The sequence below is a fragment of the Podarcis filfolensis genome, assembly GCF_964270895.1.
Source record: "Podarcis filfolensis genome assembly, chromosome: 10".
NCBI lineage: Eukaryota > Metazoa > Chordata > Lepidosauria > Squamata > Lacertidae > Podarcis > Podarcis filfolensis.
In genome coordinates, this window is record NC_139612.1 from 14,122,077 (window position 1) to 14,410,434 (window position 288,358).

Below are 288,358 nucleotides of genomic sequence, written 5' to 3' on the forward strand. Positions count from 1 at the left end.
CGTTAGTGAAAAAAGCACACAAAGGTACATTATATTAGAGGAAACTGATTGGGGGGGGGATGTGTGTATTGGTTAAAACTGCATGCAGTAACAGATCCGTTGGGAGAAATTCACACTAAAATGCTGGTGGATTCTCACGAGGGCTTTTGTTTTTTTAATAATAATAATAATAATAATAATAATAATAATAATAATTTATTATTTGTACCCCGCCCATCTGGCTGGGTTTCCCCAGCCACTCTGGGCGGCTTCCATAGAAAACCAAAAATACACTAAAATATCACAGATTAAAAACTTCCCTGAACAGGGCTGCCTTAAGATGTCTTCTGAATGTCAGGTAGTTATTTATCGCTTTGACATCCGATGGGAGGGCGTTCCACAGGGCAGGCGCCACTACCGAGAAGGCCCTCTGCCTGGTTCCCTGTAGCTTTGCTTCTCGCAATGAGGGAACCGCCAGAAGGCCCTCGGCGCTGGACCTCAGCATCCGGGCAGAACGATGGGGGTGGAGACGCTCCTTCAGGTATACTGGGCCGAGGCCGTTTAGGGCTTTAATGCAAATTTCTGTAGAAATGCATAGAACAGAATTTCAGACAGGCTATCCTTACATCTGACCCCCCAAAGACTTGTGACTTTTGTTGGTTGCTAACAGAAAGCCTTGAGAGATTGCCAGGCTACTGCTTAGAAGCATTGTAGGTTTGTTTGTTTTTCATTCATGGTATATAAATTAACAAAAAACCCAAAAAACCCACCCAATTCTTTTTTTAAAAATACTGTAGCTCTTGTTTGTATTTCGGTCTATTTCTTTATTGCGATGTGCTTTTATTTTGGTTGTTTTTGTGGATCATTTTCTTCAGTTGCCTTAAGTGGTGTTTAAAGCGGTAAAACCACCGCTTACATATCCTCATGACCACTGCTCCATGTGCATTTTTCTAATCTATGGGTTGTGCTGAAGAAGATTCCAGCGAAACAGTCAGATTATCCGGGATCACTGTCCTACGTTGTTATTCACTTACTACTTTGGCACCATGAAGGCCTAAAAAAAGTTTTACTGCTTAGCCCACAGTATAGCATCTATTACTTTGTTTCAACTATAGACTTATTATACTTCTACGGACTTTAAAGATTGACAGATGTGGGGTCATTTGATTTCAAATATATTAGAGAATTTACAAGTGTACACGTTTTGTTTTTGTTGTACTAAATCATGTACCGTATTTTTCTCTCTATAAGACGCACCAGACCACAAGACGCACCTAGTTTTTGGAGGAGGAAAACAAGAAAAAAAATATTCTGAATCTCAGAAGCCAGAACAGCAAGAGGGATCACTGCGCAGTGAAAGCAGCAATCCCTCTTGCTGTTCTGGCTTCTGGGATAGCTGCGCAGCCTGCATTCGCTCCATGAGATTCACACACATTTCCCCTTACTTTTTAGGAGGGAAAAAGTGAGTCTTATAGAGCAAAAAATACGGTATATCATGCAATAAGACTTGCAGTGCTATCTAGTATACTGGTCTTCGTGTTGCTTGTATTGCTTGTTGCAGCTGATTAGAGTCAGACTCACGGGCCACTACTTTCCCACCTCTGATCTATAGCTTCGGGAATTTCCTGCTGGCACCTCTCTCTCTTTGTGTAGGTGGGGGGTTTTCTGGGAAAGTGCCGCGTTCTCTTTACCTGGAGGTTTGTCAGGGAGTAACTGGGGAAATCACAGGTCGCATGTGATTCCCATGAGGTGCTGAATGATCCCATTTGAACTCTTATCTCAGTCTTCATGTGCAACCTTAACATGCCTTTCTCCTGAAAATGACTCAACTCCGCAGAGTTCACCTTCGCCTGGGGATGTAGCGACATGTTACACCAACCAGCCAAACAACTGCTGCTTATTTTATTTTTTTGTCATGCAAGAAACAAACTGGCTGTTCTAAACATCACCTGTGAATAGGTAGGTTTGACGCAAAAGACAACAGAAGCAATTCTATGTACTTCTGTTAAAGGGCCCTGATTTTTTGTTTTGCAACAAACTGGCCTACCCAATGAAGAATGTGGAAAGAAATCAAATATGGGGAGCTACTTCACTGCTTTGGAATAAAAAGCAGTACGGACTGAACTTCTTTATGGAGTAGTTTAAGTGTTGTTACCCTTTGATCGGCCATTTGACATAAACCTGAAACAGATCTTTTTAGGTAAATTTCCTTTTATCCGTTACCTCCATTCCAGGAAAAGTGTCAGCTGCTCAACAGTTGCTTGCTACATGACTGGTACTTTTCCTGCGCTTTTAACAGCAAACAAATAAACCCCTGCAGCAGTGATTTAGGGGATATTATCCCCTTCCTGGGATGTGGTCTAAACCACTGAGCCTAGGGCTTGCTGATCGGAAGGTCAGCGGTTCGAATCCCCACGACGGGGTGAGCTCCCGTCGCTCGGTCCCTGCTCCTGCCAACCTCGCAGTTCGAAAGCACGGCCAAAAGTGCAAGTAGATAAATAGGTACCGCTCCAGCAGGAAGGTAAACGGCGTTTCCATGCACTGCTCTGGTTCGCCAGAAGTGGCTTAGTCATGCTGGCCACATGACCCAGAAGCTGTACGCTGGCTCCTTCGGCCACTAAAGAGAGATGAGCGCAGCAACCCCAGAGTCATCCACACCTGGACCTAATGGTCAGGGGTCCCTTTACCTTTATAGGTGCCAATATTCCAAGGGAGCAGAAAAGACTTTTTACGTATGTGACGGCAGCCGCCTGGATGCTATTAGCCCAGAGATGGAAAAAAGATAAAGTTCCTACCAGAGAAGAATGGCAAATCAAACTGTTGGACTATGTCAAAATGGCAAAGCTGACCGGAAAGCTCAGGAACCAAGAAGACCAGAACTTTAACAAAGAATGGGAAAAATTCATAATTTAACTTGGAGACTGCTGTAAGCAGATGAAAGCATCAACAGGATTACAATAACACTTGTAGTGTAGCAAGTACTACGGAGACAATGGAGTGATATAAAATATAGATTATTGGAAAAGATGCAGTAGAAAAGGTTTAATAATAGGACCCAGGGAGGGGAAGGTGGGAAGTCTAGAGATTCGGAGGAATCTGTCAATGTGGAAGTGTATTGTTATAATTTTATACTTGTAAAACCAAATAAAAATGATTTCAAAAACACCAGGGGGTGGCAGCAGTTTCCTCAGACATGCACCGTTTCCAGAGTCTCATAAGCCAGGAGGTTTTGCACCTCCTAAGCTAGTTTGCTGCCTTCAGCTGTGGTAGCCTTGCCAGATTTACGTATAAGCTAAACAAGCTATAGCTTAGGGCCCCACTCTCTTGGGGACCCCAAAAAATTAAAGGAAAAAAAACCTGGATGTACATTTCCAAAATGTAAGATAAAAAACAAATAAAATAAATCTACATACAGCAACAGTGTTTTGTGTTGTGTAGGCTCCTGTGTGTTATGTGCAAATAGCTTTAAGTAAAGGTAAAGGGACCCCTGACCATTAGGTCCAGTCGTGACCGACTCTGGGGTTGCGGCGCTCATCTCGCTTTACTGGCCGAGGGAGCCGGCGTACAGCTTCCGGGTCGTGTGGCCAGCATGACTAAGCCACTTCTGGCGAACCAGAGCAGCACACGGAAATGCCGTTTACCTTCCCGCCGGAGCTGTACCTATTCATCTAGTTGCACTTTGACGCGCTTTCGAACTGCTAGGTTGGCAGGAGCTGGGACCAAGCAATGGGAGCTCACCCCGTCACGGGGATTCGAACCGCCGACCTTCTGATCGGCAAGTCCTAGGCTCTGTGGTTTAACCCACAGCACCACCCGCGTCCCTTGCAAATAGCTTTAGATACCTATAAATTACCATATAGCATATATTCAACACAAAAAACAGCAACAATTTGTTGTTGACAAAGGACAGCTGGACGTATAAAGGGCCCATTACTTTCAGTAGCTTAGGGCCTCATCAAACCTAAATCCGGCCCTGTGTGGTAGAGGATGTTACCCCAGTGTTAGCATCAGATTGATCTGCCAGTCAGGTTGAAGTCCAGGTTGTACATGGAACAGGGGACGCCATCTTGTTCTTAGCCTCAGACCGCAAAGTGGTTCCAGACCTGCTCCTGATGCTGTTGGACTCCACTTCCCATCATCCCTGAACATTGGCCATGCTGGCAGGGGCTGATGGGAGTCAGAGTTCAGCAACTTATGGAAGGGGCCCTGATTCTCCAGCCCGTGGTACAGGATGGCCTAACTCCCCCTGAACATGGTGCAAATGTGTCTGGACCTGCCAGAAGCACTCTTGAGAATAGCCTTATCTTTCATTTACACATGTGTAGAGCACTCCTGTTTTGACGCAGTAGGGGAGCCAGCAGCATGTCACGATAACCTGATGTCTCAAGAGTTTAATGCTCCATTCATGTCCCCGCTCATCACTTTCTAATTAGAACATTCAAAAAATCATCATCATCATGTACGTGCCTGGAACTGTGTTGCATTGGTTTGACTGAAAGGGAAAACCCCAGATTTCTCCCATTGTTCTGCTACTGTAACGACTCTGTCAGGTGATTAGAATTAAACACCTCCCAGTTTAACAGCAGATGAAGTGCTAGGGGAACATTAGCAGCCAAGATCGTTTACCCAGCCACTAATGAGGTATGACTGATACCGCTCCTCGAAAGATAATTTTCTTAGCTAATTGAACTGTAGTAGCTAATTAAAATGTAATAAATAACCCTCCTCCTTTGCCACCATAAAAATACTCCATGCCCTCCAATGCCGTTTGGGCTCGCTTGCCCACACATCCTGGAGCTTTGTTTGAATGTTCAGTCAGCAATGATGGATTCCCTCCATTCTTTCAGTATTATTTGGCAATGCTGTTCCATAAAATTACTTCCCTTTTCCCAGAAAGGCTTCATCGCATGGAGGAAATCCACATCGCAGGTTTCCATGTCGCTACAAGCTCAGGGTGCTGCTCATGTGCCAATCCATCATATGAGCAGGGATGACAGTGTTGAGTTAAGATGGAAGGTGAAGTGAGAAGAAGGGAGCTCCCTTTGCTCTCCAAAATGGGTGCTCTAAACCACATGGGAAACCTTCATGAAAAGAGGAGATCAGCGCACTTGTCCCTGCTCCCCTTGCTTGTGTGCAGGGTTGACACATCATCTGTCACAGTCTGGGTCATGGGCAATTGAAGTCCTGGCAGGGGACGTCAGGACTGGGGGCAAGATGGCGGGGTGGGAGCAGGAATGGGGGTCCAGAAGCCAGGAAGCCAAGAGTCCGAGGGTCAGAGAGCCGGGACCCAAGAAGAAGAGGTCTGGGGGTCAGGAAGCAAGGAGTCACAAAGTCAGGGGTCCGAGGATCAAGAAGCAAGAAGTCACGAAGTCAAGGGTCTGATGAGCAAGGAGTCAAGGAGCCAAACACAGCAAGGCAGGGTACGTGTTGCTGTGGCAAAGAGCCGAAGGGAAATGCTGACCTTATATCCCTTCCCAGCTCTTGTCACCAGGTGCTGTGAGTTATCAATCGGCCTCACCTGTGAGGCCATGCCTTGCCTCTTCAGAACAAACTTAGGAAGGCCCCAGTCCTGCAAAGTCTTATTGGTCACAGGGCCTGGCTCCTGCCTGCACACCTGACATTATCATCATCATTACCAGGTTTATATTCTACTTTTCTTCCCAGAATTTCATGGTAGCCACACATAGTTCTCCTCTTCTGTTAACCCACACAACAGCTCTGTGAGGTTGGCTATGCTTAGAGATGGTGATGAGCCCAAGATCACCCAGTGAACTTTATGGCTGAGTGTAGAATCTGAACCCTGGTCTTCCAGGTACTAGTCCTAGTCTAACACTAACCCCTACAACACACTGGCACATGAGTAGAACACCTGGACCTCTGAATTACATAAACTCTGCCCCTCACCAAAAAGGGGGGGGGGTGAATGATGTACTGGTGGTATTTGAATCCTAGTAAGTTAGCAAAAATGTACAAGACAAGTACAAATATCCGCTGGAAATGTAAAGAAAAATAAGGTACCTTTTATCATATGTGGCAGACATGTAAAGTTATAAAAGCATTTTGGGAAATGATATATAGTGAATTGAAAAAAAATGTTTAAAATAACTTTTTAAAAAAAACAGCCGGAAGCTTTCTTATTAGGAATTGTAGGTACCAACATTCCAAAGGAACAGAAAAGACTTTTTGTGTATGCAACAACATGCTACTAACCCAGAGACGGAAAGAAGACGAAAGTCCCTACCAGAGAGGAATGGCAAATCAAACTGTTGGACTATGCTGAAATGACAAAACTGACTGGAAGACTCAGGAACCAAGAAGACCAAAACTTCAGTAAAGAATGGGAGAGATTTATAATTTATCTAGGAGACCACTGGAAACAGATGAAAACACGAGCAGGATTTTAATAATACTTGTAATGTAGCAAATATCATGGACGAGATGAAAAGATACAAAATGAGGATTGTGGGGAAAATATGCAGTTCAGAGGGTGTACAACAGGACCCATAGAGTGGAAGGTGGGAAGTCCAGAGATTTTGAGAAATCTCTAAATTTGGATTGTTATTAATTTATATTTGCAAAACCAAATAAAAATTATTATTGGGGGGTGGGGGAAGAAGCCACACACGAAAAGGAAATTTTAAAAAAGGATACGGGTGAAGTAGGGCTGGGGGCAGGCTGAATTTGATGGGGCAGTGCCCTGTTTACTCTAACAAGAACCTGCTTAATTTAAGGCATGAAGTTACTTGGGTCCTTTCTTAGAATGCAGTCATCTGCATTACGCTTCTAGCAATCTTTGCTCCTTGATGCCAAGTATCAGCCCAGTTTCCCCCCTGAAGTATGAGATTTGCATCTCAACCATGTTGGGTGGTTGCTTTCCAAAACACATGCAAACAGTCAAATGATCTGTTAACATCTTCAGAAAATGCCCGCTAACCAGTTCCCCAGTTGGATGTTCCCCACAAATGGTTTTTCAGGCCAGACATTCCATTTGCGTGAGGAAGGGTTGGGAGAGAGAGAGAGAGAGAGAGAGAGAGAGAGAGAGAGAGACTGTAGCTCAGTGATATAATAAATAATATTTTATTTATTTATACCCCGCCCTTCCTGGTTCAGAAAACCGGGCTCAGGGCGGCTAACAACAAATTTAAAACACTTAATTGATGCAACAAAATACAGCATAAAATACAGTATAAAACGTGAATAACAATAAATTCAGAATTCAAAAATCAATTTAGGGAGGAAATCCATCCAATAAACATTAGATGATCACCAGGGCTAGCTGGCTAAATTAGACCTATGTGGGCCAGCGAGGAGACCAGGGGAGAATTAGCTGTGGGATCCCAGAGAGGGTAATCTTCATAAAAAGGGGGGCGGGAGGGAAGGAAGGAAGGGAAATAAAAGATCAGACTAAGCTCAAATTGAAAGCCAGGCAGCATAGCTATGTCTTACAGGAAGGAAGTTAAATCCTGGTAGAGCATTGCTTTTGCATGAAGAAAGTTCCAGGTTCAATCCCAGGTATCTCCAGGTTTGGGCTAGGAGAGAACCCTGCCTGAAACATGGAGAGCTTCTACCAGTCGGTGTTGACAATGCTGAGTTAGAGGGACCCAATATAAGGCAGCTTCATGTGTCTCTGTGCCAGAAGAGACATATTATGTAGATCTCCACTGAGCCTCTTGGGCTTGCCAATCAGAAGGTCAGAGGTTTGAATCCCCACGACAGGGTGAGATCCCATTGCTCTGTCCCAGCTCCTGCCAACCTAGCAGTTCGAAAGCAAGCCAGTGCAGGTAGATAAATAGGTACTGCTGCGGTGGGAATATAAACAGCATTTCCGTGTGCTCTGCTTTTCGTCACGGCAGTGCCGGATTTACGTATAAGCAAAACAAGCTATAGCTTAGAACCCCACTCTCTTGGGAGCTCCCCCAAAATTTCACTATTAATATACTTCTTAATTGTATTTCAGTTCAACAATTAGTTTGATAAAATACATATTTTGTTATGTGCAAATGGCTTCAGATACCTGTTAGGTCCATAAATTACCATATAGCATATTTGTTGTTGTTGTTCAGTCGTTTAGTTGTGTCCGACTCTTCGTGACCCCATGGACCAGAGCACGCCAGGCCCTCCTGTCTTCCACTGCCTCCCCCAGTTTGGTCAAACTCATGCTGGTAGCTTTGAGAACACTATCCAACCACATCGTCCTCTGTCATCCCCTTCTCCTTGTGCCCTCCATCTTTCCCAACATCAGGGTCTTATTCAACACAAAAAACAGTGGCAATTTGTTGTTGACAAAGGACACCTGGACATATAAAGGACCCCGTTACCTTCAGTAGCTTAGGGCCTCATCAAACCTAAATCTGGCCCTGTGTCATGGTATTCTGTTGCACCAGAAGCGGTTTAGTCATGCTGGCCACATGACCTGGAAAGCTGTCTGTGGACAAACACCAACTCCCTCAGCATGAAAGCGAGATGAGCGTCACAACCCCATAGTCACCTTTGACTGGACTTAACCGTCAAGGGGTCCTTTACCTTTACCTTTTTTGAAGATCTCCCTCCCCCCTGTGACTTCAGATATGCAGGAGTGGGCATCAATGTTATCTCTTATGATAGACAATTTTGAATGAGTTCCCCATTCACATATTTTGTTCACCATCTCCTGGTCAGGAAGAGCCTGTCTGAACATGGGATTTCAGAACCTGAAGCAATCTTTTTAAGAGTTGATTCAAAACCATACTTTACTCATTTTAAATTTTATCATTCATTCCCTACAGGAGTCAACCCAAGGATAACTTACACTTTTTTATATAGCTTCCCAGATTAGCATTTTGTATGTGTGTGGTGATGCTTGTCTACGGGTGGAGGCGGCGTAAAATTGTTCGGGTTGTCAAGCGCGGATGTGACTAATTTTGACTTCGTAAATCTGAAAGTGAACAGTGTGCCCACCTAAGGCTGAGCAACAGGCTCTTTTTGTTATTTGCGTGCCAAGGCAGCCGAGCCACAAAGTTCCCAGGAGAACAATAAACCACACTGACACAAAGTATTTTGGTTTGTGTGTTCAAATAGGCCACAACTTTATTAGTTACAGATGTGAGCGGTTTGGCTTACGCATTGGGGTAAAGTCAGGCTATATCTTGACTCTTGCCCGTCTGCAGCGACTCTGCTTAAGGGTAATCCACCAATGGGGGTGCCCTATGACTTGTTGTTGTTGTTTAGTTGTTTAGTCGTGTCCGACTCTTCGTGACCCCCTGGACCAGAGCACGCCAGGCACTCCTGTCTTCCACTGCCTCCCGCAGTTTGGTCAAACTCATGCTGGTAGCTTTGAGAACACTATCCAACCATCTTATCCTCTGTTGTCCCCTTCTCCTTGTGCCCTCCATCTTTCCCAACATCAGGGTCTTTTCCAGGCAGTCTTCTCTTCTCATGAGGTGGCCAAAGTACTGGAGCCTCAGCTTCAGGATCTGTCCTTCCAGTGAGCACTCAGGGCTGATTTCCTTAAGAATGGATAGGTTTGATCTTCTTGCAGTCCATGGGACTCTCAAGAGTCTCCTCCAGCACCATAATTCAAAAGCATCAATTCTTCGGCGATCAGCCTTCTTTATGGTCCAGCTCTCACTTCCATGCCCTATGACTTATGACTTATCAAATAGGGGCATCCCGAGAGGCCCCCCTAGGGGTTGTGACATGGCCCTAGCCCACGTCCAGGCTTTGGACAGGATTCATACCCCGGATCCCTTTAACAGGATACCCTTCCTGAGAAGGAGCAGGTGAAGGCAACAAACCAGCACGACTCTTCAGGCTCTCTTTGTTATTTTGCTTAAATAGCCCAAGCATTACATCACGGTTATCCAACATGGTGCCCTGTAGATATCGTTAGACTCCAACTCCCATCAGCCCTAGCCAGCATGGCCAACAGCCAAAGGTGATGGGTGTTGTAGTCCGAGAACATGTGGAAGACATGACTACCCCTGAAGTACAATAATGGCTGGAGTCATTCCAGTGGAGGCAGGAATACTGTGGCAGGATGAGATGTTCCAAGGACATATGATTGGTATTGATTACTGCATGCATATCTCCCTTCTGTGAAGGAACACCAGGTAGATTCCCAGGTGGTCTTCCATCCAGACATTGGCCAGACCTAGACCTGCCTTGCTTCAACAAGGTAACTGCATATTGTGCCTAATGAACACTGGGACTTCGGTGTTCATCTCTGTGTTTTGTTTTTTAAATTTTTATTCATTTTCCATTTTTGTTCATTGTTGTTGTTGTTGTTTAGTCATTTAGTCGTGTCCGACTCTTCGTGACCCCATGGACCAGAGCACGCCAGGCCCTCCTGTCTTCCACTGCCTCCCGCAGTTTGGTCAGACTCATGTTTGTAGCTTCAAGAACACTGTTCAACCATCTCGTCCTCTGTTGTCCCCTTCTCCTTGTGCCCCCCATCTTTCCCAGCATCAGGGTCCTTTCCAGGGAGTCTTCTCTTCTCAGAGGTGGCCAAAGTATTGGAGCCTCAGTGAGCACTCAGGGCTGATTTCCTTCAGAATGAATAAGTTTGATCTTCTTGCAGTCCATGGGACTCTCAAGAGTCTCCTCCAGCACCATAATTCAAAAGCATCGTTCATTACATACATTTCAAATTCTTAACATTTGCTATATATTCCTCCCTCCCTCCCCTCCAAGACTTCCCCCAACTTGCGTTCCTGGTTTGTTTCAATTTTCACCCACTTTGCTATCTCTCAACAGAAAAAGTTATTAATAACATAGCATCAAACCTTAAAAACATAAAAATAGAATAAAATACATCATCTTATTTCACTATCTTCCAAACATTTTCTGATGTTAATAATGTGAATGTTTATTTAAATCCTGCCATCAAGTCTATTGCCTTTCTTTGTTTCTGTAAGTATAATATGAATGTTTCCCACTCATTTTCACAGTCTCTGTTGTCTTTTTTTCTTAGTCTTTCTGTCGTTTTTGCCAGTTCTGCATAGTTCATCAACTTCTCTTGCCATTGTTCTTTAGTTGGTATTTCTCCAGTCTTCCAATTTTGTGCAATCAACATTCTTGCTGCTGTAGCATACATAAATAAAGTCCTCATTTTTTTGGTATGTCTTGAACTAAAATACCTAATACCTAATAAAAATGCTTCTGGTAGGTGTTCCTCACTGTGTCGTATGGACTTCAGCTGCTCCTATTTTTTAACTGAATATTAATTGCAGGGAGGGCAAAATACACCCCACCCCCATCAAGGCATTCACGGAAGAAAATTGATCTAAACTATGTGAATCTATAAGGGACGCGGGTGGCACTGTGGTTTAAACCATAGAGCCTAGGACTTGCCGATCAGAAGGTTGGCGGTTCAAATCCCCGCAACGGGGTGAGCTCCTGTTGCTCGGTCCCTGCTCCTGCCAACCTAGCAGTTCAAAAGCACGCCAAAGTGCAAGTAGATAAATAGGTACCGCTCTGACGGGAAGGTAAACAGCGTTTCCGTGCGCTTCTCTGGTTTGCCAGAAGCAGCTTAGTCATGCTAGCCACATGACCCAGAAGCTGTACGCTGGCTCCCTCGGCCAATAAAGCGAGATGAGCGCCGCAACCTCAGAGTCAGCCACGACTGGACCTAATGGTCAAGGGTCCCTTTACCTTTACCTGTGTGAATCTATAAAAGGAGGAAATACTGCAGAACATAGTGCTAGAGAGGAAGAGGTGTGGGCAAAGTCTTTACATACACACACACACACAAGCAAAACAAAAACAAAAAGCTGAGCACTTCCCTTTGCTTCCCGAAGCTGTTCTATTAACGGCTCCTTTTATGCAATAAAGGAATGACTATTTATTAGAAATACAGTCTGTCTGTGTCTGATGTTCTCAGCGTAGCAGCTGAAGGGTGATTTAAACCACCCCTCCCAAATGAGGGACTTATTTTAAGCCACAAAATAAACATCATCTGGGTTCAGTTACACACTTTTGCAGAAACTGTAGTTTGGCACGCTGTTTTCCGCGAAGCTGCTTTATACTTATCTCAGACCTTTGCTTCAGCAAACTTGGTACTGTATGCACAAGTCGCATTCAGTGTTCTCAGACCTGGGCCTCACCTTTAACCCAAACATGTACTTGAAACCCATTTCTTAATTATTATTTTTTACCATATATTTCTGTGCTGGCAGTAAACATAAGAACATAAGAAGAGCCTGTTGGGTTGTGCCAATGACCCATCTGGTCCAGCATCTGGTTCTCACTGGGTGGCGCTGTGGTCTAAACCACTGAGCCTCTTGGACTTGCCGATCAGAAGGTCGGCGGTTCGAATCCTCACAACTCGGTGAGCTCCCGTTGCTGTGTCCCAGCTCCTGCCAACCTAGCAGTTCAAAAGCATGCCAGTGCAAGTAGATAAATAGGTACCACTGTGGCAGGAAGGTAAATGGCGTTTCCATGCATTCTGATCTTCTGTTGTGCCAGAAGTGGTTTAGTTATTCTGGCCATATGACCCGGAAAGCTGTCTGTGGACAAACGCCAGCTCCCTTGGCTTGAAAAGTGAGATGAGCAGTGCACCCCATAGTTGCCTTTGACTGAACTTAACCATCCAGGGGTCCTTTACCTTTACCTTTTTTTACCTCTCAGTGGCCAACCAGATGCATGCAAGAAACCAACAAGTTTCTGGTGGGTGGATGTGGGGGTTTGGGGGGGGCTTCACATGCCTCTAGAAAATCAGCTCTCAGTTCTCTAACCAACGGGTCAAAATTGTGGGATGTGGGTTTGATGGAGGAAGTTGTGGTTTAGATTGCTTTGTTTATTTTATGCTTGGTCATTGTCTGAAAAGAAGACGAAGAGGAGGAACGGGAAGCATGACTTGGGTCGGCTCGGAATTACTCAGTAGCCTCACATGAACAGAAATGGCGCAAGGGGTTCCCCACACTTCCTTTTTGTCCTGTCCTAGAAAGCACAGGTCCGAAAAGTTTTCTGTTTGTCCCATGCTCCCCAGGCACAGGTCTGAGGTCTTTCCCCCTTTGCCCTTCTCCTTTCCAAGGCAAAACCTGCTCTAAATCAGAGAAAATCAATCCCGAGAGAAAACTGGATTTTACCTTTACCTTTTTATATATCTAGGATGTGAAATCTGTGGCTTCCCAGATGTTCATGGACTACAGCTGCCATCATCCCATCATCCCCATCCATGTTGGCTGGGGCTGTTGGGAGGTGGAGTCCAGCAACATCTCAGATGGAAATGGACAGATACCCTAGTTTTAGTTTCTCTCAGTTACTTCATTTTCCAATCTTAAATTCAGTTCTCCACATTTGTGTGTCCAGATCCAGAAACCTCCCCCCTAAATAAATTCACACTTGACTCAAATGTTGGTTTGGTTTTTGGCATCATTTAGGCCACAGCTTTATTGATTACAGAAAGTGACTGGTTGCATAGGCTCTGGTTCGACTAGCTCCCTGCCATGCAGGTAGCACTGACCCAGGGTTCCAGCATAGGTCAGCCAAGGGTGAACACCTGGATACGTGGAAAGCCGGGAACGGGCTAACTCCGCCACCCAAATGTCCCCCTGGACTCAGGCACAGGCACAAGCCCCTCTCAGGGGTTGACCAAACCACCGAGTTCCTGGATTCCTTTAACGGAATACCCTTCACATAGGGGTGGTGAGAACATTCCCCTATCCCTATCACCTGAACCAGAGCCTATTCGCAACCTTACAAGTTGTGACGATTTGCTACGCGGCATGCAAAATCCAAATGGCAACAGCCATTCAGCCAAGTGGGGAGAATTCCTGCTGTGCCCCTGTCCCAATGACAGACGACACACAACGGCATAGCAAGGCCAAGCGCACAGCCCTAAAAATAGGGAGACGTGGGTGGGTGTTCCGAATTCACGCGCCGAAAGAGAAAGCTCTGGGTCACGTGAATGGGCATAAATAGGTCCCTCAAACCATTTGGACTGCGTCCCATTGGCCAGATTGCACCCAGCTTCAAGGGACCTACCAATCAGGTGTTGTGGCTGACCAGTTGTACCCACCCACAACACAGGATGTCTGCTTTCCAGGTCTCACCTCTTTAAGGGAGGACCAGATTTCTGCAGCAACTTTCGTGTGTGTGTGTAATTATCAGTATTTTAGTGCAAATTTATCCCAACAAGGACAATTTTCTATGCAATTTCAACTAATATACACAGCTTTTCACTAATGTATGCATTGTTACGCAGACTTTCCCCCTAACATATGCATTTTGTATGCACTGTTTTGGTTAGAGGAGTGCGTCACAAAATTTGCAGGAGTGAAAATTGCAAATGATAGGTGTGCTTCAGTTCCTCTATCGGTTCAAGAAGTGTGAATTAGGCAGTTGCTCATTAAAAGGCAAGGAACAATCAAACAGTCTCTCCCATCCCAAATCTGAAGAGCTTCAGCTTTACAGAATTCTGACTCCCGCAAAACAATCATGAAGAAAGAAATCACAACTCATCTGTTCATTGGGAGCATCAGGGGTCAAAAAAACCAATAAAGCAAAGATGAAAGCCACCGTATGTTCAGTGTTTGCTTTCCATCTCTCAAAGGGCTTTTCTCACCAGCGATCCTGGGGATTCCCAGAGGGACGCCCATATGATCAGCTTGGAAAAGGAAGTGCCTCTTCCTCACATATACCACATGGGAGGTAACTGACAGCCGTGGCATTTGCTTGGGCGCTGGTGTTTGCCTTAGTCACGCTGTTATCACTTTAATACTCCCATGCGGTTGGGCAGATATCCACCGTGTGCCAAGATTATCTGCCCTTCTTTTGTAATCTAAATTTACAAGGGCTAATTTCGGGCAGGGTGACGTAAATCACACACAGATGTCAATACGCTGAGGGAAACGAGTGGGTGCAGATATGAAGCTGGCCTTAGGAATGATTTGGTTTATGGGATTGTTGATCTCACAAGATCCACTGTGTCATTTGTCTGAGTGATCGGAAGTCAATCATTCTTCCTTTAGGGCAGAGATGCTCAAACTTTTTAATTTATTTCTAAGGTACCTGATAATAGCTCCCTGGGAAGAGGGATCCATTGTTAAATCACCCTGGGAACTGTAGTTCTGTGAGAGGACTAAGAACCCTCAGGTTTCTTTAAAAAAAAATATTTTTTTATTTGGTTTTACATTTAACATTTGCATTCATATATAAATCATAATCCTATACAAATATGATTCTCTGAATCCCTAGACTTCCCTACACCCCTCAATGGGTTCCATATTTACTCTTTTTATTCAGCTGCATCGTATAATGTTCTCTATATTTCCTTAAACTCAATTGTTACCATAGTTCTTGTTACATTGCTAGTGTTCTTAAAATCCTGCCAATGTTTTTAATCGTTTACAGTGTTCCTCTAAATAACGTACAAATTTTCCCCATTCTTTATTAAATATATTGTCTTCTTGGTTTCTGATCTTCCCAGTCATTTTTGCCATTCCGGCATAATCCATCATCTTTGTTAACCATTCCTCTCTAGTAGCGACTTCGTCATCCTTCCATCTCTGGGCCAAAAGTATCCTCCCAGCCGTTGTAGCATACATGAACAGTCTTTCCTGCTCCTTTGGTATTTCTGGACCTAAAACTCCTAATAAAAAAGGTTCTGGTTTTTTCCACAAAAGTTATTGCATGGACAGGCGAAGTGCCCCCAACCCCAGGCGACCCCCAAGCAGAACAATGACTCAAGACAACGTGCTATGGGATTAAAATTGGCCACAACTTTATAAGGTTTCAGATGTAGGGAGACCTTGGCTCAGGCATTGGGCGTTTATCCTTCCCAGTCCCTGGCCGGGGATCTGGGAGATATCAGGATTATCCAGAATGTGTGGGGATTGGGCTGGCTCTGGAGAACATATGTTCAAGCAGAAAGCCCACCCCTTTCACCACCGTCACAGGGGAGAGCAATGACAACCTCTCGGTGCGTGGCCAATGCCTCCCCTTGAGACCCCTTTAATGGGGAACGCTGGGATCACCGCTACATGGGGGGCATGGGTCACCGCTTCACGCCCCCCCATTTAGGAAGATAGACTAAAGGATTCTGCCCAAGGCCCGAAACCACCAAAGTTGTGACGTTTTGCAACGGGAAAGGCAAAACCTGCCAATGCAGGAAAATTCCTTTCCAGCCCTTCAACAGCGACCATGACATAGCAGTGTCCGCGTACCTGTGGAGAAGAGGTTAACCCGCAAGGAAGGCTTAACTGAGGGAGGGCAGGGTGGGAGAAGCTCTGGAGCCAATTGATGCTTTGCAGGTAAGATTCACCTTCTGTTGTGTGCGCAGGTTGTCCCTGCCCCTACCTGGCTGATCCTCTGGCAACGCCTCCCCAGGCAGGATTGGGCGAATGGCTGAGATAGGCAGAGACCTCCAGGTATCCAGCCTGGGGAGGGCAAAGCCAGCCCGTACTACCGGGAGCCGCATTGGGATCCGGGGGGCTGCGTGCAACCACACAAACAGCTTTTATCTCCTCTGAGGCATAGGGCGGCTCCGGTCCACAGGTGACTCGCCTCTCCTGGCCTGGAGGCGAGCACTCCTCCTGCGGGAACTTAGATCCTTCCGCCTCTGTGCCCTGAGCCTCTGCGGCTCAGGAGAGGCTGGAGGGTTACCGGACCCAGAGGCAACCTCAGTTTCCCCTGACGGGGCTGAGAGTGGAGCACCTGCAGGCAATGGGTCCTCCATCACTTCAGGAGCCAGAGCAGACTCAGCTGATGTCTGCACCTGAGGATCCAGCACAGGTGAGGACCCTTCAGGCTCAAGCCCCAGCCCCGGCTCAGCTGGTTCTGGAGGTAGGGACTCCTGTGCAGGCTGGGATTCCTCAGGTTCAGCCTCCAAGTCTGAATCCCAGGCCATCACAGACTGTCCCTGAAAAATACAGACACTTGGAGGGTCTGGGAAGGTATAAAGCAACTATTGGGCAGATATGGATCTGACCCTTGGGTTAGACACCGCAATTCCCAGCTGGGACTACCACCATCCGCTTTCCCACCAATTCCTCTCCTGCTCCTATCAGCTGCAGAAGTTCCTGGCGAAAAAAATTCAAATGCTGGAATGCAGGAGCACAGAGACAGCGCAATCACACAGGGAAACTAGGCCGCCTCAATCCAAGTGCCAATAATTCCTGAGATGCCTGTCACAGCCATGAAAATGTCTTGCCTAGACTTTGAAAGGAGGCGTCTTAGCAGCTCATCAAGCAGATTCTGGCCCCCGGGGTGTTTGTGCTGTCATCAACACAGCTTTACAAATGGTTGCGGCAACTATGATTGAACATACACGCCGGCTTTGTCATAATTGTAACAGTCTGTCCTTTCTGCGTTTCATTTCTCTGGGTTCCTCGGCGCTTACAACATTTCGCCGTCCCTGTTAAGTTGTGGGCGAACATATCAGACGACACAGCGATTCTTCAAACAGCTCTTGTTTATTCACAGGCCAGAACAGAACTGAACTGAAGGGTTCAGCCAGCCTGCTTATATAGAGCTCCAGTACAACGTAACTGTAACCACTTTCTGTAACTATCCAATCACTGAACGTCACTTTCAATCCCCTATTTGCATATGTGGACCTGAGTGAAAACTATCTACAGTATCCCCCTGCTGGCCCAGGGTGAGAACTTCAGTACATAACAGTCCCCCCCACCCCCCTAAAAAAAGAATGTGTATATGTCTTCCAACTGTGGCTAACACTTGCCCGTCGGATGACGTGGATTCTAGTCCATTAGAGTTTATGCCATAGATTTCATAGAATCATGGAATTGTAGAGCTGGAACTGACCCGCCCTCCCCCCCAAGGTCATCTAGTTGAACCCCCTGCAATGCAGGAATCTCAGCTAAAGCATCCATGACAGATGGCCATCCAACTTCTGCTTAAAAATCCCCAAGAATGGATTTGTTAGTTGTTGTTTTTTTAAAAAAATATTTTTTTATTGATCAATTTCCACATAACAAATTATCAGACCATATAATCACATACATTATTAAATGTATGTTAAAAGTCTGCTCACACATGCGTAATCAACCTGAAAGTCACAGAAGGGAGGCGGGGACTCATCAAATGTAGTATTTCCCGTAGAGTGCTGTAATGGGGTATTGCAATGAAATCTTTTTTCCAGATTCACACCCTCTCTTTGCTGTCCCCATTTAAAAAATAATAGGAATAATATTTGGACTTGGCAAATGGGCCCGTTCCGGATGGAGACTGTGGTTTAAAATTTGCCTGATTATCAAGTACCTCTCACTACAGCCCTCGGAAAGTGACGTGCTTGCTGCTTTTCATTGTGAAAAGTTCAAACTTGAATCGAAATGCCAATTCACTTCTGGCCTCCGGGTCTCTGTTAAAGCCAGCCCTGGCATTTGGCAGAGTGAAGCGGTGGCGGGTGGCAGATGTGGTGGGGATGGCATCAGTCGTTTCCTTCTGTTGCCACACTGCCTGCTCTCCAGCTCTCTTGCTACCCTACTGCCTTTGGGTATACTGAACAAGACTGTCCCCTTGTCCGTGTTGGAGTAAGGACTAGCTTGCAGTCCAATTGGAATGGACGGGGCCACCGTCTTTTCCTTGCCCTCAGGCGGCAAAATGTCTTCAGCTCGTGCTGTTCTTAGAAACAAAGTAGACACTGAAAGGGCAAAGAGATGAGTCATTCCAAGCCAAACAGCGTGTTGCATAAATTAAGGAAATCCAGCAGCACGAGGACAAAAGAAGAGGCATCTGTTGCCAAGGGACGACTGGAGGGGCTCTACTTTTTGAACTTTTTTTCCTCCTGTACTTCTTTCTGCCAGGAAAAAGTATTTTTTACAGGACACTGAAGCAAACTGTGTGTTAGGGGTTCGGGAAAATCAGAAGCTGCCCAAGTCAGTCCACCTACCTTAGTACTGTCTGCACTGCCTGACAACAGCTCTCCAACATTTTTTGGTGTTTTCATAAAAAATGGTCAACAACTTTGGGGTGTCCTGGTTTTCACTTTTTGAAATGCGGCAACCCAGGACCTTCTGAGCAGCCACCAAGACATGGACCTTCCATAGTTTTGTTTATCCTAAAGAACCTGTGAGGCCTTCAGGAAACATTCACTTAGGCCAGGAGCAGCCATGGTGTTATGAATTCAGACAGGACAAGTAAGTGTGTTGATTTTCTCCTTGACACTCTTCCTTCTGCCCATTCCTTCAGGCCCACTCCTGCACCACCTCCAAGGGCAAGTTGTGAGGTGCTCACTACGTATATTTGCTTTCTCTCATTGCTTACTCCCTTGGAGAGGGCACGTGAACAGGCAGCAGCTGCAAGGAAGATGAGCAGCAGGCCCAGGAAGTGCCAGAGGTCAGCAGAGGACAGCCACATGTCAGTGGTAGATGGAGCCAGAGGCCCAAAGTGAGTGATGCAATGGACATGATTCTTACCTGCTGTTAGCTGCAGAACTGTGCCAGACAAGGAACCCCCAGGCTGGCTTATGAAAACCAGCCTAGCTGGCCTAAACATGACAAAGGGGGTCATGGGCCATCTGAGAGGAATATTTGGGCCTGAGGAGACAGATGTTCCCAAGGTGATGGGGCATGTGTTTGAGATGACAGGAAAAGGGAGTCTTGAGCAAGGGTTGCTGAAAAGAAGAAGAAGAAGAAGAAGAAGAAGAAGAAGAAGAAGAAGAAGAAGAAGAAGAAAAAGAATTTATTATTTGTACCCCGCCCATCTGACTGGGTTTCCCTAGCCACTCTGGGTGGCTTCCAACAAAGATTAAAAATACATTAAAATGTCACACATTAAAAACTTCCCTGAACAGGGCTGCCTTCAGATGTCTTCTAAATGTTACGTAGTTGTTTGACATCTGATGGGAGGGTTTTCCACAGGGTGGGCGCCACTACCGAGAAGGCCCTCTGCCTGCTTCCCTGTAGCTTTGCTTCTCGCAATGAGGGAACCGCCAGAAGGCCCTCGGTGCTGGACCTCAGTGTCCGGGCAGAATTATGGGGGTGGAGACACTCCTTCAGGTATACTGGGCCGAGGCCGTTTAGGGCTTTAAAGGTCAACACCAACACTTTGAATTGAGCTCAGAAAGGTACTGGGAGCCAATGTAGGTCTTTCAAGACCGGTGTTATGTGGTCTCGGCAGCCGCCCCCAGTCACCAGTCTAGGTGCCACATTCTGGATTAGTTGTAGTTTCCAGGTCACCTTCAAAGGTGGCTCCACGTAGAGCGCATTGCAGTAGTCCAAGTGAGAGATAACCAGAGCATGCACCATTTTGACGAGACAGCCTTTGGCCAGGTAGGGTCTCAGCCAGCGTACCAGATGGAGCTGGTAGACAGTTGCCCTGGACACAGAATTGACCTGCATCTCAAGGTCTGCCACTGCTCCATCCATATTGCCTAAACTCTCTTCCGCCATCTTCCCTTCTCTTGTTTATCCGTGCTGGAGAAAACATACATGCGTTCTGCTATTGCTTTACACCATCCTATGCCTAGGTTTATTTAAGAGCATGTTATGTTAGGGCATTGCACCCTGGTGAGTCTTTTGGTTCTGTTACTAATTATGAGCAAAAGCAAGCCACACGCTTCATCTCAACACGCACGCAAATCCCCAGTGCGATGACAGCAGAGGATGGCATAAATAAGCACGTTGTCAATAAGACTGCAGCTCATGACCATTTGACGTAATGGCGCTTCTGGACTTCATTAACCATTCTGCCCGTATGCAGACATGCCCCCAAGACTAACATCTGATGGGTTTATTGATGCAGTGATGGGCAATAAACACACAGGTCAGATCATCCACTAACACAGATTGCTGTGTAAATGTGAAGCACAGTGAGGAAATAATGTTCAGAGTGGCATTGCCTCAGGGCCAAGTGAAACCATGTTAAATGCATGGTTTTCATCTGATGAAGAGGAAGGAGGAGGAGGAGGAGGAAAAAGCCACAGGCAAGCGATCAAGACAGTGGCGAGATAGAGGGTTAACCCTTGATCTCCACATCTTTCCAATGAAAACTGCCTGCCCTGGAGTCCCATTGCACCAGGTAGGAATGGAGTAGAAATTCAGTTGGGTTTGGATTGTAACACAGACTCATTTAATTTCCTGGAAGGATCACAGATTCTTCAAAATTCGCAGTTCTCTGAATTTTGTGGTGCCGTTCCCAACCCAAAAATACCTACCAAAATGTGTGAAAGTGTGTATCCCTGAAAATGCCATACCAAAAAATGCATTATGTATAGGGAAATGGCTTGCAGAAAAGTATTTATTAAGAGAAATGTGCTGAAAACACTGATGGATTTTTTGCAGGACCTTTGTTTAAAATAGTAATAATCACAAGCTGATGGGGAAATGGGGCAAACTGAACTGAAAATTAAAAAATAAGAAACTGATTAAAAATAGGAAACAGAAAGAATCTGAAATTGACAGATTTGTGTCCATCCCTAGTCCTTGAATGGAAACGCCTTTCCATTTGCTTGCTTCACTTGTATGAGTTCAGTGCTCAGCTGCAGCCCTTAAAGAAGGGATTATGTGGTCCGCTGGGTTTCTAGGTACTCCCAGCATATCATTCCTGATCCTTGGACCAGGCATAGGCAAACTCGGCCCTCCAGATATTTTGGGACTACAACTCCCATCATCCCTAGCTAACAGGACCTGTGGTCAGGGATGATGGGAGTTGTAGTCCCAAAACATCTGGAGGGCCGAGTTTGCCTATGCCTGCTTTAGGCTGTGCTAGTTGGGACTGATGCAGTTCAAGATGCTGCTAATGGGGACAAGAGTAGCGGCGGAGTGTGTCTTCATGGCACCCAAGGGTGTAGCCGGAGGGGGCAGGGAGGGGCAGCTGGCCCCCCAATCAATAAAAACCAGCCCAATCAAATCAGCCCAATCACACCAAACATGAGGCTAAGCAAAGGTCTGCTCTTGGCTTACCAATCATGGTTTGTTCAAACAAAACAAACCAGGATCCCTTGTTCGGGTATCTTCCTTTCATGTTACCCAAGGTATATTCAACAGCAGCTTTTGACAATAACTTTTGCCAGATTGCTGTTTTCAGCTATTTTATCAGATGTTCAATGGTTCTCACCCTTACCACCCTTTGTGAGGAGAAATGTGATGTGCAAAACACACAATAAAATCTGTTTTGTGGGCCAGTGTCTGAAGATGGGATCTCTTGAAATCACTGAATTTATTATTATTATTATTATTATTATTATTATTATTATTATTATTCCTTAGCTTTGTGTCGTTTTCCTATTTCTGCTTGCTGTTCAACATGTTCCCCTTCTCTCTATTTAGCAACAGGGGACCTGTGACTCTCCAGCCATTGTTGTTCTACGGCATCAGTCATCCCTGAGACCATCAGATGCATTGACTTGGGCTGATGGAAGTTGGAGTCCATCAGTTTCTGGAGAGTCATGGTTCCCCAGCACATTATGGATTCAGGCCTATTATATATATTTAAAATTCTTGAAAAGCCTTCTCTGGCATCTTTTCTCTATTTGAGCTGGCCTCTACTTTCATGTACCAAGAGTTGGGATTGTCTTCTTCCTCATCGCATCTTAGCACACACAGATTCTAACATCCCAGCACTTTCCTGCATTTCATCAGCAACAAGATGTCTTTAATTTACATGCTTCTCCCAAATGCACCCTCTGAGAATACTAAGACAAAATTTCATACAGATGGGAAAGTCTTCTCAGTCTCCTCACCACCTTTCATGTTTTCCGGGGGCCTAAATAAACAGTCCCCTCACAGAATCCCACACAGGTTTTTAAGCGCCGCCATTTTCATGCATGTTAACTTCACTCCTTGTTACGCCTCAGAAATGAGGTGTGCCCGGCAGGAATTTGGACTTCAGTAGAAGAAATAAACGACAAACAGTTGGTGTTTTGTAGCGTTCGTGGTATTATTCTCATATAAATAATGGGATTGGTACATAACAAGAACATGTCATTATATCTTTCAGATTTCTAAGTAACGTTAGGAATTCTAAATGGCAAACAGACGACAGACCCAATTTCCCCATGTGGATGAAGCCAATGAAGGGGTTTCCTCAAGTATATCTAGGAAAGAAGAATATAGGTGATTCTGGATCTGTGGGGGGACTCTATAAGGGAACAGCCTGGCTCAGTGTCCTTTCTCATTCTTTTTCAATTGCACCCACAGGAGGAGTGGTGATGGGACAACAATGAGTGGTCAGAGGGGAAAGACAGGGAAGAGAAGGAGTTGGAAGCTGAAGAGGCAACAGGGCTTAGTGAGCTGGGGGAGACTGTGGCAGAGAGAAGTGAAGAAGAGGAAGAAGAAGAAGAAAAAGAAGAAGAAGAAGAGTGAGAGGAGAGAGGTCAGGAGGCAGAGATGAGTTAGACAGATGAAGAGTCACAGGTATCTCCCACTCCTCCTGAGACAAGCTCCCCTCACCGCTTGTCTCCCAGAACCAGAAGAGACATGGAAAGGGTGGAGGATAGGCTGACTGCCTGCAGGCTCAGTCTCTGATTGCTTGTCCGATTGCTTGGAAGAAGCTCCAGAGAGGAGGAGGCACAGACGGGCTTGGGGAGACAGGCTTTAGTCTCAGCAACTGATTTCCTGGAATAAGACCTACAGGGAACAAGCTGCTGTGCTTACTAGGCCAACTCTGTGAAGGTTGTGCTTTTGAACTGTGTGATTTACTGACCAGCTCACTCTGTGGCACACAGTGTCTCTGAGCATTTAAAAGTGCTGGCAAAAAAACAACTTAACGACACTAGCTAAGATGATAGAAAATAAACCCAAGGCTATCGCAGAAACAGTCTACTAATCTGTAACAGGCTCTCACAAACTATGTGGCTAAGAATTAAAACCGGATGCTGAATACATTTCAACAAAAGCGAGCCCCACAAAATGCAGTTGAGCTTGCTTCGTAATAACTTTGCTGAGTACTTCAACCAGAGAAACAATGCATGTTGTCTCCAGGTAGAAAAATCCAACTATGCGATAAAACCTGAGAATTGTCTAAGGGTTCGGTTTCTGTCCATGGCAAGACAGGAGCTTTTTATTCCTCAGTAATAAAAAGTAACAGCTCATAAGGAGGAGGGGGACACAAACAACAAAATAGATAACAAATATCCAAACAAAATCTCTTCCATTCAATAACTTCTGGGATGTACTTAGATTTGACAAAGTGATATATTATAAACGGGATGACCTTCAAATAACAAAACTTAGGCACCAAAGGTGTCATGGACTTTGAAGACACTCGAACTCCAGACAAAAGAGAGAAATGTGCTAAGAGGAAGGCACACTTGGCAAACCCTCGCCGTGATCAACTCCCACCCAGAAACCTATGTCTCCACTGTGTGGATCCAGAATTGGCCTCCAAGGTCACTTACAGACTCACTGTTAAGACTATGTTCATGGAAGTACTTGGCTGCAAATGATCGCCAAAGAGGAAGACATTTAAGGTAATATCACATCATTTTAAACAGCCAAGAACAGTATCATGGGAACTGTAGTTTGTTAAGAGGGCTGGGTATTGTCGGAAAACTCCTCTTCCCTTCCCAGAGTACAATTCTTTACAAACTATAGTTCACCAGGTTTAAAGTGGTATGTTACTGTTTTAAAGTGCAGATGGGGCCTTAGTACACCATCTGTGCACAGGGGAGTTTCTTTTTGTGTCCCTCATGCGTGACAGAAGCACCGTGGAAACACTTTTCCATTGGCTTATCCCACAACGCTGCCACAAATGTTTAACAGCCCACCAGAAGTTCGTGGAACTACCAACCTACCAAGAGGGAGGGCGATGATTCTGTAGGAAAGATCCAAGCTGCCCAGGTCCCTACCCTGGTGGCTGTGGACCTTTGAATGTTTGCAAGAATGCTGTGGGATGAATCTATGGCAAAGCAGCTCCCACAGCATGTACTGCAACATCTAATGAGCACATCCGTCGATTCCGAAGGAGATCGAAACAGACTGTAGAATGTTTTCACTCTTCTCTCTCCCTCCAGGCCGCTTTGTAAGTATGGCCTTGCCCTCAAAAAACTTGACCTCGTGAATAGTACTTGAAATCAATGAGAATTACTGGCATGTGGCAACTATTCACCAAAGTAAGAGCAACTCGCCCCAAGAAACGTAACACAGTTATTGAGAAGGCCGCTGAAATTGTTCCTCTAAATTGATTGCTTTTCTTCATAAATGCAAAGAACAGGTGCTCTTCATGCTGGAGGAGGAAAGAGAAAGAGGTGTCAGATGGGGAGAACTTTCACCATTAAAAAAAGGGATGCAGTGGTACCTCGGTTTAAGAACTTAATTCATTCTGGAGGTCCGTTCTTAACCTGAAACTGTTCTTAATCTGAAGCACCACTTTAGTTAATGGGGCTTCCTGCTGCTGCCGCCACACAATTTCTGTTCTCACCCTGAAGCAAAGTTTTTAACCTGAGATACTATTTCTGGGTTAGCGGAGTCTGTGACCTGAAGCGTCTGTAACCTGAAGCATCTGTAACCCGAGGTACCACTGTAGTGTGTTTTAGGCTTTGTTGACAACTTTTTTTTTTATCAGTCCATGTTCCGGAACTTAACTTGATCTGCCAGAATTAGCAGATAGTATTAATCATGATTTATTTTTTCGACCTAGGGTGAGGAACCTATGGCCCTCCAGCTTTTGTTGGACTCCAACTCACATCATCCCTCAACTAAGGCCATGCTGGTTGGGGCTTATGGGATTTGGAGTGCAACATCTGCAGAGCCACATGTTCCCTTTCCCTGTTTTAGACAATGCCACCACCCCCCTGCCTCCAACCAAGGCTAAGGTTGCCCAATGCCTAAACTGCCAAAGTTGTGATGATCCTACGAGGTAGGCAAAACCTCCAGGTCATAGCCAATTCCTTTCCTGGCCCCACAAATATGGCGACCACCGCAGCCATAGCAAGGTCAATTCAATGAGTAAATGCAAAATTACCCAAGTAGATGGGTGGGTTGATCCAACGAAGAAGAACTGGGAGTCTGGGGCTGGTCTGGGCTGTTTTAAATCCCCCAGGAGTGGACCTGAGGGAAGCCTGATTGTTCCCTCAAGCCCGCCCCAGTTCGGCAGGCTGACTTAGAGCAGTATTTCAAATCTGTGACAGATATTTTCATGTATTGCCTGTATTTTTGCTTCTCTGGGCAGAAGAGGGTTTAAAACTAGATTAGAAGGTTATGAAAAAGTGAGATTTTCTTCCCCAGTTCTAAGGCATGGCATTGCATTGACTTCTAGATCAATTTGGGGGGGCTTGCAAGCAAAGTGTCTTCCGAATGACAAGAAGCCACACCAAAAAAAATTTGCACTCACCTCTGCATTTTGGTTTGTGCTGTGCTTTTCTCTTTGTGACTCTCCTTGTGAAAAACTGGAAGGGGAAACAAATGGCAGCAGTTAATCTTCCACCTCAAATTATTCAGTTATCTCATCATAGGTCTAAGGTACCAGAGCCTGTCAAGCGAATGGTTGAAATTAATAAATGGTGGTATCGAGATAATATTTGGGAAATAAAGGGAAAACACAAACTGCAGTACTGTGCCAGACAAGAAATTTCTGGATTCTAGCTACATGCAGAACCATTGAAAAACAATGGAAAACCAGGTATTGGGCCATTCTGGGCAACTGGTATTGAATAATGCTATCCTTTGCCCCTGCTCCAAGGAGTGGATGGGACCAGGAGATTTGGGAGGTTGCCAAGGTGACGGGGGCAGGATGTGACAGAAAAATGCATCCTTCTTAAAATCCAGAGGTGTTCTGGGAACGAAAAGGAAGAAGTGGGCAGAACTCAATGTGGTGTTGGCTGGAGGAGGCTACACTGAGAGACTGGGAGCCATGACTGACGACTGTTTTAGACCCAAGCTTGCCAAAGCTATGAGAGCCACTCTAGGGGTATAATATTCTGCAACCCCTCCACAGAAGACTTTAGGTCAGCTTTTCTCAACCTGTGGGTCCCCAGATGTTGTTGAACTACAACTCCCATCACCCCTAGCTAGCAAGGCCAGAGCTCAGGGATGATGGGAGTTGTAGTCCAACAACATCTGGGGACCCACAGGTTGAGAACCGCTGCTTTAGGTATATATGCGTGTAAAATGAGCCATATTTCTTAAAGGTACTAGTCTCCACTGCATCTCGATTTTCCCAGTGGAAACACAACCCTGGTTGAGTGCCTGAACCCCCTGGAGTCTTGTTTTCACTCAGCAGAGACTGGAGGTGGTGCGCAACCTTTGTAACAATATTGATACCCTGGTCTTCCTTCCAGGGCAATGCCCATTGTTTCCCCTCTGCCAATTTTATCCTCAAAGCAGCTTGGTGCAGTAGGTGAGGCTGAAGAATGGTGACTGGCCAAAGGTCACCTAGTAAGCTTCACGACTGAGTGGTGATATGGACCTGGGCCTCCCCAGTTCTAGTCCAACATGCTAAACACAACATCACATTTTATCTAGCCTCCTATCTGACCCAGTTAAGAAACAGTTTGCCAAAAAGAAGCAAAGGAAGTTTTGTATAAACATGTATTCAGGGGCCACTTGACGGAGCCACGCCCTAAGATCCACCAGACTTAGGTCAACAACGGCAACATCAAATGATGGGTTGCAGCTACAAAACAGTGCTTGCAGATCAGACAATAAGGACAAAGTTTATATATCACTATTCATCACTTATTCAAACAATGAAGTTTCATCACTTATTCAAACAATGAAGCAATAACTTACCAGAACCAAGGCTCACATATTTGAATCAGCCCACCATTCCTAAGTTTGATATGTATTTTTTTTTTCCTAAATGACAATCCAAGGCAGAAATCCAGCAGGATGCCTGGAACGCACTGGCATTTTAAGGAACATGTTTTCTGAAGATGGCATCTTGAAGGTTGCTTTGCACATTACATTATGTGTTGAAAAGAGGATGCGCAAGTGACTCATGTGTCTTTTTGTGGTTTTTGTTTGTGCAAGGAGGGTATTTTATTTGCATCTCTTCCTTACAAGGAGAGGTTACAGCTTGCACATCTTACCAGAAATGGATGAGAGAAACAAAAATAGATACCGGAATCAGTTCTGCAGTTCCTTGAATCATGCAAATCTGCCCCGGGTATTCTATTAGACCTCATATGGAAATGTAGCTTGGCAATTGTCTGAGTGTAGGGTTGCCATATGTCCTGAATTTCCCTGATGTATCTGGAATAGTGCAGTCGGAAGCAGCGTCTGGATGTATGTCAACCCATGTTCTGTTTCGTGAATTTGCCAAACAAAAGCTCAACAACTTTTCTGTCCAGAGTGCATATGGAAACATTGCCTTGGAAGAGGCCATACCACCTGACTCAAATCAGTAACAAATGGGCAGACTGCAATACTGTCCATTTGTATAGCTACAACTGACATGGGTTATATAAACGAAAACCACTTGGGTACCTTCTAACATGTAACCATGGGCATAAGCCATGGTGAGCTCAAGTCTTCTAGAATACCCCCATCTGTCAGGGAATGCCTTGTTGTTGGGACTATGTTGGGTGAGCAACAGATAGAGAAGGAAATGAGGAAACAGATATGAGTATGGACCTGAATTATATTGGATATAAGAGTTCAGACACTCTACACCCTTGACCTAAGCAGACCATTTTGGACTGGTAAAAATGGTTATAGAAGGGGTGAGATAGCTCCTTTAGGACCCCATTCCCCAATAGATAGCCATGTGGCTGCTTGCCAATGAGGACCAGGTAAAGGTAAAGGGACCCCTGACCATTAGGTCCAGTCGTGACCGACTCTGGGGTTGCAGCGCTCATCTCGCTTTATTGGCCGAGGGAGCCGGCGTACAGCTTCTGGGTCATGTGGCCAGCATGACTAAGCCGCTTCTGGCAAACCAGAGCAGCGCATGGAAACGCCGTTTACCTTCCCGCCAGAGCGGTACCTATTTATCTACTTGCACTTTGACGTGCTTTCGAACTGCTAGGTTGGCAGGAGCAGGGACCGAGCAACGGGAGCTCACCCCGTTGTAGGGATTTGAACCGTCGACCTTCTGATCGGCAAGTCCTAGGCTCTGGGGTTTAACCCACAGCGCCACCCGCGTCGCTAATGAGGACCAGAGCTGCAGACAAATGTGGGCGGAGCAACAGATGAAACTCTTAGCTTGGTGGAAGAAGCTACAGTTAGTGGGTGGTTCCCTAGACCAGATGGATGGGAGCCTGCCTGCTCTTGATAGAGTTACACTCTCTCTGAAGGAGCAGGTACATAGCTCGGGGGTATTTCAAGATCAATTGCTGTCACTTGAGGCTCAGGTGGCCTCAGAGCGCCTTCTATCAGCTTTGGTTGGTACCCTACCCTTGCTCCTACCTAGATAGGGATAGTCTAACATCTGTCATCTATGCTCTGCTAAGCTCTAGGTTAGATTATTGTAATGTGTTCTGTGTGCATGGGGCCGCCTCTGAAAACAGTTCGGAAACTTCCGCTGGTGCAAGACAGTTTGAGCGTATTGCACAGATCCTGGCCCAACAGCACTGGCTGCCAATTAGTTTCTGGGTCCAATTCAAAGTGCTGGTTTTGATCTATCAAGCCTTAAACAGCTCAGGACTGCAATAATTCCAAAGGCTGCTTCTCCCCATATGACACGAGTCCTGATCCTGTGATCATAATCTGAGGCCCTTCATAGTGTGCCTCCTCCACAAGAGGGCCGGAGGATGGCAACATGAGAATAGGCCTTTTCTGCAGTGTCATCTGCAAGGAGGATCTCCTGACACCTTCATTATACATCAGCGCCAGGTGAAAACATCCTTTTTCAACCAGGCCTTTGGCTGATTAACATTCTGTGTTCTGGAGGTTGCATCACCAAGCCAAGATTTTACAGTCTGTGGAAAACAGATGAACTTAGGTGTTCAAGTTGGTCTTAACAAGATTAATACAAGCTGCAGGAGAAGGGAGGCTTGGTAGAACATTGAAACTGTGAGTGAGTTCGATCAACTCCATGTACATTTCTTGCTTGAAAAGGAAAGTTGAGAAGGGAACGTATGAATAAGTTGTGAATCTTCCTATCTTTCAAAGTTTCCTATTAACTCCAAGGGAGGGAAAATTAACTGCATACACTGAATACTTAGCTTGCTTAACTATTTCAATGAACTCAGAGCTGCTTTCATACATGGAACAATGGCCGAACCAATTTGCTCTTTTTCACAAATGTCTAAAATTGCAACACTCAGGCTCCACGCAACATCAGACAAGCACCTGTGTCCTAGCACAGATTTGGGTTACCATATTTCCGCTGCTGTTTCCATCGTGTTGCCATACATCCGGGGTTTTCCTGACATTTGGCAAAATTCCCCCCTGACGCCGAAACCAGGACATGTCAACCATTGTAATGAACAATCAGGCTGAGGAATACTCTGAACAGGGAACAGCTTTGGATGTTATTAGAAGCTCCAGCTAATGCATGCACAAGCCCTTTATGCAATCATTCTCACATCCAGGAGGAAACTTGCTTCATAAAGCTTGTGCATCTTCCCCTATGCAAATTATTCTATGCTGTTACCATAGAAACTGAAAAGCCAGAATCTCAAGGTACTGGTCCAGCCAAGAGCTGATACTTCTAACTATCCCCCAAGCCACTCCGAGCCAGTGTGCTGCCATATCTCCAGGGCTTGCATAACCAGAACACCCCAACCTGGAAGCTAGATTCCATTGCTACATCAAACCTTTTAAAAATAAATAAATAAATAAATGACTTTTTAAGACTTAGAAAAAACAGAACAGATCCTCTGCCACAATATAGAGACCCTGCTGTGTGAATTCATGACATACTTAGGTTACATGCTTTGTTTACATGGATCCGTACCTGATAAAAGTTTATGTCCCAGGAGGCCCATCATGGTCACAGTCAACACAAGCAATGCTATTAGAGATAGGATGCTTAAGGAATTTTCGTCACGTTCCTGACTCCGAGTAGCAGAAACTGGAAAGAAAAAAATGTCTATGTGTTGTAGTCAATACATACGTTTCAAGAATATGTAGTCCTTTCATAGGAGGGTTGTCTCTGTTAGAACATTTGCTATAGGGTGCACACCTTGTTCTCGGTGATGCCAAATCAATAGCTGAAGAAAATATTGTGAATCAGCAAGGACTGCATTTGATCCTGCCTCTCACAGGCTCTAGGATCACAGTAGGTTCCACCACCAAGACAAGCCCAGGGCCAACCACATGGGACAACTGTGGCTGCAGACCACACATTATTCTACTTGGCTTTGGGCTATAGTGGCCAATACAATACTATCATCAATACTTACTACAGGGCAAATCACAGATGTGTGAAGGAATAGAATAGTCTACATCTGTCCTCCGTCCCTTATAAAAGAAAAAAAGGGAGGAAGGTTATTACCTTAGCACAGGTTTTTGTTTTGTTTTGTTGGTCAGTTGAATGTAACTCCTCCATTTCCTTGCAGCGTTAGATCTGCTAAATAGGTGTTGACAATATAACATTTAGCTACTGCCCATACCAGAAGCAGCTCAAAGGTGGGGCAAAGTCACTACCGTAGCTTCCGGGCAGGTGGGTTGCTATTGCTTATCAGGAGGGAGAGGGGCAAAGCAGTGGGGAGGCTGGCATGGTGCAAATGCACCAGCAGGAACACCAAAATGAGATTTGCACACTGTCAGTCTCTGTGACGCCTCTATTTTCCACTCCCAGTAAACAACAGTGGCCCACCTGCCAGAAACCTGGCATAGCATCTTCACCCACCCAGCAAGCCACTTCTGATCCAATGGCATGCGGTCAGTGGACTAGGCTAGTCCCCTAAATGCTCCCAATAAAATAAAGTATTGAAGTCTGGCACCTTCTTCCCAAAGCCCAGGAATCTTCTGCCTGGCTAATAATAATAATAATAATAATAATAATAATAATAATAATAATAATTTATTATTTATACCCCGCCCATCTGGCTGGGTTTCCCCAGCTACTCTGGCCGGCTTCCAACAAAACACTAAAATACAATAACCTATTAAACATTAAAAGCTTCCCTAAACAGGGCTGCCTTCAGATGTCTCCTAAAAGTTTGGTAATTATTTTTCTCTTTGACATCTAATGGGAGGGCATTCCACAGGGCCTGGTTCCCTGTAACTTGGCTTCTTGTAGCGAGGGAACCGCAGAAGGCCCTCGGTGCTGGACCTCAGTGTACGGGCAGAATGATGGAGGTGGAGATGCTCCTTCAGGTATACTGGGCCGAGGCCGTTTAGGGCTTTAAAGGTCAGCACCAACACTTTGAATTGTGCTCGGAAACGTACTGGGAGCCAGTGTAGGTCTTTCAAGACCGGTGTTAAGTGGTCTCGGCGGCTGCTCCCAGTCACCAGTCTAGCTGCTGCATTCTGGATTAGTTGTAGTTTCCAGGTCACCTTCAAAAGTAGCCCCACATAGAGCGCATTGCAGTAGTCCAAGCAAGAGATAACTAGAGCATGCACCACTCTGGCAAGACAGTCCACAGGCAGGTAGGGTCTCAGCCTGCCTGCCAGATGGAGCTGATAAACAGCTGCCCTGGACACAGAATTGACCTGTGCCTCCATAGACAACTGTGAGTCCAGAATGACTCCCAGGCTGCGCACCTGGTCCTTCAGGGGCACAGTTACTCCATTCAGGTTTAGGGAGGCTGCTGGTGCCTTTGTCCTTAACTGTTCCCCTACAAAAAAAAATTCACCACAACAACTGTTCTGACCCATCTTCCCCAGTTTCTCCCTCAGCTATAGTCTTAACATTTTTCCAAGGAGGTAAATGCATTTCTCCCCCCCCCCCCCCGATGCCTTCCCATTGCTGCTGCAATAAGATGATAAAGAACTGATTAGGGAAGATGTCTACTTCCCCCTCTGGTTATCATTTGCATGCTAGCACAGAAAAGATCTTTGAAACAAAAGACAAACCTGAATGCAGATGTCTGATCCACATGTTTTGCCTGAGATGTTGACATACGTTGAACTCAAGCCAGCCTGTGAAAGAGGCAAAAGCAAAAAAACCACATTAGCCCAAAGGCAACAAAGATGCCTCATTTTCCTTTTTGGCCATGATACTTATTTGACTGTGCCACAAAACACAGTGGTTTGCATTGATGAAGACATTCACCCCTTTTTGGTGTGTCCATGGAGCATGCTAATCCTGTGCCAGTTCTAAGTGTGGGGAACCTGTGCCCCTCCAGATGTTATTGGACTCCAAATCCCATTAGCTACAGCCAGTTTGGTCAATGGTCAAGGATGATGGGATTTGGAGTCCAGTATAGTTAAAGCTATGGTTTTACCAGTGGTGATTTATGGAAGTGAGAGCTGGACCATTAAGAAGGCTGATCGCCGAAGAATTGATGCTTTTGGGTTATGGTGCTGGAGGAGACTCTTGAGAGTCCCATGGACTGCAAGAAGATCAAACTTATCCATTCTGAAGGAAATCAGCCCTGAGTGCTCACTGGAAGGACAGATCCTGAAGCTGAGGCTCCAAGACTTTGGCCACCTCATGAGAAGAGAAGACTCCCTGGAAAAGACCCTGATGTTGGGAAAGATGGAGGGCACAAGGAGAAGGGGATGACAGAAGATGAGATGGTTGGACAGTGTTCTCAAAGCTACTAACATGAATTTGACGAAACTGCGGGAGGTTGTGGAAAACAGGAGTGCCTGGCATGCTCTGGTCCATGGGATCACGAAGAGTCAGACACAACTAAATGACTAAACAACAACAACACGTGGAGGACACACAGCTTCCTCGGCTGTGTTGTGAGCCATGTGTTCTGCCCATGGACAAGAATGGGTAGAATCATAGAATAGTAGAGTTGGAAGGGATCCCGTGGGTCATCTAGTCCAGCCCCCTGAAATACAGGAATCTCAGCTAAAGCATCCAGGACAGATGGTCATCCAACTTCCGCTGAAAAACCTCCAAGGAAGGAGAGTCCACAAGAAGAAGAAGAAGAGAAGAGTTTGGATTTGATATCCCACTTTATCACTACCTGAAGGAGTCTCAAAGCGGCTAACATTCTCCTTTCCCTTCCTCCCCCACAACAATCACTCTGTGAGGTGAGTAAGGCTGAGAGACTTCAAAGAAGTGTGACTAGCCCAAGGTCACCCAGCAGCTGCATGTGGAGGAGCGGGGAAGCGAACCCGGTTTACCAGATTACGAGTCTACCGCTCTTAACCACTACACCACACAACCTCCTGAGGGAGACCGTTCCACTGTCAAACAGCTCTGATTGTCTGATTGTTTCCTGACGTTTAGTAGGAATCTCCTTTCTTGTCACTTGAAGCCATTGGCTCGAGTCCTACCCTCCAGAACAGGAGAAAACAAGCTTGTTCCTTCTTCTGTGTTACAGCCCTTGAGAAATTTGAAGGTGGCTTTCATATTTCCTTTCAGTCTCCTCTTTTCTAGGCTAAACATACCCAGCTCCTTCAACCGTTCCTCATAAGGCTTGGTTTCCAAACCCTTGATCATCTTGGTTGCCCTGCTCTGCATTTGCTCAGTTCGAGGTGATGACTCAGTGCTTCTCGCTGCTTTCGTTGAGAGTCGTTGAAGGCTGGCAACATCAACCCCGCCATGTGGGAACCCCTTACAGACAACCGCAGTGTCTGGAGGCAGGCGGTAAGGTTGTACAACCATAGCAGTGACCAGAGGAGGAAGAACCGCTGGGAAGAGCACACAGTGAAGTAACACCATGGTGCATCTGCAGCAGCACAACCGGATGCCTTCATCTGGCCCAGCTGCAACAAAACAGGTCTCTCCCATATTGGTCTCTACAACCACAGCAGGCGCTGTAACTTCATCCCCAAAGAAACACTCCTCCATTGTCCCCCAAGGTAGATGGATGTCAACAACATCTCAAAGCCAGTTCCCATGTGCAGGTTCATTGTTTGGTCATTTGTGAAATGCATCATAATGCATACAATGGTACCTCGGGTTACATACGCTTCAGGTTACAGACTCCGCTAACCCAGAAATAGTACCTCAGGTTAAGAACTTTGCTTCAGGATGAGAACAGAAATTGTGCTCTGGCTGCGCAGCAGCAGCAGGAAGCCCCATTAGCTAAAGTGGTGCTTCAGGTTAAGAACAGTTTCAGGTTAAGAATGGACCTCTGGAACGAATTAAGTACTTAACCCGAGGTACCACTGTATTCTTTTCCTATACTTTGTGGCCAAGCTTACTGTTTGTGAAGGCTAGTAGGTGGCTAGGTTGAGAGTAGAATCATAGAGTCATAGAACTGTAGAGTTGGAACGGACCCTTGTGTCATCTAGTCCAATCCCCTGCAATGAAGGAATCTCAGCTAAAGCATCCATGACAGCACAATTCAAAGAGTTGGTGCTGACCTTTAAAGCCCTAAACAGCCTCAGCCCAGTATACCTGAAGGGGTGTCTTCACCCCCATCATACAGCCTTGAGACTGAGGTCCAGCTCTGAGGTCCTTCTGGTGGTTCCCTCACTGCGAGAAGTGAGGTTGCAGGGAACCAGGCAGATGGCCTTCTCGGTGGTGGTACCCACCCTGTGGAACACCCTCCCACCAGATGTCCAGATCTGACTTTTAGAAGACTCCTGAAGACAACCCTGTTTAGGGAAGTTTTTAAGGTTTGATGTTTTACCATTTTTATGTGCTGTAAGCACCCATAGTGGCTGGGGAAACTCAGCCAGGTGGGCGGGGTATAAATATAAAATTATTATTATTATATTACAGTGGATAACAGAACATTGGAAACTTCAAGCTGGTTCCTATGATGGAAGCTTTGGAGTCACAAAGCCTATCTTGTCATCATCTTGATCCTCTTTCCAAATTAAGGAGAGGCTTCTTTTTGTTGTTGTTAAAAATGTGTACCTCGTGCGAACTTTAGCAGCGAATCAGAGCGCTATCAAAATCAGTTTGAAGTCAGGTCTCAGCGGCCAATATCTGTCATGTGCTTTCCTTTAAAAGGATGCTGAACACCAAAATGTAGCAATCTCTAGTCAGTCAAGCATTTAGGAAATTTTTTTGGAGTACTTTAATTGGAAGGATATTTCCGCTAAGTGCTCTGTGCAAATCATTGTTCATTGTAAAGTCACTGAGAGGATGTGGTGGAAAAAACCATTCGAAAACAAAAGAAGGGGAACTCTGTGATTCAAAATCTACATGATTTCACAACATAACGTAGCTGTACAGAACGTATCAATTCCATAATGGTACTTGAGGGTTGATGGGGTTTTTTTTATTAAAAAATGATATCCCATCTCACAGTAGTACTTAGTTGCTCTTTTTTTAAACTTGGGTTTTTAGGGTTAGTCAGTATGTTTCCCACTGACTTAAATGGGTATTCTCCTGCACGCCACACTTCTCAAAATGTTTGCCTTAAAAGGATCTGACAGACGTAGATCAAGCGTTCCGGATTCACTTGTAAGAAAGGAGAAATAAAAATGGCACAAACCACTGAGATGGGCTGGTGGATTCCAGTAGAGTTGCATAAAGACGCCTCTGTCTTGTTGCATACATGAACGGAAAATTCTGCCTCGGCAGCTTGTGACATGAAGGAAACTTCTATCCTATTGTCCATCACAGCAAGATTCATTTCCCAAGCTGAAACAGAAGTAGAAAAGCAATTACCGAGAAGCGATCCTAACTAGTGACACTTTTGTTTTTGCCGTTTAATACTTGCTTCATTTTTCAGCCAGCTTCATCACTGAAGCTCAGAGGCGACCGCAAAATGTCCGCCCTTTAGTTAATCTCACAAAGCCTCTCCTCCTTCCGGAGGGGAGGGGTTGTGAGCGGGAGTCGATTCCCGTGTCATGCAGGGGGCGTTCTGCCCCCTGCCCTGACATCATCGCTGGCATCTCACGCCTCCCAGTTGGGCACCCACTCGGGTGACACCACGGGGGCGTGGTTTAGCCACTCAAATGCGGCCGCGCCAGCTCTCACTGCCATTGTGCTTCTGATCTCCATGAGTCCAGGATGACGGTGTTCATCTTTCAGATCACGGCAACGACATATGGCTGGCCAACATCATCAAAAGTCTTAGGGATTGGTTGCAGCTGTGAGGGTATTGGCGGCGAGCCTCTTGGGCTCGGGTGGTGGTTAGGCATTGGAATGTGTTGTTGGTGTATGGAAGGGCAAGGTGTGGCCATCGCCTACTCCTCACCTTTTGGGTACTGCGTTAAAGGAATCTGGCGGTCGTGGATCCTGTCCGATGCCCTATGTAGCAGGGGGCCATGACACAACCCCCGGTGACATCAGGGGAGAGCTTATAGTTGTATTTGCATCAACAGGCTCCCCCTACTGGTGGTTAACCCCTTGTCAGACTCACCCCTCTCCGAGTGGGTGGAGTCAAATTTGGTGTTGTCCAATGCCTAAGCCAATACCTTCTCACATGCTGTGAGAACCTAATATGCTGTGTCCATGTGTCTTTATTATTCCTAAGCAGGTGGTGGGTCCTCGAATCACAACTATCGCATTATGAGGTTCGTGCGTCTTGTACCCAGGACCATCGAACACTGCACCAATGCTTAGATATTATACAAATTAGTATGTTGATTTTAATAAACTGCCCTTGGCAATTGTTTTCTTGGAATGAGGCTTCAACCTGTTTTGTTGGCATTCATCTGTATCGAGAGACAATGGAGTGTGCCTCCGGTGGTGAAGGCAAACTGCTGGAAAATCACAGCGCCTGCTGTGGCTGCAGAGACCAGTAACTCATAACTGTTGCCTCCTGCGTTGTTTTCGCTGCAGTAGCACCACCAGAGTGGCCTGGGCAGTGTGTATGCAAAGGCGGTTTAAGATGGCATGACCAGTGTGGTAGCACTGGGTGCCATGGTGCTGGAGGTGCCACAGCAATGCTGTGGAATGGAGCGCAAGAGGTGGGGGCACTGAATTTTAGCGTCACACAGGGTGCCGCTGAAATTGGAGAGCCCAAAGTCCACCGCTGGTGTATGGAGGTCCTGGGCTGCCCAGACAACAAGACCCACCCCCTCTTGGCCTTGCTGATGTGGTGCCAAGGAAAGCAGAGCAATAAATTTGGCACCAGCTTGGCTGCTAGGAGTTGCCAGAAGGAGGCGTACAAGACGCCATTCAACCGCCTTAGGGACACCAAGGAAAACACCGTAATTCAAAGGATACAGTTCCTCATTATTCACGGTCCTTCAGATGTGGTCTTAGAAAAACAAAACAGAAAAAACCCACAGGTATAGACTAAGCAGCTTGTTCTGCTATGACTGCCATTGAGCCATTACAAATGTAGAAAGATGTTTATGAATATAATCATCTTACCTTGGGGATTTCCACGAGCAAATGGGCATCGAACCCAAGAACCGTGTTTAGTTGCAAACTAAAAAGGGGTTTTAAAAAAGAAGTGATTAGTTACACTGGGGATTTTTTTATCTTAATCTGAATTTCTAAATGGAATGTAGTGATGAATAGAGGGATGGTGGCTTTTATCTTAAACACAATGGGAATTGGTTCCAAGGCAACAACCATAGGATTCTGATGTGCAGAAGCTAGCACAGTGGTTCCCTAATATTTTACCTGAACCATGGACCACGTGAAAACTGCTGAGGGTCTTGGCAGATCACTTAATGATTTTTCTGCCTGTTGCAGCAATTGCAACATTCTGTGCTAGATGCTGTATGGTTTTGAATGTTATTTCTATTGCTATTTTATTCCTTGTGCATTGTATAAGGAGCAATTAAAAAATACAGTTAAAAATCAACATGGATATTGAATGCAGTGGACTTGTTGTGCCTGTCTTCAACCACAAATCTACAGACACACCTCAGACCACATGAAGGGAACTTGAAGACCACCAGTGGTCCTTGAACCACAGTTTGGGAACCCCTGTTCTAATGAATTGGGGGTTAGGGGGAGATTAGATTTGGGTGCTTCTTCCCAACTAGCTAAATAATTCCAACGGGATAATACAGCCTTCACAAAACCAATGCTCTCTGAACTGCTTCTCAAACTGTCAATACATTTCTAATGATGGCCGTCCTACGAGTCATAGAGAAGAAGAAGAGGAGGAGGAGGAAGAGGAAGAGGAGGACGAGGATTCTGGAATTGATATCCTGCTTTATCACTACCCAAAGGAGTCTCAAAGCGGCCAACATTCTCCTTTCCCTTCTTCCCCCACAACAAACACTCTGTGAGGTGAGTGGGGCTGAGAGACTTCAAAGAAGTGTGACTGGCCCAAGGTCACCCAGCAGCTGCATGTGGAGGAGCGGAGACGCGAACCCGGTTCACCAGATTACGAGTCCACCGCTCTTAACCACTACACCACACTGGCTCTCCAGAGGGGACAGCGTAGCTTTTCCACAGGACCCGGCCACAAGATTTCTCTTAATAAGTAGAGCAAAGGAAATAATGTACAAGGGAAAAAATATACCTTCATGCAAAGGTTTGGCTGTGCATCAACTCGAGAATATTTTACCTGATTGAAAACAGAGTGATCAGAGAGTTATTGGCATCGTCTGAGAAAAACAGCCATTGGCATAGCTAGATTTTAGATGCATTGGAAAGATTATTGATTTATAAGCATTGCAAAGATATTCCTTACTGAACTGAAAGCTAAGCCTGACTTGGTGTAAACTTGACTTACTAACTGACAGCTAAAAGTTGACTTGGTGTACATCAAAGCCTCGTGTGGGTGGCATTTTTAGTGAATGCATGGAGTACAGATGTCATGTCCTACTCTGAACCTTTGTTCACCCCCCCCTCCTTGAACACATCCTAGGCACATTCAAACTGATGTATATCTGCATATAGCTTGTGGACACAAGGGTAGGAATGTTCAAACAGATTGATCCTTCAATTTTTCCCCAGTCTCTTAACATTTTGCAGTACTGTCCTCCGCTTAAAAAAAATGTACCAATAATAATAATAATAATTTTATTTATACCCCGCCCTTCCCGGTTCAAAAACCGGGCTCAGGGCAGCTAATAACAAATTTAAAACACTTTAAAAAACTTAATTATAAAAACAGCACGAAATACAGTATAAAAACATGAATGACAATAAAATTCAAAAATCAAAAATCAATTAGATAATCCCCATGGCTAGCTGGCTGAATTGGTCCTACTTGGGCCAGCGAGGAGGCCAGGGGAGAATTAGCTGTGGGGTCTCAGAGCAGGTTTATCTTTACCATAGATAAACGTTGCAAAGAACTGAACAATGAAAGATAGTTATTAACTCTCCCAGCACACCAGGTCTAGAACAATGTATATGAAGAACTACAGACATGAAATGGATATTATAAGTATAAAATGTAGCAGAGGTGCCGTTTGTAAGGAGGAAAAAAATGTTGTCAGCTGCGAGAACGGACTAACGACAAGTGAAGGATGACAACTGGACATTAAATAAGAGATGATGCAGCTATGGGAGGAAATGATCGACATATGTTTGCAACAGGATCAGGAAACCTGATTTTAAGGAATTGTATTAAATTAAAGTAATTTGGTTTGATTTGTAATAATTTGGAATGTTAATTTTTTTAAAAAATTAAATAAAAAATATGTACCAAAACGCACATCCAGTCACATATCTTGTATTCAAACGCATTCAGAATGCCTATTTCAGAATGAAATAATGTATTATTAAAATTAGCAATAAAAAATTCTATTTTGTGGGGAACGAATAAAGAAATTTGTTTTCAAAGGAGACCAACATGTTTTGGCCAATTACTGTTTCAAAGTTCTTCTTCAGGTGAAACCAAGTTTGCCCTCCTACACAATGACTACATGCAGAAATACTAGACCCAGTGCATATATTTGCCCTTTTGTGCTTACTTTCTCTGCAGCGATATTTGCCGTGTTCTCTAGATCAATGCACTGATCATTGGTCTTCATGAGCTGACAAAGGCTGACAGTAACGTGGACAGGGCAGGCTGCTTCCCATTCCAGCGTTTTTGTGTTGGGATGATAAATAACGTTGTCCCACAGGGCCTTGGTATCTAAAAGCAACACAGGAGGGAAATGAAGGCTGCGTAAAAGCATATTATATAACTCAAGTGTCCGGGATGCTGAACTCAACTCCTCCCCAATGGTAGCTAGCTATAAGCACCTACCATTTGTTGGCTGGGAGTGAGATGTGGCTCTGTTGCTATCAGGGCCAGATTTAGGTTTGATGAGGCCCTAAGCTACTGAAGGTAATGGGGCCCATTTATATATCCAGCTGTCCTTTGTCAACAACAAATTGTCGCTGTTTTTTTGTGTTGAATGTATGCTATATGGTAATTTATGGACCTAATAGGTATCTAAAGCCATTTGCACATAGCAAATATGTATTTTATCAAAGTCATTGTTGAACTGAAATACAATTAATAAGGAAATTAATAGTGAAATACAACCCTATATATAGAAAGGAGCAAACCAGTGATATTTTAGGGAGCAGGCTAGCAGGCGGGGCCCATTACTTACATCATAGGAGCCTCCAGAACACAAAACACTGTTGCTGTATGTAGGTTTTATTTTATTTGTTTTTATCTTATATTTTGGAAATGTACATCTAGTTGTTGTTTTTTCTTTAATTTTTTGGGGGCCCCCAAGAGAGTGGGGCCCTAAGCTGTAGCTTGTTCAGCTTATACGTAAATCTGGCACTGGTTGCTATCTACCATGAGAGTGCAGACACAGGGCTATGATTGTCATTTTTAAAAGGACCTTTGATATGCTGGACAAGTATTTTAGGCAAAATTCAGAAATCTGGATACACATCTGCGGAAAATTCAGACAAAAACAGATTGGATAGCCTACTATCATGCTACCTGTGATTTCACCTTCCCCTTAACAATCATTTCTTTGAGAGAATAGCGTCCATTCAAACGAGCAAAAAAAACCATATTTTACTTGCCATTTTTAAATGGGCACAACTGGGTTCTCTGTGCGTCGGGGATCGCTGGCCATGCCTGCAATCCAAACAGGAAGATCCATTAGTTCAAATAACCAGCTAGATTAAAATCTATTTTTGAATAAATTCTTATCCACAAAGGCTCTCTTTACTAAATGAATTCATGTACTTGGTTGTGTTCCTGTTCAAGGATTTTGCCCCACTCTCAGAAATAATGCTCCTTCAAGTAGCTACTGCGTTTTCTAACCAGGTTACATGCCCAACCATGTTGAAAATACTTACCTCGATACATAGACAAGGCAACATCTGAGTGTACTGTAAAGAGACCGGTTTCACCAAGTCCTTCCCTTGTACCTGAAATTGCAGAATGCCCTGCAGTAAGTCAAGTATTTCTGCACAGTAAATAACCTTTCAGAAAATTCCCCATGTATTCTTTTCATGGAGAATAACGTTATCAATGCTTTCTATGTTTGCATTAAGAAAAAATACAAAAGCATTTTACAATACTATTTATATATAATAAAAACACATAAAAATCAAAATTGGGGACCATCAACAATTATGGAAAGTGGTATTCTTAATGGCCTGTATAAGCCTGATGGAATAGAAGAGCTTTCAGGAGGCTTTTAAAGTTTGAAACAGAGGCACCTGCTGAATCTCTACTGACAAGAGAATCATTGCACAGGCCTGGGCCAATAATACTAAAGACTGTGTTTTGTGTTGTTGTCAGCGAGCCTTGCCAATTTGGGAGACAACCAATGATACGTCAGCAGACGATCTTGGTGATCGAGCCAGGATATAAGGGTTTAGGCAGCCCTTAATATAAATAGTTCAGGACCTTGTAAATTAACACAAGGCCTTTGAACCTGGCTCAGCAGCAGATGGGCAGCCGGTGCAGATGTTTTAATAATGGAGGTCCAAGTTCTCAGCCACACACCCCCATCGTCAGTCCGGCTGTTGCATTCTGCACCTATTGGAGCTTTCAGACCAGGTCCAGGGCAGCTCCATATAGAACACAATGCAGTAATCAAGTCTCAATGTGCTGTTCTCCTTCCAATACTGGAAGCAATATAGGTGAAGGACCCCTGGACTTGGAGCTCAGCAATATCTGGAGGACCACCAATTCTCTATCTCTGCTTTAGAGTGCCTTTTTTTCTGAAGCTCAGGACTAGAAGTTAGTGGAGGCTGGTCCATTATGGTGTCCCACCAACCTCACTCTGTCCTTGGTTAACCGTCATCTGCCAGTTTAGGGAGGACACTGGCTGTCAGCCACTGCCACCACCTTCTTAATCTCAGTGTTGCCTTTGTAGAAAGCAAGGGCGATGATGGGAGCAAAAACTGGAATGAATTGGCTCTGCCTATCATTGCCAACAGTGAGAGCTGGACCATCAAGAAGGCTGATCGCCAAAGAATTGATGCTTTTGAATTATGGTGCTGGAGGAGACTCTTGAGGGTCCCATGGACTGCAAGAAGATCAAACCTATCCATTCTGAAGGAAATCAGCCCTGAGTGCTCACTGGAAGGACAGATCCTGAAGCTGAGGCTCCAATACTTTGGCCACCTCATGAGAAGAGAAGACTCCCTGGAAAAGACCCTGATGTTGGGAAAGATGGAGGGCACAAGGAGAAGGGGACGACAGAGGATGAGATGGTTGGACAGTGTTCTCGAAGCTACCAACATGAGTCTGACCAAACTGTGGGAGGCAGTGGAAGACAGGAGTGCCTGGCGTGCTCTGGTCCATGGGGTCACGAAGAGTCAGACATGACTAAACAACTAAATAACAACAACCTTTGGCTCTGGGCTCTGCTTCCTGTTGGCCTTCTCTGCATTCCCCCTACCAGTCTCAAGAGATACCAGCCTCCACTGTTAGATGTTCCAAGATGCTGGCAGCATTGGGGGAAGAAAAAGAGCAAAGAGAAAGGTGGAAGAAAGAGAAGAGGATAGGAAAACAGAGAGCAACAAAGGACAAAACATTGCATGCATCCATCCTGCCAAATATGGCCTCTTCATCAGGAACATGGTGCAAAATGATAGTAGGCCTTTGGATGTCTTTAATAGTAACATAGGAAATTCCATTTTTTTTCTGCTAAGTCAGGAGTCAGCAAACCTTTTCAGCAGGGGGCCTGTCCACTGTCCCTCAGACCTTGGGGGGGTGGACTATATGGGGGAGGGGGAATGAACGAATTCCTATGCCCCACAAATAACCCAGAGATGCATTTTAAATAAAAGCACACATTCTACTCATGTAAAAATGCCAGGCAGGCCCCACAAATTACCCAGAGATGCATTTTAAATAAAAGGACACACTCTACTCATGTAAAAACATGCTGATTCCCGGACCATCCGTGGGCCGGATTTAGAAGGCAATTGGGTCAGATCTGGGCCCCAGGCCTTAATTTTCCTACCCATGTGCTAAGTGGACCATTTTCTGTTTCCTACAAACACTTACCAAGGCGACTGGACCCACATCTTCACAAAGAAACCACTGGTGGCAAAGACGAACGTAATAATCTGTGCCTTCAACAGCCTCTGAAATATCCACCAAAATGGTTTTTCTCACTCTGTCCACATCATAAATGATTCTCATGCCCGAAACTTGGAGGGGGAGAGAGAGAATGGTATTAACAAACGTTTGTGCTTTAATTTTACTGTCGATGTGAATCAATATAAGATCCGGAATTCCATGACTGATTTGATTGCTATTTGGGTTTGACATTTGGTTTCAATCAGTATTAACATCACCAAGGCTACATTCCTGTCCATATTTACCTAAGAGTAAGCCCCACATTTCTCCAATGAGAGTATGGACACCCTAGTCAAATAATAATAATAATAGTTTACCAAAGCATGCATTTCTGTTTCAGATTAGTTTCAAACTATGATTAGTAGAATTCAGAAACAAAGGAAGTGTTCTACATGATGTAGTGCATGTAATTTAGACCTCCTGGACCTCAGCTTACCAAAACAGACTGGAATATTTTCCTCCACATCACTGTTTCTGCAATCTGCAAAATTCAAAACAGATCGTTTATTTTTCTGAGACGTCTGTCTTCTTGCCTCACAGAGCTGTTGTGCTGGAAAATGGGGACAGGACAACCATGCACCCCACCTTTCACCCCTTGAATAAAATTAATAAATGTAAAAAATAATAATATTATTCTATGGGAAACAGAATGTTGGGCCAGATAGGCCTTTGGTCTAATCCAGTTCCTCTCTTCTCATGCCCAGCTCCACCCCATCTAACTATTGTTTGTTTCACGGTCTCCCATAATGGGATAGAAGCTCTTTGGCCACACATTTATTTGATTTTGTTCCCACTTTTAAAGATACTTCTTAAAAATCTATTTACAACTTATTTGGGGGTTTTTTCTCAGGCAACAAAATGAAAAGCAACCTAATGGTTGACTGAAACGCTAAGCATTTTAGTGTTACGCGTTGGAGGTCAAACTATACAGCAGCTGGAAAGAGTTTTCTGTTCTTTTATTTACCAAATGCTGTAAATAAGGGAAGTCAGGCAGAACACACTTCCTAAAAAGAAATGTGAGTTGAATCGGTTACTTGGCTTGGATGGAAACACTAAATGGAGTTTCACAACAAGTTCTGCTTTCTGGTCGTTTCTTACTTGGAAGCCAATTAGGGTCAAATGAGATTTGATGCTCAATGCATCGTTAGAAACTACATCAAGATTTGTTAAAAAAATAATAGCTGAGCTGATTTTCACCAGGACTAGAGTGAACGGGGAGGAGAGGTTTAATTATTTCGTCCCTAGCTATGATACCAATGAAAATCAGCCCTTTCGGGCTGCTATTCATTTTAGGCACTTGTGGTGGAACATGGCAGGGCTGTCCTATAGGTCCTTTATACTAGGAGTAGACAAATCTGTCAATCTCAGTGTCTTCTAATTCCTAAGATATTTTTTTCCCCTAATCTTCAATTCAGTTCTCCACATTTCCAGATCAGCTCACCGTTTTTATTTTTTAAAGTCCTCATGAAAACTCGTCAGGGTTTGCGGTGAGAATTTCTCCCAGTATGCATGTTTTGCCTAACAAGTACATCTGTGAAATGCAATTTTCCTAATACAGTGGTACCTCGCGTTACATATGTTTCAGGTTACATACGCTTCAGGTTAGAGACTCCGCTAACCCAGAAATAGTACCCCAGGTTAAGAACTTTGCTTCAGGATGAGAACAGAAATTGTGCAGCGGCGGCACAGTGGCAGCAGGAGGCCCCATTAGCTAAAGTGGTGCTTCAGGTTAAGAACAGTTTCAGGTTAAGAACGGACCTCCGGAACGAATTAAGTACTTAACCCGAGGTACCACTGTACTTGCACCCATATATGAATTTGTAGGCACACTTTGCCCCGGGACCTGCAGTTTTGTACAAATTACTTGGCTGAAGAACTGCACTGCAAAATTTGGAGAAGTGCAGATTTTGAAGGGTGGCTGTGTTTTGGTTTGTGTGTTATTCTGGAAAGCGCAAATTCACCTTCAAATGAGAACTCAATCAAGTTCCTTCCCCAACACTACTTTAAAAGGTAAAGGGACCCCTGACCATTAGGTCCAGTCGCGGATGACTCTGGAGTTGCGGCGCTCATCTCGCTTTACTGGCCGAGGGAGCCGGCATACAGCTTCCGTGTCATGTAGCCAGCATAACTGGCAAACCAGAGCTGCGCACGGAAACACCATTTACCTTCCCGCCAGAGTGGTACCTATTTATCTACTTGCACTTTGACGTGCTTTCAAACTGCTAGGTGGGCAGGGGCAGGGACTGAGCAACAGGAGCTCACCCTGTCGCGGGGATTCGAACCGCCAACCTTCTGATCGGCAAGCCCTGGGCTCTGTGGTTTAGACCACAGTGCCACCCGCATCCCTTAACACACTACTTTACACACAACTAAATATCACCAATCTACCCAACCTGGTTTGTATTTGTTAATACAGTGGTACCTTGGTTCTCAAACGCCTTGGTACTCAAACGACTTGGAACCGAAACACTGCAAACCTGGAAGTAAGTGTTCCAGATTGCGAACTTTTTCTGGAAGCCAAATGTGCTCTGTTTTGAGTGCTATGCTTTCATTTTGATTGCCACACTTCTGTTTTGAGTGTTACTCTGAGGTCTGTCTGTTTTTGCTATTGATTTTGTGGTTTTGTTTTTACGGCTCTTTTTGTTTTGTTTTTGTGATTGTGTGGAACCCAGTTCAGCTACTGATTGATTGTGTGACTTCAGTACATTGTTTATTGCTTTCATTTTATGGATCAATGGTCTCGTTAGATAGTAAGATTCATGTTAAATTTCTGTTTTAGGGGTTGCTTTCAAAACTCTGGAACGGATTAATCCATTTTGCATTACTTTCTATGGGAAAGCACGCCTTGGTTTTGGAACGCTTTGGTTTTGGAACAGACTTCCGGAACAGATTAAGCTTGAGAACCAAGGTACCACTGTAAGTATATTTATACTTAGAGCTATATACTGTAAATCTTGAGCCAGGGTCAAGGAAAGAAGGCATTACAGTTCTGACAAGAGTTGGGATTATAGTTCTAATTTGTAAAAATTGCCAATTTCCTGGTCAACCTGCATATCTGTTTTCTCATTCATGACACCCTCCCAACCTCTAAGATCATCATTTATTTCCAAAGATGGATTCCAACCTTCAACATAATATTCTTGATTCTTTTTAACTCCGCAGTAATTTGGAATTGTCCTCATGGTCACATGGAGATGTTGTCCTGCGCTGACTTCAAAGCAGTTAAACTGCACTTTCACCTGTTTGGATTACAAACCAAAAAAATCAAGGGAATTATAGGCAATTTCCAGATCATGTTGGAAAGATTCCAAAACGAGGTTAGATTATGGTCTTGTTGAGTCTACTGGGTTGATGTGTTCAAACCTGTTTTTGAACACGGTATATTTTCTATTTTCTTGCCACGATTTAAATAATCAAGAGGCATGGCATACTGGCAGGCTGCCAGGAGAAATTTCCAGGGAAATGTTTCCTGAGGTCCTCACATTCCAAGCTCATTGCTAAAATGCAAACTATAGCAAACTCAGCGTCCTGGCAGTTGCTCAGATCCAATGATCGCTTGAGAAAGCAGCAATTTCAAACATTCATTCATTCATAGCACTTTTCCATCAACAACATCTTATATTGAGATGTTCCACAGGAGGAAGCTGAGGAGAACTCTCACATGTATGCATTAGGGCGGTTCATAAAAAAACTTTTTTTAAAAAAATGCCTGCTCCAAAGGTCTTATCTTACTACACTAGGGATTATATAGCTATATCTGAAATTTCATGCATGTCTGTTAATATCTTGACCCCCTGAATTGAAATTTCAGCCTTCACAACATAGGGAAACGGCCAAGTAGAGTTCAAGAAGGACACTGACAAACTGGAACGTGTCCAGAGGAGGGCAACCAAAATGGTCAAAGGCCTGGAAACAATGCCTTATGAGGAACGGCTAAGGGAGCTGGGCATGTTTAGCCTGGAGAAGAGGAGGTTAAGGGGTGATATGATAGCCATGTTCAAATATATAAAAGGATGTCACATAGAGGAGGGAGAAAGGTTGTTTTCTGCTGCTCCAGAGAAGCGGACACGGAGCAATGGATCCAAACTACAAGAAAGAAGATTCCACCTAAACATTAGGAAGAACTTCCTGACAGTAAGAGCTGTTCGACAGTGGAATTTGCTGCCAAGGAGTGTGGTGGAGTCTCCTTCTTTGGAGGTCTTTAAGCAGAGGCTTGACAACCATATGTCAGGAGTGCTCTGGTGGTGTTTCCTGCTTGGCAGGGAGTTGGACTCGATGGCCCTTGTGGTCTCTTCCAACTCTATGATTCTATGATTCTATGATTCTAAGTAAACAGCTATTTTCGTGGAAGAGGGTCAAGATATTAACGGATATGCATGAAATTTCATATATAGCTATATAATCCCTAGCGTAGTAAGACAAGACCTTTGGAGCAGGCAGTTTCAAAACAAAGTTTTTTATGAACCACCCTAGTATATATACATCACAGCATGCTCAAAGATTTGCATTATGTTAAACAGGAATCCCAGTAGTGATATATGGAAGTGAGAGCTGGACCCTAAAGAAGGCTGATCGCTGAAAAATCGATGCTTTTGAATTATGGTGCTGGAGGAGACTCTTGAGAGTCCCATGGAGTGCAAGAAGATCAAACCTATCCATTCTGAAGGAAATCAGCCCTGAGTGCTCACTGGAAGGACAGATCCTGAAGCTGAGGCTCCAATACTTTGGCCACCTCATGAGAAGAGAAGACTCCCTGGAAAAGACCCTGATGTTGGGAAAGATGGAGGGCACAAGGAGGAGGGGACGACAGAGGACGAGATGGTTGGACAGTGTTCTCGAAGCTACCAGCATGAGTTTGACCAAACTGTGGGAGGCAGTGGAAGACAGAAGTGCCTGGCGTGCTCTGGTCCATGGGGTCACGAAGAGTCGGACACGACTAAACGACTAAACGACAACAACAACAACAAACAGGAATCATTCGCTGAAATCAGCAGTGAATCACTCGTTGATATTGGAGCGAATGATACTGTACAGGTTTTAAAGCTCATGGTCTCTGAAATTTAGGCTGCAATCCTATGCAGAAATCCCCACTGCGCACTTCCATCAATGCATATGAGCACTGACCCTGATTCAGCTCTGCTTGCAGGGAAGACGCTGTGGTTAGCAGCAGTTCTGACTATGAATGCACATTGTCATATGCGTCAAACTATGCATCTAGCATTATTCAAAGGGTCTCAGACGCACCTCTAGATGTGGTTGAGATTTCGTTTGCCCAGCTGCATCTACACTGGTGTATCTCTGGTGTTCCTCCATCTCCTTGCTCAATCGGGACAACGATCAAACCTCTAGCCCCAAACCAGCATTAAGTCCAGGGTTCGCAAAAGAAATGTAGCCATAAAACACTTTCCATGAAAAGATTGACTATAAATATATATGACGGGGCCTTCTCTGTGGTAGCTCCCCATTTGTGGAATGCCCTCTCTGCTGGTGTGCATGTCTTTCTCCCTCCTTTATTGGCTTTCAGGAAGAATTTAAATACCCAGGTTGATAGATACTGGTCATGGCAACCCTGAAATTATCAACTGTGATTGCTCTTAAACGTTTCTTAGGTGCTCTAAATGCTTTCAAGTGTTTAAAATATGTGTTTATTTTAGTTTAAATTGTACTGTTTTAACTGTCTGGTGTGTGGCACCCTCGGCTCCTTTGGAAGGAAGGGATGATATCTAACAGAATGAATGAATGAGAGATCAGAATTTCAAGGTTCCTTTCAGATGACATCTTTATAGAGCATCTTTTCGCACAAATTTTGTGATAGCCACTATCTATTGATTATTCATTCTGATTGATTTGTGGGGAGGTTATACAGTGGTGCCTCGCAAGACGAAATTAATTCGTTCTGCGAGTTTTTTCGTCTTGCGAATTTTTCATCTTGCGAAGCACGGTCAAGTCGCAACTGCACCTCTTCAAGCGGTTTTAAGAAAAAGGAAACAAACTTGCAAGACGTTTTTGTCTTGCGAAGCAAGCCCATAGGGAAATTCGTCTTGCGAAGCAACTCAAAAAATGAAAAGCTCTTTCGTCTTGCGAGTTTTTCGTCTTCCGAGGCATTCGTCTTGCGAGGTACCACTGTACAGCATCTCGTCAAGTAATCCCACACTTTTCAGTGCATTTCCCCATCACTTTTTGTACCCCAAAAAATAAAAGGGCAACTTGGAAGCAGGTTTGCTGTGCAAGAAGTCAAATCCACTTTGATTTGAATTTTGCCCATTGAATCACCCCACAGCCATCCCCCCCAAAAAACCTGACAGTCTGGAAATGACTCAATAAAGTGAGGGGGTATGTTAGAACTGACGATTTTAAAATAAAGAGTTTTCGTGAAGACCGGCAGACATGCGAAGCGAACAGCATAAGGCATCATTAGTTTTTCATTAACTGTGGATTTATTATATATATATATATATATATATATATATATATATAGGCATCTGGGAACAATGACATGAAATACCCCAAGCCCATACAACACACATACGGCCATTATGGTGCTTTCATAATATCAATGCAAACATAAACCACAGTGTCTTCTTCAGACAGACACGAACCAGTCTGCAAATGTGGTAGCAATTACAATCAAAAGCTTGCTCCTCTTTTATCAGAGCTGCAGATCCTGTTCAAATAGCTTCAGTCTGACTCGGTGCCTGCAGCTCTTCCCTGGTTCAACTATTACTAAGGCAAGGAGCCAAGAAGTGGGAATGGCCTGGGGTGGCCCAATAACACTGTAGGTCAGAAATAAATTCCTGGGCAAACGTTCATCCCCGTTCTCCTCAACATCCTACGTTCCAAAACCACTTGTTTTCTGGTTTATATTAATGGGGGCAGGGGGACATTGTTAAGTATAAGCTTCTGCTGTCTCAGCTGTGTACACACCATCAATTCAATGCACATCACTTTTGCAAAATAATTCTGGGAACTGTACAGTTGTACCTTGGATCCCGAACGACTTGGCTCCTGAAAAAAATTGGCTCCGGAAGGATTGAAACCTGGAAGTGAGTGTTCCAGTTCTCAAACGATTTTTGGAAGCCAATCATCCAGCATGGCTTCTGCAGTTTCTGATTGGCTGCAGGACGTTCCTGTAGCCAATTGGAAGCCGCGCTTTGGTTTCCGAACATTTTGGAAGTCAAAAGGACTTCCAGAATGGATTCCGTTCAACTTCCAAAATACGACTGTGCTTTGTTAAGGGTGCTGGGAACTTTAGATCTGTGTGGGTAAACTATGGCTCCCAGGATTCCATGGGGGAAGTAATGTGCTTTAAATATATGATATATATACACAGCCTTGCATTTAATAGCTTTTTCTTAAAATCTCAAAACGGCAAAGATTTGACAACAGTGTAATGAAGCATTTACCTTCCTTACAGCAGACTTTACATTTATGTCCTTCAATATCTTCACTCTCACACACTGAGAGTTCTGCGTTTCCATTGAGAGATAGCAAATTTCAATGCCACGGATATTTTCTAAAAAGAAATTTAGAAATACTTTTAAGTCCTGCTCTCTTCTCAAACTTATTTGGCCTACAGCCCCCTTTTCAGGCAAAAAAATATTACTCAGCACCACCCTGGAAATATATCTTCTTTAAGCAAACAAACAGAAAGATGCAGTGTTGATGGACTTGACCACTGATCGGTTATAACTTGTGTGTTTATTTGGAAAATAAAGCAATTGCTACAGCTTTAACTCTGTGTTTCATCGGTAAGCATCATTATGTGACCCCTGAGCCAAGGAGATTGTTATTATTGACTAAGAAGGTAAAGGTACCCCCTGACCGTTAGGTCCAGTCATGGACAACTCTGGGGTTGCGCGCTCATCTTGCTCTATAGGCCAAGGGAGCCGGTGTTTATCCGCAGACAGTTTTTCCGGGTCATGTGGCCAGCATGACTAAGCTGCTTCTGGCAAACCAGAGCAGCACACAGAAACACCATTTACCTTCCCACCGGAGCGGTACCTATTTATCTACTTGCACTGGTGTGCTTTTGAACTGCTAGGTTGGCAGGAGCTGGGACCAAACAACAGGAGCTCACCCCATCGAGGGGATTCGAACCACCGACCTTCTGATCGGCAAGTCCTAGGCTCTGTGGTTTAACCCACAGCGCCACCCGCATCCCTCTCTTACCAGTTAGCTTCTTTAATAAACACAGCGAAGGACAAAAGAAAACATCTTACCAGAATGGTGGCGCTCCCAATGAAGGAACGCACCCTCTTCCATCCCTATTAATCTACATCACTACACTACATCTTGTAATCTGAGCTTGTACCCTCTGTGCTTTCTGTGCAGTGCCAGATTTACGTATAAGCTAAACAAGCTATAGCTTAGAGTCTCACTCTCTTGGGGGGCCCCAAAAAAATTAAAGGGAAAAAACTGGGTGTACATTTCCAAAATATAAGATAAAAAACAAATAAAATAAAACCTACATACAGCAACAGTGTTTTGTGTTGTGTAGGCTCCTATTTTGTTATGTGCAAATGGCTTTAGATACCTATTAGGTCCATAAATTACCATATAGCATACAGTGGTACCTCGGGTTACAGATGCTTCAGGTTACAGACTCCACTAACTCGGAAGTAGTACCTCAGGTTAAGAACTTTGCTTCAGGATAAGAACAGAAATTGCGCGGTGGCAGCAGGAGGCCCCATTAGCTAAAGTGGTACCTCAGGTTAAGAACAGTTTCAGCTTAAGAATGGACCTCCAGAACGAATTAAGCTCTTAACCTGAGGTACCACTGTATATTCAACACAAAAAACAGCAGCAATTTGTTGTTGACAAAGGACAGCTGGACATATAAAGGGCCCCATTACCTTCAGTAGCTTAGGGCCTCATCAAACCTAAATCCGGCCCTATTTCTGAGATTTTCCAAGCTCTTCTTGACCTTGGGCTGAGCGGAGGAATGAATCTGTTAACTCTCTCTCTCTTCTAGTGTTTCTTCTGCTAGCTGCTCCCCATCCAGTATTTCCCAGCTTCTGCCTTCTGAACTATGCCCCTCTGCGAACCACTGTTCCAAATCTATACTGTCCTCCTGCTCCTGGGAAGATTCAGGGTCAGGGGGAGGGGGTGGCTCCCACCATTCTTCCTCAGTGCAGCCTTCCTCAGCACGGTCCCTGACAAAAGGGTTTACCAAAGCCCAGGAAAACCCATTGCCTCTGGCACAACTGCCGGATCCAGAGTCGCCATCCTGCCATGGCGCCCGACCTGTTTGTTGCAGAGATTCCACATTGAATCCTACTTACCCTCAAGATGTAGTGTCGCCTTAACACTCAAGAGAAGAGAGCATTGCCTTTGTCCTCCACACTTCATGGCGGTCCACAGCTTCATGCTTCTCAGGGTGGTAGGAGAGAGAGAGGCAGGAGCAGGATGGCAGAAGCTGCCAAGAATACCACCTGTGGGTAGACCCATATATTTAAAAGGTGCATGAAAATGTTTTTTTGAAGCGTCGCCCCTACAAACAATCTCTGCTCATTGGCAGGAGGCTTCTCTTAAAATTATCTTTGCGTGACCAGGCCACGACAGCTCCAGCCCCCAGGGATCATAAGGAAGGAATAAAGACTCTGACAACGTTATATGGAATTAAAATTAGCCCACAACTTTATTAAACTTCCGAATGTAGGAAGACCTTTGCTTAGGACTTGGGCGTGTATCCCTCCCAGCCCCCCCAGTCGGGGGAACTGGGGTGTATCAGGGTAAATGGGATTTGGGGGTGCAATGTGAGACATAAGCCCATATCCCCGCACGCAGGGTAGTTCACTGACAACTTTTCAGTGTATGGCCAGTGACACCCACTATATAACCCTTTTAAGAGGGGGCCCTGGAATAGCCACTGCAGGGGGGTGAGTCCCCACTTCATGCCCCCCCCCAATTATAGGGAAGAAAAGACCAAAGGCCATAAACGCCAAAATTGTGGCGAATTGCTAAGGGGAAGACAAAACCTGCCAATGCAGGGAAATTTCTTCCTGGTCCTTCAACAGCAACCAGTCAAAGACCGCAGCAGTGCCCGCTAAACAGGAATAAAAAGTTAACCTGCAAATAACATTAAACTAAGGGAGGGGAGGGTGAGTGACTCTCCAGAGCCAACTGCCTGGCTATTGTCGGCTCCACCCCCTATTTATAAATGGGACTGACCCCACCTCCCAGCAATGAAACTTCACTGCTGAGGGTGGGCGTGAACCTCCAAATAATAACACTGAGAGGCAGGCCAGTCCCTGTTTGCCATTAAGCTCCCTGGAAACTGTGGCACTGCACGCGATCCTGCAAAGGGCACCCACAATGTAAAGTGTGAGTGCTTATTCTCTGCCACTGGATTCCATCATGTCTAGCCAAAATAAACACTACAATTTCTCCCTTATTCTGGAAAGGCTGTAGAGATAGGCTCATATTATCAGCAGCCTGATTAACAATAGCCTGATACTGGAAACAACCTAAAGAAATCCCCATTGAAATCTGGGTAAATAATATTTGGAATGTGGCTCTATGGGAACGCCTTCCTCGCCACAGAAGGGTAATTAAAGGCACTTCTGAGAGACTTGGCTTCCATTCTTTTCCTTTATAAATGAGGCAGAAGATACTTTTATTCCACCCTCAACACAAGAATCTTTGTGGAAAGGATACTTAATGTTTTATTGTGTTTTTATGTATGTTGGAAGCTGCCCAGAGTGGCTGGGGCAACCCGGAAAGATGTGTAGGGTATAAATAGTAAAATTATCCTTATGGGATGGGACGTCCCTATTTTCTCCGTGGAACTGTTGGAGAGTATGGAATTGATAATGCATAAATAAACATATTCCTTGTGTACTGTGTACTGCATATGAAACTTGATACGAATGTACCACTGGACTAGTTACAGAAGTTATATGTTGTTCTTGTATTTACATGAAGACCAATAAAATTGTTTTTAAAAGAAAGAGAGAGAGAGAGAGAGAATGTTTTTAAAAGCAAGTGCAATAGCCAGGTTGGGTTGCAAAGCATTTAGGAAGCATTCAAGAGAATAGGGATATTCATGGTTTTTTCTGCAGACAAAAACTCAGTATTTGCCCTTTCTGCTGCATCAGATCAGAACTAGCTCCACTGGGCCTAGAGTGGTGAAGCTGTGACCCGCCAGATGTTTGCTGAACTACAACTCCCATCAGTAGAGTTGGCCAAGGTTCAGGGATGATGGGAATTGAAGTCCAATATCAGACGAACCAAAGTTTCCATGCCGTTGGCCCACAGGACCTGAGCTGCTCTGATTATCTTGTGGGGGGAACTAAATTAATAGCACACTTAGTGATGTTGGGGTTTTCTTCGTCCAGTGTCAAGCCTATTAGATATTTCTGGGGAACTATTATTGGATTGAGGATTCAAATTCCAAAGTGGAAGGACTCCTGCAAAGCTGTGGCTAAATGGCAGATTTACACAAGAGGGCACCATAGCCTTCCAAACCATTTGGTCTGAATATTTTGGTTATCATGGACACAAAGATTTCTCATCTACTGATCTTATTTCACACGACTCTGATGGAGGGGTTATTGGATTAAATGTTTCTGGTGCTGGCGTTTCTTCTGATGGGTTAATTGATGGGTTATTATTAGGTTTGGGGCATCTTTGGGCTTTTAAGCTTTTCAAAAGTTGCTTGGAGACTTTTTGTACTAAGCAGCCAGTAAGTCAGAATACAATCATCACCTTCATCAGATCAATACAAGAATTACTGAATGTGGATATTCTTACAAATGCGTGCTACTCACTGTGGAGGAATGCCACAAGGTGCCATGCTTAGGGCTTTCCCAAGGTTATTATGGGAATTTCCATATAAGCGTGTTCTGGGGAATCCTGAGGATGTATGGAAGCTTATCAGGGATTCTTCAGAAGGAAGATCAGCAATGACTGATGCCTTTCTCCCAAAGGCAGTTTGCCTATCACAACTTTCTTGAGAGATGAACAAGTGGGAGTCTGTCCCTGATATTCTGCTTTGATCTGTATTGGACTTGAAATTGTTTTAGAGATGTTCTTATTGTTGATGTATTTATGGTTTAATCACTTCAGATTGTTTAGGGGAAGTGATTCCTAAACGAAATGAATAATACGACAAGCTCAGTGGCACAGAAGGGTTTGGTATGTTCCAGAGTGCGTAATACGATTCCTGAGATGATTAGACCCAACATGTCTGACCAACTCTCTATATGAATTGAGTGGGTTTCCTAGAACATACTCCTCTTTCAAGAGTCCTCTGTGACACAGAGGATTCTGTGATACAGTGGTACCTCGGGTTACATACGCTTCAGGTTACATACACTTCAGGCTACACACTCTGCTAACCCAGAAATAGTGCTTCAGGTTAAGAACTTTGCTTCAGGATAAGAACAGAAATTGGGCTCCGGCGGCGTGGCAGCAGCAGGAGGCCCCATTAGCTAAAGTGGTGCTTCAGCTTAAGAGCAGTTTCAGGTTAAGAATGGACGTCCGGAACAAATTAAGTACTTAACCTGAGGTACCACTGTATAGGCTAGGGATGGAAGATAAAATCATTTGGTGAGCATTTTAAATCAAACCGATCTAATTTGCTGGTTTCTGATTTATGCATGCAAATCAGAACACAGCTATCCATCAGAGTACGCACTTCTCCAAATTTTGCAGTTTTTCAAAAAAAAATGCATATTTTACTTGGAGAGGCATTGAAAAACAAACAGAAATGTGCATTTTAGAGGAAGAATGTGTTTGCCATATGTACAAAGTGCATACAGTTTACATGCAAATTTTGCACGTTTGTTTTATTTGCACACACAAAATTGGGACTTGAATGGCCCTGTGAGTCAGCACTTGTGAAACAGTCATAGACTGGAAATAGGTTGGGCCATCCATCCCTCTTAATTTCAAGGTAATGGGTTTGAGTCCCACACTGGGCAAAAGATTCCTGCACTGACGGGGGTTGGACTGGGTGACCCCTGTGGTCTTTTCCAACTCTACAATTCTATGATTCTATGATCCCTGGGATAGACAGGGCGGGAAATGCGGAAGTGGATAGCAGCCCATGAAGGTAGAAAGTTTGAAAGCTGCTAATGTTAGTAGGAAGCACAAATATTCAGTGGTGATAGAACAATAATTTCTATGTAAAGGTAAAGTTAAAGGGACCCCTGACCATTAGGTCCAGTCGTGGACGACTCTGGGGTTGCGACGCTCATCTTGCTTTACTGGCCGAGGGAGCCGGCGTACAGCTTCCGAGTCATGTGGCCAGCATGACTAAGCCGCTTCTGGCAAACCAGAGCAGCGCACGAAAATGCCATTTACCTTCCCGCCGGAGCAGTACCTATTTATCTACTTGCACTTTGATGTGCTTTCGAACTGCTAGGTTGGCAGGAGCAGGGACCGAGCAACGAGAGCTCACCCCGTCGCGGGGATTCGAACTACCAACCTTCTGATCGGCAAGTTCTAGGCTCTGTGGTTTAACCCACAGCGTCACTGGTCACTAACAGCTGAACTAAGAGATCTTATGCAGAAGCTTTAGTTTCCACATGGAGGTGTTCCGTTGCTTAATACAGTGGTACCTCGCAAGACGAAATTAATTCGTTCTGCGAGTTTTTTATCTTGCGAATTTTTCATCTTGCGAAGCACGGATTCCCTGGGTATTAACGGTTTTAAGAAAAAGGAAACAAACTCGCAAGACGTTTTCGTCTTGTGAAGCAAGCCCATAGGGAAATTCGTCTTGCGAAGCAACTCAAAAAACGAAAAACTCTTTCGTCTTGCGAGTTTTTCGTCTTACGAGGCATTCGTCTTGCGAGGTACCACTGTAGTGTCTCTGTATAAAAAACCAGGCCCCATTTTTATATTAGATGTAAGGCTGCTATTCAAGTCTTTCATGTGTTGTCATATACAGTGGTACCTTGGGTTACAGACAATTCAGGTTACAGACTCCGCTAACCCAGAAATAGTACCTCAGGTTAAGAACTTTGCTTCAGGATGAGAACAGAAATCATGCGGCGGCGGTCCGGCGGTAGTGGGAGGCCCCATTAGCTAAAGTGGTACCTCAGGTTAAGAACAGTTTCAGGTTAAGAACGGACCTCCAGAACGAATTAAGTTCTTAACCCGAGGTACCACTGTATTTTGGCAAGCCAGCCATTGAGAATCACTGGTGATGTTTACGGCTGAGCAGGCAATTTCTAGGGGCAAGCTCTGAAGTAGCTTTGAAGTCCACTTAGGTATTTGAATACTTTAATTTCTAGAACAATGAAAAGGTTATACTTACTAGAAGTTTGTGTTCTGCAAAGAAATCCCTGAAGGAGGAAAAATGAAAGAAAAAAAGTTAGTTTAAACTGTGTGTCTAAGGAATAAAAGGCACTCTTCTTACAAAGTTATTATGTATGACAATGACAAGCATATGTTCAGACATTATCAGCAGCAGAGAAGGGCACTCTCAAAGTCCAATCCTTTAAAAAGAAAGTAGAATTATTTGTTCTTCTGGGAAAGACATGGGAAACCTGTGACCCTCCAAATGTTGTTATTCCAGCTTCCATCAGCCCCTGTCGGCATATCTGTGGGTCAGGGAAGATGGAGGTGAGGAGTCCAGTAAACATTAGAGAACCACAGTTTCCCCACCCCTTTATGGACCAAAACAACCTGTAACCAGGATTCAAACTATAGTTAGATGTCCAGAAAACTACTGGTTTTGTTGGGTTCAAGACAGTGGGGAGAAAATGTTGGTCCAGAACCTTTTCTGTCCCTGTGACATCAGATGATTGACAGCTGTGTTGCCCTGCTCACCTGTCAAAGTTCTTAATGCACAAGGGCACCAACTCAGGGTGGGGGGTGGGCTGCTCTCTTTGGGTCCCCTGAAATAATACAGCCTTGCAAGTCCAACTTGCAAGTCAAACATCTAAAATTGTTATTTGATCCGAAGGGAACAACTAGAGCAGTTCCTTTGATCTGATCTGTTCCTTGGGTAATCCACGATCTTGCCTTCTCTCAGAAGATCAAGATTTTTGGCTGGAAACCTGCTTAAAGCTCCGAGGCTTCATGGGAATAAAAGCACAGCCTTAGTACTTTTTCGGATCTTGACTGTTTGATGCCCTTTCATGACACCCCACACTACAAAAAAAAAAAACCAACCAAAAAACCCAGCTGCCTGAGGCAGCTGCCTTAATTGGCCAAATGATAGGCCCTGCCTCAGTTCCTCCACAAGATTCAGATGTGTTTATTTGCATCTATGCATCCAGCCATCACAGAGCAAAAGCTTGGCAAGCAAAGGGGAAATCAGATCTGTGTCAAAGCTAACATCAGATAGCATAAATAAAATTTTACACAAACTTGCATTCAATTATGCAAAAACATAGGCAGACTGAAAATTCTGAAACTCCCTGGCAGAATACCATTTCACAAACATGTGTGTGTGTGTGTGTGTACACACACAGAGCTTTTTTTTTCTATAAAAAAATGTTTAAGGGTACTCTCATTTCCCTACTCATGTTGAAATACTGCCCCTCGATGAGGCCAAACTTAGATTTACAAAATGTTTAGGGATAATATGCAAACCCCTGCATCCCCACAGAAAAAAGCACTGTGTGTGTGTGTGTGTGTGTGTGAGAGAGAGAGAGAGAGAGAGAGAGAGAGAGAGAGACTGTATATATGTATGTATGTGTATATGTATATATTTTCTGTTAGTATTAAATGATGCATTTATTTTTAAGATTTCCTACCAGCCCTTCACCGGAGGTCAGTTTTCAGCATTACACTATCCAGTTATAAAAGCAAGCAAAACAACGACAGCTATACAAGCAGTGAAACTGTTCCAGACCAAAGCAGGGCAAGGATGGTGTGGCTGACTGCTTTTGTTTGGGTTGGGTTGTGTTTTTTAAGAACTCCGGATATTTGGGGAAATTCATTTCTGAGAATTCTTTGCGGTGACCCGCTAACCTACATTCAGCAGAAGAATTAGGCAAAACATGACTCATAAATTACCCAAGAAGTACTTTTTCCCCATCTGTATAATTTGCTCAGTCGCACTGTGTACACACATGCTGTAATAATTAAGGGTGCCGTGGAAAAGAAGAAAGGGGGGGCACTGTTCAAACAGGACACCAGGGGTGAGCATCAGTAGAGTGCAGTGATTTTTTTTTCCATAGGGGAACAGTTAGGGCCGGAGGCAGCAGCTTGAGAGGATGGGGGGGGGTGATGTCCTGACATTGTGCATGTGAGAATTGCGCCTCTGTCCCGAAGCTGAGCAGAAACTTCCGGGGCTTTGGGAAAGAAGTGCCGGATCTCTCACAGGATGCTGGAGCCCTGCTACCTCTTCCCAAAGCTGGGTGGGCTTGGAGAATGTGGCAGGAGCGCTCTGTTTTATTATTATTACAAAAACTATTATTACTTTTATTTTGACAAAGTAATAGGTAAAGGTACCCCTGGCCATTAGGTGCAGTTGCGAACGACTCTGGTGTTGCGGTGCTCATCTTGCTCTATAGGCCAAGGGAGCCGGCGTTTGTCCGCAGACAGCTTCCGGGTCATGTGGCCAGCATGACTAAGCCGCTTAGACCATAGCGAGAGGTGTTGAAATTTTGGGAAGTTGGATAGTTACAATGGAATGTTCTCGGGGGTGGGGTGCACATTATTATTCTTATTTATTTATGATTATTACTTTGTCAAGGACACGGGTGATGCTGTGGTCTAAATCACAGAGCCTAGGTCTTGCCAACTGGAAGGTCAGCGGTTCAAATCCCCGTGACGGGGTGAGCTCCCACTGCTTGATCCCAGCTCCTGTAAACCTAGCAGTTCAAAAGCACGTCAAAGCGCAAGTAGATAAATAGGTACTGCTCCGATGGGAAGGTAAACGGTGTTTCTGTGCGCTGCTCTGGTTTTGCCAGAAGCGTCTTAGTCATGCTGGCCACATGACCCAGAAGCTGTCTCTGAACAAACACCGGCTCCCTCAGCCTATAGGGCGAGATGAGCGCGCAACCCCAGAGTCGTCCGCAACTGGACCTAATGGTCAGGGGTACCTTAACCTTTACCTTTTAGCTCCAGGATTCCACATTCTTTCACAAGACCCTGCCAGAGTATTCAGAGCATCCTTTGAGACTTATCTTCAAGCCTACCTGCCTTCAGAGGTGAGGCAACTTGCAAAGGGGCTTTTTCCATGCAGCCCCTTGGCTTGAGAATGTCTTCTCCAAGGAGGCTTACTAGGCAGTGAGAATTATGTCTTTTTTGCCCATGGCATTCCATGGCACTGTGCCAATTGAAACACCTTTTCAATTTGTTGATCTTTTAGGCCATTTATGTTTCCGGTTTATTTATTTTTAATACAGTTATATTTACTGCAGGTCTAATGGTTTATGTCACTGTTGTGCGGCTCTCTTTTTAAATGCTTTCGCTGTGCTTAATTTTCTTACAAGTCACTCTGGGGGAGATCTTTTGGACTGAAGAAACAGGATTTACACAAAACAAACACCATTTTTTATTTCTCTTGCTCTTTGTCTATTTGCATCAATGGAATTTGTTTGGGGGGGAATGGAGGGGTATAAGCATGCCCGCACACACATGAATATGGTCATGATTGCTATCAGTGTCAAAGAGATAAGAAATGGATTTCTGTCAAATTTACCGCCTGATGCAAAGTCAGATTCCGTTTCCTGGTACAAGGGAAAGAAGACTGCTGAGTCATTCTTCTCTACACAATGAAGAGGGACCTGATATCTCTGCTTATCAGTAAAGCTGGGCACAATATAATTTGCATGCATATTAAAAGTGTGTTCCTCATCACACATAAAACTAGCCAGGAGCAGAAGTCTCAAACTCTCACTTCTCGGGTGTGGATTTGCTTGAGCATTTTTTTGCTGTTTGGTTAATGGCATCAGGATCTTGAGGAAGGCAAATAAATGTACAAAGATAAATTGCTATTGTTACGCACCAACCCAATCGTCACAGCTGTGTGAGATTCCAGGGATTCTAGATGCTTGCCTGGGGTTTGTGTTAGCTTTGGAAACGAGGCACAGCAAAGACTGTAGTGTCTTTATCATATATGGATTATTTACACATATATACAACCTGAATCTTGGATAGAGGGGTGTACAGCATTACATTCAAGAGGGTCTCATAGGCACAGTCCCTGGGTTCAAGCAGCCATCAGCCTTCCTGCCTGTTGCTCTGCAGCTTGGCTTGATACCCCCCCCTTCCATAACTCCTAATTTTGCACTAGGCAGCTGCCTAGATGGCTTTTCCATTGCCTCACAGCTTTCCGGCTTTTCCTTTAGAACACACCAGGGCAAATTGCAAACCTGAAACTCTACTACGGGTCTTTGTTCTTCTACCCAACTCAAGGAAAGACACCTCTCTCTCGCAAGATCCCTAGCGGCTTATCACTTTCCTTTTTTCTTCCTTAATGGCCCATCCTAGGTGATCTCCTGAACATGCCTGGTTTGATTTTAACATGCTAAATCCAGTGTCCAGCACCTGGGAATTAGAAGTGTGGTCCAGGAATTAGAAGGCAGGTCAAGGTACCCACAAACTCATAACGCTATAATGCGATGAGTATGGGACTTGTCTTGCTGTTATCATTTTTCTTTACTGTTTCCAGTCGATTATCAGCAATAAAGTTCTTTGTTTTGTTTTCAGTAGGTTATCAGCAATAAAGTTCTTTGTTTTGTTTTCAGCTTCTTCCTGGCTGGTGGATTGTATTATCGTAGGTCAAAGTGGAAGCTATAGGTTGAGCTATGGAACAGTCCCTCCTATTGGTTAAAATCAGGCTGCACACCCTCCTAGGCCACATCTCTCCGGACCAGACTATTCACCGCAGTGGTGTAGCGTGGGTTGCTAGTGCCCGGGACAACGCAGAGGGGATGGGAAGGAGAGAAACAGACGGAGTACACATGCACATTCAACTGCTTAACAGCATCAGCATCACCCAGGGGATCGCAGCTGCAGAGATAAGAAGAGTCGTCCCTTTGTCTGGAGAGGTCATTTCCTGGTTTGAATGGAGAAGCTGTTTTCAACAGAGCCTACTTACGGAAGTGCACAGCTGCACCAGGTATTGAAATGTTGCACTCCCTAACACTTTTGCATCTGGGGCAACTGCCCTTGTCTCCCCCCCATCCTTCCCATGCTACACCACTGATTCACCAGCCTTGTTTTCACCCTCACTGGATATTTTTACCTGGCTAGCAGGTGCCCTTGATCTCTGAAAATGCTTCCTGCTCACCTGGATAGAGACAGAGAGGGACATGTGCTTAGAGACTTGCCCCCAGTACAAAAATAAAATTAGCGTTTTCTGCTCTGCCCACCACCAGAATGTGCACACACACACACACATCCTGATGCCACTGAGACAACTTTTTCAAGGAAATACACTTAGGAACTGTAGCCTTTTCAACGTCATGGGAAAGATTTGATTTCGCCTTTACCAGGGACTGTCCCTTAGCTCAGCCTACTAGCCAAGATATATATAGCTAAGATGAAGCCATACTGAAGAAGCTTAGTGCAAACAGCAATCCACAAACCAGGAAGAAGTTTAAAAGGGAAACAAAACAAAAGACAAGCGTTCTTTATTGCCCGTACTGGAATTATACAAGGAAGTAATGAATAAAATGCTGACAGTAATTATTAAAAAAAAAGACCTGTGAAAGCATTCTGAGGGAAAGGGAATGTTGCCTTAAATGATCTCAAACAAACATGCTGATTTTGGCTTCCCCGTGTCCGAAAGGGTACACAAACTGTCTTAAGAGCATGACTGCGCAGCGTTTGATGTCATACGTAGCCCTGACCTGGAGCCAGGTATGGAGTCCTGCAAGGACAAACCAGCGAGGCTCCTCATGGGGTCTCTGCCATGGGAGCATATTCACCAAGTGCTTTTCCAGCTGCACTGGTCCCCAGTGGAGTACAGGGTCAGATTTAAGGTGCTGGTTTTGACCTTTAAAGCCCTTCACGGCCTAGGACCCTTATACCTACAGGACCGCCTCTCCTGGTATGCCCCACGGAGGACCTTAAGGTCCATAAATAGCAAAACCCTAGAGGTCCCGGGCCCTAAGGAAGTTAGATTAGCCTCAACCAGAGCCCTACCCAGCCAGGACCGGGCTCAGGGCGGCTAACACCAGGTATAAAACAATTGATTAAAATACAACTTAAAAACAAGATTAAAATACAACATTAAAATGCAGCCTCATTTCAGTAGAAACTCAAATCAAAAACTTTTTGGGGATGAAAACATCAAATCTTCACCAAGGCCAACTATCTACACTGGGCATACATGGGCCAGAAAAAAAGCCAAGGAAGTCCCCAAATAGGAGTTTCATCACAGAAGGAGAAAGGTAAGAGGGGAAGGGGATCAAGTTGATAACAAGCCAAAGGCTAGGCAGAACAACTCTGTCTTACAGGCCCTGCGGAAAGAAATCAGATCCTGCAGGACCCTGGTCTCATGAGACAGAGTGTTCCACCAGGTCAGAGCCAGTGTTGAAAAGGTCCTGGCTATGGTTGATGCCCTGCCACGGGTCCTGCCTGGTATATGTGCACCACGGGTGCCAATAAAGGGTGAGGCACCAGCTCAGCTGAGAGAACCAAGATGGGGAGCATCTCCACTCAATTTAACTCCCACCCCCCCCCAGCCCAGCACAAGGGGGGTTAGTAAGTATAGTGATAGCGTGGTTTAAGAACAGTTTAGATTATGAACAACTTGGATTAAGAACGCTGCAATCCCGGAAGTAGGTGTTTTGGTTTGTGAACTTTGCCGTGTGATAAGAACCTGTTTTGCTTCCTGTCGAGTGTGTTGCATTTGTAAAATTGAGTCCCCCGCTGCTATGGGAAAGCACGCCTTGGTGTAAGAATGTTTTGGTTTAAGAACGGACTTCCAGAATTCAATGTCTTGACCAGAAGTCATAAACAATCTGTCCCTGTCAACATCAACAGAAGATACCGTATTTTTCGCCCTATAGGACACACTTTTTCCCCTCCAAAAATGAAGGGGAAATGTGTGTGCGTCCTATGGGGCGAATGCAGGCTTCGCGGACCTCTCGGCAAGCAGCGGGAGTGCTCCCACTGCTTGCGGAGAGTTGCCTGCATGCTGAAGCCTGCGCGCACTGAGATCAGCGCGTCCAGGCTTTGCGGACCTCTCCGCAAGCAGCAGGAGCCAGCGCTGGGCTCCCACGGCTTGCAGAGAGCTGCCTGTTTGGGGGCTAGGGTCGGGGGAAGCTCGGGTGGGCCTCCCCCGCCCCAGCCCCACGCCTGGGGGAAAAATAATTTTTTCCCCTTTATTTCCCCCCCAAAAAAACTAGGTGCGCCTTATGGGACGGTGCATCCTATAGGGCGAAAAATATGGTAATAACCATCAAAACATATACAGCCAAATCATAGACACTCCTCATGGGTTTCTAGAGGAGAAGCAGACTCGCTACAGCAAAAATCAAATATCATCCTATTGCTGTCAGCAAGCAAGAGCTTTACACTAGTGGCCAAAATTGTGAAAACCTTTTGGAAAAGGGGTATTTCTGATGTTTGATGGCTCATAACACCACTTTTTTGGGGGGAAACCATACCATAACATTATAAATCAGTGGAAAGATAATTTAATGAAGAATGCAATGCAACAAGGTTTGTTCAATTATCTGTATTCTATCCAAAGTTATAGCCAAATAACCAGAAAAAGGAAGCACAAATTGCTCAGGTCGATATGCTGTCGCTTGCCTTCATTTGAATGTAGCCAAGGAATGGGGCAGGAACCTTTCTACATATGTGGTGGGAGTGCAAAGAGATAGTGGGATTCTGGGAAAATATCTATAACGAACTGAAAAAGATTTTTAGATTTTCATTTGGGGGAAAAAAACAGAATCCTTTCTCCTAGATATCATGTCAGAGGAAATAAAAAGAACGGTCAGACCAATATTTATGTACGCAACTATGGTGGCAAGGTTATTGATGGCCAAAAATTGGAAAAGTAGCAGCGTCACAACTAAAACAGACTGGTTATCTAAAATGATGGAATACTTCCATATTGCCGAACTAACAGGGAGGATAAAAGGAGATATGGTACAAAAAGTGAATAAGGAGTGGGCTATCTTTAAGGAATACATCAAAAATTATGTGGAAAAAGTAGAATTTCTGACAGATATTGAGTGAATCCAGAAAATGATTAGAGTGGAAGGAGAGTAAAGTCAAGATAGAAGAAGAGATTAAAGAAATAATGAAATGTGTTTAAGCTAGTTGGAAAAATAAAGTAGCATAACAAGAACAGCTGGAAGTCAAGTCACTTGGTGGGTGTCCGTGTGGGGTAGGTGTGTAGGTATGTTGATATGTACAGTATAGGTAGGTATTATATAGAGTAATGTAGGTATGATTTATGTTATGAAAATAAGGTACAGTGGTACCTCGGGTTAAGTACTTAATTCGTTCCGGAGGTCCGTTCTTAACCTGAAACTGTTCTTAACCTGAAGCACCACTTTAGCTAATGGGGCCTCCTGCTGCCACCGCACCGCAATTTCTGTTCTCATCCTGAAGCAAAGTTCTTAACCTGAGGTACTATTTCTGAGTTAGCGGAGTCTGTAACCTGAAGCGTATGTAACCGGAAGCGTATGTAACTTGAGGTACCACTGTAGTGTGTTGTGCTGTGTATGTGTATTGTGTAAATGTGTATGTATGTGTTTTATATGTTAATAAAATTTAAATTTTTAAATTTTAAAAAAATGAATGTAGCCAATGAGCACGAGTGTTTAAAGAGCCAATCAGCTGTTATGAGCCATCAAACCTCGGAAATACACTTTCCCAAAAAAGGTTTCCACAATTCTGGCCACTTGTGTAGCTAACTGGGCAGACCGGTGAATTCTATTTGCAAGAAAGAGGATACAGATTTGCGTGGACAGGTGGAGTCCCCAGATCCCGCACGGTCCCCCCCCCCCCCCCCCGTCATGTGGAATAATGACTCAAGACAACGTGCTATGGGATTAAATTGGCCACAACTTTATTAAATTTCAAATGTGGGTAGACCTTGGCTCAGGCATTGGGCGTTCTCCCTCCCCAGTCCCCAGCCGGGGACCTAGGGAGCATCAGGGTTATCCAGTGTGGGGGTGGGGGTGGGCCGGCTCTGGAGAACATATGTTCAAGCAGAGATAGCCACCCCCGTTATGCCGCCGCCGCAGGGGAGAGCAATGATGACCTTTCGGCGTACGGTCAAAGCCTCCCTTCAGAAACCCCTTTAACGGGGAACCCTAGTATCGCCGCTGCAAAGAGGAAGATGGACTAAAGGATTCCGCCCAAGGTCTGATACCGCCAAAGTTGTGACGTTTTGCTACGGGAAAGGCGAAACCTGCCAATGCAGGGAAATTCCTTTCCAGCCCTTTAACAGCGACCTTAACGTAGCAGCGCCCGCATACCTATGAAGAAAAGTTAACCTGAAAAACCTGTGAAGAAAATTTAACCTGCAAAATAAGACATTAACTGAGGGTGGATAGGGTGGGAGAAGCTCTGGAGCCAAGTGAGGATTCCCAGGTAAGAACCTCCCTCTATTGTGTGGGCAGGTAATCCCTCCCCTACCTGGCCTGGTCTCCTTGGCAACGCTTCCCCCAGGTGGGATTGGACAACTGACTGAGGTAGGCGGGGACCTCCAGGTATCCCACCTGAGGGAAGGCAAAGCCAAGCCTATGCTGATGGGGCCGCTCCAGATCTAGGGCTGCGCGCGTCCACGCAAAGGGCGCCCCCCGTTTTAAGCAGGGAGCAGTCATTCTGTTTCAGCAACTGTGGCAGAACAATGTCATTTCTCCTGCAAACCATTTGAGGCAGTTAACTTAATCACAGGAGGAAAAAAATCTCTCTTTTGTGGTCTATAAATAGTTTGGCATGGGGAAGGCACATTCCAGAATGAGGAGGAAGCCTGGGGTCGGGTGAACCTTTGATGATAAGTCCAAAAGCAGGGATGAAATTCAAGCCCTGAGTGGATGTCAAGCACAGTCCCTTGACACAGTTCAGAGAAAAAGAAATCGTAGGAATGTTATAGGAAGGTGCTTTCGACTGAGTCAGACTGTTGGCTCATCTAGCTTATATTGCCTGCACTAACTCGCAGTGGCTGCCCCGGATTTCAGGCAGGGAATCTCTGTGGAGATGTTGGGGATTGAACCCAATGACTTCTGCGTGTAAAGCGATTGCTCTAACCACTGTGCTATAGCCTCTCACTGCTGTCACCCACATCATGCATTGAAAGAACTCTTATAACACTTGGCTTGCACCAGAGAAACTACTGTGTTGACAGTGCTGAGAATTGTCAGAATCCCCTTCGCAGAGCTACGGTTCCTTACAACCTCATCAAGGTTCCCTAGGAACTGTAGTTTGTTAAGCGTGCTGGGAATTGGAGCTCTGTAAACTAGTTTCCAGGATTACAGCGCAGTGCTTTTAAATGTATGGTGTGCATCCAAGCAGAGGGCCTTCTCGGTAGTGGCGCCCGCCTTGTGGGACGCTCTCCCATCAGATTTCAAGGAAAGAAACAACTATCTGACTTTTAGAAGACACCTGAAGGCAGCCCTGTCTAGAGATGTTTCTAATGTTTGATTTTTTATCATGTTTTAAATATTCTGTTAAGAGCCATGGAGAGTGGCTGGGGAGACCCAGCCAGATGGGTGGAGTATAAGTAATAAATTGTTGTTGTTGTTGTTGTTGTTTAGCTGTGTCCGACTCTTCGTGTCTGATGTCTTGTGTTTTAATTTGTTGGGAGCCTCCCAGAGTGGCTGGGGTAGATCAGTCAGATGGGCAGCAAATAAAAATTTTATTATTATTATTCAGCCTCAAAACGGTATGAGTGCTTTAAAGGAATGGTGTTGATGTGACTTAACCTACAAAATCCTGCGCTCTTAAAAATTCCACTGCTGATTCAAATAGCATGGAAATATGCTGGCAAGTAAGGGCAACTCCAAGTAGTCCTCTTTTCTTTCTCGGGACTAGTTGTGACTTTTAATAGAGCACAGAACAAACAAAGCAAACACGTTCGTTAGACACTTGTAGGTCATCAGCAAAGAATGCTGGAACTAAAGATGCGTAAGGAGCCTCAAGGGATCTTTGCCAACGCAAGTGATCAATGGGAACCTGCGCTCATCTCCTGCTCATCTTGGTCTGAAAGGTCAAGCATGACCAAGGCAGAGCTTTGATCTGATTAGGTGCCCTCTAGAACACAGGAACACATTGATGCTTTTGAATTATGGTGCTGGAGGAGACTCTTGAGAGTCCCATGGACTGCAAGAAGAACAAACCTCTCCATTTTGAAGGAAATCCGCCCTGAGTGCTCACTGGAAGGACTGATCGTGAAGCTGAGGCTCTAATACTTTGGCCACCTCATGAGAAGAGAAGACTCCCTGGAAAAGACCCTGATGTTGGGAAAGATGGAGGGCACAAGGAGAAGGGGGCGACAGAGGACGAGATGGTTGGATAGTGTTCTTGAAGCTACCAGCATGAGTTTGACCAAGCTACAGGAGGCAGTGGAGGACAGGAGTGCCTGGCGTGCTCTGGTCCATGGGGTCACGAGTAGTCGGACACGACTAAATGACTAAACAACAACAACAACAACAACAACAAAAGAACACAGGAAAGGGAAAGAAGAAGAAGAAAGCTTTCAGGCAGGATGCTGGAGAAATCATTAAGATTCCTGGCACAGTTCAAAGTGCTGGTTTTGACCTATAAAGCTCAGGACCTCAGGACCTCAACGACCATCTCTCCCCATATAAAGCGACCCGGATCCTGAAATCATCATCTGAGGTTCTTCGTCGTGTGGGTCCTCCATGAAAGATCTGGAAGGTGGCAACATAAGAACTGGCCTTTTTGTGGTGGCTCCCTGTCTGTGGAATGCTCTCCCCAGATAAGCTCACCTGGCACCCTCACTACATATCTTGAGGAGCTGGGAGAATATGTTTCTCTGTAACCAGGCCTTTGGCTGATTAACATCCTACAGTATGGTCTTTTAAATGCTTTGCAGGGAGGGCGGGTTTATCACTTGTTCTTGTTTCATTATGTATTTTGTGTTTTTCCCGTTTTGTATTTTTATGCTGTGAACCGCCTCAGAGGCAGGGCGGTATGAAAATGTAATAACTAAATAAATAATACCCTAAAGCCGTAAGCCACAAGCCCAAACCACTGCGAAGCATTTGCCCATAAATTATGGCGATCACAGCTTTCCCCAGGTGTTAATATTGTGCAGGTTTCAACACACACAGGTTGCAGGCTACTTAGGTGAGCCATAACAAAGGTTAAGAGGCCAAAGCCATAACAGGGAGAGAACTCCCTCATGATTCATTGACTGCTTTTTAAAACAAACTTTCCTCTGACAGGGGAATCCCAGCTTGCCTTGATTATTTCCTCCTCTACATATTCTTTCAGAGAGAGAGGCAGAGATAGAGAGAAAGAGAGCTCCACGTTTTAGCACTTTTATTCTTGTGAAAAAAGAGTAAGCAACATAAAGATACAATTAAAACCATGGAGTTTCCCTGTAATACTCCGCTAGATAATACTCTATATGTTTACTCAGAAGCAAGTCCCATTGTGTTGGGGGGGTGTTACTCACTACTAAGTGTGTCATTTGCTGCCAAATTATCAGGGGTCCAAAAGAACTGACCTGGTTACTTCACCTACAACAACTTTAATATAGGCTTGCCGCCAGTTTTTGCTGGTATTTCATTTTTTGTCGCATGCATTACTTTTAAAAACAGAAAAGCCACACAAGCAAAAGCAGGAAAAGGTCAGTCTTCCTGGTGGGGGTGGGCTGGGGGTGCCCTGTAATAATTAATATACAGATTGAGCACAGAGAACAAACCGAATGAAAACGCAGTCCACATAAAATTCTCTCTTAACAATTCGCCTTGAAGTTTCAGAATTTCATGGCTGTTCAGCAGAAACTGAAGAACCAAATCAGTGGACCATACTTTCAACCAGTGCTATTTTTCTAAGAAAAGAGGTGCCGGATGGCTCCAACTGGGGGGGAAAGCCCTTCTATTAATGTATTTTTAAAACATTTGAAATTATGGCAGTGGGTATAATTTCACCACTGATTTAATGAGTGGAATGTCTTACTGCTGGGTGCTTAAATGAACACCCTAAGATGATTATCTCCCAATATTCCTCTGTCAATTTGGACTTGTTCTGCATTTCAAACATGTATCCGAGGGCATTCTCGTCAGTAGACACTTCCTGAAGGAATTGCTTGCTTATGATGGAGCGGGGCTGCTTTCTAGTCCAAATAGTTTGCTCCCTGCCAGTGGCATAGCAGGGCTTGCTGATGCCCGGAAAGGGGAAAGTGCTGTGTCCCCCTGCTGGTGGTGGTGGCCACACAGCTTGGCAACTCTCCCGGCTTGACCAGCCCAGAGGTGTCCCCTCGCCGGCCACAAGAAGAAGGAGGCACCACCCCAGCCCCGAAGGACCAGTGCAGGTATGGCTTGGCTCCCCATGGTTCCAGAAGGCGGCAGGAACTCAGTCGCATGAAGGAGACTGTTGTGGGGGTGCCTTTTTGCACCCGGGGCCATTGCCCCTCTGCCCCGACACACTATACCACTGCCCTCCCAAACTTAAAAAAAGCCCTGATGTTTGCTACCTCTGTTTTTAACACAGATATAAAACCTTCATGGGCAGCAATGTCATTTTGATTTCTCTTCCATATTCTATCCCACATGAACAAAACTCACACGTGACACAAGTTGCTCAAGAAAGGTATGTTTGAGGGTGAATTCAGGCACTGCATTCTTTAGGTATACAGTGGTACCTCAGGTTACATACGCTTCAGGTTACATACGCTTCAGGTTACAGACTCCGCTAACCCAGAAATAGTGCTTCAGGTTAAGAACTTTGTTTCAGGATGAGAACAGAAATCGGGCTCTGGAGGCACGGTGGCAGCAGGAGGCCCCATTAGCTAAAGTGGTACCTCAGGTTAAGAACAGTTTCAGGTTAAGAATGGACCTCCAGAATGAATTAAGTACTTAACCCAAGCTACCACTGTACAATATCTGACTACGTCGTGATTTTTGCAGGAACTCAGTGCGCTCTGTTTGAGTTTTGGAAAACGTTTCATTTCATTTTTTCATTGGTTTTTTTAAAAATAAGGGGGGAAACCTAGTTATCGTATAAGAAATTAACAACTGTGTGCATCGCCTGATGAATTGCATGTGTGAAGGAGCCGTTACAGATTAATAGCAATGAGATTTCGACATATCGCCAGATGTCATCACCTCGTAATAACTTCCAATGAGAGCAAGTCACATTGAGCAGGAGGGAGTCAACAGGCAGCAAGTCACCCAAAATGAAGGGTGAATCAGCCCTTCGAGAAGTGACTCCTGTTATCCAACAAGAGCAATCGTAATTGATTCATGTTAGTTTTCCGGAAGAAAACCAGCTTGTTCCAAACTTTTAAAACTACCCAGTGAGTTTAGCCCTTTTTCTGTAAATGTGATAACACACAGGGGTCAGCAGACGTTTTCAGCAGCGGTCCACTGTCCCTCAGACCTTGTGGGAGGCCAGACTATATTTTGGGGAGGGGGGAATGAACGAATTCCTATGCCCCACAAATAACCCAGAGATGCATTTTAAATAAAAGCACACATTCTACTCATGCAAAAACACGCTGATTCCTGCACCGTCCACAGGCCAGATTTAGAAGGTGATTGGGCAGAATCTGGCCCCTGGGCCTTAATTTGCCTAGGTAAAGGTAAAGGGACCCCTGACCATTAGGTCCAGTTGTGGCCGACTCTGGGGTTGCGGCGCTCATCTCTCTTTACTGGCCAAGGGAGCCGGCGTATAGCTTCCAGGTCATGTGGCCAGCATGACTAAGCCGCTTCTGGCAAACCAGAGCAGCGCACGGAAATGCCATTTACCTTCCCGCCGGAGCGGTACCTATTTATCTACTTGCACTTTGACGTGCTTTCGAAGTGCTAGGTTGGCAGGAGCAGGGACCAAGCAATGGGAGCTCACCCCGTCGCGGGGATTCGAACCGCCGACCTTGTGATCGGCAAGTCCTAGGCTCTGTGGTTTAACCCACAGCGCTACCCGCGTCCCTTTAGTTTGCCTACCCATGCACAAATCCCACCATCTAGCTGAGCACTGCTTATAAGAACTAGCAGTAGCTCTTTAAGATTTCAGACTCCCCCAACCCTAAAAATGACAGGTACTGAACTTGGCATCTTTGACATGGAAATCTGTTACCGAACTCCAGTCCTTTGTCCATGCTGAATAGCCTTGCAGTGCTGAGGATCAGTCATTTAAAAGGGGGAGGGGGTGTGCATATACAGTGGTACCTCGAGTTACACACGCTTCAGGTTACATACGCTTCAGGTTACAGACTCTGCTAACCCAGAAATAGTACCTCGGGTTAAGAACTTTGCTTCAGAATGAGAACAGAAATCGCCCGGTGGCAGCGGGAGGCCCCATTAGCTAAAGTGGTGCTTCAGGTTAAGAACAGCTTCAGGTTAAGAACAGACCTCCAGAACGAATTAGTTCTTAACCTGAGGTACCACTGTAACCCGCTTGGAAGGACTGGTTAGCAGAAACCCTATCCTGTTATGAGAAAGGATGCATGGCAACATTTTGTTGCAGCTACCTGCTGTTAGCAAACTCACTGCACTTCTTAACACCGTGTGGCTCTCAGCTGAAAACTTTGCTTTCATAAACCGCTCAACCTTGTTTCACTGCTCAAATTGTATTCCACTTCAGCATATCTGCAGGACTGCCCCCAAGTGGAGATACCTTGAAAAGTCAGTATTCTTAAAGCAGTCATTCCATCTGAAAATGACATGGTTGTAGTGGTGCTGTTTATTTATCTCATTTATATCCAGTACACAGCCCAAGCCTAAGAAGTGCACAAGCCCACAGGAATGAATGAGCTTAAAGTTTTGACCTAAATTAGTTTATTTTCCAGCTCCTGGTGATCATATAAATCAATGAGCACTTTATATGAAAGCAGATAGTCGGTGAGGATATAAAACAATTCTGTGATCAGTTTAGGCAAAAATGTTTTGTTAATTTCATCAGTGTTCATAGTTTACAAGCAAATATGACCAGCATCAAAGTGATCAGCACACTATCCTAATATGGACTGAATTATATCTGTCTGATTTTTCTCTCTCATTTCCTCTTTTATATTTTTAATATTTGGAAGTAACAGTTCCTGAAAGCTTGTGTTACTAAGCATTTAGTATCAAACATAACCAGAAAGAGTTCAGCATTGCTAACTTCAAAATGCAGATAATTTTCTTTCGCAGCCACAAAAAATGTTTCTATGAATTTTTACAACACTGTATGGGTGCTCTCTGAATGCTGGTCATATCCAGAACCAACCATTAATTTAAATGGGTCTACTCAGAGTATAATTAACATTGGCTATTGCCCTATGTTTTTATTTTACATTTTTAGGGAAAGCTCAATGGAATATATATTTCTTTTTTTGTTGAAATGCATAGCCCCCACCTGAAAACTGGCACATGTAAGAAGTTTTCCATGAGTATATCAGGTGCTTCCAGTTATCAGCATTTAATTTACTTATTCAGAGACAACAGATATAGAGGAAACTGCAACATACCTGAGAACATGTCAGTCCACACTCTTCAATCCTGGGAATGAGCTGATAGCCATAAGCTCCCCAAAACATTGCAAAAATCTGCAACTTAAATAGCATCTTTACTTTTATAAAAAGCTTTTTTCTTTTCTGGTTTTTAAAATTATGACTACAGTATTTTAAAATAAGCTACCCTTTGATTTATCTCGTAGAAACAGCTGTTGCAGTCTGAGAAACCAAGTTTAAATACTGTGATATGATGAATTCAATTCAAGCACCTCCTTCTTTCTTTCAGCTTCACTCCTCCTCTTTTAAAAAAACAACAACGTGCAAGGCCGATTTTTTAAAAAAACCAACCCCCCTTGTATTTTAAAACAACTCCAGCCAGATGACTCACAAGATTCTGGAAGTGAAATCCCAGACAGTCATCTTCCTTCTTAAATTCAAATAGCTAAAATTTTGAATCAAACTTGCTTAGTCACAGAAATTTTTACTACTGTTTTGAGTCACTGTGTAAATATTTTGCCTTAATCATAATTTTGGTTGTAAAGTTTAAAGTTATTACCATGAGTTAAAAAAAAGTGTGAGCACAGAGATAGGCAAGGATTTGTGTTCACTTTCAATGCTATAAACAGTTCTTTTCTCCGGCTTCTAATGCTTTAGAGCACAAAAGTCCCTCAGAAATGTGCCAAAATATATCAATTTCTCGATGATGTAGCCACTCCCATATCTTTCCTATGGAGGCCAGACACCAGCATTCTGCTTTTGGGAGAAACAAGCAATGGTTTAGCACAGCAAGCACAGCTGGAAGATAAAAAGGTAGAAAGTTTTAAAATGAAAGTACAGTGGTACCTCGGGTTAAAAACTTAATTCGTTCTGGAGGTCCATTCTTAACCTGAAACTGTTCTTAACCTGAAGCACCACTTTAGCTAATGGGGCCTCCCACTGCCGCAGTGTGATTTCTGTTCTCATCCTGAAGCAAAGTTCTTAACCTGAAGCACTATTTCTAGGTTAGCGGAGTGTGTAACCTGAAGCGTCTGTAACCTGAAGCGTATGTAACCCGAGGTACCACTGTATAGTGGTACCTCAGGTTAAAAACTTAATTTGTTCTGGAGGTCCGTTCTTAACCTGAAACTGTTCTTAACCTGAAGCACCACTTTAGTTAATGGGGCCTCCCACTGTGCTGCGCCGCTGCTGCGCAATTTCTGTTCTCATCCTGAAGCAAAGTTCTTAACTTAAGGTACTATTTCTAGGTTAGTGGAGTCTGTAACCTGAAGAGTCTATAACCTGAAGCGTCTGTAACCCAAGGTACCACTGTATACTGGCAAAGCATCCTAGTGCAACTAAACTGCACTCAGGAAAGAAAGAAAAGAGAGAGGGGGGTAATTGGATATAGTGGGGGAAAGGGTAATGGAATTGTCAGAATTAAAGTGAGGGTACAATAATGGGGGAACACAAGGGATGCATACAGTGCTTTTTTAAAAGGTGATTATCTTGAGTCAAAATGAGAGTACAGTGGTATGTCTGGTTATGTACTTAATTCATTCCAGAGGTCCGTTCTTAACCTGAAACTATTCTTAACCTGAAGCAGCACTTTAGCTAATGGGGCCTCCCGCTGCCGCCGCACCGCTGGAGCATGATTTCTGTTCTCATCCTGAAGCAAAGTTCTTAACCTGAAGCACTATTTCTGGGTTAGCGGAGTCTGTAACCTGAACTGTATGTAACCTGAAGCGTATGTAACTCGAGGTACCACTGTACCCCTAAACATTTTTTTTAAGAAAAAAAGCACTGGATGCATCACAGAATAACTGGAAAGCAGGATAATGTCTAAACCCACTTCAAATGCAGTATTAATGAATCAATGGAACGTTGCTGCAGACACCTTCAATAAAACAGCGCTAGCACAGGGACAAATAAAAGAGGATGCCTTCACCCCATTGTAGCTCACCTTTATTAAACACACAACCCAACATGACAAGAAGAAGAACCCACCAGCAGCATATCAATCGATATGGCTAACTTGACCCAACAACCCCTTCCCCCCTCACACACACAAACAAAACTCATGGCAAAAACAATCCATGCCATGGGCTCCCCCCCCCCCAATGTCAATCAAAACTAATAAACAAATAAAAAGAGAAACTACCCACGTGACACTGACACAAAAACCTCACACATACACTGTGTAAAAGAATGAACGTTTGCTACCTCACCTCTCTTCTCCTCCCCCCCCCCCACCTTATACAGTCATACCTCGGAAGTCGAACGGAATCCGTTCCAGATGTCCGTTCAACTTCCAAAACATTCAACAACCAAGCCGCAGCTTCTGATTGGCTGAAGGATGCTCTTGCAGCCAATCGGAAGCCACGGAAGCCCCATTGGACATTCGGGTTCCAAAGAACATTCGCAAACCAGAACACTCGCTTCCAAGTTTGCGACATTCAGGAGCCAAAGCGTCCAAATACCAAGACGTTTGGGATCCAAGGTACAGCTGTATTGTCTACAACATTAATGTTTCACATCAAATATAACTGACCTGTAGACAGGACTTTGTGATCTGAAAACGGAGATGATGTACTGTATATACTTTTGCAGCTCAAGAAAATCTTTAATAAAAACATACAGTGGTACTTCAGGTTAAGTACTTAATTCGTTCCGGAGGTCCGCTCTTAACCTGAAACTGTTCTTAACCTGAAGCAGCACTTTAGCTAATGGGGCCTCCTGCTGCCGCCGCGCCACCAGAGCACGATTTCTGTTCTCATCCTGAAGCAAAGTTCTTAACCTGAGGTACTGTTTCTGGGTTAGTGGAGTCTGTAACCTGAAGCGTATGTAACCTGAAGTGTATGTAACCCGAGGTACCACTGTATTTAAAAAAAAGAAACACCAAACGGTGCTTCATGCACCTTCAACGACACAGCAGTCCCTACTTAGCTCTCAACTCTAATCTCACTGTCTGCTCAAAAACACACACACCAGTTTCTTCTTGCCATCAGCCGAAGTGTGGTGTGTCACATCTGCTGCACTTTAATGGCTTTTCCATTCCAAAAATATCCAGATATCATCTAACCATTACCTCTTCCAGAGACAGAACAGTTGGCCACCTAAACCTACTTACCCAGTTGCACGCCCTGTTGAACTCAGTGGGACTGACTTCTAGCTAGAAGCGTTCAGCACAGCACCGGTAACAAACATTAACTATCTTGTGCCATTTCCCAGGTAATGATCAACCACGACTTCTAGGTAAATCCCTAAGCAAGCAAAGACCTGTTCCCACTAACCACACAGAAAACCCCCTGCGATACATTTGTTTTTGCTTTTGCTTTTCTGTTGAATCATGTTTTGTTGTTGTTTAGTTGTGTCCGACTCTTCGTGACGCCGTGGATCAGAGCACGCCAGGCACTCCTGTCTTCCACTGCCTCCCGCAGTTTGATCAAACTCATGGTGGTAGCTTTGAGAACACTGTCCAACCATCTCGTCCTCTGTCATCCCCTTCTCCTTGTGCCCTCAATCTTTCCCAACATCGAGGTCTTTTCCAGGGAGTCTTCTCTTCTCTTGAGGTTGCCAAAGTATTGGAGCCTCAGCTTCAGGATCTGTCCTTCCAGTGAGCACTCAGGGCTGATTTCCTTCAGAATGAAGAGGTTTGATCTTCTTGCAGTCCATGGGACTCTCAAGAGTCTCCTCCAACAGCATACAGTGGTTCTTTGCAAGACGAATGCCTCAGAAGACGAAAAACTCGCAAGACGAAAGAGTTTTTCGTTTTTTGAGGTGCTTCGTAAGACGAATTTCCCTATGGGCTTGCTTCGCAAGACGAAACATCTTGCGAGTTTGTTTCCTTTTGAAGCGGGAACTGGGCTGGCAGGGAGCGAGCGAGGGAGCGACCTACCTTTTCCAGAGGGATCCTCTTCTGGAGAGGGCACAGAGGAGGCAGGTGGGCTGGGATCCAGCGGATCTGGCTGGGTCTCTGCGCCACCTCTGCCTCTCTCTCTCTCTCCCCCTCCCCACGTGGCTGCTCCATTTTGCCCTAACTGCGCGAAGGCAGGAGGAGGGGGACCAAGGAGGAGAAGGAGGAGGCATCCACTGCGCTTGGGCCGCCGCGAAGGCGCCTTTGCGGGGGTGGGAAGAAGCCGGGAGCAGCTGCCGAGACTGTGGGGAGCCCGGCGGCGTGGCGCAAGGTAACGGGGGGAGCAAGGGAGAGTCCGTGCTGGGCGCTTCGTGCGTCCGCCCTCGGTTCCTGGGCTCGAAATTCCTTTGGCACCTCGTGGAGAGAGAGGGAGAGGAGCAGGCTGGGGCTTTGATGTGGGACGCGGTTTGGCGGAGCAAAGACGCGGCAAGGCTTGGCGACAGAGGAAGGGGGGCTGTTTTCGTGGGGAGGTGGGAGGGGGTGTCTTTGCCTCTTCCCGGCAACAGATCCTCCAGGCTGGGGAAACTCCTCCTGCTGGGGAGCGACCCGCTTTGTGCTTTGCCCGCTATCCCATTATAATACAGTACCAGGGTGCATCCGTGCTTCGCAAGACGAAAAAATCCGCAAGACGAAGAAACTTGCAGAACAGATTAATTTCGTCTTGCGAGGCACCACTGTAATTCAAAAGCATCAATTCTTCGGCGATCAGCCTTCTTTATGGTCCAGCTCTCACTTCCATACATCACTGCTGGGAAAACCATAGCTTTAACTATATGGACCTTTGTTGGCAAGGTGATGTCTCTGTTGAATCATATCATTGTTGTAAACAAAATCTGCCCTTTTTCCCTTATGGGGTATCCAAGAGCCCATATATAGTCCTTACGTGGGTTCCCTATTAGTAGGAGAAAATAACAGAGGCCGACCAGAGAATATTGAGAAGCAAAGCAGCTAGTAAGCCTGATCTTTATTAACGCTGTTGCAACAGGGTGCTCCCCTCACATACAGGAGGATGGAGGAGGACCCAGAACCAAAGTGTGCCTGCCCTTATATAGACATTTTAAATTGCCTTCCCTGGAGCTCAAGACCACCCCTCGATACATCATACATACATCACAGAAGCGGTGTAACCCAAGGCCACTCCCCACAAACGTCATACCTACATCACAGAAAAGGTGGTCTACAACAGAAATTTGAATGTTGTTGTTTTTCCTGTCAGCCGGGTTGTCTGATAATGCCTTATCTGATTGCCTTTCATGGTAGTCTGCCCATTCCTTTGAGATGGTGATTACCCAACTCCTGAGACAATGGGAAGGTTCCCTCACCCCCTCCCTCCTTGCAGAGAAAACATTTGGTCAGTTTGGGAGTCAAAATGGTTTCAGGACAGTCTTCCTGTGCTGCTCCAGACATGTGGTCCACATATCTATGAACATTTATTATGTATATAAGACCTTAAATTGCTTATTACATCATCAATGCATGCTGTGGTTGAGTCAAGCACCAGGTAATAAGAGAAAAAAATAACTTAAATACAACACATATGTATATGAGTAATAATCGTAACGTAACTTATTCCTCCACTCTTATATACCTTGACTTTAACTCCCCTTCCACTCTTTCCCTGGTTTCCTATCTGATATCTTTTCAAATTGTCTTTTCTTACTCTACTAAATTGTTTTCATTACTTTGTCATAGACATGGAAGCATGGGAATGATTGCAGAATATGGATATAAAATTAACAACATGTTATGGTTTAAGAGAAAATTATTTGAAAATTATATATTGTTAAAGGTTAAAGCTTACTGGGAAATGATATATAATGAATTGAGAAGGATGTTCAAAATAACCTTTGTAAAAAAAAAAACAGAAGCTTTTCTTTTGGGAATTATAGGGACAGAACTACCTAAATTGTATAGAAATTTATTTATGTATGCTACTACAGCAGCAAGAATGCTACTTGCCCAAAAGTGGAAAGAAGCAGAAGTCCCAGCAAAGGAAGCATGGATACAAAAATTTATGGAATATGTAGAAATGGCAAAACTTACTGGAAGAATAAGAAATCAAGATAACATTTTTTATATGAAAGAATGGAAATGGTTTATTGAATATTTACAGATAAATTGCAAACAGATGAAAACATTGGCAGGATTATTGTAATAACCTGCAGTTTCATAAGAGTATATATTTAAAGTAGATAATTAGATGAGCAAATTAAATGAAACTGGATATGCAGAAGATCTTTAAAAAATAAATTTAAGGAACCGCAGAAAGAGGGGGAAAGAAGTCAAACTTTGAAATGTTAAAATGATTGTAACTTAATGAAATGTATAAACCTGAAAAGTATAAATAAAATTAAAAAAAAAAACCCTGGCCAGAAGACCACCCATTCAAATTGTCTTCTGCTACAATGAGAGCCTCAGGTAGAACTGTGATTAGTGCAAATGGCATGTTTTCCTAGAGGTTGTTCAATACACCTCAGTACATCATGTGAAAGATATTCAGAGTCTCAGCCAGAGCATTCTTTTGCTATGACAGTAGACAGTAAATATGTCTACTCAGAAGACCTGTTGAATTCAGTGGGACTTGCTCCCAGTTGAGCAAGGACTGAGGTGGCAGCCTTAGGCACAAACTGGATATGGAAACAGAGGTGCGTGAATGCATTTCTGGCTTCTTTAAATTTTTACAAGTGGGGAAGGGTAGGTATCTGGACTGGGAACACAGTGCAAGAAAAGGAGGCAATGAGCATCATTTTCTCATTCAGAACCACCACCAACACTGAAATATACTCAGAGTCGAGTGTGAATTTCATGCTGTTTATTCAGCTCGTAGTAGCAATGAATGAAACTTCCCCCAAAACGTCTAGCTATATATACATTATTTACACAATGGGCCCTGCTTGATTGGTTAATTCCGGGCTGCTCCTGTAGGTCAATCAGGTTGTGGAGTCACTTCCTCTAGAAGCCTGATTGGCTGCTCCTGCAGGCCAACCAGTTTGCTGATTCACTTCATCCAGGAGCCTGATTGGCTGCTCCTGCAGGTCAATCAGGTCGCTGATTCACTTCCACCTGGAGCTGGATTGGGTGGCTCCTGCGGACCAATCAGACTGCTGCATTCTGGATCCTATTGTTCTAGGATTCAGCTCAGTACATAACAAACACCCAACCCTATTATTTCCTGGGCAAATAAAACACGTAGGCACTGTTTCTGAAGTGTGTGTGTGTGTGTATCGCATAATTCTTCTGTGCAATTATTGTTTCAAAGTCTAATGCCTACTTAAGGAGATCTTGTGCCTTTCTTTCAAAAGTCACATGAGATTATGGTAGTAATATGTTGTCATGGTGCCACTGGGCCCACAATGGCCTCAGGATACACTTTTTGCCTTACACTTACGTCTATGACTTAAAACAAACAAATGAAATTATTCACACACACACACACACACACAATTTAGGTCCTATGAGGACCTATTTTAGATGCCCATGTATTTTACTTGAAGTTTGACATGGGTCTGAATTAACTAGAGCCCCCACCCAAAGGCTGGAGCGACTCAGTTCAGAGTTTTCCAGTAGCTCTATTTCTCAGCATGTAAAATAGTGCTAAGGGGAGAAGAACATGATAATAACGTGTTTCCCAAACTTCCAGTGCACATTTTATTGGAAACAACATTTGGCTATTCTGTCTGTTTTCCAAGCATTGTAAGGATGAGATTTCTCAGCAGGCAGCACATTAAACAGTGAATGAAGATGGTTAAGGAAGGAAATTTGGGCCAGATTCAACGATTAAACAGGTTCCATAAATGCAGTGACAGAACAAACGTTTTGCCCCCAATTCAGTCTCCTGGCAATGATTTTGAAGCACTGCTATCAGACACATAGAGTAGACAATACTGGATTAGATGGAACAGTATTTCATATGTTCATATGAAGACCAAGGTAAAAAGAATCATTGCAATCTAGATCTCAAACATTTGCAATCCAAATTTCAAGGAATCTTGTTAAGTGGACTGTAAATATTCTGAAGCCACAAATGAGAGATCTGTCATAGCGACTTAGCCAAGCAGTTTCATTTCTGAACAGAATCTTGCTTTATTTGTGGTCCATCTTCATTCCTCAAGAACATCCATCGACAATGTGATGTTGTGGCAAAAAAGGCTAATGCCATTTAAAGGAAAAATGGAATCCTAGGCATACTTACTTAAGGAGTAAATCCTTTTGAACCTACTGGAAGTGAGTAAAGATGCTTTTGCTCACATTGCATGGGTACAAACCTAAGGTGATGGTCATCTAAGTCCTTCTCAGAGTAGATCCAATGTAATCAATGGACTTAAGTTAATTGGTCTTAGTGGGTCTTCTCTGAGTATAACACATACCATATTTTTCACTCTATAAGACACACCAGACCACAAGACGCACCTAGTTTTTGGAGGAGGAAAACAAGAAAAAAAATATTCTGAATTTCAGAAGCCAGAACAGCAAGAGGGATCACTGCGCAGTGAAAGTAGCAATCCCTCTTGCTGTTCTGGCTTCTGGGATAGCCGCGCAGCCTGCATTTGCTCCATAAGACGCACACACATTTCCCCTTACAGTGTGGTGTAGTGGTTAAAAGCGGTAGTTTCGTAATCTGGGGAACCGGGTTCGCGTCTCCGCTCCTCCACATGCAGCTGCTGGGTGACCTTGGGCCAGTCACACTTCTTTGTTTTTTGGTTTTTTTAAAAAAGATATTTATTGAGGTTTTACAAAAACATAGGTTTACAAAGTAGGAAAAAGTCATATAGAAAGAAAAAGATACAAAAACGAGAGCATACAAAAATACATAAAAAATAAAAAAGAAGAATAAAAATACGAAATACAAAAAACAAATAGATAAAAAAGAATTAAAAACAAATCCGTTTTTTGTAACTTTAAACTCATTAGCTTGTTTCCTTGGCCTCCACACACCTCCCCTTTTTGTATTCCCATTTAAATAATCAAATCAGCAAATCCTTACCTGCTTTCATTTATCTTAACTCTTATATCTTAACATATTATAACTCTATATTTTCATCCATTATCAATTCATTTTTGCATATTCTTATTAACTTTGTTGCTAATGCCACTTATTTTCAATCCAACATCATTTTAACATTCATTAATTTTACAGTGTTTCTGCAGATAGTCTTTAAATTTCTTCCAGTCTTCTTCCACCAACTCTTCTCCCAGGTCTCGGATTCTGCCAGTCATTTCCGCCAATTCCATATAATCCATCACCTTCATCTGCCACCAGTCACACTTCTTTGAAGTCTCTCAGCCCCACTCACCTCACAGAGTGTTTGTTGTGGGGGAGGAAGGGAAAGGAGAATGTTAGCCGCTTTGAGACTCCTTAAAGGGAGTGAAAGGCGGGATATCAAATCCAAACTCTTCTTCTTCTTCTTCTTCTTCTTCTTCTTCTTCTTCTTTAGGAGGGAAAAGTGAGTCTTATAGAGCAAAAAATACGGTAACTAGAAATGGGTCTTATTGAAAGGGAAAGGACTGTAACTTAATGGCAGAGTACAAAGGGCTATAAAGATTTGTGCCTGAAACCTGAATAATTTAGACAATAAAGATAGCAGGGTGGGTTTGATTTAAATCAAATTGATTTAAATCACTAGTCAGTAAGGCTTGATTTAATTTTTTTTTTTTTACAGAAAGGCTCATTCTTGCTGGTATGATCTTAATATTTACAACCAGATGAAGGTTTCATTTTTGGAATAATAAATTTTCAGAGTAGTTTTTACAGTTATATCAAAAATTACTGATTTGGTTATACTAATAGAAATACATAGACAGATAATTGTGAAATTATTGTGAGGTTTAATAAGTTAACTGTTTATATTTGGACAATTTTTCTGCTGTGCTTTATTGGAAGGAGAAAAATAATCATTTCCTTAATAACAATTTAAACAATTTATTTAACTAAAACAATAACATTATAGCAAATGTATCCATGTTTGTTAACTGATGTGATTAAACTATTTTTAAAAAAACCTTTGAGTTTTCGCACACATGAAAAGCTTAAAACAAATTGTTTTTTCCTGAGGAATAGCCTTTGGACTATAATGTAACTTTTCTATTTAACTATCTGTAGGAAGATTTTTCCTCCAAAAGCATTTTATTTTAAAAATCCAATTTAATTTTTTTTTTAAAAAATCCAATTTAAATCGAGAAAATCTGATTTATTTATTTTTTAAATCATTTATTTTTATCCACCCTGAAAGATAGATAGTCTAGTGCTCCGACTTGCTATAAGGCAGTTTTCCCCGTTCCTAGATCAGTGAAACAGAGCCGTGATACAATGTCTGGTGCCACCTACTGTCTGAATCAGCAAATCTAGCCCCACAGATATAGCTTCTCTTAGTACAGAAACACCTCTTTGCAGTGTAATCCTATATATGTTGACCAGAAGCAAGCCGATTTGAATTTAATGGAACTCATTCCTTGGCAAGTGTCCCTAAGTCTGTGGTCTTACCCTGTTGTCAGTGCTCCACAGACAGGGCTTACAGTTTGAGAACACTGGGATACGGATAACTGATATATAGCAAAGCTTTTGGAATCCTTCACTGAAACTGAATAGCTTGAAAACTGGTATTATCCTTTACAGTGGTACCTTGGTTCCCAAACGCCCTGGTACTCAAACAACTTGGAGCCTGAACACTGCAAACCCGGAAGTAAGTGTTCCAGTTTGCGAACTTTTTTGGAAGCCAAACGTGCTCCGTTTTGACTGCCACACTTCTGTTTTGAGTGTTACGCTGAGGTCTGTCTGTTTTTGCGATTTATTTTGTGTTTTTGCTTCTGCGCCTCTTTTTGTTTTGTTTTTGTGGCTGTGTGGAACCCAGTTCAGCTACTGATGGATTGATTGTGTGACTGCAGTACATTGTTTATTGCTTTCATTTTATGCATCAGTGGTCTCGTTAGATGGTAAAATTCATGTTAAATTGTTGTTTTAGGAGTTGTTTTCAAAAGTCTGGAACGGATTAATCCGTTTTGCATTACTTTCTATGGGAAAGCGCGCCTTGGTTTTGGAACGCTTTGGTTTTGGAACAGACTTCCGGAACGGATTAAGTGTTGAGAGCCAGTGTGGTGTAGTGGTTAAGAGCAGTGGACTCGTAATCTGGTGAACTGAGTTCGATTCCCTGCTCCTCCACATGCAGCTGCTGGGTGACCTTGGGCTTGTCACTGTCCTGGGAGAGACACGGTGGCTTGGGCGCGTGCAGGCCCTGCACTGCCCAAACAGTCCTCCCACCGTCTCCCCCTCAGCTGTAGGTCAGCTGAGTGGAAGGAGGCAGGCAGACTCCTCGGAAGCCCCACGGAGCATCCTGCCCCGGCTTGCCCCGCCCCATGGATGGATGGCCCCACCCCTGGGCGCAGGGCAGTGCCCCAGGTGCCCAATTGGCTTGCTCCGCCACTGTCAGCCAGAGTTCTGATACCAGGGTTTTGAAAACATGAAGAAGGCTCCTGTACATGCCTGCAGGTGCAAGGGAGGTTCAAATTCTTCCTTGACTGAGCCATTTCAATCTCAGATTTCACTCCTACGTTGGCAGTCATGCACCTGACAGGTTTGAGCATTTGCCCACAAAGATTGTATAGATTTGACCATAGTTATGGGCATTGAAATCTGTATGTGAAATACATATGATGTATGTATTGTCAGCATCTACCTCACCGTTGCCTTCATCCTTTCCTACACCTCCTCATTTTTTACCAATGTTAAACACCTGCTGAGCAATTACTAATGAAGGAGTGTATTTATATCCAGATCCAAACAGGGTTACAGTGGTACCTCAGGTTAAGTACTTAATTCATTCCGGGGATCCGTTCTTAACCTGAAACTATTCTTAACCTGAAGTACCACTTTAGCTAATGGGGCCTCCCATGCCGCCGCACTGCCAGAGCACAATTTCTGTTCTTATCCTGAAGCAAAGTTCTTAACCTGAAGCACTATTTCTGGGTTAGCGGAGTCTGTAACCTGAAGCGTATGTAACCCAAGGTACCACTGTACTTTGCTAAGCAAATCAGTTTCTTAAGCTTAAGCCAAGAAAGAGTACAGTGGTACCTTGGGTTAAGTACTTAATTCGTTCCGGAAGTCCGTTCTTAACCTGAAACTGTCCTTAACCTGAAGCACCACTTTAGCTAATGGGGCCTCCCACTGCTGCTGCGCCACCAGAGCACAATTTCTGTTCTCACCCTGAAGCAAAGTTCTTAACCTGAGGTACTATTTCTGGGTTAGCGGAGTCTGTAACCTGAAGCGTATGTAACCTGAAGCATATGTAACCCGAGGTACCACTGTATTCTCTATAAGATGTAAGAATATGTATAAATTTCTGTAACAGATAGGTAGCCGTGTTGGTCTGCCATAGTCAAAACAAAAAAAAAATTTCCTTCCAGTAGCACCTTAAAGACCAACTAAGTTAGTTCTTGGTATGAGCTTTCGTGTGCATGCACACTTCTTCAGATACACTCTGAAGTGTGTATCTGAAGAAGTGTGCATGCACACGAAAGCTCATACCAAGAACTAACTTAGTTGGTCTTTAAGGTGCTACTGGAAGGAAAAAAAAATTTTTGTTATAAATTTCTGTAGTAAGTTTGATTTTATGTATAACTGTCAGAGCTGCCCGAGATCCCAGCTCACAAAGGACCAACGCCGCTTCGTTGTTAAGTACGAAAGTCTTTATTGAAGTTCAGTTTCACTTCCACAGCCGCAGCGTGCAGCTCTACGTCTCAAACTCTAGACCGCTGAAGCTCCGTCTGAATCTCCACCCCCCACACACCAGTTTAAGACTCTAGCCTTGCTCCACCTTTTCCTCTGCTCTTTCCTCCTCTGGTTCCGCCTGCCCGTCGGGGTCTCGCCCTTTCTAGACTCTTCTGACGCTGAATCCCCTGAGTCTTCCCCCTCCCTCCGGCGGGCTTTAGGAGCTGGTTCCCAATCCGGGTCTCCTGCTGTCCCTCGCGCCTGTACATTTGAACTTGGCGCGCGCGCCCAGCCGGCAACTTTCCTCCTGACCGTTTCACTGCTGCTTTCACTGCTTCCCCCTTCGGGGAGGCTAGCTGCAACTGACCTCCCCTCCGTTCCCCCACTCTCCGATGGAGGCGTGGTCAGCCCTGACTCATCTTCTCTCCCCGCTGGAGGAGACGCTGGTCCTGACACATGTGACTCTTCCCCCCCCACTACGCTCTGGTGGGGAAACTGGTCCTGATCCCCCGCTGCTGCTTTGGGGGTCCCCGCTGGCTCCTTGTTTCTGGTGCGTCCCCCCTGGGACCCCCCTTGCCCTGACCATCGGCGCCCCCTTCTGGGAATCTTCTGATTCGCTGGAGAAGCTCATGGAATCTCTCGGGTCACTGTCATACTCCCCTACGCTGCCCTCGGATTCTTCCCCTTCGCTCTCCATTTCCTCTCTCCCCTGTGCTCCTGCTCCCGAGCCCCTGACAATAATGAATATGTATTTTTGATTTAATTGATCATTTAGAAGTGCATTAAGCTATTTTTAATAAGATTTGGTTTGAATTATTATCAGTGAATTTCAATATACGTATCAAGACTTTGAGATTAGACCACTGAAGCAGCGTGGAAAACTATCTTGGGAGTGTGCTACCTGCACACTCCTAAGTGTGCTACCAGTAAAAGGGCTCCATCGGAGGCAAACAGTGGCCTCTAGATTATTTGAACTGCCAGGGCAAAACAGGTGCAAAACGCCAGCACCCTGTCATCTACAACTTCATTAACATCTATCTACAACTCTACTAGCATCTCTCGGTATTGTGAATAACACCGAACTTACCTTTTGTTGGTATGTTCATGAACTTATCTAAAAGACTGAGTTAAGCATTTGAAAAATCTATTGAAACCAGACATTATAAGTTCATCTTGGGTTGGGTAGTTCGCAAGTCTCTGTGGCTTTGTTTAATGTTTGTATTTTTCTCAGAAGGTTGATAAAGAATAAATCATTATTATTCTGTGTATATTAATCACCAACATGTTGCATGAGTCGCACCACATAGATTGCATGACTGGTGAAGCTAACGGTCAATGGAGCAAGCCCTTCTTTTTCATCACCACTATTGGAGGTCAATTCACCATTTAGGAAGACCTATAAAAGTGTGTCACAGGGAATTGCTCCCTTCATGTTCCTGAAGTCCTGTGGTTACAAAGCCACTTCCGAGCTGGAGAGGAGGTGGGGTTGTGGGCCCCTCCCCACGCACGCAGGGGCTGGCTCACAGCCCCCGCGAGAATGAGGGAATCCTCGGGCGCGTCATCGACACGACCAGCCAATCGGCTGGCCAGAGAGGCGTGGCCTGGTGTATTTAGGGCAGGCGCGCCCGAGGATTTTCCTCTCTGCCACGTTCCAGCTTCTCCGGTTTCCCACCCTGCCCACCCTTAGGTTTAGCTCCGACATTGCTATGGACTCTTCATCCCTGCGGCCTTGAAAGTGTATAGCATCAAAGTGATGGCCACAATGGCCTATGCTGCACCTTTATGGGCTGCCTTTGCAAATCTCTCACCTTTAGAGTCACTTCAAAGCCAATTCTTACGCCGACTTCTAAATTTACCAACATGTGTAAGTAATGCGGCTATCCGCTTAGAAATGAAGATCCCCTCAGTGGAGTTAGTTATATGGAGGAGAGTTTTGATTTATTGGATATCCCTATGGCATAAACTCCTGAACCACTATCTCATTCAATGCATGTGGCGAGAGGACTTCACAAATTTGTGGTCAGGAAAAATCCATGCCAAATTGCTGTCCTCTGAGATCTCGCCCACTGAATTGCTCAAACTGGATCTAAATGTGGCAAAAAGGTGTATAAATCAAAGGCTGGATGATGCGGAACTAGATCAAAATTTCGTAGCTGGTGGTGGAGTCTGCTCGCCGTTAAATATCGGCATAACTCCTATCTACCGCGCTCCGTCCTACTTAACATCGCTTATGGCCGCGTCTCACCGGTATGCCTTCATTAGAGCTAGGTTTAATGTCTTTCCAACAAACATGCTGAGACATAGATTCACTAAGGGCCAAGTCCCTACAATGTGTGCGTGTGAAATGAAAACATCTGAATCTCTACATCATGTTATGTTTATCTGCCCTTTGTACAGTTCAGCCCGTGCTAGTATACTAAACTCCATAATCCAGCCTATGGCTGACAAATCAGTAGACCTACAGCTTGCCTGGGTTCTTCAAGATGTGGATCCTTATATTACCCTACAGGTTGCTAAATTCCTAACAGCCGTCCTCTCGTACAAGACACGGAATGGAATGTTAGTTGATTATTGATAGTTATAAGAATTTTCTATAATGACATCAGATATTGATTTTAGTGTAGTGCCAAAAATTCTTAATCTTAATCTTAAACTTTTCTTATGAATGGCTAATATCTGTCCTTGTGAGTTGTGAACTGTGTTATACTACTTGTGGCTTGTACGAGTCCGCTGTTTTATATGATTTGATTTGTTTTGATTTGTTTTGTTGTGTTGTGTTTCATGATGGGTGTAAAAGCCGAATAAACATTTTGATTTGATTTGATTTGCTATGGACTTCGGTTGGTCGCCGTCAAGGGGCCTGGTAGGAATTTTTTCCACTTGGCAAATTGGCACCAGCCATTTGGTTTTTCACCTACCTCGTAGCAAATTTTTCGGCATTGGCGGTTAGGCATTGGTAGGGGTATTGTTATGCAAATGAGAGGGGGGGAGGAAGCGCCACCAGCTTCCCCCAAAGCAAAGGGTAGTCCATTAAAGGATTCCGGGGGCATTGCCCTGTCCGAATCCTATGGAGGTGTGGGCCTAAGGCACACCCCCGAGCGGTGACCCTGGGGGGATCCTAGTTGACGTACTTCAGCAGGACTCCCCCTGCTGGTGGTTAACCCTCACCGGCCTTCATGCAATCAAGCTGAAGCCGGTTAGTTGATAGGACCAATGCCTAAGCCAATACCGCTCAATTCCTGTGATCAATAAAGTTGTGGCCTTTCATGCCCATTAACCTTTAATTCTGTGTCCTGTGTCTTTATTTCACAAGGGGGGAGGGGGACTCGCCACGCAATAAAGGTCAAACTCTGTGCACCCAGCCTGCCCTTGCCCTGCTTCTCTGATCCTATTCATCCCTCTGAACACACCTTTCCCAATTTAAAAATAACCATCCGCATTACGTCACACACATTTTTTCCTTGCAAGGTATGCTACAGCAGTTTGAAATTCTCGGACTTGCATTCATAGCACAGCTTCCATTCTTTTCCACCGCATTTCTGCTGTGGAATTGGCTATTTTATAAGAAAAGGGGCCTTTCAGCATTTTCTTCTTCTTTTTATATACAAGGAAAGTTCTTGAGCTCTGTCTGAGGTTTGGGGAATTGGCTTTTTAAAAAACACTTTCTCAAAGCACTTTGAATACAGTCAAAGGTATTTTGGAAGTCCATAACATGGGACAGTCAGCCTGTTCTTGATCATCTTTTCAGGAGGAGAACACGGACCCATAGGTAGGTATGAATCGCCTTGTAATACAGTCGCGCAAAAAGAGCTGCAGTGTTTACAAGCTTTCTCTGACTGGAAACCATCTCCACAAATTAGGCATGGAATCTTCTTGCTTTTGTTCTGCAGACCTTTAAAGAGAGAGCAAATATTAACGCCCATCAACACTGAATTGCATAGTTAACAATGCTCCTTTTACCAGGATTCGACAAAAGACTCTGCAGAGAAACAATGCATACTCTCCAACATTTCTCCAATAAAAATAGTGTTGTCCTATTCTATTATTATTATTATTATTATTATTATTATTATTATTATTATTACTATCCCACACATCTGACTGGGTTGACCCAGCCACTCTGGGCACCTTCCAACATAAATAAAAACCTAATAAAGCATTATTTCCCAATACAAGGCTGCCTTCAGATGTCTTCTAAAGGTTGTATAGTTCCTTATCTCCTTGGCTTTGGGGCTGCATAACTCCATACCTGCCAACATTCCTCCAATAAAAATAGGGGATCCTACCATACCCTCCAACATTTCTCCGATGAAAATAGGGACGTCCTAAGGGAGAGCGGAACATTCCGGGATCAAATCAGAAACCAGGACAGCTTTTGTAAATCTGGAACTGTCCCCGGAAAATAGGAACACTTGGAGGGTCTGACAATGTTTGCATTAGTCGGGGTAGTTTGGCCTCTGAATAAAATATTTTAAAAGCCTGCTCTACCTAGATGCCAGCAATGGATTCCCAACAGTTTTCCAAACTTAGCAGCCAGTTGCCTTTAAAATTAAGGATAAACGTTACTTAATGCCGTTGATGGTGCTAATTACTTTCAGGCCTTGGGTAGGTCAAAAATATCCCTTTCCCCACTTTCTTTCTGTTTCAAGAGCCTTCTCTTCTCTTTCACAAATAGACCTTGAGCCAATTAAAGATGCCCTACCCTGCCTTTCATGTAGTAAGTTTACCAATCAAGCTTAAATTATCCTTGTTTTCTTCGCATCCCAATAGTTACCACATATAGCAGATATTTTCAGTGATGGAAGGGCATCCAATCGGATTTAATAACTGTAAATGATCTTAGGTGTTTCTGGCCAACCAGTTAAGTTATCACTTTTCAGAGTCGCTACCGGACACAAGTGAAAATTGGTTCCATGAGCAAGAGCAGAGCTTCAGCCGATGAAGCATCTCGACCCAATTGCAGAGCATCAAGTAACAAGTGATTTAAGTAGCTGAGTGCTGAAATAATTCTTTGCCTCTCCCTGTGCCTACCATCTGAGGAACTGAGACAAATAGTGGTGGTGAGACAAATCTGTAGGCCTTATTGATGAATTAAAAACTGACAGATTGCCCAGTCTAAATGGCATCCACTAGAGAGTTCTTAAATAACTCAAATATTAAATTGCTGATCTTCTAACAAAAAAGATTGACTTGTCCCTATGGTCAGCTTCTGATGCTGAGAACTGGAAAGTAGCCCATGTAGCACCAGTTTTTTAAGAAGGGATACAGGAGGGATCTAGGAGATTACAGGCCAATTAGCTTAACATCTGCTCCAGGAAAGTTAGTGGAAAGCAATATTAAATGTGGAATTAACAAGCATGTAGAAGAACAAGTCTTGGTGAAGAAGAATCTGCATGGCCTCTACAATGGTAATTTCTGTCTCACTAACATTTGAGAGTTCTTTGTGTGTCAACAAGCATATAGATAAAGGTGATTCTGTAAATATTGTGTACTTAGATGTTCAAAGTAACATGCCAAAGACTCCTGAGTAAACTTAGAATTTGAAGGATAAGAGGACAGGGTATCTTATGGATCAGGAACTGGTTAAGAAATAGGAACCAGAGAACGGGGGGGGGACACAATTATTGCAGTGGAGGGCTGTAGAAAGTGCTCAGAAATGATCAACAGGGATGAGCAGTGTTCAGGGTGGTATGAACAAAAAAAGATTATTAGAAGCTCCAAAAGGACCTATCCAAACTGGGTGTACAGGAAGTAAAATGGCAAATGTAACTCAATGTAACCAAGCGCAAAATGATGCATATTGGGGCAAAGGAATCCTAATTTCACATATATGCTAGCGTGATCTGAACTCATGGAGACTGACCAGACACGAAACCTTGGGACTGTAGTAGACAGCTTGAAGAAGATGTCAACAGCAGCTGTGAAAAAGGTGAACTCCGTGTTAGGGATCATTCGGAAATGAACGAAAAACAAAACTGCCAATTTCATAATTGACTCCTAAAATTATATGGTGTGACTGCACTTGAAATACTGCGTACACTTCTGGTTCCTTCACCTCAGAAAGGATATAGATACGGAAAAGTTCCAGAAAGGGACTACCAAAATGACCGAGGAACTGGAGCAACTTGGCTATGAGAAAGATTACAATAGTGGCAGCATTTCAGTTTTTTGGCGAGGGAACACAAATAAGAGGTGGCATGCTAGAGAGGTACAAGATTGTGCATGGTGTAGAGAAAGTGCATTTATAGTACAAGGAATTATGGCAGTCCAATGAAGCTCAATGTTGGAAGATTGAGGCAGATAAGAGAAAGACACAGTGCACAGTTAAACAATGGAATTCACAAGAGGTAATGATGGGCACCACCATAAAAGGGATTTGATAAATTCATGGATGATAAGGCTATCCACAACTTTAGGAACAATGGTTGTGATTTATCTCTATTATTGGAGGCAATATGTCTCTGAGTGTCAGCTTATGGGAATGATAAGTAAGGAAAGCAAGTCTTGTATCCGAGTTCTTCTTGTAAGCTTCCTATAGGTATCTGGTTGACCACTGGTGTGATGGCCTGGGACTCGGGCTTGGACTCGGAGCCAGAGGAGTCTCAGTCCACACTGGATCCTTTGCCTCAAGCGGCAGCTGACCCTAGTCTGGGACCTGATTCTGAAGAGCCCCAGTCTGCCCAGTTTCCCCTGCAACAAGCACCAGCTGGGCCAAGTCAGGGGCCTGAGCCTGCCCTGGCTCCAGATGCGGGGATTACCTCGTTGCCTCCAGTTGGGCAATGACTTATAGCTGCTCCACTACCAGTTGGGTCAGGAGAGGCTGAGGCAGCCTCTGGGTCTAGTAACCCACTGACATCTCCCGAGCTGCAGAGACTGAGGTCTGAGAGAAGGAGAGACCTGAGTACTCGCAGGAGGAGTGCTCGCCTTTGGGCGAGACAGGGAGGTGAGTCACTGGGGGATCAGGACCGGCCATTACCCTGACAGAATAAAAGGCTGCTGGACCCCGCCCCAGCTTGCGGGAGCAATGTTGCTGTTTGCCAGAACCTGCCTGTGATCCTGTGCCTGACCTTGTCTGGTTTTCTGCCTTGGCCCTGTCGGACTGACTTCTCGCGGAACCCTTGGATTCGGGACTGGACCTGGACCGTTTTGCTCAGGTTACCCCCGGGCCTAGCACAACTATGAGAACAGGAAGCTGGAGAACATAGGCCTTTGGCCTGAACTATCAGGATTCTTCTTCTTAAATTCTTAAAAGTCAAACTTATAGAATTCTCAATGACGGTTGTGTAACAGGAGAGAAAGCTTCCTTGGTGGCTCTAAAATGTCAGTTTCTTTGGCAGATGACAGAAAAACCCAAGTCCGAAAGCTGTCTGAAGTGGTCTGCTTCAGTTTGGGATTTATCCAAATCCTATGCCCACCCTAGTTTCAGTACCCCTCAGCATCACCTGCAAATTTTATCCACTTATGCCAATATATGAATTAAATAATGTCATTTCCAGAGGATTATTTGAGACTGTTAAACTGGCAGAAAGCCATTAAAATTTTGCTTTGCAGAGCTTAATTTCAAAGTGAACTTCATAGAGATTTCCCCTAATATTTCTGTTTTAACAAATATTTGCTCTAATTAGTTATCAGTTAATCAATTGATTTTATTTTATTGTCTCTCTCTCTCTCTCTATATATATATATATGGAAAAGTTTTATTTTATAAAGATATATGTAAAATATTTTCATTCTCATTTTACCTGCATCTATAGAGGGCTGAAGTAATGTCCAGTCCAGTGAATGTGACTTTTGAGAGGGAGTAGTAGCTTGACTTCCAGTCTGAAGGCTTGGCTCATTAATGGGCTTTGACTTTTTCTTATCAGACACGGCGGTTGCTCCACGGCCATTAACTATGCGAGGAAAGTCTATGGTTTGGCCAGGCTTTTTGTAGGTGCTTTTCACTTTAAGGCTTTTGTCTTGCAACTTCTTGAGGGTCTTTGGCAAAGGACAAGGAGCACTATTTCCATGTTTTCCTTTTACAATTTGCTTGTTGGCAGGTGTCCCCCGGTCTTCGTCGTTTTCTAAATCCATTACAGGTTGTGTTACCCCCAGCAGTGGTTCGAGAAAATTAAAATTAGTGATGTTAACTATATGCTTTTTCAGTCTCTTAACATTGATTCCTTCCACAAAAAGGTCTGTAGGATTAAACGGCGGCAGATCCAACATGGGCTGTAGAGGAAAACAAAATGGTGGTTTTCAGCACTCCTCTCTTATACAAATGGGTTTGTTCTCACAATTATGTACAGTGGTACCTTGGTTGTTGAACGGTTTGGCTCCCAAACAAATCAGCTCCTGAATGCCACAAACTCAGAAGTAAGTGTTCCGGTTTGCAAACGTTTTTTGGAAGCCGAACATCCGACGTGGCTTCCGTGGCTTCCGATTGAGTGCAGGAAGCTCTTGCAGCCAATTGGAAACCGAGCCTTGGTTTTCGAATGGTTCCGGGAGTCGAACGGACTCCTGGAACAGATTGAGTTTGACAACCAAGGTCAAACTCAAGGTTGTCGAACTTAGTCTGTTCCAGGAGTCCGTTCGACTCCCAGAACCGTTCGAAAACCAAGGTACCAGTGTACTGAGGTAATTATATACTGAGGTAATGATAGGGTGGCTGGATGAAAAGAGGATGGGGCTCCTGTGTCTTTCAGAGTTTCATAGAAGAGGGAATTTTAGTAGCTTCAGATGCTGCCTCTGAAGATGGTTTGGAAACTTCAGCTGGTGCAGAATTCAACAGCCAGGTTGCTCACCAGTGCAAGATGGTTTGAGCATATTACACCAATCCTGGCCTGACTGCCAATTAGTTTCTGGGCCCAATTCGAAGTGCTGGCTTTGACCTATAAAGCCTTAAATAGTTCAGGACTGCAATAATTCAAAGAACCACCTCTCCCCATTGGATCTGACCTGGACCCTGAGATCATCATCTGAGGCCCTTCTCCATGTGGCTTCCTCATGAGAGGTCCAGAGGGTGGCAACACAAGAATGGGCATTTTCTACAGTGGCTCCCCATCTGTGGAATGCTCTCCCCAGGGAAGTACGTTTGGCGCCTTCATTATACATCTCCAGGAGTCAGGCAAAAACATTCTTCTTCAACCAGGCCTTTGATTGCTGAACATTCTATGTTCTTTTAAATGTGTTTGTGGGAGTGGTGATTATGGGTTCGTTTTGTCCTTGTTTTTATTCTGTATTTTGTCTTTGTGTTTTGTACATCTATACTGTGAACTGCCCTGAGATCTTTGGATGAAGGTTGGTATACAAATTTAATAAATAAAATCAATAATAATAAATAGCAATACCCCCCCCCTCAATTATTTCGAGATTTGCATTTCATGGTTGGCGTCTAAATATAATGAAGGTGAATCTTTGAAAAGGTTAAAGGTAAAGGGACCCCTGACCAGTAGGTCCAGTCGTGACCAACTCTGGGGTTGCGCGTTCATCTCGCTTTATTGGCCGAGGGAGTCGGCGTAGAGCTTCCGGGTCATGTGGCCAGCATGACTAAGCTGCTTCTCGCGAACCAGAGCAGCGCACAGAAACGCCGTTTAGCTTCCCGCCGGAGCGGTGCCTATTTATCTAATTGCACTTTGACGTGCTTTTGAACTGCTAGGTTGGCAGGAGCAGGGACTGAGCGATGGGAGCTCACCCCGTCGCGGGGATTCGAACCGCCGACCTTCTGATTGGCAAGTCCTAGGCTCTGTGCTTTAACCCACAGTGCCACCTGCTCCCAATTAATTAGAGAGAAAGTTTAAACAATTCTTACCTGTCTCCAGAGAAGTTCAAAGTGCCCAATGTCACAGTTCCTGTCATGTTTTCTGTCTATAACTATCTTGATTGTGTCTTCTTGAACCTGAGCACACAGGTTGGATGTTATTGGGGTCGAAGGGTACATGGTTGGACTACTATTGATTTCAATCAACCAAGGTGTAAAGTCATTTCCGAGAATGAAATCTGCCCCGTAGAGTTCAAAGCTACTCCTACGAGGTTCAACTTGGTCCTGGGCCATCTTCATTGTGTAGATTAATATTTTCTTCATGGATGGATAGATAATATTACGCCAGACGTGGCCAAGACCCCTCTTTTGCAAATACTCTTGGAATTTGCTGCTCGTCCACATATTGTGATACGGCAACTGAGAACTGCGGTCTGGCGCGTTCTTGTAGTTCTTCTGGATGGAGTTATTGCAAAGGTGAATCGAGCTGCGAAAATGGGATGCAAGAATTGCTGTTGTAAAGCACAGAAACGTGGCACAGAAATGTAGAAAGAAAACCATTTTTGTAAAAAATAAATTCAATGGGAAGTGTAAAAACATCCCACTTATATAATAATAATAATAATAATTTATTAGTTATACCCCACCCATCTGGCTGGGTTTCCCCAGCCACTCTGGGCGGCTTCCAACAGAATATTAAAATACAATAATCTATATTAAAATACAATAATCTAATCTAATTTACTTAAAGATATAGGCTTGGATCCAGGTTTGGCCATGTTTAAAGTAATTTGATGTTTTATTGTGTGTGGAGTACCTCAGGGTGCGATACTCTCCCCGATACTTTTCAACATCTTTATGTGCCCCCTCACCCAGCTTGTCCAGAGTTTTGGGCTGGGTTGCCATCAGTATGCTGATGACACCCAACTCTATCTGTTGATGGATGGCCATCCTGACTTGGCCCCAGACACACTGACCAGATGTTTGGAAGCTGTGGCTGGATGGTTACGTGGGAGCCGGTTGAAGCTAAATCCTTTGAAGACAGAGGTCCTATGGCTGGGACGGGACGATATGGGACTGGGTGGGCAACTCCCATCTCTTGCGGGGGCGCAATTAGTGCCAGCACTGTCCGTTAAGAGTTTGGGTGTAATCTTCGACACCTCCCTTTCCATGGAGGTGCAGATTGCAGCTATAACAAAGGCGGCATTTTTCCATCTCCGCCAAGCTAAGCAGTTGGCTCCTTACCTCTCTCGCCCTGACCTAGCCACTGTGATCCATGCGACGGTCACCTCCGGACTGGATTATTGTAACTTGCTCTACGTGGGGCTGCCCTTGAGACTGACCCAGAAATTCCAGCGGGTGCAGAATGCTGCAGCGAGACTCCTTACGGGGTCTTCGTTGCGAGATCACATTCACCCGGTGCTATACCAGCTGCACTGGCTCCCGGTGGAGTACAGGATCAGGTTTAAGGTGCTGGTTTTAACCTTTAAAGCCCTATACGGCCTAGGACCCTCGTACCTACGGGACCGCCTCTCCTGGTATGTCCCACAGAGAAACTTACAGTCTTCAAATAAAAACATCTTGAAGGTCCCAGGCCACAGAGAGGTTAGGCTGGCCTCAACTAGAGCCAGGGCTTTTTCGGCTGTGGCTCTGATCTGGTGGAACACTCTGTCACAAGAGACTAGGGCCCTGCGGGACTTGACATCTTTCCGCAGGGCCTGCAAGACAGAGCTGTTCCACCAGGCCTTTGGCCAGGGCACAGCCTGACTCCCTCCCTCGGCAATCTTCGCGGAGCTCTGGCCCAATGGTTGCCAGTGGCTTGATTTGAGTTAATTTTATAATGAATGATTTTAGAGTGTTGTTTGTGTTGTACTTTTGTAATGTTTTATTGTTGTTAGCCACCCTGAGCCCGGCTTCGGCTGGGGAGGGCGGGATATAAATAAAATTTATTATTATTATTATTTATTATTATTGTGTTTTTAATATTCTGTTGGGAGCCGCCCAAAGTGGCTGGGGCAACTCAGTCAGATGGGTGTCAAATTATTATTATTATTATTATTATTATTATTATTATTATTATTATTATTATTATTATTATGGCAGTCATGACTATACTTAAGTCCCAGTAATGTCAAAGTACTGTTGAGTTCCATTAAAAAGCAATAAAACCCTAAATGTATTAAAATTACTCAGTGATATAGAGTAAAATGAAGACATAGAAGAAGCATTGCACCAGTTTTGCTTCAGTTTTGTTGTGGATTTGTGACTCCCAATGCCACAACAGGAACTTTGGACAAGGTCAGCCTTGCCATGCTACAGGGTAATGCAAACCACTTCAGAAAGTATCAAAAAGTTTTGGATATGGGTACAGATGAAGGCGGGTCCCAGGTGGCACTGTGGTCTAAACCACTGTGCCTCTTGGGCTTGCTGATCAGAAGGTTGGCGGTTCAAATCCCCATGACGAGGTGGTTTGAATCCCTGCGATGGGGTGAGCTCCCGTTGCTCGGTCCCAGCTCCTTCCAACCTAGCAGTTCGAAAGCACGCCAAAAAGTGCAAGTAGATAAATAGGTACCACTCCGGTGGGAAGGTAAGCGGCGTTTCCGTGCTTCTGGCTTCGGTGTTCCGTTGCGCCAGAAGCGGCTTAGTCATGCTGGCCACATGACCCGGAAAAACTGTCTTCGGATTAATGCCAGCTCCCTCGGCCTGAAAGCGAGATGAGCGCCGCAACCCCAGAGTCGTCTGCAACTGGACTTAACTGTCAGGGGTCCTTTACCTTTACCCTTTTTTTACAGCTGAAGGCAGGCACTGGCGTTTGACTTTGCATTGGCCTTAATAAGGGAAAGGGGGTCACTATCGGGTTCCACGTCAGGCGGCAAAATGTCTATGGCCAGCAGAGTTAGCAATGAAATATGACCTGTCTCTGGTTGAGTCGAAACAAGTTTTCACTTCTTGGATCATTCTCACTTAAGCTAGGTAGAACCAGATCAAATGCAGTTTTACATATTTAGGCTTTGCCTCCGTTGCGGATGAAGACTAAGGGATTAAAATGAGGTCAAACCTTTTACCTCTTATTCTGTCAACTAAATGTCATGTGCAGCAAGACATCCAAACTGCTGTCATGACTAAAAACAGCTTTATACAATAAGCAAACATGAGATCATCAGCACACACAGCCTTCATGGTGGTGTCATGGTTCTCTCATAAAGCATGTTCTCCCTCATGGAGAGCACGTGTTGCCATGGGGTCTGCCATGCCACCCCTCTGTTGCCAGGCAGGGTTACTAAGCTGACCTGTGGCAACGACTGAATGGCTGAGTTGCTGGGCTAAATTCCATGTTGCAATTTGGTGGGAGGGATCAAACGTTTTAAGTTCTGTGCACGCAGCTTTGAGCTTTCTCTTTCGCTGCGTGCACCGGATCACCTGCCCACCCGCCCTAATTTTAGGGGTTTCACGTTGACCTTGCTATGTCTGTCATGGGGTCATCTGCCGTTGGGGCAGGGGCCTGGTAGGAATTTTATCCTTCTGGCTGATTGGCTGGGCCATTTGGTTTTTGCCTACTGCGTAGCAAATCGTCACAACTTGTAAGGCTGCGGTTAGGCATTGGTTATCAATTGGTTGGAGGATTGGCTGAGCCTGCCCCTCCAATGCTGCTGCAGAAAGGGAATTCCGTTAAAGGAATCCAGGGGCTTGCCATCTTTTCGTCCGAATCCCTGGAATGAGGCTAGGGCCGGCAAGCCCCGGGGAGCATGCGGGGAGACATGAGTCCTGTGGCTCAGCTCCATTTCTCCCCAATATTGTTTTCCCTTACTGGCTTCCGTTGGTGTCCGGAAGTCCGTTCTGTCCCCAGGCGGGGGGACAGTCAGTCTTAACCAATGCCCAAGCAACCACTCACATTTATGTATTTCAATAAAGTTGTGGCCAAAATTATGCCAAAAACCTTAAGCAAAAATTATGTGTCTGTTGTGAGTTATTTTGGGGGGGGTGGCTTGGGGACCTCGACACGCAACAATGTCAACACATTTATTCACCCCTTGGTTTCATGTGCTCAAACTAGGTCCCACACAATAAAAACACTATAGCATGGTCTACTGTTGGTTACCTGTGCAGATTGTCTAAGGAGAAGCGCTGCGTGGAAAATCTCAGATAGCTTTCTTTGTAGAACCATATAGTCAACGGGTTCCAGTCTGTCACAAGAAACCACTGTCTAATATCAAACTTTGTATCGAAGATCAATAGAGGAGTTTCGATATACTTTTGGACAACCCACTTGTGGTCCTTTATTGGAAACTGGTCCGTTGGTTCCACTAGTTTTAATATATCATCCAGTCGGTTCTTGCATACTATTTCTAGAAGACATGAAAATAAAAATGGGAATGGAAAATGCGCAGCTTGCGGACCTAACATACAGAATAAGAGAACAAGAAGAACATACGTTTAAAGGAGACTGGAAAATCTTTGTTGAATATATGAGGGGTAATTGTGTAGACTTGAAAACGTTGGCAGCATTAAGATAAATTCAACGGTGTAAATAAGTTTTGATGGATGTAATAATGGAATACTGAATGGCTTATATAAAATATGCAGGGATTTATGTTATGCGAAACGAACCATGGAAAGAGAAGAAGGGAAGTTTTTGATGTTTTAAGGTTGTTTAAATGAATATTCAAAATTGTAAAACAGAAAATGTAATTTAAAAAATCATAAAAAGAGAGAATAAAATTATGAATATTTAAAATAGTGTATACAGAAAACAATGCATGAATACAAGGTGAGAAAATGTAGCTTTGGGGAGACTGTAGCTAAGTGGCATAGCATTTGATCTGCATGCAAAAAAAATACCTCAGATTCAATCTTCACTATCTGCAGGTAGGATTACGAAAGTCTCCTGTTTGAAACCTTTGAACAGCTGCTGCTGTTCTTTTGTTGAGCTAGAGGAACCATTTACCTAATCCAGTATTAGGCAGCCTCCAAATGTATAAGACCTGAGAAGAGGGAATTGTGCACATTTCCCAGTCAATATATATAGAGGCCTTGGGAAATGTGCATTTATTCAATGATTTCTGCACATTCTCCAGTCATCACACATCATCCCCAACAGCCTTTGGGGAATGTGCATGTTAGCCAGGAAATGTACAAAATTCAACTGAGAAATGCCCATACTTGAAGTCCCATTGGGGATTGTGCATAATGGCCAGAGAGCGTATAAATTCAGTCCATTTGTGCATTTTGCAGGCTGAGAAGCAATATAATCTTATTTTTAAAAGCCAGAGACAATCCCTAAAAGTAAGAGTTACTCCAAAAGAGGGTCCTTTTATATTAACCTATTTGAAAAAGCACCGTTATCAGTATTGCTGCTGTTGTTGTTTAGTCGTGTCCGACTCTTCGTGACCCCATGGACCAGAGCATGCCAGGCACTCCTGTCTTCCACTGCCTCCCGCAGTTTGGTATTGTACTGGTGTACAATTAATATTTCATAGATGACTGAGTACACATATAAATAACATTTCTTAACAACAACCCAATTAATAAATACAACCAACAGAGCAGCAGTATGGGAACAATAAAACTGAAAAGTGGTTACTAATTTACTCCAAATGCCTGAGAGAATAGGATTGATGTTGTTGTTGGTTAGTTGTTTAGTCCTGTCCGACTCTTCGTGACCCCATGGACCAGAGCACGCCAGCCACTTCTGTCTTCCACTGCCACGCGCAGTTTGGTCAAACTCATGCTGGTAGCTTCGAGAACATTGTCCAACCATCTCGTCCTCTGTCATCCCCTTCTCCTTGTGCCCTCCATCTTTCCCAACATCAGGGTCTTTTCCAGGGAGTCTTCTCTTCTCATGAGGTGGCCAAAGTATTGGAGCCTCAGCTTCACGATCTGTCCTTCCAGTGAGCACTCAGGGCTGATTTCCTTCAGAATGAATACGTTTGATCTTCTTGCAGTCCATGGGACTCTCAAGAGTCTCCTCCAGCACCATAATTCAAAAGCATCAATTCTTCGGCGATCAGCCTTCTTTATGGTCCAGCTCTCACTTCCATACATCACTACTGGGAAAACCATAGCTTTTACTATACGGATCTTTGTCAGCAAGATGATGTCTCTACTTTTTAAGATGATGCCTAGACATCATCTTAAAAAGAGAATAGGATAGGATTGCTTTTACCTGCCAAGCAGAACCTATGAGTTTCTCCCATTCAGACTTCCCAAAAAGCATCCCTGTGCTTGATGTCTTTATTCACCAAAGGGTAATAATATTCTTACCTCTGCCACGGGATTTGGCTCCAGGTTTAATAATCCAGATGTTGTGGAGGCCATCAATATCTCGTTGCGGGTTTATTGATATAATTCTGCGCAAAATATTTTGACACTGAGTAAAATAGTTCTCTGCGTTACAAATCACTGCACCCTCACTGAAAGAAAAAAAACCCAACCATGTTAAAACTCCGTAGGAAACATGTTAGAAATGCTTCCTGCAATTAAAAATAAAAGAATGGTTATTTCAGGTACAGTATTTGAAAAGGGAGGGGGGCTAGCAGTCTTATAACAGCTTGTGGACTTTCTTGGTCTTTAAAGTGCTATGAATTCTTGTGGTTTTTCCAGGACGGGAGGAATAATTCATAATAATAATTTTCTTATTGGTACACTGTCCCTCTGTCCTGGTCAACAAAGACACTCTAGGCGGCTTCTAGCATGTACAGAAAAAATAATAACCAAACATTAAAAAAATTCCCTATACAGGGCTGCCTTCAGATGTCTTCTAAAGGTTGTATAGTTACTTATCTCTTTGAGATCTGATGGTAGGGTGTTGCACAGTGTGGGTGCCACTATGGAGGAATTTCAGTACAGTGGTACCTTGGGTTAAGTACTTAATTCATTCCAGAGCTCTGTTCTTAACCTGAAACTGTTCTTAACCTGAAGCACCACTTTAGCTAATGGGGCCTCCTGCTGCTGCCGTGCTGCCGGAGCACAATTTCTGTTCTCGTCCTGAAGCAAAGTTCTTAACCTGAGGTAATATTTCTGGCTTAGCGGAGTCTGTAGCCTGAAGTGTATGTAACCCGAGGTACCACTGTACAACACTTTAAATTTGACTTGAGCTCCAATTACTGGGTGATTGACAATTACTGAGGGATTGGCTCTCATCGGCCTGCTGGTTGATCTATTTGACACAGAGTTTTTAACTGCTTTCTCCCTCCTCTCCCATACAGCTCAGAGCATGCCAGCTTGGCTAAAGTATGGCTGCCGGCAGGGCAGGATTTAGGTTTGTTCTTCGCTTTACCTAAGCTACTGAAGGTCAGGGCCGTCTTACCCATAGGCGCTGGGGTGCAGGGCACCCAGGTGCCGGGCTTTCAGGAGCACCAGGCTGAGAGTCCGGGGCCCAAGAGTTGAGTCCGGGGAAGAGCCCGCCTGTCGGTCGGAGCACCACAGCAGGCTCTCCTGCTGTGGGCGGCTCTGTGCCGTGAGTTCGGGGGCGACCGAGCCAGCGAGACGCTGAGGCAGGCGGGCAGGCGGGCAGGCGGCTTTGCCCTCACCCTCCTGTGTGCCTGGGACTGGGCAACCTGGGGGGGGTGCTGGGTGGATCTTTGCACCCCACCACCGCATATGCTTAAGACAGCCCTGCTGAAGGTAATGGGGCCCTTTATATGTCCTTCACTATTTATATGACTTCACTATTCTCCTAAAGTACACTCACAAGATGATACCCTTGAGCTTCATTTTAATTCATCTGAGATGCCCCATTCCTTCCTGGATCCATATGATATTCCCAGTTCTTAATCTGAATTAGAATTCTGCACTCAGAAACTCGATTCAGTAGAGATGGTAAGAAGAGTAAGGAATCAAGAGAAAGGGTCACAATCTTCTGTCAACACAATTAGACGCTGAAGTGAACACTTACTGAATGAGAGAGTAGTACTGCTCAATTAATTGATTCCATTCTCTGTCAGAAAGTACAGGAGTAGTTTCTGCCTCCGAGTCAATGTCACTATGTTCAGATTGTGCAAGATAGGTTTCGCACACTTTGCAAGCCATCTCGACTAGTCTTTCAGGGAGTTCCTTTGCTTTCTTATCATCAGAATCTACGGAATATGAATCAAAGTATTTATTAGTGATGTGCTCTCTCCCTGCAGGCAAAACCTTCTCTCATCGAGAGTCTTCTGTAAGGGACATGCAATTATTCATCATCATCATCATCATCATGTATTGATCGTCTTCTACACAATCGTCTCAAGGTGATATGCAATAAAAACAGCAAAGAAAAGATTGAAACACAAAGAACAGCAAATACACCTTAAACAAAATTAGAACAATGCACAACAGACCCATTTATCCTGGTGGAAAAGCCTGTTAGAAGAAAAAATGCCTTCAGTTGTTTCCATGACATGGTAAGATGTGTATCAGTCATTTCAGGTGAATAGCCTGAAGTTCAGATATTTCCATAAAATGAAAATGAATTGACATTTGGGGAACCAATAAATGAAGCCCAGAGGCGCCATCTTGTATGACATCCTAACGGTGGGTCTGGAAAAAGCTGTTCTGCTGGGAGACAGAAAGCTCTGAAGACTCTTGCTGGAGTTCTTCATACTCTGCTGATACATCACACTGGTTGAGGTGTGGTGAACTCTACCAACTGACTTCCGCCAACAATGTCTAGTCCGGGTCTGATCCAAATGTGTCAAAAGACAACAGAAGCCTTCGAGCGCCAACATTGCATCCCACATGGAAACTGACTTGCTTTACATCGGAAAACATAAGCTTTACTCCCTTCAGCTTTATGTCTTATAGACTGCCTTTCAAATATGGAAATGCCCCATTTTGAGATTTTGCTCAAAATTCTATCTGGGATTATGTGTACACTAAACTTCAAAGTTCTGGCATGTGGGGAAATTTCTTAAACCCTCCATTTTGACACACAGGCAGACAAGTGCCCCATATTTCAGCCTGTCTCAGACTACATGCTGCCCCATATTTAGGTTTCCAGCTCACGGGAAAGCACCCTAATAATGTAATACACTTCTGATCTAGTACCCATCAAGGGGACCTAGAATTTGTCGCACCTTGCTAGTGCTTAAAGAAGAGCAGTGGTTCCAAAACTTGGATCTCCAGCTGGTTTTGAACTACAGTTCCCACCATCCCTGACCGCTGGTCTTGCTAGCTAGGGATGATGGGAGTTGTAGTCCAAAAAAACAGCTGGAGACCCATGTGGGCAACACTGTTCTAGAGCTTCAAGAAATAAATGTTCTAGGACTGCCAGTTCCCATATAAACTGTTCCATATACAGTGGAACCTTGGTTGTTGGACATAATCTGTTCCGAAAGACTGCTCGACTTTCGAAACATTCGCCAACCGGGGCTCCATGGGCTGTCAGCAAGTTCAATGGGGAAATTGAGAAACGCACCTCAGAAGCCATTCGACTTCCGAGGCGCGTTTGAAAACGGAAGCAATTACTTCCAGGTTTTTTGGCATTTGGGTTCTCAATCGTTTGGCTTTTGAAATGCTTGAAAACCGAGGTTCCACTGTACTAAGATTAATTAGGCCAGCCTTGCTCCAGATACCTTGATTTAATAAGTGAAATTAGTGGTTTCTAAGACATGCATGTAAAATCTTGGAGTGGCACATCTGTCAGATTTTTAAGGAGTCTTTTAAAGTGTGTATTTCATTTGCCCAGGTCTTGAATGATCAAAATATGACATATAATGATTAGCACCCAGGATTAGTAGAATATATAAAATATCGACCAATGGAAACTTCTAGGTCTTATTTGTATATATATATATATATATATATGCGATTTTATAGCATTTTAATCTTGTTTTGAGCTTTTACATTTTGTAATTGGTGTTTTTGTCTTGATACTGGTCATTGCCCATAATAAAATGACTTGTACTTGTGCTTGTACATTAGTTGGTGGATTTTACACGTTTATAGATTGTTTTATGGAGTTCCTGTTTGGCTGCCATGGCGAACAGCTGTACCCATAACAGCGGAGCCCTTTCGCATGGATAACAAGGATAATATGGGAGTAATTATTCTCCCAACCCACCTACCCCCCAGGGCTGAGGGGGGGAGCAGCCAACCCACAGATTGTCCAATACCTGCTGCCCATCCTGAAGGAACGCGGGGGGCAGGGGGAGCTAGGTGCAATGCACCATGCATCTTGGGAACTCTCCAGAGCCGGTGCCATGAGCAGAGGACACCTGTTTTTTAAGATAAAAATTTGGACTTAATTAACAGGCATGCTCTGAACTAGCGGGGATAAAATAACTGTTTGAAATATGTGAGTGGACGCTAAGCTTAACTACGAAATGGACAGCGTGAAATTTTGACTATGATTCTGGCAATGACCATTAAGGGAAAGATGAAAGGAATTCCTGATTGGAGTTATTGTGTTAGTGCAGAGGCACCATCTCATTAGCAGCTGGAAAGAGACCAAAGAGAAGAATTCTGGATATCTGCCTGGGATTAATGGTGGACTGTAACACAGTTAAAATTATCCCTGTGAGCAGAAAACGAAAGTAACATCGCTGAGGAGCAAGAACAACGGCACAAAGGACTGACCCACTTGTTGAATTAACTGGTGGAATAATTGTATAGCCCCAGGGGGAGGTGAGCCTTTATTACTCTCTTTTGATATATTTGTACTTGCAGTTTTACCTGGTAAACCTACCCCGAAAGGCAACTGTTTGAAATATGCAAGCGGGCCCGAAAGAGCATCCTGCTGCCATTGTGGTTTCATTATAATACTGACTGGGTGAAGATTCTGGCAGCTACCCTCAGCGGAAGGATGCAAAGAATTATTGACAGGAGTTATTGTGTTTCGGCAGAGGTACCAGCATGTTGAGAGATGAGGCGAGATTACAGAGGGGAATTCTGGATGTCTGCCTGGGGCTAATGGTGTCTCTTTGTTTGGGATGTGGCATATTATGGCTCCTGTGAACAGAAACTGAAAATGGAATTGCTGGAGTGTGGATAACAACAGGGGGAAATATTTCATACAGAACTAAGAAGGCGGAAGTTGAACAGACCAGTGGTTGCAAAAATAAATGAAAATTAAATGAAGGATTAACATCGAAATGGTTTATTGATTGATTGATTGATTGATTAAGAAATGCAATGTAATATTATCAGCACTTCGCAAAATTCAGAGCATGGAAAGTCACCCAAAGATATATAATTTGGCATTTATATTTGGCTTTTCTGGTTGTATTGTAATTTGGAATGTTTTAATGTGGTTTTTATTGGATTATTAAATTGGAAAACTTAATAAATATTATTTTCAAAAAATATATAAATTGTTTTAAAGTTGCTCTAGTCGCTCTTTAGATTTATTTTTCATTCTGTTATGTATTTATTGGTTTGAAGCACTTACACTTAATTTTGATGTGATTCTAAGGTGCCTTGTTTACATGTTCTAAATGCAGCTCGTTTTAACCAGTAACACCTCGTGTTATTCTAACCAAGGCAGTGTCCAAAACTGCTCTTACCGGTTTGGTTGTTTTTTCTCTTTTTTCTGAAACTGCCACACCTTTTTGGTCTTTTTTGCGTCCTTGTTCGAATTTTTTTGATGTGTTTTGCTGTTTTAAAAAGATGTGTTGCTATTATGCCATAATGCCATCACACAGAAGAAGAAGTAGCTGCAGCAGTAAAATAAAAATTAAAATGCCTCAACAGCAGCAGGAGAGGCACAGCACACAAAATACCCGAGTATTTATGTGGGAAGATAAAAACAGAAAACGGGCAGCATGATCAGTAGTATTTCTGGTGAGCAACGAAGCACACACTAAGCACTTGAAAATGTTCTTGCAGTGTAGGCTATGTACACAACGTACATTTAAAGCAAATTGCTTCACCCAAGGAATCCGGAGAAATGTAGTTTACCTTTCACTGAGCTACTATGCCCTGTACCCTTAACAAAATACAGTTCCAAGGATACTACAGGGGAAGGTGCGTGCTTTAATGTGCTGGCAAGGAAGAGGGAAACTTGGATTTGAAAGACAGTGTAGAACAGAGCATGATGGGAACTGTAGCTTCTGAAGCAGGGCCTAAAACACAAACTAGGTAGTAGATTGAGGGTTGGACTAGGACCTGAGAGGTAAAGGTAAAGGGACCCCTGACCGTTAGGTCCAGTCGCGGACAATTCTGGGGTTGCGGCGCTCATCTTGCTTTACTGGCCGAGGGAACCGGCGTACAGCTTCTGGGTCATGTGGCCAGCATGACTAAGCCGCTTCTGGCGAACCAGAGCAGCGCACGGAAATGCCTTTTACCTTCCCGCTGGAGCAGTACCTATTTATCTACTTGCACTTTGATGTGCTTTCGAACTGCTAGGTTGGCAGGAGCAGGGACCGAGCAACGGGAGCTCACCCTGTCGCAGGAATTCGAACCTAGGCAAGCCCTAGGCTCAGTGGTTTAGACCACAGTGCCACCTGTGTCCCTAGGACCCGGGAGAATGGGGTTCAAATCCCCAACAGGCTATGATGCTCACTGGGTAATATTGAGCCAGTAGCTGTCTCTCGGCCAAACCCACCTCACAGGTGATTGTGAGGCTAAAACGGGGAGTCAGAGAGCCGTATATGCCACTTAAAACTCCTCAAAGGATGGATGGATGGATAAATAAAAAAATAATAAAATAGAATGAAAACTAGACAACAATTCCACCAAAAGTGCATTTTCTCCTGAAAGCAATACTTTGACACCAATGCGTTCTCATTAACAAACATGTTTGCGTTTCCCTTTTTCAATACAGTGGTACCTCGGTTTACGAGCTTAATCCATTCCGGAAGTCTGTTCTTAAACCAAAGCATTCTTAAACCAAGGCGTGCTTTCCCATAGAAAGTAATGGGAAATGGATTAATCCGTTCCAGACGATGAAAAACAACTCCTAAAACAGCAGTTTAACATGAATTTTACTATCGAACAAGACCATTGATCCATAAAATGAAGGCAATGATCAATGTACTGTACTATAAAATAAGACAGTATTGTAGGTGATAAAAATTAAAATTATTTTTTTCCCTTACGTGCACTGATGATAGCCATTGTTTGGATGAGGGACTTTTATCCATTTCTGCAGTCACACAATCAACCAGTAGCTGAACTGGGTTCCACACAGCCACAAAACAAGTCACAAAAGCGGAGTCACAAGCCACAGTCACAAGTCTGTCCCATAAACGCAAAAAAAAAGGAAAAACAAAAGCTCCAAATATCACCTCTGTGTTGTGTGGGTGCTCAGGACTCAATAGCCGACAGACTCAACAGGAAGCCTCTGATTAGCAGTGGGGGACTCAGTTTACAAATGGAACACACTCATCAGGAAGCGAAACATGTTCTTATTCCAAGGCAAAGTTCACAAACCAAAACTTCCGGGTTTGCAGCATTCTTAATCCAAGTTGTTCATAAACTAAGCTGTTCTTAAACCAAGGTACCACTGTATCTTAGAACTGTAGAGAGAATCGACACTGCATACACACTCAGTTATTTTGCTGAAATTGATAGTCTCAAAGTAGGGGGGGCTTGGCTATTGTTTGTATACGTGTAGTTTTCTCATTTCAGCAGCCACAACTTTTGTAGCTGGAGTCAGTCAGGGCTCTGCCCTCCCAGGCCAGGTTGAAGAAAGGGCTGCAAGGCAAGGAGCAGGTCTTCTAGGACTCGCAGCCAAGATGGTTAGCTATTGCCTGACACAATGTCAGATAACCTCTCCACAAGCCAACCAGAATGAATGCATGATAAACTGTGACTGTCGGAAAACCTCTGCAAACTTTGTGCAAAGAAATCAGGGTGAGTGCTCAATAAATAGGTCATTGCAAGCAACCTTAGTCTAAATCAAAATTTAAAATAAGAGCACACAAAAATACTGAATTAACTGTTTATCTTAGCTTGTCTATTAGCAATGGCTTTTGAAGGCTTTCCCTCCACTCACCAACAATGTCAGATGAACATTTTTTTTAAAAATTGTAATATTAATACATCTACTAAGCAATACCTTTAGTGGAAGTCTCATCTTCCTTATCAGTATTTTCTTTACTTAGCCTGTTACAAGTATCACCCGAAATACGTAAATTGACAACCCATTTGATTATGGAAGATGCTGCTGTTTTCCTGAAGTCATCTGAAATAAATGACATATCATTTGGGACTTTGTCCCATTAAGCAAAACACAACTTACATGGCAGAGCCCTGGGGAGTTTTGTAAGAATTTGGTGAGAGCATTACAAAGTCCACATAAATCCAGTAAACATTTTGCCACTTGCTGGCCTCCGCATGGGTCCCAAACCATAAACCTCAGTGTGGCAAGTAAATGACCACAGGCCACCTTTAATTCTGCAACTGCAAGTGTCTTCATGGACAGGGCTGGATTTAGGTTTGATGAGGCCCTAAGCTACTGAAGGTAATGGGGTGCATTATATGTTCAGCTGTCCTTTGTCAACAACAAATTGTCACTGTTTTTTGTGTTGAACATATGGTCATTTATGAACCTAATAGGTATCTAAAGCCATTTGCACATAACAAATAGGAGCCTATGCAACACAAAACACTGTTGCTGTATGTAGGTTTTATTTTATTTGTTTTTTATCTTATATTTTGGAAATGTACATCCAGGTTTTTTCCCTTTAATTTTTTGGGGGGCCCTCAAGACAGTGGGGCCCTAAGCTATAGCTTGTTTAAAGGTAAAGGGACCCCTGACCATTAGGTCCAGTTGTGGACGACTCTGGGGTTGCAGCATTCATCTCACTTTATTGGACAAGGGAGCTGGCGTACAGCTTCCGGGTCATGGGGCCAGCATGACTAAGCCACTTCTGGAGAACCAGAGCAGCGCACAGAAACACCGTTTACCTTCCCGCCGGAGTGGTACCCATTTATCTACTTGCAGTTTGACGTGCTTTCAAACTGCTAGGTTGGCAGGAGCAGGGACCGAGCAACAGGAGCTCACCCCATTGCGGGGATTCGAACCGCCGACCTTCTGATTGGCAAGCCCTAGGCTCAGTGGTTTAGACCATGCCACCCACGCTTATTTAGCTTACTTATTTAGCTAGCTAGCTATATACGTAAATCCAGCACTCTTCATGGATGGCCTGCATGAGTCACTGAACATGTCCCCTCAAAGCAAAATAACTGTGCATGTTTAAAAGTAAGCATATAAAACATTTCTGCCTATCGAGGCTAAAACCGTGCCACATTCCCAAGACCGAAAGGAAAGGAATTTAAAGCAACTCACCAATAAAATCTAGTTTCTCGTCGTCCATGCAAATGCCATAACACCGAGGGAAGAAAGCGTTTGGGTTGGCTGACACATACCATGGCAAATTCCTCATATGCAAACAAAGCCCAATCTTTAAATAAAACAAGGGTATTACCTGAGGTTGGTTGCTTTAATAGACACGTGCAAGTCAAAAGAAAAAGGAAGGATTCTGTGATTCTAAGAAAACAAGCTTGCCTCTCTCCAAATGTGTAAAAATGATATATGTTCTAAGTCTGCTTACGGAGTGAGCTCCCGTTGCTCTCTCCCAGCTCCTGCCAACCTAGCAGTTTGAAAGCACCCCAGCACAAGTAGATAAATACCATGTTTTTCCATGTATAAGACGATGCATTTTGCTAAAAAAAATTAGACAAGGATTAGGTGTTGTCTTATACATGGATAGTGAAGGCAGAGGGGGGACATGCAATTAATGACAGCAGCAAGCAGGAGATTGGCAGCGGCGATTGGGCGGGGGATTGGGGGCTGCGGCAAGGCCTGCTGGTGATTGGCGGCTGTGGCAAGGAGGGCAGGTGATTGGCGGCTGTGGCAAGGTGTGCAATCGGCAGTGGCTATGGCAAGCAATCGGCAGTGGCGGGCAGGCGGGTGAGTGATTGGTGGAAGTGACCTACCCCACCCCCAAAAAAGCTAAACAACTTAATTTCTTAACTTTGGGTTTAAAAAATTAGGGGGCGTCGTATACATGGGGGCGTCTTATACACGAAAAATACAGTCGGTACCACTGCAGCAGGAAGGTAAATGGCATTTCTGTGCGCTCTGGCTCATTGGACTAGAAGCGGTTAAGTCATGCTGGCCATGCTGTCTGTGGACAAACGCCGACTCCCTTGGCCTGAAAGTGGAGATGAGCAGTACACCCCATAGTTGAATTCAACTGGACTTAACCATCCAGGGGTCCTTTACTTTACTTTACTTTTACCCTTTTTACTTTACTCTGTCAGGTACTGCAGTTTTGCGGGCTGGAGATTCTTCTCCTGCCTGCGATCCAATGCAGTCTTTGGACACATGCACTTTGATGTGCTTTCGAATTGCAAGGTTGGCAGGATCTGGGACCGAGCAACGGGAGCTCACCCCGTCATGGGGATTTGAACCACCGACCTTCTGATTGGCAAGCCCTAGGCTCTGTGGTTTAATCCACAGCGCCACACACATCCCTTACAACTTGGTGTAGATGGGGTCAAATAAATTCAGCATGCATAGGAGCATTGCAGCATTCTGGTGAAAATTGCTGCCGTTGGCGGGTTTTATCTGTGGGCAGGAATGGAAAGCAGTCAAGTGAACGCCATCGGTATTTGTAAGAGCCTTATGCGTCATTGAAGTGGCCCTCAAGGTGATTTCTGATTTCCTAATGGGATGGAAGAGAGTTTGCCAGCAAGCAAGCACTTCGGCTCTGTTTTTCTCCTGTTCAGCAGCATCCCTTCCATTCAGGAAACGGTGCTGTCCAGATCCAAAACATGGCGCCGTGATGCAATGGAAGGAATTAGACCAGGGGTCAGCAAACTATGGTCCATGGGCCAGATCCGGCCCAATTGCCCTCAGGGTCCAGCCTGCGGACATTCTGTGGGTCGGCGATTCTGTTTGTTATTTTTTTCCATTATTTTTTCCCCAGCACTGCCATTTTTGGGGGCGCCATTTTCCCCCCTCTCCCTCTCACACATTGCAGCGCCTCCTCCCTCCCTTCTCCTAGCTTCTCCCCGCCCTGCTGTTATGTCCTAAGCTTGGATCCTAGAACAATAGGCAAGTAGGAACCTAGAATGCAGCAACTGGTTGGCTTGCAGGAAAAGACCAATCAGGTTCCAGGAGGAAGTTAATCAGCCTATTAGGCTGGTAGGATCGTAGAATGCAGCAACTGATTGGCCTGCAGGAAAAGACCAATCAGGATCCAGGAGGGAAACAGAATCAGCCAATCAGACGGGACTCATTGTGTAAATAATGTATATGAAAGCCTGAGGTTTGGGGGGCAATTCAGTCACTGTTTTACAAGCTGCAATAAAGAGCATGAAATCACTACAGGACTCCGAGTATATTTCACCTGCGTAGTGGAGGAAGGGGGCTGGGCTGAGCTGGTGAGCTCCATTTTGGGCAGCGCCTTTCCGGAGCCAGCCAGCCCTTTCAGGTTGCTCATCCCTCCACCACCACCGACAGCCTCTGCCGCTCGCAGGTCTGGGGGACGGTGAACCAGCCCCTTCCAAAAAAAGCTTGCTGACCCCTGAATTAGACCAAGGCACTCGCCCATTGCAAAAGGTTTGTTAACAGTAGATACCTTATGCATATAAAATCTTGCAAGGAAAAGGTGGCAAGCATTGGAGACAATCAGAAAGGAGGTGGAAGCTGACAAGCGATAGCTTGTGCTCTGCAAGAACCTGGGTGGAACAATAAAATCCTTCTAAACAAGATGAAAGCAGAGGTTCTCCCCAGCTGCTTTTTATCTAGTAAGTGGTATTGATCAGTAATAAGTGTAAGAAATCAAAGCTCACACAATTAGGATGTATTCCCTAATCAATACCAGTGCTGAGCTTTCTTTATTGGTGGGGGTGGTTTCTGGCAAAATGGGTGGATTTTTTTGGAGTTCCTAAAATTCCAAAACGATGCGGGGGATGGAAAGCACCGATTCAGCTACAAGACTGCTTTTCTTGCACAGAAAATCCCACACGTTGCTTTCTTTACAGTTCTGATACCAGAAGCCAGCCACTGCTGTAATGGCGAGTTATCCTACCCACTGTTTGCAAGACTTACTTTAGTTGTAAAGGAGCCAGTTCTTGCATAATGGTTCAGCATCTGGTCAATGTGGAGATTATAGTAATCAACGGCATCCTTTTTTATCGTCCAGTAAAAGGTAGTTTCTTCATTTCTTACCAACCTAGACTGGCCCAAAGAAGACTGCATTATTATTCCACCAGGAAACTCCTGTCCTATTAACCCAATATTTATTTATTTCATGAAAAAATTGTATGGCTCTTGATGGTTGTTTCTTCAGCATGTAAACCGCCTTGTGAATGGTCATATAGAAAGTCAATACACAAATTAAAAGTGAAATGAAAATGAAACATAAAAACATCAAAGTGGTTTGCAAAAAAAGATAAAGGAATAAAGTTATCGCAAAAAGTTGCCACCAGAATATTATTATTATTATTATTATTATTATTATTATTATTATTATTTATACCCTGCCCATCTGGCTGGGTTTTCCCAGCCACTCTGGGCAGCTCCCAACAGAATATTTAAAAATACAATAAAGCATCAAACATTCAGATGTCTTCGAAAAGTCAGATAGTTGTTTATTTCCTTGACATGTGATGGGAGGGCATTCACCGGGTGGGCGCCACTATCAAGAAGGCCTCTGCCTGGTTCCCTGTAACCTCACTTCTCTCAGGGAGGGAACCACCAAAAGGCCCTCGGAGCTGCACCTCAGTGCCGAGGCCGTTTAGGGCTTTAAAGGTCAGCACCAACACTTTGAATTGTGCTGGGAGCCAATGTAGGTCTTTCAGGACCGGTGTTATGTGGTCTCAGCGGCCACTCCCAGTCACCAGTCTAGTTGCCGCATTCTGGATTAGTTGTAGTTTTCGGATCACCTTCAAAGGTAGCCCTTTATACAGAAAGTTAAAAACCACCATAGAATAGACTGAAACAAATTAAAACTCATGCAGACTTTCTAAACCTCTGGGTAGGTTTGTCTAATAAAGAATATCTTCAGCAGGCGCCAAAAAGTATACAGTGAAGGCACCTGCCTGATTTCTATACTTTTACAAGTATAGAAACTACAAGTGGCATTTGTCATGTGCTTAAACAAGCATGCATAACTTGGTCACTCTTATCTTGGAGAAAAAAGTGTGGTGCTCTGATTTGGAACCTTTGCTCAATCCAGCACATAGCATCACACTGGTTTTCGGCTAAAGGTTGCCCTCTATTTGAGCGTGAGTTGTCCTCAAAAGTGTTGTGTGCACCACCTCTACTTTCTCTCCAAAAAATAACAATTGCCAGGTTCTGCACACTTACTTAAACATGTGACTACCGTACTTTTCGCTCCATTGGACACAGTTTTTCCCCTCCAAAAACTGAGGGGAAATGTGTGTGCGTCCTATGGAGCGAATGCAGGCTTGTGCCATAGCCCCGCGCAACCCCTCCGGCAGGGAGAGGCTGCACGGGGCTATGGCTTCTTTAGCCCTGCGCAGCCTCTCCCGGCAGGGAGAGATTGCGCGGGGCTAAAGAGGAAGCCAAAGCAGCCAGCGGGATCCATCCCGCTCGCTGCCTTGGCTTGTGCCATAGCCGCGCACAACCCCTCCGGCAAGGGAGAGGTTGTGCGCAGCCTGTACGCTGCTCTTTGGGGCTGGGGGGGGAGATTTTTTTATTGATTTCCCCGTCTAAAAACTAGGTGCGCCCTATGGTCCGGTGCGCCCTATGGTGCGAAAAATATGGTAGTTTCATGTTTCACCGTGAGCTGCCCCAAAACATTGGTCTCATGTTTGGGGGCATATCACGGTATTGTGAGAGGACTAAGGTAAAGGTAAAGGGACCCCTGACCATTAGGTCCAGTCGTGGACCACTCTGGGGTTGCGGCGCTCATCTCACTTTATTGGCCGAGGGAGCCGGTGTACGGCTTCTGGGTCATGTGGCCAGCACGACCAAGCCGCTTCTGGCGAACCAGAGTAGTGCACAGAAACGCTGTTTACCTTCCCGCTGGAGCGGTACCTATTTATCTACTTGCACTTTGATGTGCTTTTGAACTGCTAGGTTGGCAGGAGCAGGGACCGAGCAACAGGAGCTCACCCCGTCACGGGGATTCGAACTGCCGACCTTCTGATTGGCAAGCCCTAGGTCTGTGGTTTAACCCACAGCACCAACAGCGTCCCCCATGAGAGGACTGCCAGTATGCAATTGGAAATGAGGTGATTAAATGCTCCAGTCAACCCATCCAGACAAAACGGTCCTTGCTACATCTCACATGGCTGTGGTGGCTTTGAAGGTTTGGGGGAACTGCAAAATCTTTCAGGGGGAGCCTGTAGGAGGCGGAACCTCAAAAACAGCCCAGTGAGGACGAAGCTTGCCCATGGCCAAAATATGTTGCCCAGCAGTGGAGAGGTGTATGGAAAACCAGGGGAATGAAATCCAAAGCAGATTTTTCATATATATTTCACAAAGGTTGCTTCACCAGAACGCTCATTACCTCTGTAACCTTACCATTATATCATGGATGTCATTTGAATTGGCAATCTGACCTTCCTCTTCACGCAAAGTAGTTTTGCTTTCTTTTCAGAGAGCCGTGAAAAATAACAGAACAGGAATCATCAGTGTGTTGTTTTCAGACAAATCAAGGAGATTGCAGCAAATTAAACTGAGCAGGAACTCATAGGAACTGAGTTCCCTTACCTTTTAAAAAATAATTAATTACCCAATTCCTGAGCCAAAATTCCACCTATATCTGTAATCAATAAAGTTGTGGCCATTTCTAATCCAGTTTATTAATCCTATTTTACAGTTAGCAACTCATTCTGCTGAAAAAGTTTGCTGACCCCTGCCTATATGGCAACCCATGTCAGAATTGTTGTTGTTTTTTTGGCAGATTTACTAAAAAAAATATATAGCTCAAAAACTATTGGGTGGGGGGAGATTTTAGTGTCCAGATTTTCACTTTTTGAAATATGGCAACCCTAGCTAAGCTTCCTTTCTCCTTGAACTGAGTGACTGACCACCATGTGATTCTTCATCTCGGGATAAAAATGAAGGTTTTCAAATTTGATGGGAGAAATAGTGTTGAGGCAAACTGACCCCCAACATGTATTAAGCATGGGAGAAGTCTAGTTTCACAGTACAAAACTCATCTGAATTAAGAACTGAAATCTCTTTCTTTCCGCAAAAAGCATATCCATATATGTATGTCCTGTCCACTGGCTCTTTTTTCACCTGCGCGGATTTTAAACATTTCGTGAGTGAGCCTTCTCCTTAGCTAGCTAGAATGTTTGTGAGCATTCTATGACATTGAAGTAGCTAAACCAAGAGCTATGGGCAGTGCTTTTTTCCTGGGGGGATGGAGGGGTACGCAGACCCCTAAACATTTTGTGAATCTAAGTTTGGCCTCATTGAGGGGCAGTATTTCAATATGAGTAGGAAAATGAGAGTACCCCTAAACTTTTTTTTTAATAGGAAAAAAAGCATGGCTATGGGAAACTTGAAGACTGGCAACTCTTGTCTGTGAGAAAGAAAGAAATATGCAAAAGCATGCAAAGCATTCTCCCTTTCCCCATGATAATTAAGTTAAACCATTATGAACTACCAAGGTACCCACAATAACTTTTTCCCCTAAAGGTCAAATCAAGAAAATATAAACTTGCACGTTTATTTCTCATATTTTTATGCCAATTTCTGCACAGATAAAAAGCAGGGGGAAGTATTCGAAAGGGTTAATGACATTTGAAGGGCTCTTACCAGATTTGGCAACGCGTTCAGCGTCATTCCCTTCCTCTTTGTGGTCCGGAATGTCGCCTTTAACAGTGTGCTTTCTCTCTACCCAGCCTCTCTTCCTTAAAGCTGCACGGATTACCGGATAAGGTCCGCAGATTGTAAAAATTCTCTTTTCCTGAAATCACAGGGAAATGCCTTTCAGGCTCAGAGCAGACAAGATGGAGGAGATCTCTGATGGACAGCTCCCACAGTTTCATTTTTTAGCAATTTAGCATCCCTATACTTTTTTTTTAGCAATTTGGCATCCATCTATTTGGACAGCTGTTGGAGGCCTCATTGCATAATACTTAACTGTCCTGATTTTCCCAGGAGATCCCCGAATTACAGAAGCCATCCCAGCTTATGATTCGATCCCAGAATGTTCCATTTTCCCCCTCCAGCAACCGAGAAGAGTCTTGTATGAGTCAGTGAGATGGCGATGGCGCTGGAAACCATTTTCTAGGGCTCCTCTGTGCAGCAGTGTTGAGAGGCCATCGTTGCAATTGCCCACAACGGAGCAACAATACATCAGCCCAGGGCATCGTCGGCAGTGACAACGAAAATTCCCCCTCAGAGCAGCAGCATAATAAAGCCCCCTGAAACCTGGAGCCAAGCTTGCCTAAACAGCTGCTTTAAATGTCAGCAAAGTGGCGCTGAGAGATGGTTAGCCTCTTCTCCCCTTGTTATTCCCTAGTCTAAAAGCAACCCACAAATTGAAATTCACTCTGAAGTGGGAACATTTAAGTACCTGGATGATTTCCTCCTTCAGGTCCAAATGTCACTTCAGGGTATGGGGAGGGGGGCAATGTAAACCAGGAGAGTGGTATTTGAAGAAAGGATCTCACTCACTTCACCAGCAGCCCTTCCTATTTCTCAAAAGAGCCATGTTTTGAATCGGGGCTGCGAATTAGTCATACCTCGGGATTAATACGCTTCAGGTTAAGCATTTTCAGGTTGCACTCTGCAGCGACCCGGAAGTAATGGAATGCGTTACTTCCGGGTTTCATCGCTCGCGCATGTGCAGACGCTCAAAATGACATCACACGCATGCGCGGAAGCGGCGAAACACGACCCGCGCACGCACAGACACGTAGTCACGTGTTACGTTCACTTCAGGATGTGAACGGGGCTCCAGAACGGATCCCGTTCGCATCCAGAGATACCACTGTACATCAAAAGGTGTGAGGAAAATCCCCATGATGCAATCCTATGGATGCTATATTATCCTTTGAGCAGGAGTTGCACGTGTAACAGAGATCTTTCTCTCTTTGTCAGCTGTAGAAAGGCAAGAGCCTCATGTTTTCAAATGTTTGGCAATAGCAGGAATGCCAGGCCCTGAAGCTTTTCTGTACTGTAGCCATCGGTGCAAGTACAGTGGTACCTCGGAAGTCAAACAGAATCTGTTCCGGAAGTCTGTTTGACTTCCAAATCGTTCGTGAACCAAGGTGCATCTTCTGATTGGCTGCAGGAAGCTCCTGCAGCCAATCAGAAGCCGCGGAAGCCCCATCAGACATTCGGGTTCCAAAGAACATTAGCAAACTGGAACAAACTTTGAAACTTTTTCTTGACTCTCAGAGACAGGGAGGTTATGTCTCCAGAGGTAAACTGAAAAATTGGGAAATATTTATTATTTGCAAACTGCTGCTACGTGTGCTTTTGAGTTTCAAGCAATTGATTTTTTTAGAATCTTCCTTTTTTTTTTTGTTGGATGCATTCTGCTTTCTTCCTCCTTCAGAATCCATGGTAGCATATTTGTTGAAGCAAATTTGTTATACGCATGCTAACAATACAGTACAACCAATAAATACTTTGGATAAAAACTATTTCTAGTCACATATACCCTGATGGCCTTCTCTGTTAAAAATCTTGCAAGTTTGTATTTGTCTATTTTGGGGGGAGGAGGCAACTCTTCCACAGTCCTCGGGGTCAGCTCTAAAAGTATAAAGAAAATATCACATTACCAAAATAAACAAGGAAAATACAAAATTGGTTATTCAGTCAGTACAAAGCTTCTTTTGTAGATCCCATTCACATACACCTTTGCCATTTATAAGCTGTAATGAGAGCTAAAAATTAATCCCAGACAAGACAGAACAATTTAGCATAGTATTTCAGCATCAAATTGTTTATTTATTTTTATCCCTTTCCCTTATTTACATCTTTATCATCTACACTTACATAAGAATATATCAAGGTGGTATGCCACATCAAAAAACAAAATCAGCAAAAAGCCAGGTTTGGGGCAAGAACTCTTTGGTGGTTGAGCCCCAGCAGAAAATTAAAATCACAAAATATGCAGCAAAGTAAAGAGTGGAAATCTAGGTTATGAAACCTTTAAAATATGCCCTTTTTGAAAAAACTTTGTTGTTGTTGTTTAGTCGTTTAGTCGTGTCCAACTCTTCGTGACCCCATGGACCAGAGCACGCCAGGCACTCCTGTCTTCCACTGCCTCCCACAGTTTAGTCAAACTCATGCTGGTAGCTTCGAGAACACTATCCAACCATCTCGTCCTCTGTCGTCCCCTTCTCCTTGTACCCTCCATCTTTCCCAACATCAGGGTCTTTTCCAGGAAGTCTTCTCTTCTCGTGAGGTGGCCAAAGTATTGGAGTCTCAGCTTCAGGATCTGTCCTTCCAGTGAGCACTCAGGGCTGATTTCCTTAAGAATGGATAGGTTTGATCTTCTTGCAGTCTATGGGACTCTCAAGAGTCTCCTCCAGCACCATAATTCAAAAGCATCAATTCTTCGGTGATCAGCCTTCTTTATGGTCCAGCGTTGGTCCATGGGGTCACGAAGAGTCGGACACGACTAAAAGACTAAACAACAACAACAAAGTTCCTTCAAAAAGTTTCCCTCTTCCCCTAGCGTAGAAAAAAAAAGACCACACATTTGGTGAGCTAAAAAATGGTGTACTTACAAACTCTCCAAATGTCAGATTCATGTGTTTTCAATACATCAGTCAGAAAACACAGGCAATAAAATTTAGTTAAAGTGGTGGTAAGTTCCTAAATTATTGGTACAGGAATACAATAAAGGGTTGTTAGAGCTGTGTGGTCTGAATTTGGAGCAACCAGCTCCAACCTCTTTAGACGCTGAGCTTCACAGGTAAATGGAAGGGAAACAAAGGCTTAATTACCTTCCTTCCACAGTGACCTAGCAAAGCCTGGCAGTACAGCTTTCTCTATGGCATTAACCCCTTCATGCATTACTTAGACTTAAGCATGTTGGTTATATGAGGCTGGTTATCCCACACCAGGTGCTGATGCCACCAGACTAAGGTTACCAGACTTTTTTTTCAATGAATCCGGGGACACTTTTCAACTTCCTACTAAATAGATGGATTTTGTCAGGGGACTGATTTGTTAATCCAGGGACTGTCCCCAGGGGACATCTGGTAACCTTACACCAGACCTATCATAAAAATGCCGTAGCTGAAGAAATGTACATCAGTCAGCACTGAAAACATGCTCCCGTTTTAAGAGGGAAGAACATCAAATTAAATAAAATCAAACTAGAATTTTGAACACTGTGCAAATGCCACTGTAACACACAGCCAGTTTATTACAACACTCAGCCCATTTATTCTCCAGTAAAGTTAGCCAAATGTAATGGCAATGAGCCCTTTAACACCCAGGCCTTAGGGCTTGCTCTTAATACTCTGCCCACATATACTCTTAAGTCTCTGCCCACACAGAATGAGGCTTTATTGAGTTTTTTCCCCTCTCTTTACATGCCTTTACAATGAGAAACATTCCACGTGAGCAGAAGCTGAACCAGGAGTTGACGCCAAGATTGTTTGGGGGATTATTATCCTGAATTAACAATCCTTGCACACGTAGACAAGAAATGCACCCACCCCCACCCCCAGTTATTTCAGCTGCACCTCCAAGCTAACATCCTGGAGCCAGTGTGTACTAACCGTGAACTTTGGCTTTGACTTTAATAACAGAATCACTCTCGAGGTTCTAGGCCCCTGCCCACAATGGGAGATTTCTTCATAGATCATGTAAGCTGAAATAATTTTAGATTTTTCCATTTACCCTTCCAGCAAGGTGTGGAACAGCGGCGAGATGTTATCCGCACGCCACACCTACCCAACAGTCGAGAATCACTATTGAAGGCTGTAACCCTATGCATACTAACCTGCTAAGAAGCCCCATTGAATTCAAGGTGTTTTACTTTGGGGAGCAGGGGAACCAACTTGCCCCACAGACTGAGGGGGCCTGGCATTACCAGTACTCTCCCAGCGGCAGCAAGCTGGGGAATGGGTCAGTGGTGGGGAGCACAGAGACGGAAAATCACCGTCTTCGCCTCCCGCCCCAACTGGCCCCACTTGGCGAGTCAGCCAGTGGTGAGGGTTAGTGGCCCCCTCATTATTGGGGGGGGCTTGGCCCCCTGCCCAGAAATATTGAGGGGGCTGAAGCCCCTTCCACCCCCTATAATTGGTGCCCCTGTCCAATTTTCCTTCAAATACCCATATTATTTTTGTTTGGATTTCCTGTCAGAATACACTCAAAGCACGAATCAACCTTTCTGACCCAACTCCCCATACATTTCTTGAACACAAAGATGCTGGAGACATACCAGGAAACAGTCCCTGGTGGCACGAAACTACAGGAAGGCAATTGTCTAAAGCGATTTTCAGGAATTTTTGAGATGGGAGTTCAGGCTTTGCCAATCCTGTTAGAGGGACAATAAGAACAGAATAACAGGAAACCTGAGAAACAATCCATGAGATAGCTAGAGCAGTGTTTTATTTATGTGACATAATAATACTATGTTAATTTATGCCTGCACCACTGAACATGGGATCTTTTATAGTAGCCCATCGGTAAGATTCCGCCTAACAAACAGAAAGAATACACTTCCGGGAAGTAAGATTACTTAAGATCACAAACCAACAGACACAGCTGCACCTTCAACAAAGACTATAGTTTTTAAAGATCTCTGAGTATCTTCCTAAAATCTTTAACACGTGTTACATGAGGTGCGCATCTAAATGTGCTTTTAAAGGTACAGACTGTGGGGAGGCAGCAATGCTGAAAGGGGCATTTCAGTGATTCTGGGTGGCACAAACAAGGGCAAAATTTGAGGTGAACAGTAATTGCATTACGGGACTGCTGGTAAATGCCATCTTTTTACCTCAATTATTATTATTTTTTAAAAAGCAAACAAACCTAAAACTTCAGAGGGCAGGCCTATTACCCTCACTCTGATATGGCTTCGTGTTGCCAGGGTGATAATGTCTGAAGCCAAGTCAGAGTGAGGGTGATGCTTCGTGCCCTTACTTTGAAGTTTTGTGGGTAATAATAATAACGCAATGGCCTTCTGGTTTTAAAACAGCAGCAGTTGGGAGCAAGAGGACAAAGTTGTGCATCATGTAGTTTCATGCGTCAGAGAACCAGTATCGACTGTGGTTCTCTGTTGAGCGTACATGATTAACGTAAGAACCTAAGATTTCTTTTGCATGAAACTGTAAGTAATATCTCATCCATGCATCCTATTTCCAACAGTGGGCAGACACTCGCTCACTCAGATGTGCTCTTATGAAGGGGACGAAATCCTATGCATACTTACCACATAACACCTGTCTTGAAAGACCTACATTGGCTCCCAATACGTTTCCAAGCACAATTCAAAGTGTTGGTGCTGACCTTTAAAGCCCTAAATGGCCTCGGTCCAGTATACCTGAAGGAGCGTCTCCACCTCCATCGTTTAGCCCAGACACTGAGGTCCAGCTCTGAGGGCCTTCTGGCAGTTCCCTTGCTGCGAGAAGCCAAGTTACAGGGAACCAGGCAGAGGGCCTTCTCGGTAGTGGCACCCGCCCTGTGGAACGCCCTCCCACCAGATGTCAAAGAGAACAACAACTACCAAACTTTTAGAAGACATCTGACGGCAGCCCTGTTTAGGGAAGTTTTTAATGTTTGATGCATTACTGTATTTTAATATTTTGTTGGAAGCTGCCCAGAGTGGCTGGGGAAGCCCAGCCAGATGGGTGGGGTATAAATATTATTATTATTATTATTCCTTCTGTGATGGAACTCCTATTTGGGGACTTCCCTGGCTTTTTTCTGGCCCATGTAGGACCACTCTGGATAGCTAGCCTTGGTGAAGACTTGACATTTTTATCCCCCCAAAAGTTTTTGATTTGAGTTTCCACTGAAAGGAGTCTGCATCTTAATGTATTAATGTATTTATGTTGTATTTTAATCTTGTTTTTTAAGTTGTATTTCGGTCTTGGCTGGGGTGGGCGGGGTATAAATATAAAAATTATTATTATTATTATTATTATTATTATTATTATTATTATTACTACTACTACTACCACTACTACTACTACTACTACTACTACCTGGGAGTACAGGAGTCAGCAAAACTTGCTTTGGAGTAAACATGCATGGATTTGGGCTCCCCGATCACCTCTGTGGAAACCCATTTCACAGGAAGTTGGGACATAAAGCTTTCTTGATTTACTATTAAATGAAAAACTTAAATATATATATATATAGGTCAACAGAATTGACTTGAGTTTGGGTCTGGAAGACCATGTTTCCTAATGCTTCTGGCTCACAAACTCACTGGATGACCTTGGGCAAGTCCTGATCTCAGGTTGCCACAATGGACAGCAAGAACCCAGAAGTGGAAGAGCATCAGTGGCTACCATAGATGGGAAAGGAATCAGATTTGTATTGGTGCTTATGAATTGTTACCACAACGAAGCAGTGTATAAGGTCATGTCACCGTATTTGGGGGTCATCTCTAAAAATATTAATTTGGAGCACTTTGATCCATCGATACCCTAGCTATGTAAAGGAGATCTTGAAATCCGTTTTTTTACTTACTAACTTAAAATCATTTTTTTGCTGTAATTAGTAAGACAAAACGAAAATGATTTGCAAACACTAACGATTTTCTCCTTCATGTTTTGCCTCTTCATTTATAGGTACCAGGAACGATTTTCTTTCTATATGAAGCCGGTTCATCCTGTCATTGTTGCTCCACTGCTTTGCAGTAATCCTGCAAACTGAGAAAGATTGAATAACTGAAACTCTGCTTCCAGTGAAAGGTGCAGAGAGGCTACACATACAGCCAAAAATTTAAAAATGCACTTTATGATAGGTACGGTAGATTGTTATTACAGTGGTACCTCAGATTACAGGCGCTTCAGGTTATAGACAGTTCAGGCGAGATGAGCGCCGCAACCCCAGAGTCGGTCACGACTGGACCTAATGGTCAGGGGCCCCTTTACTTTACAGCTGAGGGGGAGGCATTGGGTGAACGGTTTGAGGCAGCACGGAGCCTGCGGGCGCCCAAGCCACCGCATCACTCCCAGGAGAGACGTGTGGCTTGGGCGCGCTGCAAGCCCCGTGGTGAGTGCCGCCCGGCATTTTGTCACCCACCTCAGTGGGGACACCCAAGGCGGACCATGCCCACCGCACCCCCCTTCCTCCGCCACTGAAAAATAATGACATTGTGGGGAAAGCAATTATATAATTGTTGATTGCTTCTCTAACTTTAAAAAAAAATATCTATATTTATATTAAAGGACCCCTGACCATTAGGTCCAGTCGTGACCGACTCTGGGGTTGCGGCACTCATCTCACTTTATTGGCTGAGGGAGCCGGCGTACAGCTTCCGGGTCATGTGGCCAGCATGACTAAGCCTCTTCTGGCAAACCAGAACAGCGCACGGAAACGCCGTTTCCCTTTCCGCTGGAGCGGTACCTATTTATCTACTTGCACTTCGTGCTTTCAAATTGCTAAGTTGGCAGGAGCAGGGACCGAGCAACGGGAGCTCACCCCGTCGCGGGGATTCGAACCGCCGACCTTCTGATCGGCAAGTCCTACGCTCTGTGGTTTAACCCACAGCGCCACCCACGTCCCTTATATTTATATTACTGCTGCATAAAAGAGACCGTACTTTCCTTGAGAGAAGTCATGCGTCTTTTTTGCTAAGTCTTCTTAACAGAATTCAGAAAACACATTTGGGCAGCCCAGTGCTATGCTTGCTTATTTTAAATCACTTCCCAAGTAAAGGCGCGTGGGAGCCCAGTTTTAGTAACTCCTTTGGAAATCAGGGGGACATTTCTGAATAGACGTGGACTGAGCTGGGCTCCAAGCACAGCAGCGCCACAACCACTTTAGCCATGAACTCAGAATCCTGTGATTTTGACCATGAAATCCCAATACAGTGGTACCTCGGGTATATACGCTTCGGGTTACATACGCTTCAGGTTACAGACTCCGCTAACCCAGAAATATTACCTCAGGTTAAGAACTTTGCTTCAGGATGAGAACAGAAATTGTGCTCCAGCGGTGCGGCGGCAGTAGGAGGCCCCATAGGCTAAAGTGGTGCTTCAGGTTAAGAACAGTTTCAGGTTAAGAACGGACCTCCAGAACAAATTAAGTACTTAACCTGAGGTACCACTGTACACCAATGTGAATGTAGCAAAATGCAGAGTTTCCTTTTCAGTGAAAACTCCACATTAAAGTTGTGTTCAGTACTTAATTCTTGTAAGGGCCGTCTCGTTACACTTTGTGTGAAGGACGAGGTAGCGTGTTCCCACCCACCTACCTACTTCAGCTTCATAATCCTACTTCAGTTCTGACTACAGGACAGGATTCTCCAGCACACTTGAGGGCAGTAGGAAAGTTTACAGGGTGCGGGCAAGGTATCTTGCCGCCTGAGGCAGCTACCTCACATTTCCTAATGGTAGAGCTGGCCGTGTCCAGAGTTCAGATCTATTCCCTCAGCCTTAAAACCCTTCCCTTCAATCCCAGATGTGTTGAAACTGGTTTGTGATTTCTTATAGTTATACAAAACCGGTGAAAGCCAAGGATGTCCCAAGCCATGTTTTACTGATCCTGCCGTTTCTCAAGCTCTTCCAGCTTATCCTTAGCTGGGTTATCTCTTCAAAGGAAAGCAGTTTTTCTTTCTACCTCCTATTTTTTCTCTGCTACTATCATTTCTTCGGGGTGCACAGAGGTAAGCTATTATTGTTTCATATGGGCTACAGTTGAGTTTAGGAATAGAAAATAGGTTCCAGGGCATTCTGCTTAGAATAATTCAGACAACAGTTTAGGTAGCATCTCATGCTTGGTTTTTATAAATTCTGCCAAATGTCCTGGTTTTTATAAATTCTGCCAATCCATTGAAACCTGGCTGTAATAGACCAGCAGCAATATCACTGATAGATGCTATAAATGATAAGCTATCATGGGCCAGTTACAGTTATGAGAGAAACATGGTATAAATCCATCACTGCTTTTAAATTAAACTTGTTTTCTTCTTCTCAGCCAAACTAGGTAAAGGTAAAGGTAAAGGGACCCCTGATAGTTAAGTCCAGTCGCAAACGACTCTGGGGTTGCGGCTCTCATCTCGCTTTACTGGCCGAGGGAGCTGACGTTTGTCCACAGACAGTTTTTCTGGGTCATGTGGCCAGCATGACTAAGCCGCTTCTGGCGAACCAGAGCAGCACATGGAAACGCCGTTTACCTTCCCCCCAGAGCGGTATCTATTTATCTACTTTCACTTTGATGTGCTTTTGAACTGCTAGGTTGGCAGGAGCTGGGACCGAGCAACGGGAGCTCACCCCGTCACAGGGATTTGAACCACCGACCTTTTGATTGGCAAGCCTAAGGCTCAGTGGTTTAGACCACAGTGCCACCCGTGTCCCTGCAGCCAAACTAGGGCACCCCTCTAAAGACCATACGCTAGACTTAGATAGCCTCTGGGAAGAAAGCAAATCTCAAATAGGAAATACTAGGGAATCTGCCATCATTACTCTCAGTGAAATTCTTCTTTCAGGAACAATAGAATTACATGTTCCCCATTCAGTCGCTTCCAGTCCAACGTCTCCTTGTAGAATGAACCGGGACACAAAATGAACAGATCAAATAATGCTTTCTGCTGTCACTGCAAAAAAAGCAGCTGTGTTTATGTTCCAACAAACCACTTCTGTGGATTGATGTGGGAGGTCAGCTGTACATCAGATTCTCCCAAATCATTCCATAAAGAATTTTAAGACATATCACAGGTCTGTGTAGTCACTTCTTTGATCCTCTCGCTCTCCGCGTCAAATATATATATATTATACCTGGACATCTCAAAAATGAAGTTATTGGCTTTAAAAGGACAATGATTGCATCCTTGACCGTTTTCCCTTCCAAATGCTAATCTTACCCTCCAGGGAACAGCAAAGCTCCTCTACTTGGTGACACTGGAGGCTCCTCGCTTAGTCCCTTTCCCTCACTAAGAGTTATCCATACTCTCTCCCTAACTACCATTGTGACCTTTGCAGGTAGGCAACCCTGTACATTCTGGGTGGAGGAGCTGTAGCTAAAGCAAGCTTTTCTGTGGTAGGGCTACCACCCAATGTTTAAAAACTTAATAGACTTTTTCTTTACTTTTTATAGTTACTAAGATTTGTTTAAGCCTCCTTGATAGTCACTGGAAATATTTAGTTGCAGATTTTGAGATGATTCTTGGCAAATGAAGACTGGGACCATACCACAGGGGTTCCAAAGTGGTAGACAGTTCCTAGTTTGAACACGTCTTTGTGAGAAGACCTAATCTTGCCTTCTGAGTCAGGATTTGATTGTGCAAGAAGCCTTCGTTTTCCTTTTTGAATGTTCCAGTTCAGCATTCAGTGTTTGTTTACTTGTAAGAACATTACTCTGGGGCTACTTGAATACACTCAAACTTTTTGAAATGATGTAAAAACTTAATTTTACCCATGCAGGCGTTTGCCTCAAACTTGCTCTTACAGGTTTTTTTATTATATTTTAACGGCTGTATTTTAGTGTTCTCTGCTCGTAGCGTGTAGATGATTTTTAGAAATAAATACAATTCATAAATTATTACTGGGGAGCACAGAGAATTGTTTGCCAAATCCCAGCATTCTCATCCTTTGATATATACTTTATAGCCCAAGTATTCTGTGTCTCTGTAGCATTTCTAAACCTCCATGATAAAGGTAAAGGGACCCCTGACCATTAGGTCCAGTCGTGACCGACTCTGGGGTTGCGGCACTCATCTCGCTTTATTGGCCAAGGGAGCCGGCATACAGCTTCCGGGTCATGTGGCCAGCATGACTAAGCCGCTTCTGGCAAACCAGAGCAGCGCACAGAAACGCCGTTTACCTTCCCACCGGAGTGGTACCTATTTATCTACTTGCACTTTGACGTGCTTTCGAACTTCTAGGTGGGCAGGAGCTGGGACTGAACAACGGGAGCTCACCCCGTCGCGGGGATTTGAACCGCCAACTTTCTGATCAGCAAGTCCTAGGCTCTGTGGTTTAACCCACAGCGCCACCCACGTGCCTAAACCTCCATGACATTCTGGCATAAAACAAAGGAGCAGTACTCAGAGCAGATAAGAGAAAGGGCTATCCAAATAGTATCAGACTTAGTTCTCAGGCTCCCACTGAAAACTGTAGTACAAAGTAAACCAGCTGCAATTTTACCAGGAAAAACTCCCCCCCACACACACACACTAGGCACCAGGTTTGGGGAACAGGAGTAGCCCACTTGAGTAGTGTCTCTGAGTATACTTTCTTACTCCACACACCCCATCAATGATGGTTGACATTCACCCTTATAGGGGCAATGATGCAGAGGGGCAAAACTGCTCATCTCCCAGCAAGTCGCCTGGTCACCATGTGAATAATGTGCCCTTGGATGCATGACAATACACACATTCATTATAAAGGGTATTTCTCCCATTTTGCATCAATCAACAACAATGTACACCTAGAACCAACTTGTGATAAAGATGTTTATTTTATACAAAAGTAATATGCGATTCTTAAGGACTTAACTCCTACAAAAGTGAAGTTTATAAGCAAAAGCATCAACGATGACACGCATTTGTAACTTTATAAATGTGCCTGTTAACATCAACTGAATACCAGCGGTTATATTAGTTCTCTTGCAATAAGCAAGACCTACCACACAGTTACTTATGTTTAGCTGTTCAGATGGACTTAATTTCTAATTGGCAGTTTCTGGTTGTAGAGTCGGTTTGCAATTAAGATGCTAGTACTCTAAAATGAAAGACACACTCTGTTGAAACAAGTTGTGTTGCAAACTTGAAGCTATACTAATTTCTAAGTTATTAGAAAGGCATGGGAGAGGTTTTAAAGGAAGATTGCATGGTGCTAACATTCTGACTAAATTCTACTATTTGGAAACCACAGGGACGTGGTCAGTAGGGCTGTCATGATGTTTGTGACTGTGCCCATAACACTTGAAAATGCAAAGGCTAGCGTGCCCTTATTCCAGCAATTTTCCTGCTTCAGTTTCCTAAATCCAGATTACTGGGCCATTTGCACTACAACAGCTTTCCAAGCCTTCTCTTTGTCGAAATCCTTCATGCTGTTATTGGAAACCTACAAAAAATAAATAAATTCAAACACTGTTATTGACAAATTGGAATGGAAGAATCCAGACTAAGGGTAAATCACTAGATGATACATTAGATGTGTGATCACATTTCCACGTCTTGCATTTTTATAAGAAAGTAGTAAGCAGTGAAGATGCCTAATCCAGATTGGGACTGCAGTGCAGGGTAAAAGGGATCTAACCCCTTCCTTCATGCCATTTTCTTGACCAAAAATGCCACCCCCAACTGCTGTTTGCCCAGGCAGCTTTGGAGGCACATACCAGTTTCTCTTTGGGGGCACTTAGGGTGACGCTGTGGGTTAAACCCCAGAGCCTAGGACTTGCCAATCAGAAGGTCAGCAGTTCGAATCCCTGCGACGGGGTGAGCCACTGTTGCTCGGTCCCTGCTCCTGCCAACCTAGCAGTTCGAAAGCACATCAAAGTGCAAGTAGATAAATAGGTACCGCTCCGGCGGGAAGGTAAACGGCATTTCCGTGCGCTGCTCTGGTTTGCCAGAAGCGGCTTAATCATGCTGGCCACATGACCCGGAAGCTGTATGCCAGCTCCCTTGGCCAATAAAGCGAGATGAGTGCCGCAACCCCGGTCGGTCACGACTGGACCTAATGGTCAGGGGTCCCTTTACCTTTACCTTTAGCCATTTCGGGGGGAAATTTTCATTGATAAAATGGCATTGGAGGAAAAACTTAAAACAAATGCTTGGTAAGTATATTATTAAAAACAGTCCGGTGGAAGCACTTCAGTGGACTGAGCTTCTTCAGAGACACAAGAATACATACAATCCCCCCCCCCTCCCACTTTACTGCAGTTCCAATCTGAATCAGGTCCTCTCCCTAGATTAAGCATAAGTGGTAAACCATGAACAAACTTAGTTACAGCTTGTGGTTTGCCTGGAGCTATGAGCCTGGGTCTGGAAGTAACACGAAGCCAAACCATGGCTTAGTTCCAGACAGCATGGCTTAGTTCCAGTAGGAGCACTGGAAGCAAAATCTGCAGTTTAGGAACCCACATGTTTGCTCGTTCACACTTAGCCATGTCAATATAACATTCACTTACAAATAAATCTCTATTTTAAAGAAGAACTGTTATGGGTACTAGCAATGAAACCGAAATGATCAGCAGCATTCCATAATTACACCAATTTTAAAGTGAAATTATCCCTCACCTCTGTTGTTTTGTACTCTTGTTTGTTCATCTGTGGCACAGCCCACACTGAATCCCGCATCTTCATTTTTGCCTTGAAGCTTACACACAATATGACAGTGCCAGTAGTCAGGAAAGCTTGAATTAACAGCATCAGCATTAAAAGCAGGAGGAGCACGTCGTAAGACTGCTAAAAAAATAAATATACACATAGAAAAGGCTTTAGCCTTTAGGTATGCTAACTGTTACACACTTTTCTGCCTCCAAAGGTCACATTTACTGGAGGCACCTGCAATGCTCTGGTTTCCCCTTACTTCCAATATCAAACTTCTATATCCTTAAAGGCCATTCTGTCCTGGTTTGGGAGCCAGCGGCATATTTTGTCACCGTTTATTAGCATGAGTTTTCCAATATGAAGTGTGAATGCCCAGGCATACCACATTCAAGTGTATATATTTCCTTATTATGTGAATGCAAAAGGAAACAGATTTACAAAGTTTTTCCATAGTTTGACTTGTTAGAAAGCAGATTTTTACTTATTCCTCCTTCTCTCTCTGTGCCCACCCATTGCCAACTCCCATGCAGTCTCTAAGGGCTATGATCAGCACTTGTTCCCACTCAGGACTCAGGCAATTGGTAAGGAGGGGTGGCACTGCATGCCTAGCCTCTGGGCAAGATTCATTGCCCACTGACCAGAAGGGAAAGGGAAGTTGACATGATATGATAGAGCCAATTCAGTGCTTCTGCACACTGATAACCTCCCTACAGTGGTACCTTGGTTCTCAAACGCCTTGGTACTCAAACAACTTGGAACCCAAACACTGCAAACCCAGAAGTAAGTGTTCCAATTTGCAAACTTTTTTCAGAAGCCAAATGTGCTCCATTTTGAGTGTTACGCTTCCGATTTGAGTGCCACACTTCCATTTTGAGCGTTATGCTGAGGTCTGTCTGTTTTTGCTATTTATTTTGCGTTTTTGTGGCTCTTTTTTGTGACTGTGTGGAACCCAGTTCAGCTACTGATTGATTGTGTGACTGCAGGACATTGTTTATTGCTGTTTTAGGGGTTGTTTTCAAAAATCTGGAACGGATTAATCTGTTCTGCATTACTTTCTATGGGAAAGCGCACCTTGGTTTTGGAACGCTTTGGTTTTGGAACAGAATTCCGGAACGGATTAAGTTTGAACGGATTAAGTTTGAGAAACAAGGTACCACTGTATCACCTTCCAGTTCTCCCTCGCAGAAAGCAGCAACTATGGGCCACAGTTTGTATATGTCTTATAGTCTTTGGGAAATTATGGGGAAACCACAAAACATTATGGCAGATCTGCTGTACTCCTTATATACTACATAGACTCACTCTAAATAATTGCTAACACTGTGTATAAATTGGCAAATAATCTCCTGATATTATAGGAACTGAAGTTGTAGTTTATACTTCCCCACCTCTTATAGTGCACAAGAAATAATAATTTATGCATTACAATGTGTACAAGAATAAGGACAGTGTATAAACTCAAACAGTAGTAGTAGCATAATACCTTGGGAAAAGGCCATGTACCCTATGCTTCCGTATCTCATGTTTTAAAATGGCTGAGACCTTTGTTTTGGACATCTGTGGTTGGGAGTCCCAGCACATTCCGTTACCACAGCACATTAAGTAACCATACCTGGCAAGAACAAACCTGTCATGCTTTACAGTATGACTGAAATTATTTCCTGAAACTGACGTTCTTGGCAAGATGCAAATTTGCAAGCAACAGATAAACAGATTTCAATCAACTGATAAGCATCTCTAAAACATCTCAAGAACTAGAAATTGCACAAGTGATATCACAGGGAGGAAATGTTACACACATTCACTAGCTTTTACTTAGCCAGCGTGCTATGGTAAACTGTAAGAATGCAGCCAAATAATGTATAGGTAATTTAAATATGCTACACTCCCTCTCTGATCTTGCTTTCCTTTGGCTCCTAATCCTGGCTCACAATTTCTCAGCCTCAAAAGCAATCCTGCTTGCACACAACACAATACTCCTACTTCTCTCCCTACGTGTTCCAAAGTCACACATAAAAAAACCTGAAACACAGCATTTCTAAAAGTTAGGACTATGTAGAATAGAAAGCAGTAGTTTGTATGGAACATTGTGGCCTTGGCCACAATACACTGACAAGATACATTGATTGTTTGCTTGGTAATTCAAAAGCAATACATACTTTAACTGTTGGTGGATAGTTTTTAAAGATGTCAACAATTCGCATGATACTGAAGGACAAGTATCCTGAAGCTGTGAATAATAATGGAGATGTAACACTGCTTATGGCAATCAGGACTTCTACCTAAAATTAAACATAGAATTGTGATTAGATAGTTATTTGTTATTAATTAAAAAAAGATTCATGTTGTATGTATTCTTGTTTCTCTGAGCAAGCTTGCATAAATGAAGTTTTTTGCAATTTATTCATAAAAAGAAATTCAAAATGTGAGCTTAGTCCCTGGAAACGTGAATGAGGAGTATGAAGTATTTACAATGACGAATATTTTAGAACTCATATTAATAAGTATGTATTCAGAGCACCCAAGGTATTCGTAACATCCAGACAAAGGCCCAGTCCCCTCTAAAGAACTGCATGCTGTGTTCCATTTGTGTGGTGCTTTGGATAATTGTGAATAAGGGAGAAAGACAACAAAACAGATATGGGGGGAAAGGAGAGTAAAACATTACACACGCAGCTGGGACCAAAAGTGATTACAGATATACTTAGACTGCATTCCTAAGCACACCTACTAGGAAGTACCATTGAAACCAATGGAGCTTATTTTTGAGTAGACATACATAGCTGTGATGGGATGATGAGCTGCTTGTGCGTAAAATCCTGATCCCTCAGAGTTTGGCTAAGTACCCAAACCTCTGTCTGTGATGGAGCTCCTTAAGCATGGCTCCATCAATCGCTCGTTGAATCGGACAGTGGGCGTTTACGGAACTTCTTCCAGCATAAAAGCTCCTTAACGGAAACACGTCTTCTGGACTCTCGGCGTGACAGTTTCCGCCGAGGAGTGGGTGTTCCTACGGGAGGTCCTGAAACCCCCCCACTGTTCTCGCTTGAAGTATCTCTGAGCTCTCCCTCCGACTCACTTTCCCTTGGAACTCCACTTCTCCCCCTGCTGGTCCCCTCCTCCGCTGAGTGGTCTCTCTCACCCTCCATGAGCCCTTCCACCTCCTTCGTCTCAGATGACAGTTCCCTGACATCCACCTCCCCTCCAGGGCCCCCTTCACCCCCTTCCCTCCCCTCCTCTGCGGGAGGCGAGGGAGCAAAACCCCTGAAGGAACCTCCCTCATCTTCCGAAGTTTCGAACACTTCCCTCCACCTTTTGCTGTTCCCGGTTTCCAAGTACTCCTCCTCCTCGGAGTCGGTACCTCCTTCCAACTCCGATTCCCTGAATCCCTCCAGTTCCTCCTCATCGTCGGTGGTGCCAAAGTACTCCCTTCGGAACCTCGCTACTGGCTGAGGTTTCCTGGGGAACCTTTGGTGGAACGTTTCGATCAAGACCTCGTCATGGACCTCCTCTGCCTTCACCCAGGTGTTTTCTGACTCCGGTTCCCCTTCCCACGCGACCAAATACTCAACCTGATTCCCCTTCCACCTGGAGTCGATGATTTCCGCCACATAGTTGCGGCTTTCCCTTTCTTCTATGGCTGGCCCCCGTGTGGATACCCCTTCACCTTCCCCCCGGTATGGTGACAGTAATGACCTGTGGAATACTGGGTGCAGTTTCATGTGGTTCGGTAACCGGAGTCTGAAAGCCACTGGGTTGATCTGTTGGATGACCTCAAATGGTCCCAATCTTTTGGGTCTCAATTTCTTGCAACCCCCCTTGTACGGCAACCCTTGGGTTGATAGCCAGACCCGACTCCCCACCCTAATTGTTTCACCTTCCCTTCTGCTCTTGTCTGCCTGCCTCTTATATTCTTCTTTGGCCCTTTCTAAGTTGTGTTGGAGTTGACGATGGATCGCTTCCATTTCTTCTACAAAAAGTTCAGCGGCCGGAACACTCCATCTCTCTCCTCCTTCCCCTGGAAACGCCCTGGGGTGGCACCCATAATTAGCCAAAAATGGGCTCATCCCGGTGGACACATTCTCTGCATTATTGTAAGCAAATTCCGCTAGTGCCAACTTTTCGACCCAATCGTTTTCTCTGTCATTGACATAGCACCTCAGGTATTGTTGAAGGATACCGTTTGCCCTCTCCGCCTGCCCATTGGTCTCAGGGTGCCGGGCAGTCGAAAAGTTGACCTCTACGTGCAACAAGCTCATAAGCTTCCTCCAGAATCTGGACGTGAACTGTTTCCCTCTGTCGGACACCAGCCTCAAGGGGGCGCCATGCAGCCTAAAAATATGTTCTACAAACAATTTCGCTGTCTCTTCCGCCGTGACTGCATGTGAGCAAGCTACAAAGTGACCCATCTTAGTTAACTGGTCTACTACGACTAGTATTGCGGTTTTCCCCTGGGATTTGGGCAGATCAGTCATAAAATCTATCGACACCGCCTCCCACGGTCGTTCTGGTGTGGGTAACGGTTCTAATAAACCCGCTGGTGCCCGCCTTTCTCCTTTGGCTCTCTGGCATTGGTCACACCTTCTCACATACTCCCGTACATCCTCCCTCACCTTGGGCCACCAAAACTCCCTGGTCACCAACCACATGGTCTTGTGTTGCCCAAAATGCCCCGCTGTGGGATTGTCGTGCAACTGTTTGAGTACTCTCCCCCTCAATTCCCCTTCGGGTATATATAGTGCCCCTTTGTAATACAATGCCCCGTTTCTTTCTTCAAAACCTCCGGGGTCTTCTCCCTCTCTCCTTAAACCTCTGAGCTTATCCTGGGCGTACTCATCATTTACCGTCCCCTCTACCAGTTCTCTTTGCCCCACCCAGGCCGCACCACACACCCAGTGGTCCTCTGGGATAATATGTCTCTCTTCTGGCGCTCCCTCCCCCTCCAAATATTCAGGTTTGCGAGAGAGAGCGTCCGCTCTGATGTTTTCTGGACCTGGCACGTAGCAGATTTCAAAATGGAATTTGGAGAACTCCTGGGCCCATCTCACTTGTCGTTGGTTGAGCACTCGTGCTGTTCTCCAATACTCCAAATTCTTGTGGTCCGTACACACTTGCACCTTATGCTGTGCGCCAATTAGTAAGTGTCTCCATCTCCGGAACGCTTCGTGAATGGCGAGTAGTTCTCGGTCATATACCGTGTAGTTCCTCTCGGATTTGTTCAGCTTACGCGAAAAGAAGGCACACGGTCTCCATTCCGACTTATTGCTCCCTGGCTGAAGCAGCACTGCCCCCACCGCCCGGTCTGAGGCATCAGTTTCCACTCTCATGGGTTTTTGTAAATCCACATGCAGGAGCTGTTCTTCCGAAGCGAATGCCTTTTTCAATTCCTCAAAAGCGTGCTCCGCCTCTGCCGTCCAAACGAATTTCTTCTTGCTGCTTAGACAGTCCGTGATGGGAGCCGTTAAGTGGGCAAAGTTCTTGATGAATTTACGGTAAAAGTTCCCAAACCCTAAGAACCTTTGCACATCTTTTTTGGTTTTCGGTGTCTTCCATTCCAGCACCGCCTGGACCTTGCCTGGATCCATGGCTAATCCCTTGTCTGATAAGCGGTACCCCAGGAATTCCACCTCCTTGGTGTGGAACTGACACTTCTCCAATTTCACCCACAACTGGTTTGCTTGCAGCTGGCTCAGCACTTCCCTGACATCCTTCACATGCTGCTCCTCATTCTCCGAATATATCAGCACGTCATCGAGGAATGCCACGCAATTCTTGTAGAGCAAAGGTCCCAGTACATGGTTCATGAGCGATTGAAAACAGGCGGAGCCTGATTGCAATCCGAATGGCATAACGAGATATTCGAAAGCCCCTAGGGGGGTGAACATCGTTGTCTTCCATTCATCCCCCTTCTTTATTCGTATCAGGTTGTACGCTCCTCTCAAGTCCAGTTTCGTGAATATCTTTCCCTTCCTCACCCTGGTCAAAATGTCATCAATCCTGGGCATGGGGAAAGTCACTGGTTCTGACACGGCATTCAGGGCCCGGTAGTCCACGACCAATCTCGGTTTATCCGTGTTTTTTTTGTCCACAAAAAACACTGGACTGCCCCCCACCGCTCTGGACTCTCTGATGAAACCTCTCTTCAGGTTTTTGTCAATAAACTCCCTCAACTCCTGCATTTCCCTGTCTGACATGGCGTACAGCTTGCCCACGGGTAGCTGGGCCCCAGGGACCAGGTTAATCTGGCAGTCAAAGTCTCTATGCGGTGGTAGTTTATCTGCTTCCCTTTCGCTGAAGACCTTGCTCAGGTCAGCGTATTGTTTGGGCACCTCCCCTTTGTTCGCCACTTCCGTCCCTGCTATGGAGGCTTTTGCCCCTTCTGGCACCTTTCCCTCTTTGCAGTGTTCCAGGCAATGTCCTGACCCAAAGGACACCACTCTCTGATGCCAGCCCACTAGCGGGTCATGCAACGCTAGCCAGCTCATTCCCAAAATGACTGGCGCCCCTCCCAGGGTGGCTACATTGAACGCTATCCTTTCGGTGTGCCTTGCCACCCTCATAACCATTGGGACGGTCTGTAGGCTAACTTCTCCCCCCAACAGCTCCCTCCCATCGATCGTGGTGACCTGCAGGGGGTTGCTTAAAGGGAGTGTCTGTATCTGGTGTTCCGCTGCAAACTCCTTGCTCATAAAATTACAGGAGCTGCCTGAGTCTAACAGCGCCTTGGTCTTTAGTGGGTATCCGTTTGCCAGCTCTAGCAACACCTCTATTACTAGGGCTGGTCTTGGAGGTTCCGGAGTGGGCACTTTTACTGCTCCTTGGCCTGTCTGCAGTGCCCTGACAGAGGCAGACAGGCGTTGGCTTTTACTGGCTCCTGGACTTCCTCCTCCTTTCCCCCAACAGCCCCCGCCATCCCTTGCCATTCCTTTCTTTGCGGGCAGACTCTGGCAAAGTGACCTGGCTGCTGGCAGAGGTAACATTTCTTGGCGCTCTTTCCCTCCTTCTTCCTCCCTTCACTGGGATTTGAAACTGCGCGCGCGCGCGCTGTTCCAACTTCCATCGGCTCTCCGGGCGGGAAACTTGGCTCTGGAATCTCTGGAATGCGGAAATCCCTCCAACGCTCTCCTTTCCCCTCCCGCTTCTCCAAGGCTCTTGCCTCCTGGCGCGCTCCAATGGTCAGCGCTGATTTGGTCAGCTGGTCCATAGACTCCGCCCTGGGCGCCCGGGAAAGTTCGTCTTTCACCGCCGAAGAAAGCCCCTCTTCAAATAGCATTTGAATGGGTTCCGCCGATAGGTCCCACCCCAATCTATGTATCAACATTGTAAACTCAGTCCAGTACTCACGAACCGATCGGCTCCCCTGTTTGCAAGCCATCAATTGTCTGCGTACCAGTCCCTGTTCAATCTCGCTGGAAAACATCAAATCCATGGCGCGAAAAAACTTCCTCGCGTCCTTCAGCATGTCACTATTCCCTGCCATCAGGGGCCTGACCCAGTCTTTCGCCCCTCCTTCGAGATGGCCAATCACAAACGCCACTCGCGATGCCTCATCGGGAAAGTCATTAAACTGCAGTTCAAGAGCATACTGCATCTCTGTCCTAAAGGCTTGGTAGTTCCTGGGGTCCCCCCCAAACTTCTGCACCATTCCTGGCATCTTTCTTGCTAGTGTAGCGCCTTTTGCCTTTTCTGCATCCTGCGCCCTCCTCTCTTCTAGCCTCGCCGTTTGCATTGCTAGCTGGAGTTCCAACATTCTGTACCTTTCTTCCAGAGTTGGACCTTCTCCAGCTCCTCCTGCTCCTCCGGCTCCGGCTGGGTCACTCATGATGCCTCTCTGCACAAGCTGCTTTCAGGGACTGTCCGATTGCTGTGATGGGATGATGAGCTGCTTGTGCGTAAAATCCTGATCCCTCAGAGTTTGGCTAAGTACCCAAACCTCTGTCTGTGATGGAGCTCCTTAAGCATGGCTCCATCAATCGCTCGTTGAATCGGACAGTGGGCGTTTACGGAACTTCTTCCAGCATAAAAGCTCCTTAACGGAAACACGTCTTCTGGACTCTCGGCGTGACAGTTTCCGCCGAGGAGTGGGTGTTCCTACGGGAGGTCCTGAAACCCCCCCACTGTTCTCGCTTGAAGTATCTCTGAGCTCTCCCTCCGACTCACTTTCCCTTGGAACTCCACTTCTCCCCCTGCTGGTCCCCTCCTCCGCTGAGTGGTCTCTCTCACCCTCCATGAGCCCTTCCACCTCCTTCGTCTCAGATGACAGTTCCCTGACAATAGCATTACACTATTAAATGCTTACAGACTCTCCAGCTTTGAAATGCATCACAGCATAGGGAGAGATATAACTATGTATGAAAAAGCCAAAAAAACAGAGCAGGTGAAAGAAAAGATCATAAAGTTTGATACTGTATGTGAGCCAGTAAAGAATTCTCACTATGCTTTATGTAGCTAATGTAGCAGATGGTAACATTTTGGATGGAATGGAGAGCATCAAAGTGCAATAAATAAGGATTGCAATGTTTTTGGACGTAGTACAGAGCATTTTGACCCACTATTAATTTCCTATCCAATCAGTTTTTGAAGAAACATAAACATCTATAAAGCCAATTTTTTGGAGATCACTAAGGCATCACTGTACACCCAGAAGATAATGATTCCATTATGCCTCCTTCATAAACTGTGTGAAAAAATATCATCACTCTCTGGCCCAAAGGAAGAGATTTGAAATGGCAGAAATGTTAAATCAGTCTAGTTGCTGTTCAGTTTTCAGAAAGTTCTACTGGACCTATTTTCACCATAACATTTATGATTGCATCAGTTCATTGAAGTGCTTCCACCAGACTGTTTTAATAATATACTTACCAAGCATTTGCTTGGATATTCAGCAGCAACATGACTTGCAATGGCACTGGGAAAACACTAAAAAGAAACTACCGGTAAATATGAGAAAATGTTTAGGACTAATCAGGATATATTTGGGTAGAGCAGTAAAGGTAAAAGGTAAAGGTACCCCTGCCCGTACGGGCCAGTCGTGTCCGACTCTAGGGTTGTGCGCCCATCTCACTTAAGAGGCCGGGGGCCAGCGCTGTCTGGAGACACTTCCGGGTCACGTGGCCAGCGTGACGAAGCTGCTCTGGCGAGCCAACACCAGCGCAGCACACGGAAACGCCGTTTACCTTCCCGCTATAATGTGGTACCTATTTATCTACTTGTACTTAGGGGTGCTTTCGAACTGCTAGGTGCGCAGGAGCTGGGACCGAAAGACGGGAGCTCACCCCGCCGCGGGGATTCGAACCGCCGACCATGTGATCGGCAAGTCCTAGGCACTGAGGTTTTACCCACAGTGCCACCCGCGTCCCCCGGGTAGAGCAGTGCCTATTAGCAAATATACTTATTACTCCAACTGCACTTCCAATGATTTCTTCTTGTTAATTTATAATAAGGAAAAGGGTGCTTTTCAGGGGGCACTAGGACACCACCAAGTAGGCAACATATTCCTGCTGTTGCTTGAGGCAGGATTCACTCCAACAGAATCTCTGACTGACCCCCTCCTCTGGAGTACTAGCAAACTTGGCCAGAGAGTGAACTATCACTCCAGTAAGGGGGGTGGGAATCAATCAGAGATGCTGTTGGAGTGAAGACACTTTTTCCTGCTTTGAGAAAGAGAAGGAACATGCTCCCCACTTTGCAGAGTCCTAGTGCCCACTGGAAAATTATAAAATACACACTATCTACCTAACTGATTTAAAGAGTAACCCAGTGCACATTTATTCAGTGGTATATCCAGCTGTATTCAATGGGGCTAGAAAAGTGGGCATTCGGTTATAGTCCTAATGGGATATACCATCTCAAACTCTTATTTTGCACCAATAAGTTGCATGTATATAGGACTGAAGGGTTGGTTTGGATGATGCCTGTGGATCCCAACCAATTTTGTATCTGTAAGATAAGGTCTACACTGGAAGTAACTGCTGAACTGATCAAACTAGTTTCTTTTAAGTTAATGGTCCTTGCCAGACTTGTAAATACATGTTTAATGTGTCTAAATAGTTGGCCATATTGCTACAGAAACAAGTTAATGCTAGTTAACTTCTGGGAGGCAATAAGCCTCCCCCCTCACCTGGCTGGATGCCCCATCATCTTGTGTGAAGGAGAACAAGAGGCAATGAGCTAGCCTTTGTGCTAGTTTGGTCTGAACCTGGAAAGTGATGCACAAAGGCAGGGGCAGAGGAAGGGAGTGTGGTGGAGGCAGTCCGCCCGGGGTGTCACCACTGAGAGGGGTGACAAAATGCCAGCTGGCACTCACTGTGGGGCCTGCAGTGCACCTGAGCCACACGTCTCTCCTGGGAGTGACGCGGTGGCTTGGGCGCCCACCGGCTCCATGCTGCCCCAAACGGTCCACCCGCCACCTCCCCCTCAGCTGTAGAGCAGCTGAGAGGAAGCAGGCAGACTTCTTGGAGGCCCCACGGAGCATCCTGCCCCAGCTCGCCCCCCGCCCCTGGGCACAGGGCACACGCACCGTCCCAGGCACCCAATCGGCTTGCTCCACTGCTGCACAGAGGCTTGACTTGCTCTCTGTGCTGAATCCAAAGCTGTGGCATTGGCTGAGTGGGTGAGGGAAATCTCTAGAAACCCAGTGCTTTTTCAGGAGGAACTCGCCAGATCTCAGTTCCACCATCTCTTGGATGGGTTCCAAAACCTCTCATGTGAGTTCTGGCACCTCTCAGGTGAGTGCCGCTGCCTTTCTAAGAGAAAGAGGGAGGCATTCATGGTGAGTTCTGGCACCTCTTTTTCTAGAAAAATAGCACTGTAAAAACCTAATAGGCAATCAAGATCTGTTGGACTGCTAATGCCATGAGTCCCTCCATCTTGTACTCAGGTTGTATATATGTATAAATATGACCATACATTCTAAATACACCACAGTCTCCAATGGCCTTCATTCTAAGGAAACAGAACCTGGGTAAATGCTGGAAACCCTGGACTCTCTCGCTAAGTTATTTGTTCTTTTTTTCTGATTCACATTCCTTTATTTCTACTAGATCACACACCTTTCTGAATCCAGTTTTTGTTTTTTTAAATATGCCTGACTACAAAGGACCTGGGCTCTTTTCCAAATAGACCTGTAAACTAAGACACAATGTGGTCTCCCACATAATTCATACTGTCAGCACAAGGATTTCTGCTTGTGCAATGGAAACTTTCCACCTCTCCTCCTGCCTGCACACCCTAAATTTGTTCTGGGGTTTCTCCCAGCCCTCCATAACAGATCTAGGGAGGGGTGCACACAGGGAGAGGAGGGGGAAAGTCCACTGCACAAGCAGAAATCATTGTGTCGATGAAGCAAGTTGGCTTAATGCTGGTCAAGAGTACCAGCCTTTCTTATCTGTACAGAATGTTGTTACATATAGGTGTACAAATGCTGTTAATATTAAAGTGTGACAGATTTACAAGAATAAGTAGAATGTTCCTAATATATATGTATAAGACACTGATGGTACATTTAAAAACCTGTTATTCATCAAAGTGAACAACAGTTTATAAAATGTTATATTCAATGATGTAATACTTACAGCCACTAAAATCCAAAAGAAAGTTACTGAAAGATAGGGCCCTGAGACTAGAACATCCATATTCAAAGCTATTATTCCACCAAACACAGCAGAAATTCCAATAATCACTTCAATTACCTAAAGAAGAAGAAGAATTTGCTTGGGATTTTTACATAATAAAAATATATTATATAAAATTATACATAATTCATAGCAGATTCTTAGAGACTGATAAAACAAAGATCTCTTACTGAATAGGATTTTAGGATCCGTGCTGGAAAGCTGACATTATTCAATGTGATCGCACTATCATACATTGTCGTCTAAAAGAGGGGGAAAGATGATCAGAGTAAATAAACTATTAACCAAGCATTAGTCATCTGGGTGTAGAAGCTACCCGCAGATTGGAAGAACTTACAACTTGGTAACTTACGACTTTATGTTTAAAAACTTAAAAGGGAATTCATGTTTGAACTCATGTAACCCATAACACACATAGCTGTGTGTGTTTTATGTGAAAAGGACCTTTTCCTCCTGCTGCTTCCATCTGTGTGCATAAAATACTAAAATACAAGACATACCAGCATAATTTCTCCCTCTCTCCACGTCAAGATATACAAATCTATCCATCTACATATCTACACATGTACGTATATGTACACAAATATGCCTGTTCATTAACATGACCCACTCATGCTGAAGTACTGCAGCTGAAATGTCAATACCATTCATAAAACAGCTTGCTAAGAGGGAGGATTACATAGATAGGGGATTAGTTCCAGAGATAGTGCAATGAAAGAAATTCTGGCAGCTGCACTGTTCTGCAAACTGTTAAGCAATAGCTAGCAGAAAACTAGGCACAACAAGGAGTTCAAGTGTGCATCTTGAGATGTTGTGAAAGACCTTGTCCAAGAAATTGTGCAACACCTTGTGCTAACACCGACACAGCTTTCAGTTCTCTTTTCTTAAGTACGCATATTGTGCTAATGGAGGAAAAATCATTCAACTCATGTAAGATCCTACCTAAGATTAGCTAAATAGAATAAATTGTTTGAGAATCTTAGTCTTACTCTTCCACCACAAACAAGTTTTGTTAGTTTTTAAGTGAAATAAGGCTATTTGATTTTGTAGCTCCCTGTTTCCTTGTATTCTGTAATTTTCATATATCCACATGGGTGAATATGCTAGCAAAGCTATAGACCAGGCATGTCTAAAGACTGTTTCAGGGGCCTAATCCAGCCCACTGGTCAGTTTAATTTGGCCCCTGTGGCAGTTTATTTCCTGGGATAAAATCCTAAAAAACCTCAACAACTTTAATCCCCAAAAAAGCTCAACAACTTCAATCCTAAAAAAATGGTCAACAACTTTGGTCAGCCCTCACGGCCCTTCATTTCATCAAATCTGGCCCTCTTTGAAAAAAGTTTGGACACCACTGCTATAGACAATACAATGTATGGAGATGTTGGACTGTCTGGACTATACATAACTATACAGACCCAGTGTATTCACAAGAAAATTGCTACAGCAAAGACAGATTTTCTGTACTTGTAGACATTACAATGTGGATATAGTGGTACCTCTGGATGCGAATGGCACCCGTTAGCATCCTGAAGCGAACGCAACCCGCGTCTGCGCCTGTGCGGATCGCGATTTGCAGCGTCTGCACATGTGCATGACATAATTTTGAGCGTCTGCGCATGCGCGAGCGGCAAAACCCAGAAGCAACGCATTCCGTTACTTCCAGGTTGCCGTGGAGCATAACCTGAAAATGCTCAGCCTGAAGCATATTTAACCCGAGGTATGACTGTATTGATTTAGGATGCAACGTAAACCTTGGCCGCTGCCCAGTGGGGCTTAAATGAATTGCAGAGTCACAGTTACATCCACATCCTTGCTGCATGTACCTGCCTGGGCAAAAGTTGGGGCGTCAGCCTGGAGCTGGTGCAGCAATCAGGCCCAATGCCATCATGTGGCAACAATGAGGCTGGCTAGGGATGGCTCAATCCCTCAATGCCCCATTTGGTGAGCCAAACAGGAAGCTCCATGCCAGCAGAATAATGCTGGCATTACTTCACAGTGAAGACTGGCAAGACTAGACAGAAGAATATCTCTGTCCAATACACCGCCACCGAGCCCAGTACAAAGTGGGGTTGCATTGCACTGATAATCTTTGAAAGTAGCATGTGCTAACCGGAAAGGAAAAAGGAAGCTCCTGATCTCACTGCCAGAAAGATGTTTGTATGAAATCTGTAATGCTCATATAAAATACAGAAAAAAGGAGTTATTCCCCAGCAGAAATGCACCCCAAAGCCCCCAATATTCAGTAGTACACAGGCATATGATATCATAGCTATATGACAGAATCACAGTGACTATGTTTCTGAGGCAGTATGCAAATATGAAGTAGAGATTGTAGAAAGCCTTTGGGCTATTTTAGAAATATTTAAGGAAAAACTTACTTTCTTCCTCCTGCAGCACTCCTCGTTAAACCTTGCTGAAATTATTACAGTAGTTGCCATGAAAATTTCCAGTAGAATGAGGAGAATCAAGTTGAAATTTATCTGTGCATAAAAGGTATTAAAAATTTTTAGATTAACATAAACTTATCTACATAATTACTATAATGTCACCCGGTCCGATCCAGAGCATGACCTTTGCAATGGAGCACTTGCAATGAAAAATGGAACCATAGGAGCACCATTGTTGTGGCTTCTCATGAAGTTTGGCTAACCATTCTAGTTTAGCCCCTCTAAACAGGGGCTTTGCATTGGCATACTTAAAACTGGATGAACCATATAGGGAACCATTTCACACAAACCTTCCATGTGGAACAGGATCAACACAGTTATGGTTTTTCAATGGCTAGCATAATGCAAATGCAACTTTTGAATCAGGCCTAGAACAGCTCGCTCAATTTTTTATACCTAGAGTTTTGAGAATGAGAATTGCTGGCAATCTGTTTGATATGTCTGATCATTTGTTGCTTGAACTTTAAGAACCAATAATAATATAGCAAGGAAAGAAGCGGAAATGAAATGCCCAAACACATGCCAGCATTAAAACATTAAAAGTATTTTCCTATAAAGTCTCTTCAGATTTAAAAACAAAAGCAACAAATTATGAAATAGTGCCTAAGTAGCATCTGATTAACTTTTTGAAAGATTATATATATACAATGAACAAAATAAGCAATCTCAATACCAAATAAACTAATGATAGAATTTATCTTTATTGTTAAGAACTCACATTTACTGCTGTAGGGTTCAAGACAAGTTTGCATCCAAACCAAACTAAACATGTTGTTGTAATAGCAAATGTAGAAACAAACAGCATCTGAAAATTGGGTATCTGTAAAAACAAGAACAAAAAACAACACACACACACACACACACATTAAGAATATTTCATTTTTGCTTTAATTAAAGAAATTAAGTGTTAACAGTCATTCCAAGCTTATAAAGCACTTACCACATTAACTTTGTTTCGGGCTATGGCAAAACTCACAGCTGCTGAGGGAATACACTGGAGAGAAATTAATGAAAATTAAGAGTACAATTTACAAACTAAACTAGAATTTCATGAATAATAAAATTTCCCACTGAGTATAGAATAGACATACTTTGCCTATGTGAACATAGTAAATCACAGCAAAAGCCCCATCTCACCCATAAAGCTTTTGGATAATTTAGGCAAATCCATTATCTTTCAGGCTAAATTTTTGTTTGTTTGTTTGTTTTCTCTTTCTGAAACCCACTTTTTCTGTCTCTTCCTCCGTACTCTCTTCTGGCAAGTCTGAACTTGCAGAGGGCTTTTGAAATTAGGCTGCAGATTACCTACCACCACTGCCCTAAACATAAATTTACTGTGATAAAGGTAAGAGTCACAATCCAAAGATCTATTTAAGATGTTCCCAAGGGCTTTAACACATGAGACCACTGACCACTGACTTAAAACAAAACAGCAGACCCCAAATAACCCAAACACAAATTTTTTTTGAGACGTACACTCCATTTCAAAAATGATTTGCCATGGAGTGACAGGAAGGTGAACGTTTGGTAAACGCATCCAAAAGCCCTGTGACACACGATACATGGTGCAATGAATGCACCCTGAAAAGTGCTACAGATATGAAAAATAATCATAACAGAAAATAAGAATGTTGTTTCAACAAAATCCACAATGGCCACAATCCAATACAGGGATGGACACATTTAAACTCAGTTCACTGAAATAAATGTGTTTAAGAATGCCTAATTCTACAGCATCTTAAAAAGCAGAGACATCACCTTGCCAACAAAGGTCCGTATAGTTAAAGCCATGGTTTTCCCAGTAGTGATGTATGGAAGTGAGAGCTGGACCATAAAGAAGGTTGATTGCCAAAGAATTGATGCTTTTGAATTATGGTGCTGGAGGAGACTCTGGAGAGTCCCATGGACTGCAAGAAGATCAAACCTATCCATTCTGAAGGAAATCAGCCCTGAGTGCTCACTGGAAGGACAGATCGTGAAGCAGAGGCTCCAATACTTTGGCCACCTCATGAGAAGAGAAGACTCCCTGGAAAAGACCCTGATGTTGGGAAAGATGGAGGGCACAAGGAGAAGGGGGCGGCAGAGGACGAGATGGTTGGACAGTGTTCTCGAGGCTACCAGCATGAGTTTGACCAAACCGCGGGAGGCAGTGGAAGACAGGAGTGCCTGGCGTGCTGTGGTCCATGGGGTCACGAAGAGTCGGACACGACTGAATGACTAAACAACAATTCTTTCAGACTGTATAGTGAGCAAATGTTTAACGGAACTTGGAAGGCTTGATACCAAGGTGGGTATGAGGAACGAGTGGCCCTCTGGATGTTGTTGAACTCCAACTCCCATCCAACATGGTCAATGGTTTTCTGTGAATAGCAGAGAGATAAGATGCAGCTGACTGTTTGAGGCAGCTGGACCAGAACTGTTGCCCCTTGGTCAGCACCCTGTTTTCCATTAAGCTACAGAGATATAGGCAGATAGGTATTAGGTAAATACGGTGTGATTGCTTTGTGATACAGTAGCAGGCTTTATTCCCTCTCAGAGTTCATTTCCTCTTGCCCTGAAGTTGTACTACTCGACTAACTGGAGCAGGATCTCTTGCGCCACCAATATGACTGGGGAAAGCGTTTCCTACCCCAAGATTAGCCTAACCAGAACAGGATGAAGCAATGTTCTTGTCCTTCCTCTTTATAAAGAGGTAAAGGTAAAGGGACCCCTGACTGTTAAGTCCAGCCACGGACGACTCTAGGGTTGTGGCGCTCATCTCGCTTTACTGGCCCAGGGAGCCGGCGTACAGCTTCCGGGTCATGTGGCCAGCATGACTAAGCCGCTTCTGGTGAACCAGAGCAGTGCACGGAAACTCTGTTTACCTTCCTGCCAGTGTGGTACCTATTTATCTACTTGCACTTTGACGTGCTTTCGAACTGCTAGGTTGGCAGGAGCAGGGACCGAGCAACAGGAGCTCACCCCATCGCGGGGATTTGAACCGCCACCCCACCACAGGGATTCGAACCACTGACCTTCTGATCGGCAAGCCCTAGGCTCTGTGGGTTAGACCACAGAGCCACCTGCATAAAGAGGAGAAAGCCGTTATTCGGTGCCCAAGCCATCTAGAGCAGCAAAGACCAGCAGTAAAGGCCCATGGTGCATGCCACCCTTCTAATTCTGTTTCTGGATCAACTGAGTGGGCCTTTTGCAGCCACTTTAGAACCTGTAAATCTGTCACAGTTCCTCCTGTTACTTGACCTAGTCAACAATGGTAGATACCCATCTTCATTTATACTCACTGACTTCAGTATAGAGCCTACGCTTGAGAGGATGTCTTGGATGGTTCCAGTGTGACAGCTGAGCCCCACTTTCTCATCATCTAAAATCACCCAAAGCACAGAGTCCCGTTCACACTGAATTGTCACAGAATTTGGCTACTATCCATGACTTAGGGCTACACTCTGATGCATTCATTAATATGCCAGGAGATTTACTTCCAAGAAGAAATTATTATTATTACTATTCATAATACTTCTATACTTCTCTTCATCTGAAGATCTCAGGGCGGTCCACAAGATTAAACATCAATTGCTCATTGGCAATACATGAATTGATAAAGTCAATGTCTTCCATGTTGCAGTAAGAAAGGATAGAATACATAGGACTCGGTTTTTAAACTTCCACTGTAGCTAAGAGAATCATTTGGACATAACTCACTCAAGTCCCATTGGTGTCATAACTAATTTAACTGAATCAGGGCCTTTTGTGTGTGTGCACACGAGAACACACTAAGAACAAAACTCAAAAGACATCATCCAGAGATAAAAGTTACTTACACAACCCTAGCTTCATGCTTACAAATATACACGGAGAGAGAAGGAAATTTATATGATTCTCTGTGCCCCTGATATTTGTTCATGTGATGTTTCATTACATTGTTTATTTGAATATAAATAACACACAATAACTAAACATTGCATCTGCTATTATAAAGCAAAAGGGGGGGAGAAACCAAGTGTTTAATTGGCAAGCTGCTGCCAATTATTTTAAAGCAAACAATTTCTCTGAAATCAAGAGTGAGGAATTATCTAAAGAGAGCATGTGTTAGCAGTTTAATTCTGGATCAAGTGGTATATCTGAGATAAGGCTTTTGAAGCATAATGAAAATAAGAAAATTGAATTATATTTCTAATTTATATTTCTAGACAGCCACAGAAATTAAAAGGAATGCTTACTGAACCTGCTGCACAGCGCAAGTAATCCATTTCAGATGGAAAAACATTCCCCAAATAAAGTGAAAATCCAGAGGTAACAAGGATGCAAGTCTGAAATGAAGAAATTACATTCCTTTATTAGCATAAATTATATAGCTAAGCAACTTCATGAGAATTGGCAGTTCTTTTCAAAAATGAAAATACTAGAACCATTAACAATTGTTTCTCTGTGTTAATGATACTGAAACCAAACATCAAAAGATCTTTATAAGTCAAAAGAACATGTTGTCTTGCTACTAAGTTCTAGAACTATTATGCAATGACTTGGCAACAATATAAAAGAGTAACAACTTAGGAAGTGTTTGTATTTAACTAAATAAAAATAGATATCAATAAATACATTGGATTTGTGGGAAGATTCACACAAACAAGCACTTGCTCTGTGTGATTGTGCACAGACACTTTGAATGTAAAAAAAAAAACTGGGGAAAAGCAACTTCAGGAAGTGAGAGGGAGGGGGTGGTTAACCTTGCCTGATTTGCTACTCCTGCTCTCCAAATTGTACACACTTCATCCCAATTTGCTTTTACATGCTACATCTGAGGATTTTAATAGGATGCCAAATATCAGTTTAGATCCATATGTGAGACAGGGGAAAAACTTGAGAAACTTGATGTAAAGAAGCAGAGAGTTGAGGCCCTCTCATCTCCCCCACCCCATGACCGCTTCTTTGCTCTAAATTCACAACCCAAAACTACATGTGCAGTAAATAATAATAATAATAATAATAATAATAATAATAATAATAATAATTTATTATTTATACCCCACCCATCTGGCTGGATTTCGCCAGCCACTCTGGGTGGCTCCCAACAGAATATTAAAAACACAATAAAACATCAAACATTTAAAACTTCCCTAAACAGGACTGCCTTCAGATGTCTTCTAAAAGTCAGGTAGTTGTTTATTTCCTTGACATCTCATGAGAAGGCGTTCCACAGGGCGGGTGCAACTCCCGAGGAGGCCCTCTGCCTAGTTCCCTGTAACCTCACTTATCACAGGGAGGGAACCTCCAGAAGGCCCTCAGAGCTGGACCTCAGTGTCCGGGCAGAATGATGGGGGTGGAGACGTTCCTTCAGGTATACTGGGCCGAGGCCATATAGACCACAACTTACATTCCAGGCTTTGCGCCTAAAGCCAAAACTATGTATAGTCAAAACACATTGGGTGCAATGGCTAAGGCTGCCATATTTCAAAAAGTAAAAATCAGTGGAACAAAGTCCTTTGAGCTATTTTAAAGGGAAATCAGCAAAAACGACTCTGCCAACATGGGTCACCATACATTCGGATTTTCCCAGACATTTTTGCGATTTCCACCCGGACACTGCTTCTGACTGCAGTATTCTGGCTATGTCCGTATGGCAACCCTAGCAATGGCGGGTGAGATTGCCAGAATTCTCCCCCCCACCACTGTATGTCTGCCCCTTTTTTAATTAAAAATAAAGCCAAGCATGTAAAGCTGAATGCACACAAGTTAAATGTGAGTAAGTTGCGTCCATACTGTTTCATATAGTTCTACCCTACAAGTTGGGAATCCTTGAATAAAATGTTTATTTCACACGTCACTTTATACAGTCCTCAGAGAGGATTTAAGTAGGACTCTTCATACTTAAAGAGTTTTAGCGCCTCCACAATGTTCTTTCCTACTGGCCTCCCTTTTGCATCTTTGGCCTTTTTGTACAATATATTTCTACTCACCTCTATGTATGGTGAGAACGAAAGTAAATATTGGGTACACATCATTAATCAGTTACCCCTCACTATATAAAGAGAGTAATGTTGCACTGGGAGAGCCCACATTTATTTGAAAGCGGGATTTTCCCTGAGTCTACAATGTTAGGAAATGCCACAGAAATTCAGCTGTTACCTTCTTCACACAGTGGGAAGGGGTGTGCAGTTCCTCTGCTCACTCCTAATCTCACTGAACGTAGAGGTAAGAGTAATAAGCATCATCCAAACAGTTTATTTGGATAGTTCCAGACTGTTGCTATTTTGGGGTAGGATTCAATCACATACAGGTAAATTCTGCTTGCACAATTATAGATGACTGGGAGGTCTTGCATAACAGACTTGTTTTCCCCAAAAGATCAGACTTTTGTGATGTGATAAGAAAAATGCAATGGAAAGTGTGTGATAACATTTTGATACCACATTGTCTAGCCTCCCTGCAAACAAATTAGAGTGAATGTTCATTAAACAGCCAACGTTTTCTAATTTCCCTACAAACAACTCAGGATAAATGCTGGCTAAACAGGTCGCCTGGAAGCACCCTTAGTCTCTGTGTAATTCTTTCTTTTAGCCTTTTCTAATGCTTGTCATCTCTCTTCCTTAGCGAATATTTTACTCCCAAGCACGAGAAATCTTTGGGAATCTCTGTGTTGTAGAGTCTATATATTTTAGCTGGAATCATTGTCTTTGAATAGACTGAAATTGCTCAGTATGTTCATAAAAATAAGTGGAACTCTTTATGATGCTTCCTCTATTGACAGCAAGAATTCAGCAAAAGATGTCAGTTAGCTGTCACTCGCAGCAACAATTTAGGAAAAAGAAAATCTTACTAAAGCAGTAAATTAAAGTTAACTAAAGAAAATAAGCTGCTTTCTTGGCAGGCATGCTTAACAAAACAATGAAACTTCTCAGCAAAGACAGCTTGTCTACATCTTGTGGCTATGCAGTGAAGCATTCTAAGTATTTTTTTAGTAGTTCTTGTTAAACAAAGTACAGTACTCAGGGGAAATCCTCAGGAGTTTCTGTTACTGCTACTACTAAACATTTATTTTGCAACTATCGTGTGCTAGCAGCTTCAGTGCCTAACATTTTCTGTTAATAAGCAAGCATATTATATTATTTAAATTATTATAGCCACAGTATTCCCAAGAAGTATCAAGAACTATATTTTTCACTTTTATTCTCATGTTGTTGTTGGCATCCATCTATCTCGACCTCTGGGGGTGAAGTCAAACCGCAGTGTTGGCTGACCTCCCTGGGGTGCAAGCCTGGGCAGTGTGTATGGAGGTCCTGGGTTGCCCAAACAACAAGACTCGCCCTCCCTCTCGACCTCGCTGACATGTTTGCCACCAGCTCGTATTGGGTTTATTCCTTGGACTTTTCTTCTCCTAATGATATCCCGCAAAACAGCAGAGGTTTAGGATCAGAGTTTTCCTTCTCCCAGGTTGACTTCCCAGATGGGAAGGGCTACTTTCCCATCTGCCCCTCACTTCCTTCTACAGTACGTGCAGAAACCACTTTCTTGACCATTGGACCAACTACTGGTCTCATTTGCTTAATCTGCTAGAGCCTGTCTTCGCATGCAGGGTAAGTCCCTAACTCACTGAGGCTTTGATACCCATCGGCTACCTTCACCTGGTTTGGCCAGCCAGTCAAAGCTGTTTCCTGGGGTGTGGCTGCTGTCACATGCTGACAGCTTCTAGGAGCCATGGGTGAGAGCTGAGTGCAGGTTGGGGACCAAAGCTGGGCAAACTACCTCACACTGGAGCCAACTTCGGCACCCACAATAATATATTTGTGGGGGCTGCCCTCCCAGTCAATGGGCAAAGTTGAAGCCCTTTGTTGCAGACACCCACAATCTTCAGCACGAGATGGCACCTATGCTACCTCAAGGAGCATGATGTGTGACCCACCAGAGGTACCACACCTCCCCTAATACTTCACACATCCTACAAATTCATCACATCCTTCAAAACACACCAAGTGCCAAAAACTGGGTGGAATTTACTTCTAGGTGAGTGTATACAGGACTGCAACCTACGTATACTTAGACACTTAGCAATGCCAGTTATAAAACTATGAACTATAATAAAATTATTAACACACTCCGAAAACAAAGAAGCCTACAAAAACAAAAAAAGTCAAACTAGGGAATGTTATTTCAGTGGTAACCATTGTACATGATAGTCATTTGTGTGGTTTATACATGCGTGGTCCATATCGGTTGGAAAGGTTTTGAAAACCTTGAATTTATGCTGCCTGCACAATTTAAAATACAATTCGATCACATCTTATGCACATTTAACTCGTGCAATTTCAACCATATGTGGTTGAAGACCAACTGGTTGAAATTCCAGAAGTTAAAGGCAGAATGCTTAAAAACTCTTTTTGCGCTAGGTTGGAAGGCACCTAAATGGCACTCTCCTGGTCATCCTGCCGAGAGGGCCTCATTCTGCAGAAGGACCCCTTTATCCTTTTCTCAGTGCAAGATGAGAGGAGGCAGAGAGGAGTAGTGAAAAGGGCAGCAGAGAGCCTGCCCTCACCACCTGGCTGGACAGGGACAGGCCAGAGGTTAATGGGGTGAGAACGTAGCCTGGAGAGCACCAGTTTGTCATGCCCCGCACCAGCCCTCTGTGACAATTGTGTCATTTTGCCATATTATTGGGCTGGCACCGGATGGTGGCGCTGTGATCTAAACCACTGAGCCTCTTGGGCTTGCCGATCAGAAGGTTGGGGGTTCGAATATCCGCAACAGGTGAGCTCCCGTTGCTCTGTCCCAGCTCCTGCCAACCTAGCAGTTTGAAAGCACACCAGTGCAAGTAGATAAATAGGTACCACTGTGGCGGGGAGGTAAACGGTGTTTCCGTGCGCTCTGGTTTCCATCATGGTGTTCCATTGCACCAGAAGCTGTTTAGTAATGCTGGCCACATGACCCGGAATGCTGTCTGTGGACAAACGCTGGCTCCCTCAGCCTGAAAGCGAGATGAGCGCCGGAACCCCATAGTCACCTTTGACTGGACATAACCGTCCAGGGATCCTTTACCTTTGACCCAGCCCTCTGTGACAATTGCATCATTTTGCCATGCTATTAGGCTTGCACTGGTAGGACTTAATTCCAGTAAACACTACTTTTAGAAAATCAAAACTTTCCAACTTCAAACAGATTTAATGACATGGGTAATAATGTAATAAAAATTAACTTACTATATTTGCCCAGTACAACCTTACCTATTCAGCCCTGACCGGGCCGGGATAATATTTCATACTTACCCCCATCAGCAAAGAATATATCCATGTTTTATAACTAAAACATGGATGAAACCTCTTTGATAGTTGAAGGTCGCTTGATTTAATATCTGGAACATAATTTCCATTCTCTTGTTTTCCACGCTCCAAGGTTGGCATTCTGTCATAACTAAATTCTTCCCTGTAAGATTCCTCCTTGGTCATGGTGCTTTAAAGTGAAAATAAATTTTCCTTTTATTTCTGAATTTGGAGTTCCCAATAAATCTTACATTGTTTCTATATTTGTTCGGGGATCTTGAGCTAAGAACGTTCTTTTTTACTTCAATGTATGCTTCGAGTTACATATTTGTACAGAACTTTCACATTAACATGGCTAGGATCACATTATTAAGCTGTGTTCCTAACAATTTTCATACTCGAAAGTCCATTCCAAGACAGTAAAAGAGACTGAATTGTGAATTATTAAATACTGAAGATAATTTTAATCACCACTCAGTCCTATACATGTCTACTCAGAAGTCCCACTGAGTTAAATGGGTATAATAGGATTGCACAGTGAATAACTATTTCAAATTAGTGCACAATTCTGTACTCTACATTCTAATCATATTTAGCAACCCCAGTGTGCAAACAAATCAACAATTATACTTAATATTTCATTTAGGCCAGCATACAACAAATTAAATGAGTATAATTCAATATATCCAAACCATTTAACAACTTCTACTTTTTAGAAAGAGCTTGAAATATATATATATATAGAGAGAGAGAGAGTGTTTCCTAACATTCACTTCTGCATAATTATCAACAGAATGGGAAATAAGCACAATTATGACAACAATCCTATACATACTTCGATGGGAGTAAGTCCCGTCCCATTAAATGTATAGGATTGCATTAAAAACACACTGCATACAGTACTTGATGACATGACAAAATCGTTTGTTGTTATATAAATGCAACTTATCCATTTTACTTATCCCCCCCAACTCACTTAGAATAATTATGGAGTATACCGATTACTAAAACTTAACCACATATTTACCAGTTGTTAAAATCTGTTATACTTACATTAAACTGAGAAATTAATATTCAACTTTGAATAGTTTTGTGAGTAAAGTTGTCCGTACACTTTGTTATAGTCTCACTGCTTAGTGATTCATGCTGCCTTTGAAAAGTTTGCTCTTCTACTTTGGCTTTCAACAAGGTCTATTCATGCATGGAACAAAAGCACAGCAAAGACCACAGTTAAGCCAGAGAACAGGGAAATGCCAACTGAATTTTAATGAAGAGAACATACTAGAAAATTACTGTACCATATTCTCACAAGGCTGATTCCATAATTGTCTTAGGGCAAGCAAAAATTGAAGCAAAAGTTTCAATGACAAAGATACAAACTATCTTTGATGTTTAAAATACTTAATATACAGTTTAATCAAGTTATATCTTATGATAGTCATGAAGTTGCAATCCTATACACACTCACTTGGGAGCAGACCTCTGTAAGACTTACTTTTGAGTAGACATGTATAGAATTGTACAGTAATTAGCTGTTCTCGCTAAATTATATAACTTTTATCCTCAAAAGCTAGCAACATTGTAAAATGTGTGATCACAGGAGGGGGGGGGGAAACTTGAACATAAAAGGTAATTAAATCCTAAACATGTTCACTTGGAAGAAAGTTTCACAGATTTCAGTGGACGTTCTACGTATCCCGACAAGCTTTTATAGTAAATCCCATTGAATGCAATGGGTATTACTAATTCTATACACACTTTCCATATTTGCTCATTTTAAGGGAACTATTTTTAAATCTTTCTTCTAAAAAGAGGACTTCTGCCACTATTACAGCAACAACAATTTCTTTGAAGGTAATTAATACTTCATCAAGTAGAAAATATGTTTGGGAGTCCAAAAATTAATTTATCTGTCTCTGTAGTGTTACGACACTAATGAGCTAAACAGTTTCTGAATTTTAGTCAACTTGTAACAGGCTTAAAAATCAACTTCAGGTTAAAATGTGAAATGTTTGTAAACATCCCGCAATATTATCTTACTTTTTTTATTATTATTAAAAGGTTGGTTAGTCTTTCTGAATTTATGTAGTTACACCTGAGTTAAAACTTGTTACATAAAGTGGAATACATCACACCATCTGAAGGCACTTCATGCACATGGGAATTGTTCCATGTTGCTGGGTTTGTGAGTTTTGTTTTGTATGCATTTCTCCATTGTAACATTGTGCAGCATGGGCTTTTCCACAAGATTTTGCATGAGGAACATTGGTTTGTATTCAACAGTGTCGATCGATCAGTTGACAGTAAGATTTCCATCAGAATGAGAGAAACTTTTCTTCGTGATTTCTGCCACTCCACTGCAGCCTCCCCATACCCTCCAACATTTCTCCGATGAAAATACGGACGTCCTATTCCATACTACTACTACTAATAATTTTATTATTTACACCCTGCCCATCTGACTGTGTGGCCCTAGCCACCCAGGGCGGTTTCCATCATGTATAAAAAACATAATAAAACATTAAAACATTTTTTTTAGAAACTTGCCAACACAGGGCTGCCTTCAGATGTCTTCTGTTACTTAGTTACTTGTTATAACTTAAGTATTGTTGTATAGTCACTTATCTCTTTGGCTCAGGGGTCACATGACTCCATACCCTCCAACATTTATCCAATGAAAATAGGGATATTCTAAGGAAAAGTGGGACATTCCGGGATTAAATCAGAAACCGGGGTAGCTTCTGTAAATACAGAACTGTCCCTGGAAAACAGGGAGGGTCTGCGTTCCCACATTTCCTGAAATCTGTTTTGGAAGGTCCCCCAACCATTTGGAGCAGTTTTTGGAGCGGGCTGGAGGGGATATGCCAAAAATTGCACCTGTTCCTTTTCCACTGGTGGAAAACCTATCGTCAAGCTTGGCAGTATCAATGGATCCAACACAGAGGCTAAATCTGGATCCAGTCCGAAGTTTGTACACTTACATACTCACAAGGCTGTGATGTCCCCAATGCTACAAAACACAAAGCAATGTATCCATGAGGAAATGTACCCAGGCACACACTGCAGACTGACTTACGATGCAATCCCATGCATTCTATATTCCTTTTGAACCAGACCTTTGGTTGATTTGATTGGCATCCTATGCCCTTTTAAAATGTAGGGTTTTGGGGGGGATTGTTATTGGGTTGCTGTTTTTATTTTGATTATGTATTTTGTGGAACCGCCCTGAGACCTCCGGGTATAGGGTGGTATATAATAATAATAATAATAATAATAATAATAATAATAATAATTTATACTGTGAACCATCCTGAGACCTCGGGGTATAGGGAGGTATATTATTATTATTAATAATAATAATAATAATAATTCATTCTGTGAACCGCCCTGAGACCTCCGGGTATAGGGTGGTATATAAATCCAAATAATAATAATAATAATATTTTTATTTTATTCTGTGAACCGCCCTGAGACCTCCGGGTATAGGGAGGTATATAAATTCAAATAATAATAATAATAATACAGTATTTTGATTTTATTCTGTCAACCGCCCTGAGACGTCCGGGTATAGGGCAGTTTATTATTATTATTATTATTATTATTATTATTAGCCAACTCCTAGGGCCTGAGGGGACCTCGACTACCCAATAAAATATTTGAGGTGGCCAGGACCCCCCCCCCGCAAAGTTGATGGACATTGCCATTCAAAGAGTGTGTCATGTGATCCATTATGCGGGGCGGGGCTTTCCTGGGCCCCCCCCCCAAAAAAACCCCAATATTTGATTCAAATTGGCACCCCTGATGTTAACAATACAGCGTACAGGTACGAGCTGCTGAGGAAACGTAGAGCGTCACCTCACGACCGGAAAGGCTTAACCACAAAAGACCTGCCGCCCCCGTCAATCGCTCTGCAACGGCCAAGGCGCGAGCGGGAAAACGAAACCGAGCGTCGCTACTGCGCTTGCGCCAGCGCGCGTTCTACCTCGCCGGCGCAAGCGCGCGGCTTTATAAGAGCGGGTCCGAGCATGCGCAGTCCGCCTCCCGCGCGAACGGTCCTTCGGTGTCCAGCGCTTCGTGGGGCGGAGGCGGAAAAGCGCGGGAAGCGCAAGAGAGGCGCCTAGCCGGCTTGTGAGAAGATGTACCACCTGTTTTCCAAAGTCGTCTCTTTTTTCTGGCGAAGGGCTGACGAGGAGATGGAAGGAGGCAGGCGCCGGGCAGCCGGAGGTAGAAGAAGCTGACTGACCCCCCCCCCCATTTCCTCCCTTCCAAGCTCAGCTTTGTTCCCTTCCTTGGGTTCCTTCCTTCAGGGTCTACTCGGAAGTAAGCCTGGTTTAGTTCCGTGGTTCTTACTCCCAGGACAGCGAGCATAGGACTGGAGCCTTAAACACACACAAAAAGCCTTTGACGTCCCTGCTCAGGCCCTCCCTATTCCTTTCTTTAATTTTTTTTTAATTAATTTTCCATTTAAACATATATAATCCCATCATTATTACCCACTTTACCTCTGTGGCTCTTTAGAGCCTATTGGCTTCCTTCCCTCCCACCTCTTGGCTTTCAAAATTAGCCTTGATATCACAGCATTTTATATATTTGCCATTTCTAATAAAACTCATCACAAAATACCTCCAGGTTTAAATAAATGTAAAAAAGTAAAAAAAAAAAAAATTCTCATTACAAGTCTTCAGACTTGTGTTGTTAATTGTTTACAGTGATCTTTCAAATATTGTGTAAATTTACTCCAGTCTTTTATTATTTGTTCTTTATACCCTGCCCATCTGGCTGGGTTTCCAAAAAGTATTTTGGAATACAGTACGTACTTGATCGTGCTGGTTTCGGATTTTTCCCGTCAGCTTCGCCAGTTCTGTAAAGTCCATCATTTCCATCACTGATGCCTTTCTTGGCATTAGCTACCTCATTATTATTTTTTGCCATTAGTTACCTCATTATTATTTCTTTACAAAAAGGCTTTATAGGGTCGTAGAGTTGGAAGGCACTACAATGACCATCTAGTCCAGCCTCATCTTTTTGCCCGACCTGAGACTTGAACCCACAACCCTCAGATTGAGAGTCTGTAAACGGGTAAAATCGTTAGTAGGATTGGAATATCACTCGTCATTTAATGGTGAATTTTGGACACAATGGAGGGATAAAAGATTTGGATTATCATAAAATATGCAGGAGGAAATTATTAACAAAGGGGAGGAGGGAATTGCAAGAGATTCCTTGGAATCTTATTTCTGTGTTGTATGTTGAATATATGACTGTAAAATTTTAATCTGAAAAACCTAATAAATCTTATATAAAAAAGAGAATCTCATGCTCTACCAACTGAGGTATCCCATATTTATTAGCTATTCAGTTTATGTACCGTCCTTTATCCAGAGATCCAGAGAGAGACTTGTTGCCTTGAGACCTCTGTCCCAGAAATAGAGGTTCTTGTATACATCACTTAAGAAGTCTTAAAGGGCATTTTAATTTATTACTGTTATTATTAGAAAAGAGAATCCATTCATCCTGTAGACAATGCTGTTTCCTCCAAATTGTGGACAGCACCTCCCATCAGCTTCAGCTGCTGAAGGATCTTGGGAGTTGTAGTCAGATCTGGCCCATCCATGAGACCACCTCAAGCAGCAGATCCTGTTGTAGATGTTATTTGTTAATTTTATATTCTTTATTGAAAAATAAAAAGTACATAACTACAAGTGCACAGAACAAGGTATCACACACAGAGATCCTGATGTAAAGCTTTATTTCCCCATCTTCACCCTTGTTGCTGATGGAGATTTTCACTCGCTCTTCCTTCATTTCAGGTGCCAAAATGTTTTGGTGGGCCTTGGTTGTAGTCCACATCTATTGGCAGAAACCAAGTTGGCCAACCCTCATATATTTATTATTTTACTTACTTGTTGAAAATAAATGAACAACAACAAAGCCTGTACTAGGAAATCTGGAATAGATTCCTTTAAGAATTTGCTCCTCTTGGCTACAAAAGAACCTTTCTAAGAAATCTACTAACATTCTAGGCTTCTATATTTCTACATTTTCTGGGAACGACTCCTACTTGTTGCCTAATTTGTGTGGAACTTTTGTGTTTGTTCTATTTGTCACGTGATGTTTACTGTTAGTAATCAGTGAATTTCTAAGAAGTATAGTTCTGTGAATATTACTACATACACACCCCACAAGAATGCTGACATTTCAAGTAACTACAGCTACACTTGATCTTAGCCAAAAGGCCGAGAAGTCAGGGGCGCCTATGTGTCGCTTTTATAGACCTAAAGGCTGCCTTCGACAGTATCCCAAGAAATTGCCTATGGAAGAAATTAGAGAGATGGGGCATAGATAGAAGGCTGTTATGGCTTATAACCCAATTACACCATGGGTCGTCGGCTAGAGTGAGACTCACACCGGCGGGAAACCTATCCAACGAGGTCCCAATAAATAGAGGTGTGCGCCAAGGCTGCATTTTGGCCCCACTCCTCTTCAACCTGTTTATCAGCGATATGAAGCTCTTTCTGAACGAGTCTCAAGCCAACATTCATGCCCCCCGCCTAGCTGATTTTCGCTGCCCTTTGCTCCTATATGCCGACGATGCAGCGATCCTTTCCTACTCTAGAGTTGGTTTATGCAGAGCTCTAAAGATTTTTGCGGCTTATTGCAAACTTAACCATCTGACAATTAATCATGGGAAATCTAAAGTCCTGGTCTTTACCAGGTCTCGGAAAACTTACAGCTGGAAGTTAGATGGAGTCCAATTAGAACAGGTTTTCAAATTTAAATACCTGGGAGTCTTTTTTCATTACAATCTAAGCTGGAAGCCACAGATACAGTATTTACTAAACAAAGGGAAAACAATACTCTATACTCTACTCCAATTTCTTGCGGCCGACGGAGCCTCTCACATCCCTTCTGCATTGAAGGTATACCACGCAAAAGTGGTTTCCACCCTCTGTTATGCTGCCCCGCTCTGGGCCCCAGGGTCCAATTTAACATCACTGGGGACATTGCAGAATCAGTTTCTCCGTCGCCTTCTGAAACTCCCCATGTGTGTGAGCAACGCAGCCATACGTCTGGAGTTAAGGATTGCATCATTGGAGACTGTCATCTGGAAGCGAGTCTTTGGCTATTGGCTGTCCAGCTGGCATAGGCTTCCCGACCATTACCTTTTTCAGTGCCTCTGGCGGGACGTCTTTGTCAATCCGTGGGTAGGGAAAATCCATGCCAAACTTCTGAGCATCGGAATTTCCCCAGCGGACTCCTTAAAGATGAACTTACGCTCAGCCAAAAGCCTTATTGAGCAAAGATTAGCGGACATGGAAAATCAACACAACCTCGCCAGGGGTGGGGGTGTCTGCTCCCCCAGGTATCACGGAATAACCCCACCACTTGGCCTTCCATCATATATGTCATCTCTTTCATCAGTACCACACCGACGTGCATTTATTCGTGCAAGGTTCAATGTTTTTCCATCGAACCTGCTGAACCACAGATTTTCCAAGGGTTTGGTGTCTTCGCTATGTGTGTGTGACGGGGAAACTGTTGAATCTCTTTCACATATAATGTTCAACTGTCCCCTACATAGCGTAGCCAGGGCTAAATTCCTGGGTCCTGCTTTACTGCGCTTGGTTGGCAGGCCTGTTGAGTCACACGCCGCACTGCTTTTGCAGGATACAGATCCTTCTGTAACTCTGCAGGTGGCGAGATTTCTGAATGCGGTTATCTCACACTCAAAAACCACCAAAAACCAACAACAACATCAAAACTAATCGAACTGTTATGCTGAGAGTGCATGTCGGAGTTCGTCTTCAGTCTTCCTTTTCTGTGATCTGTCCCTTGGAGCTCTCCTGGCCCCAAGCTGTCACTTGGCTCTGCTCAATGACCCACCCTTCCATCGTGGTGTTCACCTCCTGTTGTCGGATATATCTGTTTTTATGTCCCTGTGTTTTTACGTTTGTACATATTTTATGGGCTAATAGCCGTAAATAAATAAATAAATAAATAAAATAAATAAATAAATAAATAACTACAGCTAGAGTCCATGTAAACATTACTTGTTCAAAAAGTGAGTAGCTGTTCGTAAACCAGGCTTGTAAATAAGCCCATTAATGTTACTAGCCTTCGGGGGGGGGGGAGCCTGGTTAGCCTGCTGGAAGCTTGTAGAGGAGGGATGGAGAACTCTGCCCCTTCTCCACTCATTCTCATATATAGAAGTCCATGTACTTGCTTGCATGCAATTCCTTATTGCCCATCACTGCTTAAATACAAGGATATAGTAAACACATAATTTTTGTCATATAAATTATGATGTGTTTTCAAAAGGTGTACGCTCAAGTTTGAAGCTAGCCTTTTCACTTTACAAAAGGGTTTAAGAAATATCCTCACACATATTCACTGGGAATTCTCTTCAGTGTTCATCAGTCTTACTTAGTTTCTATAGTTCGTGGCACTTTTCTAAATTGTGGGCCTTTGTAGTTATTGCTAGACATTACTTTGTCTAGTGAGATTGACAGGGTTATCTCAATCTCACACATAAACTCGTCAACCATGCATAGAAATGACTGTCAACATGAGAATGTCTCAGTGCTCAAGTTGATTTAGGGGAAGGAGGAGAATTTATATGAAATTGTTCCTCTTCTGCCTTTTTCCTTTTTCTAATTACTAGGCTGCTAACAATTATGGCAGCTTTATATCCGGATTCCAAATGCATTGTCTGTAAATATGTCCTGCTGATTGATAGCATGATTACAGAAGGTAGCCACAAGTGCCAAGGGGTGTATCCAGCTAAGTCCTACTCAGATAAACCTGTTGAAATTGATAAATGTTTAAGTTAGTCATGACATTGATTGCAACAACTCTGAGTGCAACACTGAATGCTCTGCAAGCCTTTACAAATGATACACATTGGGGCAAAAAAATCCCAGTTTTACTTATGTGGTAATGGGGTCTGAACTGGCAGTGACTAAAAAGTAACAAGACTCTATGGCTGTAGTAGATAGCTTGTTAAAGAAGTTGGCCCAATGTGCAGTATGCTGTGAAACAGGTGAATTCCATGTTGGGGTTCATAAAACAAATTTAGGATTACCTCCCCAATGTGGAAAGGTTACAACATTTGACACTTAAATTTAGGGAAAAGGTGAGGGGGGCATTCTTTTCATGCACAATAATATACACGGTGTAGAGCAGTGGTTACCTGTTAGCTAAGTACTGCAGACCCCCTGTTTTTGAAAAGCCAAGCCATAGACTCCCTATTTTGAAAATTTTGATATCTCTATGGTAGTTTTTGTTATGTGAATGGTGTCACAAACCTCATGGGTGGGTTACGTGGACTCTCTGTGGTCAGCAGGCCACCAGTTGGGAACCCCTGTGTAGAGAAAATGAATACAGAGTTGTTTTTCTCCCTCTGAATATCAGTCGCGGAGAGTCGCAGCTGAGAGTGCTCTTGTGCTTGCAGGTTTCCCATAGGCATCTGATCGTCCACTGTAAGAACAGGATGCTGGAATAGATAGACCTTTGGCTTATGATCTTAATGTCTGGAGATCTGCAGGTTTGCCACCCTTATATAAGTTATTCCCAAGACTAAGGAAACCCTGTCTGTAAAGTTGTGCATAGGACTTTGCTTCCTCTTTCAGTAGACTTAAAACCTACAGTAGTTGTGATTTGCTTTTATTCTGAGGAACTATTGGCTATTTTCTTGGTGGTGAATGGGAAGGTCTTCCCCCTCCATGTTGTGGTTTTGATGTTTGTCAAACAAATTTATCTGACCTGATCCCCATTTGGAGATAGCTATTCCCCACAAAACCATAATGTACTGTATAGTGAACTGTGGAGAATGTTAGAAACCCCCAGAACATATATAGGGAAATTGCCATTAAGAATATAGAAATTGGATCTCCCTTGATATTCATCAAGTTCAGCTCAACTAAATTTTGCATTGATAAGCTCTCTTTGGTGAAGGCCGTTCCAACACTAGGGCTGCCGGGTGTTATACCTGGAAAGTTTCCCAATGTGGTATTATCGTTTAAATAAACTCTGTAAGATTCCTTACCTCCTGTCAAGGAATTAACCAAATTAAGATACAGTAATTCAGTTTTCTCTACATTTGGCCAAAATGCCAAATTATGGTTTGGCACCACAGGAGTAATCCTGGAAGGAGCTTTGGGCTTGCATGTTAACTTCCTTCCTTCCCTTGCTCAAGTGCAAATCATAGTTTTGTCAGTTTGGTTGTTTTGGTAAAACTATGGTGTGACAAAACCCAGACAATAACTCATTACTCTGAGGTTGTAAAAGTAAAGGACCCCTGAAGGTTAAGCCCAGTCCTTTTTTACTCTGAGCTTGTGAGGAAAGGAGAGAAAAGGCAAGTATCGGCTTCATTTGCTCCAATAAGCTAGTCATAAAAAACCACTTTGTTTCTATGCTGCTTTAGAATCTAATCAGAAGAGGGGAGAGAAAACATATGAATAAATAACATTTATTTTGCTAACCATCGTCAAATCCTTACAGATGTTCTGTTAGAGGTGGCAAGATGCAGCAAGAATAATTTCCCAATGCTGTAGCAAATACGGCAAATTATTTTTGACACAACTTAAATGTATTTTATCTTCTTTTTAGATGGCAGTGAGATAAAAACCGTAAATGGTGTAGTGACAAGATTCTGCCTAGACTACGGTTTGATAGATGATTTGATCTGTTTCACCAGCGAAGCTGTGATGAGCAACATTCCACTGCAAGTTGGACAGCAGGTTGTAGCTCTTGTTGAAGAAGATAAAACCTCTCATGGATTAAGGGCAATCAGGGTGAGATTCAAATAGCTATATAAATTGCTCATGTGATTATGTTAACTGTCCGTAAAATAAACTTCAATTTTTTATATAACTGATCTCAGTTGATCAGAGTGATAGACTTTCCTATATATGCCAATTCGGCAAGAAAGCCGAAGTCACTTCAGACTCTTGAACGTAGATAAGCTCTTCCTCTACCAATTTAGGGCTTTTGTCGACACTTCCACTTGTCCCACCACTTCTCCCTCACTGGGGAAACCCGCTTCTTACTGTTGAATCAGAGCAAATGCCAATCATTTTTTCAGTGGATTGATGTTTGTTCCAACTCAGCAGTAAACAGCAGGTTTTCTAGAGGAGGGGGGGGCAAAGGAAAAAAACTAATTGGGCCTCTTTTCTAGGTACAGAACAAGCGGAAGTGTGGACAAGCCCTTACTGTGACGAGTCAACAAGATCTTTCAGTGGAAAACATGATTTAAACACCTTTTTCTTGCTAATTTAAACCAATCTGCTCTGAAATTCAGCATTTTATTAAACTTTTCCATAAATGGATTTGAGTATTACTGAGCTGAAGAACAAGGAGCCAACCTGATTTAGTTCAGATAGATTTATTATTTCATAGCGTGTAGTTTGGTCCATATACAGTTATTAACTGGTAGTGAGCTGTCTCAGTTTATACAGAAAAGATCATAATTTGCCAGTGGTCTTCAGAAGGCAGTCACTGTTATGTTCAGCTACCTATGAAAGACGATGTCGCCTTTATAAGAACAATGTCTTTGTTCAACTGCTGTAGAAACAGTTTTGTGCATTTGTAGTGTAGCTAGGCCCCTAACAGTCAATTTTTAAAGGATGTATTTGCATGTGATACGGCATATAAAGTACATTGCTGGTATTCCAGATGGAGGAATACCTACAGGACCCAGTAGGTGGCAGAGTTGTCCCACTGGCTGTAGTTCCAATAGTTGGCTACAGCCTCCTCTAGAATCAGCAAGGCTGGCAGTAGACAAAATACATCATCAAGAGAGAAGAGAATGTGCAATGAAAACTAAATGTTAGATGCAAGTACCTCTCCAAAAATGTACAGTAATCATTTCCAGGGATTTGTAGAAAAAACACTAAGCAATGATGCATATGGAAAGATACTGCGAAGAAGCAGCACTTCTTCCCATCCTGAAAATAGGAAGGGTTATTTTCCATTAAATTTGCAGGAAGTTGCCAGCAGATTGCTCCAGAGAGAGACAGATCAATTCTGTTGAGAGCTAAAAATCAAAGCGAACTCAAACCGAAGAAAGCTAACATGTACAAATTTAAACTGAAGACAAACCTACTACATACATGCAGCAGTGTTTTGGTTCTGCTGCCGTTCATATTTGTCTCGCTGTCTGCTGTGGCAAAATTACATAAAGCAATTAATTTCATTTTCATTACATTATTCCACCATTTCAGTACAAAGAAAAGGCAAGGAGGTGGGGGGGCATACGTCATTTGCAGACTGAAAATAATAACAGCGCTGAATACCAGTCATATCTGCTGGATTGATTTCTGTTCCAGAGAGAGGACAAATAAGGGAACATTGGCAATTTCCATTCATTTTGTTTTTGTCAGAATTCTCCAACATCCCTAATTGCAGTAGTTCAGTAACTGCCCAAGATGGAAGGTAATCAGCTAGCATTGAGCAGTTAACCCATCCAGCAGAGTAAATATTAAGAAGCTTCCTAATACATGCTTTGGTAGTCTTCACAGTATCGAATTATCTCACCTTGTTCAGGTGGTTGATACGTATATAAAGAAAAATTTAAGACGCATTCACAAGCAACTTCCAGTGGTCATTGATAAACTTTGGAAAGCATATACCTTAGAAAGTATATACCTTCTTCTGGTTCAGCACCCCACCCCCGACAGTGTGCACCCTCTTATCTAGTTCTCTTACCAAGCTGGCTTGATTAAATGGCACACCTGATTCCTTGTTGGGCCAAGGAATGTATGAGCCCTTACAATTTGAGTGCGTGCTCTGATGGTAGGTTCAGCAGAACTTAAGAGTAAATTACTTAAACGATACCAAAACTTTCCTTTCTGAAACTGTCTGCTCATGCTTTCAAATCCAAGATCTGTGAGCAGACACCTGCATGTCCACCCTCTCCAATGTCTGCAGCTAAGTGTACTGGATCCTCATGGCTCTCTTTAAGTGCCTTTGTGTCTTTTGACATCTCTTCATGGCCAAAATACTGGTAAGCTCTCTAATATAAGGCTGATCCTGGTTGGTTTTGGCCCCTTGGTTTGTACTGAGCACACTTCCAGGTTCATTCCATAAAGATTTGTATTGGTGGAAGGTTGACAGCTATGTACATGTTTGAAGAAGTTGTGCAGCATTTGGAGAGGGGTCACAATTCAACAGAAGAACCTCAGCCTTAGGTCTCAAATCACATGTGAAGGTCCTGCTAGGATGCCTCCTGTAGGTAATTTTGATTTGTTCTACAGGTAGAAAAGGTATCTGATAAATGGGAAGATGACAGCAAATGTCCTTATCAAGGGGACCAGGACACCAAAACACTCATTGGCAGAATTACTTCTCTAACTGCAGTTGGTGGCAGCGTTAATCAGACAACCTCCTTTTCCATGGATGATGTTTGTGAAGGTAACTGTTATGCCTGCCTTGATAATTGTTATAAACACAAAGTTGTGATTTTAAGTTGCAGAGGGTTTCTTTCTTTGAAAATTGCTTTAGATGAGTTGACAAAAGGGTTTCTAAGAATATAAACTGGTTTAGAAAACTGTGTTTTGTATATGTTAATCTGTAAGCATCTTTACCATCTCAGTTACATTTCAGAGATGTGTTTGCTCTTGAGAGTAAGATCTTTATTGTTGAATAAGCCATGTAATCTTAGATCTGTTCAAAACTTGAATGGACTCTTGAAGTTTGGGGTACTTTCCCTTTTTCCATTTTGAAACTTTGTTTGACCTCTGGTATTTCGAAGAATAAAACAGTGCAGCAAATAGTCTTGTGATGCCTTGAAAACTAATGAATTTATTACAGCATAAGCTTTTGCAGGTTAAAGTCCTCAAAAGCTTATACCATAATAAATTCATTAGTCTTTAAGGTGCCAGAAAATTCCTGTTTTTTTGCTGCAACATGCTAATATGGCTACCGTTCTGGTCACTGCTTCAGTTAATCCAAATTTTGGTCTAGTAGCTAGGTATATTTGCCTTTTAGTGCTCCAGTACTTTTAACTCTTCTTAAAGTGACTTAGCTTTGTTCAAACTGTTTCCATTTTCTTGTAATGTTATTGTTAAGGTTTTGACCCTTGTAAAGGAGATTGGGTGCAAGTAGAATATTTCATTAACCCAACAACCTGGACCAGTGAAGCAGTTTCTGTAAAGCCCTTGAGGTATAAGAGAATTGACAAGGTATGTCTATTGAATGGTTTAATTTTGGGATTTCTTAAAAATATTGTATCAAATACTATAATGTAAAAGGAGAAAGAATGGGTAACTATATAGCAGGAATTGGCCTTGCATGTAAAGCTACCCTGTTTATATAGGAAGCATGTTCATTGTATTAAAATCTCCTGATTTGGGCCTCAACTCTGAAAACCATATTTTGAACTTCAAGTAGTTTAACTGTTAATGGCTTCCCTCTATCATCAGGATCCCTGACAATTTTAGTTCTGTGGAATCTGTAAAGAAGTCACCAACCCTTCACAAGAGTACAGTTGTGAAGTATTATAGAAAGCCATGATAGTTAAACCACTGTAAAGTTTCAAGATTGTAGTTTAGGTATACCTTTTGACTTCAAGCTTGTTGTGTGTGTGTGTGTGTGTGTGTGTGTGTGTGTGTGTGTGTAAACAGTGTGTCCTTCGAATGGATTTCCAAACTTTATCTGAATGTTACTTACACAGTGACATTGGGAGTGTCCCGAGACGTGCATAGAGGCAACCAAAGTATTAACACCTGAATGGAGCTGTAGTTTGGAAATGTTACTATTACTATGTAATGATCACTGGCAATTTTAAAAAATCTAGTTATTGACTATCACTCCACAGGTGATGTGGAGTGATCATTCACTTTGACTGTAGTGCTCCAAGAGTCAAAGTTAACAAAACCAATATTTTGGTCAAGCGGCTCATAGAAGACGACTTAACGATATTTGGCAGTTAAGAACATTGAGGGGCATACCGGGGGGGGCACAAAATCACACCTCTCCACTGTGGAGCCCATCTGGGCACCTCAGCAGAGGAATCCATTTGCTGGCATGAGCTGTTGCAGCATCCCTGCAGGGTTCCCTTCCCCAGTCAGCTGGCAGTACTATTAGTGTGAGAAGAGTGCTCAGCAGGGCTCAGAGGGAAGAAAGATGGAGAGAGCAGGTGAGAGTTGCAGGAGGAGGGAAGAGGAAGGAGACAGAAGAGAATGCAGTGAGTTGAAGGAGGCAGGAAGGCAGATGGAGGGACCAAAAGAGGAGAAGAGGCAGGGCAGAGCTGACTTTTTGAGTTTCTGGACCATGGTCTCTTCCACCTTCAGAGGCGCCGATACATCTCCTTAACAAGGGAGCCTCTGAGATAATTAGAGTACAGTACAACATACAGTTTAAGGTTTAATATATTATATGGCAGTTTTTAAAGAGTACAGTGGTACCTCGGAACTCGAACAGCGCCGTTCTCGAACATTTCAGCTCCCAAATGCCAACAACCTGGAAATAAGTGCTCCGGTTTTGAAACGTTCCTCAGAACACGGATGCCCGACACGGCTTTCACTGTGCAAAAACCTAGCTGTCGGCCAACCAGAAGCCGCACCTTGAAACTCAAACATTTCGGAAGTTGAACAGTCTTCCGGAACGGGTTACATTCGAGTTCCAAGGTACCACTGTAATTGGATGGCTTGAAGTATACTGAGTGCCCACTCAGTAACCTCAAATGGGTTATGCATGCTTACATTGATTTTATTGCATCTAAAGATAACTACATTTTTTACAGCTTCGTGTTTCCAGTGTGTGTGGAAGAACTGGTGTAGTCGACGACAGTATCTTTTTCACCCTGGATTTCCTGAAACTTCCTGATGGTTATTTTCCTCGTAGACATGACCTTGTCAATGTGGTGGTTGTGGAGAGTAACCAATCATGTTATATCTGGAGAGCACTTTGTATGGCTCCAGCAGAAAATAACTGGTAATAAAAAACTTCTTCCCTCAGTCAACGACTGCTTAGAGTTCACTTTTAAAAAATCTACTTTGAAGTGAGGCCAGAAGTATTAAAATTGCATTCGTAATTCTCCATGTATGTCTTGAGAAGAGTGGTTTAAAAAAATCATTCTGGTTTTAGCATTTTATGAAAGTTTTGTCAGTTTTAACTTTCTAACTTGAGAAAAGAAAAATGTAGATGTGTGTCAGATTGGGCTTTGTTACATAGTTGTATATGCATTGTTTTGCAGCATGGTTTCTAATTTTGAAATCTTACAGGTCATCTCTAACCAATGCAACCAATTTGGATGAATCATATGAAAATTTAATGAAGGACAAAGAAGGCCTAGAGGTATCAAAAATGATAAACTTTGGAACACTAAAATTAGGAATGAATAAAAGCATCGAAGTATGGATAGAGTAAGTTGTAACTACTTCTTCCCTAGATTTTTCCTTTTAAAATCATTTATTCTTTAAAAGCATTTATACATCATGAAACCATGGTGTATTTTTCCCCTCATAGTTACTTTTGCAGTTGGGCTTTTAGAGTCCATTCTTCCGGGAGTTTGGAAGTGTGAGGGTCAGTAAAACTGGTAACATTCCTTTTGTAAATAGCTGCGTCATTAGATGCATGAAGCTTTAATGTGAAAAACTAATTTTACGACAATTTTAATTAATGATTGTAAATTTTGTGAATGGTAAGTAGCACACAAACCTCCATTTATTTTTAGCATTCTCCCTACGCATAGTGTTTGTTTATTGCACTTACATTCCACCTTTTCCTCAAGAAGCTCCCAAGCAGAATACATGCTTCTCTCCTTCATTTAATACAACAACTCTGTGTGGAAGGCTAAGCTGAGAGGCAGGGACTGGCCCAGTGAGCTTCATGGTTGAGTGGGGATTTGGATCCTGGTTCCCAGGTCCTAGTCTGTCACATGAACCACTAAGGTAAAGGGACCCCTGACCATTAGGTCCAGTCGTGACCGACTCTGGGGTTGCGGTGCTCATCTCGCTTTATTGGCCGAGGGAGCCGGTGTACAGCTTCCGGGTCATGTGGCCAGCATGACTAAGCCGCTTCTGGCGAACCAGAGCAGCGCACGGAAACGCCGTTTACCGTCCCACTGGTACCTATTTATCTACTTGCACTTTGACGTGCTTTTGAACTGCTAGGTTGGCAGGAGCAGGGACTGAGCAACAGGAGCTCACCCCATCACGGGGATTCGAACCGCTGACCTTCTGATCAGCAAGTCCTAGGCTCTGTGGTTTAACCCACAGCGCCACCCACGTCCCTACATGAACCACTACACCACATTTAATTTCATTTCAGTGTTTTTAAATATCATTTAACCATGTAGTTTCTCAATGATGTACAATGAGGTTACAGAAAGGATGCAATAGGAGTAAAATCAGTTGACATGAACCATAATATCAGAAAAGCTCACTTAAGATGCCTGCTGAAATAGAGTCTTCATCATGCCAGATGTCTGATCTCTGTCTGGAGTTAGCTCTGCAAAGTTAGGTCCACAGTACTGTAATCATACCTCCTGGTGGAGATGAGCCATGCATCTGGACCATGGAGGACCCAGGTGATGTGGATTTCAAGTATTTGGTTATATAGCCCCCCCCCCCCCCGAAAACATAAATCTGGTGAAGCTGCCTCTCATGGCGAAAGGGCAGGTGAAGCCACGTCTGTGTCATTACTTAAGCTTAATAAAGAGAGGAAATGGGTTTAAATTAAAAAAAGAGTATTGTTGCATCTTTAAATAATAACAAATCTTGGCCTGCATCTATTGATGCCTTTCCGTGCACAGGCAACGACTGATTTACACACGTTTCATATTGCATTACAGCGACCCGGAAGGAGCTGGAAAAGGGGACGGAATGTGCTTATGCGTGCTCCACCATTGCATGCAATGACCCAGAACCCAACAAATCAGGTGTTGCCTGTATAGAAGTAGTCTTTCCATTTACTGAAAGGTCTTTAATCTTGTAGAAGCCTCCACTAAACAACCTTTCTTCAGTGCCACTTCCTAAGATGTTCCACAGGGTCCCCCAGTCTCTCTTAACAGATTTTCTGAAGGGTGGGATGAGTTGGTGAAATTAAGCTCCCCCTGTGTTCATGGGTGCCTCTGCTAGGCCAAGTGCCCTTCTGCAGCTGAAAGGACTTTTTCCATTTGCATAAGGGCAGTATTGGATGCAACCCCTTGTGCCTTGTGTATGTCTTGGAACACAGACATGCTTGTCAGAGCATCTGCTTGCTGCTGTCAAATTACAGTTTCAGCAGGGTAGGCGTGTGTATCATCTTACTGCTCTGGGCTCATATGGAGGAAGGTGTGGAATGTAAATCTAATAATGGTCGTAATAATAAATTGTAATAATAAATAGAATGAATTTCTATTGACGTATAAACAGTGAGGTTTAAATGTGTGTGTGTGTGTCCCCCCTTTTTTTTTCAGGAATAAAGGGAAAGCAGCACATTCTTTAATTAGCTGCAAATTGGGTGGCTGGGATAAAGAGAAGCAATTTTGTCTTCAAGTGCCAGGAACATGTCAGAAGAGTTCTGCAGCATCCCTAGGGAATCCACCAGGTAAATATAAGAATATAAGAAAAAAGTCACACATACATGCCTAATTCCTCTCTTGTCTATAAAGAAGCCTCGGCATGTTATATTCTGTGTAATTAGAATAGTGCAATTTGTTTACTTCCATAGAAGTTCAGCCTGTGGATGAAAACAATATTGGAGACGATAACAACTTTGTTAGCAGACAACCTGAGAAACTAGAAAAGGAGCAAAAAGAAACTGGAGAAGAGAAAACAGCAGAACCCATCGAGGCTATCTCTCTGCCTTCTGGGAGAAAGATTTCTATAGTAGTTACATGCACTGCAAAGTAAGTATACAGTACGTTCTTTTTCTTGCTGCTTTAAAATGTTACAAAACAACAGTAAATTATGGGCTTTGGGATTAGTGGCCAGAAAGCTAACTGACAGTCAGAAGGAATTGTAGTCCAGTGTGCAATTTTAGTAATGCAAATCCCTAGGTATGATACAACTTTGGTGTAGCTAAATACCTGTTTTTTTACTTCAGAAGATCTGGTTGTCTAAGAACAGATAATATATTCATCATTTATGCTTTCATATTCCTCCCCCTCAACAGAAGTTTGGCTAGCAGCAGTGAAGGTTGCCTGCAGTGTGAAAAGGAATTGCCTAATTAGCAATTGATCTCATCAGGGAAGTAGCTGTCACCCAAGAGGGGATTCTAGCTCTCTGGAGTATGCACCAATTATTCAGAACAACATTTGAATCAGTCCTAGCTTATATGCAAGGGAATCTGTCTTTGCATAAAATGTCTTACTGTTCAACCAGTTTGATCCTTTAAGGTGATGTTTGAAAGAATTTGTAATCAAAGGTTCTGATTTAAAGTAGCATGGGCATGGCTTTCTGAATTCATAGGTTATGACACTAGAACAGCTGAGTTAGTGGCAAAGCAAAGAGGGTGATGAGTATAGGAACTATAAGAGCAAAATAGGCTGGACAAATGATCAGAGGAGTAGCAGATAATAAAAGATATTAAGTTTCACTTGTGGCCTGCAATAGGGACGGGTATCCTCCAGAACAGCTGCTATTTGTGTTTTTTTATACACTCGGCTAAGTTCATTGAGAGAGAAAGAGAGAGTGCTTTCTGTTTCAGTCACTGGAACCTGTTTCACTGTCACGTCTGATGATGACTAGCTCTAATTTTGCACCTTCCAGGTCCAACAGTTTGCAGTCAACAATGAAAAGTTGACTGTCTCATTCACAGCTTTGCCCCATACATCTCTGTACACACCATTTTCATCTTTCACTCCTGTGTTCACCTGCCCAACCTCAAGCTCTGCTGTCCACCAAAGAAGCGGAAAACTGCTCAGATACTCTTTGTTTGGTTCTCTTGTTCACATGATAGCACAGAGTAAAAGACAACTTTTCTATAGGCTTTGTCTCATTTAGGTTTTTTAATGAAAGTTTTGCCTTGCTTTTGTGCCTTTAAAGGAACCCTGGCCGCTGCAAAGACCTCTTGTTGCTCTGCTTTTCTGACTGTGTTATCGGTCGCTACATTGAAGCAACTATAGAAACAGAAGAGGAGCTATTAATAGCAGCCACTCAGCCTTTTTCCCAACGAAAACGTCAAATCACTTTGGACTCTCATAACGACAAGGCAACAATAGTTTTACCAGAATTGAAAAGGTACTGCCAAGTACACCATGATAATCTGCTTAAGCAAGCCTTTAGATTTTTTTAATTGAAAAATAATAATAATTGGGTGGGGTTATATCTATTTTGTTGTATCCATCTTTGTTATTGTGGAATAATTCTGTAATTTAAAGTTGTACTGGCAGCCATGTGAGCTCCAGTGTGACAGTAATGGGGCAAAGTGAGCAGGCCAGCAGAGCAAGGGAGACCTTCCCATGTTCCCTCTGTTGTTGTCATCACTGCTGCCTCTTGCATGTATTCACAACAGAGCAAGGAAAGCCCAGAGTCCAAGCAAGCAGGCAGCCACACAGACACATGGGCAGGTGGTCCGGCTGAGCGAACTGGCTAGCAGGAACTATAGAATTGTAGAGTTGGAAAGGACCCTGCGGGTCATCTAGTCCAGCCCCCTGCAATGCAGGGATCTTTTTGCCCAAAGTGGGCCTCGAACCCACGACCTTGAGATTAAGATCCTCATGCTCTACCGACTGAGCCATTCCAATGGTTAACTAGAGACTCAGGAAAGCCTTCACACACTCTCCATCATTTTCGCCACCCCTTAGTCCACTGCAGCCAAAAGGAAGCATGCATTTCAGAATACACACTTTCTAATTTTAGCAGCATGGGGCATAGGGGGGAAATACACTCTTCTCTTACTTTCCCACTCTGTGAGTGGCAGCAACGGAATTCTTGGAATTGGGGGGGGGCTGGAGGGGATAGGGGGTTAAAGAAAGCGTGAAGGGGTTGATGGGGAGGGGGTTGGCGAGCAGCACACGCAGAGGCAGCATCCTGAAGTATATACATAAAATCTTAAAGTCTCATTGACTTCATTACCTGGTAGATCCCTGTTCCTTGTGGCCATTAGCTTAGCTTGGCAAACAGAAAATTGAGGCTGGAGCTTGTAGTAGAGAATGTCCTTTACTTTTGTGGGTCAGTTCATTTATGGTTTTCAAGATAAAACCAGCACCTTGAAATGTGGCTGGGAGTCGACAGCAACAAATCTTCAGTCTCCATAATTATTATTTTTAATGACAGAGAATTGATTAGATAAATACAATGGGATTTTTAATATTCCTGTGACCTAATCTTTATTCTAAACTACAATAAAAGGATGCTACTTAGGGTGTTTGTTCTAGCCGTCCATTTCTTCAGGAAACTACATCTGTCAGTTTTATCCATTTTAGCCCTCTTGAGTTCTTTAATCTTCCATCCTTCCCCATGGGAAAAGAAGCAGTTTCTCAATCAACTGTTGTTCCCACTTAAGTTGAATTTTAGAAAAGGACCACCAGACATGTTGCAAATCCATACTGACAGCAATGGACATGATACAGATCTGTCTTAGCAACAGATTTCCCAATATTTAAATGTATTTACTCAGACTTATTATGTTCAATCTTCGAAGGGCCATGTGCCTTCCAGAGCAAATGATGGTGTTTGGAATATGAAGGGGACATCACGTTGGGCTAGTGGAAGTCCTTGTGGTAAAGGTAGCTCTTTAACATGGATGTTGCATGTTTACTGATAAGGTCTGCGGGAACCAACTAATCTAAAATGTTTAAAATTTAAAATCTAGCAGTTCAGCTGGCTGATCAGTGCCTTGCATTTTGTCAAGTCAGTCGCTAGTCCCTATGCATTTTGTGGCTGATAAAAGTTTTCTTAATTTGCTAAATGAAATCCCATCCTAACTGGCCAACTTGGAATATGTAAGAATTGATTTTGTATCCTGACAGTAAACTACTGTTTATTAACTTCTGATGCCTTAGAATCTCAAGGAGACAACTACCAAGTTTCCTTCCCCAGTACCCTATTCCGGATCTATTAAGGAGATGTGTGGAAAAGAAAATGGACATACTGATTTTTCAACCAAGTCTTGGAGAGGTAGGATGATACTGCTGTAGCATAGATAACATACATAGCTCAGAGGCACCTGAAGGCTATAACTGCCTATAAATACGTTTTTTCATTGTGTTCTTAGTTTCTCCAAGCTTTATTCATTTCAGTAGAGGAGTTTTTGGGAAGGGGGATGTTTGTTGCTATTGTTAAACAATATTGAGCCAGAAATCCTTGCTGATCTACTGCAAATCACCCAGCGATATAACAGTAGATCAGATCGACTTTCTGCCCACCCCAGCATTAAATGACCAGCTTGCCCCCATTTGTTACACGGTGGACATCTTAAACGTGTTGTGCCCGGTCAGTACTTGGCTGTTGGGCTGCCTTGGATTCTCTGTAAATACTGCCTTGACTTCCATGATGAACGGAAGGGGATATAGATGTGCTAAATAAAGAGACTTTGAGAAGTGCTTGCAGAATTGATGTGTGTTGTGACTCCTCAAAAGCAATGTTTTCTTACATTGAGTTCACAGCTCCACAGCCCTTCATTGGTATTTGAGGGCTCTTGTGGTTCTGTAATATATAAATGATGTGATATAAAGCTTCTTTCTTTTCAGGCCCTGACTCTAGCTAATTATAAAGCAAAATTTTCTGCTCTGCTGTGGCTGGAGGAAATCTATGAAGAGATGGAAATCAAAGAATTATCTATGTGTGGAGTCACCTTGGAAAAGAATGGAAATTTGTTGGTACTTCGGGTGCCAGGAGTTGCAGAGGGCCGCCCTTCTTTATGTATAGGTGTGGAATTTTCTATTGTCTTAAACACAGTGTTGATATCGCTCTGTCAGCAGAACACTGATCTGAACAGCATTAAGTGGTCCTGCCAATACCTTTTGGCAGGGCTCAGACCTAGTAAAGTACTTTTGTTTCTTATATCCTTTTTATCCAAAAACCTACAGAAAATATACATATAAACATAAACCCTTTTTGATTTTAAAGTGCATCTCCTTTCATCAGAGAACTCAGATATGTATCACCTATCTGTTTTCATTTATTTCCCAATATGACAGAAAAATTCAGAAACAGCAGAATAAGTAGGGTATATAAAGCTCCATAGCAGTGTCCTTAAAGTCCTGACAAATACAGTGGTACCTTGAGTTACAAATGCCTCAGGTTACAAACGCTTCAGGTTACACACTCCGCTAACCTGGAAGAGTTACCTCGAGTTGAGAACTTTGCCCCAGGATGAGAATGGAAATTGTGTGCTGGCGGCGCTGTGGCAGCAAGAGGCCCCATTAGCGAAAGCACGCCTCTAGTTAAGAACAGTTTCAGGTTAAGAACGGACCTCTGGAACGAATTAAGTTCATAACTAGAGGTACCACTGTAGCTGGGTTTGAAAATCACAAATCCTAATAATCTTTCATAAAGATGTTACAGTGGTACCTCGTGTTAAGTACTTAATGGGGCCTCCTGCTGCTGCCGTGCCACCGGAGCACGATTTCTGTTCTCATCCTGAAGCAAAGTTCTTAACCCGAGGTACTATTTCTGGGTTGGCGGAGTCTGTAACCTGAAGCGTATGTAACCCAAGGTACCACCGTATTTCACAATAGCACTATGCTGATCATTCTCAGTAATAGATCTTTTCTTTCAGACTCCTGTGTACAGGATAGCCACCTAATTGCTATAATTTGTACAGGACCAATGAAATAATTTATATCTTCTAATTCAGGTGACAGAGTAATATTGAAGACCCAAGATTATTCAGAGCCCATAGTCCACTACATTGCATTTGTCACTGAGGTAAGCTCCCCATATCTTTTGCTTTATTTGGCTTTTGTCCTGTTTCGGGGTTTTTTAACATTGATGCCCTATCCATGTTTACTGAGAAGTAAGTGGGACCTACCCCCAGGTAAGCATTTATAGCATGACAGCCTAAGATTTTGAAAGGAAACAAAAGTACAAGAAATACTTTGTTACTGGTATTCCTTGGAATTATTTTATATCTAAGTTCTTAGATATGTTCAGTGCTTCTAATCTCTGAATTTCAACAGCTAAATGCAATTTTTGTTAAAACATTTTTCTTAAAAGTTACTGTTACCATAGAACACCCCATCAGATGTCAAGGAGATGAGTAACTATATAACCTTTAGAAGACATCTGAAGGTAGCCCTGTATATGAAAGCTTTTAATGTTACTACGTTTATATATATATGTTGGAAGCCACCCAGAGTGGCTGGAGCGACCCAGTCAGATGGGTGGGGTACAAATAATTATTTATTTTTTATCATCGTCATCATACCATGTTAAGAGTTCTGTCAGTGCTACAACATAATAAATTATTGTGGTCTTTTTTTCCTTTCTGTATACAGATTCATGATGAAGAGGTTACTCTGAAGCTTAACCCAGAGTTCGAACAGGCATATAATTCTGAACCTATGGATGTGGAATTTACTGTTAGCAGGTGTGCTTTTTCTTAAAATTGTATTTCAATTCATTATGAAGCAAAAGGGCACACATTCTTCACGCAACTCAGGAAATGCTAAATAATATATTTCAGAGTCACAGTTTTTCATTGGTGTTAATGTGCATTGACTTAACAGAACTAGCTAGCTTATGAAACTAGTGTTTTCTTATTGTAAATATCACAGCAGCCCTAAAGTATATTAGGTATGTCACGTATATTGATTATGGATATTATTGTGGTCTCTTACTAGTAATCTGATCTGTTGACAGGACCACCAGCCGAAGATGCCATTTTGCAGTAGAACAAGCCATACATTTAGGACAAAAAGGTGGGATATTTGTGTCATCTCACATATCAAATCAGTTTTCCTATATTACCATACGCTGCTGCTGCTGCTGCTACTACTACTACTACTACTACTAATAATAATAATAATAATAATAATAATAATAATAGTAATAATAATAAAAAATTAATTTATTATTATTTGTACCCCGCCCATCTGGCTGGGCTTCCCCAGCCACTCTGGGCGGCTTCCAACAAAGATTAAAAATACATTAAAATGTCACACATTGAAAGCTTCCCTGAACAGGGCTGCCTTCAGATGTCTTCTAAATGTCAGGTAGTTGTTTATCTCTTTGACATCTGGTGGGAGGGCGTTCCACAGGGCAGGTGCCACTACCAAAAAGGCCCTCTGCCTGGTTCCCTGTAGCTTTGCTTCTTGCAGTGAGGGAACCGCCAGAAGGCCCTAGGCGCTGGGCCTCAGTGTCCAGACAGAACAATGGGGGTGGAGACACTCCTTCAGGTATACTGATGTGTCTCGGGGCAGTTTTTTGGTGAAGAACTGGAGTTAAGGTTTGAAGTTGCAAGTCTTTGTGTCCACAGGGGAGTAACTAATACACTTCGGAGAGAGTGTTACTGTTTGAATTTTTGCTGACTTTGTAACTTTGATTCCCCCCGCCCCTGTGGGCTACTTCAGCTGAAAAGGGGTTAGGCTGAGGGAAGACACTATTGAAATTCTGATCCTTAAAAGACTGCAAGAATAAATCCTGTTGACATCTTCTACTGTCAGTTTCTATTAAGCAATTCAGTGGATCAAATTCTTATTCAGAATTATACACCATTCCCGTTTCTCTCTCCTTCCTGTTCTTTCCCAAGTTTTATTTCCATATCAGGTCACTGTGCAATCTCCACAAGTTGTCAAGCAGTGGCGTGATTCAGAATGTCTTTCCGATGCACAAAAGCAAAACATCACAGAAGAAGATGAGGTATGCCTTTGCCATCTGTTTATTATCTGCTTTACAATAAGCTATTTACTACCAAATGGTGTGGCAGTCTGTAAAGTTAAGATGTATAAGAGTACCTTATTTTGTTCCTTTGCCACTATAAATAGTCTACCTGCCAACTTTTTATACTTGGATATTAACGTCAGAATGTCATTTGGGATGTTCGATACAATAGTTTGTTCTCTGTCTTGAAAATGCGAACTGAAGAACTGTGAAGTTAATGACTCATACATGTTTTTCTCCATAGCAACTTCCTATCTTCACCATCTATGTCTTCTGCCCTTTATAATGCCTCCATTGTAGTTTTCCCTATAGATGAGTACCAAAGAGAGGACCTGCAAAAGGAAACGGATGCAGATTCCTCTTATGCTAGAGCAGCCGTAGGGAACCTCCAGCCCCCAGGCCAGTAGTCCTAATTTGACCTATGAGGCCGTTTCCACGCACGCCTGATGTCAGGTGTGGGACGGGTAAGGCCACAGCTGCAAAGGAATATTCAAGAGTGTTAGTGTGCACTTCCAATTCCTCCTCTGTAAGCAGGGGTTGCACTCCACACTTCTTAAATTTTGGTGCAAGTGCCACTGGGATCTGCTCCCAAGTGGAACCAATCCCTGTCCCAAGGGGGGGGGGGTTGAATTAAAATTAAGCCCCACCCACCTATCAAAGTGGGGTGGCAGGGACCTCAGGGTCCAGCCTACCAAGCAAATCCTTTTCCTTACCCCTTCATCCCAGCGGGCTTTTTGCATTGTTGCATCCAAGTACACCGAACACTCTTCTGTAAACATTGCCCAGACTGGGGTTGGCAGAGTTGGTGTGCTATACTCCTAAATCCCTAGTGGGAAAAATATTCAAAACAGAGAAACCTGGAGTTTGGCTGCATGTTTGCATAGCTCTTTTGAATAGCTGCATGAGTAAGCTTGGTAGCTGCATGCATTGTCTGGCCTCTACAGCTCTGGGGGATTTCTATTAAATCTTTATTGGCTTTTTCAAGCCCTGTTTTTTTCCTTCCATCATAAACTTTAAACTTTGCTTACCAGAATGGAAAAGGCCCAGAGTGGCTGTATCTGAAGGTTAAGCATGGACATCTTTCCCCTCTTCCAAATTAAGCAACTAATCTCTCTCTTCCTCCCAATGAGTTTAGTTAAGTTAGAGGCAGCATGAGGAGAAAAGTGCATTGTCTTCTCTCTTCACATTTTAAGAATGCTTTTCCAAACATTTTCCAAATATTTTTCCGAGCAGTGTTGTATATGCAAACTGTTTGAAGTCTCTTTGGAATTTACACCGGAATAAGCTGTGCCTGAAATTATTAAGTCATGACTTGCATAGCAATTATCAAATCTAAAATTTGAATAGATGCTACTGTTTTTTAAAATACTGTATATTTAAATACTGTTGATCTTCTCTTTTGCTACTTGCAGGATAAGAGGGTACAAAATGGCAATGAAAGAAGGATGCCAAAAGATGAGGCAGATGTCATTTCTGATGTGGTGACTATTGCCACACAAACACGTTAGTATAAGAATATTGTAAATAATAGAAAAACCTTTTAAATACAGTGGTACCTCGGGTTAAGTACTTAATTCGTTCCGGAGGTCCGTTCTTAACCTGAAACTGTTCTTAATCTGAAGCACCACTTTAGCTAATGGGGCCTCCTGCAGCCGCTGCACCGCCGGAGCACGATTTCTGTTCTTATCCTGAAGCAAAGTTCTTAACCTGAAGCACTGTTTCCATGTTAGTGGAGTCTGTAACATGAAGTGTATGTAACCTGAAGCGTATGTAACCGGAGGCACCACTGTACTGACTTTTAAAAATTATTTGCAAGCCAGAGAAAAACACTTTTTAATATACACAATTTTGAATGTAGTAAATGGAACTTCAGTATCCAGTAGAAGAAACTGTGACTTCTTCAATCCCATGCTGAATGAGCATCAGAAACTAGCAGTGAAAAGGATTCTTAGTGGTGAATGTCGTCCAACTCCTTACATTCTCTTTGGACCACCAGGAACTGGTAAAACTGTCACAGTGATTGAAGCAATTTTGCAGGTAACAGTTAGCAACAATATATTTGGGTTTCGACGCTGCCACTTTTAAGAATTTTAACTTTGTCAACTACAGTCGTACCTTGGAAGTCGAATGGAATCCGTTTGACTTCCAAAATGTTCAGTGCGGCTTCTTATTGGCTGCAGGAAGTTCCTGCAGCCAATCGGAATCCCCGTCAGACGTTCGGCTTCCAAAAATAGTTCGCAAACCGGAACAGTCACTTCCAGGTTTGTAGTGTTTAGGGGCCAAAACGTTTGAGAACTAAGGTGTTTGAAAACCAAGGTACGACTGTATTTGTCTAACAGTGAATTAGCTTTGAGGTGCATTCCCATTGCTTGAGAAGGTAGAAAGAGAGAACTAAGGCATTGTCTGCAATAGAGTTCTACCACAAGTAATTTCTGATTTGCGGGTAGCATGGCCTGCCCTGTCTACACTGTATCCTCTGGGTGTGAGACTCATCACAGTGATGTTGCTCTAATGTATTGAAGGGGTGCAACTTCATGTGTTTCAGAATGGAAACCTTTTATGGCGGATCAATATAAAAAGGGAAAACCCTAATTTGATGTGTAGCCAGTATTCCTAAGCCATGGTAACCCATAGTTAATGGTTTGCTTTGGATGTAGAGATTGCTTGTGCTTTGCATCTCCCCTAGCACAAGTGTGAACAGTAAGCTACAAAGCAAACCACAATTCCCAGGTTGGATGCAACGCTAAGCCAAAGATCATGCTTTGCTGCTCATACTAAGGGAGGAACGAAGCAGGAACCATATATGCATTCACAGTGAAGCGTTAACTGTGATTTACCATGCCATGTGAATGCAGCTGTAATTGGTGGATAACGGAGATATTTTGAAGGCAGCATTATTCCTATCTTTGTCCCTCTCCAAGAAGATTTCATAATAACATGGATTTTGGAACTTGAGTGAATAGGGGGAAATCACTGTTACAAATGTTGGTCTTTGTTTATTAAATGGCAGCTGACTTATGAATAAATAAAAAATAGCCAAAAAAAATTCTGTTCAGTATTTTTAACAATTTGTGATTGATTTATTTTTAATTAAAACTTTAGATACATTACACCATACCAGACAGCCGAATACTGGTCTGCGCGCCATCAAACAGTGCATCAGATCTAGTTTGTTCACGACTTCATGACAGCAACTTGTTAAAGCCAGGGGTTATGGTTAGAGTTAACGCTTCCAGCAGAAATGAAGAGGTAAATTTTATTTAAAAGCTTGATGTACCCTATATGACTTCATTGTATCTTAATTGCATCATGAGGTAGATCATGCATTTAAAAGCTCAGCATTGGCTATGTACAATGAGTTTGTTTAGTATGAATTCATTGCTGTTTTTTCTCCCTTTATTTGTACTGAGCAATGCTTAGCAACATAGAAAGCTGCCTTATATGGAGTCAAGACATTTGGTCCCATGTAGTTCAGAATTGTTGACTCGCAGTCAGTAAAACTTCACAGAAACAAAAACAAGTTATTGGCATCTTTTCCCCCAGTCTTTAAAATTATGCTTTGGTTTTGGCTTACGGTAAGTCCGCAGCTTACAGAGGGGTTCCCTTCCAGGGATTGCACCTAAAGCCAAAATTGCATATAGTCAAAACCCATTGGGGACGCGGGTGGCGCTGTGGGTTAAACCACAGAGCCTAAGACTTGCCGATCAGAAGGTCGGCGGTTCGAATCCCCGCGATGGGGTGACCTCCTGTTGTTCAGTCCCTGCTCCTGCCAACCTAGCAGTTCGAAAGCACGTCAAAGTGCAAGTAGATAAATAGGTACCACTCCAGCGGGAAGGTAAACGCCGTTTCCGTGTGCTGCTCTGGTTCACCAGAAGCAGCTTAGTCATGCTGGCCACATGACCCGGAAGCTGTATGCCGGCTCCCTCGGCCAATAAAGCAAGATAAGCGCCGCAACCCCAGAGTCGGCCACGACTGGACCTAATGGTCAGGGGTCCCTTTACCTTTACCTAAAACCGATTGAGTGCAACTGTGGGCAGGATCGCCAAAGTCATTTTTCACGGTACCTTGTCCCCTTTTAAATATTTTTTTGCCACTCATATAAAGGTGAATGCTCACAAGTTAAATGTATGTAATTTGCAGACTTACTGTACTGCCTTCTGTGTACATGAGCTATACGCTGTACATTTACCCTGTGATAAAAATTCTTAATGCCCAATTGCTGGTTTTGTGTTGATAGACTCTCAGTGATGTGATAAAGCTTTACAGCAAAGACGGAGAAGACATTTGGAAAGCATCTCGATTCAGGATCATTATAGTGACATGCAGCAGTGCAGGGATGTTCTACCAAATAGGAATAAGGTATTGCAAATGCATGTTTTTGTGAAACATTTGGAACAAGACAGGGGTGTAAAGATGCCCCAAGGTAGTCACCTGAACCAAGAAAAATGAGGAAATTCAAAACCAACCATCATTCTGTGGTCTTTATTCATAATGAGTCATTGAATGTTTTAACGTGTCATTTTAACTATCAAAAAATTCCATGAAACTCACTGAGTGACCTTGTCACCCACTGCTTCTCCTGGCAAAAGTTTTCCCATTTCTTCTTCATGAATGTGAAAGAGAAGGAGAGGGGAGCACATGAGCTCCACGGATTGTAAAGGAGCAAAAGAAGGGATTGCACAAGCCTCAAGTCTTCCACAGTTTGTTCACATATCAGCATGTTAGGTGATTATGTATATTCACTTTATTGTAACGTGAAGCAGCCCCAAGGCAGCCTGTTGAATCTTGTACAAATTGATAATCAAAGGCTTTAACTGGATTGAAACACTATTCATTCACAAGTATTGTATTTCTGGTTTTTTAAATAATTGCTTTGGTACCAGCACAGGATGGCAGAACATGCAACAAGCCGGCAATTTCAACTTTTGTTCTATTAACTCTAGGCTTGGACACTTTACACATGCATTTTTGGATGAAGCAGGACAGGCCAGTGAACCAGAAAGCCTCATTCCACTGGGGCTGATTTCAGAAGTCAGTGGGCAGGTGTGTACGTTTCTACCGCCTTCATTGGGTTGAGCCTCTTTCCTTTCCTTTGAGAGTCGTGAAATAAAGTTTCTAGAAAGAAGAAAATATAACATTTTTGGAAGATTTTGTCATTTGCTGCTGGTGCATATGATATTAAGGATGTGCTTATACAAAAGCACTCGCTGCATGCAACTACGTCATTTCTTCCTTTGCCCAAGCTGCAAAGCTTGGTTGTGACTTCCAGGCTTATTTGCTGGCAAAAACAGGAGCAAAGGGGATGCATGAATCTCATGCTTCTTAAGACAAGATTTGATAGTGTGAACATGCTCTAAATGGCAATGTGCTTGATTTTTAATTGTCACCTTGTTGCAATATTGTAGTTATCAAACACGGTTAAACCTTAGTAAGGTAATAGGCCACATGGTCACAAATTAATGTTCATGTTTATTCCAGCATCTCCAGCTAAGAAAACGAAAGGAAGAGAGGAATTCTTGAGAAGGGCTGGGAAAGATATTGGCCTGAGCAGGAGGAATGACTGAACTGGCTCTTCTTCCATATTGCACATTATTGTTCTCGATATATCTTTCCATAGCACCCAGACAGAAGATTTCAGTGACTTAACTGTAGGCAGGAGAATTGTGGACCCATTTAACAAATGCTTCCTTTTTGCAAACGTTTCTAGGTGGCTGTCAAAACAATAACATAGCAGCAATAGGCAGTACAATACAGCAGTAAAATCTTGAAACCAGTAGACATTAAAACAATTAATTCAGATTTAGGGAGAAACAAATTACCCATAAACTCAGTTATTCCACTAAGCCTGAAGGACTGCCCGGTGCTTCCTAGACCCATATGCTCAATAATGGAAATTCATAATTGGAAGCCATCGCTGGAAAAAAGAAAAAACCTCCCTCTAGTAGCCACCCATCTAATTTCAGAATATGTGAGTACCCAAGAGAATGGCTTCAGACAAAGATCTTAACTGCTCAGCAGGTTAATTTGAAGAAGGGTGGTACTTCAGTTACTTGGGACTCGTGCCATTTAGGGCTTTAAAGGTGAAAACCAGCGCTGGAGTATGGAAACAAAATACTGTCCCACTAGCCAGTGAAGCACACTTAATACTGGCATGATGTGCTCAGAGAGTTCATTCCCACTTAATAGTCCAGCTGTCGTGTTTTAGACCAGCTGTAGTTTCCGAATGTGCCATACTGTATGTGCAGTGCATTGCAGTAAATCAGTCTAGCTGTGCCTTTTGAATCCAGTCTAGCTGTGCCTTTCAAGCTGACCCATTTAGCTCTCACCCACCAGAGCTGATAGAAGCCAGTTCAAGCTTTTGCTGCCCACCTGAGCATCTAGCAGCAGTGCTGGACCACACCACACCCCTCTCCAACTGTGAACGCTGGCCTTAAGAGAGGAGTGGGGATCTAGAGCACTTTCCTAGACTGATAGACCATTCATCAACATCACCTCTTTTTAAAAAATCTGTATTTAGCCTCACTTTGTTAGCCTTCCTACAGCCGGTTACTGACTCCAGGTTTGGGGCATCAACAGGTCCTCCTTGGACAGATAAAAAAGCAGCGTGAGCTGGAAGCCACCTGCATGTTGATGGCACACAACTCCAAGATCCCCTGAACATGTTTTGTAAATGCATTGCATGAAAATGTTACATTAAAACTTGATTTTAAGTTTCCCTTTTTTAAATAATAATAAACAATTGTATTTACAGATAGTCCTTTCAGGTGATCCAATGCAGCTGGGTCCAGTAATAAAATCCAGGCTTGCTTCAGTTTATGGATTGCACATTTCCCTGCTGGAGAGACTGATGAGTCGCCCTCTATATCAGAGAGATGAGGAGGCTTTTGGTGCTACTGAATCATACAATCCTCTGTTGGTAAGTGAATTGGGGAATGATGTTAACTGCTCAGTCTCTGAAGTTATTCAGTACAGCAGTCAACCAGTGGTTTTGCTGATACCGAAAGAATACAAAACAGATGTTACGAATACCAGATAAAACCATGTTTCATCAGAACTTGCCACCCCCATAATACTTGCTTGTATTTATAGGTGGTGGTGTCTGCAGGTGTATCGAAACTAGCATACTGCCCGAAGATAAAATTCATATTTCTTGTCCCTCCCACTTTTGCCTCTGGCCCTGCCCACCACTAGCACATGACCCCAGAAGGCTGCCCAGATGAAACGCAGCCCTCGACCTGAAAAAGATTCTCCACTCTGATGTATAGTATATAATCTTGTATCTCTTCATTAAATGCAAGCTGCTGTCTTCTAGGCAATTTCTTCACCTCTCAACAGATATTATATAGCAGATCTAAAATACAGTACAAATTATATCATTGACTCCAGTAGCCTTTTCAAACAGGTGTCATCGGCAAGTAGCATCACATCTTTAAGGTTGGAAACATTTGGGGCTCCCCAGCCTAGTGAGTCAGTGCCATCGTGTACGATTGGGGGCATTGATGGAATTTGTCTTGGGGAACTCAGGTTTCTTCTCTGCGAAGAATGTGGCCTGCACAGCTCCTGTTCCAGTCTTAATACATGGGCTGGCAAAGATCAACACAAACTGAGCCAATCTGTACATCAAAACTAGGGACGTGGGTGGCACTGTGGTCTAAACCACTGAGCCTTTGGGGTTTGCTGATCAGAAGGCCAGCAGTTTGAATCCATGCGATGGGGCGAGCTCCCATTGCTCTGTCCCAGCTTCTGCCAACCTAGCAGTTCGAAAGCATACCAGTGTGAGTAGATAAATATTTACCACTGTGGTGGGAAAGTAAACAGCATTTCTGTATGCTCTGGCACTCGTCATGCTACTCTATTGTGCCAGAAGCAGTTTAGTCACATGACAGAAAGCTGTGGACAAACTCCAGCTCCCTCGGCCTGAAGCGAGATGAGCACCACACCCCATAGTCGCCTTTGACTGGACTTAGCCCTCCAGGGCTCCTTTACCTTACCTTACATCTAAAACTACAGACATATTCCCAGTGAAGTCCATCAGGAGGCCGCTTCCAGAAGTGACATTCTTTGAAACGTGGCAAAACTGGCCCCATGTACCAATAAGCGTTTGCTTCAGATAATAATGTATAGCCCCCTGTTTTGGATTTTACTTTCTTTGCTTGCAGATTACAAAGCTTGTGAAGAATTACAGGTCACATGCTGCACTGCTCACATTGCCATCTAGACTGTTTTACCATAAGGAGTTGGAAGTGTGTGCTGATCCTTCTGTGACAAACTCTTTGTTGGGATGGAACAAGCTGCCAAGGAAAGGTTTCCCCCTGGTTTTTCATGGAATGAGAGTACGTAAAACATGTTTGTATCCAAAGAGAGGTTGGCAAAACTTAGGGTCTAGGCATGGCCATAGCTGGGGAGGGCAGCTGCCCCCCTAAATCAAGTAAACAAAATGCTTAGAAATTGAAGAAAGATTTTGACAGATTTTTAAGTAAAAACAAAAAGATTCCAATTTTGTTGAAATAATTGACTTTTTCTGGTAAATAATAATAATGCATTAATTAATTAATATGAAAATGCATTTGTTTGGTGATAACCACATTAAAGTCACTTTTATTATCAAAATGGTTATCATGAGAATAAAACAGGCTATCAGACATTCAGAAAAATAAATATAAAGTGCATTGTTGACGGTTTTCTTTTCCCACCTCCCAATTGCCAGGGCACTGAAACACGTGAAGGCTACAATCCTTCTTGGTTCAATCCTACAGAAGCAGTCCAAGTAATGTTTTATTGTTGCCTTGTTGCTAAAAGCATCTACCATTCAGTCTCACAGAAAGATATTGGAGTGATTACGCCTTATCAAAAGCAGGTATGGCTTCATGCTATGGATTTCTATTGTGCCTATCCTATTCTTTGTTTTTTGTCTGCTCTTCGTTTTCTTTTTGTATGGAATGTTGTGGGTACATGTTTTGGTTGTTACCTAGGGTGGTATTATCAGCTTACCCTAAGAGGTTCTAAAAGCCATGTTGTAGGATGGCAGTCACAACTATTAAAAAAAAAACCAGTTAGAAGGTACTTCTCAATCATTATCATCATCATCATCATAATTGCTATTTATAACTCATCTGGCTGGGGACATAAGTCTACTAAGATTGCTGAAGTTGTTAGAATATTTTCCCCAGACAATAAAGTGTATATTAGAGATGGGCGAATCTTGTCAATTTTGGTTTCTTTCGGTTTCTTTTTTTTTCTAGTATTTAAGTTCAACATTTCCTCATCAAATTGTGATTTGCCCATCCAACAAAAAGTCCCCATGAGAATTCAAAAGAATTTTAGAGTTCATTTTGACTAATATACACATTTTTGTCTCACGTGCTGATTTTTGTAAGCAATTTGCCCTCCTGTAGTGCATTTGCATGTGTTATTTTCTCTAATAAATGCATTTTTAGGCACACTTCCCCTAAGGTGCATGTTTGTGTACCCACTATAGAGTTGGAGAACTGCACATTTTGAAGGATTGCAGTGTTTTGGTTCGCATATTATTTGAGAAACTGAAAATTTGATAGATCTGCATCACAATGTGTGCTAACTTTTGCCACTTCCCAAATTTATCTTCTTCCACCAGCAGGATCATTTCCTGGATCTCAATCTCCTCCATGAACATAAAGAAGACTTTTCATTTGCAGAAGCCTTGTTGAGATCCAAGGCAATATGTATATTCTTTACTACATCACACATATAGCTTATAATTTTGAAAGATGCAAGAGTGGATTTAAGTGATGTGGATCTTAATCTAAAGTTAGTAAAGCATTACGTAGGCAACAGGATATTTTCACAAAAAGCCACCTAAATTTACAGTTCTCCCTTACGTTATGTGTTTAGCTCTGGGGAGGTTAACCTTTTTTTGGCCTGTGGTCCATATTCAGAGTTGGATTTCAGGAACTGAATTTCTTGCTCATCTGTTTAATGGCAGTTGTGTTGAATGCCATAACTGAAATATAATTGTCATACTGTCTCTTCTTTAGGTAGAAAAAATCAGAATTCTCTTGCGCAGTGTGGATTTAGCGGACATCAAAGTGGGCTCTGTAGAGGAGTTTCAAGGGCAAGAATTCCTAGTGATCATCCTATCAACAGTATGTAGTGAGACGCTATTTGTGTGTCTGAAACTCCCAAGTGTTGGTCACATTCTCAAGGCCTGCGAGTGGAAGCAACAAAACAATGCAAAAATAGGTGGCATTACTCTTAATGATCAGCAGAGAGTTTAGATAGGCATGTTCAGACATTGTAGTCCTCTGCAGGTTTGCTCAGAAATAACTCCCACTTGTTCAGTGATGCTTACTCCCAGGACACTTACTCCCAGGAAAGTGGGCAGAGCTGGAGAGTGAATCCACAGTCCAGAGTATTGGCAGCTCACACTGGTCAGGGCAGAACTTGTGTTTGAGAGAACAGGATTGTGCTCTGTTATATTTTTTAAACTGGCAGCCGTGTTATTGTAACAGATCTACTGCTAACTCCAGTTAAACCTAGCAGATCCCACTGCTAACTGCCTCAATTAAACCTATAGCGAACCTACCGCTTAGTACAACAATTAATTAAATGTCTAAATTACCACATGTTATCTTTTGGAATTCTTGTTTGAGAGAAAACTTAAGTGATTTGGCGTCTTAGGCAGAAATTGAACAAATGTGAAAGGTTTTATTTGCAAAACAAAGTCGGTAAAACAGGGATGGGTCTGGAGTTGTGTTCTTTCAGGAAACAGTTAACTTATTAATTACGCGAAGTTTAAGATGTCAGAGGCATTAAAGTAGTAAATGCACAACTTTTCTTAAATGTCAGTTGCTAAAAATCAGGATTTACACTTCCGGTAGATGTTCAGTTTTCTAGAAGAGACGCTAAAATGCTTAACTCAGTTTCTGTTATTTCACTCTCACGCCTTTACTTAGTTATGACAGGTATTAGAGTAAAATACTTTTGACACAGCACAGCTTTCTTCACAGCTTAATATTTTGGTTCACGAGCAAAGGGCACTTTTTGTCAGTTACCCAACCTCTTAACAACCCTACTTCTGCCTGAGGCATTTCCAAATAGTGTAACAGACCCTGGGGATCACTACACCCCTTTTAACTGGTTTTGGGAGTCTTTTCCTTCTAGAAGATCTCTCTGCTCCTGGCTAGAATGAGACCCAGGTAATCTATATTCCCACAGCTTCTACCTCTCCTGGCTCACACTCAGCCCTCCAGTTAACTCCTGTCTGTATATCTTCCCCACTCAACCTGGTCTTCCTGTCTAAGCCACGAGGCTCTTTCCTGTTCCTATGGATAGTCTCCTCAATGTGGATGTTCCACTCAGATCAGAACTAGTTCTCCCTCAGTCAAATCCTCTCCTAATCCCTGTCTTCCATCTCAAACCAAGCCCTCTCTCTGTCCCCATCTAACTTTCTCCCTCTGAAAATGCTCTTTTTATTCTCCCTCCCAAAGTGCTGCTCCACTAGCCGTCTTGGTAGCCAAGCAGAGAGAGGCTCCAGCACTCTGTTGGGATTTCTGAGGGACTGTATCACCCGCCTGGTCTGGCTCTGCTGTCTGTCACGCACGCTGTAATCATAGGCCCTTGCATCCTAGATCCCCTCCAGTAGTTATGGAATGAGCATTATAGACCTTTGAACTTCTAGCTGGGACCTGCTGCAACTGCTCCATCCAATCACAGCAGTCTCAGAAGTTGCACAGCTAATGCATTGTGGTGGTACAACATCTCTTAGGGTTGCCTCCTAACACAAGACAACATAGTTGGACCTTGCATAGAGTATGTGTGTGGGTGTATATATGGACGCGCACACAAACATATAACTTCTGTAGAATTACCTTTGCAGGATTTAATGTTTCTGCTTTCTTCCAGGTTCGGTCAAACGAAACTTCATTTGCTGATGAAAAACAACTCTTAGGTTTCCTTACTAATTCAAAGCGCTTTAATGTGGCAATTACCAGACCCAAAGCATTGCTCATTATAGTGGGGAATCCTCATGTGCTTGTCAGAGTAAGGCTTGCTTGCTTGCTATCTGCCAATGCAAAATGTTGAATTCATGCTTGCTTCAGTTAAAATTGTTAATTTCAGAGCGGAATGGCAGGTTGCCTGTGGCTATCTGTTGTATAAATACTGTAAAGGTTATATGCAAGGGCTTTTCATTCAGAATACATTCACACCTGCTTATGTGTTCCAGCTTTTCTATTTCAGGCAGTATTAACCCATGAGAGAGTGAAAAGGGTTATAATGATATTGAATATGTGGTTAATTCAGCCATGGCTATGTTGAAGATGGAACAGCCTGGGATGCAACAATAATTTCTTGACTGAAGCCAAAAGAACCCAGATTTTTCAGTAGAAATGTAACACAATCGTTTGATTTGATTTTGATTTAATATTTCTGTTCCGCATTTCCAACAACAAATGTTGAGCTCAAAGCAGTTCACAGTGACCACAAAAGCATTGAAACAACAACAACATTACAATCACTATATTATCAAACACAATAACGTTTAAATAAAGCAAACAGCAACAAATTTATCGATTCAGTAAAGTCATAGTAATTCAAAATATCAGAAAATATCAAAAATCATCCTTCAAAATGATTAATATGATTCAATAAAGCATTAGCTAAGAAGAAAGGAAGTTTCCATTATGGCATAAATATTAATGATGAGTGGTTTTCATTCTTGGTGTATTTCATATTTGTAACTTTTGTAGTAAGTTGCAAACTTAAAGCTACACGAATGGAAACATAAAACAACAGTTAAAATATAAATATGGCTAAATCACATAAGCTAAGAAACCCCACACATAATAAACTCTTCAAACACCTCACTTTAATAGCTGTTTGTATAGGGTCGTGGTCTAAACCACTTAGCCTCTTGGGCTTGCTGATCAGTAGGTCAGCAGTTCAAATCCCCACAACGGGGTGAGCTCCCGTTGCTCGGTCCCAGCTTCTGCCAACCTAGCAGTTCGAAAGCACACCAAAAAGTGCAAGCTCTGGCAGGAAGGTAAACGGTGTTTCCGTGCACTGCTCTGGTTTCGCCAGAAGCGGATCAGTCATGCTGGCCACATGACCCGAAAAAAAATGTCTGCAGACAAACGTTGGCTCCCTCAGCCTGTAAAGTGAGATGAGTGCCTCAACCCCAGAGTCATCTGCGACTGGACATAACTGTCAGGGGTTCTTTACCTTTACCTTTTTAAAGTAACATGCTCATTAAAAATAGACTACCCAAAGAAACCATCTCTTCTTGCCAAGCCTGCACACTTGTCTGCATGAAATTCCTGGTAGTCTACTAGCAAGCAAGTTTAAACACAAGGCTGTGTTAGAATATGTTTGCTGCAGTCCAGCTCATACAATAGCATCCTATGTTTCCTAACAACAGTTTTATGTGAAAGTCAGCTACTGAGAATGTTCTAAAGATATTCTTCTTTAGGTATGCTGTTTACAAATACTGTAAAATTATAAATTGGTTGCGGGATTACTTTTGTTAAAATTCATATTCATAAATTCTGCCGTTGTTAACAATCTTTTTATTATTGTTGTTTGTTCAGGATGCCTGCTTTAGTGCACTATTGGAATACAGTTTGACAAATGGAGCGTACATTGGCTGTGACTTACCACAAGAACTACAAAATCTAAATCAGTGAGTGTCTTTTCAGCACTTGTGAAAGGAGGAAGGGAGGGAGGGATAAATCAGCAGTAGCTCTTTATCCCAAAATCTGCTTTTAAGGAAATAATGATAAATCTGCCACTGGTGTTACCATATCTGAAAAAGCATGTGATAAAAATGCATGTTGTGTGTAGGAAATATGGAGTTAAAATGTTCAGCTCACAGTCTTAAACTATAAAACTGTAGCATATTAACAGAATAGGAAAAACAATAATTTACTGCTATTTGCCAGGAACAGATGAGCTTAGAGCAGTGAGACATGTGAAAGTACTGTCTTTTAAAGATGTGAGGAACAAATTATTCAGAATTTGGTGTGGATGTCAACATACAGTATTTGGGTATCACATGTAGATACTGCTACATGTGATGAACGTATGTACTTAACATTTTATGCCAGTTTAACTATCCTGATATCCTCAGAGGATTCTGGGAATTTTAAAAATAATGCTGAAAGTTCTGTTAGTAGCATAGCCCCTTCATAGAACTGTGATTCCCAGTTTTTTTGTGGGAATAGGAAACGACTACTAAACTAAGGGTGGTATTCAACTTAGGTTTACTTAGAGTGGACCCACTGAAATTAACAAACATGACAAAGCTAGGTCCTTTAATTTTAGTAGGTTGATTCTGAGTGAATTAGCTGAGTACCACCATTCTATGTATGCAATTTAGATACCCTATGTTGTCTTTGGTTGTTGAAACGATTCCCAGTGCTCTTGATCTGGTTGTTCAGCTAAAAGTGCTATCAATAACAGTGCTATTTCATTACCTGTCTTGCTTGGTTAATTCACAGGTCTGAGTAATTAAAAAGATTTGCTGCAACTACCGGCTAAATCTTCCAGACCATGTCCCGATCTGCCCGAAGTTTGGTTAAATAGAAAGCCAGCACTTCCCTGGCAGGTTAAGAACTTTGTATCGAAAGCACTTTAAACAGATGTATCTTAAAATAGGATACAAATGTTTATTTCAAAGTTGCTGTATTTTTATGCCGCTAAATATCACTAATTTGAATAAAGTTTTCTGCATGTTGGCTGTCTTCTGCGACTTGTATATATGGAAATACGAATGATAATAAGATACTTTGTCCCCTGTTTAAAGGTATATTGTCAACTTTATGATGCAGTCTAAGCTGCACCCCATCCTTCTGCAGATACTGGTAGCATATTTCTCTCACACAGCCGTAAAGGCACAAGTTCCTCCCTAATCTACTACCCCTCCTTGCTTCCTTCCTTCCTTTAGGAAGCAGAATGGCAAGCAACTCCCCAACAGATTCCCTACATGTGATTAATAAGCTTACCTCTCAATGGGGTCCTGCCTCTTATCCTGGGAATTAATGGAGCCCCCACCACCTTTTCGGTGGAATTTGATTTCCCCTGGGGATCTTAAAAGCCCAATCAGCAAAACCACCTACCTCCTTTGTCCACTAGGATTTATTGCCTTGGTTCTGGCAGCATTTGTGCAGTGCTTGAATATGTTTTGCCTTTTAAGTTGAGGTGCTTAAATGTTTTGACAACTTCTAACAGTACTAGTATCCTTGCCTAAAATAAATGGGAGGGGGGAGAGGTTGATTTATTCATTGTCGTTCTGACTGGCTACAGCAGCTTTCTATATAAAATACAACAATGGTGGCTTACAAGCAATAAAACAGTCAACAGTAATAAATTACAAAAATCCTAAAACAGTTTACAGGTAGGTTAAAAAGTGAAACAATAGTCATAAAAGCCAAATGATATGGATAACAATTATCTGATACAAAGTTTCATCAATTCAGGCTGAACATAAAAAAGAAGATTTGCATCATTAACTCCTCATCATATTTATAGGAGGGGAGGGGCACAAAAACCATTCTCAGTTCTTCCAGAGAGCAAGTAAGGAAATGACAGCTTTCAGACCCAGTTTCAAGACTAGCACTGCTGTCTGTAACACAGAGATAACTTGATGACATCCAGCCAGGGGAAGGGAGGGAGAAAGATACCCCACCCACTATTTAGTTTGTGGTGCAACACATCACCTAAGTCATAACTGCTATTCTCCCAACAAATGGTATCTGCCAGGTTAAGCTTGTCAACCAAGTTTGATCTCTTTAGCAGCCTCTTATAACCAGAGTCCTCCTCTGGCTTCGCATGACACATGCGTCGCTCAAGGGGCGCTGCGCAGTTCTCTCTCTCTGCGCAGTGCCTCTCCTTCACAGGAGAGTCTTGCTCTCCTGGCTTCAGCAAAAGGAACCCGAAGCCTTTGGAGCGGAGCGCAAGTTCCTGCTGCGCTCCAAAGGCTTCAGGCGGCTATCCCTGAAGCCTGGAGAAGGAGAGGGGTCGGTGCACACCGACCCCTCTCGCTCTCCAGACTTCAGCGAAAGCAACGCGAAGCCTCCGGAGCACGGAGGGAGCGCTCCCTCTGCGCTTTGGAGGTTTCGCGTTGCATTCTTTGAAGCCAAGGAGCCTGCATTCGCTCCATAGGACGCACACACATTTCCCCTTTATTTTTGGAGGGGGAAAAGTGCGTCCTATAGAGCGAAAAATACGGTATCTCTGACAATAGAGGCAAAGCCGAAACAGTATTGCCTTCTGGGCTTTAGGATCTTTCACAGGCCCTGATCAGCTGGAATCTCCTAATACTTCTCTGGTGCCATTTCAGCGCATAAGCAGCAGCACTCACAGCCCATATAGCAGAAACCAAGGGAAGGATACCTAAACCTCAATTTCCTCTATTGTCCATGCTAAGATGTCTGAGGCAATTTCCCCATTTCTGCTTACATGTAGAGTTTGCTAATGGTCTTCTTATACTCATCTTCAATCAGCAGTGTCCCATTCAAAAGTTCCTCAACAAGTTGGTGCTAGAATTGCATTTTATTATCAGGAGGGGAGGGGGGAACCCCCCAAATCAAGTCTGAAAACACATGGGAAGCTAACCCAAAAAGAGACAAGATGTGAGAAGAAACACGAATACATGGGAGGCAAAGACAACTTCAGGGCCTGGTCTGGTCAAGACTTTTACCTACTACGTACAGTGGTACCTCGGCTTACATATGCTTCAGGTTACATACGCTTCAGGTTACAGACTCCGCTAACCCAGAAATAGTGCTTCAGGTTAAGAACTTTGCTTCAGGATGAGAGCAGAAATCGTGCTCCAGTGGTGCGGCGGCAGCAGGAGGCCCCATTAACTAAAGTGGTGCTTCAGGTTAAGAACAGTTTCAGGTTAAGAACAGACCTCCAGAACGAATTAAGTACTTAACCCGAGGTACCACTGTACAAGAGAGAAGAGCATGAAGGAGTCAGGCAAAGGCTAAATCAAGATTTGCTCCAGTCAGGCTGTCCCCTCACGAGGCCAACTGATACCACCTGCCCTGAAGGAAGGAAAAAGGGAGAGAGACGGGCAAAGAGAACTGGCACTTTGCCAGTTAGACTCTCGCACCCCCAGCAATTTTTATATCCTTTGTGTTGGCATTTTAAAATTGTAAACTGCCTTGGCAGAAATGGTTTCATTGAAAACAATGAACCTCTAGAAGACTTTTTGACAACAATTCCAGAGAAGAGGTCTGGGAGTCTCAAGAAACCTTAAATCTGCAGTCCAAATTAATTTTCGTATCGACAGGAATGGTCAAGTCGCAGTAATCAATGGGACTGAACTATAAATATTCTGGTTTGGTGTGCTAATGGATCGTGGCCATTGTGACTGGAAGTTTTGAAGTAGAAGCTTCCAAGGAAAGCAAAAGGACATGAATAAGAAAGGACTGAAGCAGTAGTCAGAGAAGCTGCTGGGAGGGGGAAACAGAACACTTTGTATGCATGGCACTCCTATATCGACAGGTGCTTCTCAACTGAGGTAATCTTGATGATATCCATAGTACCAAAATGCAGCTTAATTCAGAGGCACATTTGTATGCAGTGAGTGCTGAGTTTAAAAACTGGATACATCTTTGTGGTGAAGATCCATCCATGACTACTGCTAGCCCTTACAGCAGGGGTGGTTCCAGCCCAAGGAGGGTAGTTTTTGCTTTTGGCCCACCCTTGTGGGGGTTGTGTCTCTAGTGGTTGTGGTTTGCCACACACACACAATCCACACCATGCAGGCTGCACTTAGTCCCTTACGAAAAGCTTGTGGTTTTTTGAGAGGGTATGAATCGGTGACTAAGAAAAAAATGAATTCTGCCACTGAAAATATTTACAAAACGCGCAGGTCATTGGATGGTGAGAGTGTGGTGAATTAATCAATGCAGAGTCTTCTTCATAAACAATAAAACTTTTACTTGAGAAAAATAAAGTTGTTCATAAACAGCATAGTTAAAGAACATACACAGAGTGCTCGTAGCAGCTATAGTATCTGACTCTTCACAGACACAGTCTCAGTTATTGATTTACTGGAGTCCTGGAGCCACTGCAGCAACACAACGACACACACAGAGACACTGGCTGAGACACACACAGAGAGACTTGACACTAAGGCCGGCCCGCAGAGAGGCTGGCTACTTTTATAGGGAGAATAAAGATGAGTCACGAGTCACAGTGACAGCAGTTTGCTGTTAACCGTTAGCAGGCTTGAATGATTGTGTAGGCCTTACTGCTTCTGCTCTCAAGACCCTTTGTCTCATGACAGAGAGAAAAGCTGAGGTGGGACAGCAGCTTGCCAAGACAGCTGGGAATCAAAACAGCAGCAACTTTGTGCATCATGCGCTTCTGCCTTTGAGCTTGCCACTGCTGAGGATGTGCCCATTATGTTACATCAGTTGCAGCAAGAACTGAGGAAGCCCAATATAGCGCCTCTCGTTTGTCTTTCCAGCATGCATGCATGCATGCATGCATGACTTTCCCTGAAGGTTTAGCAGAACCGTAAACCACATCTGTCTTCAGCGCCATTTTGCAGCCTGAAACAGGCTTTTAATAGGGAAATGTAACAGCTCCTGCACACTGTGGGATTGGCCTAGCAACAGAGACCAAAATAATACCTCTGCTTCGTCAAGTGCTAAACCGATCCCACAATTGCTTTATTGGTGTACGAGGAAAGGTCTGGACATTGGATTGGGCAATCAAACTGTCTGATAGGTTTACCACACCTAGCAGCCAATCACCCATTCCCACCACCCTTCTGAGTAATACCCCTCCCCACCCTCTCACTATATATACCGTTCTGATGACTTCTTTTCAGTGTATCCGAAGAGGTGTGCATGGACACGAAAGCTCGTACCAATAACAAACTTAGTTGGTCTCTAAGGTGCTAGTGGAAGGATTTTTTTTTTTATTTTGTTTAAAATGGAAGATCCTGGGGGAAGCTGAGGCACGGACTCAACCACATTTTGCAGCCTGAATTGGAGACAGGATGGGGTGTGTCTGTCCATTTGTCCATCCCATCCTGAGCCGACATTATTCAGACACTTAATTCCTGCCTTCTTTTATCCACCACCAGCAACCAAGGGCCTCACACCTGAAGCAGGTTCCTGTACCCTACAAACCTTTTTCTAGCAAAACCTTAGCTGCTATTAATTTTTGTGAGGAGCTGTGATAGCAGATCATTTGGATGCTTGGTCGTCAAGATGTTTTTTCTATGGCTTGGAAAAGAGGCATCTCTTCCCTCTGTCTTGAGTTCTAAATTATTTAAAAAGCTGGCAACGGATATTTGATAGGGAGGCATGTGACATTTATTTTCATAAAACATTAAAAGAGCTGTGTGGTGCTCCTTTGTACACTCAATTATAGCCCCTAGTACGCTTTAGTTTTTCCTTTCAATTGAAAATTGTTTTTGTGATGTTGGAGTCCCTGTGCCACTAGTGCCAGTTTTACCAGCTCCGCGGCGCCTATGAGGACTGGCTGGTCTCCTGTTGCCTTCATTTAATGGGGTATACTGGAATTGTAATGAACAATTAAAGAGTTGTTTGTCATCTTCAAGAGATTCTGAAATCTCTTGAAGCACAATGCCAGTTGAATACCCTGGAAAGCTCAGAGAGGGAGGGGGCAATCCAGCCAGTGTGTGCGTGTGTGTGTGACAAGCATGCACACTGTATTTTCTTTAAGGCAATGTTTAAAGGTGGTTAGCGTTAAAATTAGTAGGGATGCGGGTGGCGCTGTGAGTTAAACCACAGAGCCTAGGACTTGCTGATCAGAAGGTTGGCGGTTCGAATCCCGCCACGGGGTGAGCTCCCATTGTTTGCTCCCAGCTCCTGCCAACCTAGCAGTTCAAAAGCACAAAGTGCAAGTGGATAAATAGGTACCACTCTGGCGGGAAGGTAAACGCCGTTTCCATGTGCTGCTCTGGTTCGCTGTCTGCGGACAAACGCCGACTCCCTTGGCCAATAAAGCGAGATGAGCGCCGCAACCCCAGAGTCAGTCACAACTGGACCTAATAGTCAGGGGTCCCTTTACCTAGTGTTAAAATTACTGGTGCTACCCATCTGAAACATGGCCAGGTTGATTAGCTCTAGAGGGGCTACCATGTCCCCAAATTTCATGCCCCCTTGTGAACAAACAATGATGTTATGGCCGTTTTGGTTTCATAGTGCAAGTCTATGAGATTTCCAGATCCGGTCAGAATGGATCCAATCCACATTTATAAATCAGGGCCACAAATCGGATCAGTGGGTGTCTTGTGTGTCGCCAGGATTGCTAGAGGGCTTAAGTTGCTGCCTCTTCCAAAATTCATGCATAAGGCTTGCTCCCCACCCAAAAAAAAACTGGACAGTGCCTACATCTGTATGATACGCTATGCATGCGTCTGCTATGTATTCTGAGCCTAAACATGTCCTCTAAAATGAATGGGTTCAGAGTGGAGGCTGCCTTTGCAGAAGTCCCAGGTTGTAAGTTCTAGGCTCTGTAGGGTGCCATTTAATTGAATTATGTGGCTAGTACATACAGATGCAGGATGCGTTCACACCTTGTTGTTGTTGTTTAGTCATTTAGTCGTGCCCGACTCTTCGTGACCCCATGGACCAGAGCACGCCAGGCACTCCTGTCTTCCACTGCCTCCCGCAGTTTGATCAAACTCATGCTGGTAGCTTCAAGAACACCATCCAACCATCTCATCCTCTGTCGTCCCCTTCTCCTTGTGCCCTCCATCTTTCCCAACATCAGGGTCTTTTCCAGGGAGTCTTCTCTTCTCATGAGGTGGCCAAAGTATTGGAGCCTCAGCTTCACAATCTGTCCTTCCAGTGAGCACTCAGGGCTGATTTCCTTCAGAATGGATAGGTTTGATCTTCTTGCAGTCCATGGGACTCTCTTGAGTCTCCTCCAGCACCAGAATTCAAAAGCATCCATTCTTTGGCGATCAGCCTTCTTTATGGTCCAGCTCTCACTTCCATACATCACTACTGGGAAAACCATAGCTTTTACTATATGGACCTTTGTTGGCAAGGTGATGTCTCTGCTTTTTAAGATGTTGTCTAGGTTTGCCATCGCCTTTCTCCCAAGGAGCAGGCGTCTTTTAATTTCGTGACTGCTGTCACCATCTGCAGTGATCATGGAGCCCAAGAAAGTAAAATCTCTTACTGCCTCCATTTCTTCCCCTTCTATTTGCCAGGAGGTGATGGGCCCAGTGGCCATGAGCGTTAACACCTGGATAGCTCTAATTTTCTAAATTAGATAAGGCAGTTACCTGAGCAATCCTTCCACCTCAATGCGAGCATCTGCGTCATCAGGTGACTCAGGAGACCTACACCTTCTGTTAACAAATGCATTCATAAATAAATGTGGTGCAGATGTTCTACTGAGAACCTTTTGCAGAAAATAATCCAAGATCGGCGGGGGGGGGGGGACTTTGCAGCTTTGCACAGATTTCTGACACCACTGAACATTTTCTTGTGGTTCACACCAGTGTGCAATTATGTTGCTCTGACAGAGCACCCGTTGTTGAATTTCCCCTTTGACTTCTCACCTCCATTTTCTCAAATGCATCAGCCTGGCAGAAATCAGAAGCCAGGTTCAGCAGCTCAAGGAAGCGTTCACCTAAACTGTTATAAATCAGTTGAAACTGAATCTTTACAGCATTCGTTTGTATCAGGCTTTGTGAGTTTGCTGTAGGCACTTTGGGGTTTTATTGAAGAAGCGGGGCCAGCAAGATGTAAAATGATTTCCACATTTGTTTGGTGATGTGTATGGAGCCCCATTGAGACCAGACATGTGGGTCAAAATCCAGAAGAGCCTGTCCCATCCTCCCCTCAAAAAATGGCTGATGGTAGAGGCACCCAGCATGGGAATATCAGAGCCAATCTCAGTTAGAGCATGATACTGATAACCCCAAGGTTACATGTTTGATCCTTACATGGGACAGCAATGTATTCTTGCATCACAGGTACAGTGGTACCTCGGGTTACGTATGCTTCGGGTTACATACGCTTCAGGTGACAGACTCCGCTAGCCCAGAAATAGTGCTTCAGGTTAAGAACTTTGCTTCAGGATGAGAACAGAAATTGTGCTCCGGTGGCGTGGCAGCAGCAGGAGGCCCCATTAGCTAAAGTGGTGCTTCAGGTTAAGAACAGTTTCAGATTAAGTACGGACCTCCGGAACGAATTACCAGTAAGTACTTAACCCGAGGTACCACTGTAGTTCACTAGATGATCGTCAGGTTCCCTTCCAACTTATGATTCTATTATACTGTTTTTCACAACAAACATTCCCACCCCCTTAAAAAGAGTTGTTTTTATAGCATTTGAGCATGCTGTGTAGTGAAACTGCTGTCAAACTGGATTTTCACCAGGCCAGAGGGAAACAAATGGCAGGTACAACTGGAACTGTACTGGAAAAAGGTAAAATATACTGAATTGTGCTCTGAAGCCTCTGCAAAAAGGCTGTTTTTAAGAGAAAGCACTTCCTTGCTTTTATAGAAAGGTGAAATTCAAGGGACAGGGAAAGATGCACTTCTGTGTTTTACTAGAACTGCATTTACTTAATCCAACTAGCAAATTAACACTTCTTTCTGCCATCTGTACTATACAGCTCACTAGTAATGTACAGATCTTTAGCAGCAATACTCTAAAGTTCAGTCTGGACAAATAATGAGGCCTCGATGGTGATGGGGGGAAATCAAATAACACCAAAGCAATAAGTCTGGGTGACATACATAAATTATTCAGGAGGATGAGTCATTGCAAGTATTAATGACTCAGTCTATGATGTGTATTTGCAATCAGATTTAATTCAGTCATTAGCTTCAGCAGAATCAGAAATGTTCTGTTGCTCTAGAACAGAGATGGCGGCCTATCACCAACCAGCGTGACAAATAGGGATGATGCGAGTTGTAGTACAGCAATATCTAGAAAACTAAAGAATTCCCATCCTTTCTCTATAATATAACAAGAAGCTCAATTGTCTAGAGTTTTGCATAGTTCTCACCGTACATTTCTGTGCCTTTTGCATTTGCTTACAAGTGTACTGTGTTCTTTTATATTTGCTTACATAATATTCCACACAGGCAGGTGGAGTCCGGGGTGAAGTAGCAAAGGCTATATCACTATTGCTACTACCAAGTGAGACATACCATGGCATACAGACCATGGCCACCAACAAGCTTAGGGTTTCTTTGGAGTGAGACAAAGCATGAGATGAGGGACTCAGCTATATTGGCAAAGAAAAAGCGCTTTATGTGCATTGTACTGTATATGCATTGTGACACCAGATGGCGCTGTGGGGTTCCATTTTTGCCAACCCGATTTCTCATACAAAGTTTACAACGCATTTAACTTAAATGCTTCTTTGATGAGTCTAGATCCAGCTCAGGTTTGGAAGTAATGCTATGCCAACTGTTGCTTTGTTTTGGATAGCATGGCAGCAAGACAGCTAGAGGAAGGAATGAAGCAGCTGCCATTTTTTCAAGGTCCCACCTGCACTATGCTAGGGTTGTTGAGCTTTTTTTGACAAAGTTGTATAGCTTTTTTCAGTTTTGCCCAAAGTTGTAGGGTTAGGAAGTCCTTATTCCCCCTCACTGAGATACAGTTCCAGAGTTCCCAAGGAAGAGGGGTGGATTGTTAAACCACTCCGGGAATTGTAGCTCTGAGAGTACACTCAGTTGTTCACACTTAGCTGTCGTTTGACTTACCATGTGAGCCCAAACCTGCTCAGCCATGAGATTAGTCACTCTCTTTGCCTAAGCTTCCTCATGGAATTGAAATCAGGACGCACAGATAAACTTCCTCGTGGAATATGAATACAATAAAGATAGGAGCAGTAACCCGACACAGAATATTAAAGGCTGTATGCTGTACGTAAAGGTAAAGAGACCCCTGACCATTAGGTCCAGCTGTGGCCGACTCTGGGGTTGCAGCGCTCATCTTGCTTTATTGGCTGAGAGAGCTGGCGTACAGCTTCCAGGTCATGTGGCCAGCATGACTAAGCCACTTCTGGCGAACCAGAGCAGCGCACGGAAACGCCGTCTACCTTCCCACTGGAGCGGTACCTATTTATCTACTTGCACTTTGACATGCTTTTGAACTGCTAGGTTGGCAGGAGCAGGGACCGAGCAACGGGAGCTCACCCCGTTGCGGGGATTCGAACCGCCGACCTTCTGATCGGCAAGTCCTAGGCTCTGTGGTTTAGACCACAGTGCCACCCTTCTGAAATAAGAATTCATTATGCAAATCTAATTGTTTGCATAAATGTATTCAGTTTGTTTATTTAGTGCCGAGTGTGGTAGACTACAATCTATGTAGACTTCACATAATGTTTAAAAAAAAACAACCCCTCAAAGGTTCCGCTGAAGGGCAGCAGGTGAATGGGCAGACATTATCCTTCAATTCAAGAGGAATTGAATAACAAACTCTAGTTGCTTTCCTAAACACTTGAGTCTGCTTTGTGCATGCATTTTCAAGGCCATTGGGAGATTTAATCTACAATTACAAAAATGAGTAGAAATGCATGGTTTTTGTAAACACAAATGCCAAGTGTTATGGTTCTGTGACTTGTAATCATTATGCATGTACAGTGGTACCTCAGGTTAAGTACTTAATTCATTCCGGAGGTCCATACTTAACCTGAAACTGTTCTTAACCTGAAGCACCACTTTAGCTAATGGGGCCTCCTGCTGCCGCCGCGCTGCCAGAGCACGATTTCTGTTCTCATCCTGAAGCAAAGTTCTTAACCTGAAGCACTATTTCTGGGTTAGCGGAGTCTGTAACCTGAAGTGTATGTAACCCGAGGTACCCCTGTAAGTATTTCAGCCTGTCGCCCTGCATGACAGAGACCACCTCCATTTCTAAAGCTGCAATCCTATATGCGCTTACATCGGAGTAGGACTGGATGTGGCCACTGAGGCTTGGCGGCTCCCAGTACATGTAGACAGGTTTGCACTGTACTGTAGATCCTTCTGTCTGGGGTGTAACCAAGCACTTCCCAACAAACACGGGTCTATCTTTGCCGTCGCAGGAACACGCGTGCACACCCTCCCCAGATCCGCAAAGTGTTTCAAGGGAACGTTACATAAAGATGCTGGAGCTACGGCTCGGAAACAGCAGGGCGTTTCAGTGGAGTTTGGGTCAGAGGCTCTACTCTTGAGTAAGGACTGTCCTCGGACCTGCCTCAAGGAGGCAATGCACACTGCCATCTCAAGAGCTCGCCTTCCAGCAAAACTATTAATTCGAGTCTAAAATTACACAACTGTGTTACTGTGGATTTGGGGGGGCATTAAATTATAACAACCATAAAGAAGGCTGATTGCCGAAGAATTGATGCTTTTGAATTATGGTGCTGGAGGAGACTCTTGAGAGTCCCGTGGACTGCAAGAAGATCAAACCTATCCATTCTGAAGGAAATCAGCCCTGAGTGCTCACTGGAAGGACAGATCCTGAAGCTGAGGCTCCAATACTTTGGCCACCTCATGAGAAGAGAAAATTGTCTGGAAAAGACCCTGATATTGGGAAAGACGGAGGGCACAAGGAGAAGGGGACGACAGAGGACGAGATGGTTGGATAGTGTTCTCGAAGCTACCAGCATGAGTTTGACCAAACTGCGGGAGGCAGTGGAAGACAGGAGTGCCTGGCGTGCTCTGGTCCATGGGGTCACGAAGAGTCGGACATGACTAAACAACTAAACAACAACAAATTATAACCACCACCACCCAGGGCTGCAGTCCCTATGCGCTCTCGCGTGTCACGGGAGTGCAAACACCTACTGAACTCCGCAGGATTTTTTTGTGGATAAACATGCAGAGGACTTGGCTGCACTAATGCCATTGCAGAACAAGAGCTAGGTGCCGAGAGAGAGGGAGGGAAGAGGATGGGGCGACTAGCAAGCGAAATAAATCCCCTTCTGCATTTGCATTGGTTCAGCGCTCGCCGCCGGGTTCCTTTGGTTGCCTCCGCAATGAGGCCCAGAGGCGGTTTTCCTGGCCACCCTTTTCTCCAAAGGGGCTTCCTCCGTGTCTTCTAACCAGGCTGCCAGTCTCAAAAGCAGCCGGAGATGCCGCCGAGCCATTCCCAGGCAGCGGCAGGAGAAGCTGTCTGTCGCCGCTTCGAGGCGCAACGTGTTGCACTGGGTGACTCGGCAGCTTCTGAGCCGATAATGCCTGCAGCCTATGCCTTCTCGCGGCCACCCTTCTCTCCTGGAGCAAAGCCCCCGCTCCTGCCGCTGCTGGCAGCTCCACCAATTCCAGATGTTTAAGCGGAGACCTTAAACGACCTCTGGGCGGCGTTCAACCCATTGCATTCCGCTGGGGGGCTTCCTTCGACGCTGCAAAGCGCCTTCTCCAACAGCTCGTTGCGGCGGCTACAGCGGAGGACGCTTCCTTTCGCGCAACTGCCTTTGCAAATCGCCCCTCTTCTTCGGAAAGGGGGTGGGTGAGATCCTGCACTAGACTTGGGGACCAAGAGGAAGTACTATGTGAAGGCCGGAGTCTTGCCAGCCTGCCGCAGCCGGATTTTATTTTATTTTTTCCCTTTACCATCTCCGGTTTTGCCGAGTCACCCTTGCGCTCCTCTCTCGGCTTTGGAGCAGGAGAGGCGCGGGGATTTAAAAAAAAAAAGGACTTCCATCAAGGTAACCGGAAAAGGACCATTCTAGTTCTGCAACAAGCTTTTTGGTACATACATCTGTGTGTGTGTGTCTTTGTGTGTGTGTATAATATGTTCTAGATAGAAATTATATATAACCAGCTTCTGATGGGGTTTTATTGCGCAGCAGAGCCGCGATAAACGTGGTGGTTTTTATTCTTCTTACCCACGCAGGGGTTGTTGTTTTTTTACGCCCGCGGCGCTTTCCCTGCCCGCTGGTTTTTGCGCGCTGGCTGCAACCACCCAGCTTGGCGCAATCCGGGTCGCGCCTTCCCAGGGCTGCCCGCCGGCACCTCGTCCTCGGCGGTATTGCATGGCGCTTAATCTCCGCCGCCGCCTGGGGAAGGGAGGCCTGGGGAGAGGGGGATGGCGGGCACGGAGATCCGCGGCTGCGGACGCCAAGGGCACCCCCCGATCGCGGTTGCCGCAGTCTCGCTAGGGACGCGGCTGTTGCGCAAAAAGGGAGATGGTGCCTCGTCGCCTTCCTCGGTCTCCACGTGCGCCCTCTCTTTTTCTCATCGCTCTCCGGTGTCGCTCCTCCTCCCCGCAGGCCGGGACCACCTTCCTCGGCTCGGGATCCGCTGGATCTTCTCCTGGATTTCGTGGATCCCCTCCGGCCAGGCGGCGACGCTTCCCCTGCTGCAGGCAGGAGCGCCCGGGTGAGGAGCGCCGCTTATGCAACACATCATCGAGAACCACCCGGACATGGCCACGGCGCTGCTGGCGGGCGAGAAACTCAAGGAGCTGATCCTGCCCGGTGCGCAGGACGACAAGGCGGGCTCGCTGGCGGCGCTGCTGCTGCAGCTCAAACTCGAGCTGCCCTTCGACCGCGTTGTCACCATCGGCACCGTCCTCATCCCCATAGTCCTCGTCACGCTGGTTTTCACCAAGAACTTTGCCGGTAAGGTGGGGCTTTGCTGGGCCTTCAGGGCAGCAGCGTGGAAAGCATGGAATGGGAGAGTTGGGAGGGGATCCAGTCCAACCGATTTGCAATACAGCAGGGGTGGCCAACTCCCAAGAGACTGCTATCTACTCACAGAGCTAAAAACTGGCAATGATCTACCCCCTTTTGGGGGGCTCGGGTCAAAGTTGTTGAGTTTTTTTCAGGGAGGAGGTAAAATGTTGAAGAAGAAGAGTTTGGATTTGATATCCCGCTTTATGACTACCCTAGGGAGTCTCAAAGCAGCTAACATTCTCCTTTCCCTTCCTCCCCCCCAACAAACACTCTGTGAGGTGAGTGGGGCTGAGAGACTTCAGAGAAGTGTGACTAGCCCAAGGTCACCCAGCAGCTGCATGTGGAGGAGCGGGGAAGCGAACCCGGTTCACCAGATTACGAGTCCACCGCTCTTAACACTACACCACACTGGCTCTCTTGACCTGTTGAGCTTTCTTTAGGGGAGCCACAGTTGTTCAGCTTCTTTGGGGGGAGCCAGTGATCTACCGCAGACGTCCAGTGATCTACCGGTAGAGCACGATCTACCTGTTGGACATGCCTGTAATACAGGGATCTCGAGGCATCCAGTTTGAAATCATGTCTAAGCTTTGCAAATGTGCTGGCAGTTTTGCTGCTGCGCTGCTAGGAGGAACCGGACGCCCAGCCGGTGAAGCATTTCCTCACTCCTATTGCTGCACCTCGGAAATGGGGGACAGCTTCACCTGTTGAAAGTCCGCCTGTCTGGCAGCTGTAGAAGAAGCTTTGCCGAGGAGGGGAGAGGTGGGGAGGTAGCAGTGGTTGGGACACACACACACACACACACACACACACACAATTCCCTTCCATTCTCAAGTAGTTAGACGAATGAGGGAGGCGCAGGGCTGTAGCTAGGGGGAGTGCTAGTCGGGTTATTGCCCCGATGAAGCCTCCAGAGGGGTGCCATTGAGGCTCCCAGCCTGTTGGTCGGTGTACGCAAATGTGGATGGGTGTGCCAAACTGGGTCTTTGACCTGTGTGAAATAAAGTCCAGTTTCACCCCGGGGAATCATCCTCCTGGCAAATAATCATTATAGTTCAGTCGGTAAGGCATGAGACTATTAATCTCAGAGTTGTGTGTTTGAGTCTCACTTTGGGCGAAAGATTCTTGCATTGCAGAGGGTTGAACTAGATGACCCTCACGGTCCCTTCCAGTTATATTTATTTATTTATTGAGTTTATACAGTGGAACCTCGGCTTGCGAATGTGATCCGTGTGCGAGGCACGTTCGCACTGTGTCTGTGCGCGCGCGGGTCGCGATTCTGCACATGCACAAGGCACGATTTAGCACCTCTGCGCAGGAGTGAGCACCGAAACCGGGAAATACAGTGGTACCTCGGGTTAAGTACTTAATTCGTTCCGGAGGTCCGTTCTTAACCTGAAACTGTTCTTAACCTGAAGCACCACTTTAGCTAATGGGGCCTCCCGCTGCTGCCGCGTGATTTCTGTTCTCATCCTGAAGCAAAGTTCTTAACCCGAGGTACTATTTCTGGGTTAGCGGAGTCTGTAACCTGAAGCGTATGTAACCTGAAGCATATGTAACCTGAGGAACCACTGTAACCCATTCCGGTACTTCCGGGTTTGGCGTGGTGCACAACCCGAAACCGCGTAACCTGAAGCGTCTGTAACCCGAGGTACCACTGTATCCCTGGAGGGCTCAGGGCGGTTCACAGAAAAGATCACAACATATATAATCAATAATCAAAATAAAAACAACAACCCAATCATACTCCCCCAGAAAAGAGCCACATTTTAAAAGGGTACAGGATGTCAAACAGATCAACCAAAGACCTGGTTAAAAAGGAACGTTTTTGCCTGGCGCCTAAAGGTGTATAATGAAGGCACCAGGCAAACAGTTCTATGATTCAATGAAAACAGGCATTTATTAGGATTCTGATAAAAGCAACCCTGCATGACAGGGAAGGTGTGCCACGTGGTGGAAACCTCCCAGAGAGGAAAAACTTGGCAGTGTGCAATGGGAAAGGCCAAGGGCTTAGACTTGATGCACTGTGGAGGCTCAGCTTTGAATCAGAAAAACACGCAGGCCTGATTGAATCTCATCTCTGCCATGAATTGTGGTGCCCTTAGACCAGGAGTGGGGAACCTCTGGCCCTCCAGATGTTGCCAGACTTGAATCCCCCACCTTTGGGGAGCTGGAGACCATCAACATCTGGAGGACCTCGGGTTTTGGCATCCCTGCCTTAGATGAACCACGCCATACACTTAAACCACTTTTTCTCCACTCTCCCAAAGGGTAGGTAGATCTCTTCTAAAGTTTTGGTGCGTTGTGCAGCAACAGTCTTGATCCTGTGTAATCACACTGCTCTACTTTACTGGGTTCTTGTTGCAGGGATTACAACAAAATATAGTATTTTGGCACGAGCCGTTATTTGAAGACGCTCAATTACTATATATGTTATTGCTTATTTATTATATCTGCAAGCGTCTGCTTAGCACCAGGATGTGATTGGAGTTGGTAGGGGAGGAGTGGCTAGAAACACTGTGGAAGGTGGAATGGTAAACTGGAACAGTTTGAGAGGGAGATGTACTATCCAACTTGGTCCTCCGTGAAAAAGCAGTTGAAAGTGGAGTCTGTGGCCTCACTGGAACCACCAACCAGAGGGTTTTGGAGTGGGGGTCATAATGAACAGAAAGCGGCTAGAATTTTGCTCTCCAGAACCACAATTACAAACATGCTCAAAATTTTATTTCGGGATCTCTTCCCCTCAAAAAACAACAGGACGCACAATGTCCAGCTGCTCCCAGAGACTTTGCCTCTTCCGTTCTTGAAGCGCATGGTTGTATTTTTGCTGCAGCTGCCGAGGGAGTGCAATGGGGCGAGTGACTCCCATTCTCCCCAGAGATGCTGCGCTACCTTTGCAAATAAGCTGCCCTTGCTTTTTGTTCTTCACGGAACACTGCTTGCTTGCCATCCCTCCTGTTCCTAAGTGTGTCCTTTGCCCTCCTAAAAGTGTGACATCATACCGGGTTCGTAAGGTTAGCTAATTGTAAAATGACTAACCAATGGGAACCCAAGGGGCAGAGTTAACTGTGTATAAGGTTTAAGCACAGAGGGTTTTTTTTGAGGAGATAGAGTTAGGGTGGTTGAGAAGACAGTCTGGAGTTAGAAGAGACAGAGAGGTAAGTCTGTGGGTTGGGCTAGTCTGGTGTGAGAGAGTGAGAGAATTTGTTAAGAGGAGTCAGTCAAACAGTTGAGATAATCAGTCAGAAGGTATTAGGAAGGTATAGGCCGGTAAAGAAACTAAAGTTAAGATACTGACAGGAATATTATCTGAGAAACCATAAACTTGTTAATGTTTGTCAAATAAACTTGGGGTATTTTTGGTTCACTTTTAACAACTGTCTGGACTCACTGTTTTACCAGAGAGTAACGAGTTGGTGGCAGCAGGGAAGCGAGCACAGTGGGGGCACAGGGATCAATAGATGGTTAAACGTCCAGGGACCGTGTGTGATCGCCACACTAGGTATCTCCGTTTTGCCTTCTGGGTTCCTAGCGCCACCTTGCTCCGTTGACACCTACTTTTCTGAGCAGAGGAGCGCTTTGGTACAAAGGAGCATTTGGTCACACGAGACCCCTCCTACACAGAGTCCAGCCCAGACACAGATTGATTGATTTACTTGTTAAATTTTTTTTAAAATAATTTTTATTAACTGGCCAATCACATCAAATTAAATCACATCACATAAATTCCAAATTACAAAGCCAATTTTTTAAATTTTGTTGGGGGAACCCATACTTCAAGATCCAAAGGGGGATTCAGATCATCTTCTTATTACTGTGTTAATGTCCAAATCAGTCCCAATCAATCCAGACAAAATTCATAATTCTATCCAGTCTTATCTTGGTGTTTCCACATCATATCTTGTTCATATAATTTCTATTTTTCCTTTACGATCTCTTCTGTTAGTCTCCTTAAGCCGATAAGCAAAATAATAATCCTGTGTGGGTTTCCTGTTCCTCCACTAAGTCCAGATGGTTTCCATATATCTCCTTCGTAGATAGCATCGCTCTTTCCATCATAAATTTGGCATTTGTCGCTCTTAAGTCCCACCGAGAAGTTGATCTACGATATGTAAACAACTCTATTTCTCTCTTTCTCCTCCCAGACCCAAGAGCTCCAACAATGCCTCCCAAAATGGCGACGGCATTTTTAACTGCGTCATTCCAAAACTCTTAGCTTTCCAGCTTCATCTTGAAACATTGCTTTGGTTCGAAAGTTTATCTCCACACAGCCTTAAATCCACAGCTTAAGTCCTTAGTTTCTGACTCATTAGGGGAGGGGATTCTTGTTAAATCACATAAGAAAAAGGAAGGCAGGTTTTTCCCCCCCTCCCCCCTCAGTCATTTGTAGTACCGTATCTTGACGTATCTTCTCATATTTTATTCTTGTCTTGTTATCAGAGATCTCTTCTGTCAGCAGTCTTTACTCCCCTTTTTCCTTGAAGCATGTGCAATTTATCTCGTCCAAATTGTTTCTTTTGAAGATGCTTGCAACTAGCGGCGCGAATCAGGGACGGCGTCCAGGAGTGCCGGAATCCCACAGGAGGGCTTTGTGCCTAGTGCCCCCACCCCCACAAATTCGGGGGTGGTATAGGGCACAGCAGGCAAGGGCCGTCCCCCCCACAATCCTGGGGGGGTTAAGGAGGCCAATTACCCCCATCATAGCCTCCAAATTACCTCGTGTGGGTCGGAGAGATGTTATTGTCAGCCATCTTCCGATGCACCACCTAGTGGCCCCCCGATTTACTTGTTAAATTTATATACCGCCTTATACCCGGAGGTCTCAGGGTGGTTCACAGAAAAGATCACAATATATAAAATTAAAATTAAAACAATAACCCAATAACACCCCCCCCAAAAAGCCACATTTTTAAAAAGTACAGGATGTAAATCAGGTCAACCAAAGGCCTGGTTAAAAAGGAACTTTTTTGCCTGGTGCCTAAAGGTATATAATGAAGGAGCCAGGTGAACTTCGCTGGGGAGAACATTCTATGGACAGGGAGCCACAGCAGAGAAGGCCCCGTTCTCGTGTTGCCACCCTCCAGACCTCTCGAGGAGGGACTACATGAAGGATTGCCTCAGAAGATGATCTCATGGTCCGAGCAGGTTCATATGGAAAGAGGCGGTCCTTGAGGTCTTGCGGTCCTGAGCCGTTTAAGGCTTTATAGGTCAGAACCAGCACTTTGAATTGGGCCTGGAAACTAACTGGTAGCCAGTGCAATCGGACTTGGATTAGTGTATTATGCTCAAACCGTCTTGCTCCAGTGAGCAACCTGGCCGCTGAATTCTGCACCAGCTGAAGTTTCTGAACCGTCTTCAGAGGCAGCCCTACATATGACGCATTGCACTAATCTAACCCTGAGGTTACCAGAGCATAGACAACAGTAGTTAGGCTATCCCTGTCCAGATAGAGGCGTAGCTGGGCCACCAGTCAAAGCTGATGGAAGGCACTCTGGGCCACTGAGGCCACCTGAGCATTGAACGACAGCAAATAATAATAATAATAATAATAATAATAATAATAATAATAATAATAATATTGATACCCCACCCATCTGGCTGGGCTTCCCCAGCCACTCTGGGCGGCTTCCAACAAAATATTAAAATACAGTAATGCATCAAACATTAAAAGCTTCCCTAAACAGGGTTGCCTTCAGATGTCTTCTAAAAGTCTGGTAGTTGTTGTTCTCTTTGATATCTGGTGGGAGGGTGTTCCACAGGGCGGGTGCCACTACTGAGAAGGCCCTCTGCCTGCTTCCCTGTAACTTGGCTTCCCGCAGTGAGGGAACCGCCAGAAGGCCCTCGGCACTGGACCTCAGTGTCCGGGCAGAACAATGGGGGTGGAGACACTCTTTCAGGTATACTGGGCCGAGGCCGTTTAGGGCTTTAAAGGTCAGCACCAACGCTTCGAATTGTGCTCGGAAATGTACTGGGAACCAATGTAGGTCTTTCAAGATCCAGGAGGATCCATTAGGGGAAGTCTAACCCCGTCAAGAGCAGGCGACTTCCCACCCATCCGGTCTAGGGAACCACCCACTAACAGTGCCTCAGTGTTATCTGGATTGAACTCCAGTTTGCTGGCTCTCATCCAGTCCATTATCGAGGCAAGACACTGGTCCAGCACTTCCACTGCTTCACCTACAGATGCAAAGGAGAAGCAGAGCTGTGTGTCATCAGCATACTGCTGACAATGTACTCCAAGCCTCCAGATTTCCTACCTCTGTGAAAACCAAGTCTTTGGGTGTTGGCCTTCTTTTGCCCTTTCTCTGCCCTGTTACTGGCACGCGGTCTCCTTGTGGTTTGGTGCCATTGCCCTGAGTTCTTGCAACTGCTCCCCTTCGTCATGAAAAATTCACATGTCCTTGCCTGTTGTGCATCAGCCTCAGAAGTCCACCTGAAGGCACTGGGGTTGGTTTTAGCTCGAAGGATTTCATGGCAGGCAGATAAAGCACAATAATCACCTGTCATCACTGGAACATAAGAAACTGGATTAAGACGAATCAGACCATTGGTCTATTTATCTCAGTGTTGCCTACCCTGATTGGCAGTGGTTGTCCAGGGTTCCAGACTGCAGTCCAGGGTGGATAGAAATCAATGATTTAAAAAATAATAATCAAAAAACAGATTTTTGCTATTTAAAACAGATTTTTCTTATTTAAAACAGATTTTTAAAATAAAATGATTTTGGAGGAAAAATCTTTCTAAAGATAGTTTTCTATTTAAGTTACATTTTCATAAATAAGGAAATAAGGATTTGTTTTAAGTTTTTCATATGTGCTAAAACTCAAATTTTTTTTCTAATTGTTTAACCACATCAGTTAACAAACATGGATAGGTATGCTATAATGCTATTGTTTTGGTTAACTACATTGTTTAAATTGTTGTTAAGGAAATGATTATTTTTCTCTTTCCAATAAAGCACAGCAGAAAAGGTGTCCAAATATAAACGGTTAACTCCATGAACCTCACAATAATTTCATAATTATCTGTCAATGTATTTCTAATAGTATAACCAAATTAGTAATTTTTGATATAACTGTAAAAACTACTCTGAAAATTTATTATTCCAAAAATGAAACCTTCATCTGATTATACCAGGAAGAATGGGTCTTTCCATAAAAACTTGATTTAAATCAAGTCTTACTGACTAGTGATTTAAATCATGATTTTAAATCGTGATTTAAATCAATTTGATTTAAATCAAATCCACCCTGCTCAGTGGCGTAGCGTGGGGGGTGCAGGGGGGGCCGGCCGCACCGGGCACAACATCTGGGGGTTAGGGTTAGGGGGCGCAAATCCACGGGTTAGGGGGCGCAAATTACTTGCCTTGCCCCGGGTGCTGACAACCCATGCTACGCCACTGACCCTGCTGCGGTCTGTCCCATCCCTTCCTGGAGATGTCAGGAATTGAACCTTGTGAATTCAAGACAGATTCTCCACCACCAAGCTATAGCCCTGCCCTTATTTATTTCCTCCATATCTGTGTAGACCTTCAAGCATTCTGAAGGATTCCAGGTTCCCCCTTCCCACCTTTTGCTGGAGGATATAGGAAATGCAATAGGCTGCAAACTATAAAAGGGTCTCTTTTCTTTTCTGTCTTTTTAAGTGGCAATTTCCAGAGGGATAACTGTGCAGCTAAAGCAACCAAGAGTCTTGTGGTAACCTTGAAGATTTAACACATATACAGTGGTCCTCCGGTTAAGAAATTAATTTGTTCTGGAGGTCCGTTCTTAACCTGAAACTGTTCTTAACCTGAAGCACCACTTTAGCTAATGGGGCCTCCTGCTGCCGCCGCGCCGCTGGAGCACGATTTCTGTTCTCATCCTGAAGCGGAGTTTGTAACCTGAAGCGTATGTAACCTGAATCCTATGTAACCCAAGGTACCACTGTATTGTGGTGTAAGTGGGGTTTAATTTGAACCTTGTTTCTGCTGTGCACTCTCTAGGGCACCAATCCGCAATGTAGCAATAGTAATCCTAGTCTCCCTTCCAAGGCTGTTGTAGGGATTACAAGATAATGTACAGAAAATGCAAAGTGTCCTTACACAGTGGTGCCTTGCAAGACAAAATTAATTCGTTCCGTGAATTTTTTCGTCTAGCGAATTTTTCGTCTTGCGACGCACGAAATCCCATAGGAATGCATTGAAAATCAATTAATGCGTTCCTATGGTCAAAAAAAGTCCAAACAAAGCCAAATTTGGTACAACAAGAGTTTATTAAGTGCTCTTTAAAGTCACACATACTGTAAAGAGCATTTCAAAATTCAAACCCAGATTTTTTTTAAAAAAACAGCAGAGTGGCCCAATGGTCACAGAAAATCATAAAAATGCAGGGGGGAAAAAACAAGCTTCCAGATTCTTGCAAACCCCTCCCCAACTGTTCCCCCAGCCACCCAGCACACAGAAATTCAAATCCAGAATTTTTTTTAAAAAACAGCAGAGTGCCCCAATGGTCACAAAAAATCATAAAAATGCAGAAAAAAAACCACAAGCTTCCAGATTCTTGCAAACCCCTCCCCAACACCAAGTCCTTGAATTCCAAACACCCCAACCCAAAATCCAAAACCCCCCCAAAAAGTTTTAAAAGCTTAACTTACCAAATGGCTGCAAAAGAAGTTTTGGAAAAGCTTCAAAAATCACCAAAGTCTTTAAAAACCTCAAAAAAGGCTACTGTGTACACTGCGTTCTATGAGTTGCTCCTCGAAGTCAAGTCGCAACTGTATTAACGGTGTTAAGAAAAAGGAAACAAACTTGCAAGACGTTTTCGTCTTGCGAAGCAAGCCCATAGGGAAATTCGTCTTGCGAAGCAGCTCAAAAAACGGAAAACCCTTTCGTCTAGCGAGTTTTCCGTCTTGCGAGGCATTCGTCTTGTGGGGCACCGCTGTATCCCTCTAACTTTCTATAGCTATTGTATCCATTGCAAACAAGATAGTAGCATTTTGAACATGCAATATTAAAAGAGTAACTTCTTGTTTCTAAAAAAATCATATGAAAATGAAATACAAATGTATTTGTGGATATAAGTAGTCTATAGTTAGAAGAGCTGAGTTTCCATGTGATCGTTTAGTACTGTGGAATAGGGTTGGCTGGGAACAGCAATGGGATATGATATGGAAATTATTGTCTCTTTGTGAATAGCTATTAATGTGGTGTGAATCTGCATTGAGGCATTTAAAAGCAATACGTTTTCAGCTTGAATGACCATAGCACACACACCCCAGAGCTTTTAGAAAGTGAATCATACAGCCCACTGAAAATTACTGATTCAACACATTGTTTGGGTTTGTAGTGAAACCTTTTAGGTGCTCACATTAAACCCTTGGTTGGTTTTTGTGGGGCAGCGGCGAAGATGACAGAGTAGCAAGAGTTAAGTTGTGGGTTCTTTCGTTAAACCATTTTCGGTCGATGTAAGAACATGCGAGCTTCTGAACTGAAGAAAAAAAGTAATCACTAAAAGATACGCAGCCTTCTGGCAGCAGACTGAGTTCTGTTTTTATTTAGGATGTGCTCACATTACCGCCTTTGAGCGCAACGTAGTTGTTTTATTCATGGGGAATTTCACAGCTCTTTCCTTCCGGCTGCTCACATCAGCACGGCTTCATTCGGGTCAGATTTGTTTCTGCTTGTATACACACTAAGGGGGCATTGGTGGGGCAGGGATGTCTTTAACCCCCACCCCAGGCATGTCCAAAGTCTGTTTCGGGGGCCTAATCTGGCCTGCCGGTTGGTTTAATCCAGCCCCTGTGGCAGTTTATTTCCTGGGGTAAAATCCTTAAAAAAACCCTCAACAACTTCAATCTTAAAAAAAAGGTTAACAACTTCACAGCCCTTCGCTTCATCAAATCTGGCCCTCTTTGAAAAAAGTTTGGACACCACTGCTGGCCTAGGCAAAGGTGTTTGCACCTTGCCTAGAGATGAATTAGGAACGGCTCGCTGTGGAAGCTGCTTTGAGAAACGTCTCAAACTGTAGCATACAGTCGTACCTTGGATCCCGAACGCCCTGCCAGTCGAACGTTTTGGCTCCCGAACGCCACAAACCCGGAAGTGAGTGTTCCGATTTGCGAACGTTCTTTGGAACCCGAACATCCGACGCAGCTTCCGATTGGCTGCAGGAGCTTCCTGCAGCCAGTCGGAAGCCACACTTTGGTTTTCGAACATTTTGGAAGTCGAAAGACTTCCAGAACGGATTCCATTTGACTTCCGAGGTACGACTGTATAGTATAACCCCAAGACTTGACCATTGTGATACTGAAAGACTGAAAGACTCCAGCTGGTACAAAATGCTGTGGGTAGGCTGTGACTATCGCCAGTATATAAGTTTCTTCAAAACTTTTCAAAAGCTGCACTAAGATGTCCCAACTCATTGTTTTCCCCTGGAAATATTAAAAAGGACTCTTTAAAAAAAGAGTGTAAAATAGCTGTAGATTACAGTACAGTGGTACCTCTGGTTAAGAACTTAATTTGTTCCGGAGGTCCGTTCTTAACCTGAAACTGTTCTTAACCTGAGGTACCACTTCAGCTAATGGGGCCTCCTGCTGCCGCCACACAATTTCTGTTCTCATCCTGAAGCAAAGTTCTTAACCCGAGGTACTATTTCTGGGTTAGCGAAGTCTGTAACCTGAAGCGTCTGTAACCTGAGGTACCACTGTATTGGGTTATGAAGCAACTTTCAATAGCTGGAATGCTTGGCCCTCAAAATTAGTAGAGGAATTAGAAGCTCCAAGCAGAACATTATCGCCTCTAGCTTTTTGTTTCTTTGTTGAGTGTAGGAAGGGCCTACAGAGAATATTGAGTGTGGCATCCTTCAGGTACCCCATCAAAATGTGTGACTCTGGCACGGTCGCCGGAACAAATTGACTGACCATTTTCAGTTCCCGGGGACAAAGTGTTACAAGCAAATAAATAACATTCCGGGCACAGAGCAGCTTCAGAATAGGAGCAGCTGGCGCAAACATTCCCAAAGGTAAAGATGAAGTGAACATTTTGTTTTCCTGTGCGCCAGGACAAGCAATTGAATTTGAGAGGGCAAAGGTTTGAAAACAATTAATTGCCTAAGTGGGCATGGTCCAGTTTTTATGCTGGCAAATTGTTGCACTTGGCTCTGAACTGTAGCTACATTTTAGATCTGGTGTAGAGACATTAAGAGGGAAGTGCACTTATTTCAGGAGCAACATCATGCTTTTAAAAAATACTGCTTAATTATCCAAGGGCTATCTTCTGTACTACCTTCAGTATTTCTATCCAGCTCCTTATTGCATCTCCATTATTAATCACCCTTCTATATGGTGGCACTGTGGGTTAAACCACAGAGCCTAGGACTTGCCAATCAGAAGGTCGGCGGTTCGAATCCCCGTGACGGGGTGAGCTCCCGTTGCTTGGTCCCTGCTCCTGCCAACCTAGCAGTTCGAAAGCACATCAAAGTGCAAGTAGATAAATAGGTACCACTCCGGCGGGAAGGTAAACGGTGTTTCTGTGCGCTGCTCTGGTTCGCCAGAAGCGGCTTAATCATGCTGGCCACATGACCCGGAAGCTGTACGCCGGCTCCCTCGGCCAATAAAGTGAGATGAATGCCGCAACCCCAGTGTCGGTCACGACTGGACCTAATGGTCAGGGGTCCCTTTACCTTTATATCTATGGCACTATTGAGGAATATGACCACTATTTGTGAACTGCCCTGTGATTTTCGGATGGAGGGTGGTGGAATAATAATAATAATAATAATAATAATAATAATAATAATAATAATAATAAATTTATATGCCGCCCTATACCCGGAGGTCTCCGGGTGGTTCACAGAAAAGATCACAATATATAAAATAAAAACAATAACCCATTAACACCTCCCCAAAAAAGAGCCACATTTTAAAAGGGTATAGCACAGGCTTCCTCAACCTCGGCCCTCCAGATGTTTTTGGCCTACAACTCCTGTGATCCCTAGCTAGCAGGACTAGTGGTCAGGGATTGTGGGAACTGTAGTCTCAAAACATCTGGAGGGCTGAGGTTGAGGACGCCTGGTATAGCATGTCAATCAGGTCAACCAAAGGCTTGGTTATAGAGGAACGGTTTTGCCTGGCATCGAAAGATGTATAATGAAGGCACCAGGCAAACTTTCCCGGGGAGAGCATTCCACAGATGGGGAGCCACTGCAGAGAAGGCCCCGTTCTCATGTTGCTATCCTCCAGACCTCTTGAGGAGGAGGCACACAAAGGAGGGCCTCAGAAGACAATCTCAGGGTCTGGGTAGATTCATATGGGAAGAGGCAGTCCTTGAGGTCTTGTGGTCCTGAGCCGTTTAAGGCTTTATAGGTCAGAACCAGCACTTTGAATTGGGCCTGGAAACTAATTGGTAGCCAGTGCAGTCGGACCAGGATTAGTATAATATGCTCAAACTGTCTTGCTCCAGTGAGCAACCTGGCCGCTGAATTGTGCACTTGCTGAAGTTTCCGAACTGTCTTCAGAGGCAGCCCTACATATAAAATACAATAATAATAGCTATACATTTCACTGCAAGGAAAGCCTCATAATTAGCTGACTTTGTGATTGCCCATATTTCCCAATTTTCTAAATTCACTGGGTTGCCCTTCACATAAATCCCTGTGGGTGCTATCCAATGCTAGTCATACTTAGAGAAGACTCCTTCAAATATATGGGCATGACTAATTTAGGACTGCATTTTCATTTGGTCTACTCTTGAGTGTAACCTATTTGAAGACAGCTCAGGCTATTTATTACAGATAGATTTGAAGAGCTAAAGAGAGTTGGCAGCCCGTTAGGTGATTTGGATAAGATTTCCCCTTTTTATTAGCACATTTCACAAAAAGCTTCAATGTGATAACCAAAAGCATGTGGCTGTCCAAAGGCTATATCTCAGCTGAAGCAGCTCCCCAGGTGGGGTGAAGCCACTGTGCTGGTTTCATAGCAGGTGGGACATAGTTATGAGACAAGTGAGGAGATCTGTGCTCTGCAAACACACTGGCAGAAGCACCAGAACAGCTCCGCTGGTTCGTTTGCACCACACAGACCTCCATATTCCCTCACCTTGGATAGTGTGGTTCCTTGATACCTTATAAGACATGTTTCACTAATGGCGGGCAAGTTTCCTTGACTACCATTCTGGCCCTGCAGATTGTGATGGGTAGTAGTAGAGTGGGAAATTCAGGTGTACCTTCATAATAGTCACAGCCACACACTCCTTCTAAGATTATACAAAAAAATTTCAATCATACATTGTAATTAGGTAATCATTGCAGTGATCAATGTATATCTCCATTGTATGTACATGAGTACATGTATGTACATGAGTAAATGATTTGGGTGCTCCAATATCTTCTTTTGGAATGACTTCAGTTGTATTTTCCTGGAAGTACTGTTGTACATTACAAAAAAATTGCACACCATTCTCTTGAAATCTCATTTCACACAGGTCCTGCTATCTGCACTCTCACTATCCAAAAATTCACTTACCCACACAAAAATAATGATGGCCAAAACTTGCTATACACTCCACAGATTCACTTATCCAAACAACCAGTTTCCTTACTTCCTTGTTCGTTTGTGCTTTGCTGGTTGGCTACAGCCATTTTTGGGCAGAAGCCATGGAAAGACAGTGGACAAATCAGAGAGCAGGAGCCTTTGGACAAATCAGTTTTCTACTTTTTCTGGTTGGCTGCAGCCATTTCAGGAAGAAAACACAGAAGAGGTAGAAGGAAAGCAAACAAATCCCGCATTAGAAATATTTCCATAGGAAATAATGGAACTCATGGACTCGTTATATGAACACTTGCCTAATGAAAGGTTTCCACGGAATGCATTGTGTTTGGTAAACCGGACCTGTGTGTGCTTGTGTTTTCATTGTTCCTAAATGGTTAGCTCTGGAGCATACAGAAAAACTGTGTGCTTTCTCCAGAGTAACCCAAGAGCCAATCCGGAGTGCCTGGTACTTTTTAGGATGCTGGAGGCAGGAACCATGCTGGGACCAGGCTGCAGAAATAGTAATGGATCTTGGACCCCCTGCAACCCAGGACCACTACACTTCTGTTGACATCTGTGTTTTAGGACACACTTTCAAGTTGCACACTGCAACAGTGAGGGCCAGTTACCTGCCGTATACTTTCCACGCACTGTAGAGCAACGGTCTTCCAACTTGGTGGGTTGGAAGCCTCTGTTGGGTCACAGTTTGGTCTGAGGTGGGTCACAACTGCAGCACTATTAACATGCAAGTATACGATGATAAATTAAGAAGTGGCTCCCCAGATGGGTACTTGGTTCTTGGGTTTGAAAAGGAAGAAGACTACCGCTATAAAGCTTCCTAAAACTTGCCCCAGAATTGTATACAACGCACGGGGGGCGGAGGGCTTAAAGCAGACCAGTCAAGATGGGAAGGATTCCCTCCAACGTTGAAAGTTTGAAAAACAGGACTTTCAAACCAATAGTTTCAATATCCAGGATTAGAGGATCTCTTGTTTCCAAATAATGGGACGCGGGTGGCGCTGTGGGTTAAACCACAGAGCCTAGGACTTGCCGATCAGAAGGTTGGCGGTTCAAATCCCCGTGACAGGGTGAGCTCCCGTTGCTCGGTCCCAGCTCCTGCCAACCTAGCAGTTCGAAAGCACGTCAAAGTGCAAGTAGATAAATAGGTACTGCTCCGGCGGGAAGGTAAACGGCATTTCCGTGCGCTGCTCTGGTTTGCCAGAAGCGGCTTAGTCATGCTGGCCACATGACCCAGAAGCTGTACGCTGGCTCCCTCAGCCTATAAAGCAAGATGAGCGCCGCAACCCCAGAGTCCGTCACAACTGAACCTAATAGTCAGGGTCCCTTACGTTTCCAAATAGTGTTGAGATTTGACTTGCTTCCAGATCTTCTCATCACCTGATACACATTTCCTGTCTTGCTTTCCCCCCATGGCAAGAGCAGCAAGGAAATAGCTAGGAACAGTTTAATGGTGCTATCCCGTGCATGTCTACTTGAAATAAGTTCAGTGGGATTTCCTCTCAGGTAAGAGTGCATGGGATTGTAATCTAAGTATTCCCTTGACCTAGTATGAAGACTCAGTGCATCATGGAATATATTGCCAGTTAGGGATTGGAATGAGTTCTTTGATTGCTTATGGCAGGCATGGCCAAGCTTGGCCCTCCATATGTTTTGGGACTACAACTCCCATCATCCCTAGCTAACAGGACCAGTGGTCAGGGATGATGGGAACTGTAGTCCCAAAACAGCTGGAGGGCCAAGTTTGACCATGCCGGGCTTATGGGGTTCTTGCTCCAGTTCTTTCAGTCTGTTGCATCTTTCTGTGGACTGCTGTGACTGTGGTTTCTGAATGTGGAAGCTGCTTGCTTGTGTCTGGGTTCACGGGGCTTGCAAAAGGAATGATTCATCATTGGATCATGGGACGGTTTCATTTAGCAGCAGCCCTGGCATCTGAATGAAAGGAGGAGGGGTTGTTAACCTCCAACACTGGTTACTCATCTGGAATTACAGCATCTCTCAGATGCCCTTTAAGAGGCTTAAGGATAGATCCTTTTCAAAGGGTAGCTTATATAATATTGAGTTGTATATTTCAAAAGTGATAACAGTATCTGACTTCCAGCAAAGATTGCACTTTTCTTCTTCTTCTTCTATAGATCCTCTTCTCTTCCCCAAATATTCCAGTTGGGTTTTTTTGTTTTTAAGACAGCAGAAAAGCCAGGTGGCAGTGTACAGATTAATCCATAGCCCTCTCTTTGGTTTTCTCATGACATCCGCTCAAAATGGCTTGATTACACCCAAATAAGCTCATGAATACTGTATTTTTCTGTCTCTTAGCAGTTCCCCACTGCAGCCCTCCACCACTCTCCTGCTAAAGAAGTAATGGAGGAGACAGTAAGTTATATGACTGATGAGTCATTTTCGGTCTTTTGTTTAATCCCCAATATGTAATCTCTCCTGCTTAACTTGTACTTTTCAATGTGTTAAGTTTAGTACATCTGTTTGAATGGGGCACCTTGACCAACCCTTGGGTGGGAGGGTCACATATTGGCAGTGAACATCCCATAGTCTCACATGTACACACACACACAGGAAAACAGCCTGCCCCTCCTCATCTGAACTGTGTTTCAAAATTGTAGACTCAACCCCCAAGCTGGGGGTTAGCCACCCCGGAATTAAAATATAGTATTAAGGATTTCCTTGATACTGTAGTATATCTGAACCTCAGATATTCCTATTCACTCTCGTTCAGACTGTTCCTATGCATATTTAATCAGCAATCATTCCCGACTGTCTCAGTGGGGCCGGCCTACTCCCAAGTAAGTGTTTGATATAGAACGGCACCTTCAGTGGACTGATCTTTTAGAAGAAAATTGATGAGAAAGCTCAAGATCTTTCCAAAACAATTTCAGTGTGGCTCTATATTGGTTACCTTTCTGGTTGCCACGCTACAGCTCTTGAATCCCAGAGATCTGCAGATAGACATTGGGTTAGTGTCTGACTTAATCACACGCAGAATAGATGCATTGAATTCAGTGGACTTAGGTCAGAATACAACCCAGTGTGTTACTGCTTATACACATCCAAGGCAGCCCCAACAACTTAATAATAATAATAATAATTAATAATAATAATAATAATAATTTACTACTTATACCCTGCCCATCTGACTGGGCCTCCTCAGCCACTCTGGGTGGCTCCCAACAGAATGCAGTCGTACCTTGGTTCTTGTATGGAATCTGTTCCAGAAGTCTGTTCGACTTCCGAAAACGTTCAAAAACCAAGTCACGGCTTCCAATTGGCTGCAGGAGCTTCCTGCACTCAGTTGGAAGCCCCGCCAGACGTTTGGCTTCCCAAAAAAAGTTTGCAAACTGGAACACTCACTTCTGGGTTTGCGGCATTCGGGAGCCAAAACGTTCGACTCACAAGGTGTTCGAAAACCAAACATCAAACATTAAAAACTTCCCTAAACAGGGCTGCCTTCAGATGTCTTCTAAAAGTCAGATAGTTGTTTATTTCCTTGACATCTGATGGGAGGGCGTTGCACAGGGTGGACGCCACTACCGAGAAGCCCCTCTGCCTGGTTCCCTGTAACTCCACTTCTCGCAGTGAGGGAACTGCCAGAAGGCCCTCAGAAGTGGACCTCAGTGAACATCACTAAAACATGTTAAGATGTCATGCAACCTTCTCCATCAAACCTATTCAAAAGAAAATTAGCTAAGTAAGATGAAGATTTTGATTTGTGGCGCAAAATATCCACAGATTTTGAAATAATGATTTCCAGATCTGTGAAAGGACTGTGATGTAATCAAACAAGTTAGAGTTGGGGCTCCGCCATCCCCAAATGATAGCTGTAGCTTTGATGTGTGCTAAAATTAGACTTTGGATCTCTACAACTGCTGATTTTCGTTAAAGAGCAGGAAGTGAGCCCTATCCAGTCTCCCTTTCCCCATAAAGAAAAGGTCAGGAAGAATCTCAGATAATTTGAATGTACCATGGGGTTTTTAAATTCCTGTGTTCCTTCGTCTCTCTCATTTTTCTTTGATGCCGCAGTGACATTGAGAAAATGAGATCAAAAGAGTTTTCAGACTTTTATGTTTGACGTGTTCCATAAGGTCAGCAAGAGAATAAAGCCACATTGGTTTATATACAAAGTCGGTACAACCACTTCGCAGAAGCAGCACGTATACAGTTTTATGCTCTTTATGTAAGCCAGGATGTAGAGAACCACACAGATATTGCTGCACACCTGTTTAGGAACTTGAACACTTCCAGAATTTTGAAGGACCAGGTTGGCTTTAGACGTATTGGTCCTTTTCATCAGCAAAGGGCTGGCCATTCTCAATGTGTCTAGGAGATTGACTTATTTTGTTCCATTTATGAATTGCTGCCTTGTAAAACACGTGGAAGCGATTTAGCAATAAAGCATTGAAAACGATTTCATATATACCATCACAATAATTTCAAATCAGATACGGGGTAGAATAAAGATGTGCGTAATCTGTTCTTTCAACAGAGGGCACTTGGAAGCCTAGTTAAGATTGAAGGGGTGGCAAAGAGCATATAGCGCCTTTGTCCCTCAGACCCCACTGAAGGTCTCGCATTGACTTCAGGGCTTTGTCAACTGCCCCACCTCGAGGCCCTCCAAAGACAGTTATGTTGAAACAGTAACAACAGGGTAGGCTCTTTTGATATTTGAATGAGTTTCATTTGCCCCCAACTAAACTGAAAAAGTCTGAACCCGTAAACCTGGTCATTTATTTCAGAGGAACTCTTGCCCGTGAGCTGTGTTCTGAATCATGGCATAGAGAGAGGTCTGTATTTAACTGTGCACATTGTGGGAGAATGTTTTCTCAAGAAAGCTGTGTTTGCCACTGAGGATACTTCTCTTAACAAGAGGTACTATAATTATATTTCTATTAAATGGGGGGAATACTTGGAACGAATATCACCACCACTTCCTAGTTGAGATTTCATCCCAAACTCTTTTTATGATGTATTTTGTTTATATATATATATAAATTTTATGTTGTGAGCCACCCTGAGATTGCCAGACGAAGGGAGGTATACAAATCTAATTAATAATAATAATAACACAGTGGTACCTTGGTTCCTGAATGGTTTAGTTGGCGAACAAATCGTCTCCCGATGCCACAAACCTGGAAGTAAGTGTTCCTGTTTGCGAATGTTTTTCTGAAGCCGAACGTCCAACAGGGCTTCCAGCTGAGTGCAGGAAGCTCCTGCAGCCAGTCAGAAGCCGTGCCTTGGTTTTCGAACGGTTTCAAGAATCGAACGGACTCTCAGAACGGATTAAGTTTGAGAGCCACTGTACATGAAAAAACATAAAGGTGGCACACACAGTTGTAGTAAATAAAACAATTGCACACACCCTTTATGTTTTTCCACCTATAATATTGTTATTTTACGTTATTTTAATTTAAGTTAATTAATTAATTAATTTAATTTGTATACCACCCTTCGTCCGTAGATCTTGGGGCAGTTCACAGCATAAAATTACAATATAAGAAACACAAATTATGTAACAAAAACAAACCAATAATCACCCCTCCCAGAACACATTTAAAAGGACATTGGGTGTCAGTCATAGCTGTCAACTTTTCCCTTTCCTTGCGAGGAATCCTATTCAGAATAAGCAAATTTTCCTTAAAAAAAGGGAAACCTTGACAGCTATGGTGTCAGCTAGCCAAAGGAACTTTTTTGCCTGGCACCAAAAGGTGTATAATGTAAGCACTTGTGATATGAGCAACCAAGTCACCTGATTATTTGAATCAGCGTTGGCCTGTCTTGGAGACCATTGGTCATACACAGCATTTGGATCAGTGATTGAGCCCAGACAAATGTCTTGGAGAAGCTGGTCAGCAGAGATGCATCAGTACCATAGGATAGCAGCTCAGAGGTTTAAACCAGAGGTGATCACCGTTCAGGTCCGAATCAGTAGCTATGAGATGCATCCCAAATGTTGGAAGATTGAGCTGGGTCTGTGGCAGCCTTGAGTTTTAGCAGTTCGCCTGGTATTCTTAGACAACAAGGAAATCCATGCCTATGAGGAGGCAGGCTAGTGTTTTCCTTGCTGGCGACAGAGAAAAGAAAGCCCACCCCATAGCTCTCCCTTCTCCACCAACCCTCTCAGTAGAAGACAATTTTTCAATTAGCTTTCTAAGTAGAATACGTTTCTGTGCTGGCTGCTGGGGGAGAGGGTTCCCTCCACGACTGGCATGGAAACACAGGATATGAGCCTCTGGGCAGATTCCACAAGCGTATTGAGGGGCTAGGCCAAGGATGAGAAAGCCGTGGCCCCACAGCTGCTTTTGGACTCCAGCTCCCATCAATGGTCAATGGTGAGGGACAGGAGTTGTAGTCTAGCAACAACTGGAGGAGCAGATTTTCTTCACTTCTGGATTAGGCAAAGCTAGAAGGGCTATCGGGATGCGGGTGGCGCTGTGGTCTAAACCACTGAGCCTTGGGCTTGCCGCTCAGAAGGTCGGCAGTTTGAATCCCCGCGACGGGGTGAACTCCCATTGTTCGGTCCCAGCTCCTGCCCACCTAGCAGTTTGAAAGCACGTCAAGTGCAAGTAGATAAGTAGGTACCGCTCCAGCGGGAAGGTAAACGGCCTTTCTGCGCACTGCTCTGGTTCGCCAGAAGCGGCTTAGTCATGCTGGCCACATGCTGTCTGCGGACAAACGCCGGCTCCCTCGGCCTATTCAGCGAGACGAGTGCGCAACCCCAGAGTCGTCTGCGACTGGACCTAATGGTCAGGGGTACCTTTACCTAGGAGGGATATCGGGCAATGGAAGGCAGCAGTGCTCAACCAGACGACTCAGGAACCAATCACCTGCTTTGGCCCCTGCCGTCTTCTCAGAAAGCACAGCCTGCAAAAACCACGACTCTAGCCTATGAGTGGTTTAGCAAGAAGTGGTTGCCAAACATGGCGCCAGAGTCCTCGATTCACCAGTTCATGGTGCATTTCATTTGATGATGCATTCAGTGGCAGCCATTGTTTTTGTAACAATTTGTGGATTTGCATTTTTAAAAATCACCTGGCCCAAGTGAGAAAAGCTGATACGTTTACTTGCTGGCAAACAAAACATAACGAGTTTCATTTAAACTATTTTAACCAATTTATCATTTCTTTTCCAGAAAGAAGAGGTTCCGGGGACATGGTTGTTCTTTTAAGCTGATTCACAGGAACGATGCAATGCCTGCTTTTCACTCAATTAAAGAAATCAAGGAATTCACACGTTGTGTTGTATTTTTGTTCAGCTTAGAAGAGCGCTAGGAGATTTCTTTCTGGGCACAGTTGCATAACATTGTGGTACAATATGGGCACGGTCTAACAGGTGTGCGCTCTTGTGCAGCTCTCATTTCAGCCGAGTTTGCACATGCAAAGCTTTGGGTGGATTGGAAACGATGTGCATCATTACATTCTTTTGTCCTATGCGGAGCCTGTTATTCGTGCACAATAGCTCTCTCCATTAGCTGAACCCGCTGTGCTTTCTCTCTTTGTTTTTCACGCTGAGGTCTGTTGTTGCAAAGGTCAAAGCGCCCGACTTTCAGTATTACCTAATGCCGTAGAATACGCTCAAATCCAAACGATGAATGCCTGCTTATTAGGAAGCTGCATTTATCGGAAAACAAGCACTTTCAGGTAGCATGATCTCAGCCGAGAGGAGCTGTGTGTCGAGGGCCAAACTATGTAACAGTTTCTGAGGACTGATTTTGCTGCTGCTGCTGCTGCTTTCAAAAGATGTTATCACTTATTCTGGCCTCCTTGTTTAGCTGTTTCCAGAGGACCAGCCATGTCAGTCTGTTGCAGAAAAAACAACAGTGTCTTGCTTCGCCACATTTATTACTGCATAATATTTATTACGACATCTAAAGGCAACCCTGTTTTGGGAATTTTTTTCATGTCTAATGTTTTACAATTTTTGATGTGTTTTGAGCCACCTAGTATGGCTGGGGAAACACAGCCAGATGGGTGTGGCATAAATAATAAAAATTTTATTGTTATTTTTGAGATCTAGAATTGCTATATCAAGTGTGCTAAATATTATCCTCAGCAGGAATATGGAGGGGGTGTGTGTACGTGTATGTGTAAAAAGTGAGGTCAGGAGGAAATTAATATGCAGAGTTTTCAGTCTGTGACAATTGAAGTTTTACATGTATGCAAAATAAGCAGCCCAGTGGCCAGAAGCAATTGATGATATCACAAGCATTCCAGTGTTGATAAGGCACTTAGCTTGCCATATATTTTCTTTCTTGATCTTATTGTTTTGAATGAAATCCTGAACAATGTGGATTAGCAGTTCTATAGACATGGTTCACACCTACATGTTCAAAACAGGGCAGCTGATGTTTAGGATTAGAGAGTCCCTTCTCCTAGATCAGGGGTCAGCAAACTTTTTCAGCAGGGGGCTGGTCCACTGTCCCTCAGACCTAGTGGGGGACTAGACTATATTTTGAAGGGGGGGGGATGAACGAATTCCTATGCCCCACAAATAACCCAGAGATGCATTTTAAATAAAAGCACACATTCTACTCACGTAAAACACACTGATTCCCGGATTGTCCGCTGGCCGGATTAAGAAGGCGATTGGGCCGGATCCATCCCCCGGGCCTTAGTTTGCCTACCCATGTCCTAGATGGGCAACGCTCCCAGTTGATGAGCCCTATCTGCCCCTACCAGGGACGTGGGTGCCGCTGTGGGTAAAACCTCAGCGCCTAGGACTTGCCGATCGCATGGTCGGCGGTTCGCATCCCCGTGGCGGGGTGAGCTCCCGTCGTTCGGTCCCAGCTCCTGCCCACCTAGCAGTACGAAAGCACCCTTAAGTGCAAGTAGATAAATAGGTACCGCTTTATAGCGGGAAGGTAAACGGCGTTTCCGTGTGCTGCTCTGGTGCCGGTTCGCCGGAGCAGCTTCGTCACACTGGCCATGTGACCTGGAAGTGTCTGCGGACAGCGCTGGCTCCCGGCCTCTAGAGTGAGATGAGCGCACAACCCTAGAGTCTGTCAAGACTGGCCCGTACGGGCAGGGGTACCTTTACCTATCTGCCCCTACAGCATATGCAGAAACCACCTTCTTGACCTTTGGACCCATTACTGGTCTCATCAACTCAATTCTCCTGAGCCTGTTTCCTATAGAGAATTAAAAGAATTCTGCTTAACAACCTGCCTCATGGCCATAGCCAGTGAATCAGATTTCCATGCAGATGAGTGAGTGGGATCTGCAAGTCTCCTTGGTTTCCATGCTGACTGCAGAGAGGAAGAGAAACCAATTCTTTAGTCTGTCTCTCCTGCACCAGCCCTTTGGGTTCCCCATCCACAGAGGCATACCAGCCCATGCCAACCCACTGCTCTCAGCTTACCTCTTTCCAGTGAGGAGGTGAACTTGGAACAGCAGCTCAGGCAGAAACGCATTAGGAATGGGCTCACCTTCTTACTCTTCCATTCTATAAAATATTTATTTTCTATAAAATGCCTTGACGGTGTTAGTTTGGAGCATATTTTCATTCAGGGGGAAAAGACAGGTGACCAGCTTTGTGTGAAAAGTATAGATATCCATGCAGGTCCAATACAGTGGTACCTCTGGATGCAAACAGGATCCATTCCGGAGCCCCGTTCGTATACTGAAGCGAACACAACCCGCGTCTGAGTGGGTCGTGATTCGCAGCTTCCGCGCATGTGCGTGACGTCATTTTGAGCATCTGCACATGCACGAGCAGCAAAGCCTGGAAGTAACACGCTCCATTACTTCCAGGTCACCGCGAGGTATGACTGTAATCCAAAATTAGCAGCAAGATAATAACTCCATTTTAAACACGTGACTATGCGCAGTGAGAAGTTGTACTGGGATTATGTGGTTTAAGCAGGTGAGGTGTAACGCTACAAATGAGTTGTTTATTTCTTTATACTAGCAGAGTTCTCCATACGTTGGTCTCCAGCTGCTTTTGGGCTACAATTCCCATCATCCCTGACCACAGATCCTGCTAGGTAGGGATGATGGGAGTTGTAGTCCCTTTCTTCCTTTACTTTTTTGCAAGTGATTGCCTTCACTTGATGTTGAATGATGTTGAATAGCTTGTGCTATGATGAGACCTACTACCAAGGTATTTCAGGAACTGCTTGCCGTAATTTTGTCAGGAAGTGTATGGGATGTGGCGGTCATTCACACAACACATCTCTTCACGTGCCCCATGACGGGAGTCACTCTGTTTCCAGAAATCATACAATATGAATCAGCTTGAGGCAACTTCTTACAGAAGGCTAGCCTTGATATGACTTTGTCCTATATGGTAGCCTGAGTCATGGTTGTGTGATCACAATCCACTGAAATGTGACAGTCTTTGTACTTTCAGTATACATCTTCCAAAGCTAGATGTTAATAGCATTATTTTAAGAGCTCCTTGCTAGGGCACTGTGAATAATTTAGCCCATTTCCTGCATTTAGTAAAGGAGCATCTGTGAGCTGTTATGAATACAGAATAGACTCACCCATGCAGATCCCTTGCCCAAAACTATTATTGTGTCACTGTATGCCACAGTAAACTTCTCCCTAGAGAACGCTTGAAAGCAAATATTTGCAGAATCCTTAGTGGCAAACACAAGTATTCAGATGCAAAAAATAATTTTTGGCAGTGCAAACTACACAAATGAGGCAAAATTAATTGCAGTCCTATTGAAATCAGTTAGACAGACCCTCCCACACAAGTGAAACAAGGCATTCCTAACTGAATTAATGATTTTATAGCACATGCAAAGGACCTATCATTACTGCAAGTGGAGCTTATATGGAGGCTTGTATATTGTCAACAGTCCTTGTGTTTCTGTGCACTATCTGAGTGCATTGTGGGCAAACTCACACATGGCAGAATCCCATCAACAGGAGTTGGTCCCATGCCTGAGTGGCTGAGAACTGACTTTATTCCCACAACAGCATCATGAAGTGCAGAACTTTGTCTTTGCCTATACAGTGGATGGCAGACATTCACATATGTAGGACAAATTAAAATGCTTTGCTTAAGTACATCCCTGGGGTGGGAGGAAATCTCCATTCAGCCATAAGATTTAGAGTCCTATTCTCAAATGGTGTCATAGTTACAGGATTTCTGTTAGCCAACTGGCTGGTTGCTCTCCCCTAGTCTTTAGAAGATCGGTGAGAACTTTTGTATCAGAAAGGGCTTTGAGATCCCTGGTTTAGTGGGTTGCAGAGGCTATGTTTTAAGTTAGATTTTAATTTCTGGTTGTTTTAAATTATTGTAAGATGCTAACAGAGCCTGAATTGTCTCAGTTGGGTCAGAAATCTAAGGACCATGGGCTGAAAGTGGCCCGCAGAGGTCGTTTGACCAGCCCATGAGCCACCTCTGAACCGAGTTGCCTGCTCGTGTGCTGCGCTAAACCAGCGCGGCACGGGGACTCTCTTCTGCAGTGCCAGAAATTGCGTCTGCACATGGTTAAACCACAGAGCCTAGGGCTTGCCGATCAGAAGGTCGGCGGTTCGAATCCCCGCGATGGGGTGAGCTCCCGTTGTTTGGTCCCTGCTCCTGCCAACCTAGCAGTTCGAAAGCACGTCAAAGTGCAAGTAGATAAATAGGTACCACTCTGGCGGGAAGGTAAACGGCGTTTTCGTGCACTGTTCTGGTTTGCCAGAAGCGGCTTAGTCATGCTGCCCTCATGACCCGGAAGCTGTACGCCAGCTCCCTCGGCCAATAAAGCGAGATGAGCGCCGCAACCCCAGAGTCCGTCACAACTGAACCTAATAGTCAGGGTCCCTTACGTTTCCAAATAGTGTTGAGATTTGACTTGCTTCCAGATCTTCTCATCACCTGATACACATTTCCTGTCTTGCTTTCCCCCCATGGCAAGAGCAGCAAGGAAATAGCTAGGAACAGTTTAATGGTGCTATCCCGTGCATGTCTACTTGAAATAAGTTCAGTGGGATTTCCTCTCAGGTAAGAGTGCATGGGATTGTAATCTAGTTAAGCATTTGAAAAATCCATTGAAACCAGGCATTATAAGTTCATCTTAGGTTGGAAATTAGGCTTGTGAGGCTAGGATTTGATAAGGAACTGACCTTCAGGACCAGAAGATTCCACAACACCTGCTTTAAGGATTTCAAGGAGGTGGGAAAGTTCTCTTCAAAGGGTTTTAAAGGAAATAATAATAATATAGTAAACCTGCTTAGTCACGTGTTCTTAAAGAAATGTATCTAGTCTTTGAAATAGTAAGACTGCGCATGTTCAATGAGAAACGCAGCACAAACGCAGGTGGCACTGTGGGTTAAACCACAGAGCCTAGGACTTGCCAATCAGAAGGTCGGAGGTTCGAATCCCTGCTACGGGGTGAGCGCCCATTGCTCAGTTCCTGCTCCTGCCAACCTAGCAGTTTGAAAGCACATCAAAGTGCAAGTAGATAAATAGGTACCACTCTTGCGGGAAGGTAAATGGCATTTCTGTGCACTGCTCTGGTTCTGCTGAAGTGGCTTAGTCATGCTGGCCACATGACCTGGAAGCTGTACGCCGGCTCCCTCGGCCAATAAAGCGAGATGAGCGCCACAACCCCAGAGTCGGTCACGACTGGACCTTTACCTTATCCTCGCTACTTGTATTGCTGTGGCATCCTGTTCGTTTGCTTTCCAGAGCACATTATGGTTTGCATTGGAAATCTCCCCCGAGACAACTGCTGCAAGTGTTAAATGATATTCCTAGCTCAAGTTCATCCTAGAGTTTTCAGGTTTACAGATTCCTCTGTAAACTACCTAAGCTTAAGAGCTATGATCTCTATGCAGATCTATGGAGTGTAAAGATTTATATCACGATTAGGAAGACCGAGTTGGCCATGGCAATTAGAGTGGTGCAGTTCTATGCACGTTGATGCTATTTTAAATATGCAGTAGACGAAAATTGATATAGTTTATGAAATATTTATTTTGCAGAGCTTCTTTTTGTAGGTTAAATGCACAGCAGTGACTTTTCTCTCTGTTATACAGAGGAACCCATATACTGTTACACACCACACAACTTCACCCGTGACCAAGCCTTGTATGCCAGAGGATACTGTTGGACAGAACTAAGGGATGCCTTGCCAGGAGTAAATGCCAGCCGCTGGCCCTCCTTGTTTGAGCATAAGTTCCTTCCATATGCCCTGCTGGCTTTTGCTGGCATTATGTACATTCCAGCGCTTGGCTGGGAATTTCTGGCCTCCACCAGGCTGACTTCTGAACTTAACTTTTTGCTCCAGGAGATAGATAACTGCTACCACCGAGCAGCCGAAGGCCGTGCGCCAAAAATCGAAAAGCAAATCCAGTCCAAAGGCCCTGGGATTACAGAGCGAGAGAAAAGGGAAATAATTGAGAACGCGGAAAAGGAAAAGAGCCCGGAGCAAAACTTATTTGAGAAGTACCTGGAGCGGAGGGGACGCAGCAATTTCTTAGCCAAACTTTACCTTGCGCGGCACCTGTTCATCATATTTTTAAGCATCATCCCGATCACGTACTTGTCCACCTATTACGCCACACAGAAGCAGAACGAGTTTACGTGCGCTCTGGGGGAGCCTCCCGACAAAACGAGCAGTTCAAAGTTGCTCATCCGGGTGAACTGCAAACTGCCGTCCGTTCAGCTCCAGCGCATCATTGCCGCGGTAGACATTGTCCTCCTCTGTTTCATGAACCTGATTATCCTCATCAATTTGATCCACCTCTTTATAGTCCGCAAATCCAACTTCATCTTTGACAAGTTGAACAAGGTCGGCATCAAGACGAAAAAGCAGTGGCAGAAGTCCCAGTTCTGCGACATCAATATCTTGGCTATGTTTTGCAACGAGAACCGGGACCACATCAAGTCGCTAAACCGCTTGGATTTCATCACCAACGAGAGCGACCTGATGTATGACAACGTGGTGCGCCAGCTGCTTGCGGCACTCGCTCAGTCTAATCATGATGTCACTCCAACCGTGCGCGATTCCGGGATACAAACCATCGACCCCAGCATTGACCCTGCGGACATCGACCACAGCGAACCGCTGGTCATTAAGCGGCCCCGGAAGAAAATGAAGTGGATCCCGAGTTCCAATCCTCTTCCTCAGCCGTTCAAAGAACAGTTGGCTATTATGAAGGTTGAAAACAACAAGCCCGAGAAACCAAAGCCCGTGCGTCGAAAAACGGCGACAGACAGTTTGGTTGCCCCTTTGCTGGAGGCCAACTCGAAAAACTCTCAGCCATCTTCAGCCCACAAAAATGAATCTGCCGCCCTCTCTGGCACAGGCAATGAGAAGAAACATACGCGACACTTCTCCTTAGACGTTCATCCGTATCTACTGAGCAGTAAGAAACCCAAGCCGGAGATTCAACCTATTACCTCCATGGCAACATCCAAAAGCCAAGGGAGTGGATTTTTAAGCCAAGAAGAGAAAGTCATCGTGCATGTCGCTTCTTCCCTCAAAGGTAATAATAATAAACAACAATAATAAAATTTTATTTATATCCCTCCCTCCCTAGCCGAGGCTCAGAGCGGCTAACAACAGTAAAAATAACACAGTTTACATAAAATCATAATCATTTAATTGAAATACATTCTAAAATCAATTCATTCTAAAATCAATTCAGAGTCAAATTAATGGCAACCATTGGGCTAGAGTTCTATAAGGATTACAAAAGGAGGGGGGCAGACTGTGCCTCAGCCAAAGGCCTGGTGGAACAGCTCCGTCTTGCAGGCCTGCGGAAAGATGTCAAGTCCCGCAGGGCCCTAGTCTCTTGTGACAGAGCGTTCCACCATATCAGGGCCACGGCCAAAAAAGCCCTGGCTCTGGTTGAGGCCAGCCTAATCTCCCTGTGGCCCGGGATCTCCAAGATGTTTTTATTTGAAGACTGTAAGGTCCTCTGTGGGACATACCAGGAGAGGTGGTCCCGTAGGTACGAGGGTCCTAGGCTGTATAGGGTTTTAAAGGTTAAAACCAGCACCTTAAACCTGATCCTGGTACAGTGAATGTTGTGGCTAATTGTCCCATGGGGTCCAAGTCAAATGCAAAAGCTGCTTGCAAACTTGCTTCCGATCTTGGGCGTTCGTCTCCACAATTTCTTAGAAGTTCCCGGGACAGGGTTGCTGCTTTCCACATGGTTGGAATCTCACACCACACCAATACAGTAGCTTCTATATTGGAATCTATATGTGTCAAATGAGAGAAGGTAGGATGGGAAGGTGCGATCACAGAGTCATGGGATTCTGAGCATGCAGATACAGAAACCAGGCCCCAGGTTTGTAAGCTGAACCTGAGACTCGCCGATAGGAATTTCCCCCTTCTTGCATCTTCTCTTGTTAACCTAGAGGCTGGCCGCCCACATCTGCAGCTTATTTTTAAATTTTAACTCACTAATGTAACAGTTAAAAGAAAATAGTCTTGTTGTCCGTTCAGATGCTCTGGTAATTCAGTCTAAACTCTTGCAAAACCAAGCTTTTTATTCCTCTTGCGCTTGTCAACTGATGTTTTTTAGGAAGGTGGTTCACTTTGAATGACGTGAGCCTCAGAATCGGAGCAGAGGCAGAACAAATGCAGAATGTGGATCGTATTAGTCATGTAAATTGCACCCTAGTTTTCCAAGGGTGGGGTTTCAAGAGTTCCAGTGTTTACCCTGGGTTTTGGTTTCCTTTGCATGAGGTCATTAGGGACGTTTTCATGTTTTATTCCATCTAGCTTCTTTACACAGCTGTACAGCTTGGACACCCTAATAGGTGTCCCAGAGCTCTTCTTGAGGGAGCCACTAAGTCTCTTCTCGCTTGACCTGCCTCGAACACAACTGCAAAGTTGCAGGCCGATTGTTCTCCTTAACATAGGTACCTGCTTTCCCCCCCATCCCTGACTGGTGGAGAGGGAGGAGGATAATAATAATAGTCACCTCCACCTATCACCTCTGCCATCTTGGGCCTTTCTAGAGACAGGTCAGCTGAATATCACAGGCTGTCCATTGTTTGTTTTTTTGTTAGACCTTAAAATGTCTCTCCTCAGAGGGATGCGCACAAATATCTCTGCTTGCAGAAAACTCACAAAGCTGAAGGGAATCCAGACCAATGATAAAAAATCACACTAGGGACTTAAAGAGGGGGTCGTTCTGGAAAACGTTCTGGAATAACTCAGGTTTTCCATTCTTGGTGCAAATGCTGGGATATTTAGAATTAAATTGTTTTGTAGAATTTGCTTTTCTGGGGGGGGGTTTAAGTGTGCAAATTACTCCTCTTTCAGTGTCACTCAGGAGTATTTCTAGACTAGGAAAATTTATATGAGTTTTGTACTAATCTGTCATGGCTTCCTTCAAAGGAATTCTGGGAGTTATAGTTGAGGATACTGAGAATTCTCAGCTTCCCAGCCACCCCCTCGCAGTACTACAGTTAACCGAGGAAAATAACTATTAAACCTATTTAACTGTAGCATTAATATGCTCTGAAAGCTTTCCTAGACAGTTTATGCCCATCATCAAATTACTTAGTCCTGAGCAATCCCATTAGTTTTAATACAGCTACTTTGATATAAGCAGTTGAGGTTTCTTTGCTTTTTTACTTAGAATATATTCTGGCTCCAGCTCTTCTATGAATAATGCTACATCATATTTTTATTGCTTTGGCCTTTGGGTGTTTACGTCAGCTGCTTAAAATATCCTGCTTTCCTGTGTGTTGAAATATTTAAGGTGTTTATTTTTAAGAATTTATCCTCCAGCTTCCATATTCCAGCTTCCACACTTCAAGAAAGCTATTTAAAAGAAGAAGGTAGAAACAATTACACCACGCAGCAGTTAATAAAAACAATAGGGATAATGAACCGATAAATAAAATTTAAAACAATCACCCAATTAAAAAGAAGGTCGGATATTCTAAAATGACATGAAAACACTGAGAGAATAATGTAGACTTTGGCACCTAAAAAAATATCTAGGGAGATATTCACAATTCAAGGGTCACTGCAGAAAATACTCTCTTCAATAGATGCCCACTTTGGAAGATAGGGCTGTATAGAAAACAGCCTCTGATAAGCATCCTAATTGAATATTCTGGTTTTCATGTGGGAGAAGACAGACAGTGAATATCTTGGCATTTCCCCTCTGGATCCCTCCTCAAAGAATTCTGTGTATGTTTCTCTGAGAGACCTTTTGTGTTAACAATTATTTAGAATCTGGAGCAATGTTCTCACCACCAGAGTCTAAAATAGCTTTCTAGGCAGCTAGGCTTTCTGCACCTGCTGATGGTCTCTCAGGATCTGTTCACGCATTAGCCTCTTAAGGAAGCACCCTGTGCATCTCCATGCTTCTGGCGGCCTCTCCAGGTGCCCAAGGCGTCACCATGCACTCACTACCATAGCATCCTTGCCTTTTCTGACTTCGGAGAAAGTCACCGCCCCTGTTGTTGTTCTTCTTCCTTGTTCTCTCAGATGCCAGCTGGTTTTCCTTACTCTGTCTCCTCCCAGCTGAAATCAAGAGCAGCAAATAGTAGAAAGAACAAGGAAGGAAAACAGGTAACTTCCTTTTTACCTTCAGCAAGGAAAAAAAAGTGAGTTAGGTGAGGATGGGTGAGTATTGCTTGCTGTCCTTCTGAGGGTTGGAAGAAGGTTCTCCAAATCAGGTACCTGTAGTGGCTGTTGAAACCAGTGGCCACTACAGGGACAAAGAGGCTTTGATAGGCTAATGTGTCAACTTGCCCAGAGAGGCCTAAGATGATACAGGATCCTATTATAGATACTCTGTCCAACTGTATCAGAGTGTAGATCCATGGAGAATGTAGCCCCCGCCAGTTGCTTGTTTTCATGGAGATGAACCCACAAAACATGAATGCCAGATCCTGTTGGGTGTATGAAAAGTGAGCAATGATTAAAAAAGTGTTTTGTTTCTCTTTTAGGATCTTCCGTTCCGGGGAAAGATACCCTTTACTCTCACAACACATGCAGGACTGTGCCTGCCGCCGGGACTTTTCTCACCTGCAATCACAACCACATAGCAACTTCCGGTGCTGCGAAAAAGGTCACTCTGCCCCACATAAGCCCAGCAGAGCCAGTGCCTGCCTTAAACTGTAACGCCGCTCACCCTCTTCTGCATATCAATACGTTGTACGAAAACCATGAAGAAGAAGTGGTGTCAAACCTTATAGACGAATCTTTAGACAATAGAATTCACTCGCCCACGGAGGCAGGAGACATCATCTCCAGACCTTCCACAAAGCAAGTCATGTTGGCGACGTTTGATGAGCCACTGGCAATGGTGAACTCTGTAGAGTATTGACGGTCCAGAGCTGACGCTGATCACAGCTGGATGGCCCACCTCCCAGTGCCACTTTCACATGAACCATGCTGCCCTGCCAATACCATCCACTGCATGAGCATGGAGTGCTGAAATGCAGACCATTGGTTCCACCAATACTCCAAATCAGTCGTTCAGGGTAGTGTCGTCGTGTCTTATCGATAGCTTGCAAAATGTAATAACAATAACCACCATAATAACAACAACCAAATTATATACTATGCTTGGAACACCGAGAAACAAAGCACAAAGACGTTAGCTGTAGCTTCATGAGTTCTGTGTGGATTACTACAACTATCCAAATATTTTAAGTGCTTGAGCGCATGCCACACAGTGTTTCTTAAACAAAGCACTTATAGCCTTGGTACTTGAGCTCACTTTCTGTAAAGCGGGGGTGGGGGGGAGACCTGGAGCCCCTCAGATGATGCTGGACCACAACTCCCATAATCCCTCACTGTTGGCCACGTGGGCCAGGACTGATCGAGTCTTAACAGCATTTTGAGAGTCACAGGGCCCCCATCTCCTGCGGTAAAGTAATGAAGCACATAACATGTATGATATTTATTCTTCCATTTTAAAAGGCAGGAGTAACATCGTGTTTTGTCTCTAAGGTACAAAGAAACAAACAAAAAAAACACAGCCAGGTGTGTGTGTTCTTAATGACATGGTTGTAAGCAAGCTGTATTTTGGTCCACGGGTATTGGGCAACCAGGGCTGGCCCTAAAAATTTTGCCGCCTGAGGCAAAGGAGAAGAGCGCTCGCCACACACATGCATTCCGCATGCTGCAACAACAGGCCAGCATCCTCCACCATATTGTGAGGGCAGCTGGCTAGTTTAGCAGGTGCAAGCCGGGCTACATGGGAAACAGAGCTGCATCCATCTCACTCTGCCAAATAGTTGGGCCGGCCCTGCCAGCCACTTAAGTGGCAATTGGTCTTCCACCAGCATCAGTGTAAAGAGAACTGAAACTGGCCAGCCTGCTGCACTTACGAATGAGGAAACGAAGAGCTACTTCCTGCCCTTTAGTACGTTCATATGTGTTGCGAGAGGTGACGAAAACGAAGAGTTTATTTTTTTAACGTCTATTTTCTTGTGAATGAGGGTGAATGTTGAGTCAGATGTTCTATTCTAGCAGAGCGGAGAGAAGAGGGTTGCTTATTTTTGTCCATAGAATGACGTCTGCAAAACCAGGTTAGAAACTTTCTAAGGTGCTTCACTGATGTGAAGGATATTCCAGTGCTGCCAAAAAAATATCCAATAAGAGCTAATTTCTCCAATGGTGTGGTGTTTCAGCAGATGGTTACTTGAGTCTTTTTAAAGGACTTGTCTACGCTACAGCTTACCACAGGTCAAGAAAATACTCATCCAGCTTGTAATGGTTTTGCGTCTGAACATTTTGCTTCTTGAACCATGGCTGAATAAGGGCAGATTCAAATGTGCATGAAATACCATGTGGTACAGACCTTGCACAACTGTATCACTTCAAACTGTAGGTGCAGGAGTGCAAGTTGGAACGATTCTCCATGCTTTTAAAAATTGCCCGTGTATGGAAAGCTTGCATGCATGGGAGAGGAATGTCCGCACTGTTTTCTTTCAGAAGGGCTTCTTTTCCACATGTCAGGGGGTGTGACTCAAACATTAAAATTCTTGGCTGCAGTGGCACGGATCAGAAAGGAAGGATTGCTCAGCACACAGCTGAAGTGTGCCACATAGGAACATGTTCTGATCTTAGCTTCTCACACCACCATTTGCTAGTTTTGGTGTGCCCAGAGAGACTGATTTAACATAGGGAAGAAAGCTGCTCCTTTCTGTTGAATGCTCTGCATTCACAATCGCTCTTGAAGAGAAGGAAATTAATAGCGGACTCAAATCAGCAAATGTTGGTTGAGAATACCTATAGCATTCATGGATATTTGCTACTGCTACACACTGCTTGCTGTCTAGTGTCTTCAAAAGTAGCCTTGAGCTGCTTCCTTCCATCATTTTCACAGAATCTGCTTTCCCCTTAGAATGGAAACAGATGCTACGAAAGGATATGGGATATTTTGGAGGTGGAGAGAAAGAGAAGAGGCCAGAATGTCTGGAACTGCGCGACAGCAGAAAATCCTCATGCACAGCCATGACAAGAAATAAATCGGCCTGTAGAAGAGCTCTTAGACAACATGTTTTGGCCTTTGTGTGGAAGAGAATACAGGCCGAAAGCGGTGTCTGAACAGGGTTAAGTGTGAGCTAGCAAGGTGGGACAAGAGGGCAAACTAACTCTGATGGCAAAATATGAGGTTCTGTCCCATTACACCAGGTCTGGAGTGGGGAATATGGTTTAACAACATAGTCATATTTAGCAAATGACATAAGCTTGGATTTGCCAACCTGTGGCCCCCTATCGAGATGCTGTGAGTTATAGTTCAACATCTGTACTAGGTGAAATCCAGTGCTGCTGTTCCATTTATGGAATGGCTTTTCTTCCAGTAGGTACCCCTTCTAATATAGGGGGTGGGGGAAAATAATGTTCTGTAATTCCCCCGATCCAGCTTCCATGCTGTTCTGGAGGGCCCTGCAATCCTCTGGGGTGTATTTTCAGGGCTCGCCAAGGGCTGCAAGGGGGAAACATTTGCAAGTATCACCTTCCTTCCTTCTGAGTTAGCAAACCGATGGCCCAGATTCTTTTATTCAGGGCAGATGCTGCAGGTCAGCTTCTGGCTATGCCACTCCCATGTTCAGCATTCACCTGTGGTAAAGCAAGTAGCATAGAAAAGGCCGATGTAGCAGAGCACTCAAGTAGCTTTAAATGTTGGTGCAGCTTTGCTGAAATTGATGGGTTGCACCTTTGAAGATAACACGGCGTGCCTGTAAGCCCATTGCTATTCCAGGCCATCCGTTAATGAGGGTAATAAACAAGCAGTAATAAACATACTGTCATTTTCGAGCAATCTTTACCTTGCTTTTGGCCCAAAGTGTGTCCTCATGGCCTGGTTCTTCCTATAACTTTGATGTGCAAGTTTCTTAGAAATATACCTAGCGTAATTTTCAAAAGGTACACAGGAAAAACGTAGCACGCAATAACTGACCAATTTCTAAGGAGAGGAGAAGTTTTTATTAAAGCAATGTTAAGCCGATATCGAGGATTTTGACATTTCTGTATAACAGTAGAAAACACTGCACAAATTATGGGTCTACATTGAGTCTTTTTTCATTTGTTTTACCTCAGATAATCAATATGGCACCCGTATTTATTGAAAAATAGCACTGAAAGCAAATAAATATTCTCAATACGGTTTGTGTCTACTGTCTTATCATTAGAACACTGCTCTATTATCCTGAGAGCGTTTATTGGGAAAATAAGTACTCTTATCTAAAGTGCCTGGTTTGATAACAGCTGGGTGCTGTATATTAACAACCAAAAGCAAACCCGATCAAATGAATGCTGAGCCATTGCAGAGCATCACTGTCGCCCACTTCCCATGTTTTTCACATGCATGTTTCCTAGAAACAACAAGCAGTTTTTCAAAGGGAAATTTGGAACATTTATTATTGCACAGTCTCTGCACAAGGCCAGCAAAGTCATCTTATTAAATGAAGTGGCATTTCATGTGAGCCTGACAATTCATAGCGAGAAAGAAATGTAGCTTGTGGTGCCCACATCCTTGATGCTTTTTAAAACTCAAATAGCCTCAGACATGAATGTGTTATGCCAGTAGTGTTAATGGAGAAATCTGAGGGTTCCCTTGGACAAAAAAACAAGGACACCAGCCAGGAATACCAGAGCAAAACAGCAGCCAGTAGGCTTGGTCTTTATTGAAGACTGTCGCAACAGGACTCCCACCTGCCACAAGGTGGAACAAGATGGAAGCCCTGAACAAAAGAAGACCCCAACTTTTATTAGCTACAAATCCCCCATGCTACACCCCCAAGACTACATAATAACTACATCACGACTACATCATTGACACATCACAAAGAGGAGGGGTTGAGGGAGGAGTTGTGGTGGTAACCTGAGTGTCTTGTCACCTGGCCGGTTCTACCTTTCCCCCTCCCCATGAGTACTTTCCAGAGGACAAAAGAGAGTTTGCAGTTTCCTGTCCCCAGAGGGAAGAGCTGATCACTGTCCTTTGTTTCAGTCCATGCTGAATCCATTCCCATATGCAGGTCCTTTGTGAGTGTGATGGTCTTCTGTCTAGGACCATCAAGGTTGGCATGCCAACTGGGCAGGTTTCCTGCGGACGTGTTGGTACACTCAAGAGGTTATGGCTGCCCTGTATCAAACCTTCCACATTTTGTAGTCCTTCCTTCATGGAGTAAAATAAAAGTGGAACGGTGCAGATCCGATGTATGGTTGATTTTCTATGAATTTATAACAGAAGTGTCGTGTGTGAGTGTGTTTGTGTGTGTCGGGTTTGTACAAACTGAATGATTGGGAGGGGTTCCTGCGACAGTCGCTATAGAAGAAGCACAAAAAATGAACATACCTTTCACTACAGGTGACACTGACATCGGAGGATGTAAAAAAGATTCCTAATTGCTGAAAAATGTGACTTTAAGATTGGAAAAATAAGAAACTAAGAGAACTGAAGTGGGCAGATCCATTCCTACCTTTGAGTAAGCCCCATTGACTTAAATGGGGTTCACTCCCAGGTAAATGGGCTTAGGAGAGAAGCCTTAGTTATAACTACCTTTTAGCATTGCTGCTATTCTGTTGCTTTATAAAAAAAAGAAATCAGTTTGTCACATGAGGCTGACAGCACATGAATTTTCAGGTTTACTATACAGCTTATTTTACTGATCTTTTTTTTTTAATGCTCCCCATGTTTCCACATAACTTTGGTACAGCAACAATTGTCATAGAATTGACTCCTGGTCTATTTTTAGTTCCTCTTCCCAGGAAGAACTACAAAAGCGGAATGTCTGAAGCGCTAAAGCTTTCACACAAATGATTCTATATATGTCTGGCCTTGATGTTTGCACAAAAGCGCACATCTCAACGCACCAGTATAAAAGAATTGGGTAAGTCATCTATAGCACTATTTGCCTCAAAACACTCACACATTCTGGAAAATTCTGTGACCAGATTGCATCAGGGTCACGTGATTGATCCAAGCATTCAGCCTCTCTGTTATGCAAAATAAGTTGGCAGAATTCATGATGTTTTTCCCACATGAAAACTGATATAAGAGGGAGAAAGGTTTAGCAGGGACCTCCCCACTAGGTACCAATTTACTACATGCCAAAACCTTATTATATAGGGGGAAATTCAGAAACATGACTTCCCACACACATTCGGTACAGTTCATCGCTCATCCTACCCACTGTGCGGAATGGCTGTGAGCTGCAGAGCTCCTTTTTCCCCTTCCCAAAACCAATAAATGCTATCATTACTCTTGTTTTTGTGCATTCGTTGATCTACAGCTTGTGCTCCAGTGTGGAATACTGGTTGGCATGCCAGATTAGGAGTAAGTAGACCTGGTTTCCAAACTCCCCGCCCTGCACTCGTATGAAGGGTGCTGGGTGCTGAAAATCTCTAGCGGCCAATGTACCTTGCAGGTTGTTATGAAGATGGGGGAGGGAAGCTGTGTGCGGTCACCCTGAATTCCTTGAGAAGGGATTAAAACTCAGATTTTGGTTTCAAACCTCTTATTTCCCTTGATTGTCCAGGTCTACAGGAACAAAACCCGCACTGCATGTTGTACATCGTTTCGATAGCAATCCAGGAGGCAACATTTCTCCCTAAATACAGTCATACCTCGGGTTACAGACACTTCAGGTTGCGCGTTTTTGGGTTGCACACCGCGCCGAACCTAGAAGTACTGGAACGGGTTACTTCTGGGTTTCCGCGCATGTGCAGAAACACTAAATTGCGCTTTGCACATGCGCAGAAGTGCCAAATTGCAGCCCGCGTGTGCGCAGATGCGGCGCTGTGGGTTGTGAACACTGCGGGTTGTGAGCGTGCCTTCCGCACAAATCACTTTTGCAACCCGAGCGTCCACTGTAAAGAGGTCGCCATTCCAGCTGGAAAGACTCCGTGCAGCATAAGTGTAGACTTCCAGGTGTTTGAGAAGCATTTTAGCAAGCAGCAAATAAACTACCACATGGATCATGACACCCTTAAGGGATTCCCCTGGCTCCTGTGAAGTTCCTGCCCCTCCTCTCGCTGCTTCTTTGGTCCTTGGGTTGGGGTTAACCTTTCTCCCCCTTGAAAAGCACATAGAGCTGAGGGAGGAAGTTGAAAGAATGACGCTCTTTCCCACTTCCTCTTTCACCTCTATGTGCTTTTCATTTTTGGTTATTAATTTTTATTGAATTTTCCACTTTATAATATTTAGACACATCATCATTATCCATTTTACTTCTTTAGCTCTTAAGAGCCTGCGACTTACTTCCCTCCCTCCCGCTTCATGGTTTTCAAAGTTAACCTTTTATCTCAAAGCATTTATAGATTTTCCAATTTACGTTTCACTCCTTCAAAATGTCACAGTTTTTAAATAAATCTAAACTGAGAAAGATCGTTTATCATTACAAGTTTTTTACAACCCTGCTAGTGTTGTTAATTGCTTACAAGGCTCCTTCAAGTATTGTATAAATTTATTCCAATCTTTTTGGAATGCTTGATCATGCTGGTTTCAGATGTTTCCCACCAGCTTCGCCAGTTCCTCAAAGTCCATCATCTTCGTCTGTCACTCTTCTTTCATTGGGACTTCTTGTTGCTTCCATTTTGGGGCTAAAGAAATTCTTGCTGCAGTTGTTGCATACATAAACAGTTTTTTTAATCTCCCTTTGGATTCTCTTCCCCTACTATACCCAGTAAAAATGCTTCTGGTCTATGTGCTTTTCAAGGCTCAGGTTAATTCTTCTGGTTCCAATGTTTACCCAGATCCTTGGAAAAGTGATGTGTATGCACCATTTCTCTGTCTCTTGGGCTCAGGGAGAAGCAGGTCCTGATCCGGGGGGAGGAGAGAGTAGTGACCAGAAGGGGTGGGGCCCAAGCACTCATTCATAAACCCAAATGTGCCCTCAAGCCTTGAAAGGTGTTAAGTTGTGGGTGAACATATCAGATGACACAGCGATTCTCCAAACAGCTCTTGTTTATTCACAGGTCAGAACAGAACTGAACTGAAGGGTTCAGTCAGCCTGCTTATTTAGAGCTCCAGTACAACGTAACTGTAACAACTTTCTGTAACTATCCAATCACTGAACGTCACTTTCGATCCCTTATTTGCATATGTGGACCTGAACTATCTACAGTATCCCCCTGCTGGCCCAGGGTGAGAACTTCAGTACATAACAAAAGGCTCCCCTGCTGTATATATTCAGCCCAGCAGGGGAAAAGACTCGCTCAAAAAATGGCAATGCAGCGCCAAAAGAGAAGTCATGTCCCCAGCATAGGAGCAGGTGTTAGGGAGGGGTGGGGCCATGGACTGTCAGGTACTTGGATGATGAAATGGGGCTGGATAGCAGCAAAGGCAAGGCAGTTTGGGTGCTGATCCTTCCCACCAGCCCCTCCTGCCTTAGCATCCATGGAAACTCCATCATCTCCCACTGATCAGGGATTGCGCTGGTGACACCAGTCAATAAACTCCCCACATACCAAGGGAGCCAATGGGCTCTGGTATTTTTCAGATTGTGCAGTTTGAAGCGACTGGAAGAATAAAAACTGACTCCTTTTGGAAATGAAGCATTGTCCAGACCCGTGAAAATGTCATTTAACTTTTACCCACAGAACGTTCTTCGTAATTAGAATTAAAACATCAAATATACATCCATACAACGTCTTGTGCTGTCCAGCACAGCCTCAGCATCTTAGAAATAAAAGATAAATCCCAAAATCCAAATGGTGTCTCTCTCCCCCATTCCAGCCTGCTTTAGGGGCTCCCTTTGAAGGTGACTCGGAAACTGCAGTTAATCCAGAATACAGCAGCTAGACTGGTGACTGGTGGCAACCGCCGGGACCACATAACACCGGTCCTGAGAGACTTGCATTGGCTCCCAGTATGTTTGTGTATAAGTATACATGTTCGTGCTGACCTTTAAAGCCTTAAACGGCCTCAGCCCAGTATATCTGAAGGAGCATCTCTACCCCCATCATTCAGCCTGGACCATAGCTGTCAACTTTTCCTTTTTTTAAGGGAAATTCCCTTATTCTGAATAGGATTCCTCGCAAGAAAAGGGAAAAGTTGACAGCTATGGCCTGGACACTGAGGTCCAGCTCCAAGGGCCTTCTGGGGGTTCCCTCACTGCAGGAAGTGAGGTTATAGGGAACCAGGCAGAGGGCCTTCTCGGTAGTGGCACCTGCCCTGTGGAAGGCCCTCCCATCAGATGTCAAGGAAATAAGCAACTATTCTACTTTTAAAAGACATCTGAAGGCAGCCCTGTTTAGGGAAGTTTTTAATGTTTAATGCTGTATTTTTTAAAAAATATTTTGTTGGAAGCCGCCCAGAATGGCTGGGGAAACCCAGCCAGATGGGCAGGATATAAATATATTATTATGATTATTATGATTATTATGATTATTATTAGCAGTACAGTATGTCCAATAATGTCTCAATGCTGCAATTAACCCAAGCCAGAATGACTGTGCTGACTAGGGCTGAGGGGAGTTTAATCCAAAATTTGTAGGGACGCGGGTGGCGCTGTGGTCTAAACCACTGAGCCTCTTGAGCAGGGGGTCAGCAAACTTTTTCAGCAGGGGGCCAGTCCACTGTCCCTCAGACCTTGTGGGGGGCCGGACTATATTTTTTTGGGGGGGGGAATGAATGAATTCCTATGCCCCACAAATAACGCAGAGATGCATTTTAAATAAAAGCACACATTCTACGCATGTAAAAACACTCTGATTCCCGGACCACCCGCGGGCGGAATTGAGAAGGCAATTGCGCCGCTTCCGGGCCTTAGGTTGCCTACCCCTGATCTTGGGCTTGCCAATCAGAAGGTCGGCGGTTCGAATCCCCAAAACAGAGTGAGCTCCTGTTGCTCTGTCCCAGCTCCTGCCTACCTAGCAGTTCGAAAGCACACCAGTGCAAGTAGATAAATAGGTACCGCTGCGGCAGAAAGGTAAATGAGCTCCGGTTTCCATCACAGTGTCCCATTGCATCAGAAGTGGTTTAGTCATGCTGGCCACATGACCTGGAAAGCTGTCTGTGGACAAACGCCGGCTCCCTCGGCCTGAAAGCGAGATGAGCACCGCAACCCCATAGTCGCCTTTGACTGGACTTAACTGTCCAGGGGTCCTTTATCTTTTACCTTTAATCCAAAACATCTGGAGAGGATCAGGTTGGGAAAGGCAGCTAACCAAACTTACCTGGGGGTAAGTCTTACTGAGCCCGATAGAATAGAATTACATAGCATTTATGTATGTTGTAGCATTCCCAGGTTCTCCCACTCATGTGGGTGAGCATGCACACTTTAAAAATACAGTGGTACCTCAGGTTAAGTACTTAATTTGTTCTGGAGGTCCTTTCTTAACCTGAAACTGTTCTTAACCGGAAGCACCACAATAGCTAATGGGGCCTCCTGCTGCTGCCGCGCCGCCGGAGCCCGATTTCTCTTCTCATCCTGAAGCAAAGTTCTTAACCTGAGGTAATATTTCTGGGTTAGCGGAGTCTGTAACCTGAAGCGTATGTATCCTGAGGTACCACTGTATTAAATTATATTATTTTTGTTTTATATATTCTATATTATTTTTCAGATCGGGAGGAAGTGTTTTATATAAAAGCTCCAGATGGGTCAGAATGAAGTTTAATTGCATTCAACGGCCCGTCAAGCTCTGTTTAATAATAGCTTCCACAAATAGTTACCTTTAATGAGTTTTCATCTGTTGATTTACACCGTCGCACAATAAAGGAAGAAGCATATGGCTCTCAAGGCACATTGATAAGACCAGTTTGGCAGGGATGGTGAGGAGGGGATGGTTTCATGGCATCAAAGTAGCTTTAATCAAATGCAAATGCGAGATTTTACAGCTTTGGCTCTTCCATATGAGTAAATGTTAATTAAGCAGGAGCCGGGTGAAAATTATAGTAATTTCTAGGAAAATGTTGATGGCAGCTGAACTAGTAAATGTATATAGACTTATAGATGCACATACATAAACACACACACACACACACACACATTCAGCTTTAATTTTGTGTGCATAATCTCTCCCCCCCCCCCATTTGAAGATCCGTAAAAATGTGTGGAAAAGGGAAAATCCCATGTTCCATTAGCTAACTGCTTTGGTATCCGCATCTCAAACTTCCCAAATTTTCTTTGATACATGCTAAACTCGCTAGATCAATTACATTAGCAAACCTCTGCTGAAGAAATGGAAATAAATCAATTCCCATCCAAGGTAGCTCCGAACTTCGGACCATTAGAGCCGCAGCATTAAGCAATCTGATTACATTAACAAGGGTCAATTACCGTATTTTTTGCACCATAACACTCACTTTTTTCCTCCTATAAAGTAAGGGGAAATGTCTGTGCGTGTTATGGAGGGAATGCCTACGCGTGGCATGCCTACGGATTTTCCTCCTCTAAAAACTACGTGTGTGTTATGGTCGGGTGCGTGTTATAGAGCGAAAAATACGGTAGATCCCCAAATAATCACCATGCCTCCTTTTTTCAGTCCTAAAGTTCCTTAGCCCCCAAGCCAACCCGTGTATTTATTTATGTATCTGCTTTGAATATTTATCTGCAAAGTGCCTTACAATAAAACAACAATTGTAAAACATTATTTTAAAAAAAAACTAGAGTGGAACAATAAAATAAGATAAAATGCCAGCCTCATACACTACTTAAAATGGTTGAGGAAATATAAAGATTTTCACCTGGCACCAAACAAGAGACAAAGATGTGTGCCTCCTTCGTGTGCCACTTTCTTGAGAGGTCGGGAGGGTGGCAACATAAGAACGGGGCCTTCTCTACAGTGGCTCCCCATCTGTGGAACACTCTCCCCAGGGAGGTTCGCCAGGCGCCTTCATTACACGCCTTTAGGCTAAGGTTACCAGATGTTCCCATTCCCCGGGGACAGTCCCCGGATTTACAAATCAGTCCCCATACAAAATCTATTGATGTTGAAAAGTGTCCCCGGATTCAGTGAAAAAAATCTGGTAACCTTACTTTAGGCGCCAGGCAAAAACTTTCCTTTTTAACCAGGTCTTTGGTTGATCCGATTTACATCCTTTGCCCTTTTAAAATGTTTTTTGTGGGGTTTTTGGTGGTGGGGAGAGCTATTAGGTTGTTGTTTTTATTTTTATTAGGTATTTTGTGATTTTATATCTTGATTTCATTCTGTAAACCGCCCTGAGACCCCCGGGTATAGGGTGGGATATAAGTAATAATGATGATGATGTGTACTTTGTTGTTGTTGTTTAGTCGTTTAGTCGTGTCCGACTCTTTGTGACCCCATGGACCAGAGCACGCCAGGCACTTCTGTCTTCCACTGCCTCCCGCAGTTTGGTCAAACTCATGCTGGTAGCTTTGAGAACACTATCCAACCATCTCGTCCTCTGTCGTCCCCTTCTCCTTGTGCCCTCCATCTTTCCCAACATCAGGGTCTTTTCCAGGGAGTCTTCTCTTCTCATGAGGTGGCCAAAGTATTGGAGCCTCAGCTTCAGGATCTGTCCTTCCAGCGAGCACTCAGGGCTGATTTCCTTCAGAATGGAGAGGTTTGATCTTCTTGCAGTCCATGGGACTCTCAAGAGTCTCCTCCAGCACCATAATTCAAAAGCATCAATTCTTCGGCGATCAGCCTTCTTTATGGTCCAGCTCTCACTTCCATACATCACTACTGGGAAAACCACAGCTTTAACTACACGGACCTTTGTTGGCAAGGTGATGTCTCTACTTTTTAGGATGCTGTCAAGGTGTGTCATTGCTTTTCTCCCACGAAGCAGGCGTCTTTTAATTTCGTGGCTGCTGTCACCATCTGCAGTGATCATGGAGCCCAAGAAAGTAAAATCTCTCACTGCCTCCATTTCTTCCCCTTCTATTTGCCAGGAGGTGATGGGCCCAGTGGCCATGATCTTCGTTTTTTTGATGTTGAGCTTCAAACCATATTTTGCGCTCTCCTCTTTCACCCTCATTAAAAGGTTCTTTAATTCCTCCCCACTTTCTGCGATCAAGGTTGTGTCATCTGCATATCTGAGGTTGTTGATATTTCTAAGGAATGTACTTAGGAGTGCTTAATTCCAGAGATGAGGTGCTCCAACAGACAAGGCCCTGTTTCTCGTCACCATTCCACCTCGGAAGGTGGGGTGGTGGGACCTGGAACATGGCCCCATTTTAACATCCGGGCAGGTTCATACCATAGGACACACTTTTTTCCTCCTAAAAAGTAAGGGGAAGTATCTGTGCATCTTATGGAGCGAATGTGTGGTCAATCGCTGGCTCCCTTTCCGGCCCCGGCCCTTTGCCCAGGCCTCCATTGTTGAATGTTCTGCAAACGGAGCCTGTTTGTTTCCCCAGCGACATGTGACTGTGTGCTGGTCCCGAGGGTTAACCGTGCGGCGAGGTCCGAGTCCAGTCGAGGTCGAGGGTGCAGTATGGAGGCTGTCCATCAAAGCTGAAGCGGGGTCCAAGGCAGGGAGTCGGGTGAGGAACTCTGGCAGAGGAGCAGGACAGGGTGCAGGCAGGAACAGGCTAGCAACAATGTTGCTCCTGCAACCTGGGACTGGGGCTGGCTGGCTTTTATCTGCCCTGATGCATAGGGCGACCCCAGTCCACAGGTGACTAGCCTCTTCTGGCCTGGAGGCAAGCACTCCTCCTGCGGGAACTTAGTTTCCTCCACCTCTCTGCCTTGAGCCTCTGCAGCTCAGGAGAGGCTGGAGGGTTACCAGACCCAGAGGCAACCTCAGCCTCCCCTGACAGGGCTGAGAGTGGAGCACCTGCAGGCAATGGGTCCTCCATCACCTCAGTAGCCAGAGCAGACTCAGCTGGTGCCTGCACCTGAGGATCCAGCACAGGTGAGGACCCTTCAGGCTCAAGCCCCAGCCCCGGCTCAGCTGGTTCTGGAGGCGGGGACTCCTGTGCAGGCTCAGATTCCTCAGGTTCAGCCTCTGAGTCCGAATCCCAGGCCATCACAGACTGGCTGATTAGATTATCTGCCTGGGAACTGTAGAAACAGCTCCCTTTCCTTTCCTAAAGAAGCTGCAGAACTGTGAGTTGAACCCCATAAAAACAGGATTCTTTTCCCTTTGCAAAGTAAGCTCAACAACATTGAGCTGATCCTCAAAAAAGGGGCTTTTTCCCCTTTGCAAAAGAAGCTGCACAACTGTGAGCTGATCTCCCCAAAAATGAGGCTTTCCCCCTTTCCTCCTCTAAAAACTAGGTGTGTGTTGTGGTCGGGTGCATCTTATGGAGCGAAAAATACGGTAACTTGGTCTTATCCACTTTTTTGGCCTGAGAGCCACATTCCCTTGTGGGCAGTAGTGCAGGGGACCAGAGACAAAAGTGGGAGAGCAATGAATGTAACTCTTACCTTTGTAAAGCAGGTTACACTACAGTCATGCAAAGGTTTGAGGTTGGGTAGAATGTATTCTGCTCCCCTCCACCCCTTAGAATAGTGAAGCCTGACCCCTTGTGGTTACAAAACAAAAAAAAAACTATTAGGCAACATAATCTGACATTCTGCTGATGAACGCTGCAATCCCCAAATACTTTAAATATCCCTAAAGCTGATTATTTTCACAGGGTTCAATCCTTGTACAGTCGTACCTTGAATCCCCAATGCCTTGGTACTCAGACAGCTCCCGAACGATCGTAACCCAGAAGTGAGTGTTCCGGTTTGTGAACTTTCTTTGGAACCCGAATGTCCGATGAGGCTTCCGTGGCTTCCGATTGGCTGCAGGAGCTTCCTGCAGCTAATAATAATAATTTATTTGTACCCAGCCCATCGGGCTGGATTTCCCATGCCACTCTGGGAGGCTTCCAACAAAAGATTAAAAATACATTAAAACATCAGTCATTAAAAACTTCCCTAAACAGGGCTGCCTTCAGATATCTTCTAAATGTCAGAAGCCACACTTTGGTTTCCGAACCAAACGGACTTCCAGAACGGTTTCCGTTTGACTTCCAAGGTACGATTGTTCCACTGACATTCAGTACAAATCTTCCATTCACTTTAATGGTTAACGTAAAAAGATAAAGATTGCCTTGCGAGACCAAAGATAGTCAAAAACATGCAACAGCCTCAAGATTTGGCTTTGCTGCTGCAGCCACTGGAAGCCGAAGCAGCTGGCAACAAGAGTAACCCTTCTGGACCGATGTATAATATTGAAAATGAAACAATACTATCCCTATTATTTTCTCATTTGTTCCAGCTGAATAGGAAGCATTTTCAGGGAGAAACTGCCAAGAGGTTGTAAATGATTTCCTGGCAGTAATAAAGCTTTCCTGACATTAATATCATTTTTGCCTTCACTCTAGAGGCTTTTGTGATTCATGCATGCGGCGCCTCTGTCTCGAGCCATTTGCTGGCCCTGAGTTGGCTAGTAAAAATAATAACATGGGGGGGGTGGCGGCTGCAGGAATGGCGGTGTTGCTAAAACTCTTAATAACAGAGACTTCCCAGGTGTTGAGGTTGTGTTGCAGCACAATACAAGCAACAAATCCCCACTGATGCATTTCGTGCCTTGATCTCAGACTTCAAGTTTAAGGATGTGTAACTGCATTTATAGACGTTGTATTCATCTCTTAATGGGACGCGGGTGGCGCTGTGGGGAGCCTAGGACTTGCTGATCAGAAGGTCGACGGTTCGAATCCCGCGACGGGGTGAGCTCCCGTTGCTCGGTCCCTGCTCCTGCCAACCTAGCAGTTCGAAAGCACATCAAAGTGCAAGTAGATAAATAGGTACCGCTCCGGCGGGAAGGTAAACGGTGTTTCCGTGTGCTGCTCTGGTTCGCCAAAAGCGGCTTAGTCATGCTGGCCACATGACCCAGAAGCTGTACGCTGACTCCCTTGACCAATAAAGCGAGATGAGCGCCACAACCCCAGAGTCGGTCACGACTGGACCTAATGGTCAGGGGTCCCTTTACCTTTACCTTTATTCATCTCTTGCTTGTGCTCCCCCTTCCAATTTTACCCTTACAATATGGTTACCAGATTTTTTTCAATGAATCCGAGGACACTTTTTTTTTTTGAAGCTGAGTAGCAACAGGGAGTCAGTAGTGTGGGTGGTGAGGCAACAGACCCTGGGCCCAAGCACACATGCATATTGTATAAAGGTGCAAAGCCCTTCTTTCGCACCCTGTGAAACATAAATGCACAGAGTTTTTAAAAAACTGGGCAACAGCTGGCCGGCCGCCACTCCTGGGCCTCCCCCGATCAGTCAAAACAAAGGGGGGAGGGGGCAGGAGATCGCACAAGACACATCCTATGTGACAAGACACATCATATGGGGACTTTCAGTGAGGGAAAATGGCGGGCGCCATGGCAGCGAGCAGCTCCTGAAGCCAGCCAGAGCCAACTGCGCTACCAGGCTGGCTCCAGTCTGCTGAGGCTGCCACTGCCACATTTTCCAGGGACAGATTTGCAAATCTGGGGACATTCTGGGGACAGAATTTGTTTGGGGGCAGATTTGAAAATCCAAGGACTGACCCCAGGAACGTCTGGTAACCGTACCTTACAACAACCCTGTGAGATAGGTTAGGCTAAGAGATTAGGATGACTAGCTCAGCGTAATCCGGTGAGCTTCATGGATGAGTAGAGTTTCATAGTCGGACACTCTAACTGCATAGGGTCTCTTTCTCTTTCTTTTCTTCCCTGTTTTCCTCAATTTTGATTTTAAATTTTAAGCTCCTTAGGGAGGGATCTGCTTTATTTTATTTTATTTTTTGCTTATGAAACTCTGTAGCATGTCATGTTTTTGAATTGATTTTAGAATGAATTGATTTTAGAATAAATTGATTTTAGAATGCTGTGTTACTTTTATTGTTAGCCGCTCTGAGTCCGGCTTCAGCTGGGGAGAGTGGGATATAAATAAATTATTATTATTATTATTATTATTATTATTATTATTATTATTACTATGTACATTGATAATGATGATGATGATGTTCCCTAGATTAGTATAAATACAATGTGGACTGAGGTTGTCACCAATATTCAGATAAGACCAAGTTCTGTATATCTTTTTCATCAAATCTAAACTGATGCAGTTGGGTGGTCTGAGTGTGGTCTGAGCATAGTAATGGACCAGATCATGGAATCATGGAGTTGTAGACTCTACAAATTTTTTATTCTATGAATTGTTTGGGGGGCAGCAGATTCCGGAAATAAGACCTTCCTGCTGTCAGCTTTCCTCTCCGCCCATATCCCAGTCGCTTGAGCTTTTGCACAATGCAAACATCTACTAAGGAGCCTGTGTAATGAAAGCATGCATGTATTTATCAGAATTAAAACGATTAGGAGGAGGCGAGAGAACAACAGGCTGTCTTTCATATCAGATTTACATTGCTGCTGGTTTTTGAAAACAAGAAGACATTTCAAGATCAGTAATTATATAATTTTCAGTGTACGCGATTGCAAAAAGGATGGACATAGTACATAAAGAACAATGGAACGGGGGAGCATTACATAAGGACATTAAGAGAGCATGAAGTTTAGCATTTATGAGTTATGTCAGAGGCTGGAGATATTTGTCTTGTAACCTATGCTTTTGAGATACATCCTACCTACTTTGCCGGACACATTATTTGTTCCAGTAATCTTGGAATAAGAACTCTTCTGAACATTTTTTTTTTCTTGGCAGAACATGATAAATCTGGAGAAGCTTGGGTGGTTTCTGATTTCCAAAGGGCAGATAATCTGTTCCACTTTCAGAGAAGACACTGCTTGGCTGAAAGTGGGAACTGAATAGTGAAGTGAATTCCATGGAGGCACAAGTTACAGCAACAGCTAAGGAAACATTTTTCCATCTTTGCCGCATTAAGCAGTTGGTCCCTTACCTTTCCCGCCCTGATCTGGCCACAGTGATCCATGCAATGGTCACCTCCAGGCTTGACTACTGTAATTCGCTCTACGTGGGGCTGCCCTTGAAGCTGTCCCACAAACTCCAGTGGGTGCAGAATGCTGCAGCGAGGCTCCTCATGGGGTCCCTGCCATGGGAGCATATTCACCCAGTGTTTTACCAGTTGCACTGGCTCCCGGTGGAGTATAGGGTCAGGTTCAAGGTGCTGGTCTTGACCTTTAAAGCCCTTTGTGGCTTAGGGCCCTCATATCTACGGGACTGCCTCTCCTGGTATGCCCCGCAAAGGACCTTAAGGTCCATGAATAACCATAGTTTAGAGGTCCAGGGCCCTAAGGAAGTCAGACTATCCTCCACCAGGTTTGTTTCTCTTTTCACCCACTTTGCTACCTATCAGAAAAAAAGTTATTAATAACATAAAATCAAACCTAATAAAAAACATAAAAGTAAGAATGAATACACCTTAATATTTCTCTATCATCTAAACATTTTCTAAGTATTAATGTGAATACTTATTTAAATCCTGCCATCAAGTCTATTGACTTTCTTTGTTTCTGCAAGTATAATATAAATGGTTCCCACTCTTTTTCAAAATCACTGTTGTCTTTTTCTCTCAGTCTGTCTGTCATTTTTGCCAGTTCTGCATAATTCATCAACTTCTCTTGCCATTGGTCTTTAGTTGGAACTTCTCCAGTCTTCCAGTTTTGTGCAATCAACATTCTTGCTGCTGTAGTGGCATACATAAATAAAGTCCTCATTTCTTTTGGTATATCTTTTTTAAAAAATAAAATAAAATTATTAAGTTTCCATTTACCAAATCAAACATATCATACCAATTAATCCAAATTATAACAATACAAATAATAAAATCCAATTATTTTCCAAATTATAATTTTTTGTGGGGTACCCATGCTCCGAGATCGGTAGGAGTCTAAATCATCTATATTTCTGCTGCTTTGATATTTACAATGATGTTCTCAATCCCATCTTCTCATCCTTGTCGTTACTCATTTTCCTTTTCAGTCACCTCCGAGTTGTCTCCGCAAGTGGATTGAAAGAAAGTCTTATTTATATTTCTGTGTGGACTTTATAATGCTCTCTCGTAGATCACTCACATAAATCCAACAGTCCAAGAGTTCCGTTCGAGCGGGCATCTCCATCTTGTTACGTTCCGATGAAATACAATGTAAACGTCCGCTCATTAACTTTCCAGACCCGCTGCATCGTAAATTAGTCTCTCCAGGAGGGTTATTGCCCTTTCGAATTTACGATCCCAACCTGATAACAAATCAGTGGCTCGCCCTCCCTAAGACTATATATCATGCAACAAAGGTCTGCCAGTCCATGTCGGATCACATTTATAACTGCGTCACACAGAGAGCCTCTCTTCTTTCCAAATCTTTCACAGAATAAAACCTTTAATTCGTACTATTTTTCCCCACATAGTTTATTTTTAGCCCCACTTGCAATTGGTTGTTGTGACAGATCTTCTAAGAGGGAGGGTTGTTAGGTAAATCATATTGAAAAAGTAGAAAGTTCCCCCCCCTTTCCGTTCCATTCCACATACCAACATGTCTGCGATTCTTTGATGTTATCCTCTGTTCCTTCCGTCCCAATCTTCATCATCTCAGTGGTAGAATTATTAGCAGATAAAACACTCCTGACCTCTCTTGAAGCATGTGCGTTTACTTCTCCAATTATTTTCTTCTTTTTAAGTAACGCAACCAGTTTCGCTCTTGGAAGCAGCTTCTGGGAGTTCCAAAGCCCGCCTGAGGGCTATGCGCCCAGTGCCTCTCACCCCCTCCTTCATCCGAACTCGGGGGTGATTTATGGCAACTGTGGGCAAGGATAGCATCTCCCCCCCCCCCGGGAAGACGAGGGAGACTGATTTACTCCCCATAATCAGCCTCTAATTACCTCGTGTGAGCTGGATAGATGGTATTGTCGGCCATCTTCCAAGGCACCCCTAGCGGCCCCCTCTTCTTTAGGTATATCTTGACCTAAAATACCTAGCAAGAAGGCTTATGGTTTTTTTTACAAAAGTTATTTTCAGCATTTTCTTCAATTCATTGTATATCATTTCCCAATAGGTTTTTACCTTTTTGCAATCCCACCACATATGATAACATTCAGACCAAACTCTTGTTGACATTCTTTGGCTGAGATTGCTGTTAAAGAGTGTGTTCATCCTATCTTCACGTGGCAAGCCTCTTCACATTTAGCGTTTTAGTTTTGCTGTCGCATGTGTTTCAGAATGGGGTCTCAATCTGACAACAGGCTTCAGAAGAAGGAACGGAAAAAGATGAATCCGCAAGCATAGATCCAACACCCCATTCTCATTGTGCCTCTAAAAGTCCTTAGTTTCAAAAGCCACCAGCACGACAGTCAGCATTTTCCAGCTCAGAACACCAACTTCCTGACTAGGAAAAACATTTGGACTCCTGGAGGATAAAGCGATTCACAGCACGGGCTAATCTCATAGAAAAAGCACATTGTTTAATGAGGACGGTGCTGCGATACGACCTTTAAAGCTCTGGGCAGCAGCTTATCGCAAAGAACAAAAGCAAACACTCGTTTCATTCATGTGTGAAGAGGAGAGCTTATAATAATCGTTTTCACAACAGGACGGGTTGGTATTTGTGATGTTTTTGTCACCGCCGCTCCAGCATCCACCAAACAGTTTAACAGATCTGTTTAAAAAGACTTCTTATTGCACAGAATGGAGGCCATGTCCTAAGGAAACTAAAGAAATTACAGCAAAGGAAACACAGTTGCCTTGAGTGTTGTCATTTTTTAATTTATTTTTACAACCCCTGAAGTGAAGTGCAGGTAACCTTTTTGAGACGGAGGTGTTGTTTTTATTTTATTCATTTTTTTCAAAAAAAAATTATTCATTTTATAACACAAATAAACAACACAAACAGAAAAACAAACAATACAAACAAATTCTTGTCTTATCCTTATTTTTTCTAAACATTGTTAGGTGGGCTTCCCCAAGTTCCCCCTTATCTGATTTTCATTTTACCTCATCTTTAGCAGTTTACGTATACTGTATCATAATTTCCAACCATTTTCTTTTATCACGCTTACTTTTACCATAAAAATCTTCCCATTTTATCACATACAAATAATCCTATTTTAAAATACACTATCTTCTACTTCTAACCCTACAGCCTATATCCACTTCCAAAGCTATTCTAAGTTTTAAATATTAACATATTTTTTCAAATATTCCTTAAACTTCTTCTACCATCTCTTCTCTCTGGTCTCGGAGTCTCCCAGTCAGTTCGGCAAGTTCCATATAGTCCATCATCTTCATCTGCCATTCTTCAATAGTCGATAAATCTTGTTTCTTCCAATTCTTCGCTAGTAATATTCTCACAGCTGTTGTGGCATACAGAAAAAAAGTAACATCCTTTTGGGGGATTTCACCCCCCTCCCACTACACCAAGTAAAAAGGCTTCTGGTTTCTTAATAAATATGTTTTTCAACACTTTTTTCAGTTCATTATAAATCCTTTCCCAGAAGTCTTTTACCTTGGGGCACGTCCACCACATATGGTAAAAGGTGTTGTTTTTAGAGAAACACGGAGGGCAGGATGCTGTGATCTGGAGCGAGGTGGGCAGTGCGGTGAAATGAGGGCTAAAGAAGGTGAAGGAAGACAGGGAAAGAATGGAAGGTTTCAGTGGTGAGTGGAAAGATTTGGTCCGAACGCCAGGTCCACCAACAGACGTGCAGGGAGCTTACCCATTGAGAAGCAACGGAGGGGTCCATCTGGAACAAAATCAGAAGCCCAGTCTACTAAGACCTTGCCAACACACAGTCACCAGATCTACCAGAAATGGTAGACCTGTTCTCTGATACTAGTTGCGGATGTATGTATGTAAAATTCACTTTGCCTGCACCCAGGGAAAATTCTTGTGGATGCCCTTGTATGGGGATAATGGACTGCATTCTCGTTGTAAGTCTGCCTATAAATAAATATGTGTCATGGCTGTCTCAAATGTACACAACTCAGTTTAACTGTGGCATACGTTTTCAAGTTGGATGGAAGCGGGTGTGAATGAAAACACACCATACAGCAGTATTTCTCAAGAAATTACAGGATACCTATGGTTTGTGGCTTACATCGTGTAAACGGCATTTCTGTGCACTCTGGTTGTTCCGTTGTGCCAGAAGCAGTTTAGCTGTCTGTGGACAAATGTTGGCTCCCTTGGGCTTGCCGATCAGAAAGCTGGCGGTTCAAATCTTCACAACGGGGTGAGCTCCCGTTGCTATGTCCCAGCTCCTGCCTACCCAGCAGTTCAGAATCACACCAGTGCAAGTAGATAAATAGGTACAGCTGTGGTGAGAAGGGCGTTCCCGTGCATTCTGGTTTCTGTCATGGTGTTCTGTTGTGCCAGAAGCGGTTTAGTCCTGCTGGCCACATGACCCAGAAAGCTGTCTTTGGACAAACGCCGGCTCCCTTGGCCTGAAAGCGAGATGAGCGCCGCAACCCCATAGTCGCCTTTGACTGGACTTAACCAGGGGTCCTTTACCTTTTTACATTTTTTACCTACATTGTGTGTACTCCAAACACCAGTGTTGGAAGTGCGCTGATGCCTGAGATTGCATGCGCAAGAGGAAGAAGAAGAGTTTGGATTTGATATCCCGCCTTTCACTCCCTTTAAGGAGTCTCAAAGCGGCTAACATTCTCCCTTCCCTTCCTCCCCCACAACAAACACTCTGTGAGGTGAGTGGGGCTGAGAGACTTCAAAGAAGTGTGACTAGCCCAAGGTCACCCAGCAGCTGCATGTGGAGGAGCGGGGAAGCGAACCCGGTTCCCCAGATTACGAGTCTACCGCTCTTAACCACTACACCACACTGGCTCTCAAGCCTGAGAACTTGGATTTCATGCGACTTGAGTAGCCTGTGGTCAGCAGTAAGCTTTGCGGCTATGGGAGGATTTGAACCTGAGCTCTAATAATTACACCACACCAGCTCTCACGTTAAACCTTTAGCAAAATCTATTTGAAATTAAAAGAGGGTTTGTGATTCCTAGAACAGAGCAGCGCAAGGCACGGCAGAAAAACTATGAAGGCATGTCCGTAAGCGTCAGGTACAAATGATCCGTAAGGCAAGAGAAGCGGGAAAGTAATGCAATTGCTTCATGAATGATGAACAACACTCTGGCTGGCTGTATTTTGCCAGTTCTGCAATCTTATAATTAAAAGTGCAGGGAAAGCAGCGTGACGGTAATAAAATTTAAAATAAGTTGCAAGCAAGGCAGTCGTCATCTGGAAAAAAAAATAGGCATGTTCGTCAGCAGAGCAGTTTGCATGATAAAATGAAGCTGCTGCTGTTAAGATTGATGAAAAAATTTGAAATAAAATGAGGAGCAAGTGAAACATTGCAAAGAACGAGGGAAAGCAAAGCCATTTTCCCAAGAGGGGAATTTGCTGGAAAGGTTTAGAGAAACAACGGTTTAAGGAAACAAAGACCAGTGTTTTACCTGTGCTGGTTTTAGCTATATGTGGGTGGCACTGGGGTCTAAACCACAGAGCCTAGAGCTTGCCAGTCGGAAGGTCGGCTGTTCGAATCCTCGTGACGGGGTGAGCGCCAATTGTTCGGTCCCTGCTCCTGCCCACCTAGCAGTTCGAAAGCACGTCAAAGTGCAAGTAGATAAATAGGTACCGCTCCGGCAGGAAGGTAAACGGCATTTCCGTGCGCTGCTCTGGTTTGCCAGAAGCGGCTTAGTCATGCTGGCCACATGACCTGGAAGCTGTCTGCAGACAAACGCCGGCTCCCTTGGCCTATACAGCGAGATGAGCACGCAACCCCAGAGTCATCCACAACTGGACCTAAAATCAGGGGTACCTTTACCTTTTTAAAAAGGAAAGGAAAAGAAGAACATGATATGGTGTTCAAGTGTATTGACCCTAGGGGGTGCCACAGAATGGAAGACAAGAGCTAGTGAGTGCCGAATTTTGGCCTCTGGAATTTGAAAGACCAAAGTCCCACCTGCATGGCGGCACATGTCTCTCTTCTCATGACTCCTCTTCTAATCTTCTGTACTCCCACAAGGTTAGAATTCTTTAAAAAACAACAACAGTGAAAGATCTTATGCAGGGGTCGTTCCCAAACTAAGGCCCGCGGGCCGGATAATCCCTGAAGCCTTTGGAGCACAGCGGGAACTCACGCTGCGCTCCAAAGGCTTTGCAACTTTGCCGCCGCTCCCAGACCTGTTCTGGGGGCTGGGGTTGGGGGAAGCTCGGGCTTCCCCCGCCCCAGCCCCGCAGCTAAAAACGAAGCCAAGACAGCGAGTGGGGAAATAAGTTTTTTTTCTTGATTCCTCCCCCTAAAAACTAGGTGCGCCTTATGGTCTGGTGTGCCTTATGGAGCGAAAAATACGGTACTTTCGAAACAGGTGTCTTCAGATAGTCAGATGTTAATATAGGTTCGCCTTTATTTGTGGTTGTTGGGTTTTTTATATAAAAAAAAGGTAAGCATGGATTTCTTCTAGAAATAAACTGGAAGTGGGGACAGGATTGGCTCCCTCTGTTTGTCAGGAAACATTTTTCATGCATGCATGGTTACTAGAATTGAGTATTCTTTTAAAATGAAGGCTCTGTGAGTGAATAAACTTCTACTTCTACTCTGGAGTAGAAGTGAATAAACTTCTACTTCTACACAGCTGCAAATGAAACATTTAAAATGTGTTGTAAAGTGCAATATGCAAATGTGACAGTAGATGGCGACAGCGAGCTATGCAAAATTCAATGTATTTTTCAAAACTTCTTTTAAAAAGCATTTTCACAGCGTTTTTTTATTTGTGTGTAGATTCCACCTCTGTCAGCAAATCACCTAAAGGCTTCAGGTATAGCTGTACTCAAAAGTCTCAAAATCAGTTAACCCAAGATGGCGTCTGGAAATTTTGATTTAAAAGGAAATAACTGTACATCAGCTAAATTGGACATTTTATATTTATTTTGCTAAATAATGTATTTTAAAATATTTAACTAATATTTGCACTACAGGTCAACACATTTTGGTTACCTACTCTTCATTCTGATGTTCCTGCTACAGCATCCAACATGGCCAATGGAAGACTTTGTCATGGTTTTAAAAGCCTTCTAACAGCTAATTTCCGTCACTGTCCAACAGATCCCCCTCCCTTACCATTCCCGCTATCCCTCCCTTGTGCTTAAAAACCGCAATCCAGTTGCGGTGTGTTAACTGGGAAATTACAATTTTAGCATTTTCTGCAAACAACATCTGGAGGGCCGCTTAAATTATTGTGCAGAAAGGAAGGAGATCATAGTTGTTAGGCAGCAGAAAGTAATTCTGAGAGACCGGTAATGAATTAAGCCTCCATTTAATTTACAGATCATTATTCAATATGTTGCCTGGCCTGACTTCACCTTCCAAGTTAGATATATGGACCTGAACGCTTGTCGGCATAGCAAGAAGGGCGACGCCAAGACTGTGAACTTTTGCAAGCATTGTGCTGGCGGAATCGACAGTTTGATAGACTGCCTTAGAAAGGTCATGAGGCAAACAGAGAATCTCCACTGGGAAACAAAGAGTTTATAGCTGTGTCTGTTTATTTGTCTGAATATCCATTAGCGAGTGGGGAGAGACTCTAAAGCAGGGGTAGGCAACCTAAGGCCCGGGGGCCGGATGCAGCCCAATTGCCTTCTCTATCCAGCCTTTGGACGGCCCAGGAATCAGCATGTTTTTACATGAGTACAATGTGTCCTTTTATTTAAAATGCATCTCTGGGTTATTCATGGGGCATAGGAATTTGTTCATATTTTTCCCCCAAAATATAGTCCTGCCCACCACATGGCTTAAGGGATGGTGGACCGGCCCACGGCTGAAAAAGTTTGCTGACCCCTGCTCTAAAGGGACTTTAATCTTAGCAGGCAAAAGTATCTTGAGAGACTGTGGCTGGAAATGTATACCTGATTTAAATTCAAAAAGGGTGGAAAACCCAAGCATCACATTTTAAGTCCTGAGGTGTGCATCTCATTTTCAAGTCGAAGAACCATCTGCACTGAGCAGGGTGGACAAAATCAATGATTAAAAAAATAAATCCAAAAAATAAAATCAGATTTTTTTTATTTAAATCACTTTTTTAAATTTAAACTGGATTTTTTTAAATAAAATGCTTTTGGAGGAAAAATCTTTCTAAAGATAGTTTTCTAGTGTTGCAGGAACCCCCAACCCCACCCCAATCATTCAGTTTGTACAAACATGACACACACACATACTCACACACGACATACGCGACGTTTCTGTTATAAATTCATAGTAAATCAACCATACATCGGATTTACACCGGTCCACTTTTATTTTACTCCATGAAGGAAGGACTATCAAAGGGGGATGGTTTGATACAGGACGGCCATAATCCCTTAACCGTACCAGCACATACACAGGAGCCCTACCCAGTTGGCATGACAACCTTGATGGTCCCAGACAGAAGACCATGAAGGTCACAAAGGACTTGCATATGGGAGTGGATTCAGCATGGACTGGAACAAAGGACAATGATCAGATCTTCCCTCTGGGGGCAGGAAACTGCCAGCTCCCCTTTGTCTCCTGGAAGTGACTCATGGGGAGGGGGAAAGGAGGAACCAGCCAGGTGACAAGACACTCAGGTTACCTCCACAACTCCTCCCTCAACCCCTCCTTTCTGTGATGTGTCAATGATGTAGTCATGATGTAGTTGTGATGTAGTTCTAGGGGTGTAGTTTGGGGGATTAGTAACTAATAAAAGTTGGGGTCTTCTTTTGTTCTGGGCTTCCATTTTGTTTCACCTGGTGGCAGGTGGGAGTCCTGTCGCGACAGTCTTCAATAAAGACCAAGCCTACTGGCTGCTGTTTTGCTCTGGTATTCCTGGCTGGTGTCCTTGTTGTTTTGTCCAAGGGAGCCCTCGGATTTCTCCGTTAACACTATTTAAGTTACATTATAGTCCAAAGGCTATACATCAGGAAATAAGGATTTGTTTTAAGTTTTTCATGTGTGCTAAAGTTTTTTTTTTTTTTGGAGGGGGGGTTTTAACCATTTAACCACATCAGTTAACAAACATGGACCAGCAAGAATGAGTCTTTCTGTAAAAAAAATAAAAATGATTTAAATCAAGTCTTACTGACTAGTGATTTAAATTGTGATTTAAATTGATTTGATTTAAATCAAATCCACCCTGGCACTAAGGGACCGTCACATGCTGAGCGGAAGCAAGAGGCAAAGAGGAATGATGTACACAGGAAGATCCATTCTCCTTGGAATATTAGGTCCTGAACTGCCCAAGAAAGATGTAAAGGTATTTTTGTATGCCACAACTGCTGCACGAATTTTAATAGCTAAAAAATGGAAAACACAAGAATTACCAACTGTGGAAAAATGGCAGATGAAGATGGACTTTATGGAGCTGGCTGATCTCACTGGGAGAATCCGCGACCAGAAAGAAGAGGAATACCAAGAAGATTGGAAGAAATTTAAAGACTATTTGAATAAATATTGTAATATTAAAAAGTAGTAGTAACTTGAAAGTACTAAATAGGCCTAGGATTAAATTAGGATTTAAATAATTAAAGGAGACATAGAATGTTAAGAAAAGTTAAGAAATTTGATTATAGTCGGAATATTTTTTTTTTTTTTAATAATGATATTGGAAAACTGCTACATTTAGTTACAAGGAAATTCAGATGGAAGAGATTAGAAGAAGTCAAGCAATATGTTTATAAGGTGGAAGTTTAACTAATTAATCAATGTTTATTGTCTATGTGTATGTGGTTATATTTTTGGTTATTATTTGCCATATTTGTTTTAATTCTTTTTTCTTATTTTCTTTTTGTTTCATTGGTTTTATAGTATGTGTTGTATTTGTACGAAATTTAATAAATATTACTGGGGGGGAGGGAAGAACAGGAAGATCCAGAACAAGTGGCAGGGAAGTTGGAACTCCCTGGGACTTGACACTGGACCACTCCCATCTCAATGCTGCACTAAATGCCAACTGTGGCACTTGGGGCCATCTGCAGTCAAAGCCAACCCTCATCCATATTCCTTCTCGCAGAGAAGTGGCTGAGGGAAAAGGCAACATTTCTCCTCTTCTCAGTCCTCCTCACCCTATGACTGCTCTCCTGCTGTTCTGCTACGTCCGCGGTCGGAAAGAAAACAAGGTTCAGTTCTGGCATGGATGAAATGCAATAAAATCCTGTGTAGATGGTCTTTCTCCCCATTAACATAAAAACATATTTATAGTAATACCAGCTGCAAAGTGGCACAGAGGCTCTGAGGCGTTAGGAACATTTTACCATATGCTTTGGATGAAAATGTTTTCAGAATGTAGTAAAATAATTGGCAAGCATCGGTGTTGTATTCCTCCTATTTGCATTACTGCTTTTCTTTGCTGAAATGAAATTTTGTTGTATAAGGAATTGTTCGTATTCACGATGATGGCAGCAGCCAGGGGAAAAAATCATACAGAAAAACTAGGGGTTTCATACATAGCTGTCAACGTTTCCCTTTTTTAAAGGGAAATTCCCTTATTCCGAATAGGATTCCTCGCAAGAAAAGGGGAAAGTTGACAGCTATGGTTTCGTATCGAACGGAGCCAGCCCAAGACATTTTGGCGCCTGAGGCAAATCACAAAATGGTGCCCGCCCCACCAAGCAAAAAGCGGGGAAATAAAGATCTACATCACAAAGAAGCGGGGAATAAAGATCTACATTGGGAATAAAGGAGTGGGAATCAAATCGATCTTCCCTGACAGTTGAAGTGGGAATCTCAGGTTGGCACATGAGGGAAACAGGCTTAGTCTGAACCCCAGGGGACCCCAGAGGGCAGCCCCTGCCATTTACTTCCTAGGGATAGGAGGAGGCCAGCAGGGCTTCTTATTTGCTAAGACGCCACTGTAGAGGCGACATTTGTGGGGGGCTGCCGAGGAGGCGGCAGATCTGGCCTCCAAGGAGTATGCCACAGTATATTTGCCGCAGTGACAACAGCGGCAGATGGTACATTCCTTGGAGGCCAGATCTGCTGCCCCTGTGGATCTTGCCACCTGAGGCAGTCACTTCTCCTTGCCTCATGGGTCCCTGGTATCCAACAAAAAGGTACAAGGTATGTTAAGTTGTGGGTGAACATATCAGATGACACAGCGATTCTTCAAACAGCTCTTGTTTATTCACAGGCCAGAACAGAACTGAACTGAAGGGTTCAGCCAGCCTGCTTATATAGAGCTCCACTAGAACGCAACAGTAACCATTTTCTGTAACTATCCAATCACTGAACGTCACTTTCAATCCCTTATTTGCATATGTGGACCTGAGTGAAAACTATCTACAGTATCCCCCTGCTAGCCCAGGGTGAGAACTTCAGTACATAACAAGGTAAAGGACCCCTGGACAGTTAAGTCCAGTCAAAGGCGTCTCTAGGGTTGCAGCGCTTATCTCGCTTTCAGGCCAAGGGAGCCGGCGTTTGTCCACAGATACTTTTCCGGGTCAGAAAGTTTTCTGCTTCTGACGCATGGAGGACCATGACAAGTGCCAGAGTGCATGGAAACGCCGTTTACCTTCCCACTGCAGTGGTACCTATTTATTTATTTACTTGCACTGGCATGCTTTCGAACTGCTAGGTTGGCAGGAGCTGGGACAGAGCAATGGGAGCTCACCCCGTCGCAGGGATTCAAACCGCCGACCTTCCGATCAGCACGCCCAAAAGTAGTCCCATTCATGCAAGGCGTTCCTGTGTGCCTCCGTCTCCCAGAACTGCTCCAGACATTTGAGGTTCCTCTGGATGTATTATCCTATTTTCCTCTTTGTGGAAGCTCTAAGAGCCTAGAACCTTGGTGTTCATGGTAACTTTTGCCAAGCAATACAAAGTCAAGTAAACTGGACAGATGACATTTGTGATTTCAAAGCTTTATTGGCTCATATATCAGGAAGACTGTGGCGACAAACTTAGCATACAAAGTTTCAAAATGTGTAGATATTTACTAGTTATCAATAAGAAATATTGCAATAGATATCACTCAAGCAACAGTTATGTGTGTACTCCACAGTGAAACATGTGATTAGTGCACAGTTCTGTATAAAGTTGTGGATGAACGTACAAGGCTCACCAATGCAATGTCTGGGAAGAACAAAATATTTGTGGCTCATTTAGTCATTTATAAATAGGCAGTGGAACATGGCCCTTAGCATGCATTTTTCATGCACAAAGACATCTTCACATGTTCAACGTATTTTCTTGATGCAGCCATTGATTGATTGATTTTTTTAAGAATGTGCATTTGATTATTTGCTGCATTTGAAGACAAAATATCCAAAGACAGAGAAACAGAAATGTCAATGCAGTTATCCTTTGGAAAGTAGTCATTCCAAAGTCCTATATACCATCACTTTGACTCATGCCTATGTTACATACATTTTAAATATAGATATATATATGTGATGTTGACAGTCAGAAGTTATATTTGAAGTTTTGTTGCATAAGCATATGTAATATAGATCCAAACCACAAAAAAATAACTCAGCTTCTTCAGGATAACTATGTATTTTACCATATAATCTATAGTTGGCAATGCTGGCCTGGAGTAAATGAGAGATGTACATAGTCCAACAATTTTTAGAGGGCACTGGTTTGAGGAAGTCTGTTCCTTCAGAGAACACTTGGGTTTTTAAAATGTTGCAGCCTGTCTTGAGTGCTCGGGATAAAACAGGACACGAAATAAATTAAAATTAAAATACTGTACATAGATCTGCTTCTGTGTTCCTGTTGTACTCTGGGCTGCATTTTCCTCACCCTCTTTATCATACTTTGTAAATTAAAAAGGAAAAACATTATTATCTCAGTCATTTAAATCGTTATGATTTAAAAATAGTACTATTCCTCATATTCAACAGAGGTGCACTTAAATACATTCGTACATTACGGTCATAATGGCACTGCACATTGTATCGGAATTTACAAATTGTCAGCTAATAGCTAGTTACCCTAAAACTATGAACGCAAACTAGTGATGTCTAGTTAACTAATAACCCTCTGATTAATGAGCAGAAGTACAGGATGGTTCTTTGCTCTCTGAATATTGCACCGTTTGGAAAATTGCACTAGAGTCAGGCACAGAATATCAGCTTTTCCAAGAAAATATTTCCAATTGACCACATCCTACAATTTTATAATATTTTAAGAAAAACAGTACCTCTAAGTAACGAAATATGCACCAATGAAAAGCCCCCTCCTCCTTTTCCCTAAATATCAAGGTCTTATTCAGATGTTATGTTTTCAGCCAGGATATTCACCCTGTGACTTTTTCTCTGCAGATTACATGTTCTGTGATGCTGAGGACTTTCCCATGATCATCTCTGGAATGATCCCATAATCAGCTATGGAAAAGGAAAGACCAATCTTTGCAAATTGCTCCCTCCCGCACACAGGTTTATCTTTTGAGATTCAGCTACGGAGAATTTGTATACTTGAAGTCTTTGAGATGGCAGCCAATAACGTCAAATTGGCTCCTAGAGAGCTTCCATGAGACAAATTACTATAATGGGTACTTCATCACAGGGAACATGGAGGACAGCAAAATGTTATTGGGCTCTGATGGGCTCAGAAGACATAATGGGGAACACTCTGAGAACAGAAAACTGACGGGAAGACAGATCTTTTTATTCTAGTACAGTAAGTGGACTTTTAAATCCTAAATTTGTCTATGGAAACTGTGATAATGTCTGCTCCTGTCTGGCGAACTAATAGATAAAATATTAGATGTCACACAAGAAAGAATAGGGACAAATTATTTGCAAAGTGCTTACACATGTGAATCACATTTTGAAATAATGTACGATATGTAAGAGCCATAGGAATTTGAAGAAGGAATAGTTGCTGCATTAGTGCTAATAATTCAATAATTTTTCAGGTTCAACTGGCGTATAGGGCTTGCTCAGGTTGTAATCCTGTGTGCACTTATCCAGAAATAAGTCCCATAAACTCTGGGCTTACTCCAGAGACAGCATGCATAAGACTGCATTGTCAGAAAAACATTTACGTTATAACCTGAGATATAATTTAGGTAGAAAATGGGCATTTTATGGAGAGAAAGCAATTGAAATGACTTCTTTGGTCTATTTCTAGAGCAATGTGATTCCCCTACAAGTTCCTTAGCAAAGCATTATTTGGGAATGATGACATATCTCACGTATCATATTATAGAGTTGTATCTGACTATGTCATACTCAGAGTAAACCCAGTAAATAAAGTCAGCCATGACTAACTTTAAGCCCATTGATGTCAGTGAGTCTATTCGGTATGCCTTAGCCAGACACAACACATAATCATTTATATGTAGGGATTTATCATTTTTTTTTAAAGGGCGTTTAATCGTTCAGTTATAACTATCTCCGAAAATATTTCTTCTCCAGGGCAAGGTGAGGGTCCATTGCTATGAGTTTCATCATACAGTTTCAAAGTGAAACTGGTGAAGTAGATACATCAATTTATTCAAATTTCCCGTAGATGCATCAGTTTATTGAAATGACAATTTATTTAATCGTCAGTTATCAAAACCGACAAATGGCATTATTCAAATTTCCCATAGATGCATCAATTTATTCAAAGAACAGCTTACTCAATTGTCAGTTATCAAAGCTGGCAATTGGCATTAGACAGTCTGAATTATTTTCCTGCTACTTTTAAATTGCCCCAGGGAACTGAAATGCTACAGATCCCTATTCCTGATTGGCCTTAGCACATTTCATTCCAACAATGCACAAACTGCAGTATTCTGCGCACTACAATCCCGTACATGCCTACTCAAAAAACCCTGGGATTTAGGCTGTATACATACCATACATTTGAAGTACATAGCTTTCCCCAAGGAATCCCGAGAACTGTAGTTTGCCCCTCGCTGAGCTACAATTCCCAGCACCCTTAACAATCTGCACTTAAGCACGTTGCCTGAACCTTTATCAAATGCCATTGCCTTGTGTGGATTGGCTCCTTTGCACAATTGGATATCTTTTTTCCCCTTTCAAGCTCGAGTTGATTAAGCTCTTGCTGAACAGGCAGAGAGGGTTTTGTTTTGTTTTACACATGAAGAGTCTAAGACAAGGATGTCCAAAGTCCGTTTTGGGGGCTTAATCCGGCTCCTGTGGCAGTTTATTTCCTGAGGTAAAATTCTTCAATCTTAAAAAAAGCTCAACAACTTTGGGGTAGAATCATAAAATGGTTAACAACTTTGGTCGGCCTTTTGGTCGGCCCTCACGGCCCTTCACTTCATCAAATGTGGCCCTCTTTGAAAAAAGTTTGGACACCACTGGTCTAAGACTTGCCAAAGGGCTTTGACGGTTAAACAGTTCGTCCAAGCATCCTATGGAAAACCTCTTCTCTGGTCCCCGGGCTTATCAAATACAAAGATGAGCATGCAGCTATTGACTCTCGTACACTATTTCAGCCAATAAAACTATAAATATGATAATAGCACCACTTCTTTCTTCCAGCCGGCAGATTTTATATGATAGCTCATCTGATGGAAAAGTGGCTGCGTAATGGTAGATGAAATGATAAGATTAACGGGGGGGGGGCACCCAAATCTCTCATGGTTAGAAATTCTGAAGGATCTTCTATATAGCATTCCCATCTCCCAGCCAGCCAACTTTTAAAATTCTTGTTTTATGGATTTGATTTACAAAAAGTCACTCTTCATCTTTTCCAGATTAAAATCAACAGCATTTTTCTCATTTCCTGGGCTGAAATCCGATTCAACTCCTAATGCTGTGTTGCAAGTGGATGATTACCATTGGATGATTATCAAGGACACCTATGGAAAAATTTTGTTTTTAAAAAATCGGTATATCTGCAACTGTGCATCATTCTGATGATGACTCTATGGTTTTCACTAGAACAACACAAAGATGCAGAACACCACATGTGTGTGTGGAGGGGGCATCATCTACAAATACAACACAACACAAAGGTTTAGAAAGGTTTGCATTCAAGGCAAGTTTTCCTGGCTGTAGTTTGGAGAGAAACACAGCCCATTGGCCACCGGGATTGGCATGTATTTTGCCAGGAATTAACTTTTCTATCATATTAGGAATACACAAAGGGCCCTTTGAGATTATATTTTCACCTTCTGAAAATTGGACTGGACTATTATTTTTCTAAGATAAGCCCCTTTCAGAAAACATCAACACCATTTTACATTGCAAAGAAATGCATCTCACCTCATCCGGTCTTGCACGATTAAATAACAGAGAGCTCAAAGTTCTGCCCTTTCCGCCTCTTCGTTCTCAAGAGTTTTCTTCCTTTCTGACCTTCAATTTTCCTTTGCCCTCCCAAAGGAAAGCAACAAAGGCCATTCTCCTGTCAGTAACTGTTCAGATCTCTGTCTTCCCCTCGATGTTTGATCCATTCCCTCCCATTTTCCTTCCATGACTCAAAACACGGTGAAACTTTATGGCAAATGTCTTGGGCCAAGGAAAATATATGAGTTTGCTTTTCTTCCCACCATTGTATAAAGAAGCACCAAAGCTGAGAGCAGGTTTGTAGGTGGAGGGGATGATTGACACACACACACACACACACACACACACACACACACACACACACACCGCTGCTGTCAGTAAAGTGGGCAAAATAAAGTTGGGCAGAATGAAAGCAGTTGCTGCCATTCGTGTCTTCTGAAGGCATTGAAGGGGTTCAGTGTGGGTGGATGGAAAAATATTTCAGGGGAAAAGCTTAGGAATTGGTCTTGCAGAAAAAGAGAGAGATAAAAAGGGGGAGATTTAGCCAGGTTCCCTGGAACAGTGTCACTGATGGTAGGTAGAAGAATTAGGAGGGGGTTACAGGGGGAAGCAATTGCAAAGATAATGAGGTGCCGTGCCAAAAAGATGGTTAATTTGTATATGTATGCAACCACAGCAGCTAGGATCCTTTATGCTCAGAGTTAGGAAAATGAAGAAGTTCCCACTAAAGAAGAATGGATCAGCAAAGTTATGGACCACATATCAATCCAGCAAAGCGAACAGCTAAAATAAGAGAATTTAATGATGACTGTCTTTTTTGAAGAATGGAAGCCCTTTTCGGATTATTTGAAGAAATATGAAAATATGAAGAATCCTCGAGCAGAATTAGGATGATGAGCAACAGAAAGAATGAGAGACTCTTGTGCTATGGTTATGATGTAAAAGGGGGGAGACAGGGTGCAGCAAAGCCAGGGCGACAAGGAAAACATAATGGACAATGGGATGGGAAGTCAATAATATAGAAGTTGGGTTTTTTTAATGTACAGTCATACCTCATGTTACGTTTGCTTCATGATACGTTTTTTCAGGTTGCGTCCCGCGGCGACCTGGAAGTACTAAAAAGGGTTACTTCCAGATTTCGTCGCTCGCGCATGCGCAGAAGCGCCAAATCGTGCCACTCACCTGCGCAGATACGGCACTTTGCAACCAGAGGTACCACTGTATTGGAATTGTATGTGGAATTTCTGGAAATTTAATCAAATAAATTGGGGGGGGGGAGATCACTGAGGTGCCGTGGCAATGCATGCAGAGAGTGTGGTTGGAGGGTTTGTGGTGGTGGAGCTACGGTACCTTCCACAGTCTCAGTGCTGAGTCCGAGTGAGCTACGCGCCATATTCAGTGTGGGATGGTGCCTCCGGGTGGCTGAGCATGGGGCGGGACCCGAGCAGCCAGCAGACAAGCCAGGATGATGCCCACCACCTGCATGAGTGCCAGCCCGAGGGCCGCCGTGGCAATGTAGAACATGTTGTCGCTGACAAAGTTGTAGACCTTGCTGTAGCACCCGTCGCGGTAAATGCCCCGGGCGCCAAAAGGGAGAGGGCTATGCAGGCACCTTTTGCGTGCCCTGCAGCAGCTGGTGGGCACGGAGCCATTGGGTGGCTGTTGCTCCATAGACCACGGCGAGGAAAACCAGTCGCGGTAACTTTCCACCCCGCAGCAGTCCAGGGTGCGCTGGACGGAATCTAGAGCCTCGGCCTTCTCCTCGTCCTCTGCGTAGGAGCGTATGGCTTCACGGAGGCCGTTCTGGAAGCCTTCAGCGATATCCTTGCGGTAGAACAAGCTGGAGAGGCCCGCCGCTAAGCCGGCGGCCAGCACCGCCAGCTGGAAGCTCCCATAAGTGCGCAGCAGGCAGCGGTGTTCGGTGGCGGCGCTGAAGCAGCCCAGGAAGCCCCACACGATGACAGCCGCGCCGGTCGCCAACAAAATGAAGGAGGTGTTTGGGTATTGGTTGGTGGAGAGCACCAAGTAGGTGCCCAGGGAAATCTTGGCCCAAATGCCAAGGGTAACCATGGTGAGTCCCGCTGCCCAGAAGACAAAGCTGAAAGCCATGAGGAAAAGCTTGAGCACAGCCATGGTACCTTTCTGGCGACGGTTGATAAAATCTCCTAGGTGCTTATATGGAGGAAGGAAGTAGCACCTGGTCCTGCCGACTGATGCTCCTTGAAGCTGACTGATGCTCTGTGATGCCACCTTTAGATGATATTTCCTTGAAGTTTTGGTTAATCTCCTCCACCTTGCAAGCTGGGCAATGGTGAACACCTTCACTCAGGACCCCAAGTATGAAATGCTGAATGAATGCTCTTGCCAGACGATGGAACTGGGATGGTGTTGTTTTGGGGTTCGGCAGCTCCACAACCAGTACTGGGGTGGTGTTCTTTGGGGTTCAGCAGCTCCACAACCAGCGGACGTTGTGGCAGGGATCCTAGAGCAGCTCTCACGGAGAGGAATATTCGGAAATCTCTGCCTGCCTCACCTGGTCAGAACTCAGGATACCTATTCCGCAGAATGCAAAGAAGACTGCACAGCGCAAAACCAGTTGGACAGGCTCTCTGGTCAAATTGCTGTCCTGGTTGTAGTAAAAGCAGCTTTTGACACCCCAGAAGAGAGAAGGACTGCCTCCTGCCAGAACTGTCTCTCAATCACTCCAGACACTCCTGTCCTTGCCTCTCCAGTTGCACGCTCCGCCTTGGTATGTCAGCTGCTAATTTGTCCGTCATGGGCTCTGGTTCCCCAATTCACGCAAGCTTTTGTAGCTCAGAGATTGCTTTTCATTCAGCTGCCACAGAGGAAAATCAGCCTCAGCAACGGGGAGCTCGTTTTCCTGCAAAGCGGGCAGGTAGCTCTTCAACTTTGATCCTTCCCCTCTCAAGAGATAACATATAAATGTTACATACCTCCTTTTTAGCCAAAGCTGAAGATCGCAAGATTTCCCGGTGCATCCCAACCGGTGGTGAAACACTCATGTTAAAAGATTTCCCCATTCCTGAAAGGGGGAATGTTGCTCCTTGCCATAGACTGTGCTGATAATTTTCAGACGTAGGTAAAGACTGTCAGAGTGAAATGCAAATAAAGAAGAAGGAAGAATATTGTACAGCTGTTTTGCTCCGTAATGCAAATTCCATGGAGCTACCGTATCCTTACGGATACAGAACATCTGATGACTCCTGTGCTGTATTATGGAGATGAATGAGAGTCTTGCAACCAGCCATTCCCAGAGTCTACACTATTTCACACATTAATCTAAGGGGGGGGATAAGTATGTCAGAAAAACCAAGTTACTGTACTGAGATAACAAGGATCCCTGATCTAAACACCCACCTTTCTTCGCTGCTCTGCCACCATTCATGCATAGCAAGTAGTACGGCTTTCCAGGAGGGTGAAATAAATAGACTGTTTAGATTTCCCTTTGGTAGATTTATGGCGTGGTGAGAACAGGGCTGTATAACAGATCTATCACTTGCTCTTTTCTTGGGAGTTGCAAGCTATAAAATGAAAGGGTTTTGCAGCTGGCAGGGCAAGATTAGTCCTGGACGCAAGATATCGGCGTCCCAGATTGCATTCACCAAATAGCAAATGTTTCCTGGTCACCATTTATGTATCAGCATACAGAGATGGGCACCACAGAGTAATTTTAAGAACCTTCACAAAAAAATGAATATTTTACTTCATTCCAACGCTGTTATCCAATACCTGTTGAGTTTCCCTTCAGAAAATATACTCATGACTATGCAGTTGCCCTGGAGCTCAAGGAAAAAACATGATTTGCTTTTATTTGTTTCTTCAGAGAGGCTGCAAAAAAAGAAAAAGGAAAAAAGCAGCATGCTAATTGGAACATAAGGCCCAACAAAAAAAGACCGTATGAGACCACCACCTTGCTGAACCTCAGCAGGTCTGGGTCTGGTCAGGGCAGACCCTCCAAGTGTCCCTATTTTACAGGGACAGTCCCAGACTTACAGAAGCTGTCCCAGTTTCTGATTTGATCCTGGAATGTCCTGCTTTTCCTTAGGACGGACCTATTTCCATCAGAGAAATATAGGAGGGTATGCAGTTATGCGGCCTCTGAGCCATGGAGATTATTATTATTGAATAAAAGGTAAAGGGATCCCTGACCATTAGGTCCAGCCGCAGACGACTCTGGGGTTGCGGCGCTCATCTCGCTTTACTGGCCGAGGGAGCCGGCGTACCGCTTCCGGGTCATGTGGCAAGCATGACTAAGCCGCTTCTGGTGAACCAGAGCAGTGCATGGAAACGCCATTTACCTTTTCGTCGGAGTGGTACCTATTTATCTACTTGCACTTTGTGCTTTCAAACTGCTAGGTTGGCAGGAGCAGGGACCGAGCAGCGGGAGCTCACCCCGTTGCAGGGATTCGAACCGCCAACCTTCTGATCAGCAAGCCCAAGGCTCTGTGGTTTAACCCACAGCACCACCCGCGTCCATTATTATTGAATAGGTTGTCCTTATTTTCATCGGAGAAATGTTGGAGGGCATGTCAGTGCCTTCAAGCACAGTCACCAGCAGACCACCTGCCTGTTTCCTTGGTTTCCATGATGGACGAAAGGTGAAATATCCGTAAAATAATAGATCCATCTATTATAGTAAAGGTAAAGGGACCTCTGACCATTAGGACCAGTCGTGGCCGACTCTGGGGTTGCGGCGCTCATCTATTATCCATCTATTACATCTGACCATAAATGTTACGTACTGAAGTCTTCATATGGCAACACTGCCATCATGGCATGGGTTTTCCCAGAAAGGAGAAGGCTCTTTCATCTTCATTTCAGTACAAAATCCATGGGGCTAGCTCAGTGCTTTTTCCCTAATGTAGACTGCTCTGTGCTATTTGGCATCCCTATGTTCTATTTGCGTTTTTCTGATAATAAAACAACTCTCCGGTGCTCATGAAAACTACATGAGACCTTGTAATGTTTCCTGTGGAACACCACAGCTTTGAACCGGGGAGTGCGAAATACATTTTATTTGGGGGGTTAAAGCAACGATTAACTTTAAATCATTAAGCCACACGCATTTCTTGCCTTCGCTATGAATAGTACAAGCTGCTGATCTCAAATACTGATTGCTGAGTTTTTTCCAGGGAGCTTTGAAAAAAGTACAAGTATTTCATTATTACGTATTTTTAGTACTACCAGTGGTGCAATGGGGGGGGGGGGGGGAATGCAGATTATTGTACATTTAAAGCCTGTTGGGGAAAAGGGCCACTGGATCCGATACTTGCTGGATTCCCCCTGGGAAATATTATAATATTCCAATTAGCATGCAAATGGCACTCTATTATTACAGAAATGTGTGGTGCAGTAATCTGGGGTACCGTAGCTCTAGTAGAGATGAACTGGATCTAATCCAAAACAAATTCTCCTACTTGGGAGTCCTATGTAGTATACCAGACACATTGCTTAGAATTGAAGTACCGGTAGGTGTTGCGTCCCTCAAAACACACATTAACAAATCCATGATTCCATACTGGGGTAGGGGAAATCTGATGTCAGACAAACCATTATTTTTTTAGGCTTGCAGAATGGGGAAGGCTGGGCACAATGTTGTATTATCTACCTGCCGTGTACGTTGCTAAGGATCATATGGTTCTCTGGAGGCCTTGGTGAAGATTATAATGATATATGGAAGCATTTTAGGCTGTTAGCCCACAGGATTAAATGTATTCAGGTATGTTATGTCTGCGTATCACTAAAAAGGAGATGTAAGCTCCCCCTAGTGACTCATTTATGATAAACCATTTGCCTCTCAAAGCCAGCCTGTACTTTCAGCGTGCCTGTCTATAAAATGGAAATAAGTAAATATAGTTTTTGTTTGGGTTTTGTGTCTCTCCTGTGATGGGTTTTCCTGCTACTGGATGCCAAATTTCAGGTTATTAAAGTTTTAAATGTAAAATCATAAGGACGTTAAAACGGTTTGCGTCACACCTGGAAAGGAGAAAACAGATGTGCTGTTTCAGCTATGGAAAAGCTGAAATTAATCCACTAAACAATTAGAGACTCTTTAATCGCATTTTGGGCAGCTAGGCCTCTCCGTGTGGCTGCTGGCAGAACCCTGGGAAAAATCTCTTCCCCCTTATTTATTTTTCAAAGTATTTATAACCCGTACTTTCATAAAAATATAACAAGGCAGAATACAGCATGCAAAGTTTTGTATACTCCTAAAGCTCCCCAGTCTCCAACTGACTGTGATGCTATCCAGAAGATAGCATTAAAAAGAGTATGTCCTGCATTAAAGGCCCACTGGAATTTAAAAAAAACGGACAATTTTGGCCTTTCTAGACTACACAGAAGCCTTAAAAGCTCAGCCCAGAATTGTGATATTTCAAAGCTAAAAATACCAATCTCTTCAGAACTTCATGGGCTTTAATATGATATGAAACATGAGGGCCTTACCTTAAAATTAAAATTTAAAATTTTTTACATTTTAAAAAGTGATTTAAAAAGTCAATATGATTAAAAATCCCCCCAAGTATTGATCATTTCATATTTCTAAGAGCTTCCTGCAGAATTTCATCACATTCTTTTTTTAAAAAATGTATGTACATGTCTGCCTTATTGGGTGCTATTTAGGATAAATGGGACTTCTTGGGAGTAAATCATGCCCTCGACAGCTTAGAGGACAGAGTTCAATGGGACATACTTCTGAATGAGTTAAGAGAGGCAGTACAGGTTCTGAACCTATGGATGTAGACCAATGAACTGAAGCCGAATTCAGATAAATGGAGGTTCTGTGGACAGTGAGATTTCAAATCAGGAAACTGGTAGGACATCCTGTTCTCCATGGTGTGGCAATCTTGACTAGAGCAGGTTTGTTGCTTGGGGGTGCTGCTGGTGTCAATGTTGTCAAAGGAGGCTCAGTGGGATGTGGGTGGCACCGTGGTCTAAACCACTGAACCTCTTGGGCTTGCCGATTGGAAGGTCAGCGGGTCGAATCCCCACGATGGAGTGAGCTCCTGTTGCTCTGTCCCAGCTCCTGCCAACCTAGCAGTTCGAAAGCATGCCAGTGCAAGTAGATAAATAGGTACCACTGCAGTGGGAAGGTAAACGGTGTTTCTGTGCGCTCTGGCTTCCATCATGGTGTTTCCGTTGCACCAGAAGCGGTTTAGTCCTGCTGGCCATATGACCTGGAAAGCTCTCTGTAGACAAACGCCGGCTCCCTTGGCCTGAAAGTGAGATGAGCGCCACACCCCATAGTTGCCTTTGACTGGACTTCACCATCCAGGGGTCCTTTACCTTTTACCAACATTGCTGATGAAGGCTCAGTGGTCAGTAGCTGTAGCTCATCAACTACAGCTGTTCCTGGATACTGTACCCACATTTTGGTAACTTCCAGATTGGACTATAGTAATGAACTCTACATGGGGGTACCCCTGAAAAGAGTTTGGAAATGACAACTGGCACAACAGCCAAGGTGTTAAGAAGCACCACAGGCTGATCTCCTGTAACATCAGTTCTGAAAGAATTGTACTAGTTGCCACTTGCCTTTCAAGTCCTCTTCAAGGTGCTTCTGGTGACACAGAAAGCTCCAAATGACTTAGGGTCCAAATATTTGAAAGAATGCCCTTGTACTGTATCAACCTGAGCAATTATTGAGATCAGCAAAGGACACCCTGCTTTTAGTCTCAACACCAAGTGAGGTCCGGGGTGGAGTGTGAGAAGGGCCTTCTCTGTGGTGGCCCTACGCCTATGGAATGACTTCCCTCCTGAGGTTCATCGTGGACCAATGTTGCTGCCGTTCTGACAGGTAGCCTTAAAAACCATACCTATTTAAAGGCTGAAGCCTTAAAACACAAACACCCCTCGCCCTGCAATTTTCCCTCTCTTGCCATCTTGCTGCCTGCTGATCGAAAGCCTCAATCCAACCTGCGCTTACTCAGGAGCAAACTCTGCTGGAATTACAGGACGCAAAGGATCAGACTGGGACAGGTTTGTAGGGCATTTGGAGGGGGTACAACTTTTGCAAATTTTTTCAGCAAGGGGTGTTAAAAATATGTTTTCGGGTGTGAGGAATTCAAACCTGCTATTATTTTTAATGTTTAAAATTTAAAGTTTTATTATGTTTTTGTATATGTTGGAAGCTGCCCAGAGGGGGCAACCCACTTAGATGGGCGGGGTACAAATAGTGGAATTATTCTTACTGCTATTAGTGACTAGACAACTTTTAACTTTGTAAGTTTACATTTGATCAAGAAGCACATAAACTGCTTTCGGAAAGCCAACAGATTTTAATTTTACCTTCTGAAAATGTCAGGAAATGCTAAATAACAATAACAATAATAACTGCAAGTACTCAGCAACCATTTTTTAATGATTTCTATGCAGTCTTACACACATTTTACTTCCCAAGCAAAACTAAATTCCATTAATTTAACCGAAGCACCTTTCAAGTTCCCAAGCCACGTTACAACTTTCCAGCACCCCTCGTTTTTGTTGCAATTCGGAAAGCTGGGAAAATCCCAACACTCCAACGCTGCAGTTCTGGGGCACCTTTGCACAACCAGTTGCGGAAGCTCCCAGCTGAGTTTATCATCATCCTTACCCCTTGCCCCTCTACTTTTTTTTTTGGATAAATTTATTTATTCTTTCATTCATTTTTGAAATCATTTTTATTTGATTTTACAAATAAAAATTTATAACAATCCAAATGAATATCTGAAATATACTCAGAGTCGCAAAGTGATTTCATGCTCTTTATTCAGCTCATAGTGGTGAGGAGGAATGAATGAAAGTCCCCTCAAGGTATCTGCTTTATATACATTATTTACACAATGGGCTGCACATGATTGGCTAATTCCGGAATTCTACTGTAAGCCAATCAGGTTGTGGATTCACTTCTATCTGGAGCATGATTGGGTGGTTCCTGCCAACCAATCATATTGCTGCATTGTTCTAGGACCAATCTGACTGCTGCATTCTGAATCCTATTGTTCTAGGACCAATCAGACTGCTGCAGTTTGGATCCTATTCAACTCAGTACATAACACCCCTCCCCTCTAAGTTCCAGTCCTGCCCAGGAGGTCGCATTCATAGTCCTCGAGGTACGCCGGTGGCCTACGTGTGCGTTGCGGCCTGGGGTGTTCCCTGGTCCGGGGTTCAGGTTCTGGCTCATGTTCCAAGGATGCTGGCTGTGATGGGCCTGTCTGGTCTGGTGCAACCGGCTCGCTCAGTCGTGGTTCTGGTTCCGGTGTCCTTTTGGCTTCGCGGGTCCTCTCTGTATTTACTGATTCTGCCTCTCCTGCTGGCCCCACCTGCTCTATGGGCCTCACTGCCCCTCTGTTCCCTTGGGACTCCTCTGACCTTTCCTCCTCCTGGTTTTCTCCCGGGAATCGTCGCCGTATCTGGTCGCAGTGGCGGCGCCAGCATTGCCCCCCATCCGTTAGCACCTCGTACGACACGGGACCAGTGACCCTGGTAACTGTGGCGGGTACCCATGCTGGGCCTGCCCCAAAATTCTTTGCGTACACTGGGTCCTGGGCCTCGAAGGTCCGGGGGTTCCTGCCTTCCCCCACCACTACCTCATCCTGAGCTCTATCGGGGTGAAGGCGGTCCAATCTGATTGCAAGGCGCCGACCCATTAGTAGTTCAGCGGGGCTCCGGCCAGTCGTTGAGCTGGGGGTGCTGTGTTGTGCTAGGAGGAATGTGGCAAGGCGGTACTCCCAATCCCCTTGCGTCATGCGGCGAAGGGTGTCCTTGGTGGTCCGCACCATGCGTTCTGCTTGGCCATTGGTGGCAGGGTGGAATGGCGCCGAACGGATGTGGCGGATGGCGTTCTGCGCTGTGAAGGTTTGGAATTCTCCTGACGTAAATGCAGTCCCGTTGTCTGAGACGAGAGTGTCAGGGAGCCCGTGGGTTGCAAACAGCCTGCGTAGTACCCGGATGGCTGCGGACGTAGAAGTGGACGGTACCAGTGCGACTTCCAGCCATTTGGTGTAGGAGTCCACCACTATGAAGAATGTTTTCCCCTGAAAGGGGCCAGCGAAGTCCACATGCAGGCGTGACCATGGTGCTCGGGCGGACTCCCAGGACTGGACTGGGGCCCTTGGGGGATCTGGGCGGGATTCTTGGCAGGCCTGGCAGTGTTTGACCCAGGCCTCTATCTCTCCGTCGATCCCCGGCCACCACACATAACTCCTGGCAAGGGCCTTCATTCTTACTACCCCTGGGTGTGTCTCGTGTAGGGCTGTGAGGACCCTTTTGCGGAGGGGCTGGGGAACAACGACCCTGCTTCCCCATAACAGGCACCCCTTGTGGGCTGACAGTTCATGTTTGCGGGTTGTGTAGCCGGCGAATTCTGGCCCGGGGCTGCTGCTGGGCCATCCCCTCCACACCCAGTCCAGGACGCGGGAGATGACCCTATCTTTCTTGGAATGGTGTGCAACTTCTTGTGCCTGAATGGGGCGGTCGGGGAGCAGCTCCAGGCTCATAACCTCTTGTGCAGGTGCTGGGTCGGGGCCTGTTTCCGGTAGTGGTAGCCTGCTGAGGGCGTCCGCATGGCCCATCGCCTTCCCAGGGCGGTGAATCAGTGCATACTGGTAGCTGGCAAGGAAAATTGACCACCTGAGGACACGAGGAGACAGCACTTGGGGGGTCTGCTTTTTGGAGGCAAACAAGCCAAGCAAGGGCTTGTGGTCAGTCACCACGGTGAAGGGCCGCCCGTACAAGAAATCATGGAATTTTTTTACTCCCTTCACGATTGCCAGACCCTCCTTGTCGATTTGCGAGTAGTTCCGCTCGGTTGCGTTGAGTGTCTGGGAAAAGTATGCCACCGGTACCTCTCTTCCATCCAGGAGTTGGTGTCCCAGGACAGCGCCAATGCCATAGGGTGAGGCGTCGCATGCTAGCACCACCGGCAGCCTCTCGTCGAAGTGTGCCAAGACCGAGTTTGAGACAAGCAAGTCCTTGACTGCCTGGAATGCGGCCTCCTGGCGCTGGCCCCACACCCAAGGGGCCCGCTTGTCCAGGAGTCTGTGTAGGGGCTCCGCTACCGCCGCCTTGTGGGGAAGGAAGGAATGGTAAAAGTTCAATAGTCCCAAGAAGGCCTGAAGTTCAGTCTTGTTCTTGGGCGCTGGGGCATCACAAATGGCCCGTACCTTGTCCCCAGTCGGGTGGACCCCTTCTGCGTCCACCATAAATCCCAGAAAGTCCACCTGAGGCACTCCTAGTAGACATTTTTCCCGCTTCACCTTGAGACCCGCCGTCTGGAAACGGTGCAGAACGGTGCGGAGGCGGTCCTCAAACTCCTCTGGTGTGGGCCCGGCAATCAACACATCATCGAAGAAGGGGGTGACGCCAGGAATCCCTTTAAGGAGAGAGTCCATTAGATTCTGGAATATGCCTGGTGCCACGCTGACACCGAATTGCAGCCGCTTTACCCTGAACGCTCCTCTGTGCGTCACAATCGTCTGTGCCTCTGCTGTGGCCTCATCTACTGGCAGTTGTTGATATGCTTGGGCCAAGTCCAGCTTGCCAAAAATTTTCGACCCAGCCAGGGTGGCAAGGACATGGCTGACCACTGGCACTGGGTATGCATGGGCCGTGAGGGCCTTGTTTATGGTACATTTGTAGTCTGCGCAGATGCGGACCGAACCATTCGGCTTGACGGGTGTGACGATTGGGGTTTCCCAGGGGGCATTAGGCACCGGCTCCAGCACGCCTTGCTCCACGAGTCGGTCCAATTCCTCGTCTATACGGGGTTTCAGGGCGAACGGGACCCGGCGGGCCTTGAGCCTGACTGGTCGTACTGCGGGGTCAAGCTGTAGAGCAATGGGGGGGCCCGTATACTGTCCCAATTTCCCATCAAAAACCCCCGGAAATTCCTTGCATATGGCGTCCACGTCCACTTGTAAGCTCGTGTGGTTCACCCCGGTGACGGCTAGCCCCAGTGGTCCAAACCATGCCAATCCCAGTAAGCTAATGTAGGGGCCCTTGACCACCAGCAAGTCCAGTTGCCGCGTCCGCCCTCGGTATTGCACCCTGAAGGTCCCCACCCCCATTGTGGGGACCTTACGTTTCTGGAAGTCCCGGAGGGTGAATGGGGCCGGCCTGAGTTTGGGACCCCCAGTAGGACACAGTTTCCTTAAGGTCCTTGCCGAGATTATGGATAGAGTTGAACCCGTGTCAAGCTCCATGCGGCATGGGGCCCCCTCTATGTGTACCTCTACATAAATTTTCTCTATGTTGGGGTGGGGCAACTGGTATACCTGGAAGTCCGTGAGCTCCGTCGAGTTGCCTTGGTGTGTTGGGCCCCGGGACCTGGGGCTCTTGGATTGGTCATCTGATGCCTGGCGTCGGGTGGGCCGAGCTCGACACACCCGGGCGATGTGTCCCAATTTTCTGCACTGCCTGCACTCTGCGTTGCGGAAACGGCAGGTCCTCCTCTCGTGACTGTCTCCACAGCTTGCGCAGTTCCCTGCTTCTCGTCGAGGCAGCTGTGGTATGTGGGCTGCTTGAGTGCGCTGCTGTACTCGGTGCACCTCCTCCCTGTTGGATCCTGAGTCGTCGGTGAGGTCTTCGTGGTGGACCCTCGGTTGGGACGGCTGGCTCGGCCGTGCCTCTTGCGTCGACCTCTCGGCAGCTTCCGTTGCCAGGGCCTCCTCCAGAGCGACCTGGAACGTTAGGTCCTTCTTAGCGTAGAGGCGTCGTTGCAGCTTCTCATCCTTCAGGCCACCGACGAGGCGGTCACGAAGCATGTTCTCCAGCTCTGAGAAGTTGCAGAACCGGGCAGCTTGGCGGAGAGAGGTCACAAACCCAGTTATGGTTTCCCCAGGGGCTTGCCGCTTTGCATAGAAGGCATTTCGACGAGCCACCACAGAGGGCTGTGGCGAAAAGTGCCCCTTCAGCTGTTCCATTATTGTTTTGTATGGAACAGTAGCGACGTCTTCGGGTGCAAGGAGAGCCCGGGCGATTTCAAACGTCTCCTCTCCGCAGACGCTGAAGAATATCGCCCTCTTCTTGGCGTCTTCTTCATCGGTGACCCCTTTGGCTTCTAGGAGGAAGGTGAAACGGGAGGCATACGCTTCCCAGTCTCCAGATGCTGGGTTGAACGGCGAGAAGCTGCTGTTGGTTGCCATTCTGAGTTCCTTGTGTCCCGGAGCTGAAGCCTGGATACACGGTGCGAGGCAGCGGTGCGGCAGGTGGCGGTGCTGCGGTGCTGTGTGTGGCAGTCAGCTCAGCGGGATCCCACCTTCGTCGCCAGTGAAATATACTCAGAGTCGCAAAGTGATTTCATGCTCTTTATTCAGCTCATAGTGGTGAGGAGGAATGAATGAAAGTCCCCTCAAGGTATCTGCTTTATATACATTATTTACACAATGGGCTGCACATGATTGGCTAATTCCGGAATTCTACTGTAAGCCAATCAGGTTGTGGATTCACTTCTATCTGGAGCATGATTGGGTGGTTCCTGCCAACCAATCATATTGCTGCATTGTTCTAGGACCAATCTGACTGCTGCATTCTGAATCCTATTGTTCTAGGACCAATCAGACTGCTGCAGTTTGGATCCTATTCAACTCAGTACATAACAATATCCGTACGTATAGAGGTGCCTCTGTATATCTCGAGACTCCTCCCCCCCCATCCCCTCCACGGGTCCTATTGTCAACATTGACAACTGCGCATTATCCCATAATCTATATTTGGCATATTATCCATAGTGTTTGTTACGTCGCAAGGGAGATTAAAATCCTGCCAATGTTTTCATCTGCTTACAGTGGCCATTCTTTCCCCATTCTTTTTGAAAAGTTTTTGCCCTCTTGGTTCCTGTACTTATTTATTTGTTCGACAGGGGAAACAGAGGCACATCTATCTATCTATCTATCTATCTATCTATCTATCTATCTATCTATCTATCTATCTATCTAAAAAAGCACCCCTCCCGATTCAGTCCAAGACAGGCAAGGCACGTGCGCTTCCCGCTGCGCACTTTGGGAGATGTAGTCGCCTCTCCTTCCCTCCACCCTTGGCCTCCTCGGGACCGGGGGCAGGAAGCGAGGCCGAACTACAGCTCCCAGAATGCACCGCGGAGGTGTCTCCACCCCCCCCACCCCACTCCCTCCCTCTCCGCCTTCCTCCCCTCCCTCTATGAATGACTAATACCAACATGTTGTCAGGCTAATGTGGCCGCGAGTACCTGGAGGGCTCGCCTCCCTTTCGGGTCTCCTTGGAGCGAGTTGGGGTCCTCTCCAAGCGCCGACGCCAAGCTCGGGCTGGTAGCTTCCTCCCCCCCCCCCCACCCCACCGAAAGCACCCTGCACGGAGAGGGGGGGCTCGGCTTGCCAAGTAAGTCCGGGGGGCGAAGTGTGGGGTGAGGAGGGAGAGAAACCCTTGGCGTTTCCTGCGCTGGGTGGGCGCGCGCAGGGAAGGAGAC

At 44.1% G+C, this 288,358-nt stretch overlaps 7 protein-coding genes and 1 long non-coding RNA gene across 23 annotated transcripts in view; 4 read left to right on the plus strand and 4 right to left on the minus strand.

Moving 5' to 3' along the window:
* Nucleotides 1-22,776: 22,776 nt before the first annotated feature.
* Nucleotides 22,777-75,080, minus strand: IL17REL (interleukin 17 receptor E like). 2 transcript variants are annotated; one of them, XR_014539398.1, is made up of 18 exons: nucleotides 74,691-74,928; nucleotides 58,437-58,464; nucleotides 53,458-53,607; nucleotides 51,580-51,689; nucleotides 47,301-47,415; nucleotides 44,613-44,657; nucleotides 44,102-44,247; nucleotides 41,935-42,006; nucleotides 41,656-41,710; nucleotides 40,596-40,759; nucleotides 39,197-39,241; nucleotides 38,089-38,146; nucleotides 36,257-36,405; nucleotides 32,328-32,825; nucleotides 31,142-31,717; nucleotides 30,694-30,810; nucleotides 26,191-26,245; nucleotides 22,777-25,083 (listed from the first exon to the last, which is right to left on the minus strand). XR_014539398.1 is itself a non-coding variant. In XM_083575228.1 (18 exons), exons 1-18 carry the CDS (start codon nucleotides 74,784-74,786, stop codon nucleotides 25,053-25,055), a joined length of 1,560 nt encoding a protein of 519 aa, XP_083431354.1. In that variant the 5' UTR covers nucleotides 74,787-75,080; the 3' UTR covers nucleotides 22,777-25,052. The 2 variants fall into 2 exon arrangements, 1 of the variants encoding a protein (XP_083431354.1); XM_083575228.1 differs by having other exon boundaries at nucleotides 31,142-31,199; nucleotides 32,760-32,825; nucleotides 74,691-75,080.
* A 15,627-nt stretch (nucleotides 75,081-90,707) lies between these two features.
* On the minus strand, nucleotides 90,708-128,962 carry TTLL8 (tubulin tyrosine ligase like 8). Of its 3 annotated transcripts, XM_083575075.1 has the most exons (16): nucleotides 128,870-128,962; nucleotides 125,595-125,711; nucleotides 123,272-123,367; nucleotides 120,530-120,621; nucleotides 118,675-118,825; nucleotides 117,430-117,497; nucleotides 114,988-115,116; nucleotides 112,216-112,330; nucleotides 110,983-111,108; nucleotides 104,902-105,082; nucleotides 103,269-103,417; nucleotides 101,107-101,353; nucleotides 97,059-97,494; nucleotides 95,011-95,479; nucleotides 93,132-93,186; nucleotides 90,845-91,160 (listed from the first exon to the last, which is right to left on the minus strand). In XM_083575075.1, exons 2-16 carry the CDS (start codon nucleotides 125,668-125,670, stop codon nucleotides 91,088-91,090), a joined length of 2,463 nt encoding a protein of 820 aa, XP_083431201.1. In that variant the 5' UTR covers nucleotides 125,671-125,711; nucleotides 128,870-128,962; the 3' UTR covers nucleotides 90,845-91,087. The 3 variants fall into 3 exon arrangements, with proteins under 3 accessions (XP_083431199.1, XP_083431200.1, XP_083431201.1); XM_083575073.1 differs by lacking the exon at nucleotides 93,132-93,186 and having other exon boundaries at nucleotides 90,708-91,160; XM_083575074.1 differs by lacking the exon at nucleotides 93,132-93,186 and having other exon boundaries at nucleotides 90,708-91,160; nucleotides 128,784-128,935.
* A 1,486-nt stretch (nucleotides 128,963-130,448) lies between these two features.
* MLC1 (modulator of VRAC current 1) lies at nucleotides 130,449-159,597 on the minus strand. 3 transcript variants are annotated; one of them, XM_083575318.1, is made up of 14 exons: nucleotides 159,433-159,568; nucleotides 158,233-158,302; nucleotides 156,665-156,802; nucleotides 155,618-155,801; nucleotides 150,581-150,670; nucleotides 147,304-147,357; nucleotides 147,082-147,183; nucleotides 146,295-146,396; nucleotides 144,087-144,158; nucleotides 143,857-143,973; nucleotides 141,146-141,202; nucleotides 134,443-134,565; nucleotides 132,251-132,418; nucleotides 130,449-131,075 (listed from the first exon to the last, which is right to left on the minus strand). In XM_083575318.1, exons 4-14 carry the CDS (start codon nucleotides 155,795-155,797, stop codon nucleotides 131,001-131,003), a joined length of 1,140 nt encoding a protein of 379 aa, XP_083431444.1. In that variant the 5' UTR covers nucleotides 155,798-155,801; nucleotides 156,665-156,802; nucleotides 158,233-158,302; nucleotides 159,433-159,568; the 3' UTR covers nucleotides 130,449-131,000. The 3 variants fall into 3 exon arrangements, with proteins under 3 accessions (XP_083431444.1, XP_083431445.1, XP_083431443.1); XM_083575319.1 differs by lacking the exon at nucleotides 158,233-158,302 and having other exon boundaries at nucleotides 159,467-159,597; XM_083575317.1 differs by lacking the exon at nucleotides 158,233-158,302 and having other exon boundaries at nucleotides 159,433-159,591.
* A 46-nt stretch (nucleotides 159,598-159,643) lies between these two features.
* On the plus strand, nucleotides 159,644-196,070 carry MOV10L1 (Mov10 like RNA helicase 1). Its single transcript, XM_083574971.1, has 27 exons — nucleotides 159,644-159,835; nucleotides 166,220-166,404; nucleotides 168,865-169,021; nucleotides 169,679-169,791; nucleotides 171,354-171,544; nucleotides 171,835-171,975; nucleotides 174,012-174,142; nucleotides 174,266-174,443; nucleotides 175,582-175,776; nucleotides 177,543-177,657; nucleotides 178,230-178,407; nucleotides 179,339-179,409; nucleotides 179,979-180,070; nucleotides 180,343-180,401; nucleotides 181,232-181,341; nucleotides 182,775-182,865; nucleotides 183,221-183,399; nucleotides 184,465-184,611; nucleotides 185,600-185,721; nucleotides 186,306-186,405; nucleotides 188,114-188,278; nucleotides 189,522-189,695; nucleotides 190,070-190,219; nucleotides 191,376-191,483; nucleotides 193,243-193,380; nucleotides 194,925-195,016; nucleotides 195,834-196,070. The coding sequence occupies exons 1-27, from the start codon at nucleotides 159,748-159,750 to the stop codon at nucleotides 195,841-195,843; spliced, it is 3,480 nt and encodes a 1,159-aa protein (XP_083431097.1). The 5' UTR covers nucleotides 159,644-159,747; the 3' UTR covers nucleotides 195,844-196,070.
* An 11,825-nt stretch (nucleotides 196,071-207,895) lies between these two features.
* Nucleotides 207,896-244,022, plus strand: PANX2 (pannexin 2). 9 transcript variants are annotated; one of them, XM_083575159.1, is made up of 6 exons: nucleotides 208,876-208,902; nucleotides 224,794-224,850; nucleotides 226,973-227,355; nucleotides 229,616-229,815; nucleotides 235,461-236,912; nucleotides 240,349-244,022. In XM_083575159.1, exons 5-6 carry the CDS (start codon nucleotides 235,637-235,639, stop codon nucleotides 240,726-240,728), a joined length of 1,656 nt encoding a protein of 551 aa, XP_083431285.1. In that variant the 5' UTR covers nucleotides 208,876-208,902; nucleotides 224,794-224,850; nucleotides 226,973-227,355; nucleotides 229,616-229,815; nucleotides 235,461-235,636; the 3' UTR covers nucleotides 240,729-244,022. The 9 variants fall into 9 exon arrangements, with proteins under 9 accessions (XP_083431281.1, XP_083431282.1, XP_083431284.1 ...); XM_083575160.1 differs by having other exon boundaries at nucleotides 208,888-208,902; nucleotides 227,223-227,355; XM_083575161.1 differs by lacking the exon at nucleotides 226,973-227,355 and having other exon boundaries at nucleotides 208,873-208,902.
* Nucleotides 244,023-265,895: 21,873 nt separating this feature from the next.
* Nucleotides 265,896-274,215, plus strand: LOC310744295. The gene is made up of 3 exons (XR_014539505.1): nucleotides 265,896-266,325; nucleotides 270,997-271,354; nucleotides 273,387-274,215. It is a non-coding gene; the product is annotated as an uncharacterized lncRNA (long non-coding RNA).
* Nucleotides 274,216-274,452: 237 nt separating this feature from the next.
* LOC310743778 (tetraspanin-7-like) lies at nucleotides 274,453-277,812 on the minus strand. The gene has a single exon (XM_083574237.1). It carries the CDS (start codon nucleotides 276,049-276,051, stop codon nucleotides 275,314-275,316), a length of 738 nt encoding a protein of 245 aa, XP_083430363.1. The 5' UTR covers nucleotides 276,052-277,812; the 3' UTR covers nucleotides 274,453-275,313.
* Nucleotides 277,813-287,910: 10,098 nt separating this feature from the next.
* Nucleotides 287,911-288,358, plus strand: part of TRABD (TraB domain containing) — a 33,883-nt gene continuing 33,435 nt past the window's right edge. Inside the window, exon 1 of one of the 3 annotated variants that reach the window (XM_083575321.1) lies at nucleotides 287,911-288,270. The gene's annotated coding sequence lies outside the window, so the exon portion shown is untranslated. The remainder of the gene's footprint in view (nucleotides 288,271-288,358) is intronic. The other 2 variants (XM_083575323.1, XM_083575322.1) reach the window with 2 other exon arrangements.

What these genes read in the sequence shown, in the direction of transcription:
- IL17REL (XM_083575228.1), bottom strand. Translation starts at nt 74,786, where the DNA reads ATGCTATTTAAGTTGCAGATTTTTGCAATGTTTTGGGGAGCTTATGGC. An exon ending in TCAAGAATATTATGTTGAAG is followed by an intron (nt 44,658 to 47,300) that starts GTTGGAATCCAT and finishes TGAATTTTGCAG; the next exon opens with ATTGCAGAAACAGTGATGTG. An exon ending in GCACAAACCAAAATGCAGAG is followed by an intron (nt 25,084 to 26,190) that starts GTGAGTGCAAAT and finishes TTCCTCCTCCAG; the next exon opens with CATGAAGAGCACCTGTTCTT.
- TTLL8 (XM_083575073.1), bottom strand. Translation starts at nt 125,670, where the DNA reads ATGAACCGGCTTCATATAGAAAGAAAATCGTTCCTGGTACCTATAAAT. An exon ending in CCACCAGGGACTGTTTCCTG is followed by an intron (nt 120,622 to 123,271) that starts GTATGTCTCCAG and finishes TTATACTTTTAG; the next exon opens with AGCTGACCCCGAGGACTGTG. An exon ending in TCCTTAGACAATCTGCACAG is followed by an intron (nt 97,495 to 101,106) that starts GTAACCAACAGT and finishes CCATTTTCGCAG; the next exon opens with CTCGATTCACCTTTGCAATA.
- MLC1 (XM_083575319.1), bottom strand. Translation starts at nt 155,797, where the DNA reads ATGACCAAGGAGGAATCTTACAGGGAAGAATTTAGTTATGACAGAATG. An exon ending in TATATTCTTTGCTGATGGGG is followed by an intron (nt 150,671 to 155,617) that starts GTAAGTATGAAA and finishes TCTTCATTTCAG; the next exon opens with ACTTGCATCCTTGTTACCTC. An exon ending in GGATCCTAAAATCCTATTCA is followed by an intron (nt 143,974 to 144,086) that starts GTAAGAGATCTT and finishes CTTCTTCTTTAG; the next exon opens with GTAATTGAAGTGATTATTGG.
- MOV10L1 (XM_083574971.1), top strand. Translation starts at nt 159,748, where the DNA reads ATGTACCACCTGTTTTCCAAAGTCGTCTCTTTTTTCTGGCGAAGGGCT. An exon ending in CCGCCCTTCTTTATGTATAG is followed by an intron (nt 178,408 to 179,338) that starts GTGTGGAATTTT and finishes CTTCTAATTCAG; the next exon opens with GTGACAGAGTAATATTGAAG. An exon ending in TAGTGATCATCCTATCAACA is followed by an intron (nt 191,484 to 193,242) that starts GTATGTAGTGAG and finishes GCTTTCTTCCAG; the next exon opens with GTTCGGTCAAACGAAACTTC.
- PANX2 (XM_083575155.1), top strand. Translation starts at nt 208,677, where the DNA reads ATGCAACACATCATCGAGAACCACCCGGACATGGCCACGGCGCTGCTG. An exon ending in TTTCACCAAGAACTTTGCCG is followed by an intron (nt 208,903 to 235,460) that starts GTAAGGTGGGGC and finishes TCTGTTATACAG; the next exon opens with AGGAACCCATATACTGTTAC. An exon ending in TGTCGCTTCTTCCCTCAAAG is followed by an intron (nt 236,913 to 240,348) that starts GTAATAATAATA and finishes TTTCTCTTTTAG; the next exon opens with GATCTTCCGTTCCGGGGAAA.
- LOC310743778 (XM_083574237.1), bottom strand. Translation starts at nt 276,051, where the DNA reads ATGGCTGTGCTCAAGCTTTTCCTCATGGCTTTCAGCTTTGTCTTCTGG.